Source organism: Rhopalosiphum padi, chromosome 1 (assembly GCF_020882245.1).
Source record: "Rhopalosiphum padi isolate XX-2018 chromosome 1, ASM2088224v1, whole genome shotgun sequence".
Lineage (NCBI taxonomy): Eukaryota > Metazoa > Arthropoda > Insecta > Hemiptera > Aphididae > Rhopalosiphum > Rhopalosiphum padi.
The window spans coordinates 52975241-53233318 of NC_083597.1; the positions used below are offsets into that span (position 1 = coordinate 52975241).

A 258078-nucleotide genomic window follows, 5' to 3' on the forward strand; every position below is an offset into this window, starting at 1 on the left:
TCGTCGTACGATGCGTGTAAAGTTTCAGAGTCGAAAAATAAATCCTTCACCGCGAAAACTTGCATACTAGTTTTTTTCAAAAAAATGGTTTTACCGTACTTAGGAGCTTAATATTTGGATTTTTGAAATTTTTTTTGATACAGAAAGATGGCCCGACGGTCCCTCATGCAAGCTACAACGTTTTTAAAGCCATTACGAGTACCCTTCCTTCTTAAAAATACGCATATTTAGTATTTTTGGTGAAAAACGGCAAAAATAGACAGGGGCCGTGGCCCGCCGTATATATAAATAATAATCTCGATTTTTTCGTGTTTTTTTGCGCGATAATAGTTTTAGCAACCCGTCTTACGATGCGTGTAAAGTTTCAAAGTCGAAAAATAAATCCTTCACCGCGAAAACTTGCATACTAGTTTTTTTCAAAAAAATGGTTTTACCGTACTTAGGAGCTTAATATTTGGATTTTTGAAATTTTTTTGATACAGAAAGATGGCCCGACGGTCCCTCATGCAAGCTACAACGTTTTTAAAGGCATTACGAGTACGCTTCCTTCTTAAAAATACGCATATTTAGTATTTTTGGTGAAAAACGGCAAAAACAGACCAGGGGCCGTGGCCCGCCGTATATATAAATAAAAATCTCGATTTTTTCGTGTTTTTTTGCGCGATAATTGTTTCAGCAACCCGTCTTACGATGCGTGTAAAGTTTCAGAGTCGAAAAATAAATCCTTCACCGCGAAAACTTGCGTACTAGTTTTTTTCAAAAAAATGGTTTTACCGTACTTAGGAGCTTAATATTTGGATTTTTGAAATTTTTTTGATACAGAAAGATGGCCCGACGGTCCCTCATTCAAGCTACAACGTTTATAAAGCCATTACGAGTACGCTTCCTTCTTAAAAATACGCATATTTAGTATTTTTGGTGAAAAATGGCAAAAAACAGACAGGGGCCGTGGCCCGTCGTATATATAAATAAAAATCTCGATTTTTTAGTGTTTTTTTGCGCGATAATTGTTTCAGCGACCCGTCGTACGATGCGTGTAAAGTTGCAGAGTCGAAAAATAAATCCTTCACCGCGAAAACTTGCATACTAGTTTTTTTCAAAAAAATGGTTTTACCGTACTTAGGAGCTTAATATTTGGATTTTTGAAATTTTTTTGATACAGAAGATGGCCGACGGTCCCTCATTCTAGCTACAACGTTTATAAAGCCATTACGAGTACGCTTCCTTCTTAAAAATACGCATATTTAGTATTTTTGGTGAAAAACGGCAAAAACAGACCAGGGGCCGTGGCCCGTCGTAAATATAAAAAAAAATCTTGATTTTTTCGTCTTTTTTTGCGCGATAATCGTTTTAGCAACCCGTCTTACGATGCGTGTAAAGTTTCAAAGTCGAAAAATAAATCCTTCACCGCGAAAACTTGCATACTAGTTTTTTTCAAAAAAATGGTTTTACCGTACTTAGGCGCTTAATATTGGGAATTTTGAAATTTTTTTTGATACAGAAAGATGGCCCGACGGTCCCTCATGCAAGCTACAACGTTTTTAAAGGTAATACGAGTACGCTTCCTTCTTAAAAATACGCATATTTAGTATTTTTGGTGAAAAACGGCAAAAACAGACCAGGGGCCGTGGCCCGCCGTATATATAAAAAAAAATCTCGATTTTTTCGTGTTTTTTTGCGCGATAATCGTTTTAGCAACCCGTCTTACGATGCGTGTAAAGTTTCAAAGTCGAAAAATAAATCCTTCACCGCGAAAACTTGCATACTAGTTTTTTTCAAAAAAATGGTTTTACAGTACTTAGGAGCTTAATATTTGGATTTTTGAAATTTTTTTGATACAGAAAGATGGCCCGACGGTCCCTCATTCAAGCTACAACGTTTATAAAGCCATTACGAGTACGCTTCCTTCTTAAAAATACGCATATTTAGTATTTTTGGTGAAAAACGGCAAAAACAGACCAGGGGCCGTGGCCCGTCGTAAATATAAAAAAAAATCTTGATTTTTTCGTCTTTTTTTGCGCGATAATCGTTTTAGCAACCCGTCTTACGATGCGTGTAAAGTTTCAAAGTCGAAAAATAAATCCTTCACCGCGAAAACTTGCATACTAGTTTTTTTCAAAAAAATGGTTTTACCGTACTTAGGCGCTTAATATTAGGAATTTTGAAATTTTTTTGATATAGAAAGATGGCCCGACGGTCCCTCATGCAAGCTACAACGTTTTTAAAGGTATTGCGAGTACGCTTCCTTCTTAAAAATACGCATATTTAGTATTTTGGTGAAAAAACGGCAAAAACAGACCAGGGGCCGTGGCCCGTCGTAAATATAAAAAAAAATCTTGATTTTTTCGTCTTTTTTTGCGCGATAATCGTTTTAGCAACCCGTCTTACGATGCGTGTAAAGTTTCAAAGTCGAAAAATAAATCCTTCACCGCGAAAACTTGCATACTAGTTTTTTTCAAAAAAATGGTTTTACCGTACTTAGGCGCTTAATATTGGGAATTTTGAAATTTTTTGATACAGAAAGATGGCCCGACGGTCCCTCATGCAAGCTACAACGTTTTTAAAGGTAATACGAGTACGACGCTTCCTTCTTAAAAATACGCATATTTAGTATTTTTGGTGAAAAACGGCAAAAACAGACCAGGGGCCGTGGCCCGCCGTATATATAAAAAAAAAATCTCGATTTTTTCGTGTTTTTTTGCGCGATAATCGTTTTAGCAACCCGTCTTACGATGCGTGTAAAGTTTCAAAGTCGAAAAATAAATCCTTCACCGCGAAAACTTGCATACTAGTTTTTTTCAAAAAAATGGTTTTACCGTACTTAGGAGCTTAATATTTGGATTTTTGAAATTTTTTTGATACAGAAAGATGGCCCGACGGTCCCTCATGCAAGCTACAACGTTTTTAAAGCCATTACGAGTACTCTTCCTTCTTATAAATACGCATATTTAGAATTTTTGGTAAAAACGGCAAAAATAGACAGGGGCCGTGGCCCGCCGTTTTATAAATAAAAATCTCGATTTTTTAGTGTTTTTTTGCGCGATAATTGTTTCAGCAACCCGTCTTACGATGCGTGTAAAGTTTCAGAGTCGAAAAATAAATCCTTCACCGCGAAAACTTGCATACTAGTTTTTTTCAAAAAAATGGTTTTACCGTACTTAGGAGCTTAATATTTGGATTTTTGAAATTTTTTTGATACAGAAAGATGGCCCGACGGTCCCTCATTCAAGCTACAACGTTTATAAAGCCATTACGAGTACGCTTCCTTCTTAAAAATACGCATATTTAGTATTTTTGGTGAAAAACGACAAAAACAGACAGGGGCCGTGGCCCGTCGTATATATAAATAAAAATCTCGATTTTTTAGTGTTTTTTTACGCGATAATTGTTTCAGCGACCCGTCGTACGATGCGTGTAAAGTTGCAGAGTCGAAAAATAAATCCTTCACCGCGAAAACTTGCATACTAGTTTTTTTCAAAAAAATGGTTTTACCGTACTTAGGAGCTTAATATTTGGATTTTTGAAATTTTTTTGATACAGAAAGATGGCCCGACGGTCCCTCATTCAAGCTACAACGTTTATAAAGCCATTACGAGTACGCTTCCTTCTTAAAAATACGCATATTTAGTATTTTTGGTGAAAAACGGCAAAAACAGACCAGGGGCCGTGGCCCGTCGTAAATATAAAAAAAAATCTTGATTTTTTCGTCTTTTTTTGCGCGATAATCGTTTTAGCAACCCGTCTTACGATGCGTGTAAAGTTTCAAAGTCGAAAAATAAATCCTTCACCGCGAAAACTTGCATACTAGTTTTTTTCAAAAAAATGGTTTTACCGTACTTAGGCGCTTAATATTAGGAATTTTGAAATTTTTTTGATATAGAAAGATGGCCCGACGGTCCCTCATGCAAGCTACAACGTTTTTAAAGGTATTACGAGTACGCTTCCTTCTTAAAAATACGCATATTTAGTATTTTTGGTGAAAAACGGCAAAAACAGACCAGGGGCCGTGGCCCGTCGTATATATAAATAAAAATCTCGATTTTTTAGTGTTTTTTTGCGCGATAATTGTTTCAGCGACCCGTCGTACGATGCGTGTAAAGTTGCAGAGTCGAAAAATAAATCCTTCACCGCGAAAACTTGCATACTAGTTTTTTTCAAAAAAATGGTTTTACCGTACTTAGGAGCTTAATATTTGGATTTTTGAAATTTTTTTGATACAGAAAGATGGCCCGACGGTCCCTCATTCAAGCTACAACGTTTATAAAGCCATTACGAGTACGCTTCCTTCTTAAAAATACGCATATTTAGTATTTTTGGTGAAAAACGGCAAAAACAGACCAGGGGCCGTGGCCCGCCGTATATATAAATAAAAATCTCGATTTTTTCGTGTTTTTTTGCGCGATAATTGTTTCAGCAACCCGTCTTACGATGCGTGTAAAGTTTCAAAGTCGAAAAATAAATCCTTCACCGCGAAAACTTGCATACTAGTTTTTTTCAAAAAAATGGTTTTACCGTACTTAGGAGCTTAATATTTGGATTTTTGAAAATTTTTTGATACAGAAAGATGGCCCGACGGTCCCTCATGCAAGCTACAACGTTTTTAAAGGCATTACGAGTACGCTTCCTTCTTAAAAATACGCATATTTAGTATTTTTGGTGAAAAACGGCAAAAACAGACCAGGGGCCGTGGCCCGTCGTATATATAAAAAAAAATCTTGATTTTTTCGTGTTTTTTTGCGCGATAATCGTTTTAGCAACCCGTCTTACGATGCGTGTAAAGTTTCAAAGTCGAAAAATAAATCCTTCACCGCGAAAACTTGCATACTAGTTTTTTTAAAAAAAATGGTTTTACCGTACTTAGGCGCTTAATATTGGGAATTTTGAAATTTTTTTGATACAGAAAGATGGCCCGACGGTCCCTCATGCAAGCTACAACGTTTTTAAAGGCATTACGAGTCCGCTTCCTTCTTAAAAATACGCATATTTAGTATTTTTGGTGAAAAACGGCAAAAACAGACCAGGGGCCGTGGCCCGCCGTATATATAAATAAAAATCTCGATTTTTTCGTGTTTTTTTGCGCGATAATTGTTTCAGTGACCCGTCGTACGATGCGTGTAAAGTTTCAGAGTCGAAAAATAAATCCTTCACCGCGAAAACTTGCATACTAGTTTTTTTCAAAAAAATGGTTTTACCGTACTTAGGCGCTTAATATTGGGAATTTTGAAATTTTTTTGATACAGAAAGATGGCCCGACGGTCTCTCATGCAAGCTACAACGTTTTTAAAGGTATTACGAGTACGCTTCCTTCTTAAAAATACGCATATTTAGTATTTTTGGTGAAAATCGGCAAAAACAGACAGGGGCCGTGGCCCGTCGTATATATAAATAAAAATCTCGATTTTTTCGTGTTTTTTTGCGCGATAATTGTTTCAGCAACCCGTCTTACGATGCGTGTAAAGTTTCAAAGTCGAAAAATAAATCCTTCACCGCGAAAACTTGCATACTAGTTTTTTTCAAAAAAATGGTTTTACCGTACTTAGGAGCTTAATATTTGGATTTTTGAAAATTTTTTGATACAGAAAGATGGCCCGACGGTCCCTCATGCAAGCTACAACGTTTTTAAAGGCATTACGAGTACGCTTCCTTCTTAAAAATACGCATATTTAGTATTTTTGGTGAAAAACGGCAAAAACAGACCAGGGGCCGTGGCCCGTCGTATATATAAAAAAAAATCTTGATTTTTTCGTGTTTTTTTGCGCGATAATCGTTTTAGCAACCCGTCTTACGATGCGTGTAAAGTTTCAAAGTCGAAAAATAAATCCTTCACCGCGAAAACTTGCATACTAGTTTTTTTCAAAAAAATGGTTTTACCGTACTTAGGCGCTTAATATTGGGAATTTTGAAATTTTTTTGATACAGAAAGATGGCCCGACGGTCCCTCATGCAAGCTACAACGTTTTTAAAGGTATTACGAGTACGCTTCCTTCTTAAAAATACGCATATTTAGTATTTTTGGTGAAAAACGGCAAAAACAGACAGGGGCCGTGGCCCGTCTTATATATAAATAAAAATCTCGATTTTTTAGTGTTTTTTTGCGCGATAATTGTTTCAGCGACCCGTCGTACGATGCGTGTAAAGTTGCAGAGTCGAAAAATAAATCCTTCACCTCGAAAACTTGCATACTAGTTTTTTTCAAAAAAATGGTTTTACCGTACTTAGGCGCTTAATATTGGGAATTTTGAAATTTTTTTGATACAGAAAGATGGCCCGACGGTCCCTCATGCAAGCTACAACGTTTTTAAAGGCATTACGAGTACGCTTCCTTCTTAAAAATACGCATATTTAGTATTTTTGGTGAAAAACGGCAAAAACAGACCAGGGGCCGTGGCCCGCCGTTTATATAAATAAAAATCTCGATTTTTTCGTGTTTTTTTGCGCGATAATTGTTTCAGCAACCTGTCTTACGATGCGTGTAAAGTTTCAGAGTCGAAAAATAAATCCTTCACCGCGAAAACTTGCATACTAGTTTTTTTCAAAAAAATGGTTTTACCGTACTTAGGCGCTTAATTTTTGGATTTTTGAAATTTTTTTGATACAGAAAGATGGCCCGACGGCCCCTCATGCAAGCTACAACGTTTTTAAAGCCATTACGAGTACGCTTCCTTCTTAAAAATACGCATATTTAGTATTTTTGGTGAAAAACGGCAAAAACAGACCAGGGGCCGTGGCCCGCCGTTTATATAAATAAAAATCTCGATTTTTTCGTGTTTTTTTGCGCGATAATTGTTTCAGCAACCTGTCTTACGATGCGTGTAAAGTTTCAGAGTCGAAAAATAAATCCTTCACCGCGAAAACTTGCATACTAGTTTTTTTCAAAAAAATGGTTTTACCGTACTTAGGCGCTTAATTTTTGGATTTTTGAAATTTTTTTGATACAGAAAGATGGCCCGACGGTCCCTCATGCAAGCTACAACGTTTTTAAAGCCATTACGAGTACCCTTCCTTCTTAAAAATACGCATATTTAGTATTTTTGGTGAAAAACGGCAAAAATAGACAGGGGCCGTGGCCCGCCGTATATATAAATAAAAATCTCGATTTTTTAGTGTTTTTTTGCGCGATAATTGTTTCAGCGACCTGTCGTACGATGCGTGTAAAGTTTCAGAGTCGAAAAATAAATCCTTCACCGCGAAAACTTGCATACTAGTTTTTTTCAAAAAAATGGTTTTACCGTACTTAGGAGCTTAATATTTGGATTTTTGAAATTTTTTTGATACAGAAATATGGCCCGACGGTCCCTCACGCAAGCTACAACGTTTTTAAAGGCATTACGAGTACGCTTCCTTCTTAAAAATACGCATATTTAGTATTTTTGGTGAAAAACGGCAAATCAGACAGGGGCCGTGGCCCGTCGTATATATAAATAAAAATCTCGATTTTTTAGTGTTTTTTTGCGCGATAATTGTTTCAGCAACCCGTCTTACGATGCGTGTAAAGTTTCAGAGTCGAAAAATAAATCCTTCACCGCGAAAACTTGCATACTAGTTTTTTCAAAAAAATGGTTTTACCGTACTTAGGAGCTTAATATTTGGATTTTTGAAATTTTTTTGATACAGAAAGATGGCCCGACGGTCCCTCATGCAAGCTACAACGTTTTTAAAGGTATTACGAGTACGCTTCCTTCTTAAAAATACGCATATTTAGTATTTTTGGTGAAAAACGGCAAAAATAGACAGGGGCCGTGGCCCGCCGTATATATAAATAAAAATCTCGATTTTTTAGTGTTTTTTTGCGCGATAATTGTTTCAGCGACCTGTCGTACGATGCGTGTAAAGTTTCAGAGTCGAAAAATAAATCCTTCACCGCGAAAACTTGCATACTAGTTTTTTTCAAAAAAATGGTTTTACCGTACTTAGGAGCTTAATATTTGGATTTTTGAAATTTTTTTGATACAGAAATATGGCCCGACGGTCCCTCACGCAAGCTACAACGTTTTTAAAGGCATTACGAGTACGCTTCCTTCTTAAAAATACGCATATTTAGTATTTTTGGTGAAAAACGGCAAATCAGACAGGGGCCGTGGCCCGTCGTATATATAAATAAAAATCTCGATTTTTTAGTGTTTTTTTGCGCGATAATTGTTTCAGCAACCCGTCTTACGATGCGTGTAAAGTTTCAGAGTCGAAAAATAAATCCTTCACCGCGAAAACTTGCATACTAGTTTTTTCAAAAAAATGGTTTTACTGTACTTAGGAGCTTAATATTTGGATTTTTGAAATTTTTTTGATACAGAAAGATGGCCCGACGGTCCCTCATGCAAGCTACAACGTTTTTAAAGGTATTACGAGTACGCTTCCTTCTTAAAAATACGCATATTTAGTATTTTTGGTGAAAAACGGCAAAAACAGACAGGGGCCGTGGCCCGTCTTATATATAAATAAAAATCTCGATTTTTTAGTGTTTTTTTGCGCGATAATTGTTTCAGCGACCCGTCGTACGATGCGTGTAAAGTTGCAGAGTCGAAAAATAAATCCTTCACCGCGAAAACTTGCATACTAGTTTTTTTCAAAAAAATGGTTTTACCGTACTTAGGCGCTTAATATTGGGAATTTTGAAATTTTTTTGATACAGAAAGATGGCCCGACGGTCCCTCATGCAAGCTACAACGTTTTTAAAGGCATTACGAGTACGCTTCCTTCTTAAAAATACGCATATTTAGTATTTTTGGTGAAAAACGGCAAAAACAGACCAGGGGCCGTGGCCCGCCGTTTATATAAATAAAAATCTCGATTTTTTCGTGTTTTTTTGCGCGATAATTGTTTCAGCAACCTGTCTTACGATGCGTGTAAAGTTTCAGAGTCGAAAAATAAATCCTTCACCGCGAAAACTTGCATACTAGTTTTTTTCAAAAAAATGGTTTTACCGTACTTAGGCGCTTAATTTTTGGATTTTTGAAATTTTTTTGATACAGAAAGATGGCCCGACGGCCCCTCATGCAAGCTACAACGTTTTTAAAGCCATTACGAGTACGCTTCCTTCTTAAAAATACGCATATTTAGTATTTTTGGTGAAAAACGGCAAAAACAGACCAGGGGCCGTGGCCCGCCGTTTATATAAATAAAAATCTCGATTTTTTCGTGTTTTTTTGCGCGATAATTGTTTCAGCAACCTGTCTTACGATGCGTGTAAAGTTTCAGAGTCGAAAAATAAATCCTTCACCGCGAAAACTTGCATACTAGTTTTTTTCAAAAAAATGGTTTTACCGTACTTAGGCGCTTAATTTTTGGATTTTTGAAATTTTTTTGATACAGAAAGATGGCCCGACGGTCCCTCATGCAAGCTACAACGTTTTTAAAGCCATTACGAGTACCCTTCCTTCTTAAAAATACGCATATTTAGTATTTTTGGTGAAAAACGGCAAAAATAGACAGGGGCCGTGGCCCGCCGTATATATAAATAAAAATCTCGATTTTTTAGTGTTTTTTTGCGCGATAATTGTTTCAGCGACCTGTCGTACGATGCGTGTAAAGTTTCAGAGTCGAAAAATAAATCCTTCACCGCGAAAACTTGCATACTAGTTTTTTTCAAAAAAATGGTTTTACCGTACTTAGGAGCTTAATATTTGGATTTTTGAAATTTTTTTGATACAGAAATATGGCCCGACGGTCCCTCACGCAAGCTACAACGTTTTTAAAGGCATTACGAGTACGCTTCCTTCTTAAAAATACGCATATTTAGTATTTTTGGTGAAAAACGGCAAATCAGACAGGGGCCGTGGCCCGTCGTATATATAAATAAAAATCTCGATTTTTTAGTGTTTTTTTGCGCGATAATTGTTTCAGCAACCCGTCTTACGATGCGTGTAAAGTTTCAGAGTCGAAAAATAAATCCTTCACCGCGAAAACTTGCATACTAGTTTTTTCAAAAAAATGGTTTTACCGTACTTAGGAGCTTAATATTTGGATTTTTGAAATTTTTTTGATACAGAAAGATGGCCCGACGGTCCCTCATGCAAGCTACAACGTTTTTAAAGCCATTAAGAGTACGCTTCCTTCTTAAAAATACGCATATTTAGTATTTTTGGTGAAAAACGGCAAATCAGACAGGGGCCGTGGCCCGTCGTATATATAAATAAAAATCTCGATTTTTTAGTGTTTTTTTGCGCGATAATTGTTTCAGCAACCCGTCTTACGATGCGTGTAAAGTTTCAGAGTCGAAAAATAAATCCTTCACCGCGAAAACTTGCATACTAGTTTTTTCAAAAAAATGGTTTTACCGTACTTAGGAGCTTAATATTTGGATTTTTGAAATTTTTTTGATACAGAAAGATGGCCCGACGGTCCCTCATGCAAGCTACAACGTTTTTAAAGCCATTAAGAGTACGCTTCCTTCTTAAAAATACGCATATTTAGTATTTTTGGTGAAAAACGGCAAAAACAGACCAGGGGCCGTGGCCCGCCGTTTATATAAATAAAAATCTCGATTTTTTCGTGTTTTTTTGTGCGATAATTGTTTCAGCAACCCGTCTTACGATGCGTGTAAAGTTTCAGAGTCGAAAAATAAATCCTTCACCGCGAAAACTTGCATACTAGTTTTTTTCAAAAAAATGGTTTTAGCAGTTTTAACAATTCCAATATGAATATTGTTACATTATTTATATCACATACAATATTGTATTCAGTAATTTTAGTAACTTATATTTTTCACTTTTTTAACTGTAATAACTGATTCAAAATATAAATCACTGTTAAGTTTGAATAAAAAATATTTAGGAGGGCATAGCTACAAAATTATACGCAATTATTTACGTATAATATATGTTACGGGCAAAGTAAGAAGTGCACAATGCCCGATTTTCAAGCTCAATGTTGGAATAAGTTAACATTGTCTGGGTAATGTATACAGTAACCAATTCGATTTGTGGACTGTATGTTAAATATTGAATATATTAAAAATATGTAAAAAAATCTTACAGGGTACTTAAATAATCATAAAAAAATCTATAATACGCTATAGAAAAAATTTTCATGACAGTTTAATTAAAACTATTAATTATTATGATTATTATTTATTATATTCTAAAATTATTTTGTACTATAACACACGAAATTGCCGCTGTCTAGTCTAGGCACAGTATTGGACATGAACGACGGGTGGTGACGGCGATGGGCTCGAGCGTTTACTGTCACATTGTCTACTGACGAGTGACGACTATGTCTATCGAGGACAGACGGCGGCAATCACGTGGTTGGATGACATATACAAAGTGAGCTTCAACGGAAATTATCGCAAATATTCACGAACAAACTCAAATCGAGCTCAGCGAATTCGAAAACTGCGAAAACAGTACGACAACTGTCAAGGAAGCTTCTTCAGAGTTCTCATCGTAACGGCTGCGTTACGTTCCGTCGTCGTCCACGTTCGACGCGTAAAGATTATCCTCTTCTCCGTAGTCGAGCAGCCGGCTTCAGAGCGGAAACCAAATACATTCGCGCCGGAAATACGAGACCATCCGGAATACAACCAGCGATTGGAACTGCAGCGACTACGATTGCACTGTTTTACGCGCCGCTGTCCAGTACGGATATATATGCTCGGTGACCTGTCTCGTCGATGTATACCAATTACCTGTCTGAATTCTGTTCCTCCCGCGACAGCGTATTTTTACATCCATCGTATATAGGTCACATCGTGTTTGAAATCAGTGATGGTTCGGACAGTTTTTCTACACCGAGTTTGGTACCAGGTGCTTATAAGACATATTGTGATAAATGATGCGTGTACGTTTCTTAACATTTTAAATTTATTATTCGTACACATTTAAAAAAAATTATAATTATATTATAATCGTATGTTCGCTATAGATATAATATAAAACATAAACTATTTATTCAAATTTAGTATTATAGTTTATAATAAAATAAATGCTAAAAAAATAATATGCCGGCTAAATAATGTTTGTTATTAATTTTAACTACTAAACTAATAAACCTTTTTATTTATTACTATTGTTTTTATTTTTTTGGTTTCGTTCACTAATATACATCAGTTTTTATTTTCTTAAGTAATATTCTTCAAAACACAGATCCAGAATAGTTTTATATACCTATCTCAATGTTACATTATAGTTGACCGTACACTGTAGAAAAATAATTGCGAGTCCATGTTATGGTAAGAACTAAGAATGTTTATTTTACTTTTATATAAGTCTTGGTAGGGTCAGATTGACTCGACGAGTAACCAAGTAAACTCGATGAGCCGCTACAGTATTGGGGCATTTCAAGTCACGAGGAGCCGCTGACTGAAAATAAATTAAGCGTTAAAATTTGAAGAATTGGAGACTAAAAATGATGGACTCGCACAGACCATAGTGCATGGTTGTATAAGTTGTTGATATTAAGACTCGGAAACTTGGTGAACCGAATTAGTCCAATCCGGCCTTGAGTCTTGGTCAATACTGCTAACAGCTAAGCTAAACTAGGTATTTTGTATATATGTATATGTATAGGTATAAGGACTTAGGACATAGACTTATTAAATTATTTTATTATGTATTGTAGTTGTAATGATTTAGTATACCATAGATAAGTATTTTATTACTTTACAATTATTTAATATATTTATGGACCATTTACTGACCTTATTATATTATAACAACTTTTATTTAGTTTTCTCGTATGCGTCATCGCTCACGCACACCTCTTATCCACTTATTCAACACATTGACTATTGCCCCGGCCGGCGCTACACATTTTATTATACACATTACCCGTTTTCGAAGCTTGTAAAATAGCAAATATCGTATTTTTTTTTTTAGGTTTCTTTATTGAACTAAATTATTAGTACCTACATAGTTTATTTTGTTGTGTATATTTTTAATTTTTATAATGCATTCATATGATATTAGCAAAACACCAAGAGATTTATTGTATTTTTTATAAGGCGTACGTTGTACGTTGTACCCAATTATTACCTACATATCTGTAAAATGACTATTATAAATTATAATAATATATTGTCTATTATCTTGTTAGTCAGTTCTTTTTAAATATTATATATAGGAATATAGGAGGTCTAAAATAGGATCACACGGATTAGCTGACCAGTTTGCGATCCAAAAAACATTTATACATAATTTTGTGAGTAATATTTATTTATTTTAGTTGTATTATTATAAATTTAAAATTAGAAAATTAGTCTATAAAGTGTTGTAATTTTAATAGTTCAGCTCAAATAGCTGACTATCTAATCTAAATATTTACAATAAAATATTATTATATCATTGGACGTAGACAATCATATTTATTATTGATTTATATAGGTAGAAGGTAGTATATTGTATATCTTTTATTTTATAATATTGAGTATAATTCTAGAATTAGAAAAGTGTTGAATTTAAATAATAGTAACCGGAGGATGGGTATTATATTTTATGTAACTTGCTTACTTTTATTTCAGATAACAATTTTTTTCTAAAAATTGTATTTTACTTGCACAAATACTTGCGATGTATGCATTGAAATATTTTAACTATTTATAATCCTACACCTTTGGTTATTGATGATTTAAAATGAATGTTAGTATTATATCATAATGAAACTGAACTGAAATTACGATGTGACTAATAATTTCTCATCATATGCAGCCTCATTAAACACTTTATATAAGGCACGCATTTAAATTCAACACTAGTAAGCTGGAAATGGGCGAATACCGTGCTACAACAAAACTATAATTATAAATTTAAACCAAATAACACATTATTAAAAATGTACAATTCGATATTTATTTTTTATATTTATTAATTATATTGGTGTAAGACGTATTTTATCGCGAGAAATTGCAGTTATTCTAGCTATTTATAACAATTATTATACTGACGATCGGCGTTCGCGAGTTCTCGCTTACATGTGGATTAGGCCTACTGGGGACACCACAATAAAAAAAACGCGCCTCGTGTAGTACCTCATAAAGTTATTAAACAATACGGACGATGTTATATTGTACGCCATTTAATAATAAAGGTGGTGAGGAAAATTACACAACACTGTTATTTTTATCTTAGTACCTTACATACATTTTTTTTATTAAATACCAATTAAATAATTCGTTATATCAAGAAACGGGAAATAATGACGTTTTACTCGTATAAAGTATAACAAAAGCGGGTCAAGTTTAATATTGCTAGAAATGTTGTATGTATCTATTATTTAAAGCATTGAATTTACACATATTTTATTTACTAATTATTATGTATTTTATTAATGCTTTTATTTTTATTTCATGTTAATTTGAAACTTCATATTTTACTCATTTACTGAATCATTGGTTACGTTTTTGTGTCTTTATTAAATTACAAATGTTTGCATGTGATTTGTATCATTTGGATTTTATTAACTATAGGCTACAATATTCTTCTAAAATCATAATGTTCATAATCATTTACGCTAACCAGTTTTCAAAAAAATAGATTTTTTATTTTCTTAAAATTTAAAAACAAATAGCCGTTAAATTAAAAATTTTACTAAATATGTATATTATCATTTTATATAAATGGTATAATTTTCAAATAATTGTAATTATTCTTTTTGAGTTCTTTATATTTGCGTGCTTTTTTAGTGTTTTTTAATAGAAAAAATTGATAAATGGGTCAAAATCATTCAAAATGGAATTAATAATTTCTTAATAAGTTATTAATTTGCTCATTAAAAAATATAAAAAAATGTATACTTACAACATGTTTTATATGTTTATGTAGTTTAATAGAAAGTCCTCGCTTAGAATAGTTTTACATTTAAAACGTTTTTTCTTTTTTATTATAATTATTTATTAGAACACCTGATTTAGAGCTGAATAATAAATTTAATATTGATAAAATAGTGATAAATAATAACATGACAATATTAAATAATAGAGTAAAAAGGCCTCCTAATAGAGATATATAAGTTGTATAATTATATTAATATATGTTTAGCTAATAATGAATAGTGATCTACATTGTTACAGTTTTTGATTAAAATAAATTTATTTACTAGAATATAAAATGTTTAGTTTGAATAAATAGTAATTATCATGAAACGAATTTAAATGCTTTAAAAAACAAGAAAAAATCCTTAAAATAATACGATTTGATGAACTCATAATAGAATTTTTTTTAAAAACTACAATTATAGTATATCTATTAATACTTATAAGTTTATTGTCGAAAGCTTCGATTAGCCTTTCTGAATTACTAGCATTGAAGGACATTTAATTTCTTTTATAGTATTTTCTCAAGTTTAACCATTTAATCAAAAAAATACATAATATTTAAACAACTACAATTAAAGATACATGTATAATTTAAAAGTCATCATGTATTAATATGTATTCTAAATGTACAAACGTGATTATAATTGTAACAAATCTATTTTATAAATAATAGATAAAAAATGTAATTGGATAAATATGTTATTATAAAAAGGTACAGTTTGAAGATACTTAGTGTATTTGTGTGAACAGTAAATTATCTATACACCAACTTTACTATAAAAGATAATATGTTGTACGTTACGCTATTGGAGTGATAAATGTATTAGTTCTATAGTTAGGCGCTTCTTGAATTTTGTGTCCAGAGACATTTATTTAAGGAGAAAAAAGGATCAATCTTCAACTTTTAAAAATGATTTCTGGTTGATTATCAATTAATAAATAAAACGTTAATAATCTTGGATTTTAACTTTTAAGTGAAACTATAAGAAAAAATTTTTAAATTTAAAATTGAAATAATATTTAAGTTGGTTAATTATTATCGATTTATCGTGACCAATAAGTAAGTTAAATGATTAATTTTGCACGTGATTTGTTTATTCTACTGTTTTACAGGTTTCAATCAAAGAAGAGGTAAAGTAAATAATTAGATTAGATACGAAAACTTTTTAATTTAAAATGGATTAAGATAATACTGGTACCTACTATTAAAGCTTTTTTTTAAAATGGAATTATTCATAACATTTATTTGTTTTTACATATCTACCAAAACTTAGACATTTGTATTATTATTATTAAAAAAATATTTAAAATGTAGTTATGCTTCAAGGCATAATTAACTATCCAGATACATACCTAAGATATGAATAAACAACACTGATATGATTGTATTAGTACACGGAGATAGTGAACCTATCCAGTAATAGAACCTGACTTTAATTTTTTTTACAAAAGTTTCTTAAAATAAATTTTGTTAAATGTTATTTAAAATATTATTAAACTATGAAACGATAAACTAGTAATTGTTAATTCTGAAGCAATAATTTTAAAATCCAAAAAACATATTACATAACATAAGTAGCATTACAACACAATTATTAAAAATAATAATACTGATTTTGAAAGTTGCATAAATTGATCAGATACAAGTTACAATGAAATTAATGTAATAGATTCTTTATTAGTAATAAAAAATAGTGCTGAATGAATGGAAATAAGCTTAATGTATGCAAGTCCATTATTTTAAAAACATACATATTATATATATATTTATATAATAATAAAAAGGTAAATGTTGTAATTTTATTATATGTTTCTTTTATATAAGTATGTGCAATATTTAAATAAAACAGGAATTGAAAAGTAAATTATTTTGTAGTTATATAAACAATGTTAAAATCACCAATTGATTAATCTGTATACAATACGTAACTAACATGACTTTTAATATACACTATCACACGGGCACAATATATTTTATCAAATAAACTATATTATATTATTCTTAAAACAATTGGATATTATTATTTGTATTATTTTCAACATATTATGTTATCACTTTAAACAATGATTTATCTATATTTAATCAATCATACATCTGGATTAATTACTATAATATAATAATTGATTTAATATATGTATAGGTAATAGCTCATTCACGCATCATTGACTTTTGAAATACAACTCCTATATGACTTTGAAGTGTTCATGTTAACATATTAATTTTAAATAAACAACAATATTAATATTCATTATAAATTAACAAACAAATTAAAGTGATAAGTTCTAAACTGCATTGTATGACATTGCACAATTATTATGATGGAATAAATTTAAATATTATATAGGTATTATCTTCATGCCTCATCACAAAGTTTTCACTTTTATAAAGCCATTAGTGATGTTTCAAATTAAATTCTATAAGAAATTCTTATAATTTTTTTCCTGTTGTACTTTCATTTAGACTTTCCAGCCATCCTCACGGACCACGGTAAATTCGTTGTGTTAACCAAAATAATGATAAATCGATAAAGCGATATTTTTGTAAAAGATATTTTATTTTTACGAATAATTCGTAAACAACCTCTAAGTATACCGTTCTACAACTTTGACAAAGATGTGTGAAAATTAAATTCATCTTATGGTTTTGATAAATAAAACGGGAATAATATGCGTGAATTCCGCAACAGAATATCATTTTAGTTCAAAAATATTAATTGGTGACCCCTGTTATTTTGCGATGTATAAAAGCTTCAAGTAAAGGCGCATCGTATAATATCGAATACCTATAGTTCAATCGAAAGAAGTGAAATATTATAATTAAAAAATAAAACACCTAAAAGTACAGTACAAATCGAAGTCGTCAATTAAAAATATTCTACTAAGCGATATATTTCTAGTAAGCGATGACGTGGACTGTCCGATGGTGATAGAGAAATTGAGCGAGGAGGTGATCGTCCTGACAGGTAAGCCTGATCCGCACGTAGTGGTGACAAACGAAAGCGTCGATCCGTTGCCCCGTAGAAGGCGTTTCGCATCTGCGTGGCAGCGGATTAAACGCTCCGCTCTACGTTTGTGCTGCTGCGTGCGTTGAGACGACTTCCGCAGATACCACCCCTCTCCCACCAACGAAGACGTCGGCAGGACGACGGCGACGAAATCAGGTAAAGAGAAATCAGAGCACAGACGGTGCGCGGCGGTATGTTGCCCAGGCACGTTTTCCAGCCACTCGCTGACAGCCGGGTGTCGTGAGTTCGGTCGTCGATGCGGTCGATCAATACGACGGTTTGACGGGCGCCCGGCAGCTTTCGGTTCGTGTGCGGAACGATGGTGAACGTTGACGACGACGAACGGCTAGCAGTACCAACGTGGACAACGATCCCGTCCCAGAGGAACCCGTGTATGCATCAAACTTCGGCGCGGGCGACGATTCGTTACGACGGAAGCGGTGGAGACTTTTTGGCATGAGGTGAGTGACGATATATTGTTTTAAGCTTATATTATAATTAAGCAATTATAATATATACCTTGATTTGTTATTAAAATATGAAGAAATTGAAAATCATATTTACACAATGAATTACTGTTTTATTTTTTATTTATGAATTTATAAATCAATTATTAAAAATTAACGACTTATAAAATCATTAAAAAATTTTCAAAGCTTATTGCAAGAGATATTTAAAAGATGATGCAGTAAACCAGGTTCAACAATTAGTAGTTAGAACCATCGAGAAGATTACTACTTGTAAGAATACACCGGGAAGGCTGAGAAAAATAAACAACTAGATATAGGTACTAAAGAGTGATACCACAATCTTAAAAACGTTATCAAGGCTTAATAGTAAATATGTATTGAATGTTACATTAGTTGGTAATGATTGTAGGTTCGCACCAAATATTCTTGATAGTAAAGAATGTTTGCGTTTAATTGAAACAGCTATTAAAAACGATAGATATATGGGAAAAATCAAAATTGGAATGGACATTACTGCTTCTGAGTTTTACGTGTAAAGCAATTTATTTTGTTTAAATTTATATATAATAACTTTAATTATGTATAATATGATTTATTATATGAATTCCAATAACTTTAATAAAAATTGTAGTGATGGAAAGTATTATAAGATTTGGATTTAAAAAATAAGTCAAACAATAAAGACAAAAGATAAATAATCTCAGCTGAAGCTTTAACAAACTTTTACAAAGAAATCATTAAAGAATTTCCAATAGTATCAATTATTGAAGATCCATTTGATAAGCATGGGAAGCATGGACTAATTTTACTGCATCCACTGACATCTAGGTATATTTATTAATAACATTTTTTTAATATTATATCATTCTTAGTTTTTGAATAAATGTATTTGTATTTGTATTGAAATATTAAAAATAACTATGATAATATTATAGCTTAATTTTTGTTTAGTTATAAATTTGGCAACGCCGCACCCAATTTCACGCGCAATCGTACGTCTTTGAATAGTTAAAATCATGTGCTTTTTTATTCTAGCACTGCGCGCAATCGTACTCCGTCGCTAAAACCGTTTTAGCGTTTATAAGGGACCGTCGGACATTATAATTATATCAATAAAATCATGTATATTCAAAAATTTAACACTTAAGTCCACTAAAAACCACTTTTTGAAAAAAAAAAAGTCGTATTTATGCAAGTTTTTGCGGTGAATTATTTGTTTTTGAACTCTGAAACTTTACACGTGTTGTTAGATGAGTTGCAGATACATTTTGCGCGCGAAAAAACCGTTAATAATAACGAAAAACGATAAATTTTATTTCGAGTTATCGAGAACAAAACGCTATTGCTAATGTGTTTTAAGTGTAATGGTAGTTTCAAGGAGATTTAAACGTAGTTCGAGATAACGAAAAATATTGAGGTTCAATATAATATGAATCTACTGTATAATAATAATACATTATGTGTATAACATTACTCGGCTTGTCCGGCAGATTGTACAGATAATTTTAATAAATTTAACATTCATACAGAAAGCAACACAATAACGATGATATATAAAATGTCTAATCGAACATACTATCTGCAGCTGATTTAACGCTAGCTGATATATATTTCTAGTCGAAAGTCTTTTGAATAAGAATATTATATAATAATGATTTGTTTGAAGGTTTAAATCGTTTAAAGTTTAATAAGTATTTAAAAAATAACTATCGTATCACATGTAAACGATATTTTAGGAAATTACAACTTATTGCGATTTGCATTATTGCAGACAGCAGCCACTAATTATAGGTGGGTATAATAATACGGTAAACGAACACTTTGTACTATTATTGTTTGAGTTGCATACCGTGGTCACTTTGTACGGTTACAATAAATTGATAGAAATCGACCGCGGACACTTAGTACAGTATGAATAAACCGAAAAATATATTTTACAAGATAAGATTAAATTAAATAACTCAAAACCTTAAATCGTGAATCGTGAATGCAATTAGTATAAGACATAGGTTTGGTGATGAAACATTAGAGCATAACATTTACACTCTGAAATACGAGTACACTATGAACCAAAACTAAACAACTATAAACTAAATCTTAAATTATTAAATATGGTTATGATTATACCATTTTAAGAATAAATAAATCAAATATTCGTTGGAAGTGTTCGAAAGAGTAACTTGTACAGGTAAGTTACTACAAACCCGTATGGACCGGTGAGTTATAAGTTATAATAAATCATATATTATTTTATAATATAACATAAGAAATTAGAATATTAAATTAATATACATGTATATAGGTATTTGTGTAATATGTAACAGGTATATGTTACAATCGTTGAATATATATATATATATATATATATGTTTATAATATATATGTATATTAGTTCATGATATACATTAATACAAATCGGTTAGTGCTGATGGTGTAATGAGTGTATATTGCTACACTCAAAAGTCAAAACCATATATCGTTTTGGACGTTTTGGTGCGTAAAATTCATAGCCACCCGACGATGCACCATTTGTTTTGGTGTTCGCATTGTTCTTCCATCACAAATATTATACCGATCGTTTGTGTGTAGGCCGGGTTTTTTTTATCGGTGACACAATATCAGTTTCGTTGTCAATACGGCCTAGTAATTGCACTTTTTCCGGACGACGCGTCATAACAGTGCAAACTCGGACAGGACCCAGTTTAGTCCGTGACACGATGTCGGTGATGTAATTTTATGTCGCTACAATATCTTGTTATATAATAAATAAATATATATTGTCATCACTGCCAAAGTTAGATGTCCATGTAATTTACATGGATCTCGTTCAGTAATGTCATGCCACCGCAACTAGACGTCGTCACTGCAACACTCAATAACATGCTGACCATTGGTTGTGAGTACCCGTAATCCCACATCACACGATATTTGATTAATTTTTATTTTTTTACTCAATACCATTTGCGATTTTGATCGACTTCTTTATCGATCGCTGTATTATCTGCATCCCCGATTGCGTTCGGCACTTCGCCCATTCCTCAGCGGTATACGTCGTATACTGGCCCGTTTTCATATCTTATTATGACGTGCATCCGAGTGTGTCACCACTTCATGGCACCTACTCGGTGTTAAACGCTTCTGTAATTTTATCATTGTTGCCCGGCTTCTTCGCTGGTTGTTCCACCGCCGCACACCAACTTCTCAACTTCTGTACGTTTGTCGTTACCTGTGTACGCGCAATGCACTCTTACTATACCGTTGTTTATGACGTTTCGTGACCATCATAAGCAGTCGGTCGCACTGTTCCGTAACGATTAATTGTAGAGCTCTCGCCTTAAACCAGTAACAACAGCCATAACTGCTATTGGTGTCGTTGCGGCAGCATCGTTGTCCACTCCGGTCCCGCTCGCCGCCGGGGCGCGCGATTGTAAACGGCGGGTGTCGTTCGGGTGGCCGCCATGCAGAGGGGGTGTAACGCGTCCATAATCGAGCGTGCGGCAATCATGAACTCGTCACACGACGGAGTGCCGGAGAACGCGCGTTGGTGATTTATCGCCAAACTCCGAAGTGCCTCCTCTTTTTCGTACCCTCGATCCCGCATCGCTACAGTCGTCCTATGCGACGTCTTCTCCCGAGAACCACAATTTTACGTACGTCGTCGGTTCGTCAACTACTGTATCGTCGACAGCGACATATTTCGTCTTTGTATAATTCCACGCTGTTTACGCCGTTATCGAAAAATACTATAATTTACACTTCGAATGATGCCGGCCGGTGCTATATCTCAGTCACCACATACACTGATACTATACTAACTGATTATACGTTTATTGTGTGCGTACGTCTCTGATTGCTGGTGTAGCACAGGTTGTTATTCCGTCGCCTCTCGAAAATGCAAACCGAATTTAAATACATATTATACTCGTCTAGAGTCTAGACGTCTTCACCTTAGTATACATACAATGTGTCTACGGTCTCGAATTCATTAAACCAACTCCCAGGGCCGTTGTGATGTTTTTTGTATAACGTGCAAATCTACAAAATTGAATACAAAATTAATCGCTTAGTGTGTTGTTATAAAATTGCGTTAGACGTTGCTTCAAGCAAATAGTTTAATGTTTTACGCGTTGATTTTACATAAATGAATAATAATATTATAAGTTTACCGATAACCGTAATGATTTTAAAATTTATACGAAAATCTAGGATTATATCTGAGGCAAAAATTAAACACAAACATAATTTGTATAATACACGTTATTAAGCACGGCACTAGAATTATTTTCCAGGGGGGGGGGGCAGAGTTGGGAAAATATTTTTTTTACACAAGCTAAAGTTTTTTCAGCAATCAATGATATTATTTAAATAAAATATAAATATTTTCTTATCATATAACATAACATAATATAGCTATTAGCTATATAGTACAAACTTTTAAATAGTTAAAAATGTTTTAAGAATAATGTCAAATATTTTTTATGTACCTTATGTAAGAAATTTATTAATCACAGATCTTAAACAACTATATTAACAATGATGTAAAAAAATGACAATTTCTTTATTACTTTAATACTACATACCTTTGTGATTTGTGTGATTTGATGAATGATTATGTTTTTTACTTAAATTTCATAAATATAATTTAAAGTAATTGTACAGTTCCGCGATAGCCGCCGATCGGTACGTACGTGTGTATAGTGCGCCTAAGCTAATTAATTAATCTTTCTATAATGATCATTAATTTATTATTATTGTGTTTTTCTCTCTATCCGGTTAATCAAAGATGTGACATAGACTAAGTTCTATTTACTCTTCTATTTTAACTAAAGTCTGCACACAATAAACGATAAAAATATTACGTCCTCAGTAATATTGTCAGTGTAACGCATACGGTCTCATCGGCGGCCGCCTCGGCGGTCTCGTTATTATACAACAATCTAATTAAGCTATCGCAACCCACCGTCTTCATCATCGTTCTTATCGCGACTGCGATTGACTGATATTATACTATTTAGAAACTCATTAATTCTATTCTATTTACATCCAACTCATTTTAATCAAAATGAACAGTAAAAATAATAATATCGTATCTCCGATAAAAATTGTAAGCAAGAATAGGCAATCAGATGAAAGTTGGACCATACAGCAAAAACCTAAAAGAAACCACTCTAGTTCTTCTAACTCTACGCCGAACTCTCCAAGTGATCATCAACCTAAACCAAAAAAAAAAATATTCGCGTCAGCAAATCGTTTTGAGGTTCTCGCTTCAAACGAAGATCAGGACTCAAATCAGATGGACGGTCTAAATGACAACCAGCTCAATGATAATACCAAAAATAACGAAGATACCAATAACACACAGACTGATAGTGCAAATACAAATGTTCCGCCAATCAAAGCTCCTCCTCCAGTTTTCGTAAGAGGCGTCGAGAACTTTCCGGAACTATGCACAGTACTTATAGAGCTAATCGGTGTTGAAAACTTTGTCTGTAAATCATCTACAGATAGACTAAAAATTCAAACCAGCACTCCAGACGCTTATAGATCACTAATACGGTATTTAAAGGAAGAAAAAGCCGAATACCACACCTACCAACTTCAACAAGACAAACCTGTCCGAGTTGTAATTCGCAACTTACATCCATCGACGCCTACTAGTCTCATAAAATCTGAATTAGAATTTCGTCAATTTGAAGTAAGAAATATTACCAATGTTTTACATAAAACAAATAAGCACCCGTTACCATTTTTTTTTGTCGACCTGGAACCCTGCAGCCAATCAAACGATATTTATAAATTGACATCTCTATTACATACAAAAATTAAAGTAGAAGAACCTTTCAAAGCCAAAACTATAAGCCAATGTCTAAATTGCCAGAACTACGGTCACACCAAAACGTACTGCGGCTATCCTCCACGATGTGTTCGCTGCGGCGCATGCCACCTATCATCCGCCTGTCCAAATCCACGCGATACCCCACCAACATGTGCACTCTGTCACGGGAGCCATCCAGCCAGTTATAAAGGATGTGCGGTATACAAGGACCTCCAAAGACGTAAGAAACCTGCCACTAATAATTTTTTTTTATCAGATAATATTAGAGATAAGTCACGTATTGTAAAAGACAGCCACCCTGCTCATGACACTAATACAAACCCCACCCTATCCTATGCACAGGCCACTTCAGGCCAATCCTCAAATCACCATCTGCCTTCACCGTCAGCTGATATCAATAAAACAATAACAAGCTTTCTAGAGGATTTCAAATCTCTAATAAATCCTTTAATATCTCTACTTACCAAAGTAATAACTAGTCTTTTAGATACTAAAAAATGATTAATAACACATACACAAACAAATCTCTTTTAATTTTATTATTCAATGCAAACGGCCTAAGAAATCATGTAAATGAAATCGAATCAGTACTACAAAACCAACGTATTGATATCGCATTAATTACCGAAACACATTTTACTCAATACTCTAACGTACATATTCCAGGTTACAAATTACTGAAAGCCAATCACCCAGATAATACGGCTCACGGCGGAGTTGCCATATTAATTAAATCCACCATAGCGTTCCAAATTCTCCCAAACTTCTGTCAGAATTTCTTACAGTCATGTGCGGTTTTAATTAATATAAATAACATCCCTGTAACAATTGCTGCACTATACTCACCTCCAAAACATATACTTACAGTTGCAGACTTTAATAACTATTTTTGTACTTTTGGCAACAATTTTATAGTTGGAGGTGACTTTAACGCCAAACATCAAAGTTGGGGATGTCGTACGAATAACCCACGTGGTCTTGTCTTACGAGACTTCACATGTATAAAAAAACTTAAAATACTTGCTCCCCCTGGCCCTACTTACTGGCCAACTTCTGCTCGTAAAAACCCAGATATACTTGACATATTTGTTTCAAAAATCCCATCTAACCTATTTCACTCTACTGATAATATCTTGGACTTAAATTCAGACCATTCTTCAGTCATACTAACACTCAACGCATATCCATTAACTTGCCCGAAACCTCCTAAACTCTTCAATGCCACAACTGATCGATATAAATTTCATGATCTTGTTAATCAAAATATAAAACTTGATATCAAATTAAAATCCACGGATGATATTGATGTAGCAGTAAATAGCTTCACAAATATAATTCAGTCTGCGGCATGGTCAACCTCCTCTGTAGTAAGTCATTGTTCCTCATATCAACCCTCTTTACCAAGTCATATACGAACACTTATAGTGGAAAAACGGAGAGCAAGAGCCCTATACCAACGGTACCGTCTCCCATCTCTTAAACAAAAATACAATAACTTGTCTAACTCACTCAAGAAAGTTTTATCTAAAAATAAAGATATTTCATTTGCAAACCATTTAACTGACCTTTCGGCTAAGGATGGGAGTCTCTGGAAGGCAACAAAACAAACTCTTCAATACAAAGCCTCATTGCCCCCAATAAAAAACCCGGATGGTAGTCCTGCTTCTTCTGACGCTGAAAAAGCTGAACTATTTAAAAATCATCTTCATGAAATTTTTCAACCTCACCCTGAAACATTTTCACTAGCTACTACAAACACTGTACAAATGTATCTAGACTCTTCTCTCCCTATGTCTCCACCAGTTAAACACTTGACGCCCAGTGACTTAAAATATACAATACAAAAATACTCACTTAAGAAATCCCCAGGATTCGACTTAATTACAGCGGAAGTCGCCAGATGCTTACCCAAACGTGCCATCACTCTACTTACCCACATTTTCAATGCTACTCTAAGACTCTCTTACTTCCCCCTTCTCTGGAAGTACTCTAAAATCATCCTAATCCCTAAACCGAACAAACCACCTGACTCCTTAAATTCTTATAGACCGATCAGTTTATTGCCATTTTTCGGCAAAATACTGGAAAGACTTCTGCTTAAACGTATCCTTCCTATTATGTTTGATAAAAAAATCTTACCCGACTATCAATTTGGTTTTCGTGCTAAGCACTCGACTATTCACCAAGTCCATAGAGTTGTTGACGCTGTCTCCTTTGCCCTCGAAAAAAAACATTACTGCACCTGCGCATTCCTTGACGTATCCCAGGCCTTTGATAGAGTATGGCATGAAGGTCTGTTATACAAATTAAAAAAGTTTCTACACCCAACTTACTACATTATACTCAAATCATATCTCACAGACCGTTACTTCCAGGTCCATTTTGGTACTTCTGACTCTAATATAGCAGGAATTGCAGCAGGCGTTCCGCAAGGTGGAATCCTCTCCCCAATTCTGTACAATATTTATACATCTGACCAACCGACCACACCCAACACATTGGTAGCAGACTATGCGGACGACAAAGTCATAATATCATCCAGTCCAGATCCTACTATAGCCTCCAAAAACCTACAAAACCATCTTTCATTAATGGAAGACTGGTACAAAAAGTGGCGTTTTAAAATTAACCAATCCAAATCTGTACATACTACATTTACACTTAAATTAACACCATGTCCTGAAGTAACGCTTTTTGGTACTCAGATTCCCCCATCCCCAAATGTTAAATATCTCGGACTAACTCTCGACCGCCGTCTTACATGGGCTCACCATATCAAAGCCAAAAGATTACAATTAAACTCCCGATTACGAATGCTCAAAACCCTAATTGTCAACAACAAACATTCAAAATTAAATATTAAATTACTTCTTTATAAATCTCTCTTAAAGCCAATTTGGACTTACGGCCTACAGCTATGGGGCAATGCGAAAAATTCTAATCTAGATAAAATCCAAAGGTTCCAAAATATAGCGTTAAGGAAAATAACCAATTCACCACCATATGTGTCAAATCACACACTTCATAAAGACCTGCATATGAAAACAATCCAGGAAGAGGCAAAAAATTACTACAAACGGTTCCACCTACGCCTTAACTCACATCCAAACCCACTCATAAAAAATCTAGGTGTATTAACCATCCCTGGTAACCCTCCTCGGCGTCTCAAGCGTAAATGGTGCAGAGACCTACTAAACCCTTAAAAAAAAAAAAAGTGTCATCAGTGGGTGGCTTCTTCACTCAAGATTTTCCTCCTGTAATATTATAGCCTATATTCTTATTGTGCCTTGTGTACAGATTGTATATATATTAATAAAGAAAAAAAAAAAAAAAAAAAAAAAAAAGTAATAGTACGGGCCGGGAGCGTAAGATATTAATACGCGCGCCCGGTTACCTAACTACTTCGCGTAACGGCATGCACGCACCGACCGATCAGTGTAAAGTGTGTATAATGTATATAGCACTCAACAGGAGTTGGACAGGGTCGCCGAGCAAAACCTGTGAGTGCTAGTATGTGAGTGGTGTGTGTATATGTGTATATGTGTTTGTGTGCGTATACTTAAAATTAATGATAAAAAGGTAACTCAATGTAAATGATGGTAACTCAAATGTAAATAATAAAAAATATGTTGTATAATAAAATAATAAATACAGCCCTTTTGGCCCAACAGGTAAAAATGTAAATAATATAATAAGTTGCCGGACAGCGGCACAACCAATAATAAGTATAATTAAAATAGTAATATCAAAAATTAAATAATTGGCTATTAGAGCTGTATATAAAATGTATAAAAAATAATAATATAATAATTGCCGGTTCGGCTCAACCAATAACAATAATAATATTATACAGCAAAATAATAACTAATATTGTATAATAATTTATTGATGAATAATAATTTTAATAATAAACAAAACTCACAATTTGTGGAACACTGCTGGCCAGCCGCTACCTATACAGCTATATAATATTTAAACACACACAAACAAAAAAATAAATAATATAATGCGGCGATTAGCGCGCCTGTAAAATAAAAGGTAGCGATTCGCGCCACTACAAAATATATAAATTAAGTGGTGATTCGCGCGCACGCAATAAATATGGTCCGCGTAACTGCAATAACTAAGGTAAGATCGAGACTGGCGAAAATTACGGCGGCCGTGTTAAACTGCGCGCATCGGCGAACCGGTACGGCGGCAGATAATACGTCGTCGTAATTTTCGTAATACATTATTATATAACTCACACGACAATATAAATTATAATAAATAAATAAAAATAAATACAAAAATAGCAGCTGATGCGCGTGAGTGTTTGTGTGTGTGTGTGTGTGTGTGGTGTGTGTGTGTGTGTGTCGATCGGTGGTGGTGCGATGATATGCAATGATTTGGGATACATGTGTTTGTTTATTTTCATCCAGTAATTAGTACTCAATAAAGGTAGGTAATAATAAAAATAATAAAATATTTTTTCCTTATTAGGCAATACTAGTAGGTTAATCCATGATAAAAAGACCAAAGATGGTATTTGTTCAAACTTCATTAATTCAATTATTATAATTTATAATAAATTAAATTTATTCCGCAATTTATGTTTTATGACTATAATAAGTGAAACACGAACGATACCATGTGGTTGGTTATATTAAGAATAATATTATAATACGGCGAATTGATAGATCTCTGTTAACGTGAATTATTAGGTATATTATATTCGACGGTTGTATTATATATTATATTAGAGTAATTAAATGAAAATATAATCACAAAGTTATCAACGTTATACACATATTAGGTTAAGACATTAAAAATGATTGGTAATTTTTCAAAATGAAAATACTTTTCTAAATAAACAAATAACAACGACGTCAAAACATACGCGTTGTCATGATGTTATATTTTCGTTGCCAATCAATCGATCGGAAACAGCCCACGGCTGATGTAATAATATATTATATTTTTATCATTGTATAATCCCTAGGTATATCCGATGTACGAACGCATATAAGTAGTATATTAAACTCACTGACTATACATAACTATATAAGTTAAAGTTTGTTAAGTTAATTTAGGTATTATTAGTGTGATTTAAAATATTTCTATGTACCTATAGTTCAATCGAAAGAAGTGAAATATTTAAATTAAAAAATAAAACACCCAAAAGTAGAGTACAAATCGAAGTCTTCGTTTAAAAATAGTATACCTATACTAGCCGATTAGATTGATAAACATAGGTACTTGCTGACTAGTAATGCAAACATCGCAATACATCGTCTGAAAAATGTTCGAAATTCTCGGCGCTGATCACGGACGAAATATATTTCGAGTTCATTTGCGTTTCAACAGTCCTAGACGTTTAACATCATTTATTTTATTCTCTACATAAAGTCACATATTAATATTATACACAAAATGGCTCTTTATACAGTACTCTGTTTTATAAAATTCGACTAAATTTATAACGGCTTTGGCATAATATTATTCAAAAAATGATGCTACTAAGCATGGATAACAACAGAGGTAAATCTGACGCACACACGTCGTCCAAAGATAATACAATTGTAGAAGTCTTAAAAATTGGCATAAGTCAACTAGAAGACGTTATTGTTAAATCATCGGTGATTGAAACTGTGGTATTTGTCAACAAAGAAAAAGTTTAACTGCCACTCGTTCAAAACGTCGTAGTAAGTGATGACGTAGACAGCCCGGTGGTGATAGAGGTGGTGTTATTCTTGTTCAAATATTCATTTTTTCTTCATTTATAAAATTTATTATTATACCAACTGTTAGCAAATTTTTTCCGTAAATAATTTTTTATTTTATTCATTTCACTTTCCTACTTATTGTTTATACCATTTTGTACACTGTTTTATTCATCAAAATGTATTATATCTACTGTTGGCCCATATGGCAAATTTGTATCCGAAAATTACTTTTTATTTCATACATTTACCATTTTGTACACTGTTTTTTTTTATTAAAATGTGTTACATTATTGATAGCTCTTACAATAAGTTTTTTTTGAAATTAATGTTTGTTTCATTCGTTTACACTTCTTTTATAATCAAAATTTATAATGTTGTTAGCCTTTTAGGCAAGCTTTTTTTTTATATAATTATTTTTTTTTTTATTTGTACCAATTATATATAATATAATTTATTATTAAAATATCAGTTGTCAAAGCTTATTGCAAGAGATATTTAAAAAAAGTTAGTAGTTGAAAAGTAGTATGAGAAAAATATGCAACCAGATATAAAGGTATTAAAAAGTGTAGAAGCAGTTCAATGGGACTGATGGACAGGTATTTGCAAAATGGTTAGAAAAATCAACAAACCCCTTCTCAAGCCGCAATTATTTACGTATATATGTTAAGAGGAAAGTAAAAAGTGCATAATGCACAATTTTTAAGAGCAAAGTTGGAATAAGTTAACATTTTCCGGGTATTGTATGCAGTGCCTAATTCGATTTGAGCACTGTATAGGTTAAATATTGAATATATTAAAAATATGATGTAAAAATCTTACAGGGCACTTAAATAATCATAAAAAAATCTAAAATACTCGTAGACGCTTTATAAAATATTTTCATGAAAGTTTAATTAAAACTATTATGATTATTGTATTCTACAATTATCATGTACTATAACATACGCAATTGCTGTTGTCTTTTCTAGACACACGCTACCTGTATTGGACAGAGACGACAAGTGGTGACGGCGATGGGCTCGAGCGTTTACTGTTGCATCGTCTACTGACTAGTAAGGACTATGTCGATCGAGGACAGACGGCGGTGATTACGCGGATGGATGACATATATACAATGTGAGCTTCAACGGAAACTGTCGCAAATATTCACGGACAACTCATCTCGAGCTCAACGAAATCGAGCACTGTGACAACCGCAGCCACAACCAATGCCGAGGAAGCATTTTCACTATTCTCATCGTAACGGCTGCGTCGGGTTCGTCGTCGTCCACGCTCAACGGGTAAAGATCTATCCGCTTCTCCGTAGTCGACCAGCCGGCTTCAGAGCGGAAACCAAATACATTCGCGCCGAAAATACGAGACCATCCAGAATACAGCCGGTGATTGGAACTGCAGCGACTACGATTACACTGTTCTACGCGCCGCTGTCCAGTACGGATATATATTATTGACTATTGGCTCGGTGACAGGTCTCGTCGATGTATACCGATTAGTGATTACTGTCTGCATTCTGTTCGTACTTCGTCCCGCGACAGCGTATGTTTACATCCATCGTATATAACTGAATTATATGTCACATCGTGGTTGAAATCAGTGACGGTTCGGACAGTTTTTCTACACCGAGTTTGGTACCAGGTGCTTATAAAATATGTGATAAATGATGCGTGTACGTGTCTTAATATTTTAAATTTATTATTCGTAAACATTTAATTAAAAACAGAATACAAATAATAATAATAATAATATAATAACATTATATTTAATTAATTGTTTTAATTTTATTTATAAATATCGATAAAACTGATTTGTTTGAGGGGCAACCGGTGTGACGAGCCGTGGTGAGTCGATGGCGTAATAATTTATGTCACCATGTAATATTGTCCGCTCATGGTCGATCGATTCAGGCTAGTGGTTACTGCTCATCTTGGTACAGTACCGGCACTAGCTGTGCGATGTTAGTGGACTGTAATTCATATAGTTTTTATGAGACACGGAATGGAAGGAGAATATGGAGTATAGAAAATATTATAAACAGTATATATATAAAAAAAAAAAGAAAAAAACAATATATCAAAATAAATAAAATTTATGGCTAGCATGTCAGGTAAATAATTCCGACGGTAAAAAAAACACAACGACGGACTTTCGAACAATTTAACGAATAATTTATGTAAATAATTTTATAAGTAGTAAATACTTTTGAATTTAAAAACTAGACTTATATTTTTGGGCCTTGAATTGTCGTCCTAATAATTATCAATAATATCGTTCGTGTTTCACTTTGGGACATCAAAGTTTTTACACTACTAATGTATTGTATTCTATTATATAGCTGGTATTAGTACTAATAATATATATTGTAGATGAAGTATTTCACTACATGCTATGTCTAGACCACGAACGCTCATTCTTTTGTCTGTGCGTGTAATTTACTAGTGTCTACAACGTGCAAAAGTTTGCTTGCATCACGGTACCGCGATATTCATTCGATGCAACTTTACTTGAATATTAACATCGCGATACAAAATTATGATTTTTGATTGCAGGTTTCATTCTACTGTTTTGGTCTAACACAAATATATACAGATCTAGAGCAACACGCGTAACGAAAATCATTTCATGTGTCGGTCTGAATTTTTTCGTCTACAGTGATCAGATCGGGTTTCACGATGATTCAAAATGTACCAATAATACGTGTTTTAAATGTCTACGCGTGTAAACCCGATTCGTATAATAATTATGAAAATTAGTAAAAATGGTTTTGCGGGTTAATTTGTATTAGCTACAGTTCAGGAAAATTCCGCTTAGATCGAGGCGATCGAGCCATCGGCCGACGACTTTATATGAACTAAATTTATATTATATTGCAGAATTCACGCATATTATATGAGCCCCGTCTGTGAATGAAAGCATTTCATCTTATGTACCTATCCGAAGGTAATAAGCTTACGGACATAAAATCGATAGACATGACAGGATAAGCCTCTACACGACCCGACTGTGTGTAAAATTTAAAATTCATTATAAAACTTTACTATTTTTAACACATCTAGTCATATTATTTAATAAAACGTAACAATGTCATCTTTGACATTTGCAGTGGCTATTCTCTTTATACCCGTGTATATTACGTAGGTACGGCGAGATTGTTGGATATCTATGTTTCTAATAAGTACAAAATATTATAGAAGTATAAAAATAGTTGAAATATTAATCCCATTTTATTTATTAAAACCATAAGTTGATTTTAATTTTCACACGTCTTTATCAAAATTGTAGAAATTCATACAGTATACGGTATACCCATATAGTGGCTTAAACATTTTTCGTAAAAATAAAATATCTTTTACATAAATATCGTTTAATCAACAATAATTAAGTATAGAATAGAAATAAATGTTTATCATCATATTTATCATTATTTTGGTTAACATGACAACGAGTTAACCGTAGTCCGTGAGGATGGCTGTATGATCCGAAGAAAAGTACAACGGGAAAACATAAGAATTGCTAATAGAATTGAATTTAAAACATCACAAATGTCGTTATAAAAGTGAAAACTTTGTGATGAAGCTTGAGATAATACCTATATAATATTCATATTTATTCCATTATAATAATTGTGCAATGTTATACATAGCAGTTTAGAAATTATCATTTTAATTTTTCGTTAATGTATAACGAATATTAATAGAGTTGATTATTTAAAATTAATAAGTTAATAGGAACACTTCAAAATCATAGGAGTTTTATTTATAAACTCATTGATGTTTGGATAAGCTATTATATATTAAATTAAATATAGATCAAAACTGCTTAACATGGTAATACAGTAATACTAAATATGTTGAAAGTAAGGCAAATAATCAATTGTTTTAAGAATAATATAATTTAGTTTATTTGATAAAATACTCTGTGCATGCGTAATAGTGCATATTACAATTCATGCTAGTTGTGTATTGTATGCAGATTTAATCAATTGGTGATTTTAGTACTATTTTTATAACTTAATAATTCCTGTTTCATTTAAATATTGCACATATTATAAATAATAATATTATAAAATTTACAAAATTTACCTTTTTATAATTTTAAATGTATGTTTTTAAAATAATGGACTTGCTTATATTTAGTATTTTCCATAAAAGTTTTTGGAAGACTTGTGTAGATAAACATTATTTTCAATCTTTCAGCTTTATTTATTTATTATTAATACAGAATCTGTTACATTAATTTTATTTTAACTTGTATCTGATCAATTTATGCAACTTTCAAAATCAGTACTATTCCTACGCTATTGGCTCTAATTATAATATATTTTGTTGTAGATACGTGTACTATGTAATATAATATTTCAATTATCAAAACAGTAATTTTAAATGCAGATTTATCGTCGTATTCAAATTATATTAGTTATATCTCTAATCGCCGAAAACAACCAAATATAAAATATCACGACTGCGACGGTAAGCGGGACATGGTGAGTCAGACTGTAAACAGCGGTAAACGACTAAAAGTGTAGAGTCACAGTCGACAACCGCGGCCCCGATAGTGGCAGATTAACGGCAGAGACTGTGTGAGGTGATTTGGTTAGAAAATAATATCAGCCGATCAAGAGTTTTCGGATACGATGCTGATGTGTGACATCGGCGGCGACCTATCTATAACGAATAATTTCTGTATATAAAGCTAAAATGATCAAATAATATAAATATAATAATATACTTTATGTGTATCAGTGTATCGCATTTCTCGGCTTGTCCGCTGCATTTTACAGAAAATTTCACTACATTTATGCGTAGAGTAACACATTAATGATAATAATATAATACTACAATGTCTAATCGACACTCGACAGTGTTTTAACATACTATCTGCACTTTAACTTGACACTCGGTATAGTATACCGTTAGTCGAGAACATAATAATATATAGCTGAATGGATATTTTTAGTTAAAAGTCTTTTGAAAAAGAATATTAAGTTTTATAGGTACTAATTATGTTCTTTTTTGTTGCAAGATTATTATCGTTTTAAAATTTTGTAAGTATTGAAAAAATAAATGATAATATACATAACTAAAAATTAGTTAGTGTTGATTGAGTGACGAGTGTATTGGTACACTTAAAATCATATTATATCATTTAAGTGCGTAAAATTTGTAGCCGCCCAACAATTCACTATTCGTCTTGGTATGTAATTTTCAATATTTGCATTGCCATCACATATATTATATATTATACTGGTCGTCTGTGCATCGACCTTATGTGTTATCGTCGAACAGGATGACTGCAACATGGAAAAAATTCTGCAATAAGTCAGTGGCGTCATTCAATTTCTTTTTAAAAATTGAAATACTTTAAATACTTTTACAATTTTTTTTAAAATACTATCAATTTTTCAGGTCAATCAATTTATAAAGTGGTTCTAATTACTACAATATTGGATTTTAAATAAGCAAATGTATACCCTGTACGGCTGTACGGTACAAATGACGCCATTGCAATAAGTAAGCTTATTACGTCGGTATAAGTCAATTACGCACTTTATTCGGCCACCCAAAGGCTTTGGCGGCATGGTGGTTATAGCTGTGAAAACGCGGTTAAAGACGCCGCCCGACTACAGAACCAAATATTACCGTGATAGTGGCACGTTACGACTGCGGCGAAATTGTTAACAGGTCAGCGTTGTGGTGGTTAACGGCAGTCCCAATCAAATTACCGGCCGGTGAGGCCACAACCACAGTCAAGATCAGTACCATCGTTCAGTACCGCGGTGCCACCGCGAATTAGACATCGTCACTGCAGCACTCAAAAACCTGCTGACCATTGGTTGTGAGTTTCCGTAATCCCATATCACTCGATATTTGATTTATTTCAATTTTTTTTACTGTTACAATATATCTTGGTTAGATGTCTCCTACGTCCTACACCGACATTGTATTTTTTTACGATCTCAAAATACCTTTTGCGATTTGGATCTGCTTCTTTATCGGTCGCCGTATTATTTTTATGCGTCCCCGATTGCGTTTGGCCGTTCGTCAGCCTCCGCTCGCATTATATTGACGTGCGTCCGAATGTGTCACCACTTCGCGGCCACCTACTCGGTGTTAAACGCTTCAGTACGTTTTTAATATTTTTATCATTGTTGTCCGGCATTTTTGCCGGTTGTTCCATCGCCGCACGCCAACTTCTCTACCGCTTGTCGTTACCTTTGTACACGCAATGCGACGTTTCGTCTCCATCAAATCAGTCGGTCGTAATGTTCCGTAACGATTAATAGTCGTAAATCAGTAACGATTGCCATAACTGCTGTATTGGTGTCATCGAGACAGCATCGCTGTCCGCTCCGGTACCGCTGGCCATCATCGTCGCTGGGCCACTCGATTGTAAAAGGCGGCTATCGTTCGGCTGTCCACAATGCACAGGGGTCTAACGCGTCTATATATACGAGAATGCGACACACGTGAACTCGTCACACGACGGGGTGCCGGAAAACGTATACATTGGTGATTTGTCGCCAAACTCCGTAATGCCTTCTCTTTTTCGTACTCCCGATCTTTGTGTAATTCCACACTGTTTTTGTTAACGCTGCCAAGATGGTAATCTTTTACACTTCGAATGCCGGCCATTGCTATATAAGTTACCATGTATACGTATACTGATTATATTATACAATATTATACATTTTTAGAGGTTCGTTTCGCCAGCACTGCCACTTTCGAATAATTTTGTTTTAGTTGTACAAAATTGTACAAAAAAAAATACATAATACTGTCGATGTTTGATTTTAAAATTCGAAAGTGGCAGTGGCAAGCGGAATTTTCCTGAACTGTAGCTAATACAAATTAGCCCGCAAAACCATTTTTACTCATTTTCATAATTATTATACGAATCGGGTTTACATGCGTAGACATTTAAAACACGTATTATTGGCACATTTTGAATCATCGTGAAACCCGATCTGATCACTGTAGACGAAAAAATTAAGACCGACACATGAAATGATTTTCGTTACGCGTGTTGCTCTAGATCTGTATATATTTGTGTTAGACCAAAACAGTAGAATGAAACCTGCAATCACAAATCATAATTTTGTATCGCGATGTTAATATTCAAGTAAAGTTGCATCGAATGAATATCGCGGTACCGTGATACAAGCAAACTTTTGCACGTTGTAGACACTAGTAAATTACACGCACAGACAAAAGAATGAGCGTTCGTGGTCTAGACATAGTATGTAGTGAAATACTTCATCTACAATATATATTATTAGTACTAATACCAGCTATATAATAGAATACAATACATTAGTAGTGTAAAAACTTTGATGTCCCAAAGTGAAACATGAACGATATGTAGGTGGTTGATTTAAAAATTATATAATAATATGGTAAATTGATAGATCTCCGTAAACGTGAATTATTATTTTACATTCGACGGTTGTACAGTATATTATATGCGGTTTTAAATGAAAAGATAAAACAAAAATAATAATCACATAATCATCTACGTCATTACATATCAGGTTATCAATTAAAAATCGTCAGTAATTTTTAGAAATTTAAATACTTTGCTAAATAAACAAACAACATCATATTTTATTTTGTCTATATCCAACATACGATTTTAATATTGTTATGTCTAAATAAACTTTTAATTTAATCTGATTCGTGTTTTTAGTAAATATTCTAGTAAAAACAAGGTTTATATTTATTTACAAAGTAATACTACATAGACACACTACACTAGTAGATATACAATGTAATATTCAAATATTGTAACACAAAAACAGTCATCATTCCCCTTATAATCTATAATTGCATGTATTTTAAGTTACCTAGTGTGATCCATCGAAATCGCGTGCACTATACGTACAAGCACTGCTATTTTAAATATTACGGCATAAGAAAATTCACAGGCCCTATTAAACATACTGACTATTTGCTTAGTTTTATTTAATAAAAATATTTCTGAACTTATTTAAGTCGATGCAGTTGATTATGTGGGTGTAGTGGCTCAGATGTCAGGCAATGCTGACGATGGTACATTATTCGTCTATCTTAGTAATAACGAAGACGTTGAATCTGTAGTGGATATGTATTACGATTTAGAAATTCTAGATAACTTCCCTCGGGATTATTCTGATAAAGTTCCGAACGATGAGTTTATTTTCGCATCGAACGATGTAGACTAAGTAAGTATGGTACAGTAGTATATAATACTACTAGACAGTAATAACTTGGCTATTAATTTATCATTATAGTTTATAAATATGTTTTTTTTCTCAATCTTCAATAAATATATTTTTTAACAAAAAAATCACAAAATCACAAAATACTTTAAACATTATTCAACCGTATAGTATGCTGAATACAGTGAAATTCTTTATAACGAAACTCTTTACAACGAAAAACCCTATATAACGTAAACATTACATAATAATGGTTGGTTTGCTTTATAACCCATTAGTCAATCCATTCTCTTTAACGTATAGTCACTCTCAATAACGAAATAATGTTTTATGTTTCATAACACAATTTACCTGTTAAGTATTATAAATTATAAAAATAATCGGCAAAAATGCCGAGATTTCCAAGATCGATTACATTCTTTCATTATCTACTTTTAATATCGTAATAATACCATTATTATCGACATGGGCGTAGCTAGAATTATAATCAGGGGGGCAGTGGCATAGTCAATTTTAAATCATTAAAATTCGATTTATAAGGTGTAAGAAATTTAATTTAGTTTAAAATGCAAGGGGAGGGCACTTGCCCTCCCCCCTGTCCCACCCACGTTACGCCTATGATTATCGATATCAAATATATTCATTTTATTATCGACGTAATTTCTAATAAAAATTTAGTTTTTTTTTAACTCTCTCTATTACGAAAACTCTCTTTAACGAAAAAAATCTCTTGGTCCCTTTAGATTCATTATAAAGAGTTTTCTTCGGAGTTTTGACTGTATTTGGAAAATGTGATCGATTGGCATAATTATAATCCTACGGTTCCTTAAATATATCGTTGGTATAATGAAGAAAGTGTTATGCGAGATGATAATATTGGCATCATAATAGCTAGATATTACCATAGACGATGATATAATAAATTACCATTGTGCAAAACTATATAATTCTTATAAGTTATTGTGCGAGAGGTAGCACAAGAATCCGGCGGACGAGTGTACGTGTGTATGTGTGTGTGCGCGTACCGACGCGCGACGACGGCCAACACGCAACCTGTCGTACGTGAATACTTACGTCGATTGTCGGTAACCCTGTAGGATGGGAAGAGTGGACTGTATATTAGGTTAGTTCAAATAAATGTAATTAACTACAAAATCGATGTTGAGTGCGAGGTCCCTAAGATGTCAATAACAATGTTTAGCGGTATAGAAAAAGATTAGAACAAATGTATTGATATTCCACAATTAATAAAATATCTTATAACTAATGTTAGTCAATGTTATAGCACAATCACAACCCGATCGGCTAGATTACATAAATATAAAATATAAATATATGCCGTACCACACTGGTGACGAAACAGAATAATAATAATAAAAACAAATAACAAATAAAAACATTTATGTACGACCTGATAACAGCTGATGGCACTGATGGCAGGCGTTGGTGATGAGTGATGACCGTTGTCTCGGCACGTCGATGGAACAGCAAGCAGGAACCGACCAGACGGCGATACTTCACCGAACGTCGGTTGGGCAACACGTGTCATTGCCCGCTTATGCGTACGGGGGTTTTATACAACAACAACTTTGAATCGCGGACACAAGATTAAAATAGTTGAATGCGATTGACTGGATTCCGACGTTAAATATTGTATAATACGACGAAAACAACAATCAATCGTGTTCGCTCTTCGTCGAACAAACGGAAAGCACTTGGTCGCGAACGGCTTCGGTCGCACTGCGAGAATTCGGACGGGCGATGGCACGAAACGAAAAAGGCTATTTGCTTGGCGCAAAATCCAGAACAAAATAAAAATAATAGATCGTGGACACGGCACGTGTGCGGCACGACGATGAGCGCGAGAGCTCGGATGCACGTAAACCAAGGGGGGAATACGGCGATGGCGCAACGGTTTTGCGACGATGAACGAAAAAAATGGACTTAAACGGACGGCAAAAGACAAACGACGCGGCGGCGGCAGCAGTGAGCAACAGCGGTCATCGGCTAGACCGCGACGGTACAGCGGTATCCCTCCGGAGGGACAAAGTTTACGTGGAACGGTGTCTGTTGTACATCGCCAGGGTGGCAAACGTTACGACGCAGGACTTGTCGCCGTACCAAATTAAAATATGAAAAGTGTATCAAACAGTTATTAATAGTAATACTTAAGTATGTTTATTTAAAATATATATTGTATAGATTTTCGTAACCCCATGCACTCGGGGTTAGTCACTTTTATATAAAATAGGAAAAGAAATATGTTAAATATAAACATTTTTATTCAAACCTTTTCATTTGACTTCTAGTGTCCCCAGAGGTCACGTATTTCATTGCTTTTATTTAACTTGTTCATAAATGATATAAATTTGCCAATATGCGAGGTATGTCATTATTATATGGCGACGACTTTATTGTGAGTTATATAACATTGTATTATGCAAATGAGGACGGCGTGTTATCTGCTCGCAGTTTAACACGGCCGCCGCAATTTCGATCAGTCTAAATCGTAAAGTTGTTATTGTACGCATTGTTAACGCGGACCAAATTTATTGTCGTGGACGCGAATCGCCACTTATTTTATACTTATTGCGTGGGCGCGAATCGCCATCTATTTTATATATATTTAAATATTTTTATTATTGTGCCGGCGCGAATCGCCACATTTTTATTTTATTGAGTGAGCGCAAATCGCCACATTTTTATTATTATTTTATTGGCGCTAATCGCCGCATTTTTATTATTATTGTATTTATTGTTTGTGTGTGTGTAATTATTATATAGCTGTATAGGTAGCGGCTGGCCAGCAATGCACCGTCAAATTTGTGAGTTTTTTAATTAATTTATTATTATTGGCATTGCATTTGTTATAATTTATATTGAGCCAAAGGGGCTATATTTCTATACATTAATATTTTATTTAAGCAATTGTATAAGAAATAGCTGAAATAGCTGCATATAATATTATATTATTTACATTTTTACCTGTTGGGCAAAAAGGGCAGTAATTTATTATTGATTATTATTTTATTATACAACATATTTTTTATTATTCACATTTGAGTTACCATCATTTATATTGAGTTACCTTTTTATCATTAATTTTAAGTATACACACACATAAACACATATACACACATACATACATCACCCACATACTAGCACTCACAGGTTTTGCTCGGCGACCCTGTCCAACTCCTGTTGAGTGCTATTCACACATATATACATTTACACAGGTCGGTCGGTGTGTGAGTGGAGCGCACGGTAAAGTTTGGTAACTGCAGTTATGGGCGCGATTATTAATATTATACGCTCCCGGCCCGTACAACAGTAATTCATTGTTTAAATATGATTTTCAATTCATTCATATTTTAATAACAAATCAAGGTATACATAATTAATACAAATAAAAAAAAAAATCAATTATCTTCAAACAAAATAGATTGCCTAAAAGGCTAACAACATTATAAATTTTAATTATAAAAAATGCTGTAAATGTATGAAACAAAAAATTATTTTCAGAAAAAAATTTGCCATTTGGGCTAACAGTTGGTATAATAATAAATTTTATAAATGAAAGAAAAATGAAAATTTGTACTAGAATAACAAGTAAACAATAATAACAATGATAAAAAAAAAGGAAAAAAACATCGACAGGACTACATGAAACTAGTCGGGGATACGAGATGGCTATTCGATCGCCTCCGCAACGTTTTCCGACCGGCCCACGAACAGACGAGTGTCACGAGATCGTTTCGCTCGGCTCCACGATACGACGACCACTAGACGGCAAGGCTAGGCCGCGGGAGCGATGATTGACGTCGAGCGGCTAGTGCGCGATGTCATGCGCGCGTCAGACGGCAGTGCAGACGACGACTCTTGGACGAGCGACGGAGACCAAAATGGCACAAGGTGAGTGAAGATTTGAGCCTGCGGAATCGGCGGGCACCAGATTGATGCGACCTGGCCGGCTTCGGTTCGCCTCACGACGAAAAAAAAGGTAAACGGACAGTTTGTACGGTATTTAAATGGTGTTTTTATTTTGAATGTTTTTGCATATTTTGGATAAAATGCATATTATTGCATATATTGAATAAAATTAATATTATTGCGAAAAATGCATGTTTTATAGTATATTTCGTATTTAATTCTAGCCCTGCTGATTAAAGTATAAAACTTGGTTTTTTTGTCAACATAAATTTTCTAATTTTTCAAACAAAATTATAAATATTTCCACTAGATATTGAATGTGAGCTATAAATTGTATTTATCAATTGTATTATATTAAGACAAACAGCCAAATCAATGATGTATTTTAATAAATAAATAATTTTTTTGTAACTACATTTTTGTGTTTATCTTATAACAATTTAAATACATATTTTTGCATATTTTGGTAAATAAACTGCATATTTTACAATTTTTTATTGTATACAAATCCTAGCCCTGATTATTATTATTATTATTTATGTATGTTAACATTGTTAACAACCTCTGTCATCCGCGGTAGCAGCCGGAGTAACGCGCCGCTGGATCCTGGGAAACGCACAGTTTCCACGGGTGGTCTGGCGCCGCTGACGTCCGTGTTCCTAGCTCAAAACAAAATATCGTCACTAACCTCGTGCCAAAAAGTCTCCACCGACTCCGTCGTAACGAGCCGTCGCCTGCGCCACCGTATGATGCATACAAGAGGTACCAAGGGGGCGGGATCGTTGCCTGCGTAGGTACCGCTAGCCGTTCGTCGTCGTCAACGTCCACCATCGTTCCGCACACGTACCGAAAGCTGCCGGGCACCCGCCAAACCGTCGTAGTGATTGACCGCATCGGCGAACGAACTCACGACGACCGCGACACCCGCCTGTCCATGAGTGGTCGGAAAACGTGCTCGCGCAACATACCACCGCGCACCGTCTGTGCTCTGATTTCTCTTTACCTGATTTCGTCGCCGTCGTCCTGCTGACGTCTTCGGTGGTGGGAGAGGGGTGGTGTCTGTGGACGCCGTCTCAACGCACGCAGCAGCACAAATGTGAAGGGGAGCATTTAATCCGCTTCCACGTAGACGCGAAACGCCTTTTACGGGTACTCGCAAGAACACGCACCTCCTCACACAACTCCTCTATAACCACCGGGCATTCCACGTCATCACTTACACGACGTCTTAAACGAGTGGCAGTTGAACAATTTCTTTGTTGACCAACTCCACTGTGTCAATCTCCGGTGTTTTAATAACGACGGCTTCTGACTGAGTCATGCCAATTTGTAAGACTTCTACAATAATGATATCTTCGGACGACGTGTGTGCGTCGGATCTACTGCAGCTGTTGTTCTGCATGCGTAGTAGCATCATTCTTTGAATAATAATTATAACACGTACCAATTGAATAGATATATCATCTTCGTGGATAATGCCAAAGCCATTATTAATTAAGTCGAATTTTATAAAGCAGAGTACTGTGTAAAGAGCCATTTTGTTTATAATATTAAAATGTGACTTTATGTAGAGAAAAAATGATGTTAAACGTCTAGGACTGTTGAAACGCAAATGAACTCGAAATATATTTTGTCCGTGTTCAGCGCCGAGAATTTCGAACATTTCCCAGATGACGGGTATAGCAATGTTTTTATTACTAGCCAGCGAGACGCGAGTACCAACGTTATGGTGTGATGCATATTTATTCAAATTTTGTATTATAATTTATAATGATAATTAATGCTAATTAAATAATATGCAGGTTCAATAATTTTTGTTATTAATTTCTTTTTAATAAATATAAGGAACTAATAAACCTATAAAACTGTTTATTTCTTATTATTGTTTTTATTTTTTTGGTTTTGTTCACTAATATACATCAGTTTTTATTTTCATAAAAGTCCGACGGTCACTCTTGCACGCTAACATGTTTTTAATCTAAACCACGAGTTCTCTTCCATGTTAAAAATTCGAATATTTAGTTTATTACGTGAAAAACGCAAAAAACTAACAAGTGCTGTTTCTGGACGTAATGTAAATTAAAAATCTTGATTATTTCGTGTTTTATTGTGCAATAACTGTTTCAGTGACCCATCTTACGAATCGTGTAAAGTTTCAGAGTCAAAAAATAAATCCTTCACTACGAAAACTTGCATACGCGTTCTTTTCAAAAAAGTGGTTTTAGCGTTCTTAGGGGCTTGATATTTTGATTTTCGAAATTTTTTTGCTATAGAAATAACGATCGGCGGTAGCTTATGCGCGCTACAACGTTTTTAAAGGCATCGCGAGTAGGCTTCCGTCTTAAAAATACGCATATTTAATATTTTGGGTGAAAAACGGCGAAAAACGACAGGGGCCGTGGCCGTCCGTTTTAGCCTCATGACTATAGTACCATATTACATTATATTACAGTATTAGTAGCACGTTACGACGGCGTCGAAAATGTTGTACATGTCAGCATTGCGGTGTTATAGGCTATCCCTATTAAATTACTGGCCAGCAAGACATGCGCTTTATGGTTGATATATTGTTTAAAGTGTTTACAGCATTTTGAGTTCGTATCGCCGATACCGATGCAAATTAATGTGCCCCAATTAGTCCGATACACGTCGTGGACTAGCCTGTTTTTATATCTTATTATAACGTGCATCCGAGTGTGTCACCACTTATGGCACCTACTCGGTGTTAAACGCTTCTGTAATTTTATCATTGTTTGCCCGGCTTCTTCGCTGGTTGTTCCACCGCCGCACTCCAACTTTTGTCGTTACCTATGTACGCACAATGCTGTGTCGCTCTTACTATACCGTTGTATATGACGTTTCGTGAACATCATAAGCAGTCGGTCGCATTGTTCCGTAACAATTAATTGTCGAGCTCTCGCCGTAAATCAGTAACAATAACCATAACTGCTATTAGTGTCGTTGCGGCAGCATCGTCGTCCACTCCTGTAGCGCTAGCCGCCGGGCCACGCGACTGTAATCGCCGAGTGTCGTTCGCTGGCTGCCATGCATGGTAGCCCCCCATTACATGGTTGTAAGGCGTCCATAGTCGAGCGTGCGACACCCGTGAACTCGTTACACGACGGAGTGCCGTAGACCGTGCGTTGTTGATTTATCGCCAAACTCCGTAGTGCCTCCTGTTTTTCGTACCCCCGATCCCGCTTCGCTACACTCGTACTATGCGATGGCTTCATCTATAAGAACCACAATTTTACGTACGTCGTTTGTTCGTCAACGACTATATTGTCGACAGCAACTTATTGCGTCTTTGTATAATTCCATGCTGTTTACGGCGTTATCGCAAAATACCATAATTTACACTTCAAATGATGCCGGCCGGTTTTATATCTCAGTCACCACATACACTGATACTAACTGATTATACGTTTATTGTGTGCGTACGTCTCTGATTGCTGGTGTAGCACAGGTTGTTATTCCGTCGCCTCCCGAAAATGCAAACCGAATTTAAATACATATTATACTTGTCTATACTCTACACCAGGGATGGCCAACTGTAATAGACTTGCAATCGACCTCCGAGATTTTCTAGGTTGTCGCGATCGACCAAAAAAAAAAAAAAAGGTTGTCAATGTGTGTTACAATTCTTTTATTCGATTTCTGTTGTATTTATTGTTTTTTTCTAAATATAATTTTTATATTCCTGGGATATACAAAATTATAAATTATACAAATTTACAAAAAAAAGAAATATTTTAATTGTTTTCTGAAAAAAAATCAAAATTTTATGAAAATGGGAAAAGGTGTCGCGATCGATTGTGTGGCCACCCCCCCCCCCTGCTCTATACCTTTATTTTCATGCAATGTGTACACGGTCTCGTATTCATTAAACCATCGTCCTAAGCTGTTGTGATGTTTTTTGTATTAGCGATTACCATTTTATTGAGATTGCTGTTGGCCGCCGTCTTTGTCAATTCATCACGATGTCAACTATTTATCATGGATAACTTTACCTCAGACCTTATTACCTTGTACATATAGTCAATTTATTAAATCAGGTTGATTTAACCCAATAACTAGTATCAATCTTATAGGTACGAATATTATTATTTATAGAGTATTTATTATTATATATATTATTATATTATTATTTATTATATTATAATTGATAAATTATTTATATCAATATTTATACCTTGATTTGATATCAATAAATTGAAAATCATTTTTACACAACGAATCACTGTTTTATTTTTTATTTATGAGTATATAAATCAATTATTAAAAATTAACGACTTATAAAATCTTTTAATTTATTTTAAAAATCTATTGCATAAGAGATTTAAAAAAAGAGGCAGCAAAATAGGTTCAACAATAAGTAATTAGAACCATCGAGCAGAACACTACTTGTAAGCATACTCCGGGAAAACTATAAGTATTAAAGAGTGTAGCAGCAGTAGAATAGGACGGACGGACAGCAATTTGAAGTAATAGTTATGTGGTGGAGAAAAGTGTGGTGCGACTTTTTTAATTTGTTCAAATGTATGATGATCAAGAACACTTATGAAAATTATTTATTTATGTTGTTCTTATAGTTGCTATTCCTTAAGTGATATAGGGTGATTCTTTTATCATTTTGAACTTATTATTTAATTTTCTATATTCCTTTTTTGAAAGCAATCGATTTTTAATTATAACTAAGTTATAAAAATGGGAAATACACTTTATGATACAAAAAATTAATAAATATGTATGAATAATTTTTTTTAATAATATGATTCTCTATTATTTATGACTGTAAATTGCAACTTGAACCTATGTGGATTAACAATAAAATCCAAAACTGAATGTACAATGGATATTGGATTTTAATAGAACGAAATACTTTTATGAATTATAACTCATAATATTCGGTGGCTGCAGTCGACCTGTCGTTACAAAATTTGTGTCCTGGTTATTTGTAGAACAACAAGACAAGCCGTGGCGTTTGCGATTTGCTGACGTTGCATCATACGCCTACAATCAGTTCAGCAGAACGTTCCACCACTTTGATGGCTAGGTAAAGTTGGAAAGTTACATTATCCTGAAGTGGTAGTTAAAAAAAAGTCAGCATCGGCGGCATGCTACAGTATTTGTACTTAGTACATGCGACTTCGATGCACCACACTAACTTAAAATACATGCAAATATAGATTTTTAGGAGAATGATATATGTTTTTGTGTTACAATATTTGCATATTATATTGTGTACCTACTACTGTATGTCTGTATAGTATTACTTTGTAAATAAATAAACAATGTTTTTACTAGAATATTTACTAAAAAAACACGGAGTAGATTAAATTAAAAGTTTATTTAGACATAAAAATAATAAAATCGTATGTTCGCTATAGACATAATATAAAACATAAACTATTTAAAATTTAGTATTATAATTTATAATAATAAATGCTAATAAAATAATAGGCAGGCTAAATAATGTTTGTTATTAATTTTCTTTTAATAAATATAAGGAACTAATAAACTAATAAACCTATTAAACTGTTAATTATTGTGAATGAAATGTGAAAATGTTCTAAGTATAATATATAATAAGTAGGTGGGTACCTGTAGTATATGTTGAAACATTTTCTCAGATGTATTCAATGTATAGTATTTTTGCCCTTATATATTATATAGAACAAATCTTCTGCGTACAATGAGAAGAAAGTGCTGTTGGATGACGTTCAATGTTCATGAATTAAAAACGAAAAAAAAATACAAAAATAAAGAACACAACAACAGTTATACGACGCGGATAAGTAATTATGTGTAACGCTCTGATGTTTCGTGTTATTAACTGAAGGGCAATTTTATTATAATTTTCAACGTCGTCGTTCAAGCACTGATGTCCGCCGCTGTTGGATCTCGAACCGATGAAATTGTTGTATTTGTATCATCAATCTGATGGTTTCATATTTATCACATTTATATGCAGCAGTAAGTTGTGAGCGGATTTATATGTACCTTTTGAATAAAATTAAAAAATAATGCTAATGTTTTTTAGTCTATGCTTTATACTTTGGATTCCATGACCAAAATAATTATAATTTGACATTTTAAAATCGCCGCTAAAAAAATATTAATTTACATTAAAGCGTTTATATGCATTTCTTAATCCCAGAATAAAAGTTAATTCGATTTGATGAATCGAATTAAATAATAAATGCGCATTAGTTTAATACGAATTAAAAACGCGTTTATATGCACCCAACTCTTAGACTTACTCAATGCGCATTAACTGCTGCATATAAAAGCGGTATAGATAACTATTTTTACAAATGCATTAGCTTACATGTACGTAGGGTACGATGTAATATACCAGAAACTTTCACTGGAGTGTACTGAACAACTTCCCAGATCGGGTGATCGGATGAATATTGAATAGTTTAGGAAACGCATAAAGGACAACAGACAAACATTCGTTTTTATAAATATATAATTTTTAAGGTAAGTACAATTAATACGAAACTATTAACTGTGTTTAGATAGTATATAGTGTAACTATTAATGATTATTATTGTTGTTATTTTATTTAACTAGTGTTGCTCAATAATATTTTATTTTTATTTTATTTTACGGAAAAATGTCCAATCCAAACATAGTATTATAGGTAATAAATTATTACTAATAATGTATAATAATAAGAGTGTAGAGAATAAGTAAGAGTATTAGTAACGTTAAGAAATTTGGAAAAACGGTTTAACATTATACAATAACAAATAAAAGAAAATACATTTAATACGTGTAATACGTTTAAAGACGTCAACGACATAAATAAATAAGTATTATTATGATTATAAGTAAGTAGTAATAATTAAATAACTCGGCTCAATTTAGAAGGAGAAAGAAGTGTCAGTATTGGCAATGTGCTTAAGACGGATGACGGGAGAGTTAAGATAATAGCTTAGTATCAAGCTATTAGTTATTATTATTAATGATACTAATTGTTTTTACAATATAACTATATAAGTGAATATATGATCTGTTAGTACAGGTTTGACATGAAATAAGAAAGTAATGACACTTTTTAATGTCCATTATTATTTATAACCTATTCATAACTTTTTATTTTAAATAAGTGATGATGAATCATTGTTAAAAGATTTTCTTTAATTTATTCTATTTATGCATAGTATACTACATAAAATATAATGTTTATACAGTGAATTTTTCAAATGGTAATTACTAATTACTCACACGTATACTAAGTAAAATATTAAAGTAATATAATATATCATTATGAGATGTTAACTATTATCGAAATGTTTAAATTTAAAATTAAATGAATTAACGAAATCTGAATGGTTTTTGATAAAAAGTTAAGTCCTCGAATTTAAAGTTTTTTGATCGCAGTAAAAATGTTTATGGTTAATATACATCCCTTTTAGTTAGATAGAGTGATCCCCCAGAGTATGCAAGGTAGATAATAGTATCTGGGTAATGGGTTAATAGGTAATTCTGTGAATGAAGCCTTTTTATTTTTATTTTTGTGTACAGAATGTGTATGAAATAATGATATCGAGAGTAGGTTCCACGTCAATAAAAAAATATTGGAAGTGGAGTGTGGAGATATAGATAATCTAGACTGGATGTTTGAAAAGTATCATATAAACATTTTTTTTAACGTTATTTGCTCCTTATAAAAATAATTTTGTTGCCGGATGTAGACTTTATCTATAATGATTTTCTGATAAGGTTGAGTACTTTGGGTTGATACGTGACATATTCTCATTTATTTTCAGGTATATTTAACTTAAGTCAACGAGATAACGATATCGCAATATTAATTTTAAGTGTTTTGAAGACTACTTAGATTTAAAGCTATTTTCTCTTGTATAAATAATAATAATATAATTCGTTTAAGTCAACCGGAGTTTAGACGTTTAGTAATTATTGATTAATATTAGTGATAGTTTGAACTGTAAAGAGAGAAACCTCGTTAGTTGATTCACTCAAAAACAACCATATTAAGTTGTTTGTTTATTTAGGTAGTACATGGTCATACAGGAATGTGATTTGGTGAATATAAAGTTGGGTTCACTTAGTTTATACATTTTTAATTCTTTAGCATTGTAAGAATGGCCCATAGAAACGCGTTTACTTGTTCTTGACTTCATGGCATTGGTGTTCTCGACAGTGCTTAAAGTACAAGTAAATATACTTATTTAAGGGACACCCCACATGTCCACGTGTATTGTCACTGGCTTACAAGCATACAACGTAGCAAATTTTCGTTCAGTAGAACACATTATGTGTTATTAGCTTTAATATTAGAAAGAATAATTACATTATAAAAATTACAAGTTAGAATATTATCAGTGTTTTAGCGATTTTTTCGATATTTTAATTTTTAATAAAGATAATACAAGTATGTAAAATATTACAAATTTAAAATGCTCATATTTAGTTTAAAAATTAAAATATCGAAAAAACCAATGCTTAGGCATAGATAATACTTTTATCTTTAACTTTGAGAATAGATATGCAATTTACTCTAATATTAAAGCTAACAACACACAATTGAGTATCAATCTATACTAAACACAAATTTGGTATGTAAGTAAGACAGAGAACACATGTGGCTATGGTGTTCTCTAAAGTTGAAATTTTGACAAAATTGGATGTTTAAATTAAAAAAATAATTTTTTTTTACATTCAGTTTTAGTTATTATGTTTTAACTAATAATATGTATCATAAGGACTTAAAACTTTTTACCGTTAAGTATATTAGTACATTATTGTTTTTTTATTTATACAATGGCATTTTATAAATATTTATATTATAAGTAATTTTAAACTAATTAATACTTGAACCTATTTATGTCAATCTATTGTAATGCCAACGTTTATATTGACTGTTATAATAATTAAATCTTGTATGCTATGATTTTGACAACCTACCATCTACTAAATTAAATTTTTTTTGACAATAATGTAAATATAATAAAGGATTAGCTATCCTGCTTGGAAATTGATGCTGGTCCTCTAGTCTCCTTCGCTCAAAATTGGTTTTACAATTATCATGATTGATCATTGATTTGATTTCGAGTATACCTATAATGGCCAACATATCTATTACAGTGACCTATTCTGCAACGAAAAAATACCTAGCCCTAAAACCTACCATATACTATTGAGAGTTAACTGTTTTTTTTTTTTTTAATATCTAGTTCAAGCATGTCAAACGCATAGCCTTCGACTTATTTTTATGCGGCTTCAATCACATTAAAAAATAAAGTCAAATATGGGACAAATAAAAAATAATAGAAACAATAAACATACATTGAATCAGTTTAATATTATTTTTTTTATGTTTTGAATGTTATTAACTATTATAATCAAAATATGAAAAATCCAGCACGTTAGTATTATTATATTATGTTATGTAATATATAGTTTATAAGTTTTATAACATATTAATATATTATCCTATAAAACCGATAATATTGATAGTTATTGTATAAATATTGTACTTTGTATTACATACCTTTTTCAATAATTATCTAGTCTTTTATATTTTGTCAAACCTCCGAGATTCTGAGGACCTTTGAAAGTATAATTTTTTTGTGTTAATTGTTAGGTAGGTAGGTACTTACGTAAATTCGTAAATTTATAACTGAATAATTTAAATGAATAAAAATTATATATTTTTTTAATTTTCTAATTTTGAATGGACAATTTATAAAATGTAAAATATTTAATTGCTCGTAATAAATAATATATTTTTTTTTATTTCCCACAAAATTTGTTGAACAGAAGTTTTTACCCAAGTACTTTGAGTTTGACATGCCTGATCTAGTTTAATATTAAATCTTTTTTTTTTTTTTTTTCGTTCCATCGATCAACATATAATCGTACCACAAAAAAGTATACAAGTTCAAACACACTAATTATGCTTGCGCCAAGAAATAATCCTAAGGATCCACCAATATTTCCTAAAACAAAAAAATTACTTAAGTTATATTTATTAAATCTAAAATACATTTCAATAATTGTCTTAATATATATCATATCATATTAACATTAAAAATATTCCAACTATATGTATTAAGTTTTCTAGAAAATTAATTAATGCAGAATACTATCTGCGTTTATAGTTTGAAAGGATTAAATTAAAGATGACATTTAAGATTTTTATTAGAAGTATAAAATAACTGAAGTAAGATATTTAATTTAAAAAAAAATAAAGAACTGATATTAGAAGATGACACGCCCTTCTGAATTGTCTCCGTCTTACAGACGTACATTATACACATTTTTGTTCAATATTCTGTATGTTTAAATATTAGAGTGAAAAATTACCTATTGCCGAAGTTAAATATAAGAATATTATCTGTTTCCTCTCGTCGATTTTTAATTTTTTAGTGAGTTATGACAGGGCCTAAAACACCGTGTCCCCTGAATGGCAAATATGTGTCCCAAGTTGTATAACGTATTTTTAGTTTTGATTGCAGAAATAAGTATAATAACAAACATTTAGGAATTTTTACACAATTTTAAATATTTTAAACTTATACTTGTATTTATTCTATGTATTTTTAGTACCAGTATCATATAAATAATATTAATGTGTAAGGCAAGTGGTAAATAAAATAGGGAGATTTTGGGAGTTACAACCTCCACAAACTTTTTTTGCTATAAAAATCTGTCAAAGTCCAAAGGTAACAGTTAAATTAATAAGTGTGTCCCTCGAAATTAAATGTATTTTAGGCCCTACGTTATGAGAATGTAAAATAATGAATATTTAATTACAAAATATTATTTAACTTTTATAATAAGTCACTTAACTATAATATTTAAGCTTAACATACAAAATTAGTGCTACACTACTACTGAATGAAAATGTTTCATGTTGTACGTTTAGGACAACACACGCGGGTGTGGCGTCCTCTTAAGCGAAAAAAGGAATATAGGCGTATCAAGGTTAAATGTTTCTATTGTATATACACGTCTTATATTATCATATAATAAAAAGAATAAACAGTTAATATAATAGTATAATGTGTTACAGACAGCAACAGTGTCTATATACTTACCTAATAATTCATTTTCTGATATCAAAGCAGTTCTTTGTACACTACACCAATTTCTCTTATAGTACATAACTATAATCGATTTATATACATTTCTGTGTAAATAAATAAAAGAAATATAAAAATTAAAAATATAGTTATGTTTAAAAAGCACAAAATTAATTAAATATTTCAACCGTTTTTGGGGGTTTTTAACGTTCTTTGTCAAATTCCTATGCGTGTATACAACGTTATGTTTAAATCTTATGTCTGTGCAGACATCTAAACAATTACAATAATTTGTAGTATTTATAGTAAATAGGTGTTTGTCAAAAATTGAATAACCTAGAATAGAATATAATGTTGCATTAATTATTAAATTTTGTATTGTTATAATGTATGTAATTTACCATTATTTGAATACTGTCGCATACATCTGTAATTTTCAGAACCACATATTGGAGTGTTTATATCTCCTTTAAATATATAAAATTATTTTTATTAATGAGTTGATCGTAATAAATAATTTTTTATAAGTTTTTTTCCTACAGTTTCTTAGAAAGAAAAATTGGAGGAGTAGGGGTCACAGACTCACAGCATTAATATTAAATCATCTCTTCAAAAAATATGATATAGTGTTGGTTTAAACACTGACATAAACGTTTTCTTTTGAATAATACAAGTAAAACAATAACTAACATTTAAATTTTAAACCAATAAATATAACGATATTATACTATACTGTTATCAAGACCGTACCTACGGAAGGGGGAGGGGGGGTCAATCCCCACCGAAATTTTCTCGCAATACGCAAATTTAAAAATTATTTTATCATTATTTTACATACCACTTACTAAAATGTATATAACCCCCTCCAAAAAAATTTTCTGGGTACGAATCTGACTTTGTTACATATGTTACATATATATAATATACACTAAGAATATGCTCACTTGGGTGGTAATAAGCCACACAACCACACATCTTTAACGAATTATTGGCTCTACACTCAATATCACAGTTATGAACTGTATATATTCTGAAAAACTTTAAAGTCCTCTCATGCTGATAGTAACAGTGACGAATATCTGGTTTCCAACTAGAAATACTTTCAGATGTTGTTATCAAAGTAAATGTTGTTGTAATATAAGCTATATTGTTGACAGCAATATAAGCAGTAGGTTGAATATTAGCAGGTATATCAGTTGGACTGTGTAAAAATAACTAGAATACATTAAAGTAAATAAGCATTTTATTAGTTACAAGCTTTCAAAGTTGTAAATTTTTTATGTGAAAAAAAATTGTAAATAGTTAGATATTATTACTATATTAAAAAAAATATATTTATATTTACCGTCATTCCTTTATCAGTTTTAGGACAGTGTTTTCCAGTTTCTTCTTTTTGTAAATCGAATCTTATTATAATAGAATCTTCGACAGTATCACCTGTAACTTTCCATGGTAAATTAAATGGCTTTGCGTTTTTATTAAAACCAATTTCTGGATTCCATGCAGTTCCTTTTGAATTTGTTATAATATCTGCTTTAGTATGATTCAAATTAGATAACCTATACATTATACACATGATATAAATATTATGATATATAATACAAAATATGAAGCACCTATATGGTGCATGAATTGATCAAGGTTCTTAATTCTGTTGTTTTATGAAATAGGCACCTATAGACTATAATTATTCAATAACAACTTACACTTGATTATAATCATTATTTAATAGTTGATTAAAAGGAATCATATTCAATGAATAACAAACTCCGTAAATTGTATATACTGGTTGAAAATATTGACAAGGTACATAGATTTTTTCTCTGATCCAAGTTATTGAAATAACACGTTGTTTACAAAAAATTCTATGAGCCTTAAGAAAATATATAAACTTATTAATACCATATGTTTCATAAATTACTATTTATCTTATCATAAATCTAATGTTTTATTATTTGTTTGAAATAAAAATTAAATATTATTTTATTTAGAAGTTTTGAACGAATCACATATCAGCCTACAGACATATTCAGGCGTGGATTTAGCAATTAAATAAGAGGGCTAAATAAAAAAAATTACTTCAATCACATAAAAGCATAATATGCATTAAGTTTATGTTTTGAAATATTTTAAGTAGATACATATACCTAAGGCCTAAGGGAGTAGCTTACTAGCTTCAGCCCCCATAGTCCCCTCCCCTTGTATCCACGACTGGACATATTATATTTATGTAATCCATAGTAATGTTATATGTTAGTATTGTTATCTAAAACAATCATAAATACATAAAATTTTTATATAACTTTTTATAAAAATTAAATAATATAATTAATAAAACAAAAAACATTAAATTTAAATTCATTATAAGTAGGTACCTATATTTGATCTATAAATTTCCACTCAATATTTTAGTTAGGAATTTAGAATAACAATTATTAATTAGTCAGCATGGTAAAAATGCCAAGTATAAATATGTATAACCTAACCTATATTAGTCCGCTATTATACATAATATATTACAAATTACTATTAACTTATAACTTAACTCCATTCTAAATTTCTAAATAATCTAAGCCAGTGGCGTCATTTGTGGGGTGGCAAGGTGGAAATTTGCTCCCCCCCTAATTAGTAGCGGGCCGCTGTCGAACCGGTCGGGCCGGGTATGTATACCTATTAGTTTTTGGCCGCAATCTCACAAACATGATTCATGACATTCATATCATTGCAAAAATAAAATTTGACCATGATTTGTAGCTCGTGCTAATATGTTAATAATTATATAGGGCAGGGATGGGCTACTAAAAGTTATTAGAGGGCCAATTTTTAGAAAATTAAAATTTAGCAGTAAAAAAAAGGTCATTTAAAATATGCATTTTAATTTAGCATAGACGTAGCATAGAGTATAGACGATTGGCTTTGAAATTGTATGATGTAATTTGAAAATGTTGCGTGGGCCATCAGTTGCCCACCCCTGATATAGGGTATCTTTATTAGTTTATTAGTTATAGTTATAGAGAAGAAAGCAGCTTTACTAATAGATTTAAATCAAGCAGTTGACATGTTTGGAGCTATGAAAAATAGAAAATACTCTATTATTGCCTAGCATCTAAGTAGCTCTTGAAAAACATAAATTAATAATAAATATTTAATAATTTATTGTATGTTTTGTTTTATTTTTTGTAAATACCTTTACACTCATATTTGGCGCAAATAGGACATACATTTGGGTAAATTTTCCCTAAAAATAAGTCATCATTTAGTAGCTAATATCATTGAGTATACAGTATATAATGCTAATAAATTATAGGTAATATTGGCCATTGGGAATCCCTCTATATATTCTATATTTATTATTTATTCATTGTTATCTCTCAAAAAATGTGTTAGATATGCCTAGAGCGCGGTCTTAGTAGGTATATTAATTGTAATGTAATTGTTAGCGAGCGGTTTTTTTATTATTAATTATTATTATTATTATGAGCCGGTCAAAAATTTTTCCCTTCCTCTCAAAAACTGAAATGACACCACTGTACTTGTATGGCTATATACTAATATACTATATAAGACTACAGATCATAATAAAGTATAGGTTATAGGTATAGTCTATATGCCTACAAGTTGATGTTCAGAGTCGTACAGTCACAGTCAATATTATTATCATCGTTAAATCTTACATTTAGTAATAAATCCCATGTTTTTGAGTTTATATAATGTTGACCGATACTTAGATTAGGCTCATAAACATGACACATTAGGTTTATGGCATCTTCGTATTCTCTGAAATAAATATAATGTATACATTTTGATTTATTATTTCCTATATGGCTATAAAGGCTAAAGTGCCTACATAATATATCATATGAATATGTCAAACTAGTCGAAGGTATCTTTCTATAAATTTTACCAAAATCAATAGTTTTACGTACTTACTTATTAAGCGTTTGATTTATAATTGTTAAATTGTCAAGGTTCTGCAATTGTAAATCACTACATATTGTAATCCCGGGAAACGGTACATCATCATTCAATGCAGATAAATGCCTACTACTTTCATTCAGTATTGTTATAATATCACTTTCCATCCAATTGTTATACAATTTTTGTATTTGATATCCACACATAAGAAACACCAATGATATGACACAAATCCAAAATATCCTGATTAAATGTACATAAAAATATAATATTTTTAAATTAAAGAGTTTTTATATTTAAACCGTCTAGTAACTTCATTAGATAGGTATACCTATCGGCTAACAGACACATATACAGAATAGGAAGGGACGAATTATTTGTTTGGAATCACTCAAAATAATTTCAAAAATATATTTCATGTAGGTAGACATTATATTATGTTACAATGCACATAGACAGGGGCGAACGCCATAAAACATTCAAGAGGGGGGGGGCTAAATGAAAATATTTTATTCTAATACTAGGCTTCAATTTTAAATTTAAATTTAAAATATTTGTTTGTGCAGTTCAAAAGACTATAAGAATTACATATTTTATCTAGTACCAACCTTTCTAAATATGGTCGTTTGGGTTCCCCTAAATAGATTACACCATGTAAGCTCGTGGCAATCGAAAATTTCCGTAAATAATTTCCTTCGCCATATCCTATAGGCTTAATATTTAGCTTTTTACCGTTTAACACACCCATTCGTCTTCGAATAATTATTCCATTGAAATGTGAATCAATCATTTCGGAATAAATTAAAAAAATAATAATATATCTTTAAGTCAAAATAAGCACCTATATAAAAAATTAATTTATAAATAAACAGAAATATTATTATAAATTTTAATTTATATGGTAGTTGAATCTTGAATTTTTTTTGTAAGTATAACTATTCAAAACATATCTACAAGTTACTATGCCTAGTATAACCTAGAAAGATACTAAATTGAGTTTTGACTAGATATTTTATTAAATAATACATTTTACAAAATAAATACCATTCGTTAGTATAATTTAACCAATAATTTTGACATATTTATTCTAATATTTCCTTATTATTTATTTATATTATATGGACACTATTTACAGTACCTACAGCTACAAGTACCAAATTATAGATACTTAAGCAATGTATTATTATAATTTATATAGCCTTCTTAACAATTTGTCAAACATAATATTTACTTACTTAGACTCTTATGAAACAATAATTATCATTCAAAAGAAAAATGTTGGCATTTACTTACCCATGTACATACCTAGAACATTAGATAAATAGGCACCTTTTATATTTTAATGGCATTTTTAATATAATTCAATAGAATAACATACATCTATGCATCTATCACATATTTTGTTGATATTTTAACCCATTCAAGGGTCTGTACAGGTTAGGTATTTAATTGTCATTTTGAAATCGGAAATACTTTTTACAAATGTCAAATTTATGGTTGACTTTTTTTAAATAACAGTTATGATTAAAATCGTGAAATAATTGAATTAAAAACGAAGGAAAGTAGGTAATTGCACTGTTGTGCCTTTTTCCTGAGTCTACCTTGTCATTGAGTAGATCACTCTAATGAATCTATTCAATTTGAATTTAATAATAAATTATAACATAACAAAAATGATTCTGAGTGGAAACGGTCTGTCAGCACTCAGCATATACCAAAAACTAAAAGTACCTAATACATAATTATATCTATAAATTATATTGCTTTTAATTATTATAATTGTTTATTTTACTATAAATTATACAGTAACAGTATAAACTATAAATATTAAATAGACAATAGCGTCCATAGCTGAATAGCATAACATTAATCTGAATATTTTAAAAATGTCATTATGTATGTAAAATATAATAATATATTATGTAAGTTTCAAATCAGAATATCCTCACGAAAAATATTTTTGAAACACAACTAAATAACTAAAATCGTAATTCTTCGTTTAAATATCTATTTTTCACCCACTAATGGTACTATATACCAGGAGTGGCCAACTTTAATAGACTTGCGATCGACCTCCGAGATTTTCTAGGTTCTCGCGATCGACCAAAAAAAAAAAAAAAAAGGTTGTTAATAAAAAAAAATATGTATATTATATATGTACATGTGTGTTACACATCTTTTATTCTATATCTGTGTATGATCTCGTTTTTCATAGTTATTTATTACATTTTCTAAGTATAATTATTGTATTTGTTGATACAAAGATACACAAATTTACAGAAAAAATTCAAAAAATTACTCCCTTTAGTTTTTTCTTGAATTTTTGAATTTTTTCTGTAAATTTGTGTATCTTTGTATCAACAAATATAATAATTATACTTAGAAAATGTAATAAATAACTATGAAAAACGAGATCATAGTATCATACACAGATATAGAATAAAAGATGTGTAACACGCATGTATGATGTATGTACATATATAATATACATATTTTTTTTTATTGACATCCTTTTTTTTTTTTTGATTGATCGCGAGAACCTAGAAAATCTCGGAGGTCAATCGCAAGTCTATTAAAGTTGGCTACTCCTGTTATATAGGTAAGTATTAACCATTAGGTACCGAATAATTTCTTCAATCAAGTAAATTAAGCCGTTTTATTTAAGCTTTCATCCACTGTGCTTATTGTAAAAATAGATGCACATTGTACAAATTAAAAATATATAATTAGAACAATTTATATATTTTGGTTTCAATAGGTACTGAGTAAAAACTAATAACTATGTACTAATGAGGATTCTATTCCTACTATATATAAAAATTGAACACTACATTTTTAATTACAAAATAATTGTACTAATGTTTGTACTTTTTACTATTTTTGTCAAAATTTGAACTAATAATAATTTAAAATGTCAAATGTCAAATGTCTATAAATAACTGCATCAGTCAATTTAAATAAAATAGAAATAAAATTATTATAATTATTTAAAATAATTAAATAGAAATATTGGCTGTCATTAGGCAAAATCGTTTTTCATAAATATATTAACATTCTATCTAGAAATAATTTTCAAATATTTTGGATTTTTTTTTTTTTGTTTGTTTCGATAAAACCATTTGAAATTACCAATCTGTTTGATGTACCTGTTGATAAAATATTTTGATCTTAAATTAGAAATAGATTACTTGTATAGGTGCCCAGTGCTCAGATATTCAAAATCAAATTAGGTATACAGGATGTTTCTGAAATTAATAAGGCAAATAATATAAGCCTACTCACTGGTGGCCTAATAAAGAATTGTATTTTTTATGAATTGAAATGTGACATCATTTTTGAGCTTGTCATGTGGTTTTCACGTTTTTCTCACGCTTGAGTCGTAAACTAAAAAAAAAAGTGGTGTAACACATCTATATGAGAGGTATCAAAGATAAACAGAGTTCAAATTGTTTGTTGTAATTTGACAACTCACTATGTTTTACATTGTAAAATTATCATAATCAAAAAGTTTTTTATTTTTAATATCAATTCTTATTTACCAGAGTTCTTCAATGTACTGTGTACTTAACAGACTCAATAGTTAGTAAATAAGTACATATCTGAATATTCAACATTAGTTTACATTATTCAAAATTTAAAAATAAATTGGATATGTTGGACTAATCTTTAATTATTTTTTTATTTATTTATGAAGTACGGTGAATATAGTTTCCGTTCAAAATCATAATTTGTTAGCAATGTTTGCAATGATTTATATATGATTCAATTTTGAGCCTTGAGCTGCTAAGTCAATAAAATAAAATAATAGTATGAAAAACATATCTTAAAAAACACCATTAGAATTTTATGAAAAAAATTTTAAATGTTAAGAACTCATAAAATATGAAAACCCAGTTGCTTTTGAAATTTAAAAAAACAACTTAATATTGAATATATAGGAATTAAATTGTTTTTTTGTTTTTTTTTGCTATTGATATTTAAAAAGACAATTCAATTTAAAATAAATAATAAATTATCTGTAAAACCCAATTATATAAGGTTAAATATAAAATAAGAAATAAAATCAACAAATATATTATTGTTTAATGTTTAAATGTAAACAAATAATAATAAAATAAGCTTTATATTGTTCTAAAATTAAGTCTTAATAACAGCTAACAAATGTTAACCCCTATGACTAGAGACACATACTTAAAAACCTTATATACTATTCATTTTACATTAAAACAATGTGCAAATATATAGTTTAAAGCTTAAAAATGTTTTATAAAGGTAACAAATTATTATTATAACAAATTTTAACAAATTATCAAAACATATTTAAGTGACAGTGTTTCATAATAAATAATAGTACAACTTAATAATAGATATTGGATTTAACTGATTTAAGTTATATGGTGTTATATGTATTAAAGATATATTTTATGCTAAAATAATTTAACTTATGAGTACATTATAGAATAAATTAGATATTGGTCGATTGTGGTTATAGAATTGTGATAAATTAAAATATGATTTTTTTTATGAATATCACATTGTCTTATAAAGCTCATTAGTTGCTAATTTAAGCACAGCCTAATTAAATTTGTACGTGCAGAAAACGCAAGGAATTATTTCTTTAATAAAGAAATAATTATGCTGAATCACTGATGAGATGTTGATGGAGAAACAATAGTAATATCTCCTGTGTTTGCACTGAAAACAAAAAAAATGTTGATAAAATGAGTAACTATTATTTTTTTAAATAAATTGTATTGTATTAATAAAATAAATGATAAATAATATTATGAAAATTTTTATGCTGAATATATATATATAATATATTTTGTGTCTGTAGAATTAAATAATTATTATTATTATTTATCAATTTAAACTTTAAAACAATAGTTTATCTAATTTAAAAATGATTCTGACAAATTTATGTTAGATATAGAGAGTATGTACTGAGCTAAAACAAGAAATAGATTAATTTTAAGTATACAACCTTACACTCTGTACAACTGAAAAAGTATAGTATGAGTACACATAAAACAAAACTATAGTGTGTTTCACATCAAATGCAACTCGAACATAGCGAACCGAGTGAGGGTTTCCAATCAAATCAATGATTCATAAATTTATAACAATAAATAATAGTTCTGTAAATAAACCCTAACCAAAAACTGCCTCTCAGCTCTATGATCGAATAAAATTTGATGTGAAACGCACTAGCATTATAGTAGTTTCTCATTGCAACAGCACTTAGTATAGCAGTTCAACCTCTCACCACACATACCAGAATGCAACTCACATTTGAATGAGTGAAGTAGTCATATTCTCTAAAAGGATATGGTATAAATCATATCACCAAAATAATATGCGAATGTTATACATCATACTCGTCATAGTATATTATAAATTGCTTAACGGTCAAAGAGGACATGCTATTTCTGTGCCTGTGTATACTTATCATGTATCATTATAGTTGTCATTCTAACAATTATTGATACACATTTTTAACCTTATTAAATCAACAATAACTATAAACCTATACCAGATGTTTAAAATTTTTAAATACAATTACAAACATTTAGTTGAAGTTTTAAACAGCATTTTTAAACTTACCAGATGTAAATAAATGGAAATAATGTCAAAGGTCTAAGTGTAGTATAATTTTTAATTTTAACATACCTCGGCTTATATTTGATATGAAGAATTAAAAACATTAACCCCAACAAAAAGCAACAACATCCAACAACAATATAAGCATATCCAAGAAATAAATTTCTGCCCCCTGTAAATGAAGTGTTGGATAGTATCAAACTTTTTGTTCCACCAAAGCCTGCTACTGGATAATCTAAAAAATTGAATAACTATATTAGTAAAAATATAAATATATATATATATATTTTAATTATATAAAACATACTATATTCTATAACTAATTTGTAATCTCCTTTAGGTAAGCCATTTTTAAACTCATTAGAATGATTAATACGTCTGTATAATTTGCGAAAATCAGGAAGTGCAGCAGTTCGCATCCAAACAATCAAATCTTCATTTTCAAAACCATTGTTTAAATGATTTTCTGTATCCAATTCCCATATATTCACACGCCAGTCAATTGGTTTTTCAAAATCTTTGAATGCTAAAAGTCAAGTATTGAATACTGTATAAATTATTTTATTATTTATACATAATTTATTAATCCTACATTTTTCAAATCATAGTTGAAAAATTAAAAAAAAACATTTCATTGTAACTTATACTTATTTCCTTCAGAGATCTTATACCAAAAAAATAACATAGAGAGTTAAACTATATTTTATGCAATAAAATGTGTTGATAGAAATTTAAAAAATTTGTTATCAAAATGTGCAGTGACAATTTAAAGGCAATGCTTGTTCCTAAATAAATATAATCTCTGCTCCCACAACCCTTATAGGACGATGAGCAGATCATAGAGATAATGGTGACGGCATGTTGGTGCCGATTGCCATTTTTGGCGATAGATGCACAGTTTCAATGTGTTTTTGTCTGACACCAACACACACTTATTCTAAATAATTTTTAGAGAAAAAATATGACTCTAGATAGAATAATGTAATATAATATAATCTCTAAAAATTTAATACAGTTTATTAAGTGATTATGTAAGATATAACAAACCTTCTTTCAAATTTCCTCTTGGATGTTCTGGATTTTGATATTTAATATTTTTATCAGAGTCCCAAGCAATTTGAGTTCGAAGTAATGGAACTTTTTTTTCATTGTACATCAATGATAAGTTATCTAAAATAAAATAAAAATAATTAAGCACATGTATTGTATGTAAAACATGAGTTTTACAATTAATTGTTGAATTTAAAAATAGATAGAATTGTAATATCATAGAATATTAAATTATATTATTATTATTTTTTCTGTGATAATATGTGCTGAAAATCTAGATAATACTTTTTTCATATTAAACACAATTTAGTAAACAAATTGGAAAATATATAAACAATTCTATAATAGTCAAAATGACTAAAATTATTTAATAGCCAATACGTTTATTAGTGTTTGATTTGCTAAGATAATTTTTATGGTAAAATAGACATTATTACCATTTTAATACCAGTTATTTATACTTAATAGATACTTTAAGTACATTAAATTAAAAAAGGCTTTTTAGCAGAAAAAATTATACACACCACTAAATAATGAATTGGCAATAGCACCACAAGGAGCAATTGGCTTGTTGTTGTGATAATCAAATGGCGCACAGTCACTAGATGGAGTTTTGCTAAGTTTTCCAAGCAATTGAAAGTCATCCCTTGATTTTACATAGCGCCGATGGTTTTGGTAATAGTTGGTTAATCCATAGTACATGTAAACATTAGGCTATACAAAGTACAAATAAGATATGTTTAAACATTTAAATAATATTGACCATAATGTTGTACATCAATCTAATATCATACAGAAAAATCTTCTTCCAATTTAAATGGAATAATGCAATTACAAGACAAGTTACGATTGCTTTGAATAAAATCTGCACATGATTGACTCAAATTATTAATATTTTTGCAGTGGGTATAATCAAGAGTAAATTCTTGAACCTAAAAATATTTTCAAACATGATTAGGTTTATAAAAATATACATATTAAAAATCACTCACCAGATTTGTAAGATATAGTAAACCTATGCCAATTGGAACAAATGCTGCTGCAACTGCAAAGAATATGGGCATTACATTGCGTGCTGTTAGAATTGGTTGCCATGCAGGTAATCGTTGTTGTTTGAATGCTGTATCTGTAATAATGCCCAAGTAGAAAGTGTAATATACATTTGTGCTAATATCTAATATACTTTATGAACAAATTTAAAAAAATTACCAGCTGGCCTTTTAGACTTTGGTTCCTGTGCATCCAACATTTTACTTATAATATTGTAAGATGTACTGCTTAAGTAGTACAAATGACAAGTATTTTATTACGACAACTGCAGCGATTTTACAATCGAGTATTCGACACCGTTAACTGATAGCACATCATTTTTTGACAGCACTACGAAAATAATAAAATTGATCACTTCAGGACATGCAATCTATCACACAATCGCGAATGTACACTGTACAGCTTTTACGGTTTAATATAAAATATGAAAATTAGATTAAATTGATTATTATTATTAACTAAGTGATAATGCGGCGGACGGCACTACGGCAGTTGCACAGAATATTAATATTTATTCTGTGACAGACTGTTCTGTGTTCGAGTTCGACGAACTATGGTGAACAACTTAACTGTACATTATTATATATTTATATCATAATATGCATATAATATGTATATATTCTAATAAATCGTTAGTTGACTACAGTCTTCAACTACAACACAATATAAATTATTAATATTAAAATAATCGTTATCAGCTGTTTCGTACACATCGTAAGTTTATATTTATTGTGTAAACACATACACATCGTAATCATAGATAATAATATTATAGCATCATCTAGGTACCTTAAGTATATACAATTTTTACTGTACACGATCTAAGTCATCTAACTATCTAAGAATATATAATAATATATATATATAAGAATATATTGGTAGGTAACATACATCTAAATTTATATTATGATTTATTAGTAATAGTAATTAATATTTTACATTTATTATACCAGCCACTACTTTTTTATGTCATTACTCATTAGTCACTTTAGTTGTGCAGAAAATAGAATATTAATCATCAGAATATAATTAATCATTAAATAGTGAATACCTAATGAATATATTATTAAAGTACATTATGATATCATTGTATAATGAGAGCCGATTTCAAAACTTTTTGAGTACCTACATCATACTTTGGTTATCTAATACTAAGAATTGTATCGTACACTTTGCACAAGGCGTCTAAGGTGACTGGTGTGCCAGTGTGCCACTATGATGTTTAAGCACTATAAACAAACTCATTGGCGTCATTTCAGTTTTTGAGAGGGGGTTTTAACAAACATAAGATTTGACCAGCCCACATCGCTAAAAGAAAATTCATACCTATCTATCCAGACACCAGGCAATATCAATAACAAAAAACCAGCCCGAGGTCAAAAAGGGGCAGAGAAAATACTCACCTGACCCAAATGACGCCACTGTATAAACTATAACATATCTGTGAATGATGTACATAAAAAAATTAGGTATTACTATTTTAAACTCGAAATGTGTTCTTTATATTGTATTGATTATTGAATGTCAATATATTGACAACATGCCTACATGTTACCTACAAATTGAATACCTTCAATAATTAAGTACCTGCCGACCACAACAAAATATAACCTCAGTCCTCAACTTTACACGACACGGATGGTGTGATTAAGTGTGTAGTGTGATAGGTGTCTGGTGATGATGTGACTGTGTAAACCCGGATATAGACCTTAATATCTTGTTTAGGAAGTATAATAAGCAGTAATCTTCTGATTTAAAGATCTGAAGAAGAAATAAAAAAATACAATAATAATACAAAATACAATGGTTACACGCGAGATACGATAACAAGGAACTCCATAGCATCATACTACCTATTTATCTACAATATGAGAATAAGGCGCATACGCAGTCCGCAGAGAAATCGTGAAAAAATAATTTCATTGTTAACTAATTTATTGTTGAAAATGGAAAAATAAATAAGCAAGTACCTAATCGCTCTGCTGAATTTACAGAAAGTGTCGAGTGTATCTTGTCATAATCTTTACTCATTGGTAGGTTACTGTAATAGATGTATTTAATTTGAATTGAATGATAAATCATTACCGCTATACGATAAAAAACAATTCTAAGCGGAGACAGTCTAACTTTTTAATAAACAAGGTTACCAAACAATTATTTAAATAAATAATAATAATAATATTAAAAAACGTTCGTATATTATTATATTTATTTATTTTAAGATTTTCTTGATTATTTAAAAAAGCTCACTGGAGTATATTTTTTTCTATAAAAAATGTCTGTAGTCAACACCTACACTCACCGTTTAGATTTTTTTTTATTTTAATATTAAATTAATTGTTTCAAAATATGTTTGTTTTTACAATAATTTTAACAATTATAATACCATTTTTTTTTTGTACTTCTCGTTGAATACGTTAAAATTAAGTAAAAATAAATAACAACAGGGAAAATAAAGTTTTACAATATAATTGGTGTAATATATAAGTTTTTCGTATATTTAATATATAGATAATATGTGCTTGAATGAGTGATTATGAAAATTTCGATTCAAATGATAGGTACTTAATTGTTGAGATAAAAAGACGTGGTTTCAATCTGTAATTTCTAGTTTTTTTTTTTAAATTTTATAGTAGATGTCTCCTTCAATGAATGTTCCATAAGTGGCCCTGTTATTTTAGTAGGTACTCTACTATACCTATTGCACGTCATACTAGTCATACTACATATTAATTTAAAAAAATGCATAGTTGGTATAAATTATAAGTTATGGCTTATGAGGGTGCTAATTTCGGAATTAGGAGTGCCAAGACAAGGCATAGACTCAATTTTTAGAGAAATTGTGCCCATACGTAAAGTTATTGCCTAATATCGCTATATATACGTATCTGTATACCTTCTACAGCAACATGATGCTTTTTAAACTATTATACTAAGTATTAAAAAATAATTATAAAGTATTTGCTCATACTTACAAAGATAATTGCCTGTATATTTATTATTTATAGATAATAACAGTCAAGAGCCAATGGTAATTACTATAAAGTATTAAAGTATAAGTAATAGGTAGTACCTACCTATAGGTAATAAAAGTGAATTATTTTTTAATCAAACTATTTCACAAAATCACAAATTATTCAAAAATACTAAAATCGCTGAAATTTTTATTAAGTTTTAGAAAAATAGTAATTTAACTAATTGAAAATTTAGCTTACATATTAATATATTATATTTTATATAATAATGTTAAACAGTTATTGTAGTTATAAAAAAAATTATACAAATAGCCAAAATAATTTTAAACATAAACAATAACTATAGTCTATAATATAACATAATTTGAAATAGATATAACTGATATATGTAAGTTTATTGTTTACGTAATCTTATTTAACTATAGAACAATGATAAATAGACTACTAATGTTTTTTAATACATTATATATTTGTGTATAAGTGGGCGTAGATTATTTGGGCGAATTTACCTAAAATATGGTCTGTTTAGGCGAATAAATATATACCGTTTGGGCAAGGGTTTTTCAACTAAAAATACCGTTTGCAGAGCGGTATGAAAATGCTTATAATAAACACTCAACACTTAATTATTTAAATTTTCGATAATAGTGATTAATAATGATTAGCAATAATATCATCCGTATCTGTCACCAGGTTTTTACCTCGTATAGGTAAAAATAATTTCACTCGCCCAAACGGTACAAACATAGACTTATAATATATTATATATTATAAGTCTATGGGTACAATTGATAGTCGACCAAACAGACTATTATTTTTTTTTGTCAATATGTATTATTATCTTCGCTTAAACGACCACCTCTGTATGAAGAAGTACTATCTATATTCTATATCATTCAGTGACGGCGTGAACTATTTTTCGTATGAAGCATCTATATCCACTACCCGAGATTAGTAAATAGGGTCCTGAAAAAAATGGTAGGAGGTAAGTTGAGTCCCGAAAAATAAAATATATAAAATAAAATAAATTTAGTTTTTATAATATCATGTTCTAAATAAATAGTATATGGTATAAATATTGTATAAATAATATAAATTAAAATATAATATATGGTTTTTTAAATAGCATGTTCTAAATAAATAATAATGTTATAAATAATTTAAAAATTGAATCCTGTAAACAAATATTAGTACGCATAAATATCACCTTTTAGGTAAAAACATAAATGATAAACATTTAACAAATTATAATCGAGTTATTATATTATTAGTATATTTCGTAATTTATTCCTTTAAGGGTTTTTCTTTCCCGAGCGTAATTTTCTTTTTTTGGATTGTACTTGGTAATTTAATATGTGTCTCAGACTGTACTTGTAAATTACAAGTTGTAATAGTTCCTCCACAAAACAGAATTATTCAAAAGTAATTTGCATAAATACTAAATATTAAAATTTTAAGTATATAATATTTTAGATCTTTTTTTTCGTGTTATGGAGGACCGGAGGAAGGACTGCTGTTGGCATTACTTTCCCTATATTTTAGAGCTAGTCACATTTTTTTTCGAGGGGGACTGATCAACTTTTGTAAAATACAATTTAAGATTTTTGCAGCAATTTTCATAAACCATTAAAAATTAAAATAATTTTTAAATTTTCTTAATATTTTGGGGGTGTGGGATTGCAGACCCCTCAGCCCTCCCACTTGCAACGCCATTGAGCCGGGATCTAACTTATATCTACCTCCTACGATTGTTTTATACTTGGAACTCAATTTCTACCGCCTTCAAAATGAACACAAATTATCGTGGACTGAATTTAGCTAGCCCCCACCAATTTTTTCTCATATTTTAAACAATTTCTCAATAATATAACGAAGCATACCTAATATTTACTTAGGTATAGATATGTCGTTAGGTTTGACTATGGGAGTGTAAAATGTAAATTATAGAATAGTCTAGTCGTTTAGATTCTGTAGATTTGAGTCATTGCCCAACCCAACACCGTTTTTGCACGAGATGGCCGCCTTATAAAATAGCTATTCACGCAGCCACTAATATAGTAATATTATAAGGTTAACATTTGTCCATATTCATTGCCTAAATGAAAAAATTTAATTATGTTGGTATATTACAGGCTGTAAAATTATTAATTTATATTTATCAAAATTAAATTATCACAAACAGGTATAGCCGCGTATAGGTACCAATAACTGCAGAAGCAGATTATGATCGTGATCAAAACCTATTAAAATAATGGCACTTACTAATTAGTAATTACTACCTATTTAATCTTAAGTAACCAGATACCTACTAGTTACATAGAATACTATTTCGTATTTATCACGTTTGGTTCAATGGGCGTTAACATAGTTTCAAATGTAGTTATTAGTTAAGATAATAATATAGTACCAATGGGCAATGTATTATAAAATATAAATGTACACATCATATAAAAGTAATAAATCCATTAGCCTTCAGTAGTCAGTACTTATCCACCTGTGAAGTAAATCATGGTCGTAGTTATCCTATAAAATGACGATCATCGAACAATTAAGTGATGTACGAACATGTTTGTTAAAATTATTTGAGAGAATTGCTTATGTAATAAATATTTTTAAAGAACAATAGTGCTTTCTCTTATCCACGCGCAATACTATACTAATTTGGTTTACCAGAACAAATTAAAAATTTTAAGATTTAATATTAGAGTGAATTCACTTATTTTTTTTTATCAAACTTTAGGTTAAGATCTTTATGTTTTTATATGCTAATTAATGGTATTTTTTACAATATTTCAATTTTTCTGAGATAATATGATGTATAAAATCACTTTTAAATTGTAAAATTTTACCATAGTACCTATACTCGTTACTTATCTCAGAACTTACATTAAAATTGAATATCGTATAAAAGCACAGATATGTTCTTGAATTTAAGTTTGATTATATGTCAATTCACTTTAACACACTAACACAGTAAGACTAAATCTAACTGTTTACATCACAAGGTCCTACTGATTTACACAATATTAAATAATTTTAGATTCGGAAGCAATTTATATCATTTGAATCTATTCCAGAACTATGGAAAAATCAGCCGACATACTTATTAGTCCAAATGTTATTTATTATGGGTGGAGCAGTAACACTTTTACACGGTAAGATATAAAGTGTTTCGGTACTATTAATAAGTAGCATACTAGTAGCACAACATTAAATTTGTGTGCGATGTGTCGATGTCCTGTTATACTTAGTAAGTTGAATATTAAATGCCTCTTGCAAGTTTTAATTAATATAACTTAGAAGATAGCTATTTAATCATAATTATTATAAAATTTTATAGAAGAACACGACTATTAATAAAATTATTTATGAAAACTAAAACATTGGATCTTTACCATTTTAGCACTTACTAACGGAGGAAGACGTCCTTTACTTTGGTTATGCATAATTTGTCACGGTTTGGTTGTTGAGTGTATATGTTATCTCATGGATGAAATAGACAATTTTTGGCACAGTCGTGCACCAATTATGTTTTTCCGACATAGGCTTCCGTTGTATGTTATAATCTTATGTAAGTATTGCATTTCTAGGAACTAATGTAAAGTTTATGTTTTAGATATTTTTTTTAATTTTACAGATTCAGTTTTTTATTACATAGCAATTGAAATAGCTTATAGAACAAACAAAACAAAAATAGGCTTCATAGTTACTGTAGGATTAAATGTATTTTTAATTGATTTACCATATGATATTATGGGTATAAAATTTGTCCATTGGACCTGGCACGATACTGATCCAAACATAGGGGACCGAATATATTGGGTACCATTGACTTCTTATTATTTTCATATGGTGTTTTCTGCAAGTTTTAGTTTTTGGTTTTTCATTAAAGGTGTTGATCTTGATCAAACGTATACATCTAGAATAGAGATTTCGACTTCTCTAAAAGCAATATTCCTTAGTACACCTTGTGGAATATTATGCTTTTCTGTACTCTATCATCCATTACATGATCTGTACAACGTTCCAACACAAATAATAATTATGTTTTTAATAGCATTATACATCATGTTATCTATTTTAAAACGCAAACCTAGACAAATGTTTAACCGTCCATTAACTATAATTTTTTATCTTATCGTGTACTATGCAACATTTTTATGTTTTGCAATATGGGGAAAACCGGAAAATGAAATTTCAATTGGACCTCATGAAGAAATCGGTCCGTGTAATATTACAGTATCATCTTTTGGAACGGTAAGTATTTATCAAGATTTAGAACTATATACAAAAAATACCCGAACTAAAAGTATCAAAAGCAGTATAAAATATTTTCTTGTCAAACAGTTTTTATTATGGTTATTTCTATTCTTGCCATACGAGTAATCCATTCCATTTTTCATAAGACTTATTATAAACTACAGTTCATTGATCATTTATTTATGAAAACCATAAAATTTAACATATTTTTAAAATCATTTAAATTATTAGTATATCATGGTAAATTGAGTTGATATAATAGTATTAAATACCTAAAATATTATTAAAAGGATGTTATACCCACACAAAGTGTCATTTGTTATGGCATGAATATTATATAGAATAAACCATTTTACTGTCATGTTCAAAATTAGAATGAATCATTCTGCTATAAAATATAAATGTAAAAATATTATTCAGGTGATCAGGTACCATACAAGCATTTTTAATTATAATTTCAAAGCAAGTTATAAGCATTTTAAATTTCATAAAAATGAACTATTATTAAATGCTCATAACTTGCTTCAAATTAAGATGAAAAATCTATGTAGTCTTCTAGATAAGTTTTATCATATTATACAATTTGATAGTATACAAATTTACCCTCAAAAAACAGAAAAACATGTATAGGTATAACATTCACTTAATAATAGAACAAATATTAAATATTAATACCCCGAGTTTTTTAAAGCTTTAGCATTAAAATATTTTCATTTTTTTAATTATATTTTAGGAATTAAAAAAACGTAAATATTTATGTATTGAAGACTATAATGAAGATTTTGATTTTCACTGTGTAAAAGATGTACCTGCTCAACATAGCCAAATTTATACAATATGTGGAACACCTTTTAATAATCGGATTGAATATATTATTTTAATAATCACAATAATTATAATAGCATTTACACATTTTAATGAATCATTTAAAATAATAAAACAAATTAAAAAATCTCATTGATTATATCAAAAGTTTATTAAGCTAGAGAAATATGAAAAAAATAATAATAGTATGAATAAATTTGTTTACAAATAGTTTTACAGTAAATATTTTATCTATGTTCCATACACATCAAATTTATCTGTTTATTGTAATTAATTCTTGATATCGTTTGAGTTGATTATAAATTTGTATTATTCATAACTTTTTTTAATATTGCCAGCTTTAGTGGAAAATAGAAAATATTTGGTATGCGGTTTCAAAAACTAATGATATACATGAAATGTGATTTATAAATAAAATATAAACTTATACATAAAATAGTAAGTAGTTAATAGTAGTTAAAATAAAAGCAACCGCCAGTCTGCTGTTGGTAGACTTCAATGGTGTCGCCTTCTTCCATTTCAAGAGAAGAAGGAGTGTCGGCTTCACTAATTGCCTGTCCGTCAAATCGGAATCTCACAGTTGCCATAGCTAAACCCTAAAATATTAAAATTTTGAATGAATTAGATTATAAATGTTAAACTAGCACATAGGTTTATTTAGTTAATACTAGCTGTATAGAGATATAAAATATTTATAATAACATTTAAAATGTATAAATATTTTTTGAAACAATGATTCATCATTAACTAACATCTTACAGTGTTTACTGTTTTTGTACACCATACTTATATTTTTTGTCTACATCTCAAAAATATATCACTTGGAAAATGTATGTTGAGCAATTCACATAAAAATTATTTAGATTTAATATTAGTTAATTGATATATCATTAAACTTAACTTTGATATATTAATTTTAAAGCAAGTTACAAGTGAATACAATATTAAATAAATTTAAAATGATTAAAATTTGCATCAATTTTAAATTATAAAAAAAAAGAACTTTATTCAAACTTCAGAATGTTGTTACCTTCAATAATATATCATTCAACACTAATATTAAAACTAAACTATATTCAACTTAAAATTGATATGATTGCTTCACACCTGAATGTTGTCTCAGTTTTACTAATATATAGCATACTAAAAACTGTTTCACCAGAGCAAAAAGCCAAAAACCAATCAGGCTGTAGTCTGTCCAAATTAAGCAACCACATTTTCACACTGAAAGAAAACTGTACAATATAGTTTTTAATGTTGTTGTTTAGTAAATGTTCTTTTTTAGTGTGAAAATTTTGTTGCTAACTTGGATTACAGCTCCCTAGTGGTGCATACAATTTTGTAATGTTACTTTTTTTCTAAAATTATAAGTAATCTAAACGATTTTAAATAAAAGTAGTGTGTTTAATTAAATACAAAACTAAAAAAACAACCTAAATAGTATTGTTTTAACTTAGTTATAATGAAAATAGTAGGGTTTCTAGTTCTAGAATCTATAGAGACAATATGGTAAATAGAATTTATTATTTTTGAGTTAATAAAACATTACATTCATACAAGTATGATATTAAAAAAAACATGAAACTAAGTTGATTTTAATTGTTTTACAGCAAATTAATTTAGTAAATCTTATTTGTATAAAATGGATACAAAAATATTCTATAAAATAAGACTAATTAATGGAATATAACCAAAAATATACAAGTATAATTTAAAAACCATATTTATATTTTATTTACCTCCATAATGTAAGACACACAAAAATTGTGGTTAGCTAAATATCTAAATTAAACGAGTCAAGATTATGAATAATTTATTATATATGATATTGAGTAAAATTATTATTTTGAGCGATTTATCTAAAACCTAACTATGTAATAAATTAATTTAATAACACCAAGTTATATTTTTTTATATATACAACAGTAAATGGTAGACACTAGTGATGAAAAATATAAAGAAATAGAGTAAAATTCAGATAATATAACATGGTTATCATTTGTCTTATCAATAAGATAAAATATAACTACTAATATTGATTTTCGGTAATAATTTAAAATTATGCTAACCATCAAAAATGTAATTGGTAGAAATTCACCCAACTTATGTTTGTATACCCATACACAAATAAGTTGATGACTGTCTACTTTCCTGTACTTGTCAGTGAAATTTTACACTTAGTTAATCGATATGGTTAGTACAATTCAAGTAAGCAACTACAGTTGCTAAACAACCATGGTGTTTTGTTCACTGACAATCAGTTAGTAATTTTGTACAATTAAAATCAATAGTTAAGTGAATTCTTGATTGAATATATTCCAATTAAATAAAAATGTGTCTTATTAAGTCTAAAATTTAGTTACTGTTAATAATAATAACAATTGCAATAAATTACTTCTTAATAGCTTATACTTACAGTTCTTTCACAATAAGCATTCATGAGCTTTTTTAAAGGAGTATGTTTCTTAATCTTGAATTGAACCACAGCATTATCTTGGCCAAGAACCTTAAGATTAATGTGTTCAGGGGCGTCCTAAAACACAATATATTTTTTAATAATGATTAATGTTTAAAAACTAACAACATTAAAATTTGTAACTAACGTTAAAATCTTATAACATAATAATTCAATAACAAGCTAATGTTATTGTATCAAAAACTTTTTACACATAATCTAAAATTGATCTTTAATAACCACACAATTATGAACTTAGTCAGAAGTAAGTTGACTTATCGTGCTAAATATAATCAATGTTAACGATAATAATTGTCAACAGTAATTGAGGTAAGTCAATGATGGTGGTAAATTACAGGTTCGAGGTAAATAATTTAACTTATGAATGATATATTCAATAGTACCGCCATTCTGGGACTATCCACATAACGACCTTCAATATGACAAAATGCCATGGTTGATCAATACACACTATGCAGCACTGTTGAAATGCTGAATTTTAGAAAAACTTGATTATTTAACAAGACGCGTATGAAACAAACAAGCGTGTGCGGGAATGAAACAAGACGTTAACAAACCGGATTGAGAACCAACGCTAAAAATATTATACATGTTAAGATAGAAAATGCGCGGGCACGACGCTAACTTGAGCACGAGGTGTCAACACGCCAGACGCGCACGAACATACGTCAAATCGGGTGGGCAACAGACGCGATGGACCGTCGATTTTTCCATCATCCGACGCCATTACAGAACGCCAACTCGTGTTTTTATTTTGCGCGCGCTACGCGAACTTGTAAATACTTACTCCTTTGTCTACGGCCATTTTTGATGTGTGTATATAAATTGATTAATAGACGAACGGTGTTGAAGACAACGCGGTTGCACTATGGCTGTGAAATGACTGAGATGCAATTTTCCGATTGTATATCTTCCGAATTTATATTCGAAACGAATAAGGTTCGTTGGTTCGGGTATACCGGCAAGATTGATGAACAGTGTTACTCACACGCCAGACACAGACGCCAGTCGCCACAGGCAAACAACAGACAACAATAAACAAAATACAAATGGAAGCGAAATGCGAATCACTGTATGCGGCGGTTAACCGTGGTAGTTGGATGGTCGATAATCATTGTTGCCGCTCGATGTATCTTTTGTTAAGTTGGTACCACTGTCTGTCTGCATTACGAACATTATCTTAAGCCATGATTACGAATACGAATTGCTTTGGGTTGCAGTGTTTACCTCGAACATTAATACTTTCACAACATTCAACTACTCCGAATTTGGTTACCATGGTTGAAATATATATAATATATCAACCATGGCAGTTACTACGAAAGCCGAAAACCCGAAAGGCAGTAGGCACGTCTAGGCACTAAGGTCTAAGGCAGTAAGTTGCTACAGAGTGTAGACTATAGATAAAGAAATTCCACAAAAAAATGTAATGTGAGGTACTTCGAATTTATAAAATAATTAAATTTAGGAAATATTACAATATTACTTATTAGTTATTACTTATTACCACGACGACACGTTAATACCACTATATAATTTTACTGCGTTTTTATTTCATAATTTCATAACCAATAGGCAATAAGACAAGTAATAACCATTTTAATTAAAAAGAAAAAGTGCATAATATTATAGTTGAAGTATTAACTATTTAAAACCTCTATTTTATATATTTTATAATATCCCAATCTACCCGTGTAAACGTTTTATCATAAGTTATTAAAATGTTTGTAGCCTTGTAGGCACTAAAGATAATAGTCCTTAAAAATGATTTTACAAAAACAAAATAGACGTAATTTTTTAACTATTATTTATTATACTTAGAGAACGTTTTCACAAATTATTAATTTTTATAGATTAATATTAATAACTAAATATTTTTAAATCACCATATGTGCAGCCCCCATATTATAAATCCATTTCCTTGGACCCATAGGACAAAAAGTTAAATAAATTAGACCATTCGTTTGAATTTTGATTCTGAGACGTTAATTTTTTCAGAAAAATTATCCACTGAATAATTTACAGCTTATTACACAAAAAATACTGTCTGAGCGAATAAATATGAATAGTAGGTTCATAGATAAATTAATTTATATATTGTAATATTGTATAGACATAAGTGATTAGTGTTTTATACTGTGAATTGAAAAAAAACCACATAAATAATAAGTAATCAATAATTAACTCTTAACTTTAAAAATATATTTGTATAGTAATATTATAATATAGGTACCGACAACGGCAAAAACATTAATATACATTTTGCAATTAATAAAACAAATAGGTATTCATATACTCTATATGTCTATATGTCTATATACCATATATATAAATAATCATTAACCCCATTTTTAAAAACTTTGCATTAATGTCACCAGGTTATTATTTTACGCAGGTACAAATAATTTCACTCGACAAACTGACTATTAGTTTTTTGGTAAAAATGATTAGTCTAGGGAATAGGACTTGTAGCTCATAAAAAGCACTTAATATGCAAGCACTTAAGTACTTAAAAACCATACAATATGCATTTAAAAACGCTATAATAAGCACTTAAAATTTTTCGTCAGATGATTGTTTTGTGTAAATTCCATATTTTTCATTTACAATATTTCGTCACACGTATTTTCACAATATGTATTACACTAATAATAATATAACAAAAATAGGTTAGGTAACTTATTAAGTTATGATTGTACTAGATACAATATTACATGCAAATTATAGAACGATCAGAACGTAAGTGTTTCAAATAACGTATTTACAATTTAATGTATTGTAAATTAGATTGGTTGTCAACACAATATTTCAAGCCAATATTGTGTATCTCTGTTTATACATATTTATACCACAGAATAAATATTAATATTAATTAATTATTAATATTCTGTGTTTATACTGTTCGCGACTCGCGCTGTCTATTTTATCTATATTATTATCGATGATATAATACTGTCAATCGGCAATCGACGACGATGACCGTGCGGCTACTTTACGTCCGGCGAGCCGCACGCCGTGCTTTGTCGTTGGTGTGCACCACGATTTAAAATATATCTTAAATAGTGGGTTACACGTCCTAACAAAGCCATTAAAAATCGACATTTTATAGCTGATACAGCTGCATTTTGACGTTCACTATTGACACTCAGTGCATAGAATATATATTACACTCGTGTTTGGGGTGGAGTAGGAAGGTCCGATTAATATGACCATTATACTTATTAACAGGGTATTGGAATTGAATGATGCGCTTAAAAATAATAAAATATGTGCATGGATAATATGCATTAAAAAAATCTTAATTATGCAATATTATGTAGTTATGTTTAAAAAAAAAATTAAACAAATTTAGGTATAATTTTTTAATTTTGGTTCGTAGATCTTGAAACATTTTTTGATTATTCAGTCCTATAACGATTTGTCATACAGAAAATTGCAAACGGACTGTTTTTAAGGAGTTTGATATAGGCAATTTTCTATGTTTATACCTATGGATTGCATAAACGCGATTTTAATAACAAATGATTGGCTGTTAAAAATAATAAAATATTTTAAAGTATATATTTTAGCCTTATACGTATGGGCTATAGGCTATGGCCATAAGACATGTTAACTTTATATTAGTATTTTTAGTATTATTTGTTTTAAAACTATATTATGTTATGAAGCCAGAAAGTTTTTAAAATTTTGTGCATGTGCAAATATTTTTTTTCTAATAATCTATTTAAAACATAGTACATTGTTCGTCGCTTATAAGACTCATGGATATAAGGTTCAGTCGCTGATTAAATTCAAAATCGTCTGGAACGGTCTGGATATATTCAAATACATAATAAAAATTCGGTTATAATTCAAATTTGGTAAAAAAAAAATGGTAGAAAATAAACATGTTTGGTTAAAATTTTGAATTAAATTAGTTTTCAAAAAATATCTATTTTTGTTGGTTATTACTGGTTTCGATTCATGCTTTATAGTGTATGTATGTACTATGGATTTACAACAAATTTTATCGCAATAATCATTATTATAGTGCAAGTTATAAATACACTAAAGACTCAAGAGGTGTTAAGAACAGCTGTTCGTCACAGAGGTAATAATTTTAATATACAATCTAAGTACGAGCAGTATATTCTTGGAATATTAGAACCCAATTCGAAACAAACCAAAATAACAAATTTTTTCATAAATAATAAGAATGTACATTATACAATACATAATATGATGTACATACATAATTTATAATTTTAATTTTTTAATTATAATTTTTTTCATTTATTCACTAATAACTAATAAGTAATATTATATATGTATTTAGAATTTAGATAGATTAAAATAAAAGTAAAATATGTAGTAAAATAAAATTCAGAAATTTGTAACTAAAATTTTTGATTTTTTTTGCCACTTCACTTTTAATATTCATTTAGTTATCTACTGTATTTTCTAATAGGGTAATTAAATGTATAATATATAATTTTATAATAATTTAATATATATATAAATCAGTTATATTGTATCCAATCATTTTTATAACAAATATACTCGTATAATATATTTTTTTTAATATTTATATGATATATTCTGTTGCTGTTTGAAATACGAGTATATGTCCAATATTAGACATTAAAAAAATATTAAATAATAAATACGCATGTATTAAACCAGTGGTCGGAAACTTTTTTGAACTCTCATACCACATTCATAAATTAAAAAGAGCTTATGGGCCGAACAAAAATAAAAATTTTATATTCTTAGATTATTTACAATGAAAAAATAATACTGTTTAAAACTTTAAAATAATGGAATGTATATAAAAAAAAATTTTTCGTTCTAAAATTTAAAGCGGAGTGATACAATCTTCTTATAAACATATATAAGACATTTATAGAATCTATATATTAATTCTAATTGAGTCATAGATCTAAAGTACTTAACAGTTAATTTTAATGATTTCACCACACATAGACACATACTTTATTACCCAACCAAAATATCAAATACCTAACCAACTCAAACCAAATTCCCCCAAAATTAAAATTGAAGCTCTAGATCTTATAGGTACTTTTTTCTTTAAAACTGATTTCTTTATAATATTTAAATACAAGTACTAAGTATAAAAATATTTCTAAAATGTATTCAAAATACTTAAAAATACTTTAAAAAATTGTATTTGGAATACTTTACAAGACTGCTCTTAAGTGTTTTGTGCCTGGATGTAACTCTGGGTTACTAAAACAAAATAAAATAAATAAACAGCAGGGAATAAGCTGCAGAAGACATGAGCTTAAAATAAGAATAAATGTTAAAATGCATTATGTGCCATACAAACTTTAGTATGTTATTTGAGCCCTCATCGGGTATTCGGGTAGTTAGCGGCTTAGCGCTCCCGGTGACAGTTACAAGTAGTGTAATTGAATAGTTAAATATTTTTTTTTTTTACACAAAACATTTTTAAATGCTCCTTAAATACTATATATTGGAAGAATAATATTTTAATTTAAAAAATGTATCAAAGTTTAGCGCCCCCATTTCATTGGCGCCCGAGGCAACAGGGCACCGTAGCTAAATTGGGTCCAAAAAAAAGGCACCGCCGAAAAAAAAGTTTGGGAACCGCTGCACTAGACTCATCATGGTTCCCGCAGGCCATATTCATATTCTCAATTATGAAATCTAATATAGAAAAATAAGCTTGAAATCTGAAACATTTGTTTCTTCCGAAAACATGAAATATTTAGTAGAAAACATTTGATAATAAATAATAATAAAAAAAATATAATACTTCAATTTAAGAAAATGGTTATGGAATATTACCACGAATATGCTAAATTTACAATATTCGTCGAACAGTTTGTTACACACGTGACACGCCCCATTTAGATATTTATTCAATTCATCTATATAATAGTTTTCTATCTATTGGTTGCTACTAGATACATAAATTTACATTTTAATATTTAATATATGTATTTTCATGTATTTGTGGCAATGTAACTCGTATAGCAGTTGGGCAGTCCCCTGGCACATTGAATTGAACTAACTAAATAGGTAATAACTTGAATGCCTACTATTGACTAAATAATGTTACCCAATAGAGTAGGCATATTAAACAGATGACACACAATATTTATTATTTAGTAGATATTTATTATTCACTAATAATAATTTGTCTTAACTTATGGCACTAATTATAGGTACCATTGTACCAAGTTTCACATCTATCTCATTTTCGTAGATTTGTTAGTTAATAAGTCTATTAAATTAATTTACAATTTACTGTGATATTATTTTAGTTTAACTTAATTATGGATAATAATAATTATAACTTTATAAATATTGAAACATACTTTTACTGTAAAAGTTAAATTTTGTAATTTTCTAACATCATAATGAAAACCTAAATTAAATAATTGAAAAAAAAAAACCTAAAATGTTTGAATTAATATTGGTTTTATTGTTATAAACACTCAATATTAATCATAGGAGCCATACCCACTCAGTAATATTATAAATATATTATTATATTTACAATTCATGAAAAAATTAGTATTATATTCATATAAAAAGTAGATATAAGTATATTTAATTTTATTAATAATTGTAGTCTTATCCTATAAAATACCTTAATAAATATCACAATTTATTATTTATACCCTAACATTTTGACAAAATACAAATTAAATGAAGAAAAAAGTGGACAATTTACAATAAAATATTGACTAGTAGCTACTAATTTATATTTGGAACTATTATTGTGCAGTAAAAATAGTGAAATAAAAATATTGAAGAATACAAATGTAAGCTAAAATAAAGTACAACTTACAAGTAGTTAATGCTATTACTAGTTAACGAGAACTATAATTTTAAAAACCTTTACTGAAAATAAAAACATGTCCCCAAGCAATTAAAAAAAACCCTATTTATTAAATTGTATGTTGGGTTAATACCCTTAAGTCTGCTTGAAACATTTAAAAAATACAAATACACTTAACACAACTTAATATCTAAATAAAAAAACTAAAATATGTTATTAATTTGTATTTTGTAATTGTGGAATACATTGTAATATTTTAGTCAAGTTTTGTAGATAGAGATGTATTCATTATGTGATTACATATTTATTCCACCTCTTAATATCTTTACATCATCAACAGGTCTATCATTTTTATCAGTTTCTACCATACCCATTCTTTTGACAACATTCATACCAGAATGAACACGACCTAATAAAAAATACAAAGATTGTATATTAATAAATATATAAATAATACTTAAAATGTGTTAGTTAATATTCCAAATATTTGATCATACGGTTTTATCAATAAAAATAACTTAAGTATTGTGCAGACATTACATTTTTACATCTCCCTTTAACTGTTTATGAGCATGTATTATGATCAAATGTTGAAGAGTACTATAATAGTGCTTATAAACAATTTACTACATCAAGTTGTAAGGAATCTATCTTTATGTATTTGAAATAAGCTTTTATTATTTATATTTTATTCCAAAGATTGACTAAAAAGAATAATATGGTATAAAATATAAATGTGTTTAAATATGAGGCATTTGTTCAAAAAGGAGTTATTATACACAAAACATCAGTTAATGCACAAATACTTTTGTATGGGATAGAACATAAATTATGTTAAAAATGTAAAAATATGTTTTAGAATCTATTATTGGAATATTAACTTAAACTGTTATTATATGCATAATTTTTATGTTTGATTAATGTGTAACACTATAGCTCCATAATAACTATTTAGTTATTATTAAGAAGTAAATATTATATATATATATTTTTTACTGTTCTTATTTAAAATATTCTTTAGTTGTATTAGATTACATATTTACCAAATATTGTATGTTTTTTATCTAGCCACTGAGTTGGTGCTAATGTAATGAAAAATTGTGAACCATTTGTATTAGGTCCTGAATTAGCCATAGACATAATACCTGCTCCTAAAATAGTATAATAAAACAATATAAAAATGTATAATAAACAACATTTGTTTAAATATAGAACAAAGTTTAAAAGATTTAACCTGTGTGTCTAAGATCATCATGAATTTCATCGTCAAAATGAGTACCATAAATTGATGTACCTCCTCTACCAGTGCCAGTAGGATCACCACCTAAAATAAGCAAGTAATATTATAATTGTATTTATACTCGGTTTAATAATTTAATATGAGAAAACCTCTTAATAGAAATCAGTATTTATCAATGTTTATTAACAAGCTCTAAGTGAGATATCAATAACTAATAAATATAAATTTATATGCCATATTCAAAAGGTGGCCAACTGATTTACCAAAGTATAATAGGTTTTAATAGTTTGTATACTATTATAGATATTTTCTTGAATTATTTGGTGAAATTATAAACTGTAATATATATTACTATAAATTATTATTAACTATTAAGCATATTATAATAGATCAGTAGTTTTCAACCTTTTTGAGTCCACGGTTTCTTTTGATTTTGAAATAAAATAGACAACTTCCATACAAATAATGATAGTAAGAAAATTTTTTTTAGTTTATATTACAGATGCGGCTCCCTTTATAAATATTGTAGAAATGTAGAAATAAAAATGGATATTTAAATCTATATTATGTTATTTGCATACATTTATTTGACGTAATAAAGAGAAAATATTAGAAAATAAACTGTCCTGCTCTATTTAAAATTTTAAAAGATATTAAACTCTTACCTTGAATCATAAAATTACGAATAATTCTATGAAATTTTGTATTATTATAATAACCACGTCTACAAAGTTCTGCAAAATTACGACAAGTCTCTGGAGCATGATCCCAGTATAGTTCAATTGTTATCTGACCCATTCTAAAGTTAACAGTAGTAAGTAAAAGTTTTTAAGTGTTTTTATCAATAGATTCTTACGAAGTTTCAATAATTCCAAATTGTGGTTTCCATGACTTGTCTGGGATACCACCAGCTCCGTGGATCATAACTGAATCTTTCATTATATTATTATGTATTATTTCAAATCTATATTAGTGAATAATTAATTTAATTTTGATTTATTCAATGATAATGTTTCTTGCTGTTGTCCGCTTGGTATACAGTTTTGAAGAGAAATTGTTTTTTCAGTTCCTACAAAAAAATATTAAATTATTAAATACTTTATAAATATAGATAATACTTATTACTTTATTAGGTAACAAAAAAATAAGTGTAATAATTACTACGTCATAAGTTATCATAAAACAGTTTACATTTAAAACTATTTAACAACAGCTAGGATGAATATTAAGATAATTAAAAAATAGTTATATACCCACCTATAATTTCTTTTGTATGCCTATTGCAGATTATAATAAATAATTATAAATCAACAAAAAACAATTTGTACCAATATGTATTCCGTTTTTGCTGTCGTTGCTTCTATATATTATAATCTGTTATTATTATAAATTTATAATAAATTGACTATATTTAATTTTATGTTTAGTCCAATGATAGATAGAATCATAGACTTTAAGACTTATCAATTTTCTAGATGTCTAAGGACACTGCCTAACTGGATAATGGATATGGAAAGAAAATTAGAAAATAGAAATAATAGAATGAACTGGAAAGAAGATACGAGGGCTTTACGCTTTATCACTGTTTAGTGCCGCTTACGGTTATAGCACAGAATATCCGTGGTTATAATAGTCTATGACACGGAGGAAAAAATAGATCAAACAGTGACGCCGTTCTCTTATCTTTTAATTACGATGTAGCTACAACCACGGTTTAAATTAGAAACCATGAACATTAGAGACCACAACATAGCGGTGAACGGTCATATAGATCCCTCGACAGCTAGATCCCGGTGACTAACTGACGCAAGAGGATCCAATTGACGGGGGATTAAAAATGAATAATCATAAGGATTTTACAAATTAATTAATTTTGTAATTAGTATTATTAATTTTTAATTATCAATGTATTTAAATGCTTTTACGTTATTATATCGTAGTAACACTAGTATAAGAGTTGTTATCTAGCATAATTCATATAATTTTTGTTTAATAGACAATTAAAAAATATTTTCTATTATAACCTAATGTTTTAATAATACACGCATAAATTATTTCATAAGTAAAGCTTTCGTAATGTTAGTTTTCGTTTGTACATCTAATAAAAAATTAAAATGTAGTAACTGAAGTTACTGAACATTTCACTTCTCAGTTAAAATAACCATAACTCATGTCTGGTCACCATCTTATGTTTTTTTTTTATATTAATCAGAATAGTACCTATATAAATTAGTACAACTATATAACTATAGCTACTATTATATTATTATTATTGCTTAAAAGTTTTAACTTAATTCATATTCTCACTCCCGGTCTCAGAGGTTAGTTGTAAGTCCAGTGGCGCCGATCTATATTTCATGTTATGGGAAAAAAATGCTGGTGTTAGACCCACCTGGCACCTACTAAAAAAATGTTTAGTTAGTTACGTTCGAATGGTACTATATTTATTTCTAACTATATACATACAAGATACTGCATAACAAACTATTTTTGATTATCACCCACCCACCCATAAATATTTCTGGGGAATTTTCCCCAGTTCATACCCGTGTTCGGCGCTACTGTTAGTAGTTAGTACATATACCAAATTTGAATATTGACAAAAACTGTATATTTTAACGAAAAATAACGATTATAGGTGTAGTTATCTATTTTGTTTTAAGTTATTACAAAAATATTATTTAAAGACACCAATTCGTGTATTATTATTTAACACTAACAGTGAAGTATTCAAAATGTTATGTAGATTAGTTTTAAGCTGTTTATGCCATAAATGTATTAACACCTGCAGTCGCCGGCTCGTCAGGGGCTTTGAGATGGCGGACTCACCATAAAAAAAGGTAGTAAAGCAATAAAAAAGTTTGAAGAAAATTGTAGTACCTATAATTTAATATTTTTGTCTATTTGGAAAATAATTATGATGGTTTTCGATATTAATATTGATTATTGATAATATTATAATATTTTTACATTAATAATGAGAATTCAATAATAATACGGGCGAAAAATATCGATAACAACAACTAATTACTAATTTATGCGATGCCAATGGGCAATGGCAGAAACTTTGAAAGAGTCTAGTCTCAATGTCCTGAACAACATCTATACAATCTACCACGCCCTCCCTCCGCCTTGTCGTGCATATAAAGTTTGTATAAGTACACAATTGAGTCTCTCGAACGGCAGACTCCCGAATAAATTTAAATGTCTGGCTAATAATAATATTACAACATAATAATACGGTATATAATCTATGGATATGGATCTATCATATTAATCTATCATCTATGGTAATCATCAATTTTCGCTATTCGTCGGAGACGATTGACGGTTGTAATAATTTTAACGGAGAAAAAAATAGACGTACAAATCATTAAACCGTACTTTAATATATATAATATTTTACACGCATATGCCGTTCTGTTCAGCTTATTTTGATGAAATATCTCAATATCTTCAATTCGAAACGTGGTAAAGACGGACGAGGAAAGGTGTTCCTGGGTCATCGGCGATGTGGTTATTGAACGTGTGGACATTAAATATGACACAACTAAGTTTCACAAAAAAAATCGATGTTTACGTGAGTTTGATTTTCTATACTTTTGGAGCTTTAATTTACTTTTTAGACATAAAATAAATACATACTTAATGCACAGGACAGTCTGCTACACGCCGGGTGACGTATACGTATGCATATTTTATTCCCGAACGCGCGATGCATAAAATACGTGAGACCAAACATACATAATCGTCATATTAGTATATTACCAGACCCATTTTATATAATAATTTATATTTATATTATAAATAGCATTTTTCATTTTTAACTGGCCGAGTACTTGACTAATATAAGTTTTTTTTATCCCTAACAAAAATAAAAAGTTTTCTGAAAAGACGCATTAATATTTTTTTATAATTGTCTGAATTTTGAATTTTGATGACATTATTAGATATTCATTTCATATTTCTGTGATAACTATTTCTGCTCAACCGATTTTTGTTTTTTTGTAGTAATTTAAAAACGAATTACTATAGTTATTTGATAATTTTAACAAATGTTAATGTTTGCATTTCTTATAAATATTATAATTTTCAAAATATTTTTATTATACACTTATAGGATAAAATAAACATAGCATAATACCATAAACAGATGCATTTATTATATATATATATATTAATATCGCAAATTATCTGAGCATATTAGTTAGAACTTATAGATTTATTTTAAAAACAGTAAAAATAGTATGAGTATATATTATTCCTAAACAGGACGGTACCGAAACGGAAATGATATGTGACTATATGTGTATAACGAGTTGAATGTGAATAACTGCTTGTATTTAGAAATTAATTTTATGATTTTGTAAGTCCTTGTTTATTATATGTAATAGATTATAATCTATTAACTATTTAGTATGTAATATCAGTTTAATGATGAAACTTTTAAATATTTTTAAAATTATTAATCATTTAGTTCTGCTAAACCGTATAAAACCGTTAATAACCGTTATAAAATTATAGTTTAAAAAAAAATTCAGGATAATATACAATTATTATGATTTTACGTATGAAATTAATTAGATACCAAAAGTTTCGTATGAAAGACAGCTGAAATATAATAATGAATCCTATAAAATCACACAGAGTTCTATAAAAAAAAACATAATTATAATATATTTTATCATCGATGGCAAACGACAATCGTTGTCATTTGTAGGAGACAATTAACAATTCTAATATTTTTATTGAACAGTCGTCAAACAACAGCCTTCAGTACATGACAAGTACTCTCATTTTCAATTTTTCATAAAATATTTCAATAATTCCATTTCAAAACGTAAAGAAGACGAATGAAGAAATAAACTATAGCTGTTTCTTCAGTGACGATGCACGTTTGAACTTTAATATGGCACAGCTTGATTTCGCCGAAAAGCGTCGAAGGATATACTTACGTAGGTTAATTGTCCTATAATTTTGAGGTAGTAATAAATTTACTATTTATACATAACATAAATGTTTATTGACTTCTACAAGCTGTTACCCCGATGACAGACCTATATTTTATTTTCGATCCTCCAGTCCAAATGTCCAATGAAGTGGTCAGCAACCGGCGGGTTATTGTATATACGACCCGTTTTAAATTCTAAAACACTGACATTTTTTTTATTTATATTTTATTATTTTAAAGTTCTAGACAATATTTTTTTCCATATTAAATAATTTAAGAATATAAACTTTTCATTTTTATCTGGTCTGCAAACTGTTTTTAATTTGTGAATGTGGCCGGAGAGTTCAAAAAGGTTACCGATCATGCATTAATGATGAAATTCCCAAGAATAAAATAAAGTCGTTATAAGTACACCTTAGAATTTAGATCCTGGATATGTAGCGAAAAATGTATAATGATTTTACAATTATGTAGTTTATTTTCTGTCTGCCACGAATTCTTGTAGCAAATATGATCTATTTGGTACTTTGGTTGGTAAATAGTAAAAAAAAATAAAAAAAATTCAGATCTCGCCATAATATCGGAAAAACAAAAAAGCTGGAAATATTACTATAGTTATATGGTTTTATTTTTTGGTGAACAATTTTACCAAAAATCTATTGAAATAATAAAATTATAATTAAAAAAAAAATTCAGGATATACAATTATTATGGTTTTACGTATGAAATTAATTAAATACCAAAAGTTTCGTATGCAAGACAGCTGAGATATAAAAATAAATCCTATAATATCACATAGAGTTCTATTGTTCTATATAAAAAAACATATGATATATCATATTGTTATAATATTTGTCATCCATGGCAAACATCAATCGTCGTCATTTGTAGGAGACGATTAACCATTCTAATATTTTATTGAACAGTCGACAGTCGTCAAACAACAGCCTTCAGTACTTGACAAGTGCTCTCATTTTTATAGAGTATTTTAATAATTTCATTCTGAAGCGCAAAGAAGACGAATGGAGAAATAAGAGCTAGCTGTTTCTTCTGCGGTGATGGTGCACGTTTGAACTGTAAATGTGGTACAGCTCGATTTCGCCGAACAGCGTTGAAGAATACTTACGTAAGTTAATTTTCCCATAATTATGGAATATTAAATTTATTTATTATACTTAAAATAAATATTTATTGACGTGTACAAGCTGCTATATTTGGATGACAGACTTATATTTTATTTCCAATCGTCCAATGCAATGGCCGGCCACCAGTGAGCTATTGTCTACGGCCCGCTTTAAATACTAAAACGACGAATTTTTTTTTTAATTTAAAGTTCTAAACAATATTTTTTTGCATAGTAAATAATTTAAGTATATTAAATTTTTATTCTTTTCTTGCCCGCAAACAGTTTTTAGTTTGTGAATGTGGCCCGAGAGTCCAAAAAGGTTGACCACTGGTCCAATGTATAAAATAGCCAAGAATAAACTAAAGTTGTCAAGTATACCTTAGATCCTGGACATAGCAATTAATGTATATTTATTTGACCATTGTGTAGTTTCTTTTCTGTCATAAATTATTGTAGCAAATATGATCTATTTAGTACTTTGCAGGGTGGTTAATAGTAAAATAAAATAAAGAATTTCGAATCTTGTCATAATATCGAAAACACAAAAAAACAAATGTATTATTACGCTATATACTTGTATAATAATATCGACAAAATTAATTTATTAATTTAATTTTAATTAAAAAATGCTAATTATAGAATTTTGAAAAATTTACCAATTATCTACATTATGATTTCTCTATAGGTAAATTGTATAATTTTAAAAGCATTTTCATTATTTAAAACAATTACATTTTTTTTTTTTTATTAAGCCGAAAAACATTATAGATATGCAAATATGATTTAAAATTTAATACAGGCTTTTTCATCAATCGTTCACTAATTTACTGTAATAAAAAATGTATAGTCAGTAGTCACGGTATATTTTATAAACGTTTAAAATTACAATTTTGATTGTATTCGGCTAAATCTATAAAATGTTCAAATTAATTTTTTCGTTAGATACTTAGATATTCATATAAATATTTTCTTTTTATATCTACAATTTAAAAATACTATATTGGAATTCTCATTATTTTTTTTTAACCTAAAACAAAAATAATATGTTTACTGGAAAGACATTATTTTTTATGACTATTTGAAGTTCAGTATTAAACCTATAACTTATTAAATGTTTATTATACACCCACCCTAAAAATAAATATTTTTTCTCAAATAATTTTTATATTTTGTTATAGTTCAAAAACGAATAATCTTAGATACTTAAAACTTTAACTAAATTCTTATGAGAGTATTTCTTACAAATAGTATTTTTCAAAATATTTTGAAATTATGTAGGTATATTTACGATATTATATATTTTCAATTTTGTTATTATTTATAATATTATTTGTAGGGACATAAAAGTTTTTTGTACATGTTATACTATACGTACACAATGACATTTTTGACATACGTAGATTAATCTTAAGATATTATTTATTCAAATTATTTTACGAAAGGGTTATACCTATTGACTCAAAAGTATATAATAAGAATATAATACGGTATAAATTATATTTATTATTTATACAATAGTATAATAATTATGAATATTATGATAAATGCAATGTTTTGGGAAAAAATGTAGCTTGTCAAACTTTACACAAAAAAAAAATAAAATACTTAGCAATATCAATCAACATTAATATTATAAGTCATAATACATCAAAATTATACTTATTAATGAAGGTTGACTGACTGTCTCTTTAAATTCAAATTTCACACACTAATTACAGTAATAAACTTAATCACTAATGTATAAAGCAACACTGTAATAATTATTTCTTTATCTTTAATTGAATGTAATATTTGATTATTTTGTAAAATGGTACTGAAAATTGAATTCCTTAAAGCATTGACTAGGTACTATTTGTTACATGAAACCATAATAAAGGAAATGTATGAATTTGTTTCTATTATGATAGGTGTTTTCAGATATATATATGTAAGTTTACTTGTAAGAATATGCAGTGGCGGTTTTGGTTGTATTTTTTTGGTGAGGCGACTTATGTATCACTCCCCCCCCTTCATAACAAAAATTAAACTTAATAATAATGGAATTTAAAAATATAAAAATAATTATAACTATAAAAAATAATAATATACTTAAATTACTTTAATGTTAAATCAAAGCACGACAACACGCGTTAACAAATTTAAACGAATAAGCACGACTGCACAAGCGATGATTCGAACAACAGAGATATAAACTAATAATGAAATCGGTTTCATCAGGCGCTGTGACAATAATAACGGTTTATGATTATCCAATATCTATATTATGTTGTTGTTGAACGTGCCGTAGACATGGCTTCGGGCTGACCATAGTACCACATATATTTTTAGTATCAGAGGCGATGAAAAAGTCGCCTCACATTGATCATTGCGCAATTCAGCTTATTTAATAGTCGCGTGCATTCGTGTACATTCGCATGTGTGCACGAGCGTTTGTTTACATAATTATTATTTCGTGCATTTCTTATTGGTATATCGCTATTTTTGGTAATAAACACGGAATAATATTATACTATAATAAAATAAATGATAATTTAATATTCATATTATTAAACTTCGTAAAGAAGAATTTTTTTCAAATAAAATCATAAAAATGTTAAAAATTATTAGCGAAATGTTTGCCATCGGTAAGCCAAGAAATATACACTTTTAGAGTATTGTTTGCTACAAAATTTTAGGCGACTCACTTGCCTCACCCCCAAAGCCACCACTGAGAATATGTATATAAAGCACTGCGTGATTAAAACCAAAAAAATGCAGAAATAATAACTCAAAAACATAACGATATTAATCATAATTCTTTTTTTTTAAATATATATAAAAATATAATTATTTTTGTTTAGTTCACTATTTTTATAGATTAAATTAAATAATTTGTAATCATTTTCATTAGAATAAAATATTAATACTTTGCAATATCTATAAAGATTTGGTCTATAGTTTAAATGTTTCAATTTTACGTTCATATGTCAAACAGCTAAAATAGAAAAATAGATTGTATAATATCACAAAGAGTTCTATATAAAAAAAAAAACATAGATTTATCATATTACAATATTCGTCATCTGTGGCATACGTCAATCTACGACATTCGTCGAAGACGATTAACAATTCTATAATAGTCTTAATTAACAGTACTGAAGTACATGACAAGTATTCTCATTTTCATTTCGTGCTGTTTATTTTCATGAAAATGAATTTTTATTCTCATTTAGAATCACGATGAAGATCGATATGAAGAAAATTTGCAGTTTCTTCGGCGGCGGTGCACTACTACGTATAGTCGGAAGATTGACACAACTCGGTTTCACGGGAACAGTCGACGCTTAAGTAAGTTTTTTTTTATTATTCTTTTTTGGGATTAAAATTATTTTTTAAACTTAAAATAAAATATATAAATTTATATGAACAATCCGCGCTAGTCGGACGATGTAGTTGATGTAGACGCATATTTTATTCTCCAGGGTCCAATGAAAAAATAGTACACAATGCCTACTTATTTTACTCATTAGTTATAGTAGACAAAAATTGTGAGAAATAACAAACATGTATTATTTGTATTATTCGCGATTATATTATATTAGAATAGCAGTAAAATAGTACACCTTAGATTCTGGACGTGGACGTAACGAAAAATGTATAAAGATCTTACAATTACGTAGTTTATTTTTTGTTTGTCATGAATTCTTGTAGCAAATATGCATCAATTTATTGGTACTTTGGGTGGTAAATAGTAAAATAAAACAAAAAATTTCAGATCTTGCCATAATATCGGAAAAACAAAAAAACTGAAATAATTACGCTATATCCTTGTGTAATGTCATCCCGGAGGACGATTGGCAGTATCATTAAGAAGCACATCTAAATAACAAAAATAAATGTCACAAGGCTGTGTTTGTTTAATACTATAATTTTTTGAACAGTAGTACAGTATATTATGAATATTTACTTAAATTATATTTAATTTTTATGGTTTTTTTTCAGATAATATACTGTACTACGGTTTTAGGTGTTCTTTTTATTTTAATAATACGTTGATAAATTACTAATTTTTTCAATTTTTTTTTCTTATCACAAAGCTAGTTCGTCTTTGTGTATGTTTAAATTTATATTTTTTTATAGTTATTGTGCTGTTTAACTTTCTTATAAAAGAGAGTGAGGAATTAAAAAGGTGGCCACCGAACAGAAAGATAAACTGCAATATACTATTATCTTTTTAGTTCATGTTTACATTTTTAAGTTTTAACTGATAAATTATGAATATAAAATTTCAAATTAATTTAAATTCAAAAATAAAAGAACACCAACATAGATTTCTTAAACATTAAAATTTTACTATAAATTTAAATTACATTTAATCAGCACATTAGTTGAAGTTTTATAGGAACCGAACATTTGAGTGGATCATGGACTACCCACCGACGGAGAATTTGTCATTGAGCTGAAGGAAAATGTGTCAGCACTCGGCTTCGTTTCAACCCGGAGGACGTCTAGCAGCAGCAAAAAGAAATTCAACTGTCGAAAGTATTTGTTTGTATTATATTATAATTTTTAGAATCGTAGTAGGTACAGTATACTATATATAAATATATAATATTTATTAGTGAAGAAGAATTTGTCACAACTCACAAAGCTGATGGGAAATGTGTCGGCACTCGGCTTCGTTTCAACCCGGAGGAAGATTGGCAGCATCAAGAAGCTCATCTTAATTTAGTTGTCCCCCCTTTACGCATTAGCGCTCATCTCTCATCCACTCATCTAACACATTGACTATCGCCGGCCGGCAACACACATATATTATACACATTACCCGTTTTATATTATATAATAGTATTATTAATATCCACTTAATTTAAGTTATTGTATATTTTTTTTTTATTATTTGAATGCATTCATATGATCAGTGGCGTATTTAGGAATTTTAGGATAAGGGCAACACATATTTTGCCGCCTCCCCCACCATTTAAAAAAATTAAAAAACTTCTACGCCGCGCAATGGTCAAACTGTTAATACCATAGAATACCATGTTATATAAATACTATAGTATTTTATACCTCTATGGCACACATTTGTTGTGAAAAATATTAATGATTGACGTCACTGCGCCAGTACTCATAAAGTACGAAATAAAAATTTGCCGTTCTGGACAACTGGACCCAAAGCCCCTACCTAAATACGCCCCTGCATATGATGCGTTCTCGCTTACGATGTGGATTAGGCCTACTGGGGACACCACAATAAAAAAACGCGCCTCGTGTAATACCTCATAAAGTTATTAAACAATACGGACAATGTTATTGTACGTCGTTTAATAATAAAGGTGGTGTGGAAAATTACCCAACACTGTTATTCTTATCTTATAGTTACCTAACCTTGCATACATTTTTTTATTAAATACCAATTAAATAATTATTTATATCAAGAAACGAGAAATATTAACGTTTTATAAAGTATTTTAATAAAATAATATTTAATATTTAAAAAATATTCTTTGACTTGTTATAAAGACTTCAAGTATAGTTATTATATTAGTTCTTATTTTGCAAATACACTAACAAAAGCGGGTCAAGTTTAATATTGCCAGAAATATTGTGTGTATCTATTACTTTACTTAAAACATTGAATTTACACATATTTTTATTTACTAATTATTGTAATTATTAGGTTAATGGTTAGGTTTTAATGTACTTACCTATTATAATAAATAGGTATTTGAGCAAGTTCTTTTAAAAATTATATATAAGTTCTACATTAACATAATCGATAATTCATATATCGTGTATATTAGAATATAATGAAACGTTACTACTTATTTAAAACATCGAATCTAATATAATAGTTAATGGAATTAGAGATTTTACTAACGCCATGTAACTTACTTATACCTATTTCATAATATTTTTTAAATTTAAATTGTTATTTAAGTATTTTTTTTGACAAGTTTTTTAAATTACCGCCGATTTCTGGGTACCTAAATGACGTGGAAGATTATAGTTAATATGGAATCTAAATTGTCTTTGAGGTTCTAAATGTCTAAAGGGATCCAGTTGACGTACGTGGATCTACTTGTCGCGGGATCTAGGTGGTACGTAACTCAACATAGCTACCATAATCACAGAATATTATAATCTTGCTTAGTCCGTGGTTCGTGATTATCTTAAATTGTGATAAATGATAATAGAATTGGATAAAATTTATTCGATGACCGATGAATGAACATTGAACATTTAAAAATTAATTCATACTTCATAGTTCATAGCTTTTATTATTGCTTTTGATTTGGTGTATCATGTCTATTAATTTTTACACAAATAACGTGTGTTTATTAGGCATTAAAAATATATTCAAGTTTCAATTACATTCAAAATGTATTCATAAGTCTGTTGTTGCTAGAAAAATCACACCTCAAGAAGTATTATTTTTTAATTTTAAAATACCTACTACTTATTACTTAAATTATTCGTATAATTGTAGGTGACAGCGATTTTAAGCTCTAAAGAACATATTTATGAATTTGAACAGAATTTGGGATCTGTTAAAGCATATGAAACAAATCAACTGGAATCAAATGCACCAATTGAAGATGCTCGTGCTGAAGCAAAATGTCTTTTAACATCTGGTTGGTGTATTTGAATATGTTGTTTATAAATTATGGTTATAGTTTTTTAAATCGGTTTTTAAGCTTTTGATTTGTCAAAAACAAATTCTAGTGACTGGTTATAAATTATTTATGAACATTTTTAAAATCAGGTTGTAAGCTCTGAATTTATAATAGCCAAATTATCTTATACTATCTTCTCATAAAACTATGATTATAATTTATTATAAGACTAATAGATAATGTCTATATTGGCGCTTATTATAGTTGATTTATATCTCATCAGAAATTTATAATTTATCAAAATTTTAAATTTAATTTAAAACTAATTTTTTATTGATTATACTGCAGTTGCACTTAGGTTATATATGAATCAGGCGTGAATCCAGAATATATTTTTGGTGCGGATGACTGATAAAAACTCTTCATTAAATGATAGTTTCTTTATCATTCAAAAGCTTCTGCAAGAATCATAGTTTCTCTCTCTATTATGGTGGCCAAAAGTGTATATTTAGTAAAAATAGAAGTGCTATATCTATATGTTTAATGTCAAAGACTTCAATTAATATCTATTATTTTCAATTTTTAGGTATGTTGTTTGGAGTTTTTGATGGACATGGTGGTGCAAGTTGTTCACATGTAATTACCAAACGTTTATTTGATTACATTTGTGTAAGTCTGTTACCCAAGCCATTACTTTTAGAATATCTAGAATCTGGCAATCAGCTTGTTGAAATGCGTAATGAGACATTTGATTTAGTTGCTGAATTAAAAACCTTATATGCCCAAAGTTTAAAATCATATGTACTTAAATTAATAAATGAACGTCAAGAACATCAGTTTAAAATGAAAGATGCATTAGAAAAAGCATTTTTGCAACTTGATGAAGATATTATGTCTGAAGCAAGATTAAATATCAATAGTGAAGTAGATAATTTGACATTGAATGTTGGATTGTCTGGATCTGTAGCATGTGTTGCTCATATTGATGGCCCTCATTTACATGTTGCTTCAACTGGAGATTGTTTGGCAGTAGTTGGAGTATATACTGACGATGATACATGGATAGCTAAGGTAGACTAATATTATTTATGCCCCACATTCCTTAGAATATAGTATATACTATAGTTATGTGTTTAACTAGGTCATGGTTGAAGAACATAATACTGATAATTTAAATGAACTTCATAGAGTGATTTCTGAACATCCTTCAAATGAAAAAGATACAGTTATAAAATATGAAAGGCTTCTTGGTCAGCTAGCACCATTAAGAGCTTTTGGAGATTTAAGGTTGTTACATTTAAAGTAAATTAGAAATGATATTATAAAATATCTTTCATTTTTTAATATGTGTGTTGTATTATTATTTATTTGATAATATTTAAAATATTAGGTATAAATGGTCAAGAGAAATGTTATTAGAACACATTGTTCCTAAATTGGGTGAAAATGCAATACCACCTTTTTACTACACACCTCCGTATTTAACTGCTAAACCTCAAGTTGCTCATCATCATCTTCAACCTAGAGATAAATTTCTGATACTTGCTACAGATGGTTTGTGGGATTTTATGTCTCCGTTACAAGTAATATAGTTTTGTTAATATCATTGTTTTACAATTTTTAGGATAACACCAAAAATAACTTGCTCATTAAAATTTAAAAACTCTTCAGTATTTGTTTTTTAAAAGTGAAAAGTGTAACTAAAGTAATAATTTAAAAATTTTAGGTTGTTCGTTTGGTCGGAGAACATATGAGCGGAAAAGTTACACTGACACCACTTAAGTTACCAAGAAAAAATATGAAATTAAGTGAAATAAATAATTTACTTTTACAAAGACGAGACAGTTTAAAACGAAAACCAGTAGATGCAAATGCATGTACACATTTAATACGTAATGCATTAGGGGGTTCAGAGTATGGTGTTGAGCATGCTAAATTATCTCAATTACTTAATTTACCTAAAAATATTTCTAGATCATTTAGAGATGATATAACTATAACTATTGTTTATTTTAATACTGAATACTTAAGACATCCTCAAGCTTAAAGTAGTTAATTTGTTTTCAAATTTAAAATGTATGTCTAATGATATAGTGTGATATAAAAAAATTATCATTATCTTTTACATTTAATTTCAGAAAAAAACTAAATATATATTAAATGTGTAAAGAATTGAAAATGCTTGTATTTATTTATTGTTAATTGTTGAATATAAATTAATCACAAACAAATGTAATTTTAAATAGTGGCATATACCAGGGGCGCCAATTCAGTTTTAAAATAGGGCTGCCAAATTTGTCCACCATATCAGAACATAGTAAAAATTTTGAAATTTATTACTGTCTTAAAAGATAGGGCATTATGTATACATTTTAGCCTATTTATAGAAGTCTTAGAACCAGCCTACATACTCTTACTTTGAATCTTGATTATACTGACATTATCTATAAATATAATTCATACATTTAACTTAAGCACCTCAATTTATAATGAATAATTATGACTATTATAGTGTTATCATTCAAATAAAATTTTTGATTATACAAATAAAGCTGTAACCAATATATTATAAAAAAAAATCAATGTAAGATATTAGTATGCAGTTATTTGTATCATTAAATTATTTGAAGTTTGAAATTAAGAGTTTATAAATAATTAGCAAAATGAATAACGTAAGATTGATTTTTACAAATTTTTAATAATTTATAAAATATATTATATTATTTATAAAATATTTTTCAAAAATTATTATAATAGTTTATTTATTACATTTTAGCTGTACCGGCGCAGTATAAAATTAAGACAGGCCAATATGTTATAGGAAAAAATAGGGTCACCAATGTATACCCTGCGATACCACAAACGGCGCCCCTGGCATATACATAATTTGTCTATGCTAGAAAGGGGAATTAACATAAATATAATAAAAAAAATTGCTCAGGTAATTCTTATTATACTAAATCTAGGCCCACAAGTGTATATCTTTACCTAATCACTGATTGTAACAAAAAATAGTGACAATTTCAATAGTTTTTAAGTTTAATTCTGTGTGATAAAAAAAATATTTTTAATGTTAGGAAAAATCATAACAATATATAAACAAAATAAATAGATTATATTAAACAGACTTAAAAAAAATATATTATTTCATTTTCATTTGAGATTATAAAACAAATGGAATTTTTACTATTAGTAAAATGAATATATAAATATATATATAATACATTTTTTATTTTATTATAAATTATAATATCCCCATTAACCATAATCAATTGTTAACAAACATCATTATTTCCATTTATAACTAATTTATCAAATAAAATAAATTATCATAGTTAATTGCTATAATTTGCTTATTGCCTTGTAATTTTTAATAAATAATGTAGTTTACGACAAAAAAGTAATTACTTATTTATAAAGTAAAATTATTCAATGGGAACCATGTAATGACATATACAGTTAACATTGAAACAATTATAATATGAATGTTACAACATTTTTATAAATTATACTAAACTATATCTCTAAGCTTAAATATTAATGATAATTTATTTTTTACTAAGTATTTCATAAGTTTTTAAGTACAAAATAATAAATCATAGATGGCTGAGGCAAGTAAATGCATATTTAATTAGTATAAATGAAAAATCAGTATTAAAGAAATTTGTTCTAAATTATTGACAGTTTTTGTTGTATGTCTCAACTAAAACTTTTGTAGTTAGGTTTCTTATTTCTATTATATTGTTTGATATTTAGCCATTTGCCATACATTTTTATAAACCTATCAGATAAAGAAAAAAATTAAACCAGTTAATTTAATTGTTTAAAATTATACTTGATGTATCATAAATATTGAATTTATCTTTGAAATAGGATTTAAGATCAAATAAACATTTAATCAAGACAAATTTGTTTAATTAATAAGCACAAATTTTGGTTTGGATAATATTGATATTTATGATTGAAAGATTTTTTTAAAATAATAGCTTTATTCCTATTACTTATTATAAATTATAAACTGAAGAACTCTCGCCACTTGCCTATTTAAAATTGTAATCCTTATCGAGTCATCATTGTACCATTATTGAATTTAGTGATGCAATAATAATGCATGCAATTTCATAGCTTTCGTCAGGGAAAATAAAAATAATAATTTTTAGCATTTAACTAAATATTCAGTTCAGTGTTTTTAAGGTATTTCAATTTTAAACATGAATTTTTACCTTATTAAGTGAAGAGAATGGTAGAGAATTAAACAAAAAAATACTTCTTTATAATTTTCCTCAGCAGATAAATCATAAATATGTTTTTAGGAGGGAAAAATATTGAACTAAATAATTATCCTTGCAGAGAATAATATATAAAGTAGTGTGCGGTTATTTTTGTTATAGAGTTATGAAATTGGTTAATTTTACAATTTTTTTTTTAACAGTAATTTCTTGCAAGTAACCAAAATAACGAAAACATAGTAGAGCGTTGTGAAAATTGGTAAGAAAAATAAAAGAATAAATTTATATGTAAAATGTTGCGAATACCATTTGATTCTTCTAAAAAGCAAACAATTTGCAACAAGTAAGTTTGTTGATAATGAAGTCACTCAATATTAACTGACAATAATTTTAAAAGAAATATATTCTATGTTATTATGGATATAAGTGATATAAATACACAACATTATTAAGAAAATCTATTTATAAGAATTTCATTAAATATAATACCTTGTACTAGAACATCTCAACCTATGGGTCAAGACCCATAAGTGGTTCTGAATTATATTATTGGTGGGTGGTGTTAAGCGGGGAAGTTGTATTCGCACATAATTTCTCATTCTTTCAAATGTAAAACAGCAAAAACTGTTATGCACAGGAAAGAAACAAGGAGGCTACATTCATAACTAAGAAACAAAATTTTCACAACTTAAAAGGAGAACTTTGGCTGAGAAATGTAGTTTTTATTTTTTCAATATCAGAACTACAAAAAAAGTTATTTAAGTTCAAAAATAATGGATTTTGAAACAAAAATTGTTTTAGTCATATCAAAAAAATAAAAATTATATTTCACAGATAATGTTCTCAACTATATTGTCTATATTGCAAGTGAATTTAGTTCTAACTATTACTACAGCCTGAGTGGTTCTATTATCCGCATTAAACTTACATATTTTACATTTTTTATAAGACGTAGATAACATATGTGGGTATAGCATCCCCTTAAGTTTTAAAATATTTATACAATGTTTAATATTAGAATACCATAAAATATTTATATTATATATATAAAAATAAAAGATATATTTTATTGATAAATATGAATATATGATAGAGTATTTTCCATGTAATAATATTGTACATTGATGTTCAAATTTAGTTTTATCAATGATATTATCCATGACAATTATAAGACGTATATTATGATAACGCTACTAGATATATTATGTTGTGTGTTGACAAAATTTAAAAACCTAACAGGTTGTACCATAAAAGCATACTACATGCTTATTAAGCATGTTATAAAGAAATAGATTGATAAATTATTAAGTAGCTAAATTACGCGGAAGACCAATAAAATATTTATGAAAATTGATTAAAAATTAAATGATTTATTATTATATAATATCTAGACAATATATGAAAAATAAAAAGATTATAAATAATATGTATAGTTGACGAGGATAACATAATAATTAGATACAAAGTTGGGGAAAATAATTTTATTTCTAAAAAAAAAAAAAAATTCATGTCTTGATCCACTGGAGAAACAGAACTGGTTAAAAATTGATTCATTTTCATCGCATTTATTTGAACATATAGAGCTGACTCACCCTTCTTGACCAAAGTCCATAGTAAATTTATCTAATTTTTTCATATCATCATCATTCACTGTAGGTTTAGATGTAGCCAATGAACGTAACATATCACTCTATAAATAACAGTGTATGGTATAGTAGATATTTAAATAATTAAACTATCAGTTATTTACCATAGAAACAGCAGGTTCAAGAAGTTTATCACTGGGGACATCCATAAATGACATTTCAATGGCACCAGGGCTACCTGGAGAACACGGTGTTAACAAATCATTCACAATTACATTTGGATCTGCTCGGCTAGGTCCAGGTATTCGTTTAAAATGTGTAGCTGTTTGTACTTTACGTACTGGTTGCATTAATGCATCTCTTACAACTATACTAATATCTGCTCCTGAATAGCTAATTAAAATAATGCATTTTTTTTATAAATTACATAATATATAGGAATATTTTATTATATTTATATACCCTTCAGTTTTAGTAGCCAATGTCTTTAGGTCAGCTTCAGTTAGTAAATGGTAGGTATTACCTAAATTTTGTTTTAACATTATTAACCGAGCGTGTTCTTCTGGTAAAGGTATGTAAATACGCTTTTCAAAACGTCTACGTATAGCTGCATCAAGTACCCAAGGTATGTTTGTGGCTCCCAATACAAGAATACCTTCATTATCAGTACCAACACCTAAACAATAAAATATTCAATAATATGAAAATCAAATATCAACATAAATAAATATGTTATTATTACCTTGCATTTGAACTAAAAACTCAGTCTTTATTCGACGAGCTGATTCGGATTCATTATCTGAACGTGACGAACAAAGTGAATCTACCTCATCAATGAATATAATGCTGGGTTTATGTTGTCTAGCTAATTCAAAAAGATTTTTGACAAGTTTTTCAGATTCACCTAACCATTTAGATACAAGATCAGAAGATGAGACAGAAAAGAATGTAGAATTATTGGCTTCTGTTGCAACTGCTTTTGCTAGGTATGATTTACCAGTTCCTGGTGGCTAAGATAACAATTAAAATAAATTTTCATTTTTCATGAATGTAATCATTTTTGAAAATATTGAGTATATATACCCCAAATAATAATATTCCTTTCCAAGGGATTCTTTTGCCAGTGAACAAGTGAGGGAATTTTATAGGAAGTATGACAGCTTCTTTAAGTGCTTCTTTTGCTCCTTCTAAGCCAGCAATGTCTGACCATTTTACACAAGGTTTCTCAACAACAATAGCCCCTTCTAATTTATTTTGTAATTTTTTTGCTTCAGGGTCGTCTCCATCATCATCGCTGTCATTTTTCTTGTCATCATTTCTGTAAATAATCATAATGTCATTTTTATTTTCATATTCATGTATTTTATAGAGAAACTTACTTAGAGTTTGACTCTCCAGTCTTAACTGGTTTCTTTTTATTTTTTCCATTTTTCAAGTAATCTTTTAGTTTTTCAGCTCTTTCTAAATATTGTGTACAACGACCTCGTATGCTATCCTTAGCTTTTTCTCCTTGGGTTTCATCTGTATATTTTTAGTAAAAATGCTTCAAAAATATGTATTTATATTTTTATGTATATTTATATTAAACTTACATTTTAGAGCATGTAAAAAATATTCAATCCCGCTTTCATATAATTTTAAGGCTTCTTCATAATTTTTATTACGGTCTTCTTCAGTTGCTTTGGTTACTAAATCAATTGCTTTCTAGAACAAAATAAAGTTAAAATAGATATAATTTTAATTTGGTTATAGGTAAATAATTTGTAGAAAATCAAAATGAAAATAAAGTATTTTATTAAATTAAAAAATGTCATGGTCAATTATATTCTTTCTTAGTTTTAAAATAATATAGTTAGGTCCACCTACCCCACTACCAAAGTTATAAATTTACAACTACAATATCCACTTAAGAATCAAACTAATAGGTAGTTGGATTTAAACTTTATATTCATCTCAATTTTGATAATTGCATATTATATAATATTATTAATTACCTGTAAAGTAGCAGATACGGCCATATTATAATCATAGACTAAATTAAGTATATGAATTATTAATATTTAGATATTCATTTAATTGATTAATAATTGTTCCAGTTGTTCGACTAAAAACTTTTATTTTTATGGAAAATAATAAATATCTAGAAAAAATCCACAATTGATAAGGATATGCGAGTGCAGTGTAACCAACGGCTATAACCTAGTGTGTCATCCGGACAACAGATGTCGTTATCCTGGGACAGACGCCGAAAAACGACGGCTATTGTCCTATCCAATTGTCTTGGAACAGTGTTTTTCCGTAAAATTCGCATGAAAATTTATGCCGACCTTTGTCTCGAGCCCGGTAGCACCGGTGGACATCCGCGGTATTTTCCGCGAAAACTGCTCATGTTGGATGACCTACTTTCTAAAAGAACCGTCGAGACGGCAAGCCTGCGTTCATCGTAAAGTGGACCTACGGTGTTATTATTTTTTTTTTCATCCGCAAACCAAATTATTCATTTTCACTTTTTTTTTATCTCTCCCCCTAGTGCGAAAAAAAACAAAATAAGTAAATAAATCCGTCCGTCGCAACCCTTCGCGTTTCGCCGTCGTAGTCCGTTTCGTCGTCGGGTCGTACAACGAGACATTAACGACGAAATCGTCATCCGCCGCCGACGTGTCCGTAGATAATAGGTATTTGTAATATTTTATATTTTTCCGCCGCCGCCGTCGTCCCGGACGGTTGCCGTCCTGTGCTGTGTACCGTCGCGCCAGTGTTCATAACAATACCGATATTATACATATATCTATGCCAGACGACGTGAAAAACAAGTGCAAGTGAATGACGACGATGGCCTACCGACCTATATTGCCGCCGTGGTGGCCGTCCGTCGGAAATGCATTGGTACGAGCATGACGGCGCAACTGTCGGAGTACGCGACGTCGGGCCCGATGGCCGGCGACGAGAACGGCGGTGGCAGCAGCAGCAACGATAGCGGCGGCGGCGATGAATCCACGGCCGAACGGCGGGTGGTGATGATAGCGTTCAAAATGGAAAATGATTGCGATGGTGAAACGGCCGCTGGACCGTCGCGAGATGATTCGAACTCGGAACCGCACGCCATGATGCTGCAGCAGCAGCAGTCGCCGCCACCGTCGTTCTCGTCGGACGGCAATACAGCTGGTAAGACGGCGTAGATATTTTTATCGTATTATAATGTTATATATGTATATAATAATATGTTACGGTCCCGATTGAGGGAGTTTTCCTCTGTCGTGGAAAAACAACGTGTACGCGATGGACTCGGCGTCACCGGACGTCCGGGTCACGTATTTCCTGGACGGGGCGGGCGCGCGGAGTAACACTTTCTCTTTTCTATCTCCCTTTCCGCCGCCGCCGACGCTAGCTCGGTCCTCTCGCCCGCCATCGCCACTATCGCCCAGCGTCGTCCGTGTCGTATTCATCGTGTGGTGCACCCTTCGGTGACGCTGTCGGCCGTCGTTTGAGTGGCGTGCGGAGTTAATAGATGCTTATCATCTCATTCGGCAGATAGATAACCGCCGCCGTTGCACTTCACCTGTTGTGGTTCGGGCGGGTGAGCGGGCGGGGTGACCTTTTACTGGTCAAGTTCATGCACGGGCACCGCGGAGCCTTGACTGTGGACACGGTGATTAGCTATTTTGGGTCCACGTGGTCGCCGGCAGTGCCTTGGTGGTCGGTGGTGGAGGTGGTGGCGGTGGCCAGCCCGGTGGGAGTCCCGAAGACGTACACGTTTGCATAGAGCGTACCGTTTTCACCTGATGCGCAACACAATGGGCCAATGCGTAGACGTAACGGCGAAGGGTAGGCGCGCGTGCTGTGATTGTGCAGTGGTTGTTTTTCGTCACTCGTCCGACGTCCCGTGGTTGGCGGGAGGGCGTGCTCCGGCATTGTTGTGCGACATCAGAGGCGTAGCGCCGAAACACGTCTTTTGTCGGCGTTCGCCGGTAGCCGTTTTTCTTCCGATTTTTCCGTCCATGTTCTTCCGACGGTTTCAATCGTGGTGTAGGTCCTGCAATACGGTTTTAATCATGTTAAATTAATAAAAACGCCGACAACAGAGAGTGGCTACTACTAGCCCTTTCTCATCCTCATGATTTACAATTTTTAACCGTCCGTCATGTCTCATTTTACTGTGAGAGGTACTATTGATCATATTCGTATTTTGTAACTTGAAGTCACCGCCCGCTGGTCAGAAGCTATACCTATTGGGCATTATCTCTCATCTTCTATGATCATTGATATGTAACATATTACGGATATGGAAATCCTATCTTCACTAAACGTACACTCTTAGGTCAACATAACAAAGAGAGAAACGATGGTTCTTACTCGAACAGAAACTTCTGAGTGATAAATAAATAAATAAATATTGAAACGAGAGAAAAGAGATGTAACGATGTTACAATGGTTTCAGTTGTGGTGTTGGCGTCCATACATCATTTACGAGCAATACCAATGTTTATTTTATGACACATAAACTGGTTTGAAATAACATTTTATTGCCAATAAACAATAATTGGGTGTTGTGTATAGTTAGGAATTAGTAGTAGTCTGTAGACAATAGTGCTTTAGAAGTAGTTAGGATCATAATGAATAAAATAATATATTTCGGACTATTTTAGGGGATACCAATTACTTGATTCATTTTTCTTTATTGTCACTGATTTTGTCCGTTATTTTAAACGATCTTCTACGAAATAATTAATATCCATTCTTGCTTGTGAGTTTTTATTTAATTTATCGTAATAAATATAGTCGATGTTTTTAAGGATTTCACAGCTTTCTACAGCAACACGACTAATTTTGTTAAGGTTATTTTAAATGAAAAATACTTTTTGTTGATTATCAAATAAACTTCGAGATTAATTCAGTACGTTCATTTAATGACATAGGTATTTAAAATTTTTAATAGGCAGATTTATTATTAAGTTACTATTGATACTAGGCAAATTCTATTAAGATTACTCATAGTCATTAACCCCATAGGCCATAATAAAAACTAAAAATATTATTTCATTTTATACCTGGTTTAGTAATAAAAACAAATTAAAATTAAAATTTTTAATAATACATTCTGCATATGTTTTTGATTTTAAATATATATACAATGCATTTCCGGTCATTAATACTTATCCACCTATATATTGTTAAATAAATCGTCATTATTTAAAAGGTAATGTACAATGATTCATGTTTAATAAACGTTCGTCAAATAGACATCCTAATAACCGTATTAAAATATTAAAAACTAAACGAGTGAAGAATAATTTTTCTGCCCTAATTAAATTAAATGTATAGTAAAAAAAGTATGTTGATCAATGGTTTTTTTTTTTTTAATAAAAGATTAAATTAAAAATATTTACAAAATCAATTAAATACTTATTTTTAACTTTTTAACTAGGTACTCGTATATATTTGGAGTTATTTAGTAATATGTAGGTATTTAATATTTTAATGTTATCAATTATAAATAAATTTCAACAATCTGTACAGATATATCGTAAAGCCAAAAAAACTAGGTATAAACAATATTTTGTGTTCTAATATGTTTTAATATTGAATTCAAATGAAAACTTAATTTGTAAATTTAAAACACCTATTGAATTTTACTATACGAGTATTTAAAATATTGAAAAATAAAAATAATTAAATTTTAATCATTTTTTTTATGTAGGCTCGAGTTTAGACTTTTTAAGTATGTCTACGTTACAACGATAAAAACTAATTTATCGAACATTTTTTGTAGCATAAGTGTCTTTAATGTGTGTGTACGAGTTAATTAATGTAATATAAGACACTTATTTATTCAAAAAAATACTAACGTTTTTGAATTTATTTATTTTACATAATTTTAAGTCGTTATACAAAAAACATTTTCGGAAAAAAATTTTTATTTTTTAAGTTTCCTATTCTTTTAAATGACTAATGACATACATTATAAATTTCATTTTCTAAGTTGAATATTATTGGAAGTAGTGCGATATATAAAATTAAATATCAGACTAGTAGTTTTATTAGCTAAAAGTATTTAAAGTTTAGATCAACGGAGTAGTGGACTCTTTTTTTATAACATATTCTATAGTGTAGTACTTCGGAGCAGTTCATCTGAATTTTAAATATATACAAATCATAAACGAATCCTCTAAAATTATATTTGTATACATCGAAGTATTAAAGAAAAAAAATTCTGTTTTGAAAAACGTGATTTTCAACAACTTAAAAATAAGTAGGTAAAATAAAATATTTCCAAAAACGTTGTTAGGTGTCGAGTGTCTTATGTTATAATTATTGATCACCCGGCATACAAAAATAATAGTAGTTACTAGTTATTCAGGTATGTTGTTTTATTTGTATAATTATGTTCTGTATGTTCTGATTACTTAAAAAATAAAGTAACACTGTTCAATAATTATATTTTTATAAATAAGGATTTTAGTTTTGATCATGACGTAGTGCCAATGAATTATAATATAACGTTTGAATTGTTGACCCACAACAGTTAGTATGATTTCCCCTACTAATTCTATAGCAGGGAGGAAAGATTATTATTGGATGCATCCGGACTTAAATTGACCAAGTTATGCTTTGATATTAAAGGTTAAAATACATACTAATAGTTCATGGCCTAATCTTAACATATCCAATACATCAGAATATATCAGTTGGTAAACTATATACGCACCAGTAAAATATGTAAAAACTATAATAAATATATCCTCATTTTTTAATCTTCTGGTATGTAAGTAAGTGTTCAGAATTTGTTATAATAATAACATATTTTTAATTATAGTATTAGGGATCATATTTTCATTAAAATGAACGATTTTATCATTAAGTTAAAATTAGTAAACACTATAAACAGTTGTTACTGTTTCTAAATAACTAATGTATTTATTTATAATCATAAAAGTGATCATTTTTTTTTTGTAATTTAAATTATAAAAACAATTGATATAATTGAAATAAAGTGGGCTTAGAAATGTTCAAATAAATATTTGATTATAATATCAACGCATTGAAGGTAAAACTGTACAAAATGGTATATACAAAATATAATTCATGATGTTTAGTTTTGGCTGTACATCTATTTAGTGTTTATGAGTATTCTAGCGAGTATTCTTTATAAGACATGCGCAATGCCGTGGAACATTTAAAATTATTCTCTAAAGCAAGCTTCCAACCAATTTGAATACTGTTTCACTTTCACTACACGCCTGTCAAAATTTCTCGTTAGCGTTTGTGGTGAAGTTGAACTTCGTTGTACTGCGCGTCACGTGATTATTTTATTAAAGTTTTACTTATCACGTCGGACCAGACCATAGAAAAATGGTGACACTGAACAGAAGTGATAAGGCTCTCAAATTTTGTTAATTTGATTTGTTTCCCGACTTCCCGTAAATATTTTTGATATAGATGATACGATGAGATTTGTGAGTTGTGACTCTTGCGTATGCGCAATACTTTAAACTGTTCACATTGTAGTGTACCGTTCACTTATCTTGAAATATTTGAGTGGTTTTTTTCTAAATATAAAATTTTACTGTGAAATTATCGACAATGTTGAAATGAAATGCTCAAAATATTCTATACTATAGAGCTTAGTCATAATATTATATTAGCTATTAGTACTCATTACATTATAGTATAATATTATACTTTTTTGATATAAAATCGGACCTAAAAGTTATAAGACTTATTTAGATTGTTAAGGTAATAGTATATGTGCGACATTTTATTTCCATTATCTAGTTATTATAGCTGTTATGAAGTGTAATATTACATTGAGCTGATTGAAGTTAATTATATGTTTTTAAGTGGACATTTTGCTATATTATTAACATTGTTAGTTATTAATTTTATGATATAACTATACAATTTTCTAGACATGTTAGCATCTTATCAGTTGCGCTGATTTGTTGGTGTCATTCGATTATTGATCTAAATTTATAATCAGAAGTCATAATTGATGTTCAATATAATATGTCTTAATAGCAATATATACAAATTGATTGACGAGGATAAACGACCAAAGATTTAAATGTTAGCTGGAAAAAAATAAAATGTTTAACATTAACCAATAAAAATCTATTTTATAAGATAAAATTGTATGAAAAAAAAAAAAAATTATAAATTTGTGTGCTTTAAAAATAAAAAATTATTTGTAAGAACAATTGATGACGCTATAATGTCTCACTTATAAATGATGAAAATAGTTTTTAAGATTGTATTAATTAGATGGTTAATTTAATGAAGTACATTTTACTTTATATTTTATTTTATTTATTTGTTTTAAACATTTAAGAATTTCAAAATACGTAGTATATATTATACTCGCACTAACGTTTTTAAACTACGCCACTAGTTATTTATGTTATTTCTCAGACTTTGTTTAATAAATAATATGATTATTTTACATTGTGCCGTAATATATTAGAAATATAAAAACTAAAATAGACGAACTATTTTTTATTAAAAATGATCAAAATATAAGACATTTTGATGAAATAATTTAAAAAAAAATTGTCATGACTTCAATTTCTGTAATAAATTATCTCAAAATTACAACATATTAATAACTATTTTATAAAAATTAAAATTTAGAATGATGAAATAAATAGTTTGTTTAAAAGAAACTTGGGTACCTAGTATGTATTATGATTTATGAATAAATATAAATATGATTTTATAAAAGCAGATATAGTGAAGACAAGTGTAAATATTTCGAACAATTCACGTATACCTGTTGTACATGTCAGATTGCCATCAAATGATAAATATCAATTTTGGCCATCTTAAATAATATTTTATCAAATTGAAATAACTCAAACGGCGGATTGTATATAATAAATGAATAAATGAAAATACCTAAATAGTATTGTAAATCGTGTATCTATGTGATATATAATATAAATAATACATAATTTATATATTGGTACACGATTTTATAGTATTTTGGGATTTAGATGGCACGTCTTAGGTGTATAATATTTTAAATATTATGTACACCTCATGCTTTTATAATTCCTTTATCATTAAAACATAGAAACCAAATTAATGTTACACCAAACATAATATTCTTATCTATTAATTTGGTATAAAATTAATTCTTATTATATTATTGACATGGAGCTAAACATAGAGCCTAGTAGTATTGGTTTAATAAAATATAAGATTTAATTTACGTAACTACCGTTATGATTACACTGATAGAAAAATAAATGTCGACTTCCTGATATATTAACAATAATAAGTAAATTAATAGACACCTAAACCTAAGTTTACATTAAGTTAACTTACAATATAATTTCATACATATAGAATACAGGTTTATACTCTGGGTGGTTAAACCTATTGCTATTTATAGGCGTATAACTTTTATAAATGCAAGTATCTACTATATTCTATGTTAGATTTGTGGTTCATATGTGTGTATATATTTTGTATTATTATTATTATAGTATGAATATGATTGTTGATGTTTTTAAGATTGTTGTTTCCTTATTATTGGAATAATGCAATGTTATTAAACGATAATATAGAAATTTTGTAAAAAAGTAAATGTTTATTCTATATTGTAATTTAATATACAGTTTATGAAATAAAGTGGCAAATGAGCGGATCATTTATTTACAATAATTTTAAAACATGAATATTAACTAGCATAAATTATGACAAAAACAAGTAGATTTGCACGTAAATACGATGTTTCTCATTTTATTCACTTTTAAATTTATTAACAATTTCCAATTTTGATTTTCTTACAGCAGTAGTTTTTTTATAGTTTTACAGGATTTTTAATTTTAGGAGAAAGAGTTTTGCTGACTAAACAGGGTGATTCACTAAGCATATTGCTTTCCCTTTTTTAAGTTTTTTCTTCATATAATACAGTTGTTTAAAATCTTTTAGAATATTTTAATTTATCTAAAGACTAATTTTCAAATTGTTGAGACTTTTGTACTTCTTTAAAGTGTTCGAAAAAGTGGAGAAAAAACTTCCATTTTCCTGAGGACAATCTCCCATTCTACTGTTAACTATTTGGTGGATAATTTTTTTTAAACATTTTGAAGTAGGTACCAAAATCAAAATTTTAATGATTAGTTCTTGAGTTATATTTTGTGTATCAAGGTTAATTATAGGTTCAAGATATTGGTTTTGAAGATATGGGTTTAATGGTAGTTAATTTGAAAATGTTTGTAATTTTTATTTGTCTATCAATATTTATAATTTATAAAAATTGTCCAACCACTAATAAATACCTACTAAATACAATATTGCATTATTTTATATTTTTGTAAAAACATTTTAAAGACTATTATCTTTAATATAAATATTTTAATAATAAAAAAAATTAAAAAAAACACACATTGTAAAATCAAAACTGTACGTTCTTTTTTGAAAAACAATAGTTTGTATTGCTGTAAGACACTATTTAAGTACTACTTAATAAGTAGGTAGTACAAACAATTTTAAGGATTAGAAAATGATATCTTTAATAGTATATTTATAAATTCCAAAATTTCAGAAATTAAATAAATTCATTATTATATGATAAAATGGGCGTGACTATCCTTGATAAATAACTGTATAATAATAACTAGTATAATAATTTAGATTTTTAGATTTTGCTACTATTATAATATAATATTATGTAGCATACTATAATGTAGATTTACATATATTATATAATAAAAGTAGATAATTATTTTTTTTCTAACCAAAAAATAACTTGTACAAAATAATCTTTCTAGATCTTTATAAATGTTGTCTTATTAATAAAACAAAAATTGACTGTATTTTATATAATAATCAGGGATTAATGATTATTAGTAAGGTTAGTTCTTAAATATTTTTCCCGTAATGATGACACAGAATGACATAAAATATGATCGGCACGGGACGAAATTGAAAATTAAATTCGCACAGGTCGACCTATTTTTTGTTTGCGAGGTCATGCGTTCCCGCCCACATTTTCACGCAATCGCATGCGTATCCTTTGGGACTCATTTCGCGTCCCGGGTTTTTCCTCCCTGGCTTACCACGGTCTCGGGGCGGCGGCCTAGTTTCGGTCTCATATTTTCATCCCTCTAACCGGGTCACTAGCAATAAAGGCCTTGTCGCAACTCTTCTATCGTTACATTACATTATCTACACTAAGATTCAGGTATGTTTTAAATAGATTGTACATAATAACAATCATACATATACAATTTGTTAAAGTATTTTAGTTTTTGACTCATGTTTAGAATATTAATAAATTATTTACAATTTGTAACTATTATAAATCTATAACTTAATTACCTAGCTTGTGAATTAATATATAGTTAACTATCGATTTATAAGAATATTCTGTATTTATGTACAATTTGGTATATTACATGGTTTAAACAAATATATTTTATATTATTTATGTTTTTGTGGAATAATATATTTTTTTTAAACTATATCAGTGTATATTTTATATTTAATTAACATTTAGAAATTATAATAAATGTATCTAACTACCATGAATTAATATTCTACATACTAAAAAAAAAAATAACAATTTACAGCTGAATGTAGATGAATGCTAATCAATATAATTTTAGAAATTATATAATAATTTAGGTAATTTATAATATTAAACTGTAAATAATAAATTCTTTTTATTTTTATACAACTTTTAAATAAATTAAATATGTACATATTTTTTTATTTGATGTTGAAATCTACTTAAAGCCATTGAAGTACAATTTTTTAAATTATAAACCAAAGTTTATTCGAGAATTATTAATAAATAAAAAAAATTTCATTAGCATTCAAACATTTCTTTAAGTTAATGGTTAATTAAAAAATGATGTTAAGTAATAGCTGTAATTACTAAAATCACTGTTAATATGATGATATATTTTTAGAAATTAAAAACAACTTAAAATGTTTTTTAAATGTATTAGGAATTGCTAAACAGTTCAATTGCTAAAATAAATGAAAAAGTAGAAGGTATGCCAATAATAATTTATTAATTTTATTGTTTCTTTGTGTTGTATAAAAAAAAAATTTAAAAACGATCTCTTAAAAGCATTATACTAAATGTGATTTTTCGTCTTAATGGATTATAGTATTATTTATCACCTAAAAAGTGTTTCTAAACAAAAGGTATATTTAAAAATTATTCTGAATTCCTTATTTTGCTCATATTTTAATAATTTTTATCATTTTTTTGTTTTTAATTTAATGCTTTTTTAGTTGTTGGTGTACATTTAATAATTTATCCTATTTTTATTTATTTAATGATTAAACAAAATATAGATTTTTAATAATCTTAGAAAAAAGTAATATTTTAAAATTTGGTAATTATGCTAATTTATTAACTGTCCTTGCAATGCTAATTATTTAATTTAAAAGTAGGGTGGTATTAACAATACACAGTTTTTGAAAATATTCCATCATTTCTAAAAGTAACTTAAATAAAATAAATAATACTTATACAAAAAAATCATAATTTGTTAATTGGTCTGTGTTTAAGTACAAAATATAGGAAAATGTGCGTATTGTATTGTAGATTTTACCTTGTCTGGCATTCCCTAGGTCATTACAACTTTCACACGCCCTTGATTATAGGGATAGGGTGAAAGTGATTTTTTAAAGTCTATATTTAATGCAAATCTTCTTAAGTCAGATCATTTATATAAGTATATAATATGTATTCACATATTTTACGTGCAAATCGTCTAACATCATATATTGTTACAAAAGTTGAAACAATACTAAGAATGTTTTTTGTATAATATATTAATATACATAATATAATCAACACAATAGTATTTGGTGTGGTGTGACTCAATAGCCCGCAGTTTTTTCCTCCGCGTGCGCGCTTGAATAATAATGCGACGAAAATGAAAGTGAAATATATATATAATATATATATATATATAAATATATACTTATATAGTATTATGTATGTATATATTTGTATCGCGTAATATTGTGTAGTGATCTTGTTAAGATTCGCGTTTGACCTACTGACATACATGGGGTATCTGACATTGGCCCACTTCTCGGACCGACATAATACTTATGTGAGCGTTTTAAAAAAATATATATATAAATGTATATTTATTTTCTATATTATCATTGATGTGGTGTATTATTCCGGCGTTATCTCATTGCTACCGACCTTGGAGGTAATCGTGAAGTCATTCCTGAATTGTGCTACCTTTCCCACCTATTTTTTATGACCCACTTAAATTGCAAATTGATCAAATTAACTTATTGGTATTTTGTGAATGATAGCCAATATTTGTTTTGTATAATATTTCTAGTCAATTTGCATTTAAGCGACATTGTTTTTACGATGAAAATAAATGTGCTAATTGTAATACCTTCACCTCATACTTACAAGTTTAACCTTGGTAGATGTGTATTAAAGGACAAATCGTTATAATACTGAAAAAATGAGCACTGATTTTTGCGAAAAAACTAAATCTTTCTCCAGACTTCCGAAAGATTCACTTTCAAGGTTAAAAGTATCAAATAATATCGTATTAATCAACAATTTGTTTTTAATATTTCATCATTCGCCTTGAATCAATGTTTATAATTACTTAACTGTTAATGTTAATAATATATAATACTATAACTATCAAATTAAGAACAAATTAGAAATTTCATTTTTAATATGTTAAATTTTAAATAAAACAATTTATGGATAAAAAGTAATGAAAAGCCGTTTTCGAGTCTAAAATCTATGTTTAAAAAAAGTTATGATTTTTGTCAGATTACGTTAAATTTTAAGTCGTGACCATATAAAAGTTTTTAAATACCTATGATCGAGATCTACTACCGTCTAAATTAACTCTTATGTCTTATAAGTAAACTTTGGGTGTATTATCATAACGGTATAAATGTATAATACGTATAGACGTATAGTGGTTCCATTTAAGTCACCAAGCTATCATAAATACAATCCATCATTATTATTATTAAATTGTATAGATTGTATAACTGTAATAAACAATAAAAAAATGAATTGAGTGAAATTATATTTTAATTTACAAATAAGATTTTTAATGGAAGGAATAATGTTGTATTCTTTTATAATAATAAAAAAAAATGCTAGTTTTGTTAATTATTTTCTATGAACATATTGTGACAATTTCATATTATTTTCGTATACCTATTACCTACCTTATATTAATTAAATAAATATTTTATTTAAATTTTATGAATCCAATTTATAAGTTCGTATGATTTTTTATTAAAATAGGTAGGTACAGGTTTATTTATTATTTTATCTACTTTAAAAATATAATCGAGTACCCTTTGAAAAATACCAATATTATTAAATGCTTATATTAAGCTTTATTAATTTCTTTATTAAAAAATAGATGGTATGTACATCGTTTTAATTTGCGATTTTTGATTTGATGCAATTATTTCTCTTATTTTAATTATTTTTAAGTATATCAAATACAATTTAAAACTAATAGAACTTATACATTTTTTTCTCCGTAAAAAAATTAATATGACGTGTAAAATAAGAATAAATACCATTACATACTACCCTGACTATGATGAACTAAGAAAGTAAGAACATATATTATTTAATTATTATAGCTACAATAGTTACATAATATTATGTATTTTTCTAGCACTGTTAATAACATCAACATAGTTATTTTATACAATAAATGTTCTTACAATATTATATACAAAGGTTAAAAATAAATCCTCCAATAGTTTCTCGAAGTCAATAATTTAATGAATGAGTATAGACAGGAAAAGGAGTTTTTTTATGAATTTAAATAAATATCTAGACTTTAAACTATGTCGATTATAATTTTGACCCAAATCGTTGACCATTGACCCTTATCTTATCACACAGCCAGGCACTAATCTATTTATAAATTTGCTTAACAAAGTAATTGGAACAAAAAAAAAAAAAATTGGCAATTTAATATTGCGCACTTGGAGTACGTTCAAAAGAGTGTTGTGATATCGGAATTTTATAGACGGGCTTTGCAGCTGGTACCTAAAGCTATTCAAATATGTTTTAAACAACATGATTGATATTTTTTCATCTGGAAGCTATAATTGTATATTAAAATGTACTTAAAAATATATGTATATAATGTATACCAGGTGATTATTTTTTGTTAAACAACTCATTATTTCTCGTAGAATTAATGTTTTTGAAAATATATGTTTTTATTTAATTGTAAATTATTAAAAAAAAAATGTATTCTTATGTGTATTAATTGAATTTTGGACGATTGGTTTATGAGTTATAGATAATTAAAGTTTATATGAACAGAGTGGAATGACACAAGAAAATGTACCTCGCAAAATTTTGGCCCACTACTCTACTCATCTAAACTTTAATTACCTAAAACTTATAAATTAGGTACTCATCAGAAATTTGATTTATACATATAGATTGGTTTTTATAACACAATACTCATTTTATTGAAAACTTAACAATCTGGAAAATTTTGTTTTTTAATTCATTACAATTTTTATATATTTTTTATTGTTATTTATTCGCAAATAAAGTGGATTGATATAGCAATGGTACTTCGCAAAATGTTAGTTAACTACAGTTTTTATACATTTTAAATATTTATAAGTTGTAACCAATTAGCTATATTTGTTTGAAATTCAATTTTTATGTACTGAAATGAATGCTATTATTCAAAAATTTAAAATTTAAAAATATTATAATGATAAAAATTAGTAAAAAATATGTTTTCATAAAATGTTGTTTCGTCGTTTCTTCAAATTGTACAAAAAATATGTTTCAAAACCATAAGTGTTTACCTTATAAATAATTCACCTTGTATAAATAATATACGATAGATTCGTTATATTTTTGAGACATAAACTCATAAGTCATTATATATAATACTTTGCCAAAAAAATATTGAAATTGTTATCGTACAAAAGATTAAAAAATCTATTTTGGGATATCCGATTATATTATCTTACGTAAATACATATTATTGACCATACGTTATAATGGTAAGTATTATACAAACTAATGTTTTTAATAAAATAAAGCTGCTATATTATTATTTACTAAAGACATTTTGAGAAAATATGAAATGTTATGTTAGAGCCAAAGGTTCAAAAGATTTTATACAATTTGGATACCTATAAAGTAGAACAAAATATTAAATATCAGTTATTATAATTTGTATCTAGTATATGTTTATCATCCATGGGTTGAGTAAATGTATTTTTTAGATAACCATTAAACATTTCTCTCCTTTTTTGTGTATAATAATATATGAATTAATTATTTTCTTAGTTTAAATTTAGTTGTTTTCTATAATTATTTTTGTTCGGTTAGGTTACTTTATACATTTTGAAAAATGTAAAGAACTTGTAATTTTTAATACCTAATTGGTATACATTTATATTATATCATAATATTTATATTTTTTAATTGACGATGCGTAAATTGAATATTTTCAGATCAAAAGTGCATGGAACTCAGTAATTTGAACGAAGATCAAACATTCATTGATGGTAATTTGCATGTTTAATATGAATATATTTAATTAACAATTGTAATACAATGCGTTTTATTAGTTATTTTATTGCTACCGTTTTATTCGTTAAGCATTGCATAATTTTAATCGATTAAATCAGAACTTTAAAGACAATGGGATGTAACAATTATATTTAACTGAGAATACAATTGTTAAAACAAAAACATAATTCTGACTATGACATTGACTTTAAACAATACGAGTTTATAATTTCTAGTTTCACTTTTTTTCAGATCCGAAGTGCATGGACTTGAGTCATTTGAGTGACGATGATCCCAATTTCATTGAAGGTAAGAGTGTTGAAATATTTAATACAGTTTTAATTTAAACTTATATTTGTTATACCAAGAAATCATGTGTGCTGGGGCAGTTTGTATTTTCCCTTTGACCATACATGTTTAAAATGATCGTAAATTATATTTGTTATGAAATCAGTTTTCGTTGTTTTAATTGATTGTTGTCCGTCTGTGTATTATTATTCTAATCACAGACAGCGGATGAATGCGTGCAGTTATTAGCTCAAGGCTATAGCAGGGCCGCTAACATTGTGACTAGTGACCCACTTTTGAACGATTCGCCACGATGTGCTCAAGCAAGGACGGCAAGGGCCCTCTGCTCTCTCCTTCCCCCGCAAATATATAATAGTGTCACGGTCGCTCCGATTCACCTAATTCAGACCTATTTTTGGACAGCCCTAAGATACTTAAATTCTGGTATTATTATTTTAGAAACCACCAAAATAATTGCAAAAATCGTGGGCAATAAAAGTAAAATATCCACTATTACTGAATAATAAAAATAATAATAATACCTTTATAAATTATTGTACAAAATATAATATAATGGTTAAGGGATAAAGTTGTTTTGTTATTTTAATAACATCTATATATACTTCTATGGTAATTGTATTATTCATCTGACCGTTTTTATTGCTCGTTGAAATCTTCAATTTAAGTATCCTTTAGCACGTGCTACGAATACCTCTAAACCACTTGACGCAACAATAACAATTCAAATATTCGTTTTATAAATAGGTCTTTGGGTCAAACGGGGTCGTAAAAAGGGCCAAGCATTGTGTTCTGAAATTCGGCGTGTAATTCAGCTATAAATTATTTACATGTTAAAGGGAGAATAAAATCGAAATTTTTGAAACGACATACTCGGACAAGTTACGATTGGATAGAAAGCGAGCTAATCAAGGACGCCGCCTCAATAAAACAGTAAATCTTTACGCCCAGTTATTCGGACAACCGTAATAACGTCGTTAGGCGGCATCCCTTTAGTTGTGTTAGTTTTACAAAATGTTTTGTCAACAGTACCCTTGTAAATTTCTGGTTATCTTTTTGGGGATTTTTATGTTGACAAGTCTTGAACTAAATGGTCTTATTAAATGACAAGCGTTGGTAATAAATTGTGATGTGTATGTCAAACGATACTATGGTGAGGTGTACACAAATGGTATATTTCAAATAAAGCCATAACTTAGATTTATATTCTCAAAACATATAGACTATAGCGTTTATAAAGTATATTTCATTTTATTTGATTCATTTTTAGATAGTATAGAAATATCTATATATTTTTTTTATCTATAAAAATTCTTTATTATTGAAGTATTATTCAATCATAGTATTTAGTTTAATCCCAACGATTTTTAACATTTTATTCTTTGTATCATTTACAATAAATAATATCAAATAGTTATTTTTACGTTGAATTTAATTGAAACAGGTAATTAATAATGTGATGGGTTACACATTTTTACACGTTTCTTCATTCACAGTCTTATTAATAAATAGGGCCCGGATTTAAATGCACTTAAAACCATACAAATACCTATGCTCTAAAAAATAGCCAAAAATGCATTTTACCACAAAAATGACCTAAAACATGAAAATAATGACCTTAAAATGCCGTTTATTTTTTTATTCAATTTGTAATTTATAAATTAGCTATAATCATTATTTATTATTTTAATAATAAAAAAAAAAAACTGAAAATTTGAAATGATGACTTTACGAAGCTGACACGCTTACGTTTTGGCCGTTTTAAGGAAATATTATTCACTCTAAGCATACCAAAATATAGATTAAAATTTATGTAAAATTAAAATTCTAAGAGCACATTGTACTTACTAAATTTTGAGCATTGTATTGAACAATAGTATATTGTTTAATATTAATATGTTCAAACTCCAAAGATCTTCTATTTATCGTATATTATTTATCGAACAAAATATACATTAAAAACCAATAAAAGACCCAATAATGCTAAAAATGCTGTAAAAATGAAAAAATGTCGAAATAGGCAAAAAAATGCAAAATACAATTTGTTTCTTTTAAACCCTCGTTACATGAAACGAATTATGTACTTAGAAAGCATTGTGTAAGATCAACCAAAAAAATATGCACTTTTTGCATTGAAATCCGGGCCTTATTAATAAACATAATTTTGACTTAGGACAACAGTATAGTTTATTAGGTTTGTTTTAAAAACCACATTTTGAGGTATTAATTAAAAAAATTTTTGATTTTGCCTTTTTTGTTTTGAAACTTAATCGTATGTATTTTAATATAAAAATTATGTGTTAATATCATTTAAAAACTATCATAAAATTATTTATTTCTTAAAAGATGCATTATAAATTATAATGGTTATAAAATGTTAATTAATTTTATTTAAATAAATAAATGGGTTATATAAAACCCTTTAGCTAGATAACAAAATAATATGAGTACAAGTTTTAGCTTAACTTAATAATAGTAGGTATAAATATTAAATGTAAATTAATTTATATGTGTATAAATATGGTAATAAAAAATAATAGTTTTGTATTCGCAAGTTGTTCAATAACATATTAGATTATTATTAGAAATATTATTGTTTGTAGAGTTAATTATTATTATAGTCCTTAATAATATAAAATATTATTGAAATTATGTACTAGTCTTTTTAGTTTTGTTAGCCAGTATATAAGTTAGTATTTAATTTATATTAAAGTAAATAGTCATAGCTAAGCTTTTACATCTTTAAGACATATTTAAATATTTTCATTATTTTCTTTAAAATTCGTATACACTTTCAATGTTAAATTACTAGCGTTTTAAATATTTTTTTATAAATACCTATTGATAGTATAATAAAATAGAGCGGATTTTTAGGTTCTAGAATGTTTAAAATATTATTTTAATAATGTACTCTAAAAAAATCTTAAAATATTCTCCGAATAATCTTTAAAGAATATATGTTGAAAATCTGCTTTTTTTCTTCAAATAATTTTAAAATCTGTGTACAAGTTACAGTAAGAAACATTATTGAAAATAATTGTTGTACACCTTTTTTATTTTAAATTATTTAATTTCAGTCATATTTGAAACACTAATAAAATACAACTATAAAACAAAATAAATACAAAACAATAAATAATTATTGCACACCTTTCTTTGGTAAATTATAAACATTTAGTTGCATTTGAAACAATTGAACATTTTCTATCATTTTTTTTTATGTCAAAAAAAAGATATGCCATCTTAAATATTTTAATTCAAAGTTATTTAAAATACCACTTAATACTTAAACTTATTGTACATATATTTTTTTTTATGATAAAATATTCGAAAAATTAAATACTATTTACAGTAAATTAAGACTGCTTGGAATAGTTTATTGAATTTACTTATCATTTATAGTTTTAAAAAATAACAATATAACATTGGTTTATGTCATTGTAAGCAATGCGTGACGATCCACATTCAGTTACTGTATTCTGACATCCTGTCCACATGGTTGTAAATAATATAAGTGATTATATCAGATAAATGTATACATATTTTAGATTCTGCGTGATGGATCGATGATTGTATTATGGCTTACAATGACTTTCAATTTTTTTTTTTGTGTTTTTATAACTTTTTATATCAGTAAAAAATGCATCTATCTTCCAACATTAAAGGTAGGTACTAAATTAGACGTAATTGGTATTTTGAATAAAAAGAGACAGTATATTTCAAAATAATCTGCGGGTAAACTGAAAAAAAGACGGGAATAGATTCCATTTTTTGTTGTTGTATATTATTAAAAATATTCTACATCTATAAGAAAAGCTTCCTTAAATTTGTTTTAATGTAAATTAAAAAAAAAGTTTATTATATAAAGTTTATTATTTAAGCTTCCTATACATTTTTAAAAAGCTATAGAAAATCACATTTTAATAACATTGCCTAACAAAATTGCGTAAATTTGTCATCTTATTATTATTATAAAAATATTAACCGAAAAAAACTTGGAACATTTCAATACTTAAATCATTTTTATTTTAGTCATTTTAAATTTAATAGTTTTCTTTCGATAATTGTTGATATAAAATGTTATGCTACCTATATTAAAAATCTTTAAAATATTAAACAAGATTTACTTTGTTTTTTAACTTTATGTTTTACTATTTTTTATCGTTATAATCTAAGTTTTTCACTCTTTTGAATGACAGCTTACATTATTAATTCCATATTCCGAAGAATAATACTACTCGAAGTATTTCAATCTATCAAGATTAAATTACAATAAAAAAACAATACGAGTACACAATGTAATTGTTTCAAAATATTTTAGATTAATTTTAAGCCATTTATGTTCCCCGTTCTACGGTTAGTTTAAGCAAATAGCAGCTAGAATAATTATAATTATAAATTATAATCATATATAATTTGGGTTTGGAAATATTAATTCATCCTACTCTATTACTAATTGATAATTTAATTAATAATAGCATTATAAATATATAATAAAATATCCTAAAGGAGTATATGTTAACAGTCTCTAATCAAACTATTTTTCATCGTGTACTATGATTTATTATGTATATCTAGTCAATGACGAGGTACGCTCTAAAAAACCTACTATACAACAAAGGGACTTCCCCCCCCAAAAAAAAAAAATTAAGCCAATTCATGTATATATTTTGCTGTTGTTCAAAATAAGACAGTATATTATAATTATACTTATATCTAATAGGTATTAAAATCTTAACGAAATCAATCAAATCTTGTATAGTTGTGTGGAACATGATAACTACTTATTTCAAATGGTTTTATTATTCTATTATTTACTGACAAGTTTCGTTTTAGAATATTTTTTTATTTTTATTATCACTTTTTCCAAATTGATGGTAAAAAAGAAGGCGTTGTTAAATCCAGTGTCATTAAACCTCATCTACAACCGCAGAGTCATTACTATTCCCAGTGGCAAGTCGACCATAATATTATAACGGCCGGTCGAATGGTGGATACACACGGATAATAATTACCCAAAGAATCCCCGGGGTTGGTTGACCCGTGTGAGAATGAAAGAAAGAAAGCACTTCGGCTTTCTGACGGAACTCTAACAATGAAGACTGATGATGTCGGCCGATAAAAGGGACACGAATAGAAGAGACGAAGGTAGGGAAAAAAGTACGTGTTCAATTTTTTCGGTCACGGGTAATAACCTTAGCCGTTGAAGACGATTGCTCCGGTTCAGGAATTCTATAAGTAGGGGTTCCCAAAAAATAAAAACAATAAGTACCTATAGTATATACAAAAGTAATAAAATCCATTAAAGAAGTAATCGTATTTGGAAGTCATTGGAATCCTATTAATATATAGACTGGATTGTTTTAGGCATTTTCTCGTACATTTATTCTGTTTTAAATTTAATAAAATATCTTAATTGATGTTAATTTTATTGTTTTTACTTATGTATTTGCGGTTAATATTTTGTATTTAGTATAGATAAATAAGTAATTTGTTGCTTTATTATCTAGTAAAATACGTTAATTTATAAAACTTTTTAATTATACTATTTATAAAATGTGAATATATTAGTAAGAAAGTACTCTCTTTACTTTTAATTAGTACTTGAATAAAACATATGTATTATTTTCAATCATTAATACTACTTTTGAATATTACGAAATCCAATTTTATGTACTTAGTGAATTAGCTAGCTATAGTAGTAGCTACACGTTAGCTACCTATTATATTGTCTTATAGGCGTTCCTCACGTGTACTCTATGTAGGCTTACAACGATCATACTTTCACACGTGTACGTCCAAAAGGTTATTGCCTCCTAAACCAACAAAAAAAAATCATAGACCGAAACTTTTCGACAGAGTTTGAATCCCATTGGCTGGCTCATGTTGTTATATTTCTAGGTAAATTACTAATTGTCCAGGCAGCAATGTTTAGAATTCTTGTTCTTTGGTTCAACCAGATTCCATACTTATATATAATATACTTTCACTTTTAAACAAGCTTCTTCTAGTTCATATTAATATATTTATTATAATTATTTTATTCACATTTATTTGATTACTTACAACCTATTGTGAACACTTTATAACTATAAAGTAAAATAAATGCAATGTCTCCGGATAAAGGGGCAATGGTTATTTGCGAACTTGCTTCACGAATTGTAGTGCAAATTACTGTGCCTATACACAACGCCGTCTGTAAAAATTAAAGTGTGTAACAACCATATACTATTCCCATTATATAATTATTGTATTTATTTCTCTAAAAATGTGTTATCATATTTATGTTTTTATTAATATAATTAAGTTTTAAAATTTTAATGTGAATATTTTATAATAATAAAATAAACATACGTATTTGATAAACTAATTGTATTATTAATTATGTAATTATAATACAATTTTTACGGATTTTATAAAAGCATAAGTAAATACAATAGATTTTTGAATTGCATACAATGACGTTTAACACTGTAAGATTTAAGAAATTTTTCAATTTCATTATAAAATCATAAATTATCATAAAAAATGAGAAATCAACATTTTAAATATCAGATTCAATAAAATTAATTTTATAAATTATCAAATTTATATTAATTATAATTATAATATCGTTTTTTAAAAGATGTTAAATATATAATTAATTTAAATCTACATTACATACTTAGAGATCGATTAATTTCATTTTTAAATGCTATCAAATATACACATTAAAAAAAAAAAAAAACTTAAAAATAGAAATTTAAAATAATACGTTTTATATAATTTGGACAGTATCATAGTTGAATAATACAGCGAGGTATTTAAAAGCGTCTGGGAGGTTTTTGTTTGTACGTAATTAATATTATACGAGTAATGTTAAATATTGTGTGTATGATGAAAACCTACTGGTATCACTGGATACGCATAGAAGAGAGAGGGCTTGTATTTTTTTTTAAATCTATCCAACAGAACCGTGTCAAGGACAACTTAACGACACGGTCCATAGAGCTGTGATGAACCGGTTCCCCTCTACTGTAATGCAAACCATCGTTGATTCAAAATCTGATTGAAATCAAAAATTATTTTGTAAACGTATAGAATAAAACGTAGAAACTATAACACATTGGTCATATAATATCCATTAAGTGACATTACTAATGTATACATTTTATAATATATGTATATCTATACTGAAATATGTATATGTTCAGTAATAATGTTGATTTCTCATATTTTATTTTAACTGTTTGTACTGATTCATATATATTATGTAAATATTTAGGTAGAATACTTTAATACATTAAAATTAAAACATAATTTAACATTATGAAACGCCAGTTGTATTTGTTTAATTAAAATTATTTAAATTTTTATGCAAGTAATTAGTAGATCACAAAAAAAAATGTAATGTAAAATATAATTATTATATTTAAAACGTTTTGACATCTTATATGATAACAAATAACCTGATATTGGCTACACTTTTAATCATATTTAAGCGTTAATAATTGTGAATTTCACCCTCTTTTGGAAACCTTGACCTAACTAACAAAAGAGCACGGTTGTTTCGAGAATCAAAAGAAGACTCGTGTGGCTGTGTTTACATGTATATTATATATGTTATTATTACAATTCTTTGGGGATCACTATATGACCAAAAATAAAAACAAATTCGATACAATAGATATTTCACCATATACCTTACCTATGCAACGTCCATAATGTCTCTGCAGGGATGTTGTTTTGTGTAAATACATTTTATAGCCAATTTCAAGCCCGTGAAAGGGAAAAATGACAAACAATTGAATTTAGGGTTTCAGCAAGGTCGTTGTCACACCCCCGACGGGCACTTATTGTTGCACGAAAAAGTGAAAATAACTTTCGGTTTTATTTATGTTTGTATTATTTTTCTAGAATAAAACGAGTATGCCAATTCTTAAATAAATATTTGTATGTTTATCCGATATCGTTGTTCTACGCGAGGTCTATATTGTAAAATTCATAGATAATCGGGAAAATAATTATCGTGCACTACAATCCGTGACGATTTTCTACGATTCTAGCATGTATAGAGCCATAGAGGGTGGGGAGTTATCTCAAGGACTACAACTTCTTGGCAGTTCTATTATTTTTCACTGAATTGAATGAAAACTTATTCAGCAATGTGTATGTGTGACCTAAAAAATAAAAATACAAAATAAACGTAGGTATAACAGCTATTTTATAAACTTTTAATTTATATCAATTGACATCGATTATTACTATTAGTGAAGAAAAAACCACATTAGAAAATAAAATCAATTAGATTTTCATAAGACAATCGATAAAACTTGTAAAATCTTATGTCTTTAAGACTTAATTTGAGATATTATGTAACAATATCTCTATACATATACACATATTACATGTCTATTATATAAATATGTATAGACGAAAATCATTATTGTAATAATTAATTACTTTAAAAATAACAAAAGCTGAAAAGCCTATTTACATCTGAAATACACAATTCTTTAAACAATTACTGTTTAGTTACTATAAGAATGTTATGATTTATTTGTTTTAATTTGTTTAGTCAATTTCTCTATGATATAAATAATAATACATAACCTTTATAAATTATCTATTGTGTAAATTTTTAAATACATAAACATTTGAGCTGATAAAAAAAAATTGAATTTTATTTTATACAAATCACAATTAATGTAAATATTAATTTGCCACCACTAACCTTAAATATTATTTATTGTGAAATCATAATTTTGCAAAATAATAAAAAACGTGTGTCCAGAGGTGCACTAAAATCGTAAATGATATTTCATAATAAATTTCAGAGAGTTATTTTTGTTCTCGATATAATTTTCCGCTCAATGACTCGCAGCAAAACATAGGTGGGGACGTTATTTTGTCGGACTAAGTATTTCTCGCATTTGATAATGCGATAATACTGCAATATTATCTATATCTATAACTATAATTATCTCAGGAAAATTACTTATAGTAGCATACACTATGTCATACTATTATCAATCGCACGGCATGGAAGTATTATTATAGTAGACAATAGTATAGGTGTTAATATATATAAATTATAATGTAATACGAGTAATACGACCACCAACAATATACCGGTCTCTTCGATATTTTCCATTTGCTACAATTGTTTTTTTTTTTTACAAGACACATAGGTAATCCTTGAACCTACAGCTTGCGCGAGTTCTATTATGGTACCTATGGTATACCTATTATGTATACTGCTTATTATTATTTACCACCGTTGTAAAATTATTGTTATTCCTATAGTATACATACATATCAGAATAGGTGTATATTATATTTTATGCGATAGCGTTGTACTACGACGTCCGGAGACTTGAGAGTGACGCGTAATTTCTCATTGGTAATATTTTGGTGTTATAGTAAAGATATATATATAATCGTGTGTAATATTATTCATTTTCCCGATGTTTTTCTTTTTTTATCCACAACCGTTTTGTCCGGCGCATTTATTTATACGCGGGCGCGCGTCTATTTATGTTCACGCGCGAAAATTTCGCGTTGAATGTGAGAGAAAAACCGCTACCGGGGGTGTCGGCGGGGCGGGGTGGGGTTGGCGGCTGCTGCTGCTGTGGCGGCGACGATGGTGGGACGGAGGTCGCCACTGACACAACCTGCCACCGTCACGGAGACGTAACTGGCTCAAGTGCAAGTGTTGCGATTACGTAAGTAGGTCGTATCGCGGTTTGGCGGCGGCGGCGCGCAGGCGCATCGCGCCGGTCGTTCCGTTCACGTGCCCAGCACAACTGCGTTAACGTTGCGGCCCATAACGCCTGCTATTATGTTTGTGTGTGTGTGTGTGTGTGTACATAATATTAATATTATGTACATAATAATGTACGAGCTTTATTACGATATACATCGATATTACTGTTGATTATCCCTGGCCAATATCTTGGGTTTTCGGCGGCGCCGGTCGGCATATAGATTACGCGTATTATAATAAATACAATACACATCACTATTCACCAACACGCGTAATAAACGTACATGTCAGTGTGGTACGTCTGTACATAATTATCCGCGCGCGCGTGTGTGTGTATGTGTACTAAATTATATTATGTGTGTACAGCAATAATATAATAATATAATATTATACAATGGGCTTAGGTCCCTCCGCCGCTCCACCCCGCTACGCACCACGCGCCGCACAAAGCCGCGTTCTGCCCAATCCCTTTGTCGTTCGCATATACGTATTATGTAGAATCTATTATTGATATTATAATAATATATTATAATATTTTCGTACGAGTGTCTGTGTGTGTGTGTAATATACCTATACTCGCGACGTGGTTATTATTATTTATTTGGGCCGGCGCGCGAGCGCACGACGCTATTTAAACATTTTAAACGCACAACAATTCAATTATTACGTTCAATTCCGAATTCGTTTGATTGTATGGTAATACGCGCCCGCGTGTCGTGTATACATATTACATATTGTATATATTGTATATGTATTATTATTATGTTTGACGCGATTTAAAATTCCCTATTACCGCCCGATGAAGGTATATCTCTACTAATATAACATCATATTTCATATTTGCAGCAGAATACATTCGTTTATATATTATATGGCTCGAGTCTTATAGATTTTTGAATAAAATTATCGAGTTTATTATATGTACTCTGATTATTAATCGATTATAAAGGTTTAGGGGTTTAAATGTCTTACGTATATCTATATGTCTAACGGATAGATCGCAATGTTAACCATTGATATACTTAGGTTGTATAGACGCCTATATATTATTATTATTATATATGTATATTGTATATGGTATATCCTCTCGGACCTTAGTCTTTACCCTCCTAACCAACTCATCAAATGGTCGCAATAAGATACGAGAATGAAAAAATTGTATTAAAATTTCGGTCGTCCCCCGTAGACGCCAGCTACTGTGTAACTGCAGCTAGTATAAATGTTGTTGCGTTGATGCCGGCTGGCCGATTTTTTTATTTCGTATTTTATATTAAGGCCAAATCCCACGCGAACTTTGTTCTCTTCCAAAATTAAAATGCACTACGACGAATATGATATTGCGATCTAAAAAAAAATATATATATAAATCTTTAAAACAGTACAATCGTACATTATATTATATTCCTTCTACACACGTAGTCGCGTATATTGTATAATAGTAATATATAATAGCTCGTATAATTTGTAATATAATGTGTGCGAAACGCGTCTCAGAAACCTCAAATGTTATATTAAACGATTGCTGTGATCACTGTGTGTTAATGTTGTTGAGTGACCTTATGCGCTTGTACTATCTTATTAGGTTTCTATATCGATTATGACATTTGGTGGTTTATCATTTACGAAAAGAAACAACCCACGAGTGTTTCGTCGTTTATGTCAGCAAATAATAATTATTTAGAGACGTGACAAGTTCAAAAGTATAGTAATTTTGTTTCATGATTTCGATTTGATTATGGTATATATATATGTGTGTATAATATGTGTATGTGTGTGTATACTTTATATATTTACTTAAATGTAATAATTATATACGATATTATTGTCAGTAACCTAGATACATAAATATGGTATTTCAAAGTATTCTGCAGTGTATGTGTTGAACTATGGACCTGCTTGTCCTAGCTCAAATAATAAAAAAAAGACGCGATAACAATCGATACGAATGTCTGTTTTTACTTATATACGTTCTACTTTGACACATATGAATAATAAAATAGTATGCCTCGATTTGACATCAAATGCGAATCCATTTACACGATTTTTAAATATATAATATACATATATATTAACCTATCTATACACAATTGAATATGTTCAAATGTTTTTTGTATTGAAAATTGAATTATTATACGTATAGAATAAGTAAAATATAAAAAAAAGTTTTAAAAACAATTTCCTTGTATCCATGTGTACTTAAAAAATTAATTTTATTAAGAATTCATTTTGACGTCATAACATAAAATGCCGATTTCTTATCAATTATTTTATTGAATGTTTCAATATACAATAATATTATATTAGTCATCAATCATCATTATTAGCACCTATTTAATAGGTACTGTTTTGGAGTGGTGAGATTATGAAATGTGTCTTGAGTTATTAAAAATTCAAATTTCAGACATTTTTTATGACAGTTTTAAATGAACGACACCATTATACCTAATAATTAATAGAAGAAATTTTTTTTTTATTTACATAAATTATTGTTGATTGACATTTTAATGGATTTAAATTTAATCACGCATTTATCACGCAGATAAATTGAGAACACAATATAGTTACATACACACATGAATTGTAAATAATAAATTTATTTGTTTTCATTATAACAATAATTAATTACTTCTGTGTTAAGCAATATAATATTATATTATCGACGTACGTTAACATACCTAAAAAATTATTATATCTAATAATATTAGCTCATACTATAATATGTTTTGCCAATTATTCGTCATTTATTCGTTTAATTGATAACGCGTTCATAAAAAGGATTTTTATCGATTTTGTTCAAGTTGCGTGTGCAAATAATATTTGTATGTATTTTGTTTTTCCCCTGACTGATAAGAAAACGAGAGCACACTCGATTATGTAGGTTAGTAGGACACCACATATACCATAATCCATATATCGTAAATATAATTGTACAGAAGCTGAATAGATCTACACTCGGTACTTGACATTTAATTTTATATTTGTACAAAATGAAAACAATTGAACCTGCGTATTATGTGTATAATTGTGTTTGATCTTTATTTATGCTCGGTCGTCGTGTATACTCAACATACATAAATATAAATATATATTTATATGAATATTTTTAGATTGGGTTCATATGGTTAATAAAAAATCCTAATTATAATATATTTGGTTAGTTCTAAAGTTGTGTGGGAAATAGGTCACGTTTACATAATTATTTAAAAAACAATTTTTTTTAAATATAAATTTTTTATTATTGTAAACCTTATGGTTGTTTAGGGAAAATGTTAAATACTGTTGAATGGATTTATTCTAATAACCCTTGCACCTGTCGACAGTATCAGGTGACTCCGCTGCGTGCGTATATATATATTTAGGGGCGTGTAAAAAACACTCGAAACGTTTATGAATAGCAAAAAAATCAGTAGGTATAATCTCCTGGTGTGTAGAACAAATTAAAAAAATAAGGCGGACTTATTTTTTTGTATACATGTTGTATGTATAATCGTTAAGGGTCTGATGAGATGATTATATTTTCCCTTGGGAATTGGGTCAGTAGGGTGACAACGACAAGAAAAGCTTTAAAATATACGACGGAAGTGGGCATGACAATATTTTGATGATATTTTAGTTACAATTAACATATTGAAATAATGATCAATAATATCACACCTGTTCCGTCTCGATTCTTTTTTTATTTAATTGTATTTTGGTTATTATTAAATTAAATTAAATTTGATATTTTCTATATGTGTCGTTTAAAATATATACTTATATTTTAAATATGTAATTTAATTTTCAAATATTTGTTAACACAATATTATTATTAATAATTATATTCTTATGACATAATAATATAGATTAAATTTACTTAATAAAAACGAGTTTTGAAATTATACTGACATGAAATGAATGTTATCAAAGTTCATAGAATAATCCTGTCTGTAATATTAATTAACCCTATTTTATTGAGTAACTTAATGATCGCACCTAGTTATTGTGTAGGTATTATATTTAATGTGTACAACCTGCTTTCAATCTTTTTATTTCAATTTAGTATTTCAATCATAGGTTACCTATATTTTTATAACCAGTAAAATATAATTTGCTTATACAGACTCACCATTTAATGTTTTCACATTCTGGTCAATCAATTATATATAATAATTATACAGTCTTCCAAAGTTTGAAGATACACTTGCCAAAATTATTATAATAATGGAACACGTTTCACGTCAGTTAAGTTTAACATAGAAAAGCTGTCCTTTTATAGGAAAATTATTCTCTGTAATATTCTAGTATACGCACAATTTGCATAAAGTTTAATTAACAATTAAATTATCAGACAGTTGCCACATATTGGAATTTATATTGGCAAAATATGCATAATTTTTTATTGTTAAACTAATACACCAAAATATTTGTATTTCATACGTATATACTATATATGCACGAACCGATTAATAGATCAATAAAACATTTAAAGTTTAAAAACGTTTGATTGCGATGATGGAACAAAAAATAAACACATTTTTCTTAAAACACTATAAAATACAATATATAGTCACTACTCATTCTATTATAGTGTATAGTATACTATTATGGTATTAAAGTGTAGGTACTATGCTTATGAGGTTTAAACTGTTTTAAAAATTATACGATTTCAGTCTAACTTGAGGTTTTAACTGATCTAAGAATATTTTCGTATAGTTACATTGTATACCACCTATTATAATATGTAAAATTCGGGTATTAAATATATAATAAACCGCATGTTTATCAAAATCCTGCGATCGATACAACACGTATAAACATAACTACGATATTAAAATTTAAAAGTTATAAAATACCTAGAACTATTACGCGTGAATTACGGGTTTTTTTTTTTATTATTATTACTTTAACTTAATATTTAACTCGTTTTTTTCCCTCCAAATATATAAATATATAATATAATAATATATTAGTTAATTATTTAAGCAACCTTGAGGAGAGACGCGCGCGTATCTTCGTTCACCACCCCTCTTGGCGCGCGTATTCCAACACACACACGCTCACTCCACACACACTCACACTCACATATACACACACACTTACACACACATACTCCCCGCGCGCGCTCGCACACAAACACACACACTTGCGCGCGCGCTAACCCGCCTTGCTCCGTGTATCGGACTCATTGTGGACACACACATACAGAATTGAAAGTAGGTCATTGAGATCCCCCCCATGCCGTCCCGCCTCCGACTATACGACCGCGCCGCCGCCGCCGCCGCCGCTACCATCGCCACCGCCGTCGCCGCCGCCACAGCCATTACGCGTTGCCCCCACTTCGGGCCGGCCCCGTCACTTTCACTTGTTTCAGCCGTTTCGTCGTGCCGTCCGTGTCAGTGTGTCTGTGTGTGTGGTATCCGATCTTACGGCCACGGCTAACCTGACTCTGCCGCGAAGTTTCGTACATGTGTTCGTCGAGCGCGCTTGATTCGTTGTAAAATAAAATACGTCCTCTCGCGGTACTTGTAAAAATTTTTTTTTTTAAAAATCGTATCGTTTTATTTTATTCTTAAAATATTTTTTTATATTTATAAATCTCGAATTAGTGTGTATATTATACGGATATAATATAAATCGGAAAAAAAATCGTTTATTTAATTTTTATAATAATAATAATAATAAATAACCGTTTATTTATTATTATAATAATTTTCAGAATTCGTGTTTGGTCACCGTCGTGTCGTCGCAGTCGTACAGTGTCCGCGCGCGCCAGTTGTGTGTCGGTCCCCCACCGGTCCCGGTGCGTGTAGCGTGTAGCGCGCGCCCGTGTGTTGTGTGTTCGTGTAGCGCGCGCGCGCCCGTGTGTGTGTGTGTGTGTGTGCGGCGAGCCGCGCAACGATTGCGTTTCGTCGTCGTCGTCGTATAGTCGTCGTCGCCCGATTCAGTCTCAGTGACGAAATCGGGCCGGGCGCGTTGTTGTGCAAACGAGTCTCGCTAACCTGCAGTGCAATAGCCATAGACATGACGAAAGCCGACAGCTAGCCGCCCCCCGTGTCTTCGCGCGGCCAGCAACTACAGCGACGACATTCCAGCGCAACGGCCGTCGTCGTAACGTCAAACCCGTCGCAGCGCTTTTTACGGGTGCTGTAGGGTCATTATCTCGCCCTACCACCCCATACCGCCCCGCCAAAGAACCCAAATATATAAATATATATAGTACATTAGTAAAATATGCTCTCGAGCAGCCCTTATTCGTGACAAATAGTGCGATCCGCGTGTCTTGTGGGTGCCCCTCCGGGACGCCCCGTACGTACGTCATATGTTAGCAGCCGGCATGGATCACTCTGCCAGTTATCTGTCCCATTTCGGGCTCAGCCCGCCACAGGCGTCCGGCGACGATGGCGGTGACGATTCGCTGTACCAGCCGCCCGCCTCATCGCCGCCCCTGTACCAGTACATGCCGCCCCAGCACCAAACGCCCTCGTCCAGCGCGGCCGCCGCGTACTCGATGATGGGTGGCAGTAACCAGGGCTGTTATCAGCTGGGTAATGTGGATACAGCATATTTGTTCGGTTCTGCAGGTGGAAACGGTGGCGGAGGAGGAGGTGGCGGTGTGTCCGGTTCCATGGACGGCCTCCAGCAGTACGTGGCCGTCGGCGGAAACGGCGGCGGTACGCCCGTGTCCGCGGCCGCGGCCGCCGTCAACCCGTCGGCCACCGGTTCCGAGCTTCCTGACACCAAGGAAGGCATCGAGGAACTGTGTCCCGTGTGCGGTGACAAGGTGTCCGGTTACCATTACGGTCTACTCACGTGCGAGTCATGCAAAGGCTTCTTCAAACGGACCGTGCAAAACAAAAAGGTGTACACGTGCGTGGCCGAGCGGTCGTGTCACATCGACAAGACCCAAAGGAAGCGGTGTCCGTTCTGCCGGTTCCAGAAATGTCTCGAAGTCGGCATGAAACTCGAAGGTTAGTGTCTTTTGATATTTATATTACTTTTTATTATTATCACTATATATATATATATATATATACATACACTTCACCGGTCTGTTTCGAGTACCTCTATACATAAATATATATATTTTAACTACATATACATGCGTTCGCGTAAAATCGTGCTTTTTAAAGTTGTTTACTAATATTTCAACTACGAAAACTTATAAACGGCAGCCCTATAAATTCATATAGTAATTAAACATCGAAAACATGTCATTTATCATGATTTGTTGGAAGCGCTTAATTATTATTATTTGGGTTTAAGTATTTTAATAAATTTTACGTTAGATCAAATAGTACTATAATAGACTAATATTATCAATAACAGCCACCACCTGTCGCCCGAAGCGACTAAGAAAACGACCGAAAATCGCATTTGTCTGACATGTACATGTTAACGTACGAAAACAAAACGCCTCGTGTTTAAATTCTCAAATTGCGCAGCGTGTATCACCTATTATTATGTAGTTGTAGTAATTTGTCGTGTGTAGTCACCGGGCGATATGATGATATACGTAAAACAGCTCTAATAAATTTTACGAGGGATTTGTCCACGTTTGTTGAACGTATACAGCTAACAGCAGCGCAAGTGTACAATTTTGGATCATCCGCCCAATTATTTTAATTAAATGCTTCTCTCCCGAGTTCAAAAAACGTGTGTGTGTGACACAACACTCCAATGCTACTTTACTACCTTTATAATATGTAGCGATAATAATATTGTTTGTAAAATACGAGACCGTGTTCGCAATTTCTGTCCGACGAACTGGTTTGCGTTTGAGTATTGAATCGGATAGCTTTTTTCTATTATCCCGGTGTGCAGATTAAATTAGAATTGATTGATTCATTATTATTTCTATTTGTTTTTTAAAAATAAATTAATTTTATTCAAGTATTTTCGTTTAATTATCGTGTTTTGAGGAAATGCGGGTCACGTAGTATTGTGAATTTCCAACCGCGCGTACAGGAAAAAAAACTATCAAAAGTACAACTTTGATAACCCGTATTTTCGATTTTTTTGAACCCAGGTTATTGTATGTATTATTAACCATCAAAGTCAGTATTGCAATATATTATTAATAAGGTTCCAGGGAGTTTCGAGGTTGAACGTTTTGTTTTAATTTTCCAATGGGCCTACAATAAAATATATATACACAAATGAATTGTTGTTTTATACAATTTTTGAGTCTTTGTTTATGCGTGGTTATATTATTACCAAAATAATATATTAGTGATATTGATTTTTATTGACGGGTAACCCGTGGTGTTAACTTTGTCTACTATTAAAATCATATTCCATTTATTGCGCAACAGGAGGGAACGATTCTCATCATACAGTATACACATATATTTTATGATACACACATATTGTATAGAAATTATAGAACTCTTGATCTTTTAGAAAAACATATATATTCTTATACTCGATTTTCCGAAATAGTAATCACGCTGCAGTCATAAAGTTTCGATTTAAATTTTCCTAGGTACGCTAAAAGTTCGTTCCGATCTTTGGTCGCATAATACTATCGTTATTTTGAAATTTCGAGTATCTTTACTAGTCTCTTCGTTTCACTTATTTACGTTATCCTAGTTCATCGCTTCAACGTAAACTTAAAATTATGTATTGCACGTTGGGAAAGAAATTTCAATTATAAAATATTTTCATCTGTCAGTCAATAAACTATAAAGTTAACGTATCGTGTATCATTTGTTGTAATTTGTTGTGTAAAATAATTTGTATTTCAATAAACGATAACGGTAGTATAACTCGTGCAAGTAATAAAATGCTTATATTATAATTGTCAGGAAACCGCATAATTTTGATATGATACCACGTTAGAAAAATTCGATAGTTTATAATTTTATATATAATATATTACAATATAATGCATATTAAAAAGACAAATAAAATCGTGATATTCACATATGATAGGGTTAAGTAGTAATACCTATTAGAGGTACATACGCTGTAAGTGTTATAGTATTTGTAAATAATATTTAAAAAAAACTCGCTCATAAGATTTTTGTAACAAGTTGTAAAAAACACATTTACTATTTTGTAACTCGTATTATGGAGAATATATACACGTAGAGATAATAATGATAAAAAAAAACTCGGGTTTTCTGTTCCACAGACCGAATCCGTGTCAAGATCGTCAAGATTTTCTCAGCGTCCCCCCTCCCACCATCTATATACATTGCTTTCCACCATTCTTCCATGACATCATACAGTTTATTATTATTACTATTATTATTATTTCTGCTATTCTATTACAAGGCGATTCGTCCCACCGGTAGAATATCAAATACATAATAGAAATACATATATAAAAACGACGATATATTGCGTTTTGTATTTATAATCTATTCAGTCCTTCGGTTTTTTTAAGAATAAAAAAAAGTTAAAATTGTATAACGTATTATGTTATTATTATTGTATATGTCCATATGTATATAATATATTCGGTTAGTATTAAAGTAATAATAATAATATTATTTAATTTTCGATGTCGTATAGGTACTACAGTATGTACTATACGTGTACCGGGTGGTTAGGTGGTGGAAGGGAGTAATGTGGTTGACTATAGAATAATGATAACAATTGTGGCGCATTTTTATGGTTTAGATATTATAAAATGATAGGTACACAACAGTTGTACATATACACGAGTAACTATATTTAATATATATAATATTATTATCAGTAATAATAATAATAATAATAATTGGTTTTGGCATGAAAATTAACCTAATTTCCCGCTATAGTGCACCAGAGTATAATATGTGTATATAGATAGACATCGAGGTGTATTCTGTACGACGTATGTTTGTGACGCTGTCGCGCGCTCGTGTGTGTGCGTTCAATCTGTTATTCTATTGAAATTTACGCATCGAACTTCCGTTCTTTTAACCGCCGGGGCGCTATGTACTGCTGATAATCGCGTTCGGAAATCCTGTTCTGTGTGTAATGTGCATTGTCGATTGTTTTGTAGCGATTGTTGCGTGCAATCTGAAAATTGGCTCATCACAAATCGCATCGATTCGTACTAAACGCATTCCACGTTTATTTTTTTATTCTGTCGTCGCGGTACACGTAATAAAACACATTAAATATATAATATTATCACGCTGCGGCGGTGCAGCATATACGGTCAAAAACATATCGGGCACGATGCTTGCGTATACGACATTTGCGTGCGTGCAGTGTGGGTGGTAAAATTCTCCCCAAAGACTATACCGTGTATAGGTAATAGTAATAATAATAACAATAAAACGATACGCGTATCGATTTCCCAACGATATTATGTTATTATAGGTACATAATATAATATATCGTTCGTTTCGCGCGTGTCGCCTTTATATGCGAACCGTTTGTGTTTCGGACGGCGGTGATAAATTCTTCAGGTGTTGTACTATTATATTGTGTTCGAGTCGCATACACACCGATACCGTACATTGTACATTGTTATGTCCCGGGGGGGTGTCGAGTGGCAGTGAGCATATAACACCGAAATAGGGCACGTATTTTATTTTTCGAGAGAAAAACGGTTTCTGAAATACGCTCGCGCGGGCGGCCGTACCGTTCGAGTTGTGCAAAAACCCCCGCGCGCCGTAGACTCGTTAACGGACCATTAATAATCCGTCGTAACGTTACAGCGGCGGCGGCGGTGGGAGAGAATATTTCAGTTACGGCGGCGGTTACCTAGTTTCTTGCGTTATCTGCCGCGCGAAAGCGAGTCTGGATATTATATTATATATATATATTTACGAAAAACAAATGAATAATCAAACGAAAACGAAAATCGACTCGCGCGCCTGCACACACACACACACACACACACACACACACACCTGCAGGTACATGTGTGCGCGCGTAGGCTGTTGCACAATAGTTGTCATCATTCTTCTCACTCTCGACGGTGCGGTTTGATGTTTGCGTATGCGTATGTATGTATGTGTGTGTGTGTGTGTGTGTGTGTTGTACGTGTGTGTGTTTGCGTTTTTTCTTTTGCTGTCGCGCGCGCACGCACACACAATGCATTCAGAATGTAGATTAGCATATTATTATTCATTTACAGACGTGTGTGTATGTGTCTGCTGGGCGCGTACACGTAAACTACACACACACACGAGTATTACTCACACACGCGTTTACACGCTTACCCGAGTATACTTGCGCATATATTCACTCACACACACACACATGAGCGCGGCGCGCGCGGCCTAGGCGTTTCGCAACGCGCTCCTTTAATTAGGGTCCCGGCGAGTAGGTCACACAATCTCCGCCCAACGTCACCCCCCGCTCGCCCCGATGGCCCAGTTGCGCGCCGCGCCGCCGTCGCCCGCGTATATTATGCACACACACGCACGCACGCGCGCGCACGCTCACCGGGTGTACGCGGCGGCAAATTATTACGCGAGTTTTTTTTTCCCTCTCCGCCGCCTCGGCTGCACGCCGGCCGGCCCGCGCGGTGGCGTGCGATTTTCGAAACGTATTTTAAGACCGTTGGCCCGAGAGACGTTTGCCGTCTCCTTAAACGACACAGACGGTTATTGATATTATAATGTTGAAAATTGCGTAATTTTCAATAATAATATTATGATTTTTAAAATATGTCGTCCCGGGGGAGGGGAAAAGATGTCTGATGGCAACAAGACGCGTTCGTCCGTCGTCGAGAAAAGCTCTGGTAGTACCTATATTTAGTGTCTGGCAAAAACGATAGTCAGTCGGTTTTTTTCCTCATACGATTTATTCATTTTCGTTACAATGCCCCCTATAAGCGCGCACCGGTGCGCCGCGTGCACGTCGTCGTCGCTTTTTATAATGAGACGCGCCTCCACCCCGCCGCCGCGGGGGGACCGGTTTTTCTGAGCGCGGCCGATCGGAATATTCTCTGTCGTTCGTGCGTGTGTGTCGGTCATTGTACGGTGTAGACCGGTGTCGGAGATGGCGATGGTTACACCGCCGCCGCCGCCGCTACCGCCACTGAATCGTCGTCGTTTTCTCTCTTACTCCGACCAGCTAGTTACATTATTGTAATATAATATTATTTTAACGATTATTATTAAATAATTTCTGTCCGTCGGGATAAATAGTAATAATAATACGAGAAATGAGAAGACCGCCCTAGAGACCCTGCGGACGCGCCGCCGTCGTTGTAGGTTTCTCTCGATGTATATACGACGAACGCGGTCGGCCAACACCCAACCGTCGCCGCAGCCGCCGCCGCATCCGCAGTCGTCACGTAACGACGATAAACGCGTTTTTTAATGCCTCTAACACTACAATATTATTTAATATTTATTTACAATAATATTATTATTATTAATTATCGCGATTCCGTTCTCTCGCGGTGTACGCGGCATCGCACGTATAAATCGATAATGATAAAATTAATCTAATTAAATTTTTCAACGTTCCCGAAAGCTTCGTTATAAGTTTGATTTGGCGCCGAAATGTGTGCGTGCTACACGTCGTTTTATCAGACAACCGTTTCGTTCGGTCGACTGACCTATTTTTTTTTTTAATACTGTTTTTGTCTTTACACAACACCTACGTTTAGTTGCGTACAATGATAATATTTATATCATTGCACGTCTATACCTAACACTACTAGTTATCAGTGTTTACTGTTTCTGATGGTTTCACGTACAGCAAAATCCGTTGGCATTAAAATACGCGGTGGCGATACATTCACGCGCGTCGCTGGTTTTTCGTGGTGTCCGTGTCGACACCAGTGAGCGTGTGTGTTCTAACGGAAAAACGAATTTCGTGTTTTTAATTTTTAACAACCTGTGGGCCGGGCCGCGGGGTAAAAATGCCTGTTGGTTCGCCATCCGTAAAACTCTATATTGCTACCGTCGGTTATTTCAAAACGCCGGCCGAATCGAATCGATATTTTCCGTCCGTTTTCGCCCGCGTCTTGCGACATTCGTTTTGCTTTGCATCATAATAATTCTACCCAGGTGGCGGCCTCCGTCCGTATATGCTATTATTTTATATTAATAATATTATATCTACGGCGATTTGAAAACCAAATGCAAATACTCGTACCTATATCATATATCGTGTATTATTATATGTCGTATGCGTGTAACCAGCACGCTCGCATGTACATTAATATTATCTCAATTCCCAGTAAAAAGTACGTTAACCGCGGTCTGTGTTGTGCGTGCATTTTTGCTTTCGAAAAAAACAATACGGCAGACGTTTTCACTCGTATTTTTATTGCCTTTTTTTGTCGTCTCGCTCCACACCGAAAAGATGTGGAAAAAATAACTTTGAATGACAATGTCCAGACAATTATTGTTGTACAGTTTGTACTTAATGTCGAAAGCGTCTGGGGTGCGGTTGCAACCGAAATATTATAATCTATGGTGTGTGTGTGTCCGGCTTTCACCGACGGAACGTCTGCTCGCAGAGAGCTAACACACGTGGGCGGTACGTAGCCGTGTCGTAAATGTCTCTACGCGCCGAGACCTATATTATGCATGTATTGTTTTTTTTTATGCGCTCCGCGTCCGCTCGTGATGAAATTACTGACGGATGAACGCTGCAAAGAGCAATTGACTCTGTTGAGCCATGTTTTTATTAGTCGGATATTGTGTGCCGTACTGTTATATTATATTATTTCCATCCGCATATTAATGTTATACATAACCCCAATACGAATGATTTATCGATTGAATGGACGACATCGACTTAATAGTATTATTATAGGATAGGACATTAGGCAAAGGATAAAAAAGAAAAAATATGAAATATTGATTTCGTTATGAAACTATTTTTAGTCGTCCCGTTTCACTGTCCGTCAGTTTTTCTGGACGTTTGATGATTGGTAATATCATAACGTCGAAATGGGCCACTGTCAATGTCTGCAGACGTGCCCGGAGCGAACGTTACGCAACGGTCGCCGTTCGGTTGCCTCAGCGCAGACGCGCGTCCCATATCTTTCTCGCCAACCCCTTCCACTTTTCCCTCTCCTGTGCCTACCACATAATGTATAATATATTATACCATACCATTATTATAATATATGTATACACATTATTGAACGCACGTTACATATCGTATTCTTCTTCTTCTTCTTCTTCTGTATAACATTATATATTATATTATAGATATGCGTGTACACGACATCGGGTTCACTTTCTCCAAACTCGGCCTCACCATTACGTACACAGCGCGCGCGTCCGCCCATCGTCTGCGTACCCACCACCTGTCGATGGTCACGTGCCCGAATTTTATTTAATTTTATTAGGTACAACCAGTTTCACAATCCGATATACGACGACAACGACACACACACGCACGCTGTTAAACAGTATAATATAATATTATTCAAACCGATCTTCGGTGAACTTAGTGGCGGTGGGCAGCGACGGTAGCGGGACAAAGAGAAAACGGACGACGTTTTTATTTTTGCCGCGCGGGACCGCCGCCTTACCGCCGTGTTACGTAGAGTGTAGGCACTTTTGACGGTTTGTGATACGACGATAATGATGATAATGAGTACTGGAGATGATTATGATTAACCGTCGGGTGCGGTTTGCACTTATTATCACGGTTGTGCCATTTTCGGCCTTGAGAATATATAGCGCCACGCCAAGTTGTCAAGGTTAAGCACGATTCGCCGCCACCACTATTTGGATTTGATACCATGAGACAGCCCTCTTTAATTCTTACGTTTTCCTTTCCCCCGGGGTATACATACATGCGACGTGTATGTAATATATTCATATATATATATATATATATATATAGAGAGAGAGAGAGAAGGGAAAAACAATTGCCATCAATGTGCCTTTATAAGGTTAGGTTCCTCCGTTGCGGCCGTCCGTTCGATCACGGGACAATATCGTATTTTGTATATTATATTATATATAGATTCGTGCTGCAGTTTTCTTCCCTAGGAAAAATAATAACGTTTCGATAATGACATATAGTCGCGCCATGGTGGCGGAATTGAAACTGTTGTACAAGTTTAAACAATATTAAACGAAACAATATTACGTGACCAAAATAAATATTTTTATTACGGTTTTTTTTTATATCAACGTATTTTGTTAGTCTACTCGTGTGTGCAGTAAAAATAATAAAATAAAATCTTATATATTATTATATCGAATTGTACATGTGATTTGACGTTTGAAAGCATTATATCAAATCGTTTTTTTTTTTGTAAAAATAAGCAATCCTGATTTAAACCAACAGAATATTTTCCGGTGCCATAAATTAAGTATATTTAGTAAGATAACTTTTTTTCGTAACATCTACTTGGATATGGCTTATTTATTAGCCGTTTAATGACAATTTTTCTTATTGAACTTTTAAGGCTTTGAATCATAATCTTCTTACGCTGTGTTGTAAAAAGTAGGACTTTCGTTCTCAGCGTACGTATATAATATAAATTGACCCGAGGCGTTGGTTACTTAATTATGATTATTATTATTATTATCAATAACAATAAGAACAAAAATAATACCTAATCACAGCATAATAATAGACGCCTCAACAATATGCTCGTTGTAATGTAATGTAATATAATAATGTCATAATATAGATTAGTTTTAGAAAGTTATCGGTACGGTTTCGATTGAGCGCCCCTTGGGGTTGCCCCGTGAGGCTAATACGAACGAGGTGCAATATAATAGAGTAGGTAGGTAATATACGAGTAGCACACCTGTATAGCATAATGTACTGCAGGTGTATGTAAGTATACACTGTGTACAGTAAAACAAAATCAAAATTGTTTTTCCATTTCATAGCCTATTATCAGAATTCCAAAACGTTTCCCCGTTAGGTACTTCAATGGTTTAATTTAACTCGATTTCTGTGCTTTTGTTTATAATAATTCAATTGGGCCTGCAGTGTAGCGGTGTAGAGGTGGAGTATGTATTTCTCCTGTTGAAAATGGTATGCATTGTTGTGTCCATTCCGGGTTGTTGTTTACACCGCGGCGGCGTGTGGCGGTGTGATAATCAAGGTGAACCCGCCGTCGACGGCAGCGTCGCGGCGACGACAACTTCCTAGTAATATCTCTCCGTACAACCATTAGACCTTCAACTCTGGAGCATCTCTTCCTGGTGTTCAGACAATAATAGATTCGCGAGAGAAAAAAAAATCCGATCAATTTGTGTTCGTTTAGTAGAAGAAAAACGGAATAATTGATAATTTTCACATGTAATATTCAAAAACTATATGCGTTTCACTTGACAAAATGTACTATTATTGTGTATGACTATTATACTGTACAATGGGTCGCATATATACCTATATTTACAATATAAACGTGGGAATATATAATTAATTAACTGACAACCAGGATTTATTCAAGAAATTAAACGTTTATACATAATATATGCACACTCAAATCATAAATGAAATTAATCAATTTTGATGAAAATGCGTACCGGTTATGGGTATCGAAACACAATGAGCTAGAATTCACCAACTTTAAAAACACGTAACTTTAAATAACGTAATATCTCTTCCAGTAACTCATCACTATTCATACAACGTCTTGGCTCTTTTTTATGTACACCTAGGAGATATATTATTTTAGGTAGGTGTCTATAACTATAATATATGTATAATGCATTACCTATCTGTTACGTCTGTAATCACTCCACAACTCTCTCCTATATATATACATCACCATCCATTCCTGTAGTTTTCTTATACTTCCTGTGGAATATCAATGATCTTTTTTTTATATATCATCTATTACTCACAGGTTTAACCCGTGAACTCAATTTTATTAATTCTCTTATTGGTTTAATATACCTGTGTATATATTATACAATCGTGATATATAATACCGCGTGTATCCGACGCATAGCTCTGAACAAAATTCAAAATTTGTCGTTTCATCAAATTACTATAATATGTCGTTTTATCTTTGTCTACAGTTATCACGTTACACGAAACATTATTTGCAGTATAAATAACTCTACTGTTTTTCTCTAATATTATCCTCCGTGTTTACAGTCTATGTACAAAAACCAACACCGATTGTCGGCGTTGTTTCGTCTACCTACTGCATATCTGTATAGGTACTGCGTTACTTATATATTATTTATTTACAATTTGTGCACCCTTTTCTCACAAACATCATCTTATCTATACATCACGCAGACGCGTTCTTACTTGTCTTGTTATCTGGAATATACTCGCGGTAAAACATTTGTTCAGGCTGCTTATCCTTATCGTATATGCGTTAAATCCTATATAGTTGTGTTCGAACGCGATTTGGTTGTTGTAGGTATTTTCACCGTGATATCAACCGTCAACCGCTGACCAAGTCACTATCACAGATGCCGGATCATAGTATGATATTACCAGTCGTAAACTCTAGAGTCTATATAGTCGCGGGAGTACAGCTGTAAAGTTGTATTGACTGCAATTTCGTCGGATCCCATTCGCGGCGATGACGACGTATGCACCGGAGGAGAGGTGCATCAATTTTTCCCGATTACGATGATGCTATAATCCGGCGGCACGACCTTCGGTCTTCGGCAATATATCTATATTATGCGTGCGAAGAGCCGGCAAAACCGAAGAAAGTAAAAGCGGAACTCGGCGGCAGTTCTGCACGCGCTTTCTTTCGTATTATTATACACCAGCTATTATATTATTATATATACATAACTCTCGCGGCGCACTCACTTTTCTCCGCCGCGACTGGGCCAAGGCGAATGGCCTTGACCGTAAATCGTGTGCATAATAATAATAATAAACTGCCGCCGCATTCATATTCGCACTGGCGCGTACCCGCGGTCTTCGGCCACCACCGGCCACATCGTTGAGATCGCAAACGTATCTGTCTCTCTCTCTCTTCTCGAGTGGTTATAGTCGATCAATCAGTATTGTATATACCACAGCAGCTGTTATATATGCAACTATACAGAGTTGTCACTTGAGAATCAAATATCTCCATCCATATGATAATAATATATTTTAGTGTCGTTGTACAATGTATACTAATAATAATAACATCATAATATATACAAAATAATCGTAAGGTGATTTGAGGCGCGTTTTCACTCGGTTCCCTTCACCTCCATACTTCACCGTCCACCCGACTAATAACGCGCTACTGTTATTGTAATTTCGAGTTTTTTCTTTTCTTTACGAATATATTCTCTCCTTGTACGTACATATCATTACACGTGACGGCGGCGGTGCGGCGTTCAAGTCTCCGTACACCGTGACCGGCCGGCGGCGGCGACGGCAGCGGCAACGTCGCAACAACCGCGCGCTAGGCGAGTACATAATATGCACACAATCGTCGTCCGCCTCCCCGCTTAATGGAATAATATATTATTACATAGCCGCCGCGTCGCGCGCTTGCGCGTTGCCACAACGCTGCCGCTTAATTGCGTAAGCGGCGTGTATCTATCGTTTGTGGCGACTTCGGCGGTGGTGTTGTTCTCAAGGCCACACGCCTTCGAGATCGTGTTTGTGTATAATATACAACTGCGGCCGAGAAAATCGGTCACCTCCTTATCTCCCTCCGTGTCTCGTCGCGCTCAACATCTGAGCGTACCGTCCATAACATTATACTATTATGCTGTATATATGATAATATCGAATTTTATAGAATAATATTGTGATATTCACAACGTGTTTGCAGCAATAATTGTCTCATTCCATCACCACACGCTCACTATCGATTATAAGCTCTTCTTCGCCGCCAAAGACTCTTCTCGTAGATGTCGTATATACATATTACATATATATATACTTATGTCGTCCCGTGAATACGCTCGTAAACATTTCGAGGCGATCGGTTTTTAACGAGCTTCGCGATAACGTACGAGCGTGGAAATTCCGCAAAGAGCGCCGAGACACAATATGTTGACCGGCGGGACAATATCGACCGGTGTCGTAATCGTAAGACGGGGAGGACGACGACGACGACGACGACTATAATATACGACGACGGGAGAATAATAATAATAACGATAACGATAACGGGGGCCGGAGCGAATGGAAACGGAATCAAACGATATAGCACTACTGTAATTCCGGGACAGATTTCGATAGTGATCTGTGCAAAAGAAAAGCCGAGCTTTAATCAAAATTTAAGTCCAACTCGCAATCGGACGGCGTCCGGACTTAACAATGTGTTGTATATACATAAATCCTTTGGCGACGATTCGTTTTCCTTTATGTGTAGTGTACGGCGTATACACCTTCGTTCCGCCGGTCAGGGTGTATAGAAAACGCTTTTTCCCCCAGTCCGTAATCGATTCCATCCGATTATGGATCGCGACGGCGGCGGTGGTGGTGACGACGACGACGACGACGACGTTATTTCGTAACTTACGCAATGCGCTTTGTAATTATTTTCGTTTTAACGCCCAATCTCGATATGTATCCACTAAAATTACGTTTTGAAATCGCGCGCATATCCTTACGCAATGGAGCCGTGGCGCAATGCTCACAAATTCACCACACGCACGGGCATGCGTATTATAACATTATTATTATTATTATTATTCGACGTGTGTATTATTGGCGGATCCGATCGGAAAAACGTTTTACTCCGACCGACGTTATTATTATTATTATTGATTTCGATCCCACGGGAACAGAGTTGTGTTGGTTTTATATTTACGATTGGCGTTTTTTTATCGTTTGTAACCGTAAAACGTATTATATTATAATTATTGTTTGTCTTATTTTGATCAGCCGAACGAATTAATTCTATATATTTCCATGTGTACAATAATAATAATGATAATAATAATGTACAATTATAATGAGTGTATAGTCGATTCTGCACGTACAAAATATTATGAACATATTTAATCAATGATTTCGACGTTTCTTCTAAGTATATAATATGCGCTTCGGCATGCTACAGATAAGCACAGATATTGGTCTCCACCTTATCACGATCGTAATATGATCGACTGAAGACGACCATATGTTTTATTATCACTATCGGTGGTCGCGTATTATGTATTATTATCCGCTGTGTATATCTAATTTTTTTTTGTTACTCGTGCGTCATAACCTGCGCTATAACCGGTTTATGTTTACTAGCATTTGTTTTTTCTACCGAGATCAGTGCGACCGGTGCATAATTATTAAATATATTATTATCATTATATTATTTTATATTTAAAATAAAAAAACAAAACAAAACAAAACGTATAGAATATAATAGATATAGGTAGGTACACAATATGACAATAACAATATCAGCATCATCGTTGTATATTATACTATAAAAATAATAATACAACGCGACGTGCGCTAGCTAGAATACGATTTTATACCATCCGCCAAAATGTTTATTTTTTCTTTCGTTATTTTCTCGTTACGCAGCGTAATAATATTCGTCGACGACCAAAAGTCGTTTTAGTCCTCCCACCCTTTCCGTCAAAAATTTATGACTTGTATACAGCACATTATGAATACGCACGAGCGCGTACACTACGAATTATTATTGTAAATAGTATAAATTAATATATTGTAATATTTTAAAACCGAGTTCTGTTTGCGCGCGTAAAACCGAGAAAAATATATATATCACGTCGTCACCGTCATCGTCGTCCAGCGGTGTCGGGTGGGTCCAGCGAGCGTGTGATATTATATAATTATTGTTTATTACTCATAAGGATCGCATGTACAACGGGATGTGTACAGACGGTTTATTTTCTCTTATATTTGAAACCACTGACCCATTTCGATTTTGCGTCGTTAAGACGCTGTCGCGACGGTCAAATAACCGTCAACAACTATCATTTTATCAACCTCTACTCTTAACACTTTATGAATTTTGTCTTTATTATTTTTGTTTTTTTTTTCGAACTATTAATTGTAACATTAATGATAACGACGAATAATGATAAATATTATTCAGTGTTCTTCGTACAAACGAGTGTGTATAATACGGTCATAGTCTCATAGCCATGGTACTCACATGACGATGATGATGATGATGATAATAATAATAATAATAAAATATTAAAAATATATACCTATATAGTATAATATATAGGATGACTATGCAATACCGCCGCCGTCGCATTCGTCGTCGTTACGCCGTGCGGTGTCCCCCTTATACGTCGTCGTCGTCGTCGTCGTCGTATGTAACGTTCCGCGGTCGTCTCGCGTATAATAATAGTAATAATATAATATGTCGGTTTGGTAATAACTTTAATAATAGGAGGTATTTTTTTTCACTATCATTATTGTTCTCCTGTACTGACGTGGCGGGGAAACCTGTGCGATGAGAACCATTGTTGACTATAAACACACACTCGTAGGTACATGTACATGTATATACATATTATATTATAAAATATGTAGTCTACACACTTATCCTACTCGTACGTAAATTACCGAGTACGTATATTATTCGTATCGGCACGATCATTTTCTCGAATGCGGCTTCTCGTATACTATGATCATGATCTTCGTCGGATATTTTTTTTATTATTTTTGAACTTTTGCGCCCAATTCGACGATTTTTTTCCTATTTAAATTTTATGCAATGCGTTTATCCCCCCCCCCTAGGATCATCAATGATTTTTGATTGAATTTCATATAATATACGATATCGTCTATTAAATTTTGACTGCGTAATTAACACACTTGGCCGGTTACTGTTTTTTCGCGGACGAGTTCGTAAATCTCCGGCACCGGCAGTCTGCCGGACAGGATTTCCGTCGTCCGTTTCACATTTGGCTCTATGCCGCCACCGTCGCCGCGCCGGTTGTGAGTGGCGTAATCGTGGTCCATTGTTTTTAGCGTTCTTACGACGTTGTGAAACAAATTATTTAATAATAATTATGATCGCACCTCGGAGACAACGATATAATATTATATATAGACAGCATCACAACAATGTGCATTTACCAATATTGAATATACAATATACCGCACTGCTATTACAATCGCTAAAAGCCTTCGCTACATTTTATTATATAGATATAATGAAGTTGGAGTGTTAAAACATTTTATGTTTAATAAATAATTTTATTTTGGGTCAAAGTAATAATATATTGATAAAATGTCAATGCAAATATTTTTAAAACGAGTAAATATATAATCAATACGAAAATACGAAAGTAAATTTTTCAATATAAAAATTTGAAATCCCATCCAAGATTAAATTAACTACTCGATGGTATATACATACCCTTATACATATAATATATAATGTATACATAGTGATAGTATTAAATATCGTTTAGATCATGTTATTGTATTGATATAGTTGAACAATTTGACTAATTGTGTATGGTTTTGTATTTTAGCCGTCCGAGCGGACAGGATGCGAGGAGGCCGGAACAAATTCGGACCTATGTACAAACGGGACAGGGCGAGAAAGTTGCAGATGATGCGTCAGCGACAGATGGCCGTGCAGACGTTGCGCGGTGGCGTGGTCACGTCTGCCGGAGCCAACAGCCACCACCAATTCGCCATGTTGGCCGGCGACGCGGTCACGCTAGGCCAGTACCCCGGCTCCACCATCACGTCATCGGTGTCCAGTTTGCACATCAAACAAGAAATTCAAATTCCCCAGGTGAGACGTCGTTTGCCAATTTTATATCAAGAAAAAAATAACAAAAACAACAACGGTGAACGTTTCTTGCAGGGTGTCTTATTATATTTTAAATCACAACTAATCAACCATCAACCCCTACACAACGTGATACAAATTAAAATTGCAAATGAATATGCGAAACTAAATTATATTTTTCACATGAAACTTAATACTAAGTACTATAATCTCTCTCTTAATTTAAACCATGTCTTTAAACTGTATCCCTGATGAGCCCAATCGAAGATAAGATAATATTCTCTAAACTTGCGCGGGTTATTGCTTATAGTCACTTCCCATAAGTGTTTTACGTTACGAATGTATTTTTATATCTTATTAATTTATTGTCCATGAGTGTATAGATAGATTTTCTTCTATTCAATAAAAAATCTCAATTTTTAAATGTACAGGAAGCGCTGCACATAATACGACGATACACACCGCCCCTATTTGAAATAACAACTGCTCGTTATCGATTAGTTTTATTTGTTTTATATCGTTTCCAATATTGCATCATCACCACGATCAATGTGCATCACATCGTTATTCGACTTTTCTTTGCCCGACAATGAGCTTTATACAAAATAATTATATGTTATTGTCTCTGATTTTAATAACGGTGTGTGGTGAAGTGCATCGATATTATTTTTCTCTTCGGACGAACGCACATCATCACATATCAATATTACATTGTACTTGCGTGGGTAACTTTTTGCGGTAATCAATTTCACATACAATAATAGTATAACAAGCTATCGTCGTTGCAACGAACATGTTTGTGACGACCGATGTGGTGTCCTACGCGATCGCGTAGGCTCGGTAAAATATGCGTAGTTGTTTAAACTGGTACGAAATGAATATTCCACACCCCTCCCACCCCAATTAACATTATCTTTAAACGTTTACTGTGAGCCCGTCTTGCTGGTTTCGATATTTCATCGACTTTTTACGTGACATTTTTACGATATTTTAATTTTAAATCGATAAATGAGTATTTTTAAATTATGACATTATACTTTTAACTCGCGCAATAAACAATAATAAGGTGCCTTTATGCGACGCTAACGCGGAAAATCTTTGATTCCGTAATGCGGTATGTTATAATATGTCTGTTTGTTCTCGAACAGGTGTCTTCGTTGACGTCCTCACCCGACTCGTCACCCAGCCCGATCGCCGTGGCTCTGGGTCAGGCCGGACTCGGGTCTCTAGCCACTGGTGCCGGAGGCACCACGTGTGTGGTCAACCAACACTCGCAAATGACGCTGCAAATCGTGGCATCGGCCAACGGCAACAATAACAACAACACTAGCAGCAGCAACAACAACAACAGCACGGGCGTGACCAACATGACCGGTGCAAACGGTGGAGTGCCGCCGTCGCAACACCAGCAACATCACCAGCAGACACAGCAGCAACAACAACAACAGCAACAACAGCAACAGCAGTCGGCGGTCCCGGCCGCGTCCATGTTGTCCGTGAACAAAATGTGGTCGCCACCGTCGTCGCCTAAGAACTACCTGTTGTCCGCGCACCAGCAACAACAGCAACAGCAGCAACACCACGTGCCGCAGCAGCAACAACAGCAGCAACAGCAACAGCAGATGGTGGACGGCGGCGGTAGCACGTCGGCCGCTGCGGCTGCGACCGCCAACGGTGGCGGCGTCAAAGGCATGTCGCCCATGATCCGGGACTTTGTGCAGGGTCTGGACGACCGGGAGTGGCAGAGCTCGCTGTTCGGCCTGTTGCAGAACCAGACGTACAACCAGTGTGAGGTCGATCTGTTCGAACTCATGTGCAAGGTGCTCGACCAGAATCTATTCTCGCAGGTGGACTGGGCGCGGAATTCGGTGTTCTTCAAAGATTTGAAGGTAACGATCTTATATATATATATATTATTATATCGAATATAATTATTATAGTATATCATACCGCTATATATAACGGCAATGTGATAGGAAAACGTTAGTCTATGTATTATATTGGTGATTTCTGTGGACGACGAGCCTACGGGCACGGATTTTAAGTTTAAAATAACCCGATTTCCCACCGTTTGAAGGGTGAGCAGGCGATGCGTATACCTACTCACCACCGGTATATTCACAACAGTAACGGGCAATATACGCAAAACCTGTATTGACGGTTGTATTTTATTATATGATATAATATTATATGAACATAATATTATGCGTATACGATGTCGTGTTTGTACACGCGCGCGCGTGATCGGTCCATTATGAAAACAGCGGCGGACCGATCGTTTCGCGCGGTTCGGGTTGGTTGCGAATATTGTTGTGAGTGGGTGGGGGGAGAGTGGGTATATATGAACAGAAAAAATGAGGCCAAGTTCATCGCCGCCACACACACGCGCAAGCACTCGGCAAGTAGTCGTTGTTGTGTACGTAACGCACTCGCACTCACAGTTTCGCGGCGCCGGCCCGCGCGGTTTTGCGCAACTCCGCGCGCACAGAAAGCCCAACGACTCGAAACCGATTGTGTGTGTGTGTAGAACAATGCCGTTGATGCCGTGCGTGCGATTTTTTTTTCATATTTATTATTTAATTACGATCGAAATGATATATTATTATGGCCGCCGAAAAAAACGAGTTGGCCGCAGCGACGATTGTATTATTATCGTTATATCGTAATATCGTAAGAGGTATTATATTATATTAATATCGCGTGGTGCGTGCGACGGGACAGCCCGCCCGGGAACACGTGCGACACGCGAAATCCCGTGGGATTTGCGTATTTGTCTGCCGTGAAATAATAATAATAATAATATAAAGTTACAGCAATCGCGGCGTATACACATTTCAAGTATACAATAATATTTAAAAAACAAACCGAAAAGAACAAACGGCCGCGCTTATTATAAGCGATCGAGTGTGTGCGATGTGCATCATAATTCACAATACTTAGTGCGGTGTTATGCACACGCGTATACCTATGCCATTTATCACAGCGTTCAACGACGTTCTTAATTGCGCGCGTCGTCGGGTCGTTTAAAAATATACGAAAAAGAGGTATAAATATATACAGTACGAGCACTGTGCAGCGAGTAAGCGCACGGCGCTCGGCTAGTCGGCTGCCGTTGGCCCGGCACAAAGACAACCGATGGTCGCGGCACCGGCCCCGTATCGTGTGGTAGTCGCGGCAGTTGTCCCGGGGGCCCGATTTAGGGGGTCGGCGGCGCGGCGACGTCCTCGACGGTGGTGGTGGCGGTGGTGGTGCTCGCCGTTCCCTCCTCTTCGCCGCCGTCGCCGCCTTTTGACGATGCTCATTATGTGTCGGCGTTGCCGTTCCGCTGACGTCGTCGTCGTCGTCGTCGTTGATAAAATACTTTATTATTATTATTATTATTATATGTGTTCAATCGAGTAGGAACGACGATGTCGCCCTCCATCGTACTCGTATTATTATTATTTATTATGCATAATAATATACTGTGCAAGCGTGGGCGTATGACGGATGATATAGTTATATGGGACTCGGTGGTGGACTATGAAAATCATTCGGCCCGGGAATACCATTTGACCGGCCCTCAAATTTGTTTCGTCTTGGGTATAGTTTTTGGGAATACGTCCTATCTTGAAGTTCTAATGCACATATTGCTCTCAGATTAGTAATTACAAAATATAATAACTTAAATGTTGTACTCCTCAGAATTTTACAATTTACATGGTGTTTTTTTATCAAGTATTTATATCAATTTTAATTTTCAACTATGCCAATAATGTTTTCAACATAAAATAATAATATTCAATATATTTTTATCTACAGACATAAAACAAGAATATGCTTCTAATTATTAATTATTAAAATAACAGCTGACCGCCCATTCCTAACCACCGAGAAAAGTCCCGAAGCGATATGCTTTACGTACGATTTTTACACATTTCTTAATATTGTTAAAAGTTTACAATTTATATTTAAAATATTTAACCTCGTTTTACTCGCGGCACGACCGACAGTTGCAAATTTAGTTAAATATTTCATTTGTTCGTTCGTCGGTATATTTTACACTAATATCACTTTAGTGTGTGTTTGTGTTTTTTCTGGGTCATATTGATGGCGCGGTGGAGGTATTCGCGGGTGACGTATAGATGGCCGGAAAGGAGCGCCCCCGCACGAAAGTTCGACCGTTTGTATCACTCGATAAGTCCTTTATTTCTCTAGTTTTTAAATATAGTTTTCATTTTTTTAATACTTTCGATACTATAATATGGGTTTCGATACTAACAATAGAATTCAGCTAAGTTCCGATTAAATATTAAAATATTTTCTCAAACTGCGTTATTTACACAAATATTTTTTGCGGTAGTATGAAAGGACACGATTTGATTACACGTTATACTTTATTGTCGAATAATTATGGAATGAACTTATTTTTGGCCGGTAATTTTCTATATGGTCTAGTTTAAAAAATATAAAGTCTAGATATTGTGGATTTGTTTTCAACAAGAGAAATCATTACGATTGGTGTTTCAGTCGGGTTATATCAAATACGTTGTACTTATTAAAACTTCCGATTACACAATGTACACATATTATGCATTATGTATATATGTACATAAATATCAATTAATTTTTATAAGACAATTCTGAATGTTTTTAAAGTAAATAAAACAATAATATAGCATTCAGCTCTATAAGTAATGTTCTTCAGAAAATATGTTTTCCGGGTACCTATTATTAATATTTCTGGTCTTGGTCTCTGCGTTTTATGCGCGGATTAAATAATATACTTGAATAAACATAAAATGTGGACCGAACGGATACGTTATATACTCGCGTGTGCTCCGATATCATTGTACAACGGGCAACTCCCATTAGATATATGTATGTATACTGATGTATGTATTATAACATTACACGACTGTTGTACAGCGCCGCACGTTAAACGACGAGGCGAAAAGTTTGCATTACGCCCGTGACACAAATATTTTGGAATATATTTATATTCATTGCTCGGTTTCAGTTTTTTTTTTGTTATATATAATACGCGCGTACGTACAAAATAAAACAATATATATTATGCGCTTTGCGAAACGGTTAAAAATCCAAAACGTGTTTTAAGCACAATGTTTTATGCATAAACAATGTTTTATTTTAACTGAAAGAATGCCGAGAGAATAATATTATTGTTTACTTAACGGAAATTCATTTAGAATTTTGTTTTTGGAGAATTTCTAAAATAAAATAAAAATATATAAATGCATATTGTAAACAACGCCAGAACCAAGGTCAAGAGTCTTGCACATTGCGATTGAAAATGAAAAAACTTTCATTTCTGAAAATTTAAAATATGAATTTGAAACTGGTATTTCTACAGCATATTAATATTAAATATATTGTAATATTATTATAGGAGCCTCGGAGGAATAATGTTTTTGAAACGAAATTAATTTACTGGTCAGATGATATTTCTTGTTTATATCTTACGTAACGGTTTATATAAATATACATATACGCAGTAAATTTTATGTAATTTTTATTTGGATGTCACACATGTTAACAATAATATTTTTGTAACCACCGATAAAGTGTGACTGCATTTCTAAAACCATATAGTTTTTGATTTTTATAGATGTGCTGCAAACGTGATTTTAATTCTACACACTTATGTAAGAGTTTTTATATTTTTAGAAATCTTGACAATATGGTTCAAATCATGTAGGTATAAAAAAGATGGTTTTTTAGTTTTATTTAGAGTATAGTCACTCGTATTATACGTGTATTATACACGTCTTTAATATTTTAACCATGGTATAACTGTGATAATCGAGTATTATATTGCCGTGTCATAATTATATATATATTATATTATAATCGTGTTGTATATTAGAGTTGTATAATGAGTCGGTTATAAAACTTTTCCTGAATTTTTTTCGGCCAAAGGTCGGCTTTCCCTATTTGTGCGTTGTATGTAGAAGGAGGGAGGGAGTAGCCGCCACTTGTCTCTGGGGAGTTTTCGCCATCAGAGCGACGAAAATATAACACATTATATGTACATAATATAAATATATATATATATAATTCGATGTTATACATGTAATATGTATATAATATAATAATAACATGATGTCGTTTACGCTCGGCAGTCGAGGGGAGGAGGTCGAACATTATTAAGCTATCGCGTAGGCAACATCGGCGGGGGTTAAACGTTCGTGGAGGGGTGCAGTCTGCAACTAGGTTAATTTGGTTGTGTACGGTAGGTCATGGTCAGGCCAGGGATCGATCTTCCTCGGGCGCGGGTTGGAAGGGATATACGTCATCGCGTGTGTGCGCGTGCGCGAGTTCGCGAATGCGTGTGTTTGTGTCTGTAGGTCGCCCAAGACGCCTGTACTCCGCCATAATATCGTGTCCCATTTATTATGATACTATTATTATAAATGTTTCGTTTTTTACTCGATAGGGTTTGTGTAATATTATTTGCCAGTTAGACACATTCCGGTCGATGAGTTTTTTATTTCCGTCGTTATAATATTATTGTTTTTTTTTTTTTTTGGTTTCGGTGTGAAAACCTTTAACCGTTCTGCTCCTCCTCCTCTTCTTCTTTTTCTTCTCTTCCGTCTACGTGCTTATTTTTTCCGCAAAGGGCTTCGTTTATATTTGTCGTCGATTGTGTTTGTTAGCGCGCCAAATGACGCGAAACGTATATAAATATAATATATATAATACGACACACCCCGCACACGCTATGCCGATTATAACGCGAACAACGCCGCCGCCGCCGCGTTGCTCCGATGACCTATTTTTTGGGGTTGCCAAAATAAAAACTAAAAACTTGACGATCGGTCTCGCAAATACCCGCGGCCTGTCTATTATACGCCCGCCAATTAAATGCTATCGCCTATTATATGTGTCGGGTGTTATAATATTACGTATTTTTCTTCTCGACTACGCCATCATGGCGTTTATTCTCTCAAATGTCGTCGTATACACACCTCACGCGCCATATAATTATATTATACTATTATAATAAGTTATAATACACTGCTCGAGTTCATCGTGTTCTACGACGACCACGGGTTAAGAACACTTCTGTGTGTATATGTGTGTGCGTGTCTGTTGTATTTATACTTAAAAATAACAATAACAGAAAAACGCGTGTACACGCTGTTTTTAGTGTAAATATCGAGTGTCGTGAACCTAATGCCAATTTATTGTCACCTTGAAATGATGATGTTCTTCTGACTAAACGTTGGTGAACAATAAAAAGGGGGAAAATATCGCACACGCGCTTACACTGCACGCGGAAGTGTTGAAGAAAAAACTATACCTATAACAACATGATATATAATATCAACATCTGCACGGTGGACACTGACTCCGTTGTTCCTTACATAGACAAATGCTACCATTGTAGTTTATTTTTTACCAAGTTCATCGGCCCGAAATTTGTTTAGTATTTCATTAAACGCGTGTTATTATTGTTATTATTGATATTATTGCCGTGTAGTGTGTGCCCTTGTGTCGTCGCGTCTTGACATCCAATCCGATGACACGTGGGTTTTGGATTCGTTCGTTTTTCCCACCCTTTGATATATTGTATTATATAATAATTATTATAATATTTCAAGCCCAAGTTGTTTTATATAAATCGCAGACGGTGACATGTTTACGCCATACACAATTAATATCCGTATATATTCAATTGACGTGTTCCTTTCCATGCTATTCATTTAAACATTATAAAACATAATATACTAATACGGCGAGACGGATTTTCTTTTTTTAGTCTTATCAAAATCTAGTGTCGCTTCTACCTCAATAAATCGTCCACACCTGTTGTAATATCTCCATATAGTATACAGCGCACTACGCACACATCATATTATTGTGCTGATGTCTGCTGATTGCAAATGTATCGTCTTAACAAATAATCAAAGATTGTGATGCATACAGGGACGTGCGTAGAATAATCATTGAGATGATTTCAAGTTTCTTACACTATACTATTTAGTCTTTGAATTCCTGTCAAAAAGAAACGTTATTAATACTATTATATTATTAAACAAATGTACGATATGTCTAATACACAGACAGTTTATTGCTATGTAATATTTATAAACGCTATTTTGATTATACAATTTAAATTTTTTAATTTCACAAATTCCTACATAATATTATTTGCGTTGTGTAACAGTTAATCAAATCGATTGTTTCCTGATTTTATGGATTTAAATAGAAAGATCTTCAAATAAGTATCGAAGAAATGTATATAAATATTAAATAAAATAAATTATTAAAATCCATAATATACTGGGATCACCCACCGGTAGGTTATGGTTGATGAGACTGATGAGAGGGTAGAGGTATCAATGCGAATCTCATCTCAACTTCATTTTTTATATTCAAATATATTACGACCACGGTTTGAGAGTAAACCTTGGGCAACGTGTTTTAATTTTTCCGTGACTGACTCATTAACAGAAGAATTAGCCTGTAAATATCACAATCATGCGTCTTGTTTTGTGCATCACGTCACGATCCCGCGTGGCAAGGTGTTGACACGTACATTTCTATATCGTCTAACCGGTTGTCCGATAAGTTTTTGTAATTATTATCAAACACTTTGACGTCCCGACGTGCACTTTTTTCCCGGTGCAGCTGCATTTAATGCATACAGTTGTTATCGACGATGATGCTTAGAGATTATAGTTTGTATAGTATATATAAAATAACATAATATATAGGTACAGTGAAAACGGAGATATCTTGACGTCATTATAATATAAAAAAAAAATTCTAATGATGTCATGCACGAATTTTGCGTTCAGATCGTTTCGGTACATTTTATAACTCTCGTTACTTGGTACATATTATATGATAGCGAAATATTTCGACGACGACAACGATACACACGATGCAATATTCATTCGTATGTGATATCGCAATTTCACTGATATTAAAAAAAAAAAAACTATATTATTATGTATAACGCGCGTAGGTAACGATAATAAAACGCACTCCCATGTTACGTCGTCGTTGTTTAGTATTATTATTATTATTGTATATTTTTTTGGCGTGTATCCAGTACACCACATGTCAAATGTCCCATTTTTACGATTACAAGGTTCTTGTGGATTATTAAAATCAGCGGGAACGCGTTTTAACGATATATTATTTTGTATATATAACAACACCTATGTAACGTATATATAATATTATTAAAAAAAGACATGGCGGCCAACCCTAAATAATGAAAAAAAATAATGATGATGACGACGATGATTAGGCACGCTGCACCGCATGTTTCGATGATAATATTACGCGTTGTACATTCCTGTCTTACCGAAGAAATACCACGCTTTACTGCCGTGGTACGATAGCGTTGTTTTTCTTACGGCGGCGTATCGGATTTTCCACGCGCGCGCGCGAGTGAAATCGCCGGCATTGGCCTTGAGCTTCAAGGTTTTATCCTGCGGTGAAAGCGGAAAACGCAGATGAGACGGATTGTAAAAAAAAAAAATTAAGAATCACGTAATAACGCGCGTAACGCGTTACTGTATTTAGTTATTTTTAAAATATTTTTTTTTCTTTTCGGATTTTCCACCGACCGCGACGAAGACTACAACTACTGACATAGAGTAAAACGAGAATAATTTGTACCAAGACGGAGTACTCGCATATTATAGGATCAGTATAAATTAGCGGTTCTTAACCTTTTTATATTCTAGTTCCATCTAGGTACGCATTTAAAATTTTTTTAAATACATACCGCTTAGTCTAATAACTTTATTTTTTGCTTAATAAAAAATGAATACGGTATTTTACACGCATAGAGTCTTTTATTAAGAGTTACATAAAAATGACAATATAAGCATTTAATGCACACAAGTAAAATTAAATATAGTATATCATAAAATATATTATATATTATATTTTTTTATTAATATTTTAATATTATTATGGTTTAAATACTTAAATAAGATGATTGCTGTTGTTTTGAATGGATGAGGACGTCAATATCTTATTTAGTCTTAAATAATTTCCTACTTCCAATTTATATCAATTTTTTGCACAGATGTGTCGATATACAAAAAGATTAGTATCCTTTAGAGTTTAGGGTTTGTTTAGATAACAGCGATATTATATGTAAATAATAATTCCAATTTTTTGTATCAGTCGAGATTATCTTTGCAGAGTAAACCTCTGAGCTTTCCACGTATATCACAGGTTGAGAAACACTGGTATAGATGGTTGTTTTGTTATTGTTGTTGTCTTTGTTGTAGTGGTAGTAGTAATAGTAGTAGTAGTAGTAATAGTAGTAGTAGTAGTAGTAATGACTATATAGTATTAGGTTGTAGTAGTAATAGTAATCGTCGTCGTGTGTACGTCTCGGACTCTGACGAGAATATAAAAACGAAATTACCGTCCGACCAAAAACGAGTGCACGCAGTCGTTACGGATTTATATATATACCTTACCTGTATTATACCTATTATTATTATATCATTATTATTACTATTATTATACTGTGTAGATGTATGCATCTATCTATGTACATATATATATATATATAAATGTATGTATGTGTAATACACTTCTATATACGGCGCAACCACCGCCGTCACAGACTCTTCTTTCACTTTTCAAGGTCTTACGATTCGTTACGCGTAAATGCTGCAAGTAGGTCTGATCATAATATTATACGCTCCGATCGCGCGATGTGCCGTGAATATTACGTGTATATATATTTTTATACCCGTGTAACGATATTGTTGTATATAGGTATGCGAAGAGAATTATCCGCAGCAGTGGACGAGGGCGACGGGAATTGATATAGATTTAATCCTACGCTATGACCCGCCGTCGTAATCATGGTTATGCAACAAGACACGCGTCCCTGATATAAACCCATCATCCCCCTATATATTCAACCCCATCGGTAACGCTCCGCCGTTCTCCGCAAGAGGAGATACCCTAAGGCCGCGATATAATTAATTCTAAAAATGCGGCGGCTAAGTACATAATATCATATAATATTGTACATATCATAATATTTGGTATAACGCAATTATGCGCATATAATAAAACGTCATTATCATCACCCGAATGTGTGAACTTATGTCCGTATTACCGTTGTTGATATACGAAATTATAATGTTATATATATATATATTATTCTTAGAGTACCTATAATATATTAACATCGTATTAAGTTTACCACCAATCTATGCTCGCCGAAAGATGATATATTATACAACAATATTATCTCTTATCTGTTCGATAGATACTTATTAATATATTTATAATATGTTTGATTTTTCTACATTTTATAAACTATGGCGATTGTTGTAAATCCAATTTACTAAATATTTTTTTTCTTTGCATTGCCCAGGTGGACGACCAAATGAAATTGTTGCAGCACTCCTGGTCCGACATGCTGGTGCTGGATCACATCCATCATCACATGCATAACAACCTGGCCAACGAGATTATGTTGCACAATGGGCAAAAGTTCGATCTGCTCGCGCTCGGTCTGCTTGGCGTCACCACGATGGCCGACTGTTTCGCCCAGGTCATCGACAGGTTACAGGAGCTCAAGTTCGACGTCGGCGATTACATTTGCTTAAAGTTCCTGCTACTGTTGAACCCCGGTAAGTCTTTGTTATTATATAGAAGACATACACCCCTCCCCCACCTACTCGTATACATCGCTTGTCTGGAGAATTTGAAGATTTTAACGAAACTAGCAATAACAACAGTCAAATCATAGAGTAGGTCAAATCTCCCAGATCATGTCCTGTGTACCGTGAGGTATACCGAAGGAATGAAGGTTTTTAACGGATTTTGTTTTCTGCTTTAGACGTTAAAGGGATCGGTAACAGTAAACACGTTCATGAAGGCCACGAGCAAGTGTTGAAGGCTCTGTTGGACTATTGCATCACAGCTAACTCTCAAGTACAGGTAAACGAGATTGAAATATAGTCAAATAATATTAATTACGTTTATAAGTAACGATGCGATATTTAATGTCCCTCTTCGTCGTTTTTACAGGACAAATTTACCAAGTTGTTGTCCGTGCTGCCCGAAATCCATCACATAGCCACCAGGGGCGAGGAGAGTCTGTACTTGAAGCACTGTAGCGGTGGCGCTCCCACGCAGACGTTGCTCATGGAGATGCTGCACGCCAAGCGAAAATAACACAAATCACACAATATACCTACACACACCACTCACCAACAAAATATTATATTTATAACAATAATAGCGTACCTATTGTTATTATTAATATATTAATGATAATATATTACTATTATTATATTTAAATATATATATTTAAACCACACACAACACAATACCACCCCGTACACACACTCACACACACACATATACACACAACGTCAAATCGACACCATCTACAATGCGAAGAAGAGACACGCGCACGCACTCCTCGCACTCGTTCACACGTAAGGACATGTACATTAAATTATTAAGATTTTTATTATTTTTACAATCGCAGAAGTCATGTAATATATTATTATTATTATTATATTATGATGATGTGCAGCTCTATAGCTGTCCATTGGGCGGGCGGCTCGAGTTAACCCGTTTTCTTTTTATCGCTTGTTGGCCCCGCTACTGGTTTATACGCACGACGGTCTTATAGACGCGAGCGAGTGTTATTTATTTGATTTTTTATAATATGATAATAATTGATAACATTAATCCGCAACCCGTCCGCCGTCGGTGTCAAGGGGGACTAGTCTCGACTCTCGATATCTCGCATCGTTACACAGTCATCGTGTTTGTACTACGCCGCGTTCGCGTAATATTCTCGCGACCATCATATTATTAATAATATACGATATATACCGCCTACCTAATAATAATGTATTATACATGGCCAATTAGGCCGATGATGTTTTACCACATCGAGACATGGAGTGCTACAAAACTCCGAATCATGTCATTTATCGAAATCGCAAAATGCAGTCGTAGTGCTCCACCTACCTACCTACCTAATACGTTTTTATGGCACTGTTATTGTTTTTTATATTATTATTAATTTTTTTTTCATTGAAATGCTATTTTGCCATTAATTTCGGTACATAACGCCGGACGGATAACAAAGCGATTCCGTAACTTCCGATAATAGTTGCCACTGCCAGTCAATTTTTATTTTCCAACTTAAACGTCTATTGCTGTCCGTTTTAAAGTACTTAACCCTATTTATTTTTTTTTCAGGGTTGGTCAAATATTTTAAAAGACAAATCCCATCATCGTCAATTTGAGCGACAGCCACGTTACCATGACAACTAAATACATTTTGAGTCATTACAGAGTTACCAACTGATCTCGTCGACAGCGTCATTACACACGTACGCGATGTTGGTCAAAACTACTCGTACACACCACGTACACTGATGTACACATACACCAATACACGATTACACACACTTACACAAATACACACCACATAATTATTAATATTATTTATTATTAATTATTTAAATTATGTATTTTTTTTTATTATAATATCTAAGAAAAGTAATCCTTCCGATGACTAATGAAATAAGAGTGCACAATGTGCGCCCAAAAAATCCGATTATTATTAACTATGTTATGTTTAATAGTGCATATTAGAGCATAATGCATATGTATACATATATTTTTATTATGAGCGATATAGTTTGTACATATATTATGATGATTTTAATGCTTAGCTTAGGTATTTAATGTTTGGTTACCAAATCTCAAAAGGCCAGTAAAAGGAGATGTGCTCAAGGTTAAAAAATGTTAAAAAAAAAAGTTTATATTATTAACAATATAATGCAAGCAGTTCAGTTCCTACACACACTGTTCCAATTTTAAATAAGATATTAATCCGTTATATGTTCGGTTTTCTTCTTCTTTTTATTAATTGCAGAAATTTTGTTCATGAAAAAGATATATAAGTGAGAAACATATACAAAGAGAGAATGATTACAATGAATTATGTGTGACAATATTGTTGTTTACAGTATTCGTGTGTGTTATTGTAAATTGTATCATTATTTTCAATATTATTAACTCAAAATTATAAAGATCTTAATGATTTAACCAATTTACTATATTCGCACACTAATATTTTGTTTCTTTACGATGATTTGTGTAAAAAGTAATTGTACATATACATATTTATTTATGTATATAGTATTTTTAAATATCAATTGAATAAAAAAGATTAACTACCATTGCCTCCAAAACAAGAGTACAAAATATTTTTCTAAAACCAATTCGTTATCTTTGTTAACCCCATTAGCTTTAGTTTTACCTTTCAAATTTTTTTTTGTTTTTTTTCTTTGGGATATTTGGGCATAAAATCACTGATTCGGCATTCGTCTTTTGGATCTTGTTTGAAAAAAGAAAAACATTCCGTCTAAATAAATTAAATTTAAAAACAAATACCTAAAAACGTTTATTTTTTTTTCTCCTTGTAGAAGGTGATGGACAAGTTAGCGTTCGCCTTATTTTATATTTTATTTCCTCTACAAGTATAATATTATTATAGTTATTATTATATAACATAGTTTCATAGTTGTTTAGATTTAGAGATTTATTTATTTATGCGTGTATACATAGATTTATGGCATATATTATTATTATTATTATTATATAATATACCTTTGTGGTTCATAATGTTAGGTGTTAAAAATATTTATTTTAAAACAAATATTGTCGTTAAAAAAAAAACAATTTTATAAAACACAAGAATGAATGTATGAAACTATGAGTTACCGTTAAATTTTTTTTGTAAGTAATATTACTATGTACTTGCTCATTGTTTTTCTTTTTCTTATCTTTTCTTTTTCCTTTTTTTTTTTTTTTATTCGTCATTTATGCTTGTATTGTTCGTTTGGTTTGTCACAAGCGTGCGCACACGATATATTCAGACATCTCAATATTTGATTGTATAAATCTTCACATGGACTTACCGTTCGATGTGTGTATGTGTATGCGTTTGCGTTGACGCTTCCCAGCCTCTGTCTTCCTTTACATACGCGCCCGGGGCAGTGCGAAAACATTGCAAGTCTGTCAGTTTTTTTTTTTTTTTTTAATGAGAGAAGGAAAGAAAAAATGTTTGAATTTCGACCAAAGTTCTACAATGTTTCCAGACATATATATGTAACTAATTTTTTTCTCGAAAACTAATAGTTTAAAAGAAAATTTAATCATAATTACTAAAAAAAAAAGCGTCCAGGGTTTTCGTATGAATTCGTGATCAAACATTGTGATTGAATATTTTTTAAATAAAATATATAATGTTATTAATAATAATACATATATAAATATATATTTTGGAAGTATATTTCTTAATCTATTTTAAAAGGAAAATACGTTTTATTTTTTGAGATAATGAAATATTTTAAGTTTTTATTATGGTTTTAACACTGTTGGTTCTTTTGTTCTCCATCATTATAATTATTATTATTATTATTATATTATTAATATTACTATTATATATTTGGCATCATTATTATTATTATTATCATTATTGTATAATTATATTTTGACCCTCCCTTAATGTTTTTTTTCAACTTTTAACCGCGCTTAGAAGATAAGCTATGTATTTTTATTTTTTATCCCTTAGTTTCGTATTAGTTTTTAAATGAACATTTTATTATGTATATGTATATTATAGATAAGTTACGAGAACACGAAAAATAAAATATAGATTATGTTTCTCGTTGCTTCGGAATACAATTAAACACATATTTTTAAGAAATATGAAAAAAAAATCCTGTTACCTCAATAAATTCGTTGCGTTTGTACCATATAATATATATATATATATATTATATTATAAATAACATAATTTATACATAAATATAATTTAAGGTAATAATAATTATTATTAAATAAAAAAAAAATATAATAAATACCATGTTATTAAGTGTTTTGTGTTTGTATTATCTATTTTTGATGTAAATATAGATTTACGTTTAATTTTATTATTTATGCGATATTTTTTTTTCATTCAGAACACATTATTTGTCTCGTTAAGACGTTATTATTATTACTTTTTAACGAAATTAAAAATAATTTACACGGATAATTAATGGTACAAAATTGTGGTCGAGAATGTTTCTAAAACCTGTTACCAGCGTATTATTTTTATTCGTATTATGTGTATTGATCTTAAAATATAATGTTTATTGATTATACTTGAATTTTTTATTTTATTTATTTATATTTTTTTTTGTATTAATAATACATACTAAATGGCATCGAGGATAGTTTAGACGTATGCCCGCAATTAGGATAAGCGAAATATCGTTATTGTTGAGTGATATTAAGTGATATAGTTGGTTTCGAAGAGAGCAGATTTTTAAGTACTAGCCGAGTGGGTAGGTGGGTGGGTGGGTGGGGGGAGAGATAAGGCAAGGACATTTTTCTCTCGTGTTAATAATATATTATATTTTTGTCGGTTAAGATTTTATTATTATGATAAATGTAATTTTAATTGTTATATATACCTATATAGTTTATATATGTGTGTATATAAAAGCTCGGTCCGTCCGTTTTCTTTCCAACATTCTTTTCAGAAACTTCTCTCAAACCGGCACCACAATAATATGAATAAAAGGGTATAATCGATGTCACTGTACCTATGACGCGTACATATAGGTGCACGTCATAATGATGTTATGCATTATGCAGCAGTGCGCTTTACACGCCAATGTAATATTATTTTTGAGATATCGCACATCGACATGTTGCCGTTGTTATTGTCATTATGATATTGACATATCGTTGGCGTGTGGGTGGTGGAAGAGATGAATTTGCGACCGTCGTGCGATGTTTTGATACGGATTCGAGACAGAAAATCGTGTATAAGATATAGTAATATATATATATTGTGAGTACCGCGAGTGTTTGAAGGAGTGTTGGAGAGGGTTTGGTAAACTGTTAATAGGTCGGATGTTTATTATTATTATTATTGTGCGATAGTATTGCGTGCGCATATATACACATATATTTGAATACATAATAATATGACGAGTAGAGAACAAAATTGAGACGGGCGAGTGATGCAAGTGTGTGTGAACGGAAGGACCGCTAATAATAAAACATATAATATTATATTATATAAGCATGCATAATATTATGTATTATGTCAGCTATACTTTACTTATGTCGCACGTGACACCACCGGCCGATATATTATATTATTACTATTATTATTATTATTATGATTATTATTGTTATTATTATTATTATTATTGTACTTTTCGAGCAAAATTGTTATACTTTTGAAATTATTATAATCGTCGTTGTCTCGTCGCATATAGGTACCTCTAACTGTAAAATGTAATATAATAACGTCCGTTTTTCGCACGATTTGTTGTCGGTTGTGAACTTGTGAACAATTCAGTACATGTACGCGATATAATATACGCCCACGTATATAAATATATATTTATATATGTATAATATGTATTAAGAAAAACGGTTTTGTTCATATGTACTCGTATATACCTCTATACACACGTAATTATATGCATATAGGTACTAATATTATATATTTATATATATTATGCAGCGTATACGTGTTGCGCTAACCAATATATGTTGTAAGTTAACCGATTAAACGAAAATTAATTGACGTGTTCTGCGTGTAATTATTATTTTATTTTTTTATTATTTCCCATTTCATTTTTTTTTTGCATTCGTTATAAGTTTCGTCCATCGCTATTTATTATGTTATTTTATAATAGCTATGACTATTTATATATAGAGGTATTATTATTATGTACAGCGCTTGTACCGCATAAAACCCATACACTGCACACCTTTCACTTTATTGGTGCCTACCTATATAATATTAAAATGTATATGGTAACGAACGCGCGTCCATGACACGTTCGAAGGTCTTAGTATTTATTATTATTATATTATTCGCCGTCGTCCTCCTAAAAACGTCCATGTCCTAGTTTCGGGACGAGATTTTGTTTTTCAATAATTACCGTCTTTATTATCCTCACACACACGCATACACAAAAGGTCCCGCAATACCGTATTTCGCTTTTCGTGAGATTTTGTTTTATTATATTCCATTTATATTATTTTCCTTCTCTCACATTTAAGTGTAATATACGAAATACCGTCAGAACTTTGACGTTTCACCTCGATAGTTTTTGTCAATCAAACATTTTTGTCATAGTGATGACGTACCTATAAACATGTGGTATATAATAGGGTATGACACCTAATGGTCCTAATGTACAAGTCCCTTCATAATCACTGTTGTGTATCGTATACGAAACCCACGACGTGGGTTTTTGTTTTGCCCAGAGCTAAGAAAAACGTTGACGGTCGAGTTTTATTAATTGTGTATAATGTATTAATGTGTTATTCGTTTATCGCAATACATGACAATAGCGTAGCCAAGAGGTCAGCCAAAGGGGTCTGCCCACACCCAATCGGCCGAATATGACAGTGTAGACAAAAAATATTAACTACTTTTATAAAAATAATCTAGAACAATGAAAGTGTTAAATTGGATTTAGACATAATAATATCATAAATTCATAAATATATGAAAAGATTTAATCTATTACGACTAACAACTAGATTAAAATAAATAAAAAGTTGTTAAAAATGTTTTTTATTCCAGTAGGATGTGTTTAAAGTTATTTGTCTGCTCATATAATTAAAAGTTTAAAATTTAATTTTTAAAATGTTTTTTTTTTTGTCATCTCCTTTTAGAAATCTTGGATACGCCACTGATGGGTTTGGTATATGATTGGTACGTATCTACCGATAAGCGTATAATCGCTATATAAATGTTAAAATTATATATTTTTTCATCATTATAAACGTATGTCGTATGCCGTTGTTGTGCAGTTTATTTTGCTTTTCTCGAACGCTTTGCAGACGCGCGGGTACCTACTAAGTTTTATGTAATTATGGGACGGTTTAATATTATCCGATCACGATCAAGTTTACCTTGTGAAAAAAAGTTGAAACTCTGTGTTTACTCCAACTATAGTTTTAGTACCTTAATACACGTGCATTTTTATATTGGTATACATATAATACTTATATGGGCATTGGCGGTGATTTGCACATGCTCCTACTGTACACAATATATACGACGACGCGTGAGCCGAGCCGATTTCGAATAAACTATATGAATCTTTCCGGAAACTCCGATTTCTAATTGGACGGACAATGGTCTGCGAACAGTGTATACATATTTAATATGTCATGCGTATTACCAAATTGTCGTCGGAACTAAGTACCGAAGTAAGTTATCGAACAGAGGCCTGTCACGTTGTTAATTGTCATCACAGTAATACATAATGTGAACAGCTGCACTGGTATATAAATATGCATTGCTGGTCTACAGGCTCGACAGTACCTACTTCAATATCTACTCGTAATGACATTAGTAATAATAATATTCAATAGTGTACGACTGCAGAAGAACGCTATATTGATTTCATTGTCTTAAACATATAACAATATGGTCAATAATATTTAATAGTTATATAAATGTTATAAATACGAATGAAACTCGGCGTTTACGTAAAAAAAATACGTAATCTAGTCCGGCACTCCTGCAAAGTTAAGACTTTATGTACTTGTATTGTGATTTGCGGGTTCACACCTATCACTAATGAGTATATTAAAATAGAATAGAGGTACCTACTATAGTTGCATTGTACACATAACATAATTATCTAATAAGTATAATGATAATATACCTATATAATATGATATACCCGAATAATAAATATACATGAACACCAACGGGTTAGGATTCTATCTCGTTTAACTACTTAATTTAGATATATTATTATTCCGCAGTCTTCTGGTGATGTCCGCTGTGTTGTGGATATCGGAGGGTATTACATTCGGATTCGAGTACATTTTCAGGCTAAAATTGAAAACTTGTGTGCAAGTCACTGAAATTCCTTAGATTCGTTATAATAGTATTTCCGCTGAATTATTCAAGTGTTCTAGTTCTCTAAAGATTCACTACTATATTTGTTCGGTATCTCTTGGAGTACCTATGAGAGGCTGTGTGTAACCCATACATATACCTAATAAAATTTAGTAACACAGCGAACATTTTTGGAATTTGTCGCCTTTAGTGGTGTAACATACGTCGATTCAAACCGACAAAATCATCTGGCGGAGTTGTTACACATTTTAGTTATTGTATTGCAATAGGAGAAAACGAAGTAATTTAAAGTTTCAATCTAGACATATTAATGGAGAAGTTAATGATGTTTTTGTCCTGGTAATTTCTTTATTCTAGAATTAAATCTGGGGTCCCGCAGCTTTTAGTTTCCAAAATCTTTTTTCATTCCGTGTTCTATGTAACAATAATTGTAATTATTTGACTAATAGTTCTATTGTTATAATTATATAGATTCATGCCTGTGGCTATGTCTCATATTAATTTGAGATATTTTGGTGGTAAACCAAATTGACTATCTTCGTTGTTCAGGGTCTTGCGTAGTTAATTCAATTATTATATAAATATTCACTGTATAGTGTTTATGTTAATCAATGTAATGAATATTGTAATGTAATTAATGTACATGAACATAATATACACATAATATCATATTATAATAATTTGACTCATACCGAATTTAAACATAAATAAATACCGCTTATTAACCAAAAAATAAACTACCTACTTTAATACTAGCCTAAACGATGAGTATATAGGTAGTCACATATAGACACTAGATTGATTTACCGCTAGGTACATTGAAAAAATGATATTATATGGTATATAATCATAATTGTCATTACTTATATTGGCGTGAGCTGTGAATCGCAATTGTATAAGCCATCATAAGATTAAAGACTTTAATTCATATAGTTTATATAAAAAAAGATGAATATTAAATAATGATTGGCTAAAAAAATTGTTTCGAAAACGCTTTATTGCGATGTACTACATAATAATGAAAATTGAGAATTTTACCATTTAAACATTCTAAACATATTGTTGAAATTTGTTTCGATTAATATTTTTGTTGAGAACGATTACATTTGCAGGTGCTGCATATAGAACAAACCGAAAATAAAACACGATTTCAACGTTTTAAGTATTAACGACAGTTTGTTACGATCAAAGAGAAAAGATAATCTACTAAACCCACATGTGCAAGTAAACATCATAGGTAGATATCTACCTAATGCACGTGTGTGGTACCAGAAGCTATATGTATTTATGATATATTATCGTACTAAAAAAAAAACCGTCTACACGCGCACGTCAAAATATATTTACTTTGAAATGTGATGCGCGCATCGGTTCCACAGCAAAATCGATTATATTATATTCGCGCGTCGATCGTATAGCTTTTATATTCGGAAGGTCGCGGTAGATCATATTATTATTATACAGTATTGCGACGTCGAACGGTAGCCACCAATTATTGGTGTGACGAGTACTTATATAATAACTTATTAAAATATTGTCATTGTATCGGATCCTATACTATTATTATGCTGCGAGGTTGCAGCTTTATGCTAATTATTTATTATCTATATGTATATAATATATAAATACCTGTCTTATGCACGGCATATTATACGCCTTACCCTCTATACGTGTATTAATTGCCTATTATTATATCCGTCCACGGAGAGCCGGTTGCACATAATATGCGTCCGTTTGTATTATAATATTATCCCTGCGTAAATAATAATATTACCCCGACTCGTTGAAATTATTACAATTATTATTCGTGGATATACTTATTAGGTTAGTTCTGTTGTATACGTTCGCAAGACGGAGACAACGCACGCGGTGAGGGTGTGGCTTAAAGGACGTCATACCCACGTGTGGAGTACAGGAGGGTGAGTGATATTTATTGCTGTTGATTTTATATAAATAAATGTTGGCGCATAACCATTGTTATTTTTGTGATTATATCACTACTATGCATATGCCATCACTGATCGATCGGACGCAACGGATATTAACTTATACAAACGCGTCTTATTGCTTGCTGTGGTAAACGAAACATGTTTAGCCTGTCAGAGAATAATGCATAATACATTTGCATAAGTGATTAGTTTATAAGTATTGGAATACCACATCATATATAGACTCATGACGTCCATATAGGTAGTTTTATTACCGGAAACCTTTTTTTTTTTTTGTATCGAAATTCTGTACACTGTAATCATTAATTAGTTTTTGCGTTTGTTATGTAAAGCTTTTAATAGATATAGTTAAAAAATTTTAAAAAAAGAAACCTTGTCGAAGAAGCAATTATCGTAAGTAGAATTTTGTATGGATAATGGATGAGTATGTATACTAACATTATACATTATATCAACAATTCAACATATAATACTTGTTCACTGTTTATTGCACCTATCACAATATTATCATGTAAATTAGACACCAACATAATCATCATATATCACGCATTTTAATTTCTCATAGTGAACATTTTTATTTTTATTATTATATCCATGGACCACTAACAGGACTAGACATTGTTTGCAGAAATTAGTTATAAGTGTCGGAAACAAAGGTACGGTGCACTCGGTGCAGTGATGTTTATATAATTATAACAATATTTTACCTATTTTTACCCTTTGTTTACATTTATGTTTCCTGGAAATTTTTTGTTTTGGCTTACGAACTATTGCATTCTCATTGACAATATATTTTATGTAGGTGTATATTGTGTAATGTTTATACATTTACTATTTTCAGTTGCTTGAAAATAATCGATTACAACGGAAAACCAAGTATCGGCGAGTACGAGGTGTATCGTGAACGTGATTGATGTTATTATAAGGCACTCAACCGGACGAATTTCTGCTTTTGATTAAGTACTATGAGTAAAATAGTGAATATAATTCTATACATTATGTTGGTTCGGGCAATCGGTCTCAATCGAGAATTACATATTGCACGGACGCGCGCTTACATAATATTTTGAAATTAATCTTTCAGTTATTCCGAGAATTAGTTGTTACAAGCGAAAATCGTCTCCAAATCATCCGACATAGTTTTCATTTCTCCGGTAGCCTCGGAGCTTCGAATGGAGGACATCGTGCCACGAGTGGACGCACGACATGGTTTATCACGAATCTGACGATTCTGACGGATCTGTCCAACGGCGATGACGAATGAGCCCTGACTTTCATTGAATTTTTTTCCTACTCTACACGTTTTTAATTTTTCTGGTGACACAATCGAATCTTCATAAGGATTATAATATAAATTATAGGATATTTCTCTATCCAAACTAAACTTTGTATTGGCCATTGGACATATACCAGCTCAGGGTACTGCAGGGTAGTAATATGGTGTGTTACAAAATTAAATTTGAAAGCATTGATAAATCATTGCATCAGAATTACGATTCTGGTTAGAACTATAATATTATATTCTGAACTGCATTTGTTTACAACCACACAATTGCTGAAGTTTATTCTAAAATGTTCTGCATCAGTGGTTTTTTTCTTAGAAAAAAAACCCTCTTCAAGTAAGTACCGTCTAAATTAGATTTTAGATCTTTAGAACTGTTACATAAAACTTTTAGAGCACACGTCTACCAAAAAAAAAACTGTTCACAGAAAAGGGTACTAGAAAAACAACGTAATAAAATATTATTGTAAATAGTATAAACTGTATAATACTTATTCTTATCGTTCCATACTCAGGATCTAGAAAATAATAAAATTATAAATGTATAATACCTAAATATTGAACTACAAGAGTGTCTGTTTAAAATAAATAAATCATAATAATTATAAGTTTCAATAAGACCTTGTAATGAGAATATTTTAAAGAGAAGTACACAAAATATATTATATGAATGAACTAATTCTATTATGAAGGATGTTTAAATTAGAGAGTACGTATATATATATATAACTACTCGTAAAATAATATTAACTATTGAAAGGAACATTATTTTATTTTATCCGGCGCTTGCGCTTTTGTAAATAATTGTAATTTTCAGATTATATAATTTATATTTAAGTATGTATATAATATTGCATCGTATAATTTTGTAATTATATATGTTATTATGATTTAAGTTAGGTTTACACCTTTATTATTATGTAATCAGATATATATGTTCAGAAAAGAGAAAAATTAAAAGCTTCATGGAATTTATCAAAATCTGGCCGGTTTTCTTATTTAACACTTAACCCGGTTTCGCAGTTATGTATGGATAATAACAAAAAAAAAAAAAATTGAATGGGGTACGTGTTAAATATTTTTATTTAATTTATTATTGTATAATATGATATAACAGGTAATTTAAATTAGTCATTTTAATTTCACCTTACCAACAGTATACTGTTTTCAGATTCGCATTCAACGTTTATAATATTATGTTATATACCGCAAAAGGTGAAAATACTAATTTTAAACATTATTTTATAAGTAATTAAGGTAAATAATTTATTTGTCCACAGATGTTTCTCATATGCATAAACGAAATAATTAATGCTATGCAAATTTCGAACCATGATATTATTTGCATTACATCATTTAATATTATTAATATTATAGGGGCGACTGACGTTAGAAATATAATTTGGTTGTTTAGCACACTATAGAGATAGCTGGCAGCCGCTATAATCACACATTCGCGTGTCCTTGGCTAGGCAAAAACTGGAGCACACTGTTTCGGCATAGCCGAAAGCAATGTTAAAAACTCGAATATGGATTTTAAAACCTCCAGTTTTTTTTTTTTAAACCTGATATATTACGTGGTTTTTATTTGTTGCTGCGATTTTTTCGACGTTGTTATCACGACACTATAATATATATTGTACATTATAAACGGATATTTTTTTTCTTAAGTTTATTTCTCGTAAACTTGTCGTACTATATGTAATATACGTGTTAAGCGAAATCTTTGTGTGTGTATGTGTGACAATGAGTGAGAGAAATAAAGAGAGAAAGATGGACCGAGAGGGAGGAACTCAAGTGTAGAATTCTTTTTTCGTAAACTTCAGATGTCGGTCTAATAGCCCCCTTGAGTCCAAAAGTGGTCTTTTAATGGGGGTCAAACACTGGCAAAAGTTTTATTCTTTAAACGTGTACAAAAAAATAAATAAAAATTATCTCAGGCAGCCCAAACTAGTGAATTTCGCACATATGGTTATTGTTTATATTCTATGAATTGTCGACGGCTCTTAACATAATATAATATGATATTTAATAGTATACTGTATAGAATACATCGTCAAACCCTAACAAAACTATAAAATAAATATACATTTTTTTTAACATTGCGAATTCTTTGAAAAGTTCTATCAAGACTATATTGAATAATAGATAGATAAACTTTTAATATACCAACATAACTTGATAATACATCAAAGTTTCTAATAATTTTCATTTAAATATTTAAACTGAAAATTTAGCTTTTATACTTAACTGTGAAAGTAGAAGTATAAATTAATAGTATAGGTACTCTATAAAATGTTAAAAGCGGAATTAACTATTAACTGCTGTAGTATTATAAAATGTGTAGATACAAAGTTCAAGGATAGAATTCAAGGCAATCAAGAATACAAAGTACATTTGTGTAATATCGTTGATCTTATTCGTACATAGTTGTATGATGTATATAATATTGCATGTATGTCACTATTACTATATAGAAAAAATTCGTATTTAATAATATCATAGAAATTGGTAACAAATATTCATATAATTATTCAGAAGACGTTTAACATATGCTTTCACATACGATCTTTGATATGCATTGAATACTAAATAAATACATTTTTAACTATTTGATACAAAACATATAATACATTTAATTCAAGTCAAGCAAATACATGTAATAGTCATTTGTAATCTTGTTGAACAAAGAAAACATTAAATGTTTATTTTTATATGTAGATTTATCCACAAAAAGATCAAACAATTAGAAATTGAGTAATTAATATATGTACACACAAAAATTGTAAAGAGTATAGTTACATATTATTATAATATTACGATATTACTCGTATGTATGTAAATTATACCCGTAATAATAATATTATTAATATTATTGTTGAAGTTAAAATTATTGTGATTTGTATTTAATGTTAAGTTTGATTATTTTATTATTTGGTGTTAATTTAATATATCTGTGAGAAATGCTATAAAAACAATTTTATCGTATAGACATTTTGACATTTTTTCAAACTTTTTTGTATTAAAGAATTTTATTTTGTATTATATAATTAAGTTTATTTTTAAATTGTTTAAATTGAAAAAAGGTTGTGTCTTATTATATTAATAATAACAATTCAAAGTTCTTAAAAAAAAAAACTAAATCCCTGTAACGTAAAATTATAGATTAGGTAGATATATTAGAAACGCGTCTATGATCTATGCTCAGGGGAGAAAGTAATGTTCTTACGCGAGGAAAATATAAAATAAATTAGAAAACTATTGAGTAATAATTTAACTAATTACTTAGTCAAGTTTTGAATTTAATATAATTTGTTAACTACAACGGGTGCATAATGGGTAAAGTAAAGTTTTGTTGTTCAAAAAACATAAAGTTCGCGTTAACATTTTGTATAAACTTTAATTTGGACTTTGTTTGATTATATACAACGAAACAATGTGAATAGTGATCATTATAAACATTTTAAGTATTAACAATTAAACTAGAATTTATAAACCGCGGCAAGTAACACAAACATGTTGCACTTTTTTCAAATATTTTGTTTTTTTTTTTTTAATGCTACTATATGATGTCTTTACCTGTATGAAAAACTGTAATATAATAATTATCATTATATTACAACCATTAATATTTTACACACATATGTGTTACGTCACTGTGGAATGATCATTGTTTAGTCATCGCTCGTTTTATATATTTCTACTTATATCTATACATCCGAACAAAGAAACGAGGTGCAGAAAATCACATAGCGCTTGTAATGAGATGAAAATACATTTTCGTATTACTTAATAGTGGCTCGAAAATCGGGGATTTATATACATACTATTTTATACTCATATAACTCTTATATATGTTATATTGTTATCAAGTTCCAAAGTCAAATTTGGGAGTTTCGATTTAAATCTTCATTTTTTACGTAACTTAACCTACGGATTTGTTTCCGCAATGATATCCGTTCTTGTTTAAGATATTTATCATGAAAGATATAGTATATATCACTTTTGAAGGGTTGATAGATAACGAATCGTATAGGTTTCTAAATCTTGCAAATTCAACTTTGTTCGTCTTGTTAAAACGCGTTGGATATAAATATATATAATAGTATATAGTCATGGTATCTATATCTATATGATAGTAAGAAATGGCATCGTTTCACGCGTTCTTGTGCAGTCAGCGTAATATCATATAGAAATTCCGTAAACAAAGAACACCGAACAACTAGTATAGGTACGTGCATGCGTGTTTCTAGTGTATATTATATAATAATATTGTCTTTATTTTTTTCTACCGTCGCGTGTTTGCTCTTTCCACCACTCTTTTGTCACTGTGTCGCGCGCATTTACATCTGTTTCGGAAGAACTGGAAATAGCAATGTGTACCGACCATTATAAAACTTTCTCTTCAAACGAACGATCGGGTAAAAATATAATATTCCATCATATACAATACGCGCGCAGTAAAATGTATTTCCTTTGTGTTCCCGTAATCTTTTCCTCCGTTTACATTCGTACATATAATATCGTACACGTGTGTAGACTGTAGACAGTGTGCTCGCATCTCGTGTCTTACACACTCCATTGATCGTGTTCCAAAATATATAATACCTATATATATTATAATGGGGAAAAAATATGTTAGGAGGATAAAAATGTGACGCCGCTATAATATCGTACGCTCGCGGTTCGCAGTGTATATGGTGTACATAATATAATATGGTGTGCCGATCAAAGCGCAACAGAACTTCTGTCAAATAAATAATGCAAAAACGAATTTCCGGTAGGCGTATATCCTTCATCGCGGGTCCTTTTTTTTATTTTGTCGATCTTTCCACAGGGGAGAGTTAATTGGAGCTTTCACCGTCAATAATTACCTATTCTGTATTATTATTATTATTATTATTATAGCGTGTAGAATATATCCGGTCGAGTTCACGTCTAAGGGTTTTTTACGTTATTATAGAATAATAATTTTTTTGCTAATTATTTTAGACGCCTAGGTGGGCGAGCACTTTTCGACGGTGAGCTATACAGCGGCATATTCGGCGAACACGCGTCATTATACGAGCGTATTATATACCTAGGTAAAGACTGACAGACAGGCAGACAGGTATACAAGACAGACAGGCAGACAGATGTAACATAAATAATCCACTATTATACAGAAGTGATTATTTAGGATATAATCTATTTAATGCTGTTTGTTTTGTAGCAGTTATTGTTGAACCAAACAATACGGGGTGGTATCGCGTTATGATTAAACTCCATGCTACTTGGTCGGGACTGATGTAAAAAATACATTAAACGCGTCAACCATCATCATCAAACACCACAATATCATTCAAACACAAGCTATTGCATAACACTTGTTTCGCGTGTAAATAATAATGCTTTTTCATTTGCATGTAAAAATATTATATGACATAATTGTTTGCATTTTTTTGTGGTTTTTCCAAAAATTAAATTAGACAGGTATCTGTTTTTTTTTTTATTATTATTTTTATAGTAACCTTACCCGTTGCATTTTTTATGTTTTATCATCCGTTTATAGGTCTAATGAATCCTGTGTACCTAATAGATTAAAATTGGCGTTTAATTAACCTCTATTATGATATATACGTTATAATTCCATATTATTATTTTACGGGTATCTATCCGAAAAACATTTTGTCAGTTTTCTATCTGCATATAGGAAAGTTGAAGCACCTCGGCGTGAATGATATTATAGACCACATTGAGACAGTATAAAAGTAGAGGAATGTCAAGTAAAACTAGATGCCAGTAATCAACCGTGAAATTAGGAGGCACCCTCTTAAACACAGAAATTATTAATTAATAACACTAGAAAATGTCTAACGTCAGAAGCTAATAAAAAATAAATATGATAACGACAATAATAGTATTGTATTAGCCATAGTTAATCATTTATTAGTTTTATAAAGATAAGCTTCTAGTAGATTTGAGCACATCACTAAACCGTATACCTATAGCTATAGGCTATAATGATGTATAAATATATTAAATTAAAAAGTGGAGATAATTTTTTGGTGCAGCCTACAGGTGTTATAAATGTTAATAATATTTGTTTGTTTTCGGAATTTCGATTAAAATAGATAAAAAAAAAATTGCTTAAACACGAACTGTATAATTTAGTTTTAAATAATGGCATGAAATATTAATGTATTCTTTTTTACATGACAAATAATGCTTATAACAACCTTATTAAAATTCGCATCACGAACACGGTTTCAACGTTTGAGACGTAATCTATATACGAGTATGGACTATAGACATACCATATAAACCCTGTTCCAGCACAATTTTATTGTAATAATGTAATTAAAAAATAAATATGTTTATTTATAATCATCATTTCTAACACATGATATCAATTCTGATCATTATACGTTGGTTATACACGCGGTCGTAGGTTATTTGTACATATTTTATAGTTCGTTGATTCACGCAATATCTTCTTTCGCGTTTATTAATTCGCGTGTCGTAATAAGCCCGAAGGAAATATTGGCACACTGGATCGATGTACTATATTTTTATCACACTATTTTATAGTTTATACATCAATTTTTTACTGATATACATATATATAAATATTATACTAATTTTTCGTTTGATTTAAATAGTTATATACTTATATAGATAGCTAGGTAAAGACGTGTATATACTATTTTTTTACACAAATAATATTATTATATAACTACCCGAAAAGAAGTGATCTGATAAAGCTTCACTTCATGTTCACATATTATATAATTGTTCCCTATATAGAATCAATATAATAACAATTCCCAAAATCTCCCCCTCCCCCAGTTATTTTATCGATTTTAACTGGTCAGTTTATTTATGCCATATGATATATTTTAATACATTATGGATTTATTTTTATTGCAGTACAATTATTCTGTTAAATAAATTATTTTATTCGATCTTCATATACTCATCGTCGTTGTCCATATACATGCGTATTGTAAAATTGATAAAGTTTAATAAATGTTTAGTGGACTAGTGGACATGCGATAAAGTGGTTTGTATATTGTAATAAAATTAATAACTACATTGTAACCAGTAGAGTTTTTATTTTAAAATATAATTTATAGTTTATACAAACATTGTTGGCTAATCATTATTATACAAAAACTAGTAAACTACTAAACCGTTGTTGGAATAACATAACATAATTTTGAATATTTCCTAATAAATATTAACTATGATGTCACTAAAATAAGTGTACAAACGATTGCCTAACTGACTAAGTTTCGATGGTTTAAATTTTAACATTCCAATCGACCGTATGTATTACATTATTCTAATTAAAAACGTGTATTGAACCTCCCAAAAATGCGTAATGCTTTGAACTGACAATTTATATATATTATCCATTAAATAAGTATTAAAAAAAATTATAATAAATAAATGTAATCGCTTTCAACAAATCGAAAATACTGCGGTGACAATAGAGTTAAATTATTCTAAACGTAATTTATGATTCTTTAATAATGGCGTATACTATAGCTAATAGCTCACAACACAAAAACTATGAACCTAAATCAAATTTTTATTTAAAAAAAATTTAAAACACAATGATGTGAACTTAATATTTCATATCGATCTTGAATAAATAAATAATTGACCTTTACCTTTTTCTTAATAAAATTGGTGACCGCAATAACAAGTTTTGATTTTTAAACTCCGACCTAAATTTCTAATTCTAATGCAAGAAGCAAAAATATACTTGTTTAAAAATGTGTACTTGTATACTTATTATTGCAAAATACAGTATTTTTTTTTTTTATAGCTAAGCATTTAAAGTTGAGATATGCTAAATACTGACCACAATATTTTTCGGGGCACTTTACTCTTCTTCAAATGCTTTAAATGTTTCAAATACATTTAATACTATTTACGAGTATAGTTTTTTCGTTTATTTATAAACATGTTATAAGCTATAAATGAACAAAACTTTTCATACTATATATTTGATACATAAACATATATTTTCATACCTATTTATAAATCAACTTTAATAAAATATTCTGTTTCGTAGTATGAGACTAAAACTATAGATTATTGTTAAAAAACCAAAAGTTTATTATGTGTTCAACGTACTATGAGGGTGAAAATAATTAGGAACCTAATATAAAATGTTAGGGTATTGCATAACGCGTTTTTTTTTCTAACAGGTTAAGTTATCAACCAGTAGTGTGTATTATAAATTATAATGCACTTTACATTACAATATATAATATATGAGTATACCTATATAGTAGGTATGATTTCAATAATATACAACATTAAATATCATTGTGAGAAATATTATTATAATTGGTAGTTATATAATATATACAATACGTCAAGTACATAATATATCATAAAATGCACATAAAAAAAAATACAATTATAAAAATGTTCTCGTCAAAAAACGTTCTAATATACCTTATTATAAATACCAGTTTTAGGTACCTATGCTATTTTCGAGTGAAATATCGGCGAGTGCGCCACAATCAAAATACTATATTATAATATAATATTACAGACAACCGTTGCCCCAACACCCACACCAAGGCACTTTTTCCGTACCCTCGCGACCGGTAATGCTCAGCTTTCGTCGGCAAATCGTACTCGTGTCGCTGTCCGCGTCATCGCCCCCATCCGTCCGGGACACGGACCCGCCACGGTGCTTGATTATGGTGTCCCGCCGGAAACCCATAAGAGACGTTCTCCGCCGACCCCTGAGCGGCGATTCAGACGGGCCCGAGGCAGCCGTCGGTGGACCACTGTCACGATCGTTTGTCGGCACTGCTTTCGATTTCTTCGGTGACCCAGCCGACTTGGAGTTAGTTGACGACGACATCATTGCCGCTGTTCCTGCAGTTGCAGTCTTGGGTTCCACTATCGGTTGACTGGTAACGGCTGTAGTTTTTGAATCCGATAACGGAAATCTATATATAAAATATTAATAAATACGCATTAACTAAATGATTAAACTATCGAGCATATATCATAATGATCATCCCCATTTTATTCCTTTAACGCAATGAATTTATTTAATTTCTGATTTTGGGATTTTTTTCTAAGTTAACTAAAGTCTAAAACATCATATTTCCAAGTTTAAATTATATATTTTTACACCGTTTGAGTTATGTGGTGATAAAATTTTCTTTGAACATGGTTTTACAAAACTATAAAATATATATAATATTTAATCTAGCGTTTATTATGCTTAGACAATTTTAACAAAATATGTTAATGTTGATAGATAATTATACATTATTTTCTAAAATTTGGTGCCAGTTAGTTCAATAGTTTCAGAGCTAACTGGAAATTAAAAAACAAATAATAGTTTTTATATAACATCTATATAAATATTAAAATATATACAAAGAAGATATCACATATTATCGAACATTTTTATTTTGCGGAGGAAGTGGTTAAATCTCTTATCTTATGAAAAATTTATTGTCGACTATATTATGTAGATATTTTTGTAAGAACTGACTCAACAACAAAATAAATCTGGCTTGTTGTTAAGGTTAGTATTACCGATAAATCTTATATGGTATACTGAGTAGTTGGATGGTGTATATAACTACTATACCAGTATTTCAATATAGTAGTGATTATTGAATTTCACAAGTAAGAGTGAAAACGGATAGGCATCTAAATGGATTTATTGTCTGTAGATTTGAAATTTAATTAATAAGACTCAGTAGAAATTGTAATTTAATAACACTCTAGTTATCATTTGTACGACGTTAGATGCTGTAGAAATGGTTAATAATATATTAATATATATATAAGATTTAAATATTCAATTAAAGATCGAATAATAATTGTTATCAGTATATGCGACGAAATGGAATTTTTTAGAGTAAATATTATTGAATATAACAAATATATATTCTTATTTAATACCTGCAATTGTATGAGTATAAAAATGTATTAAATAAAAATTATTGTACCATATTTGTATCTATAATTTATGAATTTAATTTTTTCCTTAATTCATTAAAAAAACACGGTATCAAGAATAAATATTTAAAAGATTTTTTTTTTATTACCATAAGATAATAATGTATAGAATTATAAATATTACAAATTAAGTATGTATATATATTATACATATAGTATGTATAATACGTATTTTACTGAATGAGTTATTATTTTTATTAAGCCTTGTCAGCTTTGTAAGTTTAAATAAAAGATTATATGTATCAACAAGTGGTATATCGTGAAATGTATGGTCCAATAATCATTATCTTATCTTAATTGAATCTTATATTTACCTATATTACTATACTTTAAAGGTGCAATGGTAAAAACTCATTAGTAGTTCATATTTCATAAATAGGGTACCTATTCATAAAATAAATATATCAATTTAAAGTAACGCTTATTATTTTAGGAAACGTTTTTGAAAATCTTTCTTTTACATAATTTTAAGTGGTTTAAAAAGAAAAAATTTTCAATAAAAATTACTATAAATTAAATACTTTTTACTATTTTTTTTATTGTTATCATTTTCAAGTTTTTAATCTTTTAAATGATTCTTAATTTCAATTCTGAAACATTATATTATTTGAAGTATTGAAGTATATTTCGATTTAATTATTTCGAATGAATAGTTTTTCAATTATAACTTATAACAATTTAAGTTTTGATGATGAGCGGAGTAGTGAACCATTCATTTGTGGGGTACCTACTCCACTACCATAGCAATTCGTTCATAAAAACTTTAAATACTTGTACAAATATAAATTATAATAATTACTTGTCCAAAATTCAATTTTTATGTATTGTATTACTCCAAAACAATATTTTGCTTTGGAAAAAAGAAAAAAGAAACCAGAAATTAATTTTATTATTAAAAAAGTAAAAAGTGTAAAAAATAATAACGTTGAAAATAGTTAAAAATATATTTTATAAATGACGCAAAAAAATATTTTTAAAAATGTTAATCCTTCTGTGTTAAATGGATGAACCACTTTCTATATATGAAGTACCTATATATATTAATCAATATTTGATATTTAAAAAAAAGTATATTATCATATAGTTTCAGGTTATGAAATTAAAAATATAGATCACTTTATAAATTAAAAATCGATTATGTTTTCACTATTACTTGGTATTAGAAGAATTCTAATACCTATACTGTAAAATGGTAGATTTTTCGGTTTCTTTATTTTATCATCCTTCCTTATCTGTTTTCTCTCTTATTTCCTAAAATTAATAATTAACTGTAGAAATAAAACTCTATGTTAATATTTTAATAATAAAAAAACATAGGATTGCATAATATATAAATTATAAATTATAATATACTCTGGAAGTATAGTCTGTATAGTGTAATATCTTAAATTTTTCAAAAAAATAAAATTGTAGATTTTGAAATATGGATGATTGCAGTTAAAAAAAATAATCGCCCTAGCTATTGAGATGTATAGAATAATATTATGACGTACAATATATAGGTTATAATATATTATAATGTACTTGAATCCATTTCGAACGGATACCGCGGTCATCGCGGTCGTAGTGTTGGACCCGACGTCGACGCCGTCGCCACTACCGCGGCGGGGCTCATCGCCGACTTCGCCAGCGCCACCACTGTCCGCGCCGCCACTGCCGTTTTCGTCATCACAACCGTGGTCACCGGACGACGCCGACGCATCGGCCATTTTCAAGTTCAACTTTATCTGAGATCTGAACGACTTTCGCCGGGCGATGCTGTTCATCGTGCCCGTTTCGTGCTCGGTTAGCTGCCTGACGATGACTTTGTCCGACCCGAACCACAAGTACCTGGGCGCACCAAGCGTCGGCCGGACGCGCACGTAACGCTCGCCGCCGGCCGTCCCACACCTGGCAGTCTTCCTCTCCACTCCGCCTGTTGAGCGAATAATACAATAATAAGTACGCATTATCGCAAGCCAACGAGCTATTTATAAAACGCCGACAAAAACGTTATAATAATATTATTATACATATGTTCACACATATTAATATATATAACAGGGTAATTCAACAAGCATGCAATTTCCAAATCACTATACCTATAGCCCCCATTTTTCCAGATCTACCCATCACTTGATCTATGGACCTATTATCCTTAGTACAAAATGTTATATAATACAAGAACTACTTGTTCTAAGTTTGATTTTTATACAGAAACATTTCGTTTTGTCTGATAATTTATTGACAATAAATTTACAGTAGAAAAGAGGGTACTCACTTTAAAAACATAAGTTTCTATCCCAAAAGATACTCCTTATTATAATTAGTACAAAAATATCTTAAAAATTTAAAAAATATATGGTATTTATGTGTGTTTAAAAATTCTTTCAAAAATCATATTGTTTGATAGTTGTATCATTGGAAAAAAAAAGGGTGCACAGCACGATGATAAATATTACTTTGTATATATTATATGTAAATAAAAATATATTAGTCTGTATTACATTATTTACACGATACCTTTAAGTAATATTGAAGCTTTTAAAATAGGTATAATAATAGCCAATAGGTATACGTTATAGATTATAAAAAATCACATGATAATTCCTATAAGGGTGGGTACTAACTTGCGTCAGTAGATATTATTTTTTTAAATTATAGTTGACGACTAAAACATTGCGTAGGATTTTATCGTCGGAATCTGAATTTAAATAAATAACATTTTATGAGTTTTTAAGTGGGTATAATATTTAATTGTTGTTTCATGATGTTAACTTTCGTTTCTTGGGGGTCATAAAATAACATTTAATATTTTAAAATAACACATCAAAGAAATTCTAATTAAAAAACGAAAAAAAATGTTCCTAGGGAGTAATAATTAATGTCGAATAAGGCATTTTTCTATATAGATGTGTTTACTGTTTAATATAAATAATAATATAATAATTCGTTATATTCAAAAAATGTTCTTTTAAAATTTATAATTAACGCAGTTATAAAATACAGAATATTTCACAAAGGATAAAAATAAAAGAATTGAGAATAAATTTATAACTTTATTTATATATAAAATAATTTAAGATAGTAATTAAATAAGTACATATTTTTTTGGATCACATAGATAAACTTGAAGTACTATTGTAAAGCCTATTTTAAATAGGCTTGAAGTACTTAATGGGTATAAGTGGTATAACTGATCTATAGTGATCTAGACGGATAATATACGGCCCCATCATTATGTCGTTAAAATAATGATACTAAGGTCAAATTGATAATGGATATAATTTTTAGATATGATCTTGTAGTGATATAAATCATCAAACGAGAAAATAATGCTTGTATACAATTTGTATATTTTGTAAACACCAAACTTAGCTCAAATAAGAATTATTTCCACCGCTGTTTTCAACTTGGCGGCCAACTATATTATACTCGTGTCCCTTTTATTTCAATCATCGATAACTTAAATAATATATATACGAAACGAAACTGTTGGGCGATATTTGATACAAAATAGTGTTCGTGCGTTAACAAACTTATAAATAGATGTAGCAGGTTTATCGTTCAATACGAATTATAACAGAATGCCGGAAAGGGACATATGTAGGCTAAACACGTATGAGAAAATCAGTCGAACGAATTATAAATAATTGCGTTAAACATATAATATACTATAATATATTACATGTTATGTCCGTTTTATGCGGAAGTTCGTCGAAACAAAACAAAAACAACTTTTTTTTATCGCTTACGTACTTATTGTTGACAGACGTAAATATTAAAACGCGTTTAATAATAATATTAAATCTGTGTACTGTATTATACTGATTACAACTAAAATTCTAAATCGCAAGTCTAAAAACCGCGGTACTACGGTAGTGATGATAATATCATTGTAATTAAAATGCTTGTCATACTCCAAGTGGTTTCTTCTAAAGACGATATTGTTTAATTTAATATACGTATGGACATTGGACATAGACGATAATCGAGGGAGGGGACTTAAAGTATTAACTTTTTGGCAGTTAACGTGTTGTTATCCTGAAGGGTACGCCGAAATCAATTATAAATTACGCTACAAGAAATTACCGAAACTTTATAGTGTCTTCAGCTGAATACAAGTTTTAGGGAGAAAGTAAATTCTATAATATTAATTTATTATGCCCGTTCATATAGAAACTCGACCGTTTTAAAGGCTAAGTTAAGTATGCAAATATAGTCGATATAGACAATATACTCCTATAGGTGTTGCTACGATATCGTAATAATAAATCGATGTCCGCCGATCGTACGTCGCAGATCCGCTCATAAAATATATTATAGCTGTATTATTATTATTATTATTGGCTAATTCGTCTCTTTACCGATGATCGTGCCGTATTTCTTGAGACATTTCAGGACGTCTTTGTCGGCTACAGTGTCCGGCACGCCCGTCAGCGACAGGATTATGGCACCCGCACCAGTGTCCATCAACAGCACTGGCACGTCACGGACTCCGAACGCCATGTGCAGCGCCCGTTCCAAGCACTCGGCGTTTGCGAACGTCATGTAACATCTGTCGTCCGTCAAGCACACCGTTCGCAACTTGTCTCTGAGCTCGACGTCCTGTATGGCGTCGATCACTTCGTCCACCTGTGTATATTATACATAAATTAAGATTATAATATAATATCGTAATAATTCTGCAACAGGGACGCAATTCCGACCCCCTCATCCCCGTGTAGGTACCTAATTTAAATCTCGCCGACCTCAAACCGGCAAACTTTTCTCTGGTCTGTCACGAATAATTTATTTTTTTTTCCATTGGTCCGCTATGTAATCTTTTAAGTTGCCCGAATATTGTTTACGTCGTCGTAAACATTGAAAACGTAGGTATAAGTACATAGCTATGGGTATATAAATACTGCGACTGCGTATCTGCTATAATGTATCTAATGGTTAGAATTTAAGTATTTCAAAATTGTTTTAATGGTCGCTTAAAACGACACGAATAATATTGCAAATGCAGTTTTAATTATCTATCATTACAAACGGTTTACGACTCAAAATAGGATAAAAATTGCCATAACTATATTATTTACTCGTAAATATTTTGAAGAATTTTATTATATAAAAATAAAGTATTAATTTTAGTTTTGTTTTCCGTTGGACAATAAGTATAGAAATGCCCTGATTTATGATCACTTACAACAGTATACTATTGTATAATAATATATGTATATTGTATTCCCATGGTTTAAGTAAGTTGTTGGTTGCATAGTCTAAAATTTGGTTTGAACTAATCTTGTATAGGTACAATACGTTGTATAAAAAACATTGAAAGATACTTATTTAAAAAAAAAACTTAGTACTATTCCAAAATAGGAAGTGTATATAAGTGTAATTAAAAATTTCAAAAACATATTAAATTCATATAAAGGTACCTGTTAAAATAATTTACAGCTCTTAAAAGCTATACTAATTTAGATTAACTAATTAAATATAATTTAATATTAATTATCATTTAAAAAGTTAACCATTAACTTTAATTTCATACATGTGTAAAATAATTAAATTAATATTTTTATACCACGGTATGTGTGGAATGCAGTCGCATGCAATATCTTCGAATTTATAATATAAGTTATAAAGACGTATGCAATTATTATATTATACAGACAACGATTGGTGCTATCATTTGTTTATATTTTCCGCATTCACATTTACAATAATATACTATAAATAAATATTGACTGTAAGTTTGATGGTGTGTTTGTTTTCCAAGTAGTTTTCATATTTATAGCGTAAATATAGGCGGTAACACCATGTAGAATAAAACGTGTGCAGTTTTAAATAAATATAACTAATAGGTACGACGTAAGCCGTACAGAGGTCTATATTATTATAATAATATTTGCTCAACACTCGAATATACCAAAAACAATAATTGCCAATATTTTTTTATTGAATTCACTAATAGTTTTTATTTCAGTTTTTAAGTTTTCACTGTCCAGTGTTATTGGAGCAATTTAACTATGTGGAGAACCGTGTCCTGTTTGTGTACTGGGTAGGGGGTCGGAGGATTTTTCGATCTGAATAAAATAAATGTACTATAACCTAACCACTGTCGTCATACGATAGAATTTCTGTTTAATTTACTATACATATATTAAATAAATTCTATAAACATGACATTTATTGTGTATCATAATAGTTGTTTAATTTTTATTAACCGATTCTTTATTATTTTATTTTTATATAGGTACATTTATACACGATAACGTGCTACATTTGTGTATTTGATACATAAATTTATTAAACATAAGTCAAACAAGTGATATAATTTTTAAATTAACTAAATAATTACTTGCTATATATGTTTAGAAATAAAAAATAAAAAATTGTGAATTTGTATTTTTAAAATGTTATTATTTTTAACTACAAAAGACAATACACATTTTTGTGGTTCTGACACCTGTAAAAGAATAATTGCTTTTGAAGTATAATTTATTAAAGGGGAAGTATTTTTTCTATAAAACAAATTACGCGATGGAAAATTTAAATTAAACAAAGTAGTTATAAAGTAAACGAATTTGGTTTAATGTTGTATTAGAAAAAAAACAATATGAAACGGTATAATGAGCAGCTATATTTTCTTTACTCAAAATAGTTCGTTTAACCATTTAAATAATAAGAAAGTAATTTTAAGTTTTTCCTAACCACGTTCACATAACAAAAACCATAATAATACGTAAAACTATTTTATTTTAATATTAAATAAAATAAGTATGGACAATAAATTAAATACCAGTACAATGTACAAAGATAAGTAAGCTTTTCGTATATTATATATATAAGTATATATAATCTAATTATTATTTAACATACATAATAGGTATATATTATATTGTGTTTCATGACAGAAAAAAATTATACTTATTGTTCAAATTGTTTTTTTGACAATAAATAATATTAAGCTTATCTGTATTTAATTAATCAATTAGGTACCTATCGCAGATGTTTGCACTTCAATTTTAATCGCTTAATGAATAATTATATTTCTTTATTATATATAATAATTAATATTCATTATGGTCCGTGGATAAAATTAACGTTTAATTCCAATGTTATTTACAATATAAAAAATAAAAAATAATAATTTTAAATTAAATTATTAATCGTATTAATTATTTATAGAATAAACAAAAGCACGGTGATGAAAATTAAACTTTTAAGTTCAAAATCAATCAACAACTGTTATCTTCAATCTGTATTTAATATAACTTATAATGTATTATTATCAAGAAAATTTAAAATTCTATTTTCAGTTGTAAATTTAAATAAGCAATATTATACAATATTCAAACCAATCATAAATTATCTAAAACTCTGAAAATGTATTTGCATTTTGCAATATTGAAATAAATAATATATATAATAAAATAAAATGTATAAAAAGTAATTAATACTAGTTAGATATTCATACAATATTTAACGTTGTTTTTTCCTTTGATACTTGTGATCATAAAAATAATTAAATTTTAGTCAGCCTATTATATTATACCAGATCATTTCAACTGCTAAATAGTAAACTATAATCTATTAATATTATCAAAGTAAACTATGACTAAAACAAAAAAAAGGTGTCAATATATTCGCCTCGGCAATTTAATTTTTAATTAACAAAAAAGTATTAAAATAATATTTTTACGAATAACGGCAAACAAAATTGCTTAAGCATTTTTCAAATAAAATTGAATTATTTTTTTAATATATGCTAATTATTACGACAAATATATAATACATTAATTAATTTTATAGTAACTAGTAAGTAGTAAGTATTTATTATAATATGTATTCTAATCATTTTGAGATTGTATTGTTATTTAGTATTATGGAGTAATAATCCCTATGGCCTATGAACTAATTTTATTAACGGTAAACGCCTAATATTAATATTTCGTTGTATAATTTATGTTTTATCTTTTCTAAACTCAAACACATATGCATTTTAGTATTTATATATTGTCTGTTTTTTAACTTCAACTTATAGTTTTCGTGTTGTTCGAGGACAGTCGATGATAAGTTTTGTGTTTTAAAATAATATTGTGTTTTTTTTTTCTAAAAGTTGAATAATTTTTAATAGCTATCAAAACTTTAAAAAGTTTTTTGCAGCTCAATTTAAAATTGAGAATTGAACACAGATTGTGCTTTATATATAATAGTGGTAACTTTTCAAATTTGTTCCTGAGAAAATCGATACAGACATAGAAACAATAGAAACATGTCTAAAAAAATATTGACCATATTTGGGGTGGTAAATCTAGGTTTGATTGTCAAGTCATTTTTTTGTACGTAGGTTTCTATGAAATATCATTGTTTTCAAATTTAAAAACAATCGTATTCGGGGTTATGACTTTTAGTGGTTTGAAAAGACCCATTCTTTCATCACATCAACTGTCATATCTCACCTTTTTTTTTAGATTGGACAACGGTTTGTCAAAAGTGCAGTTTTGGTATCTAAAATGTTATTATTGATTTTTCAAAGAGCATAATAAAATACAAGAGAAAGATAAAATATATTTACTGATGGCTATTTATTGAATTGTATTTGTATCAAATTATACACACCTATAGGGAGGGTTCTGAATGAGTATATTATTAGCTATAGTCTACTACATTGTTACACTAAATAAACAGAGAAACAATAAACAGTTTATATCAAATAACTATAATTTTAAATGAATAAATAACTATTTAATTTACGAATATAATTTGTCTAAGTCCATTAAAAAAATGAATTAAATTGTTATCCCATTTTATACTTTCATTGAAAATAAAATGTCCATAAAAATAAAGTATAACTAGAGTAAATAAAATTTAAAAAAGTAAATACATGTATATACTTTATTACTATAGTACATAGTCATTTTCTTTCAATTTAGGATAAAAAAATATTATTTCAATATAATTTACTTTACATAATGTATAGATAATTAAATCATTAATTAAATTAGCTTCAGTTTTATAATTGCACGATTATTATATATGAATATAAATATTTTGTCTGTGTTTATTTATATAATACGGAAAAATAATTCCATAGAATTATAACGTTTATGCAATTTTATATATTTTTTTAAATGTTTTAGTAAATGTTAATTATAGATATTACGTTATTTAGACGAATAATATTATAATATGAAAAATGTATGCTACATCTGCAATAGAGTCGTGACTCACTGAAACGATAATATTACACGATATACGGTATTTTCTTTTATATGATTTCAATTTATAAGTAGTTTCACTTGTTTGATGTAGTAATAATTAATATTAGTTTTTAATTATATCGTTATGTGATAATAGACACCATATAAATAAATAGTTTAATATAATCTTTTAAAAGTTATTTTTTCTTTTTGAACTACAGATCGAAAATAATGAATAGGTACAATATTTTATATAATATATGTTATATATATTAAGTATAGATTATATACCTACGCAATACATGAGTCTTCTTACTTCAGAGATGGTAATTTATTCGATTCCCATGTAGCGTCCTATTTTAACTACTATAGTAAAATACAAATTGTAAAAATGTGCATTTATTTTATAACATTGTGAACGAGCTTGTTATAAAATAGTAGTTAGTAAGTTGGATATTTGTTATCACTCCGCCACCAGGCGTACATCGTTCTCGGACATTTTTTATCTATCATAACTTAAGTTTAAAATATCATTAAACAATAATAATAATAATATACTGATTATTATTAATTGCAGTACATTTGATCATAAATATTTCATAATTAAACTTGAACAAACAAAAAATAAGACGAAATCCTAATGGTCCTATAATTTTCATTTCTTTTACATTGTCACGTTTTTAATTTGTTTTATCAATATGTTTTTGTTGTACGATTTGAATGAAATATTATAGTGAATAACTTAGTATAATTAATTTTTAACAATATTTTTCGGATGTTTGTAAGTTTGTAAGAGGTTTGTATTTTAACATAACAGCGATAAATCTACCTCGTACTAACAACGCAATAGTATAATAAAATATAATTAAACGTTTTAATTGAGAAGTATTTACCCTTTTACTCTAAATATTTCACGTATTACACTTACCTAGATGTTAGATATTCAGATAAAGGGAAATTTCGATCATAAACTTTGAATTTTGGGATTAAAGGTTGCCGGTGAACTCTCTTGTATTGGGCCATTAAATTGTAGTGTATGCGATATGACGGAGAGGGGGTGGATGATTACAAACAAGTATCTACTCAACGTCGGGCAACGATCTATATATTACGAAAAATACGAAAATATAAACCGTTTTGGCTAAAATCTACATAAATATATGGTAATGTATGTAAAAGTTGATTTCTTATTTAAATTAGTATAATATGCTTCTGCGGAACAAAAAACTGCATCATATGTGTAGACGTAAGGTATTGGGACCTGTATTATATTATGTTTTACGGGTTTTGTTTTATTTTTTTTTTATCTCTTACTAATCCTCGTTACAACTTACCGTATAAATTATGTACCGCGGCAGCGCACACTTGGTTTAACAAATACAAGCTGTGTGTAGGTTCGGGAAACACATTACGCAAATGGGAGGACAAACGCACGGCGATGCGTACATAATTTTCAGTAAACAATTTTAGTCGCTCTGTATTAGACACAACTTAATAGTTATTTCAAAATGTTATTTTAATAATACTCGTCCGTGGGTCGACTTGCAATATTTTATACGGAACACATAACAATAACCACGATAAAAAGTGTACGGGACAGGAACCGACGAACCGTCGTCGTGTGCATTATTTATTTAACCCTCGTATACAATATTGTATACATATATATATATATGATACGTTCATATATTCACAGCGGACAAGTAAGTTTCGCCGTACACGCATATTATACGAGTTTCGTCGTATGCGTATACGCATATAGTTAAAAGGACATACGAAGAAAATCGGTTCACCGAGAGTGCACAACGTATCTGAACTTTCCTCCGAAAGGGCAGTAAGGTTTAAATTATTAATATCACTCAAAAATAATATTTTTTATATTCGAATAGTATCAAATATCAATATCTCAATTAATTTTTTGATATGTATTATAACATCATCGTTCAAAATCAATCAAATTAAATTTATATGGTTAAAACGGGTCTCTTCTATGGAATAGTTGTTATATAGCGCAACGTTCTAACCCTCTACTTCCGAACTTATGACGGAGTAGATATATTTTTTATAAACGCGTTTATTTTTTAACTCAACACCGAAAATGTACACTGTACAGTCATAAAATCGTTTTTGTTTTTAGTTTTCCCCAGACGGTTTTTTCTGGACCGTTTGTAGAGCGTATATTTTGTACGAAACGCGCGTCGCAATACATAAAAACGGACTGTATCGAGTATATTGAGTCGTAAACGCTCGCGGCCGGAAACATAGGCGTCTGTGATGGGTACAGACTGCTAAAGAAACGAGCGTAAGTCGAATGAAAACACGCCGACCGATACAAAAAAAAAACCGACGAATTTAGCTTGCAAACGCCAAAACACGTATGTCAAAATAAACTGTATAATTAATTATATAAACTCAATAATTATAAATATTTATGCAAACGTGCGCGGTGGCGATGAACTTCCGTATATTTACGGTGGCACGTGGACTGGAGAGCGTCGAGCGAAATTTCTGCGGGGACATTATTTGTTTGACGACTACTTTATAGATGAAGTCTCTATTATAGCTTGATACGGTTATTTACTCTGATGTATTATATTTGACATGTCTCGCGAAAACGTTTTCCATGTTTTGGATTTCTAAACACGAGTTTAGAACACTACTTTATATCCTCGCTGTGTCCATCCGTTCGTTAGTTACCAGTCCATAGTTGTAATAATGTTAATAACAAGGTATGAAATAATTGGTCCGTTCGTTTGATATTAATTAGTAGCAGCTATAGGTCTTACTTATCATTTTGTCAATATTCACTATTTTCTCGTTCATATTATAATAGCCAATAGGGTTATAGGTCGAATCCAATTTAGTAATTTCCATTTAATATTAGTATTCATAATTCGAAACAAAAAACTAGGAATAAATTTAACTAAAGTTGTATTAATATAAATATTTTAATACTACAGTTGAATAAATAAATAATTTTAAAATGGTTATATTCAAAGTAAATTCGTATTATATTATATCTATTATTAAAAAATATCAAAATGTTAGTATTTAATATCTGTTTATAATAACTAATATTAAAAAATAAGTGCCAAAATATTATAATATAAAAATTACCAAATTATTTTTAAACTACGTGGAATTGAAGTTTATTGTATTGCATTAAAATAGTTCAGAAACTGAGAATACATGCTAGTAAAGTAAACGTTTTTCACTTATTTTCTTTAAAAAAATATAATATATTTATTTAAATATAAAATATGAATAGATGTTATAAAAGTGTATACATATTATTGAGTTAATATTATACTTATACCTATCCTTATAGTAATTGTTATTTCACTACTAAGGATATTTATAATAATGCAATATATTTGTATTATTATATTATTGTACATTCAAAGTACGTTTATTTTGTGAGTTCCATTGTGCATTTGTCAGATCAATATTGGAATACGTACTTGTCCTTTGGGACCCTAGCGCAGCTATGACTTCTTGTGAACTTGAAAGAGTTCAATGTAATCTTTTGAAGATTGTTAGCTATATGTACTGAAAATTGTTTTCTTAATATTATATTCTACTGTGTACTCGTTTAATTTTTGTAACCAATCGTGAGCACAAAGCTAATTTAGCTTTTTTTAAATTTACTTAATAGCCAAAACGTTTCTTCTATGTGTATATCGTTCTATTTTATTCATATTATACATCCTTGAAATGTTACGATACTACTGCAAATTGACCTATCGGGGGTTGCATATGTTACAAGCTAACTTGGAACTATCCTTCTATTTTTTTTTTTAATATTATGACTGTTTTTAATTTAATTATTAATTAGTATTTAATGTATATATTTTTACTTCAACTTAAATTGTATTATTGTTTTTATACTATTGTTGTTATAAATAAATAATTAAATTTGAAAAAAATGCTGCAAAGGCCCGAAGTTTGACCGGAACTGCATAATATTTCTGTACTCTTTCCAAAAATACCATCCCCTTCTCTCCGCTTATACGTCCGTCATATTTACTTCATATAATTTATATATACACACACACACACACACACACACAATATAGGTACTTACCGTCAGATCGTGCAGTTGACGGTTACTTCCGGTGTCAAAACACGCGGTGTGCGGCTGTAGCACCGCCGCGTCCAGTTGCGATGATAAGGGTTGTGTGCCGCGTTGCACCGGGTCCTCCTCTTGTTGCGGCTGCGGCTGTCGGGTGCGACCACCGTCCTGGTGGTCGGGGTCACCGCCGTCGCACCCGACACCGCCGCCGGTCGCCGGTGAGTCGGCCGTCACTGCAGCGGCGCGTCCCTCCCGGCTGTCCGCGGTCGCCGTCGTCGTGCAGGCGGTGTCGGTGACAGCGTCCCGTTGAGGGTTCGCCGCCGCACCGCTGACGGTGACATGACGGCGTTCGTTAATGATATAGTTATTAATCTCGTGCCGTTCGTCGACACCCTGAAACATGCAATCATTGAACGTATATATAATTTTCGTGGACTGTACGGCGGTGCAACAAACAGTGTCATTTAAAGGGTCGTGGGTTGAGAGAAGGTAAAAATATATTATATAAGCCGTGACATAGTGCTTGTAATTATATGTACGGTATACGGTATATGGTGGTTCGCCAAGCATGGTTACTCCCATTTTTTTTCTCAATAATGGATTTAATCAAATTCAAAATTTTGGAATTTTCAAGCAATATTTAAAGAACTCCGCATACTTTCAGTATTGAAATTGTTTGTACTACCTATTTGAAGAGTATATTGTGAATGTAAAATATTTTTTTTTGTGTGTTTTTTTCAAGTGTTTAACTTTTGGGTCATAGATCTATGATAATGGGTTTGGAAGTATAGGGTTAAATATATTTATAATTAATATTAATCTATTAACTCTTAAAATCTGAAAAATAGTCCAAGTATAATACACATTATAGAGCTAATATTAAATATTATCTATTTTAGGTTTTGTAAAACCATTTTTAAATACTATAATTGTCCTAAACATAAATAATATAATATTTGGAAAACTAAATGTATTTACATGCGTATCTTAAGTATTGTACTTTATTCAAATATATGTATAAAGGAAATACATTAAATAACATAAAGTAACTTTTCCGAACACCGAGTTATTAAACGCGTAGGGTATGTCAAAAAGTAGTTTCTACGGCTCCGGACTATACGCAACATATCATGCATGACTATATGTTTAGCAGTATCATACTCTAAAAGCGTTCAAGGAAAATTAAATTATTACAAAAACAAGTAGTTTTCTTGAAAAATACTTAAACAAAACTAAACGAGGATTACGTTCGGAGCGTTGAGATTAAAAACATATTATTATCATTTATTTTTTGCTAGCAATACACAGAAATGTAATAACTACTTTCATTATTATTATTATTATTTACCCTCTAGTCGGATGTCAACCGTAAAAAAAACAAACATAAAAAAAACCGTGTTTATGTGAACATTTACATTTTACAAACCATCCAGATTTCCGGTATAAATACTACTTGTCCGTTGCTATTCTACAGACTATTGATATTCTCCATAATAATTCAAATTACTATTCATGCAGTGGTGACATTTGAATTTACAAATAAAAACGTATATACCTACGGCGTATAATTTAAACATCGTATTCACCTATATGTATTTACATATTGTGTAGTCACGAATTCCGTCAACAATCGGAGGTTGGTACAACATTCGAGTACATCGCTGACGACTTCAAGTGAATGACTTTTGAGAATTTCGAAGACATGTACGTCGGAAAAATGCCACTTCTGTACGCGTACTTATGGTAGCAGTGACATGATATAAATAATAATTTATTTCCGTACGACACAATGTGGCTGAGCGTAAATTCAATCATTCCGGTCGGGATTTTATTTGTTTAGTTTTTTCTTTATATTTGTTTTTGGGTGTGTATACACATTAGGGACTTAGGGTAAAGGTAAGTGCGTACAGTAATTGTTCGAAATTTAAGTGCGTGCCGCAACAGCGTACTGCCGACTTGATAATATAATTTTAAATTCTGTATAAAAAATGGAGCATTGGTCTTTTATTTGTTCAAAAAACGCATTTTGGATAATAAAAATGTTAAACAAAATTACACGGCACACATTTTTTTACAATTGATCGAGTTCTATACATATACAAAATACATTGTTTATCAAATACCACCGTTTATATTTTAAACAGATAAAAACGAAAAATAAAAACAAAATCTAAAAAAATGAAAACAATGGTCATTTAGTTAATATTTTTAATTATTATCAGAAACGAGTTATTCATAGATTTTAAATTTTAAATTATCTCAAGCATATATAGTTAAATACAGCTTATTTAATTTCAATATATCATTTTTAATTAATTGGATATTATATATAGTGATGATGTAAAAGAATGTCGACGTCAGGCTATTTTTATTTAAAAAGTATGTTTGTCGATTATTTTGATTTTTGATGTACCAACATTTTTGATCACTTGTTAACAGCTGTATAGTACGGAATTTATGAGTATTTAAGACGCTAATCGCTGCAGATGGCAAAAAATCCATTAAACTGTCATTTCCGGGAAAAACGAAACAATAAATATTTTATGTTGTCACACTGTTCGTGTTCTTGTTCAGACGTAAATTAAAATTTATTGTATATCGCGTAGAAGCTTATACAGACGTTTTGTACTGGGAAACTTTTAGTAATAATTTTCAAAATAACTATAAAATCATTTCTCGTTTATTTTGGTAACGAAAACGCTCGAAATTAACAATGCATAGTAGTGTTATACATATCAATGATGCTTACCGGGAAAGTTTTTATATTTTTTACAATTATCTAAAGAATATCATATTACATACTATCATGCTATATTATGCATATGTAATATACAGAATGATTTACCGAGAATGCTCACCCCCTTTTTTCCAGTATTGCAGTTATTCAAAGTCTGATTTATAAGACTTTTAAATATAATTTATATATTTAAAAAAAATATATAAATTTAATAATTTGCAGATAAACTTCATTGAAAAGCGAGAACTTCCTTCATTTATAAGCAGAAGTTTTTACCATCACACAATACTGCTTGCAGTAGTACAGAAATCTCAAAAATTTGAAATTATAGTCTATAAGTATTTTTGAAAATTTCAAAAACCAACATTTAAATAAATTCATTATGAAATGGAAAAATGGGGCGAGCATGTTTAGTGAATCACTCGGTATATACTTGTCCCAAACTCCTGTAACGGGTCTATGTTGAATTATTTATATTTTAAAGACGTCTAAGTCAAAATATTTTAACGATTGCGTGTAAAAGAATAAACAAAGTGGTAAAACGCGATAACAGAGTATACCTAGTCAAATATTGTAATAACGATCGAGTGAATTCGCATTTGGCTAGTCGTTGTAGCTGCGTGGGTATTATTATTATTATTATTTTGTTTTTCCTACACAGTGTTGCGTAGGTATATTCCGTCAACATGATATCGAAAAGCAGATACATTTTACTGTGTATATTATTACAAAATCAGAATCACAATACGGACGAACGAATAATGAAAACGAGTCGAATTTCGTATTTCCGTAACAAGCGTGAACGGATCGAAATCAGGATCATATTATTATAGGTTGTTTAATATTATAAAATCAATATCGCGATACGCATGTAATCGTGAAATATATAATAAGTTGCCAATAATATGAGTGAAGATGCGGAAAAAATACTGTTGTGCTCCAGTTGTATATATTTATATAGCCATGTGATATTGTATTTACAAGAGTGCCGCTCTAAAACTACCCCATATAATAAAATATAATATTATCGTTACTGTAAAAATATGTTATGTAATTTCAATCCGATACAAGTAGCGCTGAATATTTTCCGCTTGTTCGACACGCAAAGTTAAATAAAAGTCTCGTTCTGTAGTATTGTGTTTCATATTTTATATTATAAAAAGGTTCGAAACAAATGTAAGTATCAGCATAAACACCGACTGAACGCGATTCTATATATTATAATATCAGGATCGGCGCCCGTTATTCCAGGTGAGTGCTACTACTTGAATCATTTCTAAATGAAATTCGTGTGCATAATTCAATGTACACATATATGTGTACATAAAGTAAACGACGTGGAATAAAGTGGTGTCGTTTAATAAACCGTTTATGGGTACGAATGTGTGCTATAAATCTAGATTTTTAATTAAAATCCGTTTGCTAATCAAATATGTACTGTGTCGAAGACGTGAACGATATATTATTTTATACTTAGAAAGAATGATTAATCTGTGTTATTCGCCAGAAGACGATAGTCTTGTATTATTTTATATTAAACTTTCCGAGACGGCGAATTCCTCGCTATCAATCTAAAACCCACGACGACGCACGAGTAAAGGGGAAAACCTCATTTTTTTTCCAACCGACACCAATAATTATCGTCCACACTGCGACCGAGATTCGCAATCCCTGTAATTTAGATCGTGACATTTTCTAAATGTCCAACCCACATATCTATCTACACACACACACACATATATATATATACGTTTACAGGTTATCCCGTCCATATATAACGATCGGTTTGAAAAATAAAAATACTCGTAAGTCATAATCGATTGTATATAGGTAGCGTTAACAGTCGGCGGTCATTACTCGTTGATTAAGATCGGAAACAAGGGAAAAAAACGAGATTGATTCTCCGACAAAAACCTAAACACACAATAAGACAATAAGTATTAAACGATTCAAGAGTAAAGCTTTAACGATGCTGTACGTCTTTTTATTACAGTTTACTAAAAATAAACTACGTTTTACTTATTTTTGTAGGTATATACCTACACGATTAGAGTTTATTTAAATATCGAAAATATGATGGGTGTACACTATAATAGGTTTATAAACCACTGCTTAATTGTTTATGGGAGGCAACTGTTGTGAACATTTTTAGTACCAACTCGTATATAATTATGAACTACCTGATCACCGGACGCAATTAGTGTATATTACCTTTTTATTTACGTTAAATATGTGAGGAAAATTGTATATTTTGGAATGCAACAGGCACATGTATCAGAAAATACATAGGTTATAGGACGTAAATAACATAACATAATAAATACTTGTATATTATTTAAGTATAATTTCTGTAAAAAATGATTCATTTAAAGTTATAAACACTGATTTTATCGACTATTTTCAACGTTTTAGAACATATTTTTTTACATAATTTTAAATCATTATAAAACGATATTTTGAATAATAATCATATTTCTTTAGGTTTTTAATTTTTGAAAGAAAATAACACGCATTTTTAATTTCACATTCCTAAGAAAAATATTTTTTCTGAAAATTTCAATATCGATGCGAGAATTGACTAGACGATGTTCCTGTAAAGCTATTGGAGTTTGTGATGTTAATCATAATTATAGATAAAATTAAAACACTTTTCAGTAATAAGTAATAACGTCTCGTATATTATTAGTTTCTACAATGAATGTTATAAAACAATTTCTCTATAATAGTAAGTTCATTGTAATTTCGTTACATTTTCAAACAATAAGATATTTAAAAAATGTATTTAAATATTTGTTGGTAATTTCCTAGTAAGTACTGTATGTCTTATTGTTAATTAGTTTGAAATTCTGAATAAATACAAACAAAACAATTATTTTACACCATCAGTCCTCTAAATAAATAAATAAATAAATAAACTTTGAAATGCATTATACTATATTTACGTGAATTCAATATAGTGCTTGTAGCCTTGTAGGTAGAAAAAATGACGAAAAAGTTATTAAAGGAAATATTTACGTGTATTTTTTAACACATTAAACATATACCCAACATTCATTTTTACTTTAAAATACTCATGATACAACGGTTTTTAAATAGAGCTTATTTCAACCTCCTGAGTTCCATTAATGGAAAGGATTATAATAATGGATATTATTATCCACTTATCACATCACACACGAATGCATGCTGTATAATATAAATTATATACATCACGTTTCATACTAATTAATTTATATTATTTATGTTTTATGTATATAAATTACAATTTACATAATGTTTATTTGATCCGAAAAAATTTCTAAAAATTGTATGTCAAAAATATACATAACATTCATAATAATATAATATAATGTTCAGATAGCAGTACAGCACGCTTGTTATAATTGTTAAAGAAACATTTTGTTTGGATAGTCTATAGAACAAAGGACGATTTATGATTTAATACAAATTAGTATAAATTTAATATAAAGGGATACGAAAATTAATATACGTTTGTTTACGATTGTTTGATCTGCTATTTAATAATATCTTTAATTGTATTTTGTATATAACGGAGAACTTGTAAAATGCGTTTGAATAAGAATATAATTATCATACATATTATAGTACATTGTCTTTTTTTAGATTTTGACGTAAAATATTGACAATATAGTTAATAAATTAAAAAATGAAAGGAATCAAATTCAAACCTCTCACGGTGGCCGGTACTGAATTACATAAAAACTTCAAGATTTAAATGCTTATTGGTTTGTAAATAAAAATGTCGCGTGTTCCGACATAAATATAAAACGATAAATTTGCTTGTTTGTTCTGCACTTTGTCACGATTTTCAAAGAAGGACAAAAATGTTATATGTCTCTGTATAATAAAGCAGCTGCTAGTCGTTCCCAATATCTCTCTACGTGCATTCATTATATGGACGTCTTGTGCAGAACGCAATGCGACTCGGGATTTTCAATAGGGCACCTGATTGGTTCGTTGAATGCGAGACGTAACGAAAAATATATCGGTCGAAATGACACATAAATAATATAATATGTAACGCATACACGAAAACATAAATAATAATATTCGTCATAACCATAATATGATACAAGATTATACAGAATCACAGATATTGGATTTTATATATTATATGTACGTACTCGTATGTTGTATTTATATACACAAACATACAGAGTACTGCACTGCATAACGTACTATCCTCGTAATATTATGACTGGGAATTTGAATCGCATGTAATACTCATTACACAAAATGTATTTATAGAAAGTATATTTAACATGAAAAATAACTAGAACTGTGAGTTTGTAGGACTTGCAACTTTCTTAAGTACAAAATATTTTGTCGTAACAATTATTATATCATAATGAAATATTTACATTTTAATAAAAAAATATTATTATTTATTGACTCCTATACAACGAGTTTAAACGTTGAATATTATTGTAATTACTTTTTATTATATAATGGAGATGATAGTATAAAAGTCTTAATAAAATATTGTTGATGAATTGCGTTATTTGTTCATCATTGATTTGTTATATTATACTAAAAAAACATTACTATCAATATTTAAATCTAATATTAATTTAAAAAAGAAGCATTTCAATTACAAGCTTTGGGAGGATGATAAATTGCTTTAGGTAAATAATGAAGGGCTGGAAATGAGCTATTCCTGACGAGGGTGACATTTTTGTAAACAGCTCGCACTGTATTTCACCCTCGAATGAAAATTGCCTCAAACCATTATTACACATATTAAACTTTTGGTAGATAATTTCTTTCAATTGATACAAGTTATTGACGCGAAAACATTATTATGAACGTACACATCAATCTAGTTTATCAGTGAATTTTCAGCCCAGATTTGTAACGGGTCAAAAACTAATTTTCCGGCCAGCATTAGAGCTACAAGATTATTTTCCACTACTTCTCACAACACCAAAAATTAAACTTATAGTGCAGGTGTGATAATATTATATAGTTTGTATGTAGTTGGTGGTGGTTCTCGTGTAATGAAAGTGTGTATCCTTCCCCATATTAAGGAAATTGTATTTTTTGCGACGCCCCCCCCACACCCAATCGTAAAAATGAGAAAACGTTCGTCCAAGATATTACGTCTAAACTTACAATATTTTATTATTTAAAAACAGCTGCATCAATGCAAAAATTAATCATATTGGGGAAGTAAGATACAAACTTCTATTTATGGTTGCCAGATATACTTAATAAATGTATACCTATACCTAAAAATACATTAGTTAATTTGACAGAACATTTTACATTAAATAATAATGCCTATGCACAAGAATAGTGACACAACTCAAAAATTATGTATTTCTATTTAGCATCAAAAATCAACTTTATGGATTGTATACTTTTATACAGAATAAAGACGCAAGTTATTAAATAATTTATAGTTTCACTAGAACGCAGCAGTGTCACTTTTCCACTATTCATTAATTGGTATACTGTTTTGTAGAACAATTACATCTTATGAGTTATGACCCTGTTGTTATCGATATCACAAAGTGTTTATGAAGAAAAGTGACGTTTTTTGAGTGGCTACATGCCATTGCCAATGCCATGTTATGTATAATTTCATGAAAAGTAGAGTAAGTCAAAATATTTTTTTATTTTGTTTATTTTTAAATATAAAAATTGTAAATAAAAGAGAAACAAAACAAAATTGCAATTATATGTACAACATTAAAACAATTTCTTAAAAATCCATACATTATTTTCTAAAAATAAGACGAATAAATTAAAACAAAGTTTTTTCAAATTTACAATTGGCAATCTACTGCATGATTTGAGTTGTGTCACTATTCTTGTGCATAGGCGTGTACATATGTCTACAGTTAAAATATTTTCTAACAATAATTCTCAAAACTTATACAATATATATATTATGATGTATATATCTTAAATACAATGGCAAAAATGTCCACTTATAATAATTGATATCGTGTATTAAAAAAAAGTACTTTCAAGTGTTAATGATACGCCACTGTCGTCACTACTCAGAAAATTGAATTCTCAGCAGAATCGATGTCAAACAAATTCAAACTACGTCCTATAAATAGTTCAATAATTGCAATATACGTGAAGTTAAAGAAAACGGACGGCAGAACAACGAGACCATTGAGTTATAATTCTTAAATCGATTTATCATGGAATAATGCGTGTTATTTATTTCCGTTTATATTATTAGACACACTGTATCTCGCGGCCCGCGATTATAGCGCGATTCCTCTCACGAAGACTGTTGATTATTTATGTTATATATATATTACAATTGCCAATGCATAATATTATATCGATCAGAGTCGGTGATCGAAATCACAGTCGAAAATTTCGATGACAAATTGGTGGCGTGCGATATGAATATCTATTATAGGTACCTCGCACGGACCGACGACGTTGTCATACCACTCGGCATTTTGCCTGTTATAGGTATACATTTGATATGGCGGGATAATATCGCGCACTGTAAAGGGTATAATCGGAGAACTAGAAAAAAAAATGAGATCTGCCGCGCCGGCGCCAGTGTGATCGTCGGCAGCCAAAAAAAAAAACAAAAAACAAATCAAAACCGTATAATAATAATAGTAATAGTAATAATAATACACAGGCAAGCAGGACACTCGTTGACACGCCGAAGTACGTAACGTACAAACGACGACAGGAGGAATTTCGGCAGTATCGCTCGTGTTCGTATTACACAGCACACTACATGTATATAATAATACAATATATATTATAATGTATACGAGTGTGTGACGGTCGGTCGCAACGAGCGTTGAGAGATTTACACTGCACACGCACACACACACCACACTGACAATCTTACCGTACGGATCGTTTGCTGCAGCGACAGGGCCGTGTCGTGTAAACGCGGTAATCTCGTGTTCGACGCGTATGACGTGTGAGATACGATTTGATATGAAATATTATCCGCGCGAAAAACGATTTATTTACATAATTTTCTTCTCGTCCTCTCTGCGTGGGCGCTCTCGGCAGCTGCTCCTCTATAGCTGCAGATATCCCGACGGTCCGCGACGAGCATAACACGTATATATATATATATATAATATTATTATGTTATGTTAAAATATTATTATCGTTATTATTGTATATATATATATATATATATATATATATATGTATGTATATATTTATATTACGTGTTATATGAAGCGGTAACGCGCAGACGACGGCGATGCCGATATTATAATATTATAAAAAAAAATATGATATTGCACCGGCCGCTTGCGGCACTGCGACGGCGCGACGCGCGCGTCATCCGCGGCGGCTGTCGGCCGGACGTGCGTTCCGACCGACGACGCCGCCTCCTCGGTCGGCCGCCGAGTTCTAATCTTAGACCGCCACAGTCCGGGCACCAGACTTAGCCGCGTGTCATCTCACGTACGAAATGATGTTGCGTTCACACAGCAGTGTATTGATGGGTGTACGGGGGGGTATTTGGTTTTCAGTGATGACGAAAGCAAAATTATTTGTCATTTCTAAATTCTCAAATGGTAATTTTAATGGATATCGAGTGATTATCGAATAAATCAATCATCATTGCATCTTTTACAATGGTGTGTTTTTATTTATCACTGAGTACGTTTTCTAGTAGAAAAGATTTTCTGATCATCAGCTTGGATGGATCGATTATTTTATTAACAGCTATAAAGGTATAGAATATCTATGGGTATCACGTTATAATTAATAATTTGGTTTGTGTAACTTTTTTAGTACAAAAATGCAAATGTATAATATGAATTTAGAAATGATGACATTAACATTTCGCAACAAGTGTATAGCTTCAACAGTTTATTTACCCTGGCCAATATATACCCGTAATAGTCAACCATATTGAAAAGAAAAAGTTTACGGTAAAAACTTTGTTTTTACAAATAGAATACTGGCCGAAACTTGGGTTTTCGCGTATTATACTTTTTATAATATACTATTATATCTATATACTTACTTTTTAAACAAAGTAAAACAAATCGTATAGAGCTCTTTGTTTGTTAGATTTAATAAATATAGAAATGTGGAGTATCACTATGACACCATTTCCTTATGCGTGTTAGTTATTAAATAGTATATCTGACATACTATTATAACGTTTAACAGGTATAAATAGCCAAATAGATATGTGTTAAAAAATGTATAACTCGTAATATCGCATATTATTATTATAGTACATAGGTGGCGAACCCGTGACACACGTGCCAAAGTTGCAACGTTGGCCAAATCTTAACGGCATGGTGAAAATATCTTTATTTGATCATTCAGTCTTGCATAATTAAATTTAATGAAAAAAAATACACTTCGCATGTACATTATACACTCATATTCACGTCAATATTTTTTTTAAATCATCTTTTATACAAAAATGTGTAAAATATTTTTTACAATATAAAGTTTTAAAAATTTTGCAGTTAAAGGTTAATGTCATATTTTTCTTTTTGGCAGACCACGTATAATTGTGAATTGTAGTCATCCGTAGTCATCACTGAATACTGCGCAGTATCACACATTCACACCTCACCCATAGCTCATATACGGACAATGACAGGAACATATCACGAACAGATCACCTACGCTCGCCATGTATAACACTTAAGATATCATGTATCAAGATATTATATCAAAATTCAAAACATTTTGTCCTAAATAATGTATTATAAATATGTAAGTTAACATACATGTTCTGAGTTGCGACTCTTGGGGTTTTAGCACGTTTTTTTCTATGTTCGCCTGAACGTGCTCAGAAACCTAAACAGATTCGGTCGCCGTCGTCTTCGTCTCCGATGGGGGCGACTATAAATACACACGAGCTAAAAAGAAAACGACGGTGCTCGTAAAACAGAATCAGCCAGAAAGGATAACGGCATAAACATTCTTCACCGATACGACCCCCTCATTCCGAGCATTCCGGATTCGGTGTATCCGCTCCTGTCGAAAATTGTGGGAAGTATTTGGCTTTTCGACAAATATATGTATGTTTGGTTTTATGATGTCTATATGCTAGTAAAAAAGTAATTCGTTTACGTTTTGATAAAAAAAAAAAAAAAAAATACCAATCGACGAATCCTAATAATAATAATACTTTATTACAACCGATTTCCTATTTACGAGTACACTATACAATATTATAACTATTCCTAAATGCTCGTAAAATTTAAATTGGAACGAAAGACATAGGTACGAATATTATTATAATACTTAATGACTATTTTTTTTTTTAGAATCTGAGTGAAATGAGTAAATATTTCTCATTAATTTTGTTTTTATAATAGTTTATAACAATTGATTTTAGATTAATATCAAATAACATTTAAAATTTGGCTTTTGTTTCAGTCAACAAACATTTCGCTTATCTCGTTTGAAATGAATCCCTGCAAACGAGCAAAACATTTTACGAGAAACAGTGCCAATAAATTGACTATTTGAAGCTTACAAGGAAATCCAAAATATTTCCAACTCTGCTGAGTTCATTTTATCAAATTGCAGTCATTTAAAAACACATTAACCTGCTGACTACAGACACTTAAAATAATTATTTGTACTTAAATTTTATTTTAAATGTCTGTTTATTATTATTTTAATATTCGTGAGCATCAAGATAATTCATTGACATAATCTGTTATAAGTTTTTATAACTTACAATTTAGTAAACAATTATAAATTATGCAGCGATTTTTTAATATGTATTATTTATTAGCTGATGTTCCTACAGGAAATATTTAATTTTTTTTACCACATTCCTTACATTTGTTATTATTTAATGTGAACAAATTGAAAAGATTAAGTAATAACTTGTTTTTTCGTTAGATGAAATATATATATACTTATTCATGTATGTATATATTCGTAATATTTTCTTCTCGAAATATTGTAATAAAATAATTTTATAAAAATAATGATATTAGTTATATTATAACATTAATTTATAAGTAAATGGTAATTTTATTATGTCTGGTTGGCAGGAAAGTTGTATAGTAGAAGCATTAAACAGTACAAAGTTGTGTAGGCTATTACACATATTTTTCATTATTTTAATGCAAATATTAATAACATGTTTATTTTATAATGTACTTTGACAGACAGTTATTTTATTTTCATAAAAAGTTGCGAGTTTAATACATTTTTTATGTTATAATAACTCAACCATAAAAAATAATAAAATTTTTAGTATTCCCTGAATAATTTTTTTTTAAACAAAAGTTAATTTGAGTATTTAATTTTTAGTGAATAATTTGTCGAGAATATATTATAGTATGTACTGTAGATATTGATTATTCTTTCGTTAGGACAATTTATAATTGCAGAACAATCTACATATTATTTTATTCAATATTTACTAACAAGATTCTAAGACAGTCATTAACTAAGTCAGTATTAGTATATACTCTATAAGCCTATTGGTTTAGCTTAATGAATTGATTTTAGAAATAATATGTACTATACCTAAACTATAATAATATATTATTATATATTAATTCATTTATATTTTAGTATTGATTATATATATGTAGATGTTATACATTGTTGAATTCAGTAGACATAAATATATTTCATATCATATACATAATATGAGATATGTTTATGTATATATAATATATTTACTCCTTGGATACATATCTTGAATTGAACATTGACAGAGGATAATTGGTAAATTTCGGTCAGCTAATGAATACAATATTATTTTAACTTTAGTGTATAGTATGATAAATCTTGTCACTGTTGGTTTCAACAAAAGTTTTAGTCTCTTATTAAAGTCGGCCTAAAGTCTAGAAATCATCCTCTACACATGGGGAGTAGGCCAATTTGCGTGGGTATAGTGGGTACACTACAATAAAAAAACGTGGCGGGTACAATACCTGCAATGTTACATTAAATACAATGTGGATTGGATACGCGATTGTCGTTTCGGCGATGAGGAAACTTCCAATAATTTATTATAATATACCAATTTAGTGAATATATATTAGTATAAACTATGCCAACAAATTTTTTATGATTTTTAGTAGGAAGTGAATACTGAATAATGTTATAAAGTCTACATAATATTTGCAATATTATAATGATTTATGTAATAAACATTATTGTGATATATTTACGTGAGCCGAGTAAAATTATTAGTTTTACTCGATAAATTATTTTTACTCACTCACGCTCGGCATCGACATACTATAATTTTAGGCGGCTCTATTGCTTTGCCTCACTATATTATAGTACCATTAGTACCTACGCGTAATCGGCGCCACTATTATAGCAGGACGATAATGACACTACATTTCTCCTTTTTATTTTTATACATAATATATTGATAAATTTCATATATAATGTATTATAGTATTATAGTATACTGTATACAGGATGCGGCTGTCCAATGTCATATAACCATATTTATAATCCTAGCTTACGCATCGGCTATATTTTACATAGCATATCCATATTATCTGTGAACAATATTGGCATAATATTTTTCACGTGATTTGATTTTTCATATTTATATCGAATACAGTGATGTATAGTTAAATCTTAAAAATCGTAAGATTTTATTAAACGCTACTCTTCTGTATTTGGTGACCACAAATCTTATATAGTAATAAGGTCTATTTTGGAGTATGGTTCCAACATTTAAAGCCATTTCTCTAATTATTAGAATGCGTGTCAGTTGAATGAGTTCAAAACCGTATAGTTTTTATACTAAATTTTCTTTTGGAATTCTGTGAATACGGTTCAATTCGCACACGCAATTGGACTTGCCCATTTGTCGTAAAGCGGCATCATTACATCATTTAAATATCATCGTTATCAATGACTTTATTGAGTGAATCAATATAATATATGTATATATAATCATATATTTGTTACATCATATCCATCATCACACATTCATACATCACTCTTGCTTTTCTACGTCCCATCTCATAATTCTAATTCCCTAAAAAAGTTCAACACTATCTAAAGCTATACGCAATAATTATTCTGACTTTGATTTCTCTGTTTTTTTTCCATATACCTACCAAGCATATTTCTCTTTTATACATCTATTTTATTTTGTTTATTAACCGGTTAGATTTAATTTAAATATATCATCCATTATTATAAATTAATAAACAGGGATTCTTGTTATTTCCCTATCAAATTTAAATGGTATTATGAAACAATTTTATATAATCGTTTTTTTGACCAGACTTTAAAACGTTAATAGGTATTTATAAATTACTTGATGAGCATTATAGTAATATAATTTTTGAGGTATTTATATAAATTTACTATAGGTATTAATTGGCCGATTTTAATAGTTAATAGAAATGCAAAACTGCTAAAACAAAATTATCTAATTATTAAAAAAAGTTATCAGCGGAGAACAAACCTGGAGAAACGAGCAAGTCATACCACCAGGAAATGTATAGTAAATTTCCGTATTATTGTATATAATTTAGGTTGTTGTTAAAAGGAATTCTGTAAACGTATAATATGATATCCTACCGAAGAGTTTGGATTCTGTGGTTTGATGTTTTCGCTGTCACCGGCTACGAATTCGTGGCCTTCGAGTTGTTGGTTAAGTTCCTGATCACCGTCATCGTCTTCTTCGACCACAGTCTCCAACACAACCACCGCGGTGGTCGTATCAGTTGCAACTTCCGTTGGTTCTACCGTGGTCACTACTTCAACGTCATCGTTATCGTCGTTGTCGTTGTCGTCGTCCTCCTCTTCTTCATATTCCTGTAACATTCATTCATGCATACCATTATTATAACTTAACGATATTTTTAGTTTATCAGAATTAATTTCATTATTATAATTTAATACACGAGTCTTAATTTTTCTATGGTTAAACTTCCTACTCGGTACTATAGTTCTTGAAAATAATTTTACTTTTTAATCATTATTTGATATTAATAATAAAAACTAAAAAGTAATATTACTATAAATTTATATTATGTTTATAAGATCACAATTTTCACAGTAAAAATAAAGACTACTTCTATATACATCAAGAGGCCCGGATATCTAACTACAGACCTATAATAGTTTTTAAATCACTATAGTTTACAATTCCTGGTATTTAATAATAATTTTAAATATATAATTATTATTTATTGTAAAATTCATTCAATGAAATACATTCAGTTAATTTTCATGGTAGATAATTTAATGCAATATACATAATATTATAGATTGCAACGTATTGTTGGACCTGAGATAATTATACTTTTGCTATTTACGTATTTGCAAAAAATTGATAATTTAAAATTGCTGCTTCTTTTCATATAATATTCGTTCAAGTATTTTTTTTTTTTTGTCAGAAATCATAATTATTAACCAATTACGGAAATTTTTTTAATCAAAACATTTTTTTCTTGATGAAAATAGTGATTGGGTAAAGTATAGACAGCGGTACGAAAGATACGATCAAATAAAACGGTTGCCCTAGACGCACGTTCCCCCAATCGATATTTAAGTATACTTGCGCCTATGGTTTGAATACAAATCAAGTTAGAGATATTGTATTATTATAATATATAATACGATTGATAAATTAAAACTATATTATACTATAACACTTTCTAGCTAGTTTATTATATTATATTATATTATTACATGCAATTTATATTTCGAAGTGGCCAGTTCTCGTTAGTCCAATGCACGCGCTGTTCGTTATCTGCCGTAATGGCGTATAAACCATAAACTAGTGCGAGTACGTTTATGGGTTCGTTGTTCATATATTATGTAGAAATCTCTGTGGTTATACTAAATCGATATAACGTAAACGTAACCGTGTAAACATTAAAAGAGAAGTGATCACAAGTCACAGTATGTACTGCAGTGATAATATGCGAAGCACGCGCGAGACTGCATCTCTCGCGAACATCAGACTGACATAATAAAACGCAGTTCGTCTTAATATTATTGTTACAGTGTTTATTATATTATATAGACGAACCGGAGGGGACGTCGTTTTGAGTGGATTTTGTATATTATTACTTAAACGTTTCCAACAGCATGCAGCAGACTTATTTTGTACATACCAGAGTGTTATACTTTAGCTGATGTCTATAATATACGAGAGCAGTGTTTGACGTGCAAAGCCTGCTGCAGTGCTTTAACGACTTGAAAACATTTTACACATATATACGTACATACAGGGTGATTCACCAAACACGTTCATTACTGTTTGGTTTTTGGAATTTTCAAATATTTTTAAAAACCATATTTTAAAATTCTACTATTTTTAATAATATTAAAAACTACTAAAAAAATGTTTAGTGATGTTACAAACTTTTGTTTTTCAGATGAGAATCACTGATCTGTACTGTAAATTTTTAAGTAGATAGTTTTTCAAAAATGTTTATGTACCTAATTCTAAATTTAAACGTGTAGTTTTTCAGTTATTAAAATATTTATATTAAAGATAATAGTTTTTAAAAACGGTTTTTTATAAATATAAAATGGATTTAATGCTGGATCTTGTATTTATTGTGCTTGGAATATTTTTAAAACTATAATCGTTATTGATAGATTAAATATGAATTATTAAAATTTTAAAATTACCATAGCCGTTATATCTTCCGAATCCATTATCTTTACGGACCTGATCTTTATTAGGTACACAAAGTTAAATAACTCAAAAACTCTCATTTGAATTGTGATATTAATACGTCAACACTTTCAGATAAATTATCGGCTAAATAATTTAAAGTAGAAAAGTGAGTTCTCATTTAAAAAAAAAAACATGTAACTCCATAGGTAGCCCTTTAATCCTTAAGTAGTATAAGAATCTTAAGAAATTGAAACTATAGTATTTACAAATATTAAAAATTCTAAAATAGTCTAAAACTAAAAAGTTCTAAAACTTAGATTTTAAATAACTGTATTATTGAAGAAAAAATGTAAGTATGCTTGGTGAATACATCCTGTGTATAAGATGTAACGATTTTTATTTCGTTATTTCTTTAGAAATAGAAGACAGATGATCATCACTGATGGTCACAAAAATAAGATAAACTGCGTGTTGTTTTTTTACTTCGGGTGTGCTTACAAATTCCACATCAACTCGAAAATATTATATTGTTATTTGTTATTGTATCTTTGAGAAAAAAATAACTTACCTACTCGAACCGTTAGATAGCGCACGCATACCAAGGTATGATAATACTAATTTAAAAAGTATATGAAGTATTGAAATGAATTTTAACATTATTATTATTATAAAATAAAATCCAAAATTGATATAAACTTAATAATTAATAATTAACTCAATTTAACATTATTCAAGTGGTCAGAATTTTATAACTAATTGTAAATAAATCAAATGATTTTAATAAATTATATTATAAAATATTTTCAAATTTATTATAAAATGTTTAAGTTCATATATTTTTATCACAATCGACAATTATATAAAGTGAATTTAAGTTTTATCCGTCTAATAAATATAGTATATACTATAATATAATAACTAAAATAGCTGGTATTGACCCATATCTATATTTGAAACTATGAATCAATAGCTTTATTTATAAAATTTGATAGTTTTTTTTTTTAATTGTATGGAAGGTATATGTATTTGTATGTATAAACAAATATATAGGATTTTTGCCAATTAACATAAATCATAATGATTTAAAGCAAATATTGTTTAGAATTTATTATTCATTTTTATAACATTAAAGTAACCATCGTACCTAATAGACGATCGCGCAGGTATTGTACTTGTACCTACCTATAGATAACTATTGTCATTCAACAACATTAAATAGTATCAGTGATTAATTCTCAGTTAATGTTTTGATAAACTATAACCAATTATTCATTAGTGGATCGCGTAAATTGTAAAATGAATATTGCCTATAATTGCAAGTATAATCTTATTCATGAGGTTAAAAAAAAACTATTTTTAATGTGTAATTTTTATATTGATAGTATAATATGAATGTATTTCATTTTAACCTTAAATTATTTATTTATTATGTACCTATTGTATACGCTTTTTAGTATGATATTTTTAAATTATTTTATATTATTATACAATATACCTACTTATTTTGAATTCAAAAGTATAAAAACTGTTAAACAGTTATTCTTGTAGTATATTTCAATAATGAATTGTAAATTGAATCTCACTATTCATTTTTCAAAAAAACATTATGACTCCACCGTATATATTTTAGTACTCGTATAAGAAGATAATGGTAGCATAAATCAACTTTGTGTAACCAACAGAAATATAGCTTTTGAGCTTGAAATAAGATCTATTAACTAAAACGAATATAATGATAAAAAGCTCTCACGAGAATTCCAAAGGTTATCTTTTTGTAAGAAAATATAAAAGAATTTTATGTAATTTCATCATTATTAATGTATATTTCCTTATACTTAATACAAACATAAGGCGTAATTACGCTATTGTACACTGTAGTGCAGGAATATATATTATAATTAATATATTTTATTTTATCTATTGTAATTTAATATTATTATACACGCAGCTACATAGGTATATAAACATAATATAGAAAAGAAAAAAAACTGAAGAATTTTGAAAAAGAAAACTGTTGCACTAATTAGATACACTCATAGCCAAGATAGCAATTATTATTTACAGACCACAGAGACTGTCATCAGGCGTCAGCCAATATTACTAAACATATTTCATGTTTTACACAAAGGTTATGTATAATAATCTGAATAACTGCGTAATTGTTTTATTAAATATTAAATAATTATATCCAATTACAAAACACTTTGAAAAATGGAATAATTGTAAAATGAGATTGATTCATTAAAAATCTTTTTTTTTTTATTGTTCATCAAATCACTATAAGGACATAATTAAATTATTTTATTCTACTTTCTAGATTCAATACATTAAGCATTTTATTCGTAAATTTATAACGTCACCTCTTCGTTTTCTGATTGTTCCCGGCTTTTTACGTAATTTTCCAATCGTTCGTATTCTTCTCTTAAATTCCATATCTCCCTTTTCAGTTGTTCGTTTTCCCGACGTAACTTTTTTATGTAATTTTGGCCTGTAAAAAAAATGATTTATAAGCACAAATGTATATTTTTTTTGTAAAAATAAATTGTGTACTTGAAAGCTTTAAATAATAATTAACACGTATCGTGTGCAGAACAGAAATATTTTACATTTTTTTATTGAATATTAATATATTTATTGATACACAAAAACATTAAAAACATATTTCTTGTATAATATATTGTACAATAAAAACCATGTTTATATCATTTGCAATGCAGCTGAGTTGAGTTAAATCAATTTTGTATTTATTCATGTAAACTTTATTTTACAGATTTACTTTTTCAATAAAAATAAGTTTTTTTTAGTCAAATAATGTCCCACCAAATGTTAAAAGCAATATCGTCCACCAAAACAGCTGCTATATTATGTTTTCAGCTCATTCAAATAACAACCCACACGAGAAATCCTGTTTTTTTTTTACAGTCGATTGGTTTTATTTTTAAAGTTCTTGTATATAATATATATTTTTCAATTTTTTTTTATATAAAATGTGTTATTTCAACGATAAAACGTACTATACAGCGCATAAATAATAATATTTCCTTAGTCCACGATGTTTTTGGAAAGCTTACTTTTTGACGTACAAAAATAAATATTATAATATCAACATTTATTTGTTATCCTATACGTCAAATGTCAATACTTAAGTAGTAAGCATAGTTATAATTTTCTAGTTATTATATGTATAGTTTTATGAAAGTAAGTTCTCAATAATTTATAAAATATTTTTATATCAAATATGTTCAATAAAAATAATAATAATTAAAATACTATAAGAAACACTAATAAATACTCCATCAACACACAAAATATTATTAATTACTAGATATTTAATCAAATCGTGGTACATAATATAAATAATATACATATATTGATAATATTATAATATTAATATTACCTATGAACTTCAAATCAATGATTATTGTAATTATTTTATTCGCTGGTTAATAAACCGAATAGGCATGATATGCATAATATAATCATCAAAGCACTATACGTGTATATATTATATCATATACATTTTCATGGTAATTTAATATTATAGTATAAATATTAATATATATATTTTTTTATTATTATTATTGTTTCTTGAGCGATAAACATTTAATAACAGCACTGTTTACACAGATCTGTCTACATTTATTATTTGGTTTGACCCAGTGGCCCCGTAATATATTATGTATGTATATTGTATAGTGTATAGGAAAGATTTATGGACGAAGCAAATAATATTGCAGAATCACATAACCCACTCACCCAACATTCAGCAGTTTCTTTGCATTTTTTTTTTTATTATTTAAATCGCCAAAAGTCTGTATTCCGTGTGATGTTACATTTTTTTTTTTTTTTTTGAAGAACTAAACTACGCAGAATACTCATCACACAAACACTTTGCAGTCTACAAGTTTTGGCACCACTGGTTAAACCTTAACTTTCTCCGTTGTAGAACTTGTAAAGGTTAAATAAAGTCTATACAATTATAGAGGATACCATCACCAGCGGTTTTTTTAAATATTTATAAATTAAATAAATTAGGTCAAGTTAACATTATAATAACATATTTCGTATCATATGTCATTATATCCAATGGATACGTAATTTTGATGGGATGACTCACCCCAGTATTTTATTCTGGTGAAAGGTAAATGAATGAAGAATTATTGATAATGTCAATATAATTTAGTTGAAAATATTGTTATAATCAGGACGATATTGATGGAGTATAATAGTATACTATGTATAATGTATACATATAATAAGCAATAGTTTACATGTTTGAAATAGTATAACTATAATTTGTAGCTCCCGTGTGGTATTGATTAGACTATATTTATTGTTTTAAAAAGTTGAATATATATTTTTTTAATTTATTCGAATTAAATAAGTGCGGATGTGTGCAACAACATGTCAATTTTAATGAATACTATTAATAGTCTTTAGCTTCAATGTGATATTCAATATCATCATGTTTGTGTTGATACTTGATATTATTTAAACTGTGGGCTGTAGCATGTGTGCGGCTAATGTGCGCATCGCGTATACGTATATAATGGCGTATGGAAAATATAACAATGTTGTGGCGCTTCGCTGTACAACCGAAAACAAAATATCGAGTATTTGAAAAAATTGTGCAAGTGTTGTTTTGTTTATAAATTCGAATGCTTATATTTTATCATAATATTATCATATGTAGCCATGTAGGTACATCCGGTACAGGTATTAAGCACGAATCTGCTGATTAGTTAAGTCGTTAAAATACTGTAATTTTGTAGGAAGTCTCTGAAGTATCGAATTTTATTTATGGTGAAATTATAAAAAAACTTTATTAAGGTATTGTAACTTTTTTTTGGATAAAACCGACGTAATATATTATTTATTTTTTCATATTATAAACAATAAACTTAAGTCAAAAATTTTAAATAATGTTATTTTGTTTTGCTTTCATATCTAATATAAAAGCAAACCATCATTTTTGAAGCATTAATAGTTCGATAATTATTAAAATAAATAAATGTCACATATTAAAAGATATTCCATAAAATAGATTTCACTGTTCTTAATAATTGGGAAAAGTGCAGTTATCTATTTTTTTTTATTATTATTTCACTGTACCTACTTACATTAGTGCATAGATCTATATAAGATCTATATAAGAGGGCTTACCCCTACCCAAAATATTCGATTACCATTTTTTCACGGATAAGGTTGAATTGCTTTTATTTTTTTCGAATTACATTTGGGAAAGAAAAAGGTAATATTCAAATAATACTAAAAAAAAGGTAACATCCATCAAGTTGGCATTGTCTTCCCTCCCCTGTCTAAATCCATGTACTATAATTATAATAATATTATATGGTCATGACTCATGAGTAAAGACTCGCAATTAGTACTGACAAAAAGCTTTTATTTTTTACAAAAACGCAATTTGACGTTCAGATGAATATTTATATTATTTATTTTTTCTGTCTCGTATTTTTACTTGGCTCATGGATTAATTATCGTGTGTAAAGTAAACATAATATAATATACGCTATAAGTATTTCCGTTGTTATTATTATTATTTCTATAAATGGTGTGTTTTTAATATTATTATTATAAATTTATAGGTACTTACTACTTATATATTTTTATAATTTCACATTAACTACATATTGCTCATATCATTTTTAACTTGTTCATAGTAAGTGCTGTTTAATATTTTTTTTTTTTTTAGTATCTAAATCGATGTAATAATACATTTTTAATCAATGGGAATAGATAAAAAAATTACTGTTGAACAAAATTCGATTTATTTATAAGGGCTGGTTACGATATTTCCCTCTTTTAAGAAAGCTGATATTACATCACTGACTGAGGGAGTCTTATCCCTCACCGTAACGTCCCCCGAAATCATTTTTTTACGAGGATTTAATATTCGTATAGGGATTTGATCGGCGTTACGGGTATGCGTATGACACATTTTTTAAATTATGTTTTTATATTTTTTTGTCACGCCTTTGCCGAAAGTTCTTTTTTTGATATCGTGGTTGAAGCGTTGGAAAATTGCTTTTTTTCACCCGCTACAACGGACAGTCAGCGATCAGATATGTACTGTCCTAATCAGATAAATGTACATGAAAGTATCGATATGTTTTGTATAATATATCAAGTACTAGCTGGCAAGTAGGTTTCTACATGTTAGTCTTCTATTATAATGACTAATTTATACAGAGTTTTAGAAAAAGAAAATGAAATAACTTTTGTTATAATCATATTTTTTTTTAATACGAAAAATAATAAAATTAAAATTTGGTTACATTCTTTGGGAAACGATTTAAAATAGCCAATTTTGTTAATCTAATTTTTAGAAAAATTTGAATGTAGCATCGTTTATTTTAAGTCGAATAGTTTATTTTTTATAATTTTTCAAAAAATTAATCTAATAAATCTTTTGGTGTAAAATTATTTGAAATATTTAATTTAAATAATTTTTATTAACAATCTATAATTAATAATACAATAAGTTAATTTTATAATGAGAATTGTTGGCATGAGTTCACATGGTTAGAGAAAATATCTACTGATATTATAACTCTATAATTTGAAACATAATAACTTTTTTCAAAATATTATTTTTGGGAATACTCAGATATTATGATTAAATCTTCAATTTTTTACTTACCATTAAATCTTCATAATTTTTTCATACGTTTAACTTGTATTTATTTTTCATTTTTATTTATTAGGTCTTTCTATTACACATGTAGATAATGAGTACCGTAAGAACTAGGGAACGAATTTTAAATGCTCTAAAAACAAGAAAAATGCTTTAAAAAAAATACGATTTAATTTTTAATGCACTCATAACAGAAAGTTTTTTAAAAAATTCTCTTAAAATTATTTTTAACATGAAAAAATTTATTTAATTATATACATATTCTTAGGTATAAATTATTCGTATAATTTTCATCATTTTCTAGTTCCCCTATCTTCTTTTTACTTTGAAAATTATTTCCAAAAAATGAATAAACAGTTTCGATAGATATACATTCGTTATACTTTTACCTTGTGTTTCATAACACTGTATAATCAGGTGCTACCTAATCTTTATCAAATTTTAACAATTCCTATATAAAAATGATTTAAAAACATAAAAAATGCAAAATAAAAGTTACATTTTTTAATTCCTTAGTGTATGAAATAACCTTGTTCTTGAAAAGTAATATTTTCGGACATTCAAAAAAAAATGCAATTTGCTTTTTAATCCGTTCCCTAGTAAGAACATTTCATTATGGATTATCGTATCGATAGAGGTGCTATCTAAAGCATTAGAGGCGTAACCAAAAATATTATTCTTGGCTCGTTTGGTAAGGCAATTATTTAAGTAAGACCCGGTGGTCTAGCTTATTGGCATCATGTGCACACTATTAATCGGGACGACTGAATGGCTGGCGTCTATAACAAATATATATATACAATATTCGGTGTTAATTTTCTAAAGATTAACTTAAAAATATATATAAAAAAATAGTAAATGAAATAATTAGTAATTACATAAGTAGTCTAATAATACGCCCAATAGAGTCAAATATTAAGGGTTTTAATTGTTAAAGCTTACATTACAATTAATTGCTAATTGCTATGTATATATCTATGAAACTATATAGGTGCTATTGATAGATATAGGTCATACAAATCATACAATTATTATTCTAAACTACTCAAATTTATTCAACCCCCTCCCCTTATTGCGTACAGAAGGGTAACTTGAAGATATTGGCCATAAACGTGTCCCCGACGAACTCCATTTTCCGGTATGAAATTGTTTTGCTTGGCCATCGACTGCGGATCGTGCCGCACACGTCGCAGGCAACTGAAATAGCTCCCTCGCTGTCACCGGCACACAATTGACTATTTTTTATACGATGTCGCGCGTTAATTATTTTAATTTTCGACGACGGTGGTACCTATTTACTGTCGTGTCACCGTCGACGATTACTCGTAAGCGGCGGGGGACATGAAAATGTCATTGCTCGAGACACACGCTGCAGGAGCGCGCGATGAGCATATTTTGGCAAACGATCACACGATTTTTTGCGGTTCTCACACGAATATAATAATATATTATGTGTACATTCGCAGCGCTCGCGACCAATCGACCGAACGCCATGCCGCCGCGTCCCCGCAAACGTCGCGTGACGCGAATTCGCACATAGTCTCACCGCTGTGACGTGTTATCACAAAACACACGTCACACGTCCGGAACTATAATAGCGCACCTGTAATAATAATATTAATCGGAGTATGTGTGTTATTCGCGACGACAGCGACCGTGGTTCCGGTAAACAACCGCGCGGTTTATGTTAATAGAATATTATACTATCATAATATATTATATTTTGATGGCCGTAGCACATAAATTATTCGCAAGCACTACGCAGTTCAAAGTGTTAGTGGTCGTCGACGAGCGATCCGCGGTCTATACGACCGGTTAAATACCAGCAACAATAATATTGTGAAATACCGTCGTTATAATATATACGATATTAATATTATTACCATATTATAATAATATATAGCGCGCACTTCGAGTACTTGGATTATTTCATATTCATTGGTATATTTATTATTCTTTTCATTTTTTTTTTCAATAGGTAGTCGTCGCATTTTATGAATTCATGGTTTTAAACATATTTAAATCGAGTATGACTTTCTAATGCATAAAAAATCATTTCTTCTTTTATTATTCATCCTGTTATTTGCATATATTTTTTTATTATCTATATTTAATCATAACAGTATTATACTGCGTGTTACAATCGATATTCTTATAATATTGCTATTTTTTGTTGATTCAATTTTGATAATCCCAAATATATTTTACAACATGATTGCTAGTATCTTCACAAAATTATTTCAACTACCTCCTCTACATAATAATATCTATTATTGCCTAGTATTTTTGTAACCACTCAAATTCAAATATCAGTCTGTCGATTATTAATGTCTCGTATTTTTCATTGTTTTTCACATATTATATTAAATATATATATATATATATATACATCATGTGTAGTTTCACAATACGAAAGTTAAACTTGAAGTAACATACACGATGTACCATAGCTGTGACTTACACTATGTAGTTACTTGTACTCGGAGACTACTTTTACTTCTACTACAACTAGTGTATAATCCAGGAATACTCCAAGGGGAGGTTAAGTGATAAATTTCACCCCCACCCATGACAAATATAACTATCAACAAAATATACAATATTATTATTTATTTGTGAAATCTACAGTTATTATTATCAAGACATAATATATAGGTACTTATCGTTTGCACGTTTCGAAATACTTGGAATTTATCATAATAATAATTATGACCAATAAAATATAATTCTTATCAATTGTATTATTATTGTAAATGTTATGTCTAATATAGCTGTAGTCGATAGATGCCACGGACAGGTTTAAAAAAATTAAAAATTAAAAATTAATTTTTATCGATGTTTCAATAACGTAGGTATAATAGGTACCTACTATGTTTTTACCAAATTCAGGACAAAACACATTGGGATATCGTATCAAAATAAGTATCGATGGCGAAGGAAACCTGCCTCAACAGTTCATCACAGAGACAACCGATTTGTATGCAAGGAAAAATATCTTCGCATTAGATTGATTTAATACAAATAATAAAATTTGATTAATATTAAAATATTCATTTATAGTATGTCTGATGTCTGAAATGCGGTCGAATGTACTGGGTTAAATAATAATAATAATAATAATAATATAAATTAAATTGAAAGTGAATTCCTCGGATTTCCTCCACCTTCCCTCCCCCCAGCAAAATAGTCTGGATTCGGCGGTGCTACAACAACAGTACTGCCGCTGTAATACGCGGTCTACTTCTATATACATACATATTACTATACTGCTGTTAGGCGCTTTAACTACTAAACAACACTACGGACTCGGCCGATAAATAATTATACATACCTTTTTCGACTTCGGCGTTGATGTTGATCGTGCGCAACCGGAGTTCCTCGTTCTCGTAAAGCATTCCCCGAGACGCGCTCCTGTCCAACGTCCGGTTCGGCTTGAGGGTGGCGTCGCGGCGCCGGGACCGCAACATGGACGACGTGCCTGCAGGCGGAGCCATACCGCCGCCCAGCAAGCCGAATACCACATCGGCTAACCTCACACTACTGCACAACTCGGCCGGCCGTCAAACTGCAGCTGCGGCAGCCCGCACTCCTGCGAGACGCGACACGCCGTTTATCGTATGGTTACTATAATAATGTGTGTATTATTTGATGTTATTACGCGTCGTCGAACACGTGCGTGATGATTTTTGTGTGCGGTGCGAACCGTTCGCGAACGCGGTACATCGGTGACGGCGATTTTGTGTAATGTTGCCGCTGCGACGATTAAAATATATTATTATAATACAATATTATTGTACAGAGTGAATAGCTCGCCGATCTGTTCTTCCGTTACCTGTAGTAAATAAAAAAAAATGATTTTATAATTGTTAAATATAACGGAACGTGTTACATTTTTGGGAAAAAATCTGGTTGTTTACGATTCTCTGCGATATTATTTACCATAGGTTTTTTTATAAAGTAAAAATTAGGATTAACACAATTATTATAAAATACATTGTATACTTGTTATCAAACAAATTGTGTAATATTAAACAGTAGTGGACTACACATTTTGCGAGGTACCCCTTGACCTTTCCACTCTTTAATTTGTATTTCTCCAAAATCTAGATTATTAATATTTATGCGTCAAAATATTCATACAAATATTCATTACAGTTGTGTTGTATGCGCCACACACTCGATTCGTAAAACAAGTATTTTCGCATTGTGATTTAATTTTGCATTAACTTGAAATGTGTGTTTTCGTAATTGGGTACGGTAGAACTGTGCATTGCGTATATTATCAATTAATAATCTGCTTTAGATTATGAAATAAAAATGCAGTCTACCACTATTGTCATTAATAAGCAAATAAAAAAATTACCATTGTAAAAATTAGATTTTATTTTCAAAAAAAATATGTTATAGCTTATAAAGTTATAATTAGTATAGTTATTTTTTTAATTTAACACTAAAATCGCCTGACACAATCACGAGTGTTAATTAATCACAACTGAAGCGTAAATACATTGCATATACATAGAGTTCCGGAACGGACGTAATGGTGTTCCAAAATAAATTGTCGATTTCCAATTGATTGCAACAAATATTGAGATAAAATACGATTATGAATGCACGGCGAAATTCATTTACGCGTTAAACCGTACACAAACACGTATACATGCAAGTGCTTTTACGCTTCCCGTATTTACTATTATTTATTTTATTATGTATATATTCGAACGACAGAGGAGGTTCTAGGACTAAAATGTCGTATATATTTATATGTAAGCCATTAGTGCAATTTAGAATCCTAAATGTCTATTTTTGTTATTATCCAACTACAATTTAATATTTTAATATACTTTATGTTGAATATAATATTATTATGATATGATTTTACTAATATTATCAAACTACAATTTCGTAGAAGATTAAAATATTACAAAAAATAAAGTCAGTGTGTATGTATTAGTAGATAACAGATGAATTAGAAAATAAAATAAAATTCTAACAACGTATAAACTAAATGATAAAAATAAAACTAATGAAATATTTGTATTCTTTCAATTGATAAACATCCTTTACTTTATTTATAGCAATGGGTGACACGATGTTAAACACCAAAAAATTTGATACTGACAGCTGCCCACCCTGTCGTGTATACTAGAAACGCCACTAGATGACGAACGTCAGCGAAAAGCGGCTGATTGCCATGGACGTCGCGGCAAAACTCGCGTTCGCGACGAGGCAAATTCGGCGCACGACGCTGGTCGATCGCTTGACATAAAATAATGTAATGGTAGTTCATTATATTGCACGGGCACCTACGACCACGACTACGATAATAAAATGTACGCAGTGCACATTGTAATAATAGTTATGTAATAAGTATAACAACGAACTTAACTATACTATACAAATTACAAATAAATAATTACAAAATTGTACTTAATAATAATAGTAATAAGTGTGCCCGTATACAAACTAGAAGCGAAGTATTAATATATACAACAGTAATTTAAATTTTGAGTTTTTCACAACTAAAAAATATTATTTATCATCAAAACTGTATTACATTATCACATGATCACTGTAGTATCACAGTAGCGTCGTGGTAATACGAAGGGAATTGGAGAAAAGTGTCGTTCGGATTACCTATGACTTTTCTTACGCGGGGCCATTTTCATGTAATTTTTTGACAAAAACGAAATCGCTATAGACTAACGATCACTTATAGTTTGACACGTGACTAACAATCGACGTATGGAATCTTAATGACATAAACGTGTGATATACAGTCGTAATACGTATATGATTATTATTTTATTGGTCTACATAAGTACAATAATAGAACAGTGGTGATATACACTCGAAGCGGTTCGAATTACCGCGTTTTTCGGACTAGCTTATGTTCGGATTACCACGACACACTACTGTATTATATTAATATTATGCATCGTTAAAAAAATAATTTTATCGACAATAATTTTGGTTGTTTTAATTTACGAAAAATACAAGGTTAATTTCCATTATGCGTATTAAAAATTGTACAAGCGTTGTATAATTTATCCCTCCAGTGGTGGATAAGCGCCAGCCAAAGTAGGCAGTGGTCTAGGGTGGACAATTTTTAGGGGCGGCAATCTTAGTCCATTATTTTATTGGGAATACTAGGTTTTTAGATTTTGTAATGTAGGGTAAGATTACCTTGGACGATTGCAAATAAAAATGTTTAATATTTAAACGCAACACATTCTTGTAAATTTAATTGGTATTTCTTCTTTATCTTATAATACATAAGAATAAAAGTCCGATTTTTCGATTGTAAATGAAATAACACAAGAAACATAACTGAAAGACATTATTCAAACTTTTGCAGAAAAAAAAATATCTAAATCGCAAACAAATGAAATAGTTTTTTTTTTGCTACATATGTTGTGTAATAATAATAAGTACGCATTTTTAAGTTTGATTATTTGCTATTGTATTTTTTTTAAATAATGTTATGATTTAAATTTGATTGAATACATTAATTATACTTAATTGGTAAAGTCATTTTTTTCAAAAATGGCAATAAATTATATTTTAATAAATATTGTATTGATATACTATTTTCTTGATTAGAACAGTTAATAAACAATAAACGTAACCGATAATTATTGAAAATAATAAAATAAATACTTAAAAATGTGTTCTCTCGTTGATACATTCAAAAAACTTGTCTAACAGCGGAAATTGTATAAATCCATCTCTGCAGTATGCATCTCGTCGTCGAACAACCTTAGCGTTAGAAATTAACAGTGTACTTTGATTAATTTTTAACAGCTTATCGAAATTTAACGATGGCTCGTTTGATAAACCAAATAACGTTACAAGTGACAGTGCCACATATGGTACCAAATTTAAAACTTAGTATTGCCAATGTAAACTATAATTTTTCTAATGTTATCCCTTGACCCTTATGATGGATGCTAACAGCATAATATTGAACAAGTATTAAAATATATGTACGTAGTATTTTTTTAAAAATTAAATCAACCAAAACAATTATCGGTAAATATTTGTACCGGTACATATATTGGTGTATTAATACTTTGATAATAGATAATGTAGTAATGCTGTGATAATAAACTAGATACAATATTAGATTAAATTTAAATTCAATAATAACCCCTCTACGTAGGTTCACTTGTTGAAGGAGGAAATACCTTTCATAAATTGATGTTCAAGTGGGCTCTGCCTCAATTATTATACACTATATCTCTAATCGATTAACAAATACGTCATAAACTCATAGTAAGTTATAACAGTCTATAGTTCTATACCTATTACCTACATATAACATCATATCGTAGTATAAATTGAAAACAATTTACGTGTTTGTTACTATATAACAACTTAAATTTATCTGTATTGTCAACACTTGAGTGTTCACCACAGTGAACCTAAAAACATTACTTACCTACCTAAAAGAATTATTATTAAATCTACGCCTTTACAGATTACCAGGAATTCACAATTACTCGTATATATTTTTTAAAATTTCAATGAAATCAGTTTATTGGTTTAAAAAAAATAATTTTAATAATCTAAAGTTTGAATGGATGATAGAAATGAGTGACCACTGTCGCTTAACTCCAATTATTAGAATACCGTGTGTGTATAATATATTTATATATAACATTATTATATACGTATACTTAACAATAAACACATAATCAAAAATGAGTTATTTCAAATCAGATGCAGCATATATTTTTACGAGCTCAATTTTTTATAATATATAAAAACAACTCACAAAACCATTTAGTCATAATTTAAACCTTATATTAAATGTAAAATAAATATTACATTTTATAATACAATTATTATGATGTTTTATTAATCTTGAATACATATTATTGATTTAATATTGTAAGTTATTACTATGGATATCAAACATACCCAGGCACTCAGGTCCTGATTTACTAATTAATCGGCTCAATGCAATTTCGAATTTTATCATAATTATGATTATTAATCGTTCACATTCTACCTCTATTAACTTCAATACTACCTTTCATTATGTATAATTTATGCACAAAATAATTATTTAGTATTTAATATGTAAATATTATTATGGATAGTTGATCATAAAATAAAATATTGTTTATTTTTTCTAATTTAATTGTTAACATGTTATACGTATACACATATTTTATATATAGGGAAGGTAGCCTTAGTCTGCATTGATCGGCCCTATATCATTGATTAAGTAATCTAAATCAATGTCTATACTCGGGCTTGAACGGCTCTTTCGACCAGGGGCAGTAATCACATACTCTGCTGCATTTTTATGTGCATCTCACACGCCTAATATATATGTATAAACATACAGTACACGATAGCATAACATTATCTGCCGATATAACTGATATAAGACGTATCGCACATATAATACCTCTTAAGCAAAAAGTATTTTTATAATGTTGTTTTTTATAGGAATGTTTATACAATATTTTTTTAACATTTCGATAATAATAATAAAAATACAATTAAATCGTCATTTATTTTTTATTTATTTATAAAAGAAATATACAATCTGTAAAGTGTATACATAATTAAATGAGACAATTATTTAGAGTTTATATAAGACTTAAAAACATGAGATAAGTGAACATCCATCGACACTATTTCCGATCTCGTATATTTAGATATTTTAAAACTTTATAACTTCCTGATATTGCAGATTTCTATTTACAGCCAGAACTATGGCTTTACAAACCAAATATTTTATGAACGTTTTTATTTTTTGGTAGAAGTGGGTCTCTCGGCACAAAACACAATTTTATACGTCGACACCTACGAATTATCGGCGAACGATTATTTGATATAAGCCGCATATTGCAAAAAAACGAAAATTACTCAAAATCGAATTTCCATCCATTTTATATTCATGCGCAGTACTACAGGACTCGGTATTAAAAAACGTTTTCGATAAATTCTATTTTAAAAATTATTCCAAGTACAATGCTATAATCCTTAACAGTTCCGTTATATTTAATGTATGATTTTTAATCGCTTTCAGATACGTTTTAATGTTACATACTCGTGTATATTACATTATATGATATAACAATCCCGTTCGAGTGGATTTTCCGAACCCCAAGGGTGTGTATATACATATACATGTATATAAAGAACACCCCTATACGTGCAATTTAATTGTATATATATATATATATTGCATTTATTTAATCTTATACTCTCGACCTTAATATTGAGCTGACCCTCGTCTTGTTTCTCTCGATATAATAACATATTATAGACAACGTTGAAAATCGAAACCGTCATTCGTTTTTGCAAACCACGATTGTATATATAATACATTTTATACTTTTATTTATATGTATATGTATATAAAACGTCAGCCGTTATTATTTCAAACGTTCAGAATGTTATTACAAGAGAGCACTCTTCCCGAGGTTGGAAATCGAACGAAAGTCGCACACTTATTACATTTTATTTTCTATTAGTATTGCTTCCCGTTAAATCTGACAGGAAATTTAAAAACAAACCGATCAAACAAATCGTACCAAGAGAGGGAAATTTGAAAACGTTAGTATTATCAGTGAGTTGGAATAATAATACGCATTTATTTTAGTACAAACGTTGTGTTATCGCTCACACATAGCAGTCTTTGAAAACACATACTTATATAATAAGTTTATGGTATTAGTGAATTAGGTACGTTTGATGCCTTTGACATATTATTTTGGTCTTTGTTTATTGACTTAAAGTCATCTAATAAGTAATGAGTGCAAATGCGCAGATGCGGGTGCGCACAAGTTCTTTTTAAAAACAAAAAACAACACGTTAACGAGTTTTAAACGATAATATTAAGACTATAGCTGTTGTTGTTCTACGCAATGCGCTATATTCAACAGAAATCACACCGAGTTAGGACTAATTGACTAAGAGTGTAACACGAGTAGAGACGATCTTATTTAAATATTCATGTTTATTTCGATTTAAATGTGCTACAGTATGTTACCTATTGCATTTTATAATTGAGTTGTGTAACTTCTACCCATTTCTTTTTAAATTAATTAATTATGTGCTTATAAATCTATAATATCTTGATATTCACGTGTATAAATTTAATTAAAATCTGATTCTATAAAGAATAATTCGATATATTACAATGATAAGTTATCAAAATATGCCGAGTGTATATTTAACCGAAAATATATAATATTAATATTGTATGCACTCAACAAATATAAATATATAATATAATGCCAATCTATTCATTTTATTTAATACAAATTGCATTCCTATAGATTAGATTTATGTATACAGCCAACAAAACGTGAATAGGTCATAAGTAATAACTAATAACCCGGGTTGAGAATTTAATGGTTTTGCAATTTTGTATATCGATAAATTTTATTTACAACCAAAACAAGTGAAATACAAATTTAACTAAAAATATTATCATTTTAAATACTATAACGTTAGTACATATTATGATTGTGATCCTTAGAGAAAATCATGAATTTTGAGTTATAAACCAAATTAATTACCTAGTTTTAAATATTTTAAATATTTTTTAAAGTCTAAATTTTTTTCTACGATATAAATAATATTAAAAATGCATTTTTAATATTTTACTTATATTACTTTAAAGTTACTTTTCAAGTATTGTACATAATTATTGTACATTTATATTTTATTAAATTTATTTTGCATAATTTCGTTTTTTGTGCTTATTTCCTTGTTTTTTAGTGCACAATTGCATTAATATTGCATTGTTGTTTAGTGCATTAAATTCACAGCCCTGTAATAACTATTGGAGCATATTATACGAATGGAAATGCATAGTACCATATTATTTATTAATATGGTGTATAAATTGTACAATACCGTGAAAATACTATATACATATATAGTATATAGCATATTATTATATTATTTATAAAGTACTATCTGAAAATACACCCCCTTCCCGACAAAAAAAAATTATAATAATTATATACCATACGTTAGGTTTTTTTATTTAATAACCAAAAAATGTTACTAATTATTTTTGGTGCATGTATATTTTTATATTATTCTTATATGCGTGCAAAACAATGAATACACACATATGGATACATACATAATATTACGATATTCCACCTGGCAAGAGCATATTAAATAATGTACGTATTGTATATTATGAAAACTGAGTTACGACATCATAAAAAGTGGTCATTGAATAAAACTTGGGTCTACGGAACAGCTCTAATTATCTCGTTCTACCCTAATGACACGTTTTCGTGTCTGTCTATAATTATTTCTGCAATCACACGCGAAAAGTATTAAATGGCAAATACTGCACCCTTATAAAAATATCCAGTGAAAACCAAATACGAATACGTCCGTTAATGATTGTTGGTCGGGTTAGTGTATACGTTTGCTATTATGGTAATAACTTCTACGCGATTATATTAATTTTTATTATGATTATTATTCTTTCGGATTGTCGAATTTCACAAAAGTTTCATTTTGAAATAGACTAATAAATATAAAATAGAAGTAAAAAGTATACTGTTAGTGTTAATAATATTCTCATTATACCATATATAATACCGAAAAATGTCTCATTAATATGTTTGAAAACTAACTAAAATTTTATTATTTTTCGATACATAAAACATTGGCACATTTAGGCTAATATTTGTCTTATAAGTACTGATATGACTAGTTATGACTTATGGAAAACGAATTATTAATACTTTTTTACTCGTGGTATAATATACTTATGCAACTATACATTTTAGAAGTTCTACCTTTTATGTAGTACGAAATAATTTTAATAAAACAATACTATTTATTAGGTATGTTTACCAATAATAGGCAATACATCGCATGTCTTATCAATAAAATATGTTTATAGATGCCAAATTATTTGTTGTAAAAGAATATTTTTTCCTCGTTATTCTTTAAACCCGGGATTACACTAGTCACTAACTATATTTAAATAAAAAGTTCGAAGTAATAATATGTAATATACTAATATGTTATTTTAACTCGTAACATTTTTTAATTTTTAATTTAAACATGTTTTCTGAATTCAATCGTCAGATTACATATTATAATAACAATCTAAAAACAAAGCTGCAGTGTTTCCGTCGTTGGCAAGGAATTTGTTTTTGAATGGAAATGTTTTGAAATAAGAAATGTCAGACTGGAAGATAAAAAAAAAGTTTGCTAATAAAATCAGGCGCGGAAACATGACATCATATCGTACATTTGTACACATTTTATATAGAAAAATAGGGGATCGTAGAATTGTTGAAATAAGATTTTTTTTTATTTCCATTTTGTACCACTCCACCACTGTCGTATTTATATTAGATATTGTCGACTTTTGAGATTTCTGAATAATCTGAAATTGGTTACGGTACATTTCACGAGCATATTATAGTATTATATCATACGTGTGTACTACAAATCTACGTCGAAACATTCTTACTATTATTTCATTTAGGTAAGCCAACAATATCGTGAAAAAACAAATATAATATTATATGACAGTGCGTTATATTATATTAAAAATGAGTAGCCCATTATTTCTATATAAGTATAAGAATAAGAATTGGCGGCAACAATGGCGAATTTATATAGAAAAAAGCACGAGACCATATTATTATCGTAAATATAATATAATCTATATTATGTACGAAGAAAGACTATGCATTAGTAAAGAAAAATCGTATAGTATAAAATGGTGAATCTCGTGGTCTTCGTATATAGGTTGTAGGTACCCTGCTGCAAAGATAGACCATAGGCTGAGTCCAAGTATAAGAAATATGTACCATGAAAATTGGTTCTATATATACTCATGAATGGAGTATATATATATATATATATATATAATGTATGATTTCATATATATATGAAATCAGCCGTAATAGGATTTGCGAAAAATAATCCCAACATTCGTGCATACATACATACATACATACATACATACATACATACATACATACTTATATACATACAAAAAAATATATATTATATACATATATTCGAACGTAAAATTATAGTACACGTTATTATGTATGTAAAGACCGTATAATAGGATAATAATTCTGCACACGCGTTACGATATCCTGGCGCGACGGATTATAAATTTAAAAAAAAATCAAAACTTATGACGGTTAGTTATTGAGCAATAATTCCGTTTGAATGAGTTTAATCTTCTATAGATCTATACTTATATGTTTTTATTTAGTATTCATCATGCGCGTTTAACAAAATATAATTCGCGTGTTATCTGCTCATGCGGATTATGTTACATTATGTTTTGTACCTATATTTTACTTAAAATATGAAAACAAATAGCTTCATAAGTCTTGGTACCTATCAAGTAAAATACGCTATAAATTCGTGATGATTAAATTTAGTTTATAAAATATCGCGTTTCAAAAATATTTTTGTTTAATAACATATTAAGTATATGTTTTAGAGTCAACAATATACTCTCATCACATATAAGCTTATTCTACAATCATGTGTTGTCGGTTATTACTTATTAGTGTTATGTGTAACTATGGATTAACTTTATCTTTTAAATAATGAAAAACATATTTTATAATATATATTTTTGTCAATACTACCACTACTGTAAATATTATAGTAAACATTTAAAAAAAAACAGTTATCCTTTACAAAATTTAACTCTAAAGTAGGTGCACATAAGAAAAATGTTTAATATATATTAAACATATATTTTAACAAAAATGTTTATGTACCGTAGACAAACTAATGTAGTAATGTCAAAGTTTTTTTCAAATACTGGTGTCTCTGTAAGACCTTGTCCTATTTTTTATACAGCATATGCGTTTCGATATTTTCATAAACAAGAATTTTAATTAATTAACTATAATATATATTATTTTATTAAAATAAACCTTAAATAAAATGTATAATTTTTAACTCACTTCATAATCATATTTTTAAGTTCCAAATTCGATACGTAATTTACGCAAAGGAAATAAATTACGATGAACAATGAAAAAATACGAAGTGTTACATTTTAATAACAAAAGATGTTATAGATAATAATAGAACAATTCGTTAAGAGCGTTGTCATGTCTATCTGTCATATTTTTTGGCTCTTAAGTATGTTCGTCTACATAGATTTCATATTTTTGTATACAATTATATAAATTAATGATCTTAAAAATATTTATAGAACAATTGTTTAACAATGTTTTTATTAAAATTTATAGTAAATAATGTAACTTTATTTGTTATGTATACGAGTAGACTATTAATTACATCATTATCTTAATAAAAGAGAATAAAATACACGTTCGCTATTTTGTACTGCATATTATGCTGCATTATGTAAGAAATATAAATATTGAACTCGATTAAAAATTACATTTCAGCATTATTATCTTTAAGATAATAAAATAATATTTTTATTTTTATTAAAAGTGATTAAATAAAGTTAATTTAAATGTCGACTAATATTCTTTAGTATTATAGAAAATACATATGAATTAAATGTATTTTTTTCACTATACTCTGGAGTCTGGACACACCATATCTCATAGGTATGTAAAGTGTTATTTATTTTTATTAGTTAAGATTTAGGTATTATGTATGTATTATTATTATTTAAGTCAAACTATTTATGCACCAAATTTTTAATTTATTTTAAGCACAAAGATTATTTTCATTCTTTACTGATACAAAAAAAAAAATAAAATATAAAACACCTTGATTGATTAAGTTTAGTAAGTAGATCTATCATTATATATTATTTAAAGTTTTTTTATTACCTAGTTAAACATTAATGTAATAATAATTATTACATAATTTGTATTAATAATCATTAAAATTCAAAACTATGATAAATAATAAAAACAAAATACTACATGTTACAAATATTATGCAATACAATCGATAAACATTTAAATAAAAAGGTCAGTTGTATTTATTTAACCCGTCGTTGGTGACGCTAATATTTTTACACCGTTATTGTCGTGTTAGCGTTTCACTCACCTATTAAAATACACGTGTGAGCATACAAATATACAATGGTACTGAAAAATTTCAATATTAGACTGCTATAGTATAATTATATAATAAGATAATAATAAAATAACAAGATAATAAACCGAAAATAAAAACAGTATAATTATAAAATATACGGTAAGGCGATCAGTGACGGGCGAGTACAACACTAACTACACGGTATTATTACGTATACGGCAACATTGGACTCCGATAACTTTGTAAGTTTATTTATAACTTTTAATGTTTTTCCGTAATCATTTTTGTAAATAACTCAAGGGAGCATTTGTATAATATTATCAAAATCCAATAATATTTAAACCAGTGGTTCTTAAAATGGCAATTGTGTGAGCGAAATGCTCATAGCGTCACCAACAACGGGTTAAACAGGAAATTGTTGTCATAATAATTGTTATTTATTAATAACAAAGATAATATTTTTTCTCGCCATATAATCATAACTTGACGTTTTCACCGAGTCGAAAAACACACACACACATATATATATATATATATATAATATATACATATAGGCATATAGTAGGTACACATAGTCATGTTTGTTTTAGATAAATTTATGATATTATGTTTTCAGCCCACCTTTTTTTCTCATTATTGTGTCACATGTCGAGACGCGCGTTCCTATACTAACATAGTCAGATAATATAGGTATTTTGTCGTGATCCCGATTTATAACAGTAGATACATAGTAGGTAATCGAAACGTCATCAGTTAATGTTAGTCGAATTATTTCTTTTGCACGCGCTCACATTCTAAAACGAAAATAAATTAATCGCACATCGTGTCGGTTATTGTCTTCTTACGGATCGTGTCATTGCGGTATCTATATGCAGGTGCTCTCGTATAGTGAATAATACATTTATATTATGATAAATCTCGGCGAAACGCGTATTAGTTTAGAGATGATGACGATATAATACGCGTGGATTGTGATATGCTAAAATCTATAGACACGTCCGAAGTTATCCATTTCAAATGGTCGTTCGCACGTTACTAGCGAAACGAAGATGCCCATTGATGAAGCCCGCGTTCCCCCCACCGTCGATTTGGCAACCGCTCTCCTCTCTATTTTTGCAGCCAATGCACATCTCTTCCCTAACTAGCGGCGACATCATTATTGTTATTAATATGCAAAGTGTTTATCGACTGTGAACAGTTGACGAACACTTGGCAGCATCGCCCGATTTTTGTTTTTATCACTTTATTATATATTTTTACGAATACATGTGATGTGTACATAATATATATATACACACATATCCGTATATTATATATACATAATCTTATACATGCATATACGAATCAGCTGCGATTTAATAGGGCCAAGGCGATTTTTTCCGTGACGCGAATTACTATACTATATGCGTTTATGTCTATTAATGGACGCAAAAATTATTATTGGTTCATTTTTTACATTCTCGCTCGTAAACCAGCGCGAACTAAAAGTCTGAGCATTTTCTCAGGCTTTCCTTGCGCGCGATTTATGCATAATTCATGTGATGTAAAGGGAAAGGCTGTCCGAAATTACAAGTATTCCCTTTTTGTTTTTCCTCGGAAATTAATGTTAACGAATTCAAAACAGAAATGGAATGCGGCGACGGAGAAAAAATTATTGTTGTTTAACTTTATTGAAAAATTATATTTTGGTATAAAACTTATACAGTTTTGCATAATAGCCGTGTTATAAAGTGTGTAGTCAGATGGAGCGGAAATTAATTTATTTTTTACTTACATAAAATAAATACGAGTTATATGAATAACAAATACAATTATTTTTGAAACTATTTGTTGTTTTATCAAAGTCAGAAAGTTAAATTAAATCAAAAAATATACATGCATAACAATATGCGCATCTTAAATCTCGTAATTTATTTTGTCTGTTTACTGATTTTAATATTGTAAATACCTATTTATACAATACCTTTATACTGGAGGTGTATAATCTTATTTCACAACTTTCTTGCAATAATTTTCCCATCAACAATAAAATATAATATATATATATATATATATTATAATTATTATAATGATTATTATTCTTACTTTAGATTGATTCATTTACGAATATGACGTATCTATATACTAATTATTGTCATTTCATTAATATCAATTGGACGGGGTTTGCAAGAAACTTGGCGAACCCAATTTTTGATTTATACATAAGTTTTTTAAAAAAGTTTCGGTCACGTTGGCTGATGACACAAGACCAAATTTCTACATGAATCGTATGTATAGAAGATAATATATGTATAATTTATCGTTTCTACGTCGTACATATCATGGACTAAGATATAAAAAGATGCAAAGATATTTTAGTCCGTCATGCATATAAATGTATTGGTTATCATTGTATTTGAATTTAAAAATACAAGCTCGTGATGAAAGACTAAGGTTCAAACTTCAAAGTAAGTTTTGTCTTCTTGAAAAATAGCGAATTTTAAAATGAATATTTTCTCACAAACGCCGTTCAATTCCATTACATAATTTTATTCACGCGGAGTATTTTCTTGATCAACAATCGTGATACTATTATGATTATCGTAATAAATTACCACAAAATATGGTTTAAAGTAACAAACGGATAAAAAAAGCGAAGAGGATGTATATCATAGTTATTTATTTATACATTTTTAATTTTCAGTTCAAATGAAAATCTTATCTTTCTAACTGCTATCTTGGATTAACCGAAGAAAAAACACATGTCGGTTATCAAATAAAAGACATGTCATTAACATTAATTTTTTTTTGGATCTCGTTCAATTCCCAACACGGCGAAATACGACAAATTTAATGTGTTTCTGTCTCTCGAACTGTTTTAGAAATCACCATCCTTGATGTTTCGATAACGTTCATCAAATAAACGTCATACTCGTTTAAAACATGTAACATTTTAATGGCCGTACTTGACGATTTACTGTCATATTTGTGTTCAGATGTCCATCAAAATAAATCGAAATCCCAATAGAAAATATATTATTTTATAACACTTAAAAAATAATAATAAACATAATTCCGCCTTCGTATACTCGTAGTAATGGACTTTTCAATTTCCTAATGGGTAGTGCTGAGAAGACGTACGTGAAACATTATATTTCAAAAAGGTTTCCTTATATTTTTTAAAATTAATGAAGTAAGTAACCGCTTTGTTGTATGTAGATATCAATTGTAAGTTGTCATATAATGGTATTGTTTGCGGTATAAAAAGGCAATAATACAAAATTAATTGAAATGTTTTAAAAAAATATGCAATTGTGTACCTATATAAAATATAATAATATTATAATAAATCGAGGATTTTTATTTTTTATGCTTTTAAAAACCTTAGTTAAAAACTTATGAGGAATCTTATAATTGATGTTTAGAAAAAAACTAAAAACAATCAATATGAAAAATTTCTACAATTACCAAGTTAAAAAATAGTAAAACATTTTTGAAAATTATACCACATATTTATTTATAGAAAATGCAAATATTGTTACCATTATAATAATATAACAAATAAAAATGAAATTTGTCAAGAACTGCAGGGTTTGCATAAGGATTCCCATTATTCCATATTTTTTTGTTTTTCTAATCATTGAGAAAATTACTTTGAATTTTTTTGTACTTTTTAGTATCCTCCTAAAGTCCCAACTAGATCCACTTTCCAACCAGAAAAAATATTGAAGTTGAAAATCTGAGAATTAACCGTTCGAAAAAGTTATGATAAACACAAAATACAATACATTCTCGCTCCGCTCAGTACCAAAGACGTGAAAATGGATATGATATCTGTATGAATATTATAATGTAAAATATTTCTATATTATTACTTCCTAATTACAAAACTATCATTTGTTTTGGTTTCCAATTTTTTCCCACATTTAAAAAACACAAAATTCTATTTTAAATACCAATATATAGTAGGTATTTCGATTAAATAACTAACTTACCTTCAATGTTATACATTTATTGTTATAATCTAAAAGTAAATAATAAGTTATACTAACGACCTACTGCAGCCTTTAAATATTGCTATCATGCCAATTTTCTCTGCTATTTACACTGATGTTAAGGTCTTAATATCTTGTAAATCTCAGGCTAAAATCTAAGAGTTATTAATGTGTCATATAAAGATAATAATTATACAAAGAAGGATATCTGGGTTCAAAATTAGAACTAGGAGACTGCTAAAACTATTTTAAAAACTATATGAAGTTCACTTAACGTCACATAATTTTAAGCTACTTTACTTATTAATTCATAGTGACTGCTTTATGAAACAAATATCATCAGATTTAAATAATAAAGCGTAAGATTTCTTTGAAGTTATGTTTGCTCAGTAAACTTATATTTTATCAACTTTATTTTATTACATTTAAATTATCACATAAATAAAAAGCATTCATTGACCATAATTCATAAATAATTATTTAAATGAAAACTAAAACGATCAAAACACCTTCTGAATAACTAATTTAGTTCAACGTGTATAAACTTTTGGTAAAGAAAACAGTCCGTTACAATTATTTAATCTTTCGGGACCGATTAATTAAAATCTTTTAATAATAATATACACAGAATATATACAAAACAATTACTATCTTGTGCATTAAAACTAAATATAAATAGGTCAAATAGTGTGAAATCAGTGCGCTATGTACGAATAGGAGAATAATTTTACGTTTATCTTTATCTATATAGTTTCTACGTCACTTAAACTTAAAGTTCGCAATATTATACTAAAAATACGGGAAACGACGACTACACTTTACGTTAATTAAAACATTTAATGTTTGGAATTAAAAGCTTCGAATACAAACCAAGCGCATATAATGAACTTTCTAACTTATAATAGCAATTTGAAAATACACACGTTAAACTATCTTGCCATCTCGGTGTAAAAGTTTTATTAATTTGCATATTATATTTTCCAAAAAGCAAACCATATGTCATTTTAAATGTTCATAATTACAATTTGTATAATATCTTGTTACGGTGTATAAAAGGTGTCGGAATACAATAATTTATTAAAAATTAAAATTGTATAAATTATTAATAACGCCTAATATAAGACATAATAATAAGATCGAGTGTTGTAACTCGTATTTACGATTAAATTACAATAAATTTAAATTAGGCAACTAAGAATATTTTTCAGTTTAATTAATTTTACAAGAACGCTTATTATGAATTCAACAGTCAACATTGAGTAAACATAATTTCTATAAATTGTATAGACACATTGAACATTCGTTGACTTTTTTGAGTGCACATTTTTCTGACACATTTTATACTCGTGTGACATTTTACAATTTTAGTATTATAATACGTCATGTACCCAAATACCTAATCACTTTAATAAATATTAATAATACACTATAGGTATACTTACTTACTTGTGCGTGTTTAATTTTTTATCATTTAAACAATCTACTCATTGATATACCCCAAATCTAGTGGCAAGCACTATTGTACTACAATAGCACTATAGTTGTAAAAATATAATTGAAATTATTATTTTTTTTTTACTAAAAAAATAAAATGAGAAAAATTAGACGGCATTATTTAAGAAGTTTGTTGTTGAACAATATCTATATCGAATACAGTATATTAGTATAATAAGTTAATTTGTCTTGATCGGAACAGCTAAAATAGATGTATATACATAAATATACATATAAATTCCATAATAATTAATACAATATTAAGTATGAAGTATTATGCATATTACCACAACAATAATGTTTACCGTATAATCAGTAATTATTAATTATGTATACAGAATCTATAGTAGTGGTTGATTTAAGTACCCACTGACAAGTCTGACTACATAAATTATGGTAAATGATAGCTATACAACACATACAATAATCGGATTACTCAAACACTTCATTATATTTCACACAAGTACTAAGCATCAATTTAGAATTAATTAAACCGATTATGAAATAGCATAGATCTCAAAAATTTTAATACGGTTCTAATAATATTAATACAATGATTTATTATTCGCGTATAGTCGCGTATAATCATTGAGTAGTGTAAATAATATGAAAGGTATATACGCTTGAATGATATATAACATAGAGTAGAGACTATTTAATAGAATACATGTTATTGAATTATATTTGGTTTTTAAAAATAATACTAACAAAGTAACAAAAACAGCTTTTATTTTTATTTACTTAAGTTAATAAAAATTACTATACATTATGATAACATACAAAAATTATTATATTTTGGTATTAGTGATAATTTATATCATTTTATTGTTGCGTGTACTCGTTGTTTATGGCTGCATAAATTCTACAGTCTTACAAAATAATAATAAATATTTTATTGTTTTAGAGTTTTTTAGTATCAAATTTAAATTTAGTACACGCATATTTTTACGTGACTTATGGTGACATAAAAACTTTTTTTTTATAAAATGTATTATTAAATGCAAAAACGGAATTCTGTAAAATGTATATTATTTACATCATATTTAATTATATAATTTATTTATTTGTAAACTGTAATAGTTTATTTGTAATAGTTAATAGAAATAAATCAATTGATTGACTCCTCAGCGCTTCGGTATTTAAAATGTATAGGTATCCAAAAAACATAAATTTAAATTTGAAATTAATTTTTCTTGGATGGCTGTTTTAGGAAGTATTATATATTAAGTTTGAAATTTTAAATTTTTTGAAACAGTATGTACTTCATAAACGCATTTATAGAATTTTCAAATATTAGATCATCATAAAGAAAAAAAAAAAAGTTTAAATTTCCTAATATCAGTGAAGACATATAAAATAATATGATCTGTAAATTAGCTCATAGACTGATGTCAAACCTGGTAGTAGAAATTGAATTCATACTGGCTGATGTCAACAAAGTTCAAAATCCCAATTAAATTTTAAATCACGTGCAACAAACGATAGTAAAGAGCTATATACAAATAATGTAAACGTAAACGTCTCGTGTAAATATATATATACCTCAATATTATAGTGATACGTTTTATTAAACTTAATCTTTCTTTTTTAAAGCGCCTCTGCAGGAAAGTTTCCTTAAAACCAATTTGTCCCACAAATTGTGTCTACAAGTATAACAATAAATGTCTGCTGAATGAATGATAAATATATTAAATATTTAACTTATTAAAGCTGGTTAAACATAATGGCTACCAACAATTTTTCCATCAAGCTGGATTTCGTTATTGTGATTTGTTTTATGATATTTGTTTTCAATCGTTAAGAAGAAAACCATACTCAAGTGTAAATAAAAGTATGTAACTAAATAAATTTGAATTCTTTCCAAACCATATTGTTGTAAAAAGTTTGCACAACTATTTTATTTCAGGTGCCTATAGTTGTGAAATTTAATTTAACGAGCATTTTAGTTGTATACATATATATTACGGAACAAATAACCTTCAATGTTTATTGAGTGGAAATTGTTTAAAACTTTTGATACTTGATATTAAGAAGTCTTAAATAAGTTTGGAACAGTATGTCAGTATGTAAGTTATTAAGTCAACACTTAACAAATTATAATTAAAAATAATATTTATGTTTAAAAATTATTATTACATTACCTATATTATGTGAAATTTTTAAATGTATAGGTACCGTATAAACATTATATACAATATTCAATAGTATACCTACCTAATAAACATTACTTACAACTTTCATGTTATACTCTTATAATTGGATGTACTATATGATTCTAGTTTAAAATTTTAAAAATTGTATAATAAAATCTTGAAGTTTAAATTTGTCGACATTAAAACATTAAGTTATAAATATATAAGTTAAAATTATAAGTCTTAAAATTTAATTTATTTTAACCGGTATCCAATGAGTAACCAGGAAAAATAATCCAAAATAAACTCATATACCCATCCAATATTCATCAATATTCTAGTATAAAATTGCTGGATAAAGGTTTTCTAGCGATAGAAGTTTTCTCATTCCAGTAAACAAGCGCATAAATAAATTATTTTAAATAGGTATAGGACACATAGGCGCTTAATCGACTCGTTTGAACTTTAAATTGACTATACGGTTGAATCCGTAAAAACGAAAAACCAATTTGGTTTTTAAATTCAATATAGGTATATAGTAAAAAAAAATATATTTTTAGTGTGAAATACATTTGTGTTTTATTTGAATGTAATAAGTAGTTTTAATAATTACGTTTAAAAATGACATTATATAATATTATGTATGATGTATATAGTGTATATTATAATAGTAATACATTTTTACTAAATGAGCAATCTTGTATTCTTGACATTCTTGTCAATGATGGTTGGAAGTATGAATTGATTATCGATCATTGAAAAAAAAAATTCGAATTTCGACGTAACTCTGTTATTTTTTTTTTAAATTGACCATAAAGTCAAAATTTATCATATTTTTAGCATTTGCGTGAACGTTCATTGTTTGCGTTTCTCTGCTATGACTATATTTGTCCAGTAATTCATTTATCGAATAATCATCATAGTTGTAATAACATAACTTAAAAAAAATATATAACAATGCATTACTGTTGTTATATTATGTATTGTATGTATTGTTCAACGGTCGATTTTTCGGGTGGTTAAAACGGTTACGAGAACGCAATAACGCTTTTCGTGAACGCCCGGGTGTCGCACTTTTGTACAATATATATTTTATTACGTTACTGCCCTTCCCTATCAAACTGCAACAGAGTTTACGGCCTTTGGCTGCGATTTTTACGGCGGCCCGCACGCCGTTTTTCCCCAACTTGCTCGTCGATAAAAATGTCCATATATGAACGTTATATATATATATATATATAACTATGTATATAATAATGCGCACACTTATACTCGCGGGCAGATACTTCACCATATACATATATATATATATATATATATATAAAATACTACTACAACTCATACTGGTACAACTATACAGCATAGTACTATTACTACTACTCATACTGCTACTATTATACTGATTGCGTAACCGACCTGTCGTGGGTTCCGGGGTTGGATCGCATCCGATCGCGTGCAGGCAATTGGATTTTATGTCGGGGCCCGATGTCATTTCTAGATTGCCGCATTGCGTGGCCGCTAATGGTTGTCGTGACTGCACGAGGTGGACAAAATCTCGAAAGACTCAAACGACGAGCATCCCCATTACTCGCGACTACGGAGGTTAAAGAAAAACGTTCGTGAACAACGATGCGAGTTATACGATTCTATTATGCAGTGACTTTTAATATCATATAGTAAGTATATCGATATATACAAATACTTCAAAATAAAAAAAATTGATAATTTGATTTCTGTTTCGATTCTTCAAAATGTACCACGGTGATGACTTCTATCGCGTTATATAACCGTATTACTACAGACCAATATAGAAAATATAAATGTTAATTAATATAATCAATAATATTATTATACAATAGCCAATAGGTAATATTGATATATTATTAGGTTTTTTTCTAAAATCAAAACTTAACGTGTACTTATCTGCATTATTTTATGAAGCGTTTGTGTTCTGAACACTTTGGAATCCGTCAAGATATTGTTGTCCAACTATTAGATTCGGTTCCGATCAAATCTGACGTGTCGTTTCCGATCCGATTCGAGGCTTAGTTTAAATTTTAAAATTATGTTATATTGTTATTGGATTATTCTGATGTTAATCCGATCTGACCCAATGTGCGAATATCTTAAGGCTATGACTGGACTTCGATGCCAATTTTGATTTCACGATTTTTGAAAAACTACGGTAATGGTTCTAATATTAATTATTTTATATTGTAGCACTAAAAATTCTAAAATGCTTAAGTTAGGTAGTCCTGAAGAGGATGTACAGTGTACTCGTACAATGTATACTTGAACTACGTGTTTTCTGACGATATTGCGGGGAGTATTTATGTTTACTCTCGTTGCTCACACTTCAAAATAACAGGTATATGCACAAATGCATTATTACAATTATATAATTAATTAATATAATATCAAAATATTTAATGCACGTAATTGATATTATTTGTCACAATCAGAGAATCAGACAAACACTGACAGAGGTAAGTCTAATACTCTTATAAACGAGCGAGCGTATACTGCAACGGGATTTGAAGGATTTGGTGCTTAAACGATTGACGTCTTCGTTTTTGTACATTTGATAATAATAATAACTATAATAATATTATGTTAGCGCCGTAAATCGGAACCTCTCTTTATTATTATATAAGAACAGCAAAGAAAATCATGTTTGAAATACCGCTCATATTTAATTCAATTCCCGCGTAAGTATACACAGCGGCTGTTACAGCATAATCTATAATGTTTTGTTGATATTATTTTGTACACAATAACATAAGCAAGGGATTGGAAGACAGTTTCGATAAAATATGTCATTATGGGAGCCAAGAAAAGCCGCGCGATGTGAAATTGTTAAGCTCGACATAATAATAAAGATAAACAATTCCTAGTGCCATGCAACCAAAATGATTTTAATAAAAATAGTGTGTATTAAAACAACAATTTGAAAAAAATATTTATATTTTAAATGTTCAACATCTCGATAAAAAAAAATATGGTAATAGATCCTAAATAAATGATTGAGGTAACCAACGGGTGGACTCAAAATTGAATTTGAAAACTTACTCAAAGAATCCCTAATCAATTATTCAAAAAAAATAATTTTTATAACCGAATATTTGATCAAATACTTATCTGATAAAAACGTTTTTTCTGATTTCAAAAGAAATTTAAGTTTTAACTCTTAAAATATAACTGTAAGACCAATTTTCAAAAAAATGTTTGCGACCTTTTATCATCCGAGTTATTTATTTTAAAGGTCCATGAATCATAAAAGAACCTCAGATGCTTAGGTTGAATGGAAATAATAATTTGTTTTTAAACATTATTGTATCCATGTATATCAAGTAACAAAAATTGAAAAATTAATATTATTAAATAGTGATCTGAAAAATGAAGATATAAATAAATTATTAAGAAATAGGTAAGTAAAAGAATACACCACATAAATAGTTGGATAGTCGATAGATAAAATATATAATTTATATATTTGTATATACTAGAAAATAATACAATATATATAAATATAAAAAACAAGTACAGTAAAAATATACATGGAAGTTAGTGTGGTGACAATATTTGTATAATAAACAACATATTATATTTTATATATACATAACATTATACAGTCATGTAATTCATTATCACATATTTTTTTTATGTATTGCAACAGACAGACTGTGATTACCACTGCGAGTACCAAGATCCCAGAATCTAATTTTTGTTTCAACTTCGCGTTCATTTTCAACTCGAGAGGAGAGAAATAATATTATTCACAATTTTTAATCGAATAATATTGGTCGAGGTCATTCCGTAGTCGTGTAGGTGTTTCGAATTAAATACATATATTTGTCATATCATTCGGTTTATTTGCAAATTTGCAATGTCGTGTTTAGCGAAAATGTTAGTATTGTGCACCTTGTGCAATAAAAATGTATTTTTTTAATCTAAATAAACTACAGAGGAAGATATAAAGCGATCGACAATACCAGGGTCCTATATTGTGTACGACGAGTTTCTCCCGTTGTGCGTTTTGTTATTTTATTTTTAATTCGAATTAAACTACCAGCTAGTGAAATTTAAAATAATAATAATATTATTATATAAAATAAAAATATTTTTTGACCATAATGTTATCGGTGCACACTATATATCATACAATTAATGTATAGCATATTAATTGACATTAAATTATAAGATAATGGCCAAAATGTATTACTTTTATACACATATATTTTATTTAATCTCTGTAATTGTATATTATATTATATGTTTTGTGCCGTTTGAACATTGCATTGTATATATACGACCAAGGACCTATGATATAAACTCGTATTCGAGCAACAAATGTGAAAACGTAAAACAACATATGGTTGAAAGTATTAACAAATAGTACGTACCTATTATAGCTGCGTATAAAAATTACACTTTTTTAGCCGACAAAAATAAGAAATAAAAACTTTTACCAATACATTAATATATATATATTTATTTATTAAACTAACCTACACGATTAAAATTTAAATTATTAAATTCGTACCTCCGACCTCGTAAATCATGAATACAATCAATTTCTCATCTTCTAATCAATTTAATAATTTCAATACTTATTTACTTACTATACTATGAATTTAATCAATTTTATTCAAAAATCAATTGAAAAATCTCGTTTTTTATTATTATTTCAGACTTGTTGCTTAATGTTTGGGTTAATATTACTATTAAGTATTAACTAATTATTGACTGTTTAACTGTTTTAAAAATATTTTGCTGAGTTTGTCTCATTAAGACAATTTTGTCTATAACAAATGTATGCGTATTACAGTTTATTATATATTGTACTATAACGATATAATACATACGAAAACAGTAAATAATATACCAACAATTGATTTTACTCACAGCTGCACCTCTTCTAATTTAGAAATAACTAATACAATTTTAATGGTTTTGTTTGTGTAGAGTGAACCGTTCGATAAGAAAATACTTTCAATATTTGATTGAATAAGATACTATTTAATTTTTAAGCACATTTAATTTAACCTATGTCCTATATATTTAGGCTTTTTTTTATTAATCAGTATAACTTTAAAGATTAACACAGATTGTTTATGTTAAATTATATAGATGTACTTATCTTGATGCTCAAATGTCTAATGGAGCGAACGCAATTAATATTACATGTTGTTCAAACGTTAGTCTTGCAGAATTTAATAAGAGTAAAATGCATGATTAATGCGGATAGCTCTATAAAGTCGAATGTATATTGTACCTATTTAAAGTATCAATTTATTATTCCAACAAAAAGTCCTTACGATTTGTCATTGTTGCCTATACAATTGTTTGTGTATTATAATTTATAGTATGCCAATACTCTAAACTACTTCTTGCTAAAATACAATATTTATTACGTTATTTTGCTTAAAGGCAGGGTCACTTGAAAGCTAAATACATAACTATAATATTTCTATTATATATTTTTTTTTTTAAAACACAACTATTTTAAAATTCATTTTAACAAATACCACTGGTGTAAAATAAATCGATTCAATATTATAGTGAGGACGTGACGTGTGTACTCAGTGAAGGAGAGCTATGAAAAGTGTATTAATAAGTTAAGACAATTAAGCTTTAACTTATTTTAAAAATTTCATCGCTTTTAAATTAAAACTTCAAAACGATCAATAACAAAATTCCGCGAATTTCGAAAAATTCTCGTGCCCATTCATCAAATCATCTCCGTGAATGCACACGTAATATAATAACATTAATAACCGTTGTTGAGTTGAATTATGTATATTATATCATTCAACGATGTTTACAATTATTTGAAGTGCAAATATTGTACATGCGAAAATTAATCACGAGGAATAGTACTATGTTAGAAACGCGAACATATAATATTATAGAACCCTGATCTATACAATGATAATTTTGTTGTATTGCGCAAGTAGTAGACGTCAGACCAAACGAGTATTATTATATTGAGTATGTTACAGCAACAGTAATGATCGTAATAATATTTATAAGGATTCAGTCACAGGCAATACTAAGTACACGAATGGCATGTTGGTAATCTATTTATACGGAAAGAAAAATAAATAATTGTATAATAATATGCAACGTATTACAGCTTAAATCCATAACTGATGAGGATGAAAACATAATTTTTTTTAAATTACCAACAAAAAATATCTATCAGTTTTTAAAATAATTTAACTTCATACATCAAAATACTGTAGTTGAAAGTTTACTATTTAAATAATAAAAGACCACTTGGATTCGTTTAGTATTTTGTCAACTTTTTGAAGTTAAATTATTTCCAAAATGTATGGTTTTAATTAATGTGTAATTTTTTCTTAATCGAAGTAAATATCTTAAGTGTATAAATAATGAATCTGTAAGAAACTATAATATATAAGCAGTATAATAATTTCTTTTAATCACATTATTAAACATTAAACGTACTTAATAATGCACGTGTTGTCTTTTGATATATGATAATATTGAATAATATAAATACTGAATGTGATAATTCATAATTGATCATAGTAAGTTAAAAATAAATAAGTGTTATGGTTGTTTAACGTTCCTTTGAAATATTTCGTGTTCTTGAAGCAGAAATGATTTACAATTTAAAGCTAACTCTAACTACTTCCGCAAACTTGTTATTGAATAATTAGTCTACAGCTATAGTGAACTTCTCTGGTCGAGTAGTTTCTGCACTCGTATTTGTCAAGATAAAACGGAGTAATATTTTATACTCATGTGTTTCTATGATAAGCGTTTGAAACAAATATGGTTTTGAATTATTTATCCATAATAAGTTGTTTCGACTCGTTTAACACTGTCAACTACATAATATGTGAACTACAAAGCACATGAAATAAAGTCAACATTACGAAAAACCAATCTTTAAAACAAGCATATGGTACTTACTATTATAATTATTTATAACGTATATGTATATATTTATATACCATTAATATACGACATTATTACACTTCTAACTTTTTATAAATACATTTTTTTAATTGTTTTTAATATATTTTTTAATTTGTGATTTATCTATTCACACTATATAAAGTAACGTATTACATTTATGTAATAGGCATCAAGTTATAGAAAAAATGGTTTATTTTTTCGTCATGTATGATAAAAGTAAACTCATAAAAACAAACATGTATACTACAATTGATATTTTTTATTTATTTGTGCTGGTTATTATTATATTATATTAATATGATATTCCAAACGAACATAAAAAAATACAACAAAAAAAATCCATAGAACTTTTTAAAATTATTGGTAAAAACTAAAAGAACAACGCAATACACCAGCTCTTGAAAAAATCTATTTGGTTATTTTTTGTTGTTTTTTCACCAAGTACTTAATATTAGTATTGTTTGGACATAATAAAACGTTTAAAATATTTTGGATCTTTTTAATAAGCTATATTTATAGACATTTAAAATTATATAGGTATTTTTTTTTTTAGTCAAACAATTTGAAAATGTAATATCAAGTTTCTGATAAGTGATTCTTATAGTTATTTTAAAATACTTAAAAAAATATATTATGCATATTTTTTTTATGAACAGTAAATTATATTTAGAAGAAATTGAATATTTAAACGAAAAATAACAAGTTTCAAAGTAATTTTGCTGTTTAGCATATCTTAAAGGTATTTTATTATTTTCTGAACATAATTGAATTTTTAGCACATTTAAATTGTAGACTAATAATTTGAATCCATTTATACTATAAACCTCTACATACCGTCCTACGACACAACAGTATATTACTTGTAAGTCAATATAACAATGATATAATATTATAATAATTACACATGCAATATAACGGTATAAATCTGTATACTCAATTACGAGGTAGGTACACTCTAAACCTAACATAGATCAGAGTATCTTCCTCAGTTCATCAGTTATATTTATTTGTTATTTATCAAGCTGTTGATGGCGTTGATCCTAACTAGGTTATTCGTTAATACTATGCTTAACATTAAATTATACAACTCAGTTTTTAAACAAAAGAAATTTTATTTTTTACATCCAATTGCTTCGTATTGGTTTTCTGGAGTATAATATATCAAATTATCACAAAAAATATATAAAGTTCACCTGACCTTTTCGGTTCCACATCACAATCGCGCGTGTATCGTCTAGGGACGAATAATAGTCATTAAGATAGCCAAGACAGGTAAAAATATTATGTAAGCAAATATTATATAATACAATTATTTTGTCAAAGTTCTAAAATGTCAACTAATTTTATAAAACAAAGTGAATTATGGCTAGTTGATGCGGATAATTAGTAGGGACTGACATAAATATAAAAGTATACATTGGTTCATGTTTTCTTTCATCATCGTAAGATCCTGTCATGCTCGAATTTACTTTTTTTGACCCTTCCACTCTCCTTTAGACGCTAATTTACATGTTTTAATATCATTTTCTTTTATGAAGTTTATTATAGATGGATGTCTTTCAAACGTATTATTATATTTCAAGTATTTAAGCATTAAGCGTATTATGTTATCTTATTAAAAGAAAATAGTGTAAATATAATATTAGTGAAATAAACAAATATAATATACATTATTTCACAAAATATGTACAATATTTGATTGATTAATTGATGATAACATAACGATGTTGTAGATAATAATAATTATTATTATTGCACGTGTATTATGTGACTTACAAATATTTTAAGACTGTTTTACCATTTATTTTGTCACGCACATCTATATATTATAACATACGCACGTTTTCATTAAATCCACAGCAGCGCTCTTTCACAGATGACCGCATTATGGTATGCACGTACCTCATCATTTAAGTTAATATATTTTTCATACGCGTCACATGAAAATGCGTGTATATTCACACGTTGAACTATGGAACTACGGTTGAGTTGGTTGACGGGTCCTATTGTTATGTTAATAAATACTCTGAGCTAAAATATGAAAATCATCACATATATATGATATATCATTACCGTTAGTTTTTCGAAATTGAAAACAAAGTTCAATCATATTAAACAATAATATATTATTAAAAAAACATGTAACGGCCATTCGTTTAATGATTTATCATCGATACAAGATTCGTTTTAAAAATGAAATTCGATTTTTTTTTTCTTAATAGGTAATACCAAAATAATTATCGTTAAATACTATTAACTTATATTTCAATTTACGAGTATATTCGTCAAATTTAGTAAATAAAAAGCTTACACGTAATCTACTTATAATTACGAGGGGTTATCCAACAAAAACATTAAGGAAGGGTTACTCTTAATTATTAAAATTAGTTTCCGTCTAATCAAACTTAATGTGGCATATATTGTATACCAGTCACATATTAAACAAACCCTAGCTGTGAAATGTAAGCCCCACTTATTCGTTAATTATTGCTATCTAAACCTAATGTGCACATATTATTTTAATGGGAGATTATAAAGAAATTACTATAATTATTTAAACGTGCATATATTTTATTTTTATATTAAAAGCTAATGAAACGAAACAAACTAGATACTTATAAAATTATAATATTTGGAAAGTGGCGCGTATTAGAGTATTAAAAAGGCGCTGAACTGTATATTATGTCGTTTAGTCGGGGAAATAAACGTATACAGCGTACACTATAGTAAATCTTCGTTCAGTAGAACCAATTTTTTGTTATAATCTTTAATTAGAGTAAATCGAAAGGTAATAATATTTTCTAAAGCATCTTGTTGGATTTTATTAATAATTAAATTTCAAAGTATTTTAAAATTGTAAATATGCAAAAATCTAATAATTTACATAGTTAAAATGTATCTTACTTTAAAATTAAAATATCAATAAAAGCCCAAGAGATGCACTATAGTAGATCTAAAAGTACCTTACCTTTAAGTCAATTTACTCTAATATTAAAGTTACACAAATATAAAAATGATTCTTCTTAACGCAAATTTGCTAAGTTGTACACATTTTAAGGCTGATATAATAAATATGCGGGTTTGGCGTCTTCAAGAAGAAATGTTTATTATCATTATTAATGCTTTTTAATTCTGAGAAGGCTATTACTTCTTATTTTATAATATGATTGTTTATAAATTCAGAAAAACGTTTAATAACAGTGGGATCCATAATACGAGTACAAGTTGGGCGAGAAACGGGTCTAAGAGTGTCATTTAATTTTAAAGCAAGTGATAAATTGTCGCTTTTAAGGAGCGATTCAAAGCTGACATTTCCAAAAATTGTCAATGTTTTGTGAAAAATATAATATCTTATATATAATAAGATATATATATATGTATAATTTATCATAGTATAATATAGTTATCTTTCTCATGTTTTCGCGATAATTTAAGAACTGGTGCAAATACTATTTACATTCACTTTTAAAACTACACGGCGCTGCACAAAACTTTTGAAGCAGTTTTATTATCTCAAAAAGAAAAATAATACAAACATTATCACTGTAAACCCAATATAGCTTTCTCGCTTCGCTTCGAATCTAAAAGTGTACAATAGAACGAGAATTGCCCATTCCACGTCCTATGTATTTTAACAAACTATAAATTATCCCCCTCATTTTGTTATATTGTTTATTCTTCGGAAATTCACTGTCAACTACCGCAGAATACACTTTTATTTTCACACAAACACAGCGGGTAACACGAGTTTGTACTTAGTTGATTAATTTAATCAGTTTTTAATATATTCAGATTATGAATACCTGAATTATCTGGTTCGTCATAAAATAAAATGTAAAGCGCAGTAGTCTAATAATATGAAAATATACTAGTATAAATTATAATCATAGTAATAATATATTCCTAAATCGTGGTGTGGGGTGAAATAAATTTATGAAAATATTTTATAGTTTGAAAATAAATTAATACATTTGATTTTGATTTGATGTCTGTACCCAACTTTTTGAATAAACTATAGATACATTATTCCGTTTTATTTTAAGTAAATAATAATTAAATATTTTATGTACACAATATCCCATATCAATTTAAATTGTTATAGTAAGTTGTACATATACGTATGAGTCGTATGACTAATATTATATGATATGTAATATTTTTAAACTTAAATGAAAATTTATACTATAGTCTATAATGTAAATTATTCGTAAGATCCATATTAGATCAATTGTTTCTTGAGATATTTATAAACAAATATACAGAAAACGATTAATTAAAAACTAAAAATATCATTTTAAGTTTTCATATTTATACAAAAAGTACATCATTAATATTTTAAAATATTGAATTATATTGTAATAAAAAATAAATAAACTTAATAATTTGATAATTTGAATAAGTTACGTATATTTTTTTATTTACTATAAATTTACAGGAATCGACAAAAAGTTCTTGCTTGTTAAATTTTTTATTTTCAACATTTTGCATAATATTAATCTAGGCAAGCTTAAATGTTATACCTTATAAATCATATTTTTGTATTCGAAGTTTTCATTTCCGCGATAGCATGATCCATCATCTCCTTGTATTTACACTGCAAGTTCAAAGTTTTCATAAAATATAATATTATATTGTAGATAAATTTCCTAACATATTATTTTATTTTTTATTTTATACAAAATATATTATTATATATTCTCGTATAATACGGTTTTGAATAATAATAAGTGTTGTATGACATTTAGCAGATCAATTATGAAAAGCTTTTAGCTTACTACAGTTACTGAGTACGCCATTGTCAACGTTTATTGATTCACGCTGTTCCAGACGTGTTAATGCGTCTTTTAACAAACTGTCAATGTCGTTTTATCTGAACACGTAAATATTTTAATAAAAAAAAAAAATTAAAGATAGAATATGGAGAAATGTATTTGAGTGAAATTAGAACTAATAATGTAAAATTAAGGAGTGTAAAGTGTACAATGCCATAATATAATACATATGTACATTTTATTTAGTATTTTGCTATTATTATATTATACGAACAAAAAATGAATACAAATTATTTATATAATGTAAGCATAAACGTCATTTTTGTTAAAGACGTTTAACCCCCTCAAATCTATTTCACTGTCGAAATATTTACATTAATATAAAACCACTATTTTTTTTATTCCCTCCCCACAATGAATGATTCGATTATGTTTTATCGTCAAATATTGTACAATTTACATCCAAAGTCTTACGACATTTTTTGTTCAGTATAACAATTTGATTGTGTCTCTATTTTACATATTTACATTCAATCAAAAATCAGAATGCATAATATGCCGTTATCGCACATTTATTATTATTATTACTACCATGCGTCTAAGCACTCTAAACCTGTGGGTCGTATATTATATTATATTTTCTCATTTCCAATAATTCGAGTAGACGACGTGGTCTTATAAAACCTCTAACTTAGTTTACACTTTATAGATTTTATTCGCGAAAATAATGTTTATCTCTTTTATATAGATTTATTGAGTATACAAAACTCGTTAGAACATAATTTTATATATTAAACTATATAGTGCTATTAAAAGTTTGAACCATCGTCGATTACTCGGCCGTCTGAAATGACTTTTATAGAAAATTAGTGTAAAAATGAAAAAATTGTTTTTAGATAACATAGGAATTGTAGTCATTAAAACTTGAAACCCGAATTTGGGCTTTTTTTTGTCGAAAGATTACTTATTTGGAAATTTGAAACTATTGCACCGAAACAATAACAGCTGTACGACTGTGCAAAATATATATTTTTAGATTCTTATTCATGTTCTGAGACAATACCGTCCTGGATTTAAAGATTATGACAGATTTATATTTATATATATATTATAAAATATGCTTATCATTTTATGATAAACAAGCATATAGGGGAGGTGCTGACCCAGCCCCCCCCCCCCCCAACCGAAATAATTATTTTGTGTACGTACCAACTTAATAGTAGGTATCTACTTAATTTATCATGAATAAGTTTTTTTAAAGCTATATATTAGTATATAACTTAGTACAAATACCTACTGTAGGATAATTTTAAATATTTTTTTAAATTTTTTTTTTTTTTTAAAGAAATTATATTTCCTTGAAGAGTTATTTAATAGTTTGTATGTTGTATTGGTTAAAATGAGTGTTTGTAGAAATTTGCATTTTTATTAAAAATTCCTTTATAACATTTGACAGCTGTGGTTTCATATTTTCCGAAAATTAGATTTTATACCTACCTATTACTTATTATACCTATATAACCTATATAGATAAAAATATATGTTAAAGTATTGTAAGGACATCAATAAATAATAAAAATACTTGAAATCATAATATTTTATTAAATAACTAAATTCAAATTATATATATATATACATATTTTAAGTAATTCCAATTTAAACCTAGTAGGATTGTGTACATAATTTCACAAAAATAATTTTTTACATAACATAATATAATATTGTCTTTTCAAAATATCTATTCAAATATTTCATAAATAATAAATTTTCAATTATACGTCCAATGAATAGTCAATACTTTTTTTAGGGCTCAATTAAATATAGGATGGCTATAGTACTATTCCAAAGTATATTCATTATACACTGAACAATTCAATTTACAATTATTTCGACTCCAATACTTTTTAATTGTGAAAAATCAAATATTTTAATAGTTAACAACCAAGTCCGATCATAAATTCTTACTTGACTTAATTTAAAATAATATATTTAAATATATTATATTTATTCACAATACTTATTGTGATGTTAAAAAATTTGAGTTGAATAAACTACCACTGATCATCGTAAACATAAAATAAAATGAAGGATTTATGGAGAATACGGTTTTTTTTTTAATTAAACGCCTGTACTATACAGTTCATGGCTATTATTATAGCTTACTTTTATTAATATATTTACCAATTTACATTTTATGCTACATCAGGTTCAGATAACCAATATAAAGGGACATTTTTTTACTAAAAAGGATCTAATTAGCATATAAACTTTTCTCCGGTCAAAATAAAATCATGAACACAAATAGAGGTACCTATCCTCTTATTATTATATAATTTTATATATTATTTTTATCTTCAAGTTCAAAAAGCTGTTGCTTTATAAGATTATACTGACCAGTGCATTAGTGATCTAATGAAATGCTTAAAAATTATAACTACAATTTTGTAAATATACATTTTAACATTTGATAAAAATATTTAAAATATTTAATATAATATATTGCATGTTATTAATGTATTTGAATTTTTATATGTACCATGTTACTAGGTCATCTCATATTAAATATAAATAAATAAATTATATGATTATTAACTTAAATAAGTGAGCATTTATATAAACAAAATATTTTTACTAGTCATAAGACAGTAAAG

At 29.9% G+C, this 258078-nt stretch overlaps 9 protein-coding genes and 1 long non-coding RNA gene across 12 annotated transcripts; 4 read left to right on the top strand and 6 right to left on the bottom strand.

Moving 5' to 3' along the window:
- Positions 1–51720: 51720 nt before the first annotated feature.
- On the bottom strand, positions 51721–54696 carry LOC132926184 (pickpocket protein 28-like). The gene is made up of 7 exons (XM_060990524.1): positions 54653–54696; positions 54292–54505; positions 53891–54161; positions 53348–53413; positions 53135–53282; positions 52962–53053; positions 51721–51860 (listed from the first exon to the last, which is right to left on the bottom strand). Exons 1-7 carry the CDS (start codon positions 54694–54696, stop codon positions 51721–51723), a joined length of 975 nt encoding a protein of 324 aa, XP_060846507.1.
- Positions 54697–60924: 6228 nt separating this feature from the next.
- On the bottom strand, positions 60925–65230 carry LOC132917522 (cell cycle control protein 50A). Its single transcript, XM_060978303.1, has 8 exons — positions 64722–65230; positions 64505–64638; positions 64307–64444; positions 64037–64226; positions 63510–63632; positions 62770–62988; positions 62532–62697; positions 60925–61556 (listed from the first exon to the last, which is right to left on the bottom strand). The coding sequence occupies exons 1-8, from the start codon at positions 64759–64761 to the stop codon at positions 61505–61507; spliced, it is 1062 nt and encodes a 353-aa protein (XP_060834286.1). The 5' UTR covers positions 64762–65230; the 3' UTR covers positions 60925–61504.
- Positions 65231–69934: 4704 nt separating this feature from the next.
- On the top strand, positions 69935–73058 carry LOC132932220 (uncharacterized). 3 transcript variants are annotated; one of them, XM_060998490.1, is made up of 5 exons: positions 69935–70094; positions 70578–70692; positions 70941–71108; positions 71154–71794; positions 72531–73058. In XM_060998490.1, the coding sequence occupies exons 1-5, from the start codon at positions 70068–70070 to the stop codon at positions 72756–72758; spliced, it is 1179 nt and encodes a 392-aa protein (XP_060854473.1). In that variant the 5' UTR covers positions 69935–70067; the 3' UTR covers positions 72759–73058. The 3 variants fall into 3 exon arrangements, with proteins under 3 accessions (XP_060854473.1, XP_060854474.1, XP_060854475.1); XM_060998491.1 differs by having other exon boundaries at positions 71175–71794; XM_060998492.1 differs by lacking the exon at positions 69935–70094 and adding an exon at positions 70134–70510.
- LOC132932221 (small ubiquitin-related modifier 3) lies at positions 72755–76155 on the bottom strand. Its single transcript, XM_060998493.1, has 3 exons — positions 75886–76155; positions 75039–75155; positions 72755–73218 (listed from the first exon to the last, which is right to left on the bottom strand). Exons 1-3 carry the CDS (start codon positions 75901–75903, stop codon positions 73069–73071), a joined length of 285 nt encoding a protein of 94 aa, XP_060854476.1. The 5' UTR covers positions 75904–76155; the 3' UTR covers positions 72755–73068.
- Positions 76156–82115: 5960 nt separating this feature from the next.
- On the bottom strand, positions 82116–84792 carry LOC132917802 (peptidyl-prolyl cis-trans isomerase-like 1). The gene is made up of 6 exons (XM_060978725.1): positions 84404–84792; positions 84003–84215; positions 83812–83945; positions 83141–83230; positions 82950–83057; positions 82116–82315 (listed from the first exon to the last, which is right to left on the bottom strand). The coding sequence occupies exons 2-6, from the start codon at positions 84083–84085 to the stop codon at positions 82203–82205; spliced, it is 528 nt and encodes a 175-aa protein (XP_060834708.1). The 5' UTR covers positions 84086–84215; positions 84404–84792; the 3' UTR covers positions 82116–82202.
- A 7440-nt stretch (positions 84793–92232) lies between these two features.
- Positions 92233–94717, top strand: LOC132931909 (uncharacterized). The gene is made up of 3 exons (XR_009662791.1): positions 92233–92550; positions 92978–93750; positions 93825–94717. It is a non-coding gene; the product is annotated as an uncharacterized LOC132931909 (long non-coding RNA).
- Positions 94718–95410: 693 nt separating this feature from the next.
- LOC132923025 (pyruvate dehydrogenase [acetyl-transferring]-phosphatase 1, mitochondrial) lies at positions 95411–98001 on the top strand. The gene is made up of 6 exons (XM_060986817.1): positions 95411–95633; positions 95696–95840; positions 96409–96893; positions 96964–97109; positions 97213–97405; positions 97549–98001. The coding sequence occupies exons 1-6, from the start codon at positions 95511–95513 to the stop codon at positions 97867–97869; spliced, it is 1413 nt and encodes a 470-aa protein (XP_060842800.1). The 5' UTR covers positions 95411–95510; the 3' UTR covers positions 97870–98001.
- Positions 98002–101401: 3400 nt separating this feature from the next.
- Positions 101402–103787, bottom strand: LOC132923032 (vacuolar protein sorting-associated protein 4). Its single transcript, XM_060986830.1, has 8 exons — positions 103632–103787; positions 103230–103341; positions 103017–103158; positions 102721–102955; positions 102380–102647; positions 102100–102313; positions 101802–102030; positions 101402–101741 (listed from the first exon to the last, which is right to left on the bottom strand). Exons 1-8 carry the CDS (start codon positions 103653–103655, stop codon positions 101640–101642), a joined length of 1326 nt encoding a protein of 441 aa, XP_060842813.1. The 5' UTR covers positions 103656–103787; the 3' UTR covers positions 101402–101639.
- Positions 103788–103931: 144 nt separating this feature from the next.
- On the top strand, positions 103932–166922 carry LOC132923017 (nuclear hormone receptor FTZ-F1). Its single transcript, XM_060986804.1, has 10 exons — positions 103932–104802; positions 118111–118164; positions 118421–118477; positions 134780–135166; positions 150473–150741; positions 151887–152627; positions 162107–162365; positions 162575–162675; positions 162766–163178; positions 163957–166922. The coding sequence occupies exons 1-9, from the start codon at positions 104532–104534 to the stop codon at positions 162910–162912; spliced, it is 2286 nt and encodes a 761-aa protein (XP_060842787.1). The 5' UTR covers positions 103932–104531; the 3' UTR covers positions 162913–163178; positions 163957–166922.
- A 15285-nt stretch (positions 166923–182207) lies between these two features.
- On the bottom strand, positions 182208–237127 carry LOC132917045 (uncharacterized). The gene is made up of 8 exons (XM_060977568.1): positions 236729–237127; positions 224427–224927; positions 216801–216928; positions 212385–212621; positions 197138–197518; positions 188227–188494; positions 185405–185795; positions 182208–182850 (listed from the first exon to the last, which is right to left on the bottom strand). Exons 2-8 carry the CDS (start codon positions 224587–224589, stop codon positions 182439–182441), a joined length of 1980 nt encoding a protein of 659 aa, XP_060833551.1. The 5' UTR covers positions 224590–224927; positions 236729–237127; the 3' UTR covers positions 182208–182438.
- Between the last annotated feature and the right edge of the window lie 20951 nt (positions 237128–258078).

What these genes read in the sequence shown, in the direction of transcription:
- LOC132926184 (XM_060990524.1), bottom strand. Translation starts at nt 54,696, where the DNA reads ATGATTCCTTTTAATCAACTATTAAATAATGATTATAATCAAGT. An exon ending in AAACTGATAAAGGAATGACG is followed by an intron (nt 54,162 to 54,291) that starts GTAAATATAAAT and finishes AATGTATTCTAG; the next exon opens with TTATTTTTACACAGTCCAAC. An exon ending in TGTGGCTTATTACCACCCAA is followed by an intron (nt 53,414 to 53,890) that starts GTGAGCATATTC and finishes ATATATTTAAAG; the next exon opens with GAGATATAAACACTCCAATA.
- LOC132917522 (XM_060978303.1), bottom strand. Translation starts at nt 64,761, where the DNA reads ATGTTGGATGCACAGGAACCAAAGTCTAAAAGGCCAGCTG. An exon ending in TACTATATCTTACAAATCTG is followed by an intron (nt 64,445 to 64,504) that starts GTGAGTGATTTT and finishes AAATATTTTTAG; the next exon opens with GTTCAAGAATTTACTCTTGA. An exon ending in CATATCAAATATAAGCCGAG is followed by an intron (nt 61,557 to 62,531) that starts GTATGTTAAAAT and finishes TTTTGTTTTCAG; the next exon opens with TGCAAACACAGGAGATATTA.
- LOC132932220 (XM_060998490.1), top strand. Translation starts at nt 70,068, where the DNA reads ATGACGATCATCGAACAATTAAGTGAT. An exon ending in TCATCGAACAATTAAGTGAT is followed by an intron (nt 70,095 to 70,577) that starts GTACGAACATGT and finishes AAATAATTTTAG; the next exon opens with ATTCGGAAGCAATTTATATC. An exon ending in CAGTATCATCTTTTGGAACG is followed by an intron (nt 71,795 to 72,530) that starts GTAAGTATTTAT and finishes ATTATATTTTAG; the next exon opens with GAATTAAAAAAACGTAAATA.
- LOC132932221 (XM_060998493.1), bottom strand. An exon ending in ATGCTTATTGTGAAAGAACT is followed by an intron (nt 73,219 to 75,038) that starts GTAAGTATAAGC and finishes TTAATATTTTAG; the next exon opens with GGTTTAGCTATGGCAACTGT.
- LOC132917802 (XM_060978725.1), bottom strand. Translation starts at nt 84,085, where the DNA reads ATGAAAGATTCAGTTATGATCCACGGAGCTGGTGGTATCCCAGACAAG. An exon ending in TTTGGAATTATTGAAACTTC is followed by an intron (nt 83,946 to 84,002) that starts GTAAGAATCTAT and finishes TGTTAACTTTAG; the next exon opens with AATGGGTCAGATAACAATTG. An exon ending in TCGTAATTTTATGATTCAAG is followed by an intron (nt 83,231 to 83,811) that starts GTAAGAGTTTAA and finishes TGCTTATTTTAG; the next exon opens with GTGGTGATCCTACTGGCACT.
- LOC132923025 (XM_060986817.1), top strand. Translation starts at nt 95,511, where the DNA reads ATGTCTATTAATTTTTACACAAATAACGTGTGTTTATTAGGCATTAAA. An exon ending in AGAGCTTTTGGAGATTTAAG is followed by an intron (nt 97,110 to 97,212) that starts GTTGTTACATTT and finishes TTAAAATATTAG; the next exon opens with GTATAAATGGTCAAGAGAAA. An exon ending in ATTTTATGTCTCCGTTACAA is followed by an intron (nt 97,406 to 97,548) that starts GTAATATAGTTT and finishes TAAAAATTTTAG; the next exon opens with GTTGTTCGTTTGGTCGGAGA.
- LOC132923032 (XM_060986830.1), bottom strand. Translation starts at nt 103,655, where the DNA reads ATGGCCGTATCTGCTACTTTACAG. An exon ending in CCGTATCTGCTACTTTACAG is followed by an intron (nt 103,342 to 103,631) that starts GTAATTAATAAT and finishes ATTTTGTTCTAG; the next exon opens with AAAGCAATTGATTTAGTAAC. An exon ending in GTTTTTAGTTCAAATGCAAG is followed by an intron (nt 102,314 to 102,379) that starts GTAATAATAACA and finishes TTTATTGTTTAG; the next exon opens with GTGTTGGTACTGATAATGAA.
- LOC132923017 (XM_060986804.1), top strand. Translation starts at nt 104,532, where the DNA reads ATGACGGCGCAACTGTCGGAGTACGCGACGTCGGGCCCGATGGCCGGC. An exon ending in TGATCCCAATTTCATTGAAG is followed by an intron (nt 118,478 to 134,779) that starts GTAAGAGTGTTG and finishes TCGGTTCTGCAG; the next exon opens with GTGGAAACGGTGGCGGAGGA. An exon ending in AAGAAATTCAAATTCCCCAG is followed by an intron (nt 150,742 to 151,886) that starts GTGAGACGTCGT and finishes GTTCTCGAACAG; the next exon opens with GTGTCTTCGTTGACGTCCTC.
- LOC132917045 (XM_060977568.1), bottom strand. Translation starts at nt 224,589, where the DNA reads ATGGCTCCGCCTGCAGGCACGTCGTCCATGTTGCGGTCCCGGCGCCGC. An exon ending in GAAATACGGCACGATCATCG is followed by an intron (nt 185,796 to 188,226) that starts GTAAAGAGACGA and finishes TTCGCTCAACAG; the next exon opens with GCGGAGTGGAGAGGAAGACT. An exon ending in TCCGTTCGAAATGGATTCAA is followed by an intron (nt 182,851 to 185,404) that starts GTACATTATAAT and finishes TTTTATATATAG; the next exon opens with ATTTCCGTTATCGGATTCAA.